Here is a 269,260-nt window from a genome sequence, read left to right on the forward strand (position 1 = left end):
ACCGTGACAGAGAGGGGAAAAACGGGCAGGGGGAGAGCTGAGCTCTGAGAGCAATGTCCAGGAAGAAGAATTCAGGGCAGAGCTGCAGGGCAGGGATGTGAAATATGCTCATGTAAGCAGCTGCTGCTGGAGAGGGAGGGCGGGCACAGCTCCTCTTCAAACAGCGTGGAAATCCACAGCCGAGTCCCTCTCCTGAACCAAGGGGAAGGAGGAAAGAAAGGTGCTGCCTTTACAAAGCTGAGGATGCTCTTTATTAGTGTGCTTGAAAAATCTAGAGAACATTTTACAGACGTGTCCATAAAATCATCTTTATAAACAAAATGCCAGCGTACAAAAATCCTGCCGCGCTTCCTCCCTCGTTCCCTACCGAATGATTGTCTCCGTCGTTAGTCTGTGGGGAAGGGGGGGGGAAGAGGAGGATAAATAGAAGGGGATGCCCCGTACTCAAACTTCTTGTCCTTCCAGACAAAGTCCTGCGGAAGAAGTAAACTTCTGTGGCCCTCCTTAGTTTAAAAATAATAATACAGTGAAGGTGGGGGCGGATCAGCATCTCAGCACAAGACCAGAGAAGCAGCAGCCGAGCCCCAAATCCCAGGACATGAGACCCCATTACTGCAGGGCAGGCAGGGTGTAGCCTGAAGGTGCAGCTCCTTTCACACCCAGCAAGTGCCCCAAACCCAGAAAATGCCCCAAACCTATCACTGAGGGGTAACGTGGAATTTAAACAAAGCCCCAGGTGGTTTTGTGACCTTCCCACTGCTCGTTCATCCTGCCCCACACCCCGAGACATCTCCTCCAGCTCCAGTTCTAATCTGGATAAATCTCCCAGGCTGCGACTCCACGCAGAGCAACCACAACGCTGTGCTGCTCATTGGCTCGTGGTCACATTTACGGTCTGGAAAGCAGCCCTTTAAGGTCCTTCACGGTTCAGCTCAGAAGTGATTTCACAGCCAAGCACCCTGAAGTACCCAGAAAGAAAACGGAGCTGCCCCGAGGCACCCAGGGCATTTATCCAGGCAGGAGCAAGGAGCACAGAGCACTTTGCCTGCTTTTCCAAGTCTCGTCCTTCCCCAGCAAGCTCCCTAGCTGCCCTGGTGGAATCAGTCCTCTCCTTCTGTCCTGTGCTACAGGGTGAGGCTGTAAGGAAACACCAGGCACATGGCACACAGGGACTGGGCACACATCTCCCACCACCAGGTGCTTCAAAGCCTTCAGAAAGCCTCCCCAGCTCCGTCTACTCTTCACCTGAAGCTGAGAAGAGGTCAAAAAGCAAGAGTTAAGGGAACCTCCCAGCTTCTAACCCTCAGCACTTTCTGTGGTTAGGGGGTTAAAAAAAAAAAAAAAAAAAAAGGGGGGCTTAGAGGCAGGTTCTCACCACTTTACAGGTAATGAAACGCGAGGGATGAAGCTACCTGCTGCAATCCCAGCATAAACATTTCAGAGCTGGGAAGCGAGCCCTTTTCTTTCCCCTCCCTCAGCTACCAGGTCTCTGGCAGCTCACACTGAGAAACAGACAGGTGAGAAGAAACATCTTTCACATTCCTGCTCCCTTGGATTCTGGATGTGGAAGAAAAGCTCTTCAGAGAGCTTCCCAAGACCTGACCCCCCTCTCCTTAACCTGAGCTGGCTTTCCCTTATCCAGACACAATTCAGTGAGCTGCAGACCCTCGCTTCTGGCTCCAGCTGCCACAGGACTGCTCAGGGACAGCTAAATTCGACGTGCAGAGCTGGATCTGCTACTGGGAGTGCATCTAGCGGTGCTAAAAGGTAGAGGAGAGGCAGCCCGACCTCCAAAAGTGCTGAAATTTCATACCACCCTCCCTTGCTTTGCATAACAAGTGGGGGAGAAGAAAAAAAATAATCCACTCCCCTTCTTTTATTCCTAGGTTAACGGTACCCTTTAAGCGAAGCAGACCTTCAAAAAGGGCAAGTTGTTTTTCCCTCTTTTAAATAGTAAGCAGGTGGCTTAAGCGCATTTCCTCCTGTTAATGGATTACACGTCCCTCTCCCCCAGGTCTGTTAGTGGCAAGACAAACAGCAGGCTTGAGCCTGGGAAGCAGCTCGGAGGGAGAAGTCTCTGCTCTGTCTGAGATGCTCTGTGCCGAGCGCGGGCACCACGCTCACTCTGGTTGCAGTCTTACACAGAGTCCCCGTTTTTTTTTCAGGGGTTCACTGCTTAGGGGAAGAGCTTTGAACCCTAAAGCCAACCAGCACGTGGAACAGACCTATGTACACCATCCCGATATATACGCTGTGAAGTAATACTCTAGGTTATTGCATAGAAGGCAGCTCGCGTTAGCTAGGCCTAAATGACAGTCTGGGAGCGTTGCCGGAGGCTCAGGGGCTTCAGAGAGCTGGTGGAAGCAGACGCAGACTCCTGCAGCGGTGCCTGGGATTCCTCTTTCCTGGAGTGCTCCTCATACCACTCCTGCGAGACAAGATCAAGACAGAGATCAGTCTTTGCCCCAGAGCACCCCTGATCTGCAAGGACACAGCATTTCTCGGGCAGAGGGGCTCCTTCCAGCTTTTTGCCTAGCATTTTCTCCAGCAGAGGGGCCCAGCTGTGACAGATACACCAAAGGTCCAAGCAAGAAGCACCGGGCAAGGCTCAGCAGCAGCCGAGCTGAGCTGCCAGGCCTGACAAACCCCAGCAAGGAAGCATCGTGCTCAGGATGTCCCTCCTTAATGTCCTGGACTCTCATGTTGACACCACAGGGATGTCTGGGGCTTGGAGTTGCGCCCAGGGTGCTACAGGACGTTACATCCCCCTGTTAGAGGCCAAACAGGACAGGCAGGGAGCTTCAACGTAGATTTCCACCCAGCTGTGTGGCATGTAATGTGTTTATTTTTGTTAGTGGGACTGAAGACTCACCCACAACCTAGCTGCCCAAGGGATAGAAGGGCAGATTTGAGTGGTTACGAGATTAATTCTTCCAGTTCTAATCACTGTATTAGTCCATGACCCCAAGCCACAAGGCCTTGCTCACGCTACAGCGGCCAAATTCAAGGCACAAAGTTCCTAACCTCGAAGAACACCGGCAGGAATGCCTCAAACAATGCAGCGAATCAGCTGATTTAAGCGTTTCCCATCTTTGTTTGCCTGCTATTGAAAAACAGGCACTTGCAGAGCACTCGGTCTGACGGACACACCCAAGCTCAAACACAATCACATTCCAGGGGCTTAGCAACTGAGTGTAAGGCGGCCAAGTCCCAGGAACACCACGCATGTGCTCCTCACAGCTGCCTTAGTGACTGTGGGTTATCCTGGCCATGCTGGAACACCTACACACACACACACAGTTGCTGCCACTCTGCTGATGCACACCAGCACAGCCGAGTTCCTGAAGCCACCAGGGAGGCTCTCACACACTCTGTGGTTTTAAGAAAGCCTCCAAACACCAAATCTGATGACTCTAAAGCACAATTCATCTTCTGCTACCACTCTTTTCACGGAGGTGCCAGGGTCTCAGAGGGAGAAGGCCTCCTGTGTTTCAAAGGAGGATTTGTTCTTCCAGGCAGTGTGAAGTGTTCTGCTAACCACGAGCCTTGCTACTATGTCCAACTCAGCCCCACATACCTGTATCTCCTCCTCATACATCTTCATGCTCAAATCACTCTTGGTCCTGGATCTGCGTCCCAAAAACGTGGTTGACATTTGCTAAGGAGGAAGAAAAAACAAAGACAACGTTTGTCAGTCACCAGGCAGCTCACAGGAGCAGCCCCTGAGCTTCAGGCACCCCTTCTGCAGACACCTATTATCTGCTGGTGAGCCTGGGCTATTCTGGGCTCTTCCTGTTAGCAGAGGAAAAGAGCTGCAGAAGACCAGAGAGCTGAATTCTGAATTACTTTCTGCCCACAGGAGTCACCCGAACAGCACTGAGAAAAACAACCCCAGGTCTGGCACCATTCTGTACTCCACCGCAAGGCTGAGGGCAACATAACATCCCCCTATGGTTGATCTTCTTCAAAACTCTTTCTGATCAGTACTGCCATGGCCATCATTACCACCACTACTCTGAACTTTGCCCATGTAAACAAGAGCTCAACTTTTGACCACCAAGCCAACCAGAGCAAATCAAGGCCCGCAAAGGGACTGGAGCACTTGCATTTGGCAACGCAGATGCAGGAACACAATGGCTATTATTAAAACAATCGTTTAAGCTCCTCCCAGATGCGCAAGCCAACAGATCTCAGAGACAAGAGCAGACAGCCAGGTCAGCTCTTTTTTCCTGTTCTGAGATGAAAACGTAAGCAGTGCCGCAGAGAAAAGGACAGCTGCTCTCTGGAATCGATACAAACGTATTGCTGCATAATGCTTCAGGACTGCCTGGGCCTAAGTGTGTGATGGCACGGAGAGAGGGGCAGGAGAATCACAAGGCACTGGCTTCCCTGGAGAAAAGTAAATATGCTTTTTCCAGTCTGTTTCCCTCTAGAAGATAGCAAAAAGGTATGCGCAACCCTGGTGCACCTCCCTCCCCTGAAGCCAAGAACCTGCAGTGAGTTTCCTCTTACCCCATACTTGTCCATCTGCAAAACGATTTTCTGCAGCTGAGAAGTTTCGGGGGCGGCTGAACTCCGCTTGTACAGCTCAATTATCCCAACCACTTCCTCCTTGGAGATCTCCTTCTCCAGCACAATGCCGTTGTCTTCTGCACAGGCAAGAAAAAGAAGCAGGAAGAAAAGTTACCTGTACTGGAACACGTATGTCCTGGTCCCCCAGCAGGGCAGGGAAGAAGAAAACTGGTGTGTAGGGCCAGCATCTCTCAGCTTTTAAAACCTCAGGTTCCTCAGGGCCTTAAGGTCTTGTCCCTCTTTGCTCACCTGCAAGTTAACTAGCAGAACAAATAATCACACACTAATTGCTGCCTTTTGGCCTTCAGCTGCCCAGCGCAGCTCGAGATAAGTGCTAACAAACGCCTTTCACTGCACCATGCAGAATGGGAGCAGGAGGGATCGCAATGAGAAGTGTTCTGCAGCTAACAACGCCTGGCTCACACTGGCCTGTGCCACACATTTGGATCTCCTGGCACCTAAGGAAGACGAGGGGCGAATCAAAGCCACTCCTGTGGCTGGGGCCACCACCATGTCTTTCTACAGGGAAGATTCCCTGCATTAAATATATGAAAGTGCAGTAACTGTAGCTTCTTCCTGCAGAAAACTGTGAAGAATTACTAAAATTAGCCTGCATAAAGACTGAATAGAAAAGTCTGGGTGTAGATCACCTAAAGGAACAGCAGGAGAAGGACTGTAAGAGATTAATGTGTTTATGGCACCTAGATTAGCAGGTCACGAAGTTACAGGCAGCTTCAGCCGCCCAGCTCAGGAGACAAAGGACAGTGAGGAAACACGGTGACTCAGAGAGGTGTGATGGGATGGAGAGCCCAGTACAGTCAGCTCTTAAAGGGCACAAAAAGGCACATCCAAAACCAGCACATGGTCAGCAGTCTAAGTACAACTGGGAGATGTGGAAAGGACTGGATAGGCAGCTTCCTTTTTCTCTGTGTCATGGCAAGGAATGCTGTTAAATCACCTTTTTCTTGGTGCCCAAGAGCTGGATGAAACACTTGGAGGGAGACATCCTGATGTGGGTGTGTGAGTGCAAGGGAGTGAAATTGATTTTAAAAGGAGGAAGGAAAAAAATCACCTTTCTTTCCTGTATGGTCTGAAGATTTTGCTCTGCTATATTATGGCTGTAAGGTTTCCTACGTTTCTTCCACAAAATGTGCACTGATTTGCTGTCTCTTTGAAACAGCTCAAATAGCTGAAGTTCACCCAAACACACATACACAATATATATATGTGTATGTATGTATCAATACATGGCAGGGCAGGGTGGGGGAAATGAGGGCAGAGCTGGAAGCCAGACAGAGATATCACACAAAAGCATAAGAATGATTTTAGGAAGTCAGGCTAAAATAAATAAATAAATAAATGCAATCCAATCTCATTATCTCCTAAGAAGTCAGAGAGAGGAAACACGCTGTGGGTCAGCCAGTCCTTGGTTCTGACCTTCTGAGTCTTGGTTCTTCCGTGTGTAGTTCATGCGGAAGACAAAAGCCTCCAGGATAAATGCCACGATGATGGTCATCACCACCTGGGAGAGGACACAACAGGAGATAGAGATCAGGAGGCTGCTGCAGGGACGTTCTGCCCCCCCAGTTCAACAAGAAGCTGAGCTTTTGGGCTGTGCTTCAGCTCCTGCTGCTCCAGGCTCCTCTGTGGAAGAGAGGATGCACGTGTCCCACCTCACACATCTACCTGCACGTCGGCTGATGGCAGTGAACAACAAAGGGGACAGAACAAGACTCTGCTGCCCCAGCCCTTACCCTGAGGCCCAGATTTGTGCAGCACCAGTTTTGTCAATGCCCACAAATTCAAATTCCTGCAAGTGAGGAAGGCTCACATGTTTTTGGAAGACGTTATGCAGAGGAGCAAAGCTGTCCTCATTTAGGGACAAAAGCTCCCTCTGGAACAGAGGGAAAGCTGTATCCCTTCCCCATCCCCTCAATTTCACATACAAAGCATCTCCAGACACCTACCATGGTCACAATGTAGAAGATCATGAAGTAAAGGCGGCTCCAGTGAGTGGTTTGAGACGTTACCCCTTCCTAGAGGAGACAGGGGGAAGAGTCACTGGTGCATACAAGAAGAATGCTGGCTAAGCAACAAAAAGCAGCATCAATACTATCCACCTCATATTCATGCTAGCCCCAGGGACTGCCTGCACAATATTCAGTGCTCCAGCTGGTTCTTGCAGCTAACCTGCCCCTGAAGGCAAAAAGCTAGGGTCCTACATGCAAACACACAGAGCACTTAAGGCCCCTGGCTGAACAAACCACTGCTGCTAAGAGAACACAGCCTGGACAGCAGGGCGATAAGCTGGAGTACAGCCTGACTTCATTTGTCCAGATTGTGAAACCCAGCCTGAAGGCTGGTCAAGTTCGATGAGTAAACATGCCTGGTAGCATGTCACAGAGGTCAAATATCACCCCGTGATCAAGAGCAACAAACACCTAACAACAGCAAGTGACTAATCCTGCCCTCTCCACACGCCAGGGGAAGAAAGCAGTGATAGAATGAAAAGATCTACCTCATCTGGCAAGAGCCTGTGCTGCTTGGGCAGACAAGGGAGCTGAGGTTTACTTACCATGATGATGTACCAGTCATTGACAACCGTCAGCTCAAACAGGGTCACTGCAGACGAGGGAGAAAAAATAAAGACAACTGCTTTATCCAACCATGCTTGTTTTAGAATGAATCTTTAGACAAGGTATTTGACAGACAAAACAGAGGCAAGATGCCAACTTCCAATACAGGCAGCAAATCCAGATGCAGAATGCAGGCCCTCACCACTGCAATCACTTTGGCATCTTCCCACTTACAACAAAGGGGGTTAAACCCACAGAACCAGGAGCATGGCTTAATCTCTGTTTCTTAAGAATCAGAAACACACCTAACCCTTTCCATAACAGAGCATGGAGACCTCTGAAATCCCCAGGAGATGAGCACCTCTGCTCATGCATTAAGAAAAGTCATGAAGAGTAACCATATTCAAATCAATCTCCACCAGTGGATTTCAAGAAACGTATTAGCATTACTGCTGGCTCTTTAGAAGAACAGTAACCTAAAGACCTCCTTAAACATCTCTGGAAGCCCGGTCTGATTACCAGTCAAAACAGATTTGCTCGCTTCACACTGGCTTTTAAGAGATGGCTGCTTGCTTTGCAATAAAGCCAAGACACAATGACTCAGCTGACATTGTCCAAAAAGGAAGAGCAGGATATTGAGTGCCTGAGGTGCACTCGGACGTCTCTCTTACAGTGTCCCAGGCACTGCAGTCCTGCCACCCAGCTCAGCAGGGACACAGATGCACTAGGGAATAGGCTTTGCTATGGATAAAGCTGCCATTACCAAAGCTGTTCAGAATGTTGTCGAAGTTGTTGAGATAGTAATAGCCTTCTTCCACAACCGTCTTGTTGCCAATCGTGTGGTTCACCCAGCGGTAGGAATCTGCAACAGTGCTTGTGCTGGTTGGGGAAACCAGGGCAAAGAATGAGAAGAGAAAATGGAAAAAATCTCAGGATAATAAATACCAAAACACTTAGACGGTGTTGAATTGGGTGGCAGTTTCCAACTCTTGGCTAACACTTGCCCCTGTCTTTGAGAGCTAGCCTCTCTCCTTCACAGCTCAGCACAAGCCCAGGGTGTCTGGGTAATAATTCAAGAAACATTAGACCAGAGAAACTGAATGTCTTAGACTCCTTGGCTCACAGCCTGAAAGCCTGGTATTTCCAAGTGGTCTGCCATCATTTAAGATGCAAAGGGCACAGGACAGCTCAGTTTCCAAGACTAGGCAAATTTATCTTGTAGAAAGCGAGGCCTAAGTATGTTACATCTGGCACAGCAACTCTGGGGTCACGTAGATGAAAATCTCAATTTTGCTCTAGAGCAGATGTTTACAGGAAGTTCCCAGCTACAATACCAAGAAAAAATTCTACCAGCACAGCCACCTGAGGTGAACTACAGATCTCAAAAAGCAGCCAAATCGTCCGCAGAAATCTCTCCCTTTCCAAGTGCAGCATGAAAGCAATTTCATCCAATCTTACCTAGAGAAGTGAAGTATCTCCCTTAAATTTTCCCACTGTGTTGCTTTGGCTACAGAGCCCCATTCAGACCCATTCTCTAGCCCCTTCTTCAGCTGGAGATTTAACTGCCAGAGGCACTACTACTGGCTCTGCACCAAACCCACTGCAGGGGGGATGGATTTGCAGTACTCACTTGCAGCAGTTCGGGTAGACCACACCAGCAAAGAATTCCATGCCAACGATGGCGAAGCAGTAGTAGAAGATCAGCAGGGTTAAACCTAGGCTAGAGGCAAAAAAACACAAAGAGCAACTCTTCAGTAGCACAGTACTGAGGGAGGCAAAACAAAGTCACAGGCTAGCTGCTCTGGAAGGATTTCTAAAAGCACTGAAAACCCCAGACCACCCTCTCTGCCAGCACTGCCCTGCAGTTCTTTGTGCTTTCATTCATCAAGTCCTTGGACAAGGAGCTTGCCACTCACTGAAGAGAGAGAAGTTCTAAGAAACTAGAGAACAGCCTGGATTCTCTCCCAGTTTATGTTCTGCTAAGCAAACTTCTCTCCACAGTTTTTCTAACAAAAACCAAACCACAACAAACTGTTCTGCCCTCTCCACATCCTTCAATGCAGGGACAGCACCAAGAACAAGGCTCTCTAGCTAACACTCCACCACCGAGCTCCTCCCAATGCCCTACCATTTAACAATAATGCTCTAGAGTGGCTGTACTAAAGACAGTGAGACAGCTGGGGCTGGGCATATTTGTGCCAATGTTCCTCCCACACAGGTCTCCCCTCTCACCAAAAGCTGAGGGAGGAAAAATTAAACAACACCAACTCTTAGTCATTCTCCTAACATAAAAAAAAAAAAAAAAGGCATCCCAGAAGGGTTTCTTGCTGCTCCAAAAAATGGGAAGATTACCAGCACACTGCAACCTCAGCAGCACATCAAGCAACAATCAATCAACAGGTCTGAGGACAAAACCTTTGGAAGGTTTGGCAGGGCCGTGTCCTGATCCCAGCCCTAGACACTTAACCTTTGCCCCTCTCTCCCCCTGCTGCTGTCCAAAGAGATTAAGTCAGTACCTGGCCATCCTGGGGAACAACTCAAACATGGTGTCCAGGACATTCCTGTAGCGTTTCTTCAATTTAAAGAGCCTGAAAGGAGAAGCCAGAGAAGTTAACCTACGCACTGAAAGCTGTCGGGAATAGTTAAAAAGAGCATCACAGTTCTCTGCATCTCCCAGGTTAATGATCAGGGAAGGTTTCCTGACACTAAACCCACACAATCTGCACTGGTTCAAGTGGTCTCTGTTCATCTGACAACGTCCTGTTGCTTCATCTGGATGTTTATGGCACAGCCAAGTAAGTGCTTACAGGATTAAGGAATCTTAAGGAAAGGCCCACATCTACTTAAGCAGCATGAAGCATAAATAGCTTTTTTTTTTTTTTATATATAAAAAAAAGTTGTAAGAACCCAAACTAGACCTATGCACAGGGTAAGGATTCATCACTCTTTTCCCTAGACACAAGCTTTTCTGTGTTTACCTCACGACCCAGTAAAAATTGATGAAAGAAAACACACATTGTGCCTGCTAATTTCGGATTTGGCAAACCCCTCGGCCTTCACAGAGCAGCACAGTTGCCAAACACAGGTTTTCTGTTGCTCCCCTGCCAAAGCATTTCCACTCTCCCACCCCCCCGCCTTCGAGTGTCATGAAGTGTTCTTTAAATCCTCACTGAAGAGCTAAACTACATTAGCTCGCCTTTAATGAAACAATATTTTGCTTCTCAGATGCCTTCCACAGCTCTCAGATCCTTCTGTCAAGGCGAATGTACCTCTGTAACAGCCTCAAAACGAGAGGGTTAATCAGACCCATCTCACTGAGCTGCAGAGAGGTTACAGGCCCCAGCCTTGCTTAAAGGGTGAGGTACAACTGAGCAGGGTTGTGCTTCACCCTAGAAAACAGTACCCTTTGAAAACTGTAATTTCTGGTAATTCAAGAGAAATTATTAAGCTGGCTGAGACCGCCTCACCCCGACAGAAGAGCTTTTCTCTGAACAGCATCAGACAATTTAGAGGAGGTGTAAGAACCCCACGAAGGCAGACATAGGATAATCTGTCCCTGGTAAATCCCTTGATCTCTATTAGAGATCAGCTTAAGCTCCAAAGCACGGGGTTTCATATCCCATCCCAAGTTTTTATCTTGGGTTTTGATGGCGCTGGCTAATCTCCTTACCCTGCGCGATTCCTGGTCGTGCCATGGTCAGGTACCCACAGAGCAATCCTTGCCCCCTCCTGGTAAGGAGCTCAGTGCCCAGCTGGACCGATGGCAAACAAACCTGCCTGTTTTCTTCCCCAACCTGCTCTCTGTGCTCCCTGTCTCACCTCAGCAGCTGGAGAGGTCGCAGGACCACGATGAAGTAGAACGGCTCCATGTTAAATGCCAGCGCCATAAGCCCCAGGAACGCAAACAGGGTCACTGAGAAGTCAAAGCTGGAAAAGAAAAAAAAATAAATGACATAAATGATATATCACTAATATTTCAGCAGAGAAGAGGTACTCGGGGCCACTCCAGCCTGACAGGATGCCCAAGGCCAAGCCCAGAAGCCTCACCCTCAGGCCTCAGAACTCATCTCAGCAGCCAGCCTCTCTAACACACCAGTTTTCATCGCCTCTGAGTGTCAGCGCACACTTACAGATTCCAGCCTGAGGACAGGTACTCGACGGGCCCCAGCCCAGTGGTTTTCAGGAGCAGCTCCACGCCGTAGACTGTAAAAGGAGATGAGAGCCATGACCAGAAATTAGCAGCATCACAAGGAGGGCTTATGCAAAGGCTCGCCCTCTGCATAAGATACATGGTCCTTTCAGTACAGGACCTTATTCTTGGTCAGATGCCAAAAGCAACATTTTCCCTCCAAACCAACATGTTTTCCTGTACGTGGTGATTTCTCTTCAGGGCAGCTGACAAAGCAGTTACTTGGCTAACAAGCTGTAAATGTTCAGGCACAAGCTCCCATACAAGAGGCCAGAGAGCTGTGTAATAAATTCAGGCCTGCTTGGGTATTTCCTTTATCTCAGGGGAACAAATACGACCTCCACCCCTTAGCCTAGGCCTGACCTGCAGCGACAGATCCTTTCAAAGAGGAGCTATCTAACAGCCTCTCTGTCCTGGCAGCGCTCTGTGAGCATGCAGGTTAAAAAACCTAAACAAAGCCAACAATACCACAATGACAGGGAGGCACCCCTGGCTGCAGCAGCTCAGGGAGCTGTAGAGCAGTGCAGCGCTCACGTGGGTCTATGTGTATGCTGACAAACTCTGCCAGGCACAGGATCATTCTAGATGGAGTCTGTACACCTGTTTTTACTCCAAACTGCACGATCTTCTGGCAACTGCCTATTCCCTTCCCAACTCATTACGAAGTGAGATATTTCTGTTGGGTGGCACCTACTTACTTGTGAGGAAGACTATGTAGCTCCACGGGACGTTTCTGGAGAAGAAATTCCCTCCTGCAAGACACAAGAACAACTTCTGGCCTCCCCTTCATTCAGTCACCCAGCAGCGTAGTCAAGACAGCAAGCTGCAACATTTCCTACCTTGCAGCATGAAGGTTTCGACAAGAATCCAAATTCCATTCACAGCCACCACAGTATCTGGAAAACAAAGTGAAAATCGATGAGTGGCAGGGTCAACATTTCCAACTCAGCTATCAAGTTGAATTTGTAACTTGGAAGAGTCACAACCTTCCACTCAGGCTTTTCCCAGGCTGTCAAACAAATGCAGCACTGCTGTCTTCTAAAGTAAACAAAACTAAAACAATGACCAGGTTCACGCTCAATCATTTGTTCACCAAGAATTATTTTACACACAAGTAACAACATGGCAAAATACTTCAGCTTCGTCCTAGTTCTGGAACAAGATCTTGAGAAGCACTAGGTCCCCAACAGTGCAAAGCCCCTGTCAGCTTGGATCTGTAACTGCTCCCCAGTGTTCAGCTCTCAGGAGCTGAAGGTGCAGGATTTATCCTTTTCATTCAGATGTCCACATCTCTTCCCTTCTCCCTAGTTTAGCACCCTAATTTATAAAAATCAGTCTCCTCCAATGTTCAAATTACTCCAAATTACTGAGTAGGAAGAGACCGTGTAGAACATAACAAGGAGCACCACAAGTAAGCACTCCTCCTCCTTCTCGAGAGAGAAGAAGAGATTCTCCCAGGCAGAGCAGTTGCCAAGCAATCCCTCCAGCAGCAACAATGCTCGCACCTTCTCAAGTGCCAGCAGAACAAGAAGGCTGCCTGGCAAGGCAGTTCCTTATCCAGCATCCTTCAGCTGCAAGATAAAAACCTCAAGGCTTGTGAAACCTAACCGCCAACGTATCCCAACGCAGTGAGCCGATCCCTACGCAGCCAGCCCACAAGTAGGTTATAAAGCAGCCTCTGCAGGAGACTCAACACAGCAGCAGTTGGTGTGAGCATGTTTTCCCTCCCTCTCCACCCAAACTCCAGATTTTGCAGAGGAACCACAGCTCAGACCAAAGACCAGACCACACCGTGCTGAGTCCTTGGAGGGCTGAGCACAGACAGTGCCCCGGCACGAGATCAAGGGAGTGTGGCAGAGAGAGAGCAAGCTTGTTGCTGCTACTTACACATGGTGTACTGGAACACGCGGGAATTCACGAGGATGTTGATGCCTGCACAAAGGAAAGTACAGCAAAATGCATGTTAATGCAGTCCTCTGTGTCTCACGCACAGCTTCCTCTATCTTCTCCTTGAGACGTTTTTCACATCAGTGCTCAGCACAGAAGCTAAGCAGATCTGTAGAACAGAAACTTTTGCTTCTTGGGACCAAGGTGAATTTGGTTTAGATTTTTAGTGGCAGTGAACTCGCTATCCTTAACCATCTAGATGCCTCCCCCTGCCTCTATGCACTAGTTCTGTGATGCGGACAGAGGTAAAAACAGCTGACGAAGCACTGCCCACGTTTGAAACAACACGTGCTGCCAAGGAGAGCTGAGTGCATTAGCAGAGATCCACAGGGCTCCTACAGCAGCTGTGCGTGTGGATCAGGATGCTGCTAACTGCTTCCCACCAGCATACCCATGATTTCGGTGTTGGTGTTCTTATTTCTGAGTGCCTACGTTCAATCAGGTAACCTGGGACACGGGAGATGTTACATTTGCAAGGCAGACAGCACTGATGGCTGTTGCACATCTCCTTCCCCCTCCTTAGCAGCTGCACTTGATCTGTACAAGCACTGCAATTCCATGTTGGGACCAGGAAGCCCCGTGGCTTCTTGGCAAACAAATCCCACTGCACTGTCACAAACCCTGCTAGATTCAGGGCTCGTACATCACAGCTAGCCTCGGGGCTGAAAAAGGAGTACAGCCCTCCCTTGACCTCAGGGTCTGGTTCACCACAGAGCTTCTGCTAAGAGGTGTCTCACTCTGAGGAAGCTGGGGTTTGGGTCAGGGCACAGGGAGTCTGTAAAGAAATCTCCCTTGGAGGCTCTGAATACACAGAGTTGGTTAGTGGGCCTCCCCTCAAGCTGTTTACCTTGGACGTTTCAGCACAGGTACATAAGAAGTCCCTTCAGAGAGCCCTGTCTTTATAGAGAAAAGCTCTTCTTACTAGTTGAATGTGTGCTGTCATTAAACCCCAGCCAGTACCTTTAAAAATAAGGAAAGCTGTCCGGGGAAGGTCATCAAACCAGTGCTCGCGATTTCGTTTTGCCTGGAAGCAGAACAGCCACAATCAAAAGAAGTCAAAGCTATTTTCACCCCAAAAATACAGCAGTTGAGACCTACCTTATCCACATCACCTGCTTTTAGACTGCCTTTGTTTCTCATCCACTTTCTCTTTAATCACTGGCCTCCTTTGCTCCCCCCCCCGACACACTTCCCGTTTTCCACCCCATTAATACTCACCTTCCATTTTAAGCCAACAACTTCATAGAAATTGTAAAAATCCTTTAGACTGCAAAACAAAAAGAAACATCTGATCAGAGCCTTAAAGATGATTACATCCTTAAGTGTCCTTGCCAGGCACCATCAGCAGAAAGTCCCTGGCAATTATTAACTCCTTATTAGAGCTGCAGCCACTGCTGGTAAGTCAACACTGACCTCTTCTTGGTGTGGCCAGAGGTTGCTGACTGACAGTAACCAGAGCTGCATGCTTTTAGGTGTCTGAAAGCACGGATGCTGGAATTCTCAGGCTCTTGCCAGTGCCATTAGGTGCCTAAATTTAAGAACTCAGTCCTTCTCCTCGTGCCATTTTCAGTATGTCTCCATGGCACTTGACTTGAAGGAGAAGCATCAGCACCAGTTTCACGGGAAACATTCGCTCTGTGGCCAGAACAAATTAAAAGAAGGAGCAGGTCTCCTGCTCTAATTCCCTCTACTTCCATGCTGGCTCGAGTTAGCTGCACCCACCCACCAGAATGGTAATTCTCTGCCTCATAACGCAGAGGATGACAGTCCTGAAAGCACCAGCAGAACCAGATTTTAATTAACAAAACCCTAGGGGACACAGCCAGCTGCTGGAATAACAAAAACTTGTTAAGCTGCGAGGCTGCGCTGTGTGAAGAAATGCTCCTTGCAGGCTCTAATGCTGTTCCTCAATTTCCCACTCCTCTGTTCTGGCAGGGAAAGTGGGAAGCAGAGGATGCCTGGCGACTGCCAGCAGAGCACTGTATCCACAAGAGGGCATGCAGGAACGCCATCACCTCTGCAGAAAAACCCTCAATTCCCAGGGCACCCATCCCTCCAAGCTTCCTAATTCCCCAACTCAAATCTTTTCAGGCACAGAACTCCATTGCCACACTCCAGACCAGTTTCCTTCCATGAACTCAGCCATCCTCTCTGAGGGATAGCCTCAGAGTGTGAGGCAACATCCCTGCTCAGGGCGCAGCAGCGAGAGCATCCTACCTGAGTAAAGGAGTGTTACTTTGATTCAGTGCTTTGAACGTGAGATACCGCTCTCGGGTGCACATCCGAGGCTTGTAAAACCGCAACAGCCCTTCAAAATGCTTGAAGGAAATTCCAGACGGCCTCTAGAAAACAAGGAAATGTCATGAGCAGGGACATCAGACAGAAACACGTACACACTTACATGTTCAACTCTCACTCTGGATTTGTTTTAAGCAGGATTTTTACATTACCATAAGATGCCATTATAAATAAGCCTGAAAAGTACCCTAAACCATCACCCAAAAATACTGCATTTATCCCAGAACACAGATCAGAAAGCTCTCCTGGCAAATCAGACCCTCCCAACAAATGCAGAGCTGTTCTGTGCTGCCCCGCCCCGTGAAAACTGTCCAGCCAGACATCCCCAGCAGAGTTCAACTACTGTCTCTGAGAGAACAGCAGATATTCTAACTGGCCCTGTTACTGGCATGATTTTCGGAATATAAGCTCTTCCTCAGAAAGTGCTAATATAACAAATACGCCCTAAACATGAACTAATTTATTAGAGGAAAGTTGGTTATTCTTGGGCCTTATTTCTCTTCTTGCTCCATAAGTTAACCACAAAATCAATGCTGTCCCCCAGTGCTTTGTCCCTTAAAGCCCTGTAGGCGAATTCTGTCTCCACCATTTATTCACGCAGTATCTGGCAACTGAACCGTCTCTTCACACGCATAACCCGTCCCTCCTCTAAATATTGGTGCTCAAGAAGCAAGTCCTCGAGTGACCCACACTTGAGGGTGTAAATTAAGGAGAAATCAACAACCACATGCACTCCAGGACAAGCTTCCCTCATTTACCAAGGTACTTCCACAGTCTCACATTGGGGCAGAAATTCAGGCTACTTTTTCCTCCAGAAAGATTAAAAACTAGTTGGACAAATAAAAAAAAAAACAGTAGCCTTTGGTGGTTACGATCTGACCTCCCTCCCAGCACCCCCTGGGAGGTTCTGAGAGTCCCCGCAGGGCGCTGTACCTGTTTGGTGATGAGCAAGCGGTAGGCGTGCTGTATGGCCGTGCGCTTGTGCAGCAGCAAAGACTTAAACTTCCTCTTCTCAATGTCATTGAACGTGTCGAACACAACAGCAAGAAGCTGCGGAAAGAAGAGATGAGACACAAGTTTTGATCCGTATTCTGTACAGCTACCTGAGCCAAAGCTTCTGAAACAGGCAGGAATATCCAGTCCAGAGAGGCAAGGAGAGGCACTGCTGTGGGGGGAATCTTCTTACTGAAGCAGGATAGAGGTAGTGATGGCTCACCGAGCATAAGGACAAAAAAAAGATCAGGACGCACACTGCGCACACACTGATCCACTTCTTTGTTTGGAAGAGGCCCAGATATTTCTGGTCTCCTAACACTCACTAGTGGTTTTCAGAGGTAAGGCTGAATCCCACATATACTAACAGAAAATGGCATCAAAACGTTGCTAAAAATGCCCCAGTCTCTTTGGGAAGGGGGCTTTGAAGGCTGCTGTTTGGACTCATCCATCCATGGGAGCTTTGGCAAACATATCAGAACTATCCCTCCATCTAGCACAACAGTAGTGAAATCCCAGCCCATTACAAGCACCAAATCACTCACCTTGGGATGCAGAATCCCCCAAGTCCTTCAACAACCCATTTTTCACAGCCCACATCCTCCCCTGAGCTGGTTTCAGCTCTGCTCTGGATGCTGAACGAAGCAGAGCGAGCACAGCAGCCGCACTCTCACGCTGCAGATATCAGCACTCTTCAAGTCCTGCCATCCTTAGCAATTCCATTCCCTTTTGAACTGATTTACAAAGGATTTCAGGCAAGCCCAGATAATAAAATGCCATTTTACGATAAATAATTAAGACAGAAAAGGACAGTAAATTTTGTGCAACCAAGTATGTCACTCCAAGCATGATATTAATGTGAGAGAGGCTGAAAGATGATAATATCATTCTGTTTTCTATGATTTAGTTCACTTCCTTGTGGTCAAACGTTAGACTCCTATCTGCAGCAGAGCTGCCATTTCTAGAATTATTCTGCCAAGGGGTCTCAGGTTATTATAGAGCACCCTTGGGAACGGGGAAGACTTGAGCAATGAACTCCAAATCCAGGCAGAGGGAAGTTAAGCGCTTCAACGGGGCACTCACCAAGTTCATGATGAAGTACAGCTCAATGGAGAGGTACACTATGAAGAAGACACAGGACCACGGGTTCCGGGCATAAGATGGCATCATCACGTCAGGGAAACTGCATCCGAAAGACACAAATTTAAGTGCCTCAATACATCATGCTACACTTCCCACTACGTAGGCAAAAGCACAAGACTCAGATGTGTGCACCCAGATCCATGGACCTACTCATTTCTGCAAAACCCATGGCTTCTCATGGCACTAGCAATGAGCAGCAAGAACACTGAGGCATGATAAAAGGAAAAAAAGAAAAAAATATTTTCTGCACATCCCAAAAATCAAACGGGCCAAGGGGATTTGTAACATGGCTAGGGGTTGTGCTTGTACCAATGGCAGCCCTGGTGTAGAAGTACTACAGCATGACACCCTGAGATTTATTCCATCCTTTGCTAATTTCCTAATCCCCAGAGCTCTCCCAGACAGCAGATCAATATTTACCCACTGTCATTATCCCCCCTCTCCTAGATAGTGGAAGTGAAGCAGAGGAATAGGAAGTTACTTCACAACAGCAAACTGTCGGCTGACAAAGAAGCACAAACAAACTTTCCCTCCTTGGACCCAGGCCTAATAAAGCTGTCTCCCCCTTATTGCCCTCGCAGTGATGAAGTGTTCGAGTGGCTTAGAGATAACTCCACATCTGAGGTCACAGTGGCCTAAAACAAAACGAAGTACCAGCTGTTCCCAGGCAGGCTAACCCAGGAAACCTCTCTCATGCAGGGGAAAGGAGTCACAGCTGGAGACAGACCATTTCTGCAGAGAAAGTCTGGACTCTGCTAGATTTCTTCTGGGACAGAGGCACAGACATCCTTTTCTAGCTCAGAACTTACTTTGAAGTGGTCAGAAGTACAAAGAGATTCACGAGGCTGTTCTCTAAGGTACTGAAGTACTGAAAGAAAAGGGAAAAAAATAAATGACAAAAATGCAAGCAGAATTTCGTAGTGACATTTTGTCCAAAAAATAAACCAAATGAAAACAACATCACTTGAATACAGGCACTTCTACTGTTCCCTGATGCCTCCTAGGAAAAAGGGTTCTTTAGCACTGGTCTTTTTTAAAGGTCTCTGAGAGATGGCATGTGAAGAGTTAAATCAATTGAAAGCTAACCTAAACATTTTTGCCGTCATATTCCCAGGAAGTTATAGATTCATAACACGAGGAACTTGGCTGCTGGACTTGGACAGTCACTGTGTGGAACGGCCAAGCTCCCACCCAAATAACTCCCTCCCCTGGGGATGGCAGCAGGTGGCCCATCCGCCTGAATTCAGACACCAAGAACAAGGAACGACGACCTGAGAGTTCCCTGTGGGACTTCCTCTCTCTGAAGAAGTCCCATGCGCTGCCTTCCCTGCCAGCAGGTGTTGACCCAGGGTAACTCTGCCAACTGCCTCGTCAGCCACGGCCCCTGCACTTTTTCCATTGCCAGCACCAGCTAACGTCTGCCCCCCCAGGCCACCACGTGGAAATAAGCCACGTCTGCACAATAATACTCGGTTCTGAACTGGTCAAACTGGGACTCAAGCTTCAGTTCCAGGTGAGAGATGCTTACCGGATCTGAGTGGTTAGGAGAAAACAAGTAAAAACCTAGAAGAAAACGGAGAGGAGAGGTGAGAAGACGTGTGGAAAAGAACAACAAGAAGTCTGTTTCAATTTCAAGCAGCAGTGACTAGTCTCTGTTCTCAAAGAGCAAAGTCACACCAACAGCCAGAAAGCACCATGAAGAGAGAATCTGTAAGGCCTTTTCTATACATGATTGCTAATATGGCTCATTGGCATTTCACTGATCCTTTTGGAAAACAAGCTTTTTGGGGATAGGATGGTAGCAGGTACACCACAGACATTCAGCTCTTGAGAGTTCAGACTAAACTTACTGGGCTGAGAAAGAGATGATGGAAACAGAACATGGAGACCTCCAGCACACACACCATGAACTATCTTCTGGAAGAGGTCAAAAGGACCTTTGCTACAGAATCAAACAGCGATCTCCTAGATTTTTTTTAGCTCTAAATAATTCTGCTTTCCTGGTGACTGCAGGTAAAGTGGGACACATGGAAGACCCTGGCAGGACCCTGAATCTGATCAGGTTTATATTCATCGTTCATGTCTGTGCTGCTTTTGGAGAACTGGTTGAGAGCATCCTAACTCCTTATTTCCATAAGTACAACTCACCCAGGATGGCAAAGATCACCATGAAGAAAAGCAGGAGGAGAAGAATGTCAATAAACGGTGGGAGGGACTGGAAGATCTGTCGCAGGTTTCTGAAAAAGGAGGGAAAAAAAATGAGGAAAAAAAGGAGAAAACATGGATAAACCAAAACTCGTATATTTTCTCTTCCAGGTGGGAAGGGGAAAAAAAAAAAAAAAGAGTGCTTTTCCTCCACCTATTGCTAGGCGTGACAGCAGAAGAGCCAGCCAGCTGACCGCTCACCTCCTCACGGCGCCGCAGTAGCGGCAGTCCACCAGGAAGATGCAGCGCAGAGCCCTCGTTATGCGGACATGCGAGGTTTGGCGCACCAGCACCACGATGGCCTCGATGAACTGCACAAACAGCACGCAAGTCTGCAAGAAAAAAAAAAAAAAAGGGGGGTTAATAAGAGGCACAGCTGCAGTCTCCTTCTGGAAAGGCAAAGCTCTCACTGACCACCCATTTATTTGCATCTCCCAGAGCTTAGGAACCTCACACGAATTATTTGGCTTTGGGACACATGGCTGAGCGATGCTGCTACAGGAAGGCCAGCAGTTACTGCGGTTCTTTGGTTCTCAGAGGTGCTGAAGGAAAAAACGACAACGCCCAGAGGGACAGCTTACCTTCACCATCGTCCTCTTGTGCCTAATGAAGGTGTGGAAGCCCAGCCACCTCATCTTCATGGAGAGCTCAAAGACCACCACCATCAACGCAAACAGCTCCAGGGTTGCGTGGACCTGTTAGGGCACAAACCTTAAACCTGGGCTTCTGGCTACAGGCACATCAGAGGCCATGCTTCCACCCCTTTTTTCTAGCATCACTGTTGTCAAACTCAGAGCACTGAGTGCACATGGGAAAACCCAAAGACACTCTTAAAGCCAGTACAGTGCTCTGCTTTCACAGTCTGTATGTTTATTGCTTTGTGCTTCTGTTAAAGCCAGTTGAATATTCCTCTAGTCAGCATCAGCCCAGCATTTCCTAGAAAACCACACAGCTTTTGGACTTGAAAAACATAAAAAACATATATATTTGAAACAGAAGGGCAAGACACTAGCAACTCGAGCAGAAATGCTTTTTAAAAGTTTGGGACTGCATTTTTATTTATTTATTTATTTATTTATTGGTGAAATGCAGGAAGGAGATCTGCTTGGCAGACTGAATTTACATGGAGAATAGTTTTTTCTTGACACAGAAGTTCTGGACAACCACAGAGAGTGTCCTGATCAAGCTCAGGAACAGAACAGCAACTTCTGGCAGTGCTGATGGACCCCTTCTCTGTTGGAAGATGCAGAACTGGGCTATGAAGATGCCCTTTTCTTACAACCTCAGCATTAGTCATAGCTCAAAACCCCAATGCATTTAAGGAGCCCTGACTCATTCTGAGGAACACTTTAACCCAAAGGCTGTCACAAACTCTTCTGCACCCTGGCATGCTCTTAGGATGCAACTAGAACTACCAGCTCCAACAGCAGGTGGAGGTTCTCCCACAAGCAGCATCAGCTCCTAGCGCTGTGCCTGACAGTGGCACCTGCTGGCTGGGGACCAACAACAGGACACAAAACTGTTTGTGCATCCCTTATCTAAACCCACATTTTGTCAGGGTTAGACAAAACTTCACCTCACTTAAATACATTACAAGAAAAGTGCTCAAGACATCAGGAGGACGGGACACAAGGTTTAGCAAACTGGTTCTCAGCTTGGGCCAGGTGCGTTCTAGGGAGCAGCGACACCCCTGGGATAACAGCACCAACACAAGGACAGTAAAACCACCCTGTGAAAGCACACAGACTTCAGAGCTACCTCAAGAAAAAGGAAAAGCCACACTTTTCTCCACAGTTACAAAATTTAAGATCTGCACAGGCTAGATAATGTAGCTGTGTCACTTTCACAGTTGCTCTATGCACATCAGGTTAAAAAAAAAACACACAACAAAAAGGATGTTTTGCTGGCTGGCATATCTGCTCTCAGCCAATTTAGAGAACAAGCCAGATGGGTTTTTTCCCATCTGCTACCTCCTTCCTTTATGTCTAACCTTTTTCCTCTTACCCACCCCTGCAAAACAAGCAAACTTCTTCATTATGCCCCCAAGTACTTACGAAGATGCCAAGGCGGAGCATAGGAACAGCTGGCGCCTCGCACAGAGACAGCAACAGGAGCAGCAGTGCCGTGCTCAGCTCCATCAGGTAGAAAAGGTGATTGTGTGCAAAGAGGTAGGCAGCAAGTGCTTTGGCATTTTTGGGGTGAGTGAAGAACTTGTCGTTGTTTTCTCCTTCCTAGAGCAACAGGAGTAATAAGGAGAAGAGCACCAGTGACTGTCAGCTCTGTACCTGAGTTTTCCACCCAAAGAACAGACTTTTATAAGGACTGGCCTCAATTCCCAATGGGCTATTCCCACCTCACAGCCTGACATTCATTTGTTTATTGAGGAATGAACTCCACACTCGTGGGGCATCCCCTTCCGTTCCTCAGCACATTTCAGTAATGAACTCGTTAACATCCACCAGCCCCCGCTTCAGGAACCCTTGAGGTTTTCCAAAAGGAGGAAGAGCCCTGAAGGAGTTTACAAAGGCAGGAGGAATCTTCAGTCGACATCCCAGCGCAAACACTGCACCTCATCTATTTGCAACCACTTCCACACGTTTGCAGCTCTCTTTGATTAAAGTTCTCCAGGACAGAACAGAAAAACACACAGATAAGCTCTGGGGCACCTGGCTGACAGTCGCTCCTCCTTATCTGGGCCTCGACGAATGCCTGAGAGAAAACATGCTTGGGAGCCCTGGCAGCGAAGGAAGGGAGCAGAGAGACAGACTCCATGAAAAATTAACAGGTCTCTATGCTGATTTATCATTTCCTCTTAAAGAGAGAGCTTAATTAATGTTAAAAGGTCAGATACTCCATCTTAACAGTTTGCCTTCAACTGATTTTAAACAGCTGCGCTGTTGCTATTTTTAATTCTAGGACAAAACTTAGCTCGGGGAGAATTTAGAAAAGATTTTTTTGTGAAGAAGCATCCAGCTGCTTCTCCTGTCTTGAGCCGAGGGTTTAAGCAAGGGAAGCCACTCACAGGAAGCTTGCTGGCTCTTGGAAAACGTCAAATGAGAACATTTTTCCCCAGCTGGGACACTCAGGTACACACACACACTTTTCTTTCTGAATGAATACCTTTCCACCCAAGAAGAATCGCTATAATTGCAAAATGGATAACAAGATCCACAAACAGGACCTCCTTTAAGAGGTGAAGCGTTCTCAAGACTAATTCAAAAGAGGGTTTCAAACATTTCTCATTTAGGCGCCTCGCAGCCAAGCTCACACTCTGAGTAAGAACAAACAAACACTGCCAGGTCAGGGAGCCAGATTGCAGGCAGGACAAAACCCAGCAGCAAGCTCCATAAAACGCGAGCCCCCCACTCAAAGGGAGAGCTAGCTTAGATCAGCAGGGCATTCTTATTCACGCCTGACAAAACACATTTGCAGAATGAAAAATAGTCTCAATTCCGCCTCATGGTAGCCAAGCAATTCGAAACGTGGCTGGACAGCAAAGTCCTCGCATTCAGATAAGACGCTCTTGCCTGCAGCTACTGCCGCACATAAACAATCTGCACGCTCTTTAAGTTATGTCTACTTCGTTTCAAGGACATTGTCATTATGGCCATTGGTCAAGGCAGCAGCAAGACTAATCTGCATGTGAAGGGCCAAGCCTGCTGTGTGCATTACCATCAGACGCTGCAGCAGCTCAATGAACCTTTGCAGAGCATCTCCACTAATCGGGAGTTTAAACAAAAGCCCAGGAGGGGCTGGGGTTACCATTATCTTGTCCATGCTGCTCCAGCATAAGCTGAGGTATCAGCAAGGTCCGAGCCTCCCAGGTTTTCAAATGGCAGAGGAGCAACGCTCGGCAGTCCTGTGGGGCAGGAGCAGGGTAGCTCTGGTAGCTAACGCATTACAGCAGGCAGCAATATTATAAATACTCTCATTTTCTTGTTCCAATAGGGCTGTTCCTATAACTAAAGCACGGGCTGAACCTCTCCACTACAAAATCCTCAGCATGGGGAGAAGATGGGTAGCCCCAGCTTGCTCGGTGTTTCCCAACTACTTACCAGAGCCCATCTGAAGGTGCTTGCATCTTCCTTCCCTTTAGATCCCCTTGCAAAGCACTGATTTTATTTTATTATTTTTTAACCCCAGGACTGAAGCTCTTTGCTCCTCGTAACCAAGAGCTATCACAGCTTCAGATGGCCCCATTTTTTTTAAATTATTTTTTATTCTTTATTTTTTACACAGTGCACTGAAGAGCAGGGCTCACCTGGAGGTAGATCGCTGCCTCTTGGTAGTTCATTTCCCAGTTGTGGCGGGCAGAGCTTTGCTGCGCGCAGCAGTCCCCGGCAGCAGGGCTGGAGGCATCGTGGATAACGTCGTAGCTGCCTCCATCTGCATCGGGACAACAGGAGAGAAAATGATTTGCAATTAAGCGAGCTGAGATGGGTCAGGGAGCAGGCAAACAAGCCAGGCAGCGGGAGCAGGAACAGGCACCAAGAGGCAATGGAGTGCCCGAGGAACTGGCTGCTTGCACACCTACTCTTCCCAGCAGGAGTGCAGTATTTTAAGGAGAAAAATCTCATTTTTCAGAGCTCTTCAGTCATTAAACAACACACCTTTGCAACACTTTTTGGTGCAGGTAAGCACCAATCTCCTTCTGATAAGAACAAAGAGCAAGGTTCATTTTGAGTCCGTACCCCAGATTTACTTGGAGATGTCTCTGCCATCAGTAAAGCACTACAAAGCAATGCTTTACTGAACATTTGTACATGGTTTTGTAACTAAAAATCCCATTTAAAAATACAAGTCTGTTGCAAAAAGCAGCTCCCAAGCATAGCTGCACACACACAGCACCTACCCACAGGTAAGCTGAGCAGGACAGGTAAATAAGCTCCAGCACTCGCTAGTGGGCATGTTGTACAGCCTTGGTGTTATTAAGACACACGAAACACACATGAAGACTATCACTGTTCACAAAAAGATGCCGTTTTTAATTCTGGGATAGGAATTTTTACTTTGCAGCTTCGGTGACGAGCACTGCACAGACCCCACAGAGGCGAGGCCGGTGCTGGAGCTCCCCAAAGTTCCCCTCGGTACCCAAACCACGTTGGGGTTCTCACTCTCAGCACAATTCCCTCCTCCACAGCCTCGTGTTCCCCAAAAGGGTACATCTCTGATTGACCTTGCCAGGGCAAAAATGCTGATTTTCTCCCTTTCTACGAGCACAGACACTGTGATGGAGCAGTTGTCTCTTTCTGTGCCACGAGGTGGGGAAAAAACAACCTCTCCCATGTTAGGATGCCGAGGATTTGCTGCACCTCTTCTCTACGACAAAACCACCCTCATTAAACAAGTGGTCAGGCTGTTCTGGAAAAGGCCACACCAGACCTCTGCACTCCTCAAAACAGCTCCTGCAAGGCCAGCAAACCCTGCACCGAGGCAGAGCCCCAGCTGCCTTTCCCACCCCCTAACCGAAGTCAGACAGCACATATCGGAGGTTGGTGAAAGCCTCCCGGGCTGCAGGCAGATTGCTGGAACCCTGCAGCACTCAGTCTGCTCCTCTGCGCTTCCCCCATACCTTTAAAACACCTCTCCATGTTCAGCTGGATGTTCCGGTGGGGCTGATTGCTCCCCCAGACCTTCTTAAACCTTAAATGAGCACAATTTTTTGGAGGAGGGGAGAAATAAACACAGATGATGCTTTTTTTCCTTTATCCACAGAGGTGGAACGCCAGTCTTTTGCATTCATCCACTTTTTAACTAAAAGATATCAGTAAAGAAGTCAGAAGCTTTACACTGGGAGCTCTAACAAAGCTCTTCAAAAGTGGTTATTTGCAAAGCTTTTCCTGCATGCACGTCCCAAAGAGAGATTCCCTTGGACTGCAGCCTGACTGCAAACCCCTTTGGGGCAGGATGCTTAACAGGGCACTGGGAGGACCACGCATGGGGTCCCCAAGGCCCCAGGCACCCCTCCTGCTGCTCCTTCAGCATTTGGTGGCTGGGTACAGCTGCAGAATTCCTCGCCCCGAGCTGCTACAGGTCCCTGCGGGGCTCAGCTCAGCTCAAAGCACAGAGAGAGGAGAGAAAATCCTGGAGTCGTTCGTCCCTCACAATTCAGGAGGTGGTGAAAAAGCACAGAACCAACACCTGGGCTGCCCCAGCTCTTCTGGGGAAAGGGGATGCGTTAAGGAGGCTGTTACCCTGGTTATTGGAGCACACGGAGATGTTTCAGGAGGTCGAAATGCACCGGGCACAAACCAGCCAAGTTTTGTGGGGCTCAACAAGGCACCAGGACACTGCTCCTACCCAGAGACACCAAACTCCCTTGAATCAAAGTAATTATTGCACATGGACAAACCTCTGCTGTAAAGGACCAACTCAAGAAAAAGCTACGCTGCAGTGAAAACGAGAGGACATCTCCCTGCCTTGCACAGCCAGCTCGCAGCTGAAGCAGAAAACATGTCCCAGGGAGATGAAGCCTGCAAACAGCTCCCAGACTAAAGTCAGAGCTAAGAAGTAACTCCAGAAGCCACGCTATCTGCCCCCTGCCTGCCCCAGCCATCACCTTTCTAGGCACAGGCAACAAACGTTGCAGTGCAGAGCTGCGCTTCGTGGCTGGGCTCCTTCCCCACCAGGTACCAGAAGGCTGATCTAGCGTCCCCGAGGCAACGGCATCATCTGGGTAATAAATAATAATAATAATAAAACAACAACAACAACCACCACCAACTTGAGCAGCGTCTCAATGCCTGCTCGCTCACTTGGCAGCCCTCCAGCCAGCTAATTTCCTCAGCTGCTCCCACGCTAACAATGACACAGACTAATGCCAGCCCCGGCTCGTGCCGCAGCGCGTCCCCGGCGGCGGTTACCGGCGGTGGGGAGCTGGATGAGGTAGGAGGATCTCTCCACGGGGCTCCCGCAGTCCTCCAAGTAGATGGCAGGAGGCTCTCTCCACCGCATGGCAGCCGGCGCTGCCTCCCCGAGCTGCTCCCCGATGGCTCAGGGCAGAGCCGGGCGCAGGAGGGGTTCCTCTGAGCTCCACAGAGCCGCAGGCATCTTCCCCTTCCCGCTGAGGAAGGTGGCTCGGGGCCGGGCTGAAAAGCTTCCCTCTCGCCGTCCTGCAGGCGGGATGGTTCTTGGAGAGAGCTGCTGGGAGGTTTTGCTGCCGGGCAAAGTTGGTTTGGAGAATGAGTGCAGTCAGAGAGCAAGGCTCGGTGCGCCACGCTCTCCTGTCCTGGCGTGGAGCAGGGTTTGCTCCCCAGGGAACACAAGGAACTGAAGGGAAAGGAGTCCAGAGTCTCGTTGTGACTGCTCAGCACATCTCCCCCCACCTCCCTCAGCAAAAAAAAAAAAAAAGAAGAAAACAAAACATTTGCCAAGTTCACGGTACAAGGGGCGTGACGGAGCAAGCGGCCGGGGCTGCTCGCAGATGGCAACGCTTCCTTCCACACTTGTGTAACTTATCCCAGACGTTCCCCAAGAAGGGAAGGAGGGAGGGGGGGGAAAAAAAAGGAGAAAATAAAAAGAGAAAAAAGCAAAACCAGCTGGCTGCTTACACAAGGCATCCGGAACGATACTGCCGGGACTCCAACGTTTCCATTCAGTGCAGCAGAGCATGCTCCTGTGTAAATAGTTTCCATATGTCATCATTACAATAAAAAACAAAAAGGAAGAAAGAGAAGGAGCATAAACTCTCCAGAGCCCAAACCTCTCCCTTTGCAAAACAAATTCCCTGCTTCGGGGAAGGAAAAACTCTGAGGGCTGCGAGGGAGGGAGGGGAGCAAGGAACCCAGGAGAAACACCAGTCTGTTTGGATATTCATCGTTTGATCTTCGTTACCTGGGTTTAATAATTTGAAAATCCACCTGGAAGCCTGCTAGGAGCTCAGGGAGTTCCAAACCAACGCTATGGGTGCCTCGGAGCTTCCCCAGGATGGCTCCCACCACCCTGTGCTGCAGCTGTTCTGCTTTCTAGCAAGCACAGACTTCTTATGGCGTTACCTGAAACAGGCTTAGATGTTGCTAGTTAGACCCCAAAGCCATGTGTCTGTAGCTGATGAAGGAGGGGGCTCTCCTAGAAGGCTACGGAGGCCTACCTGCGATGGCAGGACAAAAAAAAGGCTGCAGGGAAGGCAGCCCAAGGAACAGAGCTGAACAGGAACGCTCTCCCAGCTCAGGAGGCCGCTCGTACAGCTCACACATCACGTGCACGCCCTGTGTCAGCCAGCAAAACCAACGGTGCTGGCGCTAGGGGCTGCAGACACGAGTAATATCTCCCTCCAAGGCACAGAAAGGCAGGCAGAGCACACGGGACATGGCAGCCAGGACACAACTTCGCTCACGCCGCCTTACGAGGTCATTCCTTCTTAATTAAGGATAATCTGGCACCAGCTTGGCCTTTTGTTTCCTTCTTGCAACCATGTTTGTGAGCACTGCTGTTCTGCATCTACCATCTCCAGGAAGAAGCAAGCCTCGTGGTTATTCCTTCCTTGGAAAGAGGCACGACCTCTGTGACTCCTTGTCTCAGGGGAGCAGCGGCTCCCTGTCGGGGCTGGGTGCAGGTCCAGCAGTGCCTGAGCACCCACCTCAACTGCATTCGTGTCCAGGTACCCAAACCCAGCTGGCTGCAGGCTTTCAGCTGCAGAGAAGCGTCAGCAGGCACCCAGCAGCACGGGGCACATGCCCACAGAGGATGGAGGGCGGCATTTGTTGCCTCTGAAGGCTCCCAGAAGGGTTCCTCTCCTGGGAAGCCCCCAGCAGCCGAGCCGTGCACGGGGTGCCACTGCAGAAGACGCAGATGTGAAAAAGCATGAAAAGAAAGGAGGGGGCTTCCCTTCCCTGCAGAGCTACCTTCAGCCCCAGAGCCAAGATTTTAACAGCACGCAGGCCAGACAAATCCCCACAGCAGCTGTGGCCAGGCAGCAGCCAGGTCCTGCAGAGGCACTGAGCACGTTGGCATCACATTGGCACCAACACTGGCGTTTCCCTCTCCACGCGTTGACGTGCCACGGAGCTTCACCCCCGCTGCATTTATCGCTCTGCTCCCCTCCGGTGCCACTGATAAGAAACTGCTCCTTTTATTCTTGAGTGCCGAGGTGTGAGCACGCACGCATTTGTCTCTTCAAGGCCAGGCTCACCTACCCGGGAGGAAAAAAAGAAAAGCTGGAAGCCGCCTGGAAAGCACAGCTGGTTTGGCACCGAGCCACACGGCTCGGAGGTGAGCGGCAGGCAGCGAGCTCAGCGCCCTCCCTGTGCCACTGCCAAGGGAAGCAATGCAGGAGCCAGCCTCGAGGGACAGAATAGCCCAGCACCCATCCAGGGGATGGGATGGGGATGATGCCAAGGGATGGGGATGATGCCACGGCATCGGGGCTCTTCGTCTTGCCGTATTCTCACAGCCTGTACCAGCTGTGAACCCCAACAAACAAAGCCACGTCGGTTTCCCACTTAGCCCAGGCAGGTTTTTCCCAAAGATGGATGTTGCCACTTCCTCTTTGCGGCACGAGAGGATTCGAGCCTCCCATCTTCACTTTTTTCTTTGCGACTCCCGTTAGTTCCTGCGGCACGCAGACGAGCTCGCTCCCCACTGCCATCCACCACGCTACGGGGAGCTGAATCCGCAGGCAGGCTGAGCAGATGTCCCCCAGCATGGTAAGCCACTTTTTCTCCGTTCCTGCCTCTTATCAATTGTGCTGCCTATCTCCTTACACTGAATACAACTTAAACCCTGCATTGTTTAGGGGACTGCCGCATCCTTGCTAACGTCTGCACCGCGCACACTTAAAAACACCGAGGCAGGAGCTACGCACAATGCCTGAAGAGCTAAAGCATTGTCGGGAATTGTTTTGTCTCAGCAGAAGCAGGGCCTCCAGTCAGCTCTTGCTCCGAGCGGGTCAGAGCCCGAATTTAGCTAGCTGCTTGCTCTGCCGCTCGCTACGCGACGCGATGATTCACACCGGCATTCGCTTCCTGCACCACCCTGCTGGGGACAAAGAGACAGGCGTAAGGAAGAGCACAAAACACAAGAGATAAAACAGTGGGAGGCTTCAGAGAAACCAGGGATAAGAATAATTCACGGGCTTCGCGAGAACGTCCATGGGCTACAAGGAGAGAGCAGAGCCAGGCACCGGCACGATCTGAGAACATAACACAAAGGGGCTCCTGCTTCTTTTAAGGCAGGTCCGAAGCATTTTACGTGAGCAAAACTCACGTGAAAGGACAGGTTGCACGAGGAAGATGTAGGTAAGAATTAAGAACCTCGCTTCTGCGTTCAGCCCCATTGCTGCTGGTTTCATATCCTGTATGTGTGATCTTAACAACTGAACCTCCCTACCACAAAAAGGAGAAGTGAGAGCCACAACAGAAGGATCACCTACGGCCTCGTGGTATCCATCCTGTCAGGGTTAGGGCTGGCAGCTCACACGCTGTCATCCTGTCGGTCCCGTTGTACCACAGTGATGAGGGCTCTACAGGTACAGAGAGATTGTTCTGCAACTGGAATCAAACATCTGAGCACTGAAACACCTCGCTTCGAATGGAAAAACAACTGGGAACACCACGGGTTTTGTTGATGACAGCAAAAAAGAGCCAGGCTCTGCCTGTGACTCACAAGAAAGGCCAGACACAGAGCGTACGCACACGGTTACGATCCATAGCTTTTAGGGAAGTGACAGAAAGGGAAAGAGACATCGGAATCCCTCAGATAGAGCATTTCTTTAACACATCCTGTTACATGAAGGAATTTCCTCTTTTTGTTCCAGAAAGGGAAACGCGTGCCTCATGGCTTCAACATGCCAGAGATCTGCTCCAGCACCAGCACCAACACGTCAGCGTTTCCAGGGCGCGTTCCTCCTTTCAATTCTCCAAAGCGGAGCCTCTGCATTTTCTCCATGCAGTTTGGGAAGACGTTTGATGAAGCTGCAACCTGGCCTGTTGAAAGAGAGCAGCACTCCGCCAGGTCCAGCTTCCAGTTTGTTCCACCAGTGGCTCTCTGGGGCAGCCACGACGTTCGCAGTGGGAAGCGGAGAGGAAGCTCCTCGCTTCCATGAGCCCAGCACTACTCCGAGCAACCAACCTGCGTGGCCACAGCTCATTCCTGTAGCAGCAGCTCTCATATTTCCCCCAAAATCAGCCAGCCTCTGCACAACGGCAACTCAAAATAACACAAATGCACCCACCTACAGCACCACGATGTAGAGCGAAGCCTCATTAAACTCCGAGCAGCTCTGTTACAGGAGGATGAGCACCCGGGATGAGCCAGGTACTGAAACCACAGCGATTACCTAGGCAGAGAGCCACCAGGGCTGCTGCTGATCCACCACCTCCGCCAGTCCTCGCAGCCCTACCACAGCGCTGGAGCAGAGCTAGGATGGAGTCAGCCAAAACTGTTAATGAGGTACCTAATTACCTAACCTTTCCAACCTGAGGACAGAGGGATAGCAAGAAAATGAGTAAAAATAAGATTTCATGGCAAAACTCTGACGCCTTACCACTGCGGGCTGGGATCAGAGGGAGCTGTCTGTACGGAGCAGCAGCGAGAGGTGCGTGGTTGTGTTGTGTTAGCATCAGGCTCCGCAGCACTTCTTCTGAAATACAACACTGCCACACCTCTGCTGTTGTCTCTCTGGGTGTCTCAGCCAGGGAACGGCAGCTGCCAGCAGAGGAAGACGCAGGGAAGGAACGGGGGAAGCCCCAGCCCTAGCGCTGTCTTAAAAGGAAAGGTTAAAAAAGAGAAGATTCCAGCATATTTTATGGAAGGCGCGGCTGGCAGGCACTGGATAGGGCATGTGTAATAGCTGGGGAGGAAGGAAGAGCACTGGAAGCCCACCACACGTGGATGTGTTGATGACTCTAGCCAGCACGGATGCAAACATCACCTCCTGACACTGCTCTTACTCTTGTTTGAAGGAACACACACGAGGGCTGCCCCTCAGGCAGCTCACAGAGCTGCACAGCCTCAATTTGTGTTGCTCACATCCTCCACCCGAACACCACATCACTGCCAGGACACATCTCAGAACGCTGTCAGCCTACCTGGAAACCTCACAAACTGCATAAATGCACGACTTTGGGTTCATGGGGTGCTCTTGTCTGTAAGCCACACGGACTGACGTTACAAAACCTGCCCTTACGTTACAGATTTCAGGAGAGCTGCTGCTGGCGACCCTTTATTTTGCCTGGAAACCTGTGGCTGACTGACCTGAAGTCAGCATCCTGCTGGTCACCTTTTGGGGCTGCAACAAAGTCCCTGTCCCAGCAATATGCAGACTGCTACACGTGTAGCCTTAACAAAAAACAAACAAACAAACAACAAAAAGACATCTGCTGATTTTTAAATGCCCCACCTAGGAATCAGCTCCGTGATTCTGAACCAGCCCAGCGCTCTGAGGCCTCCCCCTGGCAGCCAGCAGAGATGAGGCCCTGCCACCAGCCCTGGGGGCTCCTTTCCCCCTTCTCACCCCGCTGGCTCTGCAGTGAGATGCCTGCGTGCGTTTACTTCACCCAGCAGGACCCACGCCGTCACTTGATGCACCTCCAGCAGCCCAGGAGAAGCAGAGCTGTGCAACAAAGAGCAGCACTTTCTTATTTCTGCAGGGACTCGTGGCTAGCGAGCTAGCTACACAACCAGCTGGGCACAGCCAGGCTGCAGGACCACCGCACTGAGGTTATCCACAGCCCTCCAAACTTCCAAACCTGCTGAGGATGGTGGAAGTGTTCCAAAAAATACGACTACTGTTGGAATAAAGGATGTGTGAGGTGTTCCCAGGTGACAATATCTGCTACACACGGATGTAAGCAGCTCGTGTGTCCAGCCCTGTCATATCAGAGGGTTTAACATGGCAGCACAGGGGGATGCATCCTAAATTTCAGTCCCCTATGTAAGCATGAAAGGAAAATCTTTTTGTTCCAAGCAGGCATGGCCACATCACGATGAAATGAAAACCAGCGCGGGGTACGAGCTCCAAGCCCCCACGCTATGGTTCAAAGCACAGCAGCCTCCCCTCGACATCCTCGGGATCCTTCATTGTTGCTGCAGTGCTGCAGCAGACCACCACAAACCCCCACACCCCTTTTCTGCCTGCCTCTCTCCCGGCTGAGGCCAGCAGCAGCAGCACAGGTGCCCGAGCTTCCTGCCGAAGCGCTCACCAGAAGCAGATGGCTGCAGTCCTAAAGCTGCTCCGGCAGCTCCCCGAAAAGAAAGCAGCCACGTAGGAGGCAGGCAGGACCCCGACACGCAGAAAGCAATTATGCCAAAGACACGGGGAGAGCCCTGCAAGGTCCAGATCAGAAGCCAGGGACGCTGGAGACAAGAAAGACCCATCAAATTCAGCGCACTTTTCCCAGCTTCAGGATCAGAAATGGAGCGTTCTGCCTCATCAATTCTACTTCCAGCAAATTCGAGCTTAAATCCCCCGAAGGCAATAAGGAAGAGGCAATCAACAACAACTCTAACCACTTCACAGATGCTCCTGTTTAGTTTATACAGCACTTCTTACAGCATTCAAATGGGTAAAATGGGATTTCAACGCAGGGGGGCTGACGGCAGCAGGCAGGATTCCTCGGCGAAGATACCAAGGGCAAAGGAAGTTCTGAGCAGCATCACATCGGTTATGATGAGCGAACTCAGCGTGCTCAGCCTCTGCTCATTTCAATCTGCCAGTGAGCGAGCTTGGCTGAACCCAACATCCTGCATCTACAGCGCCTTAAAAATCCACAGGAATCGCAAAAAAAAATGAGGGGGAGAGAAAAAAATAAAAACAACACAAAAAAAAAAAACATGAACAAACCGATGCATTCCCTGGGAAGCCATGAAAAAACTAATCGCTGCTTGCTTCCAACTGTTGTTCCGCTTCCTGAGCCAAATGTTCCCAAGTCAGCTGAGGAGTGACCGGCTCGAGCTGGAAAGGGCTCGATTTTTTTTTTGCAGCCTGCGAGCTCCCGGGCTCCTGAACAGCTTTTATAGCCCCGGGACCACCTGCTCGAGGCGCGGAGCCCTGCGATGCTGCAGCACGCGTCTCCCACCTAAAGGGATCGGCCTGGGCTGCTCTTCTGCTCTCCCCCCAGAAAAAGAGAGCTGCAGGTAGGGAGGATGCTCACGAAGGGCTACCTCCCTCTAAGCCTCAAGGTCACCAGCTCGGTCTGCACAAAAGGAGAGTGAAAAAGCTTCCAGGCGCCTCGCCCCGCTCTGCAGCACCCTCCCCACCTGACAGCAAACCTGCAGGAAGGAGGAGATGCCTCGCTCGTGCTCTGGGACGTGACAAAGGAGAAGGAACTGCCTGACTCTGGGATTACTGAACACTAACCCAAGTCTTCTGTACCTCAGATTCCAACAGCACGGGGCATTCAGGACGAAATCACTCTGAGTTTTTTTGTGTGTGTGTTTTTTTTTTTTTTTTTTTTTTTTTTTTTTACTGCGAGAAAGAGTCAACAGTGCAGGGATTCTGTTTGACAAAGCATCCTACTGTGAAGCACACAATGTGTGCATTGTGCAAACTGATCTCCTGCAGGGCTAAGAAAACAAGGCAGGCTCAAAAAAAAATAAAAATACACGCGCTAACTGCGGCTCACAATCCCTCCTGGTACTCTCCTCCACTCGTGGCTTCTCTTCTGGAGGTACCACACTCCCAGAGTCGCGTTGAGGATCTCTTGATAAAAACTCTTTTGTGAGGCCCGGACAACGCCGAGCGCTGTTTCTCTTCAATCAGAGATCTCTGCTCTTCCCTCTCCTTGCAGTATTTTAAGCAGAGCCGAGGCATCCTGCCTTAGATCCCAAATTGTGTCTGTAAATGAGATTCCAGGGGATGATGCGTGGGGAACTTCCCAGCAGAAACACATTTCCCACTGCTCCCAGCACCATCCCGCAAGATGCGCAGCATCTCTTAAAAGCTTGCCTCCTTGCTCTGAGTTCACAGAGCTCATCACCCAGGGAAATGGATTGTACCGAAGGAGAAAACAATAATCTCCTTATGTTTCGGGTGCTCATTTCTCCTTCCAATATTTTCACCCCTCACTCATCTCGGAGGCAGTTTGGCTTCGCTTTGCTTGCTTAAAACATTCATTACAAGTCATCTAGGCCAGGAAAGGATTAGAGGAGCACTGGCAGAAGTTGCAAAAATGCAAGGCTGGTGGGTTGGAGCAGAGACTTTCAGGGGCATAAACAGCTCAGCACGGAACTTGTGCTTCAGAAGGAAATAATTCCCCTGTACGTACGTTTTAAGCAGGTAACACGCTATGAAAAGCAAAGCACGCACAGAAATGTAAATCAGGAGCTGTTACCATGCAGCCTACCCGTAAGTTTCCACAAAAGACATAACCTGCACTTCCCAGTCGAGATGCATTGCCCACGGCAGCGTTACCTGACCTACCCTAGGAGCAGATTGAGCAGCAGAAGCAGGTCCCTGCTGAAGATGAGTTCCCAGTCCTGTGCCCTGGCCACGCTTCACCTCTAACACAGCAGCTCAAGTGCTGCTGCTGGAACTAATTAAAGGCCAATCAGTAGAAGCAGGAGCCACGATGAGAGGAAGAGAGCCTGGCTGTCAAAGATCTTGGGATTCGCCATGTCCACTGCAGGCATTTGTTTGTTTTGTCATCCCCTCTTTCCCCACACCACTTAGCTGCGGCGTTCCCCCAGCATTATCAGTGCTCCAGCCCACACAACCAGCTGCTGGGCACTCACTTTCCTGCACAGAGATCACAGATCCCAGAGGATTTATTAAATCCACCAGGTATCTGACACGTACAACACTTCAAAAGGGGGCAGAGTCAGGAGGTTTGCACAATTACAGTGCTTCCTCGAGCAGGAGAGCTGCTGAGGGTCTGTGCGGTCACCACACTGCCCCCAGAGCCAAGGGTTTGTTCTCTGCCCATTCCCTCAGCCCATCAGGCAACGTGCAGGTGGTTTACACCTGAAATCTCTCCCCTCCTCTCGCTGCACCTAAAGCACCAGGAGGAGGAAGGCACGGGGGTGTTTGAGGACTCACAGCAGGGCTGAAGGTGTGGCTACGGGGACAGAACTTGGTTTCCTCTCCCTGCTGCTACAGACACGTTCTGGAACCAGACCCAGCACAGAAGAGAACTGGCTCACTTCAGGTTGCATCGATTACTGGAAAAATCAAAATCCAGGCTGCTCATGGGTCTCAAAAGAAGGCTTGCTGTCCATCCTGCACCACTCCTGCAGGGCTGTGCCTCCCTGCGGATCAATAAGCGGGATATTGAAAAGAAAGATGAGACACCCAACTGATGGCACAGCCCCCGTGTTCCACAACACCACAAGGGCTCCCATCTGCTGATTACAAGAAGAACGTTGCCAAAAGCCTCTTCCCTCGCTCCATCCAGGAGCAGGGCCAAGGCCCTTCCTGGTTTCCATCAACCCTTCCAGAAAACATCGCCCCTGGCTGTCGCAGCCACCCCCCCTGCACCTCCCCAGGCGCACACACTGATTCTTTTTTTACCTCAATAGCAGATGCGGTTGCTTTCTTGTAAGAACCCCGAGTTTAAAGACGACTTCTTCCACTTGCCACAATCCATTGTGCGGGAGAAACAGACAGACAATACCACATTGTTCCCCGCACAACGCTCGGAGCTGTACTTTCTGCTCGGAGCGCACTGAAACTCCACTTGAGGCTACAGCAATTTCCACGCAGGGGGCAGAGGGGGATCTTCTATCTGATCTAATACCGGGTAAATCAACGTGCTCCCATTTATTGCTGATAATTCCCATCAGCTCGAGGAGAGGCACTGGCCTAGAGCTTCAAGGCTGTCATTGTGCAGGAAAGCACGCCTCACTCATGGGGGTATTTTGAGATCCCTGTTGGAACGTGTGCTAGGAGCTCGGCAAGGCCAGGGATCGCTCAGCCCGGGCTGCCTCTCGCCCTTCTCAGCACACGACTTTGGGCAAGGTCACGCAACGACTGCAGCCCCGGTTCTGCCTGCTGTAAGATCCAGAATTAGTCACCCGCCTCGGATAAGCGTCGGGAAGCTTAACGAGAGCGCGTCCAGATTCCCCGATAAGACGTGGCAGGGGAGGGCAGCGCTGTGTTAATTAGCACGAGCCACGGGTTCCAGTGATGAAAGCGCTCCTCTCCGTCTCCTCCAGCTGCTGGAGCTTGTAGAACGACCCAGCACCACAGTCCCTCACACACTGCATTCAGAGAGCCGCCTGCACCACGGGGACCAGGCTTTTCCAGACATGAGCTGAATTCCAGCCTGCTCTGTAGGATTCTGACCTTTCGGGGCGGCTGAAGAGACGTGCATCCCAGCACAGGACAAGGAAGGCAGAGCTTTAATATTCCTCCCCATGCCAGTATTTGCTTCCATTAAGGGCTTAAGAGGTGCATGATTAGGGAGATTAATTTTTGCAGCTGGACATTTTCTTTAAGAACGTCATTTTCCACACCGTTTTCTCATTTAGCTCCTTTTACTCTAATCCCAAAGCAATCACCTACCCAAAAGAGAACTCTTCTGCAAGATTCTGAAAGGAACACACTCTTGCACTTTAATCTTTTTTTTTTTTTTTTTTTTTTTTACATCAGCAACAGGCTGATTTCACCAGCCTGGGCACTGCTCACTCCAACCTGCCTGCATTTCCAGACAACCAACACCAAGAGTCCCCAACTACAAATTCATTCATCCAAGGACCAGTTGCAAAACCTGTGCCATGGATCAAGTTAAAAAAAAAAAAAAAAAAGGAAAAAGAAGAAAGAAAAGGCACAAGAAGTTCCCTAAAATAACAAACACAGTGGTGAGAGCCAATACACTGGAACTACACAGGGAGCTTACTAAGAGATGGTGGAGACAGCCTGGGACACGGGTTAAAATTCAGAGAGGTGAGTGACAGCAGCACAGAACAGCACTGCCACTTGATTATCAACCTCTGACACGTCATTTAGCCCAAGGGTGGCTACACCCACTTTGTCTTACCTATCATCTGCTTCCCAGGTGGCACTAAGGGCGTTTTGACAGCTGGCACCTGGGGACAAACCTGAATAAATGCACGGCGTTCAGCCTGCCACCGAGTCCCCAGGAGCCTATGGCCAGGCACAGGCACGCCGCTCCTCCAAATTCTGCTCCAATAACCTGTTGCTACAGCTCAGGAATAAGGGAGATAAAACAAGAAGCACACGGCCCCTCTGACCTTCCCCATCGCCATGCCCTCATCACCCTACCAGGCTCTCCCTCTCCTGAAAAGAAGGCTTCTCACACACTTCTCCCTGGCAAAAGACAGGCCTTTGAATAAAAATGTGAAATTGTACACTTTTTTTAACGTCACTTCTCTGCATTTCATGGCAGATTATCTTTGCAGGCAAGAAATAGAGCTGGAGCACACGTCCCGTTTTGCAAACAAGCTTAATTTTGCCAGTGATGGCGTAACTCTGCTCCCTCCCTAATTTAAGCTTCCCGGCGATAAACGTGCCTTTCACGCTGCTCGCGCTGCCCTGCCTGTTTTCATCTCTCACCCCCTCTCGCAGTACCACTGGCTTCAGAGGGCTCCCCGTGATTCAGCGTCGCTTGCATGGAACAGGCTTTACATTTTCCCCAGCAAATTCAACTCTAACAGGGATTAAAACATAGCAGAGTAACAGCTCCTCAATACCGAGAGAACTGCAGCAAATTATTTCTCAAGCACTACGGGCCAATCTTCTAAAAAGCACAAAATCAGTCCCTCTGCAACCTCCCTGCATTTCAAGGGATGCAGACTGTGTTTCAGCATGGGTTTGAGAATGAATGCACTCATAAATGAAAATATTCCACAGTCGTGTTGGCTTTAACCGGATGATAACCCCCACATACTTCTTTACAGGGACAGGAGGTGGGTGGACCAAAAGGCAACGGAGGAGCGATTAAAATTAGTCACGAGAAAGCCTCGAACAGGACAGAGGAAGCAGTCTTTCTACTTTAGTTACAAATCCAGAGCTAAACGTTAAGAAAAACAGATGCAATAGAGCAGCAAGGCAGCAGAGCTCGGGGAAAGTCATCTGGGCAATTTCGCCAGGGATTTGCGTGGCAGGGGAGGAGAGGAGAAGTTGTGACTGCCAGAAACAAGCCACCAGCTCAAAAAGTCAGAGGAGAGGAAAATTAGGGGAACCTGTATGATTTCAGGAGAGATACCAAATGACAGAATCACAGAGGAGGCATGGGCCAGAGGTATAATGCAGCAAAGAGAGGCCAGGAACTTATTATTAATTAATATGTTGGGAATTTTAGGCTTGTGGAAGCAGAGCTTGAACAGGACGACCAGAAGGGTGCAGGTGCACACACCTGCAATGTCAGAGAGAAGTCAGAGAGAAGCATCAAGCAGAACTGCTGAAACGCATTTGGTGAGGTGTAACAACAACAAAACCTCCCTGCATGCTTCAGCACAGGCCAAGCTGTGCTGCTGAGAGGTTCGTCCTCTCCCCCGGCTCATAGGATGGCTCCGTCCCACCGGGTGCCTGGGGTTAACAGGAGCACAGATACACTGCCTGAAGCGCTCCTGATTCTTTGGTAAGATTACAACGAGGATTTTAAAGGGGTTTATTAGCACATATACCTTTGGTTAATGCAAAAAAATGAGATTGTGGGCTAGAAATAGGCAAAGCAACAGTTGTGAAAGCCAGCACAGCGGGGCCAAGGAAAGGAGAAGCCCTGGGGCAACGCACAGGAAGGGAGAACTGAGCCTAGGGACAGCGATGCCACAGGTTATGGAGAAATCAGAGAGAAGAGTTAGAGGAGGCCCGGAGCAGTGCCTCTGGCGTGCTCCACCCCACCTGGGGGCTACCAGCAAGCAGCACAACCACCCCGCTCTGGTTTCCTCAGGCAGCCACCAGGATGTCAAGGGACAGCTCCAGGAGCTCCAGGATCTGGCAGGCACGGGGCAGAGCAGCACTGCAAAGGAAAGCAAAGCGAGGCCATTTTTGGAGGGCAGAAAGACCTGCGGGGTCCTTACTTTCATTGGGCAGCTCCTCCCGCTCCAGCTCGTCCAGCGGGGCCGAGGCGTTGCTCCCGCTGTCGTCCAGGGTGAGGATGAGGGGCACGTCATCGTCCATGCTCACGGCCATGCTGGCCCCCGCGAGGCTCCTGCTGCCAGAAGTCCTCCCCCGACGGGTCCCGACAACGCCGTTTGCAGGGCTTGGTGTAAAAGGGCTGGGTCAGCAGCTCGCCCCGCAAAGCCTTCCATCGGGAGCGTCCTGCGGGTGTGTGGACACGGAGAGAGGCTCGCCCATCCCTTCGTACCGCTCGCCTACAAGTATCGGTGCAAAGCGCTCGGCTCGGGGGTGTTACGGGTCCCAAAAATCACCCAGGGGGTGTACATCGACCCCACAGGGCCTGGGGCTCGGGGGATGGCCCCGGGGAACAGGGGGAGGCTGCGGGGGGCTGGCATGGTGCTAGGAGCCCCCAGAGCACATGGCTCGGCCTCGACGCCCCCAGTGGAGGGGCAAAAAGCACCCAGAGGGGGCAAAAATCCCTCTGGAAGGGGCAAAATTCCCTTCTGAACAGTGAAAAATCCCTTCTGGAGGGGGAAATATTCCCCCTGGAAGGGGCAAAACGTCCCCTGGAGGGGGCAAAGTCGCTTCGGAAAGGTGAAAAATCCCCTCTGGAAAGGGCAAACTGCTCCTGGAGGGGGCAAAACCCCTTCTAAATAGTGAAAAATCCCCTCTGGAGGGGGCAAAATCCCTCCTGGGGGAGGCAAAATTCTCCTCAGAGGGGGAAATGCCCCCGGGGAGAGGCAGGACCCCTCCTGGAAGGGGCAAAAATCCTCCCGAATGACGCAAAATCCCCTCTGGGGGGGGCAGAATTTCCTCTAAAGGGGGCAAAAATCCTCTTGCGGGGGGTAAAATCCCTCCTGGAGGGGTAAAATCCCCCCCTGAGGGGCAGGCGGAGGCACCTCACGGCCGAGCCCCTCACAGCGCTCCCCCCCCCCCCGGCCCCCGCCGCCCTCCCTCCCGCCCAGCGCCCCCGGGGCCGGACGGAGCCGAACCGAGCCGAGCGGAGCCGAACGCGGCCGGACGGAGCCGAGTGGAGCCGAACGCAGCCGAACCGAGCCGAACCCGCCGCACCTCAGCGCCCTCGCACCGCCGCGCCCCGCCCCTCCCGCTCCTCATTGGCCCAGCCGCGGGGCGCCTCCCCGCATCCCGCCAATCAGCGCTCGGAGCTCGCTTCGCCCCGCCCCACCTCCCGCCCGCCGCCCTGCCGCTGCGGCTTGTTCCCGCCTCCCTCCGCCGCTCCGCTTCCTCATTGGGCGGCGGCGCTGCCCATCGGGAGAGCGGAGGGCGTTGATTGGCTGGTGGCGGGCGTGGAGGGGGAACGGCATCACGGGGCAAGCCGCACGCCTACGGAGGGGAAGGAAAGGGCGGGGGGGGGGGAGGGGGGGAGCAGCGCGGGCTCCTATTGGCTGCCTGAGGCGGCTGCGCGGGGTCAGGGGTGAGCGCGGCGGTTGCCTAGCAACGGGGCAACGGGGAGAGGCCTAGGGACAGGCCCAGGCCTCAGCCCAGGCCCCATTGGGGCCTCAGGGAGCCCCCCCGGTGCCGCCCCGCCCCGCCCTCACACCGAGCAGTCCTCCATTAAAACACATCGCTGAGCTCTACACCTAAATGTCTATTAAAGTGCTAAAAAGCAGATAAAGCCCCGCCACCCGTGATAAATCCCGCCCTGCTGCCGCCCCCAGCCCCATAACTCCCCTGCACCGTGTGTGGGAGCTGCCTGGTTTTGGGGCCGCTCCCCCCCCGCTGCTGATGTGCTTCATGGCACCCGGCCCTGCTGCAGGAGCGGGGCTGCCGCTCGGTCCCTAACCCTGCTGCCTCCATCTAGCGGCCTCTTGGCGTTTCTGTTTCTCTCTCGGCCCCTTTGCAGATATGGCAGCCCCCATCGCTGTGCTGAGACCCCAATAAAATAGGCTCGGATTCATGTCGGCACCCGAAATGCCTCCCCTGAGGAGGGTGCGAGAGTTTCAGAGCAGCAGGGAGGCAGTGGGGTGCGAGGGGATGGCCGTGGTCGGCCACCTGCACCCGAAGCTGCTTGCTGCAAACACTGCACAAATCAAAAAGAAAAAGGTAGAGGGCAAGGAGGCTGAGAAATAAGCACTACATCCATCCTGTGGCCTCCGCTTGTTCCTCCCAGCAGGGCTGCTTGCTGCCCAGGGGCTCAAGCAGTGGCTGAGGCAGCGCTTGCTGGGGCAGAGGACGTGGCCATTCGGGGCTGAGCTCTGCTGCCTGCCCGAAGCTCGTCTCTTGCCAATGGGACAGGACCAGGAGCGCAGATTCCTGGCTGGGCTTCCCAGCTTCGGTGCCTTTTGTGTACTTGTGTGCGTCAGGGCCCGGTTCTGATGCTCAAGAAGCAGAATAAATATAAATAAAGATGAATATTTCAATAAAACCATTCCTGGGGGCAGAACGATGCCCTTAACCTGGCTAGGTTTGTCCTCGGGTGGATTCGACAGAAGGTTTCCTTCACGTGGGAGGGAGCTAGCAGATTCCCCACATATCCCAACCTTGGCAGCTCCTGGCAGTAGCCACCCTGTATAGGGATAATATAGGGGGAGAGGAAGTAATATAGGGGGAGAGGAGGCAAAAAGGGGCAGAAAGAAAGAGGGAGAGGGGGTAACATGGGAGAGAGAGGGTAACAAGAAGGGGTAACAAATGGGGAGACAGGGTAACAAAAGGAGGAAAGAAAGGGGGAGGGGGGTAATATGGGGGAGAAGAGGTAACGAGAAGGGGTGAGAAAGGGGGAGAAGGGGTAATGTAGGGGAAGAAGGGGCAATATAGAATATCCTGAGTTGGAAGGGACCCTTAAGGATCATCAAGTCCAACTCTTGATATAGGGAGAGAAGAGGTAAAAAGAGGGGGAAAGAAAGGGGAAGGGGGGTAATATAGGGAAGAGGGGGTAACAAGAAGGGGAAAGGAAGGGGTAAAGGGGGTAATATGGGGGAGAGGGGATAACGAGAGGGGGTAATATAGGGGGAGAGGGGATAATATAAAGGGAGAGGGAGTAATATGGGGGAGAGGGAGTAACAAGGGGAGAAATACAGGGGGAGAGGGGGTAACAAGAGGGGATAATATAGGGGAAGAGAGGGAAAGTAAAGAGGGAGAGAGGGTAACAAGAGGGGAAAGGGGGAAACGAGGGGGGATAGGGGGAGAAAAAGGGGAAAAGGGGCTACAAAGGAGGAGAGGGGGAAGCAAAGGGGGCAAGAAAAGGCGGAGCGGGGGATCAAAAGAGGGAAGGGGGCGTTCAGGCGGGCGGCCGGGGGGGGGGGGGGGGTCGGCTGCGAGGAGCCCGCACCTCGGGGGGGATCCCCGGGGGTCCCCAAACACCCTCGCCCCGGTGGTACCGGGGTCGGGCCCGGTGCCGGGCAGTGCCCTCCCTTTCCGCCCGGGGCCGCCCCCGCTTCCGTGCTCCACGGCCGGGATGGCGCCGCCGCCTCGCAGCCGCCGCCAGCGGGGCCCTGGAGGGGCCGGGGAGCGGCGACCCCAGGTACCGGGGGGGACCGGGGGGTACCCGGGGCATGGGGGGCTTGGGGGCACCGGGGGAGATCGGGGGGGACCGGGGGTGGCGGCGTGTCCCGGCGCTCCGCGTGTGGCCGCCACACCGGGACACGCGGGGCTGGGCTGCTGCTGGCACCGGGGTCCGCAGAGCCCGTCCCAGTGCTCCCAGTCTGCCCGTCCCAGTGCTCCCAGTTTCCCCAGTCCCCACGTGGCACTGGTACCCCCTGTCCTCATGTCCCGGTGATTCCACGTGCCGGTGTCCCCATGTCCCACTATCCCCAGTCCCCGTGTCCCAGTGTCCCCAGTCCCTGTGTCCCGCTGTCCCCAGTGTCACCGTCCCCTCTCGCCGCCCGTCCCCAGGTCCCCGCGGCCCCGCTGCCCGCCTTCCCCAGCGCCGATGCCGAGGACGATGCCACTGCCGAGGACACGCAGGCCATGGTGCGGGCGCAGAACAAGAAGAAGAAATCCGGAGGCTTCCAGTCCATGGGTGCGTGTGCCTGACTTTGGGGGTCCCCAACGCTGTCACCCCCCAACCCCATGGGCATGTCCCTACCATCCATGTCCCCTCATCTGTCCCCACAGGTCTCAGCTACCCTGTCTTCAAGGGCATCATGAAGAAGGGCTACAAGGTCCCGACGCCCATCCAGAGGAAGGTGAGACCCTGGGGGTGTGGGGGCACTTTTGGGATCCCTCCACCTCTGTGGGGTGCTGAGGGCAGGGCTGTGTCCCGCAGACCATCCCAGTGATCCTGCGTGGCCGTGACGTGGTGGCGATGGCACGGACGGGCAGCGGGAAGACGGCCTGCTTCCTCATCCCCATGTTCGAGCGGCTGAAGGCGCCCAGCCCGGCTGGGGCACGTGCCCTCGTCCTCTCCCCCACGCGTGAGCTGGCCCTGCAGACCCTGAAATTCACCAAGGAGGTATGGGGATGAACAGGGACCGTGGTGGGCTTGGGGTTTGGTTGGGTGCTGAACCTGCTAACGACTCCCCCGTGTTTCTCACCCCACAGCTGGGCAAGTTCACCGGCTTGAGGACAGCTCTCATCCTGGGAGGAGACAAGTAAGCTGTGTCCCCACTCTCCTTGTCACCCCAGCTTCCCTAAAACACCCCCAAAAGTGCCAAACCTCGGGGCGGTGAGCTGAGCTGCCCTGTGTCCTCCCCCTTCTCGCAGGATGGAGGACCAGTTCGCGGCGCTGCACGAGAACCCCGACATGTGAGTGTGGGCACAGGGAGGGCACCTGGTGGGGAAACAGCCACCAAGATCCACCAGGGCTGGATTTGGGGTGGTGCAGGGAGCCCCTGTTGTCCCTCACGTGGCCCCATCACCAGAACCAGCTCGGTGTAACCATCTCTGTCCCACCCAGCATCATCGCCACCCCGGGACGCCTGGTGCACGTGGCGGTGGAGATGAACCTGAAGCTGCAGAGCGTGGAGTACGTGGTGTTTGACGAGGCCGACAGGTCAGTGAGCTTGGACGAGGTGCCCTTGGCTGGCCACGGAGAGGTGCAGCGGGCTCTGTGATGTCCCTTGTCCCTTCCCCTACAGGCTCTTTGAGATGGGCTTCGCAGAGCAGCTCCAGGAGATCCTGGCACGGCTCCCAGGCGGACACCAGACTGTCCTCTTCTCCGCCACGCTGCCCAAGCTGCTCGTCGAGTTCGCCCGGGCTGGTGAGAAGCGTGGGGCAGATGGCAGCTGCAGGGCTGGGTTTTGGGGCTGGATCCAAGGCTTAGTGGCCCTGTGAGCTGTCAGGGATGGGGATGTGACCCAGTCCCTCAGCTGTGCTCGACACAGGCCCAGGACTGGAAAATCCAAGCTGGGTTGAGGCTGGGCCAAGCAGGTGCCCCAGGCTGGGAGGGAGCTGGGGGCTGTCCCAGCAGCGTGTCCCCCACCCCACCCACATCCTCTGTGTGCCCGTGTCCTGCAGGTCTCACCGAGCCCACGCTGATCCGTCTGGATGTGGAGTCCAAGCTCAGCGAGCAGCTCAAGGTGAGCTTGAGCCGGGCTTTGTGCTCAGGGTGGGGAGCTGGCAGGGTGCTGCGGGGTGTCCCCAAGAGCGTGGGACCCCAGAAGGGCTGAGCTCTGCCCTCCCCCTGCAGCTGGCTTTCTTCCACGTCCGCGGGGACGACAAACCGGCCGTGCTGCTCCACCTGCTGCGAAACGTGGTGAAGCCCCAGGACCAGACGGTCGTCTTCGTGGCCACCAAGCACCACACGGAGTATCTCAAGGAGGCAAGTGGCATCGGGGGCACACGATGGGTGTGGGCAGGCTGCAGGGGGGCCCCTTCACAGACCCACGTGGGGTCTGCATCCATGGGCAGGTTCCTGCTGGAGTCCCAGCCCATTTCTCCTGGTTGAAGGAGAAATCCCCAGCACGTGAGATTGTGGAGATGCTGCATTCACCAACTCCTTAAAAAAAAGGGCAGATTGCAGTGGGTTTGGGATCTGGGTGGGTACCCTGGGGTCTCGGGAGCCTGGGGGACCCCGTCCCTCAGCTGAGGGTGCATTTCCAAGCGGGATCTGATCACTTTTCCCCCATCTCTAGCTGCTGACAGCCCAGGGCATCTGCTGCACCCACATCTACAGCTCGCTGGACCAGACCGCCCGCAAGATCAACATCGCCAAATTCGCCCAGGGCAAGTGCCCGGTGCTGCTGGTCACCGACGTGGCTGCCCGCGGGCTCGACATCCCCATGCTGGACAACGTCATCAACTACAGCTTCCCCGCCAAGTCCAAGCTGTTCCTGCACCGTGTCGGTGGGTGGCAGCGCCCTGTGCGACCCGGGGTCCCTCAGGACGGGCTGTCCCTCGTCCCCTGTTTTTAAGGGTCTGGTCCTTGCGCCTCACCATGCTGGGAAACCTGCAGAGAAGGCGCTGATCCCCTTGACTTGTTAGGGATATGGCTGGGGCAGGAGGTAGCCATGGTGGGGGCTGTGATGTCCCTGTTTTCCCAGCTGGACTGTGTGCCCTCCTCAGGGCAGGGCTCGTGCCTTCCTTCTGGTGACACGTGCACCTCAAGGTCCCCTGCCTCTAGGGACAGGCTTGGGGCAGTGGCTGGGTCCCCTTTTGCTCCCTTCCCTAGTGACCCACAGCCCCTTCCCAGCCCAGGCGTGCTGCCTGTGGCTCTGGTTTCCCACTTTTCTACTCCTCTCCCTGCCAGGTCGCGTGGCTCGAGCCGGCCGGAGCGGCACTGCCTACTCACTGGTGGCTCCCGACGAGATGCCCTATGTCTTCGACCTCCACCTCTTCCTGGGGCGCCCGCTCATCCTCGCTGGTGCCCAGGAGCTGCCTGCAGGTAAGGCAAACCCATCACAGACATTGGGGTGACCGCACGTCCCTCCAGGCTCATGTCCTGGCCGCACATAGGGTTTATTTTTGGAGTCTGTGGTCTTGTGGCAGCCTTTTGGGCTCTCAGAGAAGCGATATGCTCCTATTACAGAGGTGCAGATGGAGAAGGGAGGGTGGGCGAGCGATGACACGGTGTCCCCTGTGCTCCAGGTGCCGACGGGGTGCTGGGCCGTGTCCCGCGGAGCCTGGTGGACGACGAGGAGTGCCTGCTGCTCACGGACCACGAGGGCTCTCTGGAGCTGCGCAGCCTGCGCCGGGTGGCCGACAACGCGCAGAAGCAGTACCTGCGCTCCCGGCCCGGCCCCTCGCCCGAGTCCATCAAGAGGGTGAAGGACCTGGACACGTCCCAGCTGGGCTTGCACCCGCTCTTCAGTGAGTGCCGCGGGGACGCCGAGGGAGGGGACCTGTCCTGTCCCCTCACTGCTGGGCTGATCGGTGTCCCCTTCGCACGCGTATTCTCCAGGTGCTTGCTTCGAAGACACGGAGCTGGAGAGGCTGAAGTTTGTGGACAGCATTAAAAGCTACAAGGCCAAGGCGGTGAGTTGAGGCCTGACAGGATGGGAGGGGAAGGTCCCTGCGCCTGCAGCATGCAGGACTCGCTCTCTCCCCCCATGCAGACCATCTTTGAGATCAACGCCACAGCCCGCACCATGGCCAGCGCCGTCATGCGGTCCAAGCGGCGCCGCGACCATGCCCTCATCCAGAAGTACCAGCGTGGGCAGCAGGAGAAGCGGGCAGCGGCTCTCCAAGGGCAGGGGCTGCGCCAGGCCCCCCCTGAGCCCGAGGAAAGGGAAGGAGAGGAGGAAAACCTCCAGGTAGAGGCGCAGGGACAGGGCTGGGCTATGGTTTTGGGGCCAGCACAGTGTCCTGCAGGAACCTGGGCCCCTGGGTTGGGCTGGCAGGGGGACACAGCTCCCCCAGCCCCCTCCATCCCCTTCCCAGGACGTGTTCTCCGCCGTGGTGGGACGCAAACGGAAACGGGGCCGGGATGGAGAAGACGGTGCCAGGAAGAAGCCGCAGCAGCCGGCACAGCGGGAGGAGGAGTTCTACGTCCCCTACCGCCCCAAGGACTTCGAGAGCGAGAGGGGGTGAGTCGGGGAGCAATCCCGCTGCCCTCCCACAACATCCTGCAGCTGGGGGGCTGCTCTCAGCGCTCCTTTTGTCCTCCCCGCAGGCTGAGCGTGGGCGGCGAGGGCAGCGCCTTTGAGCAGCAGGCAGCTGGAGCCGTGCTGGATCTCATGGGCGATGAGAACCACAACCTCAACAGGAGCAAGCAGCTGCTGAAGTGGTGAGCAGGGAGGTCAGGGTGGCCAGGGGAGAGAGGGTTGTACCCCAAGGAGGTATTTTTTTCCAGTTGAAGACTATTTCTTGCTGTCAGACTGTGCAGGGGCAGTTAGAGGTGGACTTTCCGCCACTTCCTCCCCCTCTGTCCTTCCCAGGGACCGTAAGAAGAAGCGGTTTGTGGGGCTAACGGGCCAGGAGGACAAGAAGAAGGTGCGGACAGAGAGCGGGCGCTACATCAGCGGCTCCTACAAGAACAACCTGTATCCTGCCCGCGGGCACTGCGCCCTGCAAGGGGAATCGGGAGGCTGAGGGTGCCAGCACCACGTCCTGCAGCGGGGGAGCTGCCCGGTGCTGGGGCCGGGGAGGGAGGCTGGGCATGTGCTGGGGAGTGGCTGCACATTCCCTTAACCCAGCCCAGCTATGAGAAGTGGAAGCAGAAGCAGAAAGTTGACGAGCGGGACGACGACGAGGAGGACGAACGAGGCAGGGAGCAGTTCAAAGGGAAGCACAAACGCGGGCAGGGTGAGTACCCCAGCAGCCCCCACATAGCCCCCCACTCTCTCTCTCTGGCCTCCCAGCGTGGTTTTTACCTCCTCCTCTGCCTGCCTCCATCCCGCAGGACGCCGGCAGCCTGCCACGCGGGGCAAGGTGCGCTCGGAGCTGAAGACCAAGCAGCAGATCCTGAAGCAGCGCAAGGCGGCGGCCAAGCAGCGCTTCCTGCAGCGCGGGGGCCTCAAGCGCCTCAAGGCCAGGAACCGGCAGCGGGTGCAGGAGCTGCGGCAGATGGCCTTCGGGCGCCGCGTGGGCACCACCAAGAAGGGCAAGCTCCGAAAAAGGCTGTAGGAGAGGGGAGCGGGACAGGTGCCGCAGCACGGGGTGGCCAAAAGGCTTCCCCCCCTTTTGCCTGGACATGCTGCCAAGGAGAGACATTAAATCACCGGCTGGTTTTGGAGCCTGCCTCCTCTTGGTGCTTGATGCGGGCGGCTTGTGACTGGGGTAATCCCTCCCCGAGCTGCGGCCCTAAAAGAAGCAGGTGCTGCAGCTCCACAGCTGGGTTGTATTTTGATGGGAAACGGTTTTATCAGCACCAACAGCCTGAACACGAGCAGCTGCTCCCCATTCCCCCCAGGCAGCTGGGGCCCAGTTGCAAGAGGGCACTGGGGGGGGCAGGCTCTGTCCCAAGGCACTTGGTGCCCCACTGTGCAGGAGCTGTGTTGCCTCTCGGCGTTCCTGGGCTCGTTGGGGAGCCACCTCCATCCCCAGGGAGGTGCTGGCGTCCTGCAGCTCCCTGCTGGCCTTGGCAGCCTCATCCCAGGGAGGATTTGCCCCCAGGTTGGGACTCACTGGTGGCTCGGAGGCCCCGTGACAGCCCTGTGGTGCCGGGGGCGGGTGGTGGTGGTGAGGCCCAGCCCCGGCTCCTTGGGGCGCAGCTCAGCGCAGATGGCAGCCAGGTCCTGCAGGCACAGCAGCACCTGCGGAGATGGGGGCTCTGATGCCACAGCCCTCCAGGGAGAGGGATGTCCCCGTGTCCTTCCCAGCCCCACTGCACTCACCATGTCCAGCTGGGTCTCTGTGTCCTCCAAGGCCACGTCCCTGGGGACCCTCAGGTGCTTGGTGGCGAGCTGGAAGAGGCTCAGCACCGCCATCCGGATCTGCCCCAGCAGCAGGGCCTTGTGGGCGGCCGCGCTCTGGATCTGGGTCCAGCAGGACTCCTGGGGGATGGACGGACGGACAGACAGACAGCCCTGTGCCCCACATCCCCTGCACCTCCCTGCACCCCCAGCCTCGTGCTCCCTCCCCATCACCACCCCACAGCCACCTGCCCTCCACAGGAGAACGGGGCCACGATCAGGGGCTTGCACTCCAACCCCTCGCCCCCAAAAGGGGGTCCTGGGGGTCCCGCAGCCCCCCCTTACCCCCTGAAACACATCGTGGCGGGCGGCCTCCAGGCGTGCACGGAGCTGGAGCACCTCATCCCTGCCCTGCAGGAGCTCACCGCCGGACTCCTCGTGGTACCGCTGGAGCCGAGCCCGGCCCTGGGCCAGCCTCTGCTGCCCGGCCTCCAGCTGCTGCAGCAGGGCTGCCCGCACCCCCACCAGCGCCCCGAAATGGGCCAGCATGGACGGGACGTCCTGGAACTGGGCGGTGGGAAGGGGACGAGGGGTTACAGGAGCACTCAGCCCACCACAGTGCTGCTCACCCTCATTTTGGGGGTTATTTCGTGCTCCAGATCCCCTCACAGATGCCCCCAACATGGAGCTCAGAGTGCTGGTGGCCCCGGAGGAACACAACCCCGGGGGGACGCGGGATGGGGACGCGCCTTTTGTCACACTCACCCGCCCCGTGGTGGCCACCACACCCCGCAGGTACTCCCCAAAGACCTGGAGGCCCTGCAGCCGCCGTCGCAGCCGCTCCCTGCGCCTCAGCAGCCCCGCCAGCTCCTGCTGCAGGCCGTCAGCATCGGTTCCCCTCCATGCCACCCGTGCCCGCTCCCTCCTGGCCGCCGAAACCTGGGGGCGGCAGGGACGGTGGCAGCGGGGACGCGGCCACATTGGGGCACGGCGCTGAGCCCGGTGGTGCCCACACCTTGAGGAAGGCGTCGAAGCTGAGGGCGACGTCGCGGAGCTGCTCTGCCCGCTGGCCCAGCCGCTGCCGGCGCCGATCCAGGTCCTCCATCCTCCGCCCAAATCCCTGAGGTGGATTCGCCGCGGCACCCAGGGGTGGTGGGGAGCACAGTGAGACCACCGCAAACCGCGGTCTTGGTGCCACTTTGGAGGGGTTGCCGGTGGTTTCGATCCCTCTGCGCCCACCAGGCACCCCTCTCCTCGAGCAGGGGGCACACGGAGGGGCTGGGGGCCGCCCGTACCTCCCGCTGGGCCCGCAAAGCCCCCTCCACCTCCACCAGCTCCCTCCTCTTCAGCAGCAGGCGCGTGGAGGAAGGCAGCAGCGACACCGAGTCCCCCGCAGGCACCGTCCTGCCCACAGCCCCACGGAGCCCGTCAGGGCCAGCTCGGGACCCCCAGACCCCAAAGGAACCCCCCTGAGCTCAAGGGAGGGGTCCCAGTGATCACCCATGGTCGCCCCGACCCCACCTCCCCTCCTGCTTCAGCCTCCCCCAGCCCTGACACTGCCGGGGATGCAGCCCCCTGCCCTGACCCCCCTGAGGTGCAACCCTCAAACCTCTTCTCCAGCCCCCCTGCACGCCCCTAAATCAGCCCCCAAACCCCCCCAGCTAACCCCAGGTGACGGGGAGCCACAGGAGGGCTGGGGAGGGGGGCACGTCGCCTACCAGAGCTGCAGCTTCTCTTGGAAAACCCTACACAAGCTGTCCTCCAGCCCCGGGGACATTTTGGGGTGGGGGTGCGGAGGAGCAGGACGCCGGGCAGCCGAGATGGCGGCGGCACCACAGAGCAGTTGCCAGGGGCAGCCGGAGGCACCTGCTGCCTCCCACGGGGATTTCCCTGCCGCGGCCCCAAACGTCACCCCACAGGGCAGGGACACGGCCCCATGGACCCCAACGCGTCCCTGGGATGTGTCTCCGGGATGTGTCCCCCGCCATGGGGGCCCTGCTCGACCCCAGCCCCAGTGGGAGGGCAATTTGGGGTGCTCTGCCCCCCTCCTCCTCCCTGCGCGCCCTCCCAGCCTTTCTTTTCGGCCCCAAAGCCCCAGGTGTGCTCCCGGAGCCCCCAACCCCATGTTCTGCTCCCCAGAGCTATTTTGGGGGCTCCATGGGGTTACATCTGGAGGTGGGTCCCCCTCGCAGCCCTCTGACCGTGCTCCCCCTCTCCCAGGGCCCCCTCCTCACCTCCTTCGGGCTCTCCAGAGCCTCTCCCTGCACCCCAGTCCCCCCCAGCCCCCCCACAACCCTCTGCCCCCTTTCAGAGATCACCGTGCACAAGCAGACCCCAAACGCTGCCCCCACAAGTGCTCTGTCCTCCCCTTACCTTTTCAGCTCCACGTCCTGGCGGGGGCTCAGCCCCTGCTGCCTTGCCCAAGGTGTACACAGCTCCCCCCGTGTGCCCAAGGGTCCTCTCCCCCCTCGATCCCCTCCTCCAGGTCCCCTCATTCCCCCCACACGCTCTCCAACCCCCCTCCACGCCCCGTGTGCGTGCCCACATCCCCCCACCCAACCCCTCTGCTTACCCGCAGAGGGATCAGGTTTGATCCGTGCCTTGATCCCCTCCCAAAACACTCTGCCCCCCCCGGTGACCCACCCCACAGACCCCTCCAGGTCTGCCCCAATCCCCACTCCCCCTCCCCATTCCCTTGTGGCCAGGCCGCAAATTCCAGCTCAGCTCTTCTAGCTTAGATCCACAGCAACATTTCAGAAGAAATTGGGGAAAAATTATTTATAACAAAAACAGTCAAACCTCCCCCCCCCCAAAAAAAAAAAAATCAGCATCACCCACATATTGCCCTGCCCCTGCAGCACTCGGTTTTTGTTATCCCAGGGCCCTGCCACTTGGCTGCAGCCCCACAGAGTCCCCCACAGCCCTGGCACCGCTCACGGGGACCGAGCCAGAGCCCGTGCAGGTACCCGAGGCTGTGGCAGGCACTGAGGTGAGTGTGGGACCCAGCTCCTGAGCTCTGCGCCTGCGCCACCTCGTTAAAAAGGATACCTGAGATGGAGAGGAACAGGAGAAGAGGGGAGAAGCAGAGGAACAGGGCTGGGGGAGGACGGAGAGCTGGGCAAAGGAGCGGGGTGCTGAGAACCAGCTGCAGGGCGCTGGCAGTCCCCGTGCGGCCACGCGGCAGTGGGGATGCCTGAGGCAGGGCTCCCAGATGGAGCTGTGTGCTATGCGCTTCCACGAGAAGGACGGAGATTATGTGCCTCATGCCTCTTCTCCTCGTGTCTTCTGCAGAGGGACCTCGCCGTGCTGCTCGCCGTCATCACCTACAGAGCAGCAGCACCTCAGCAAGTGCCAAGGAGGTGAGAACTGGGGTTCCTCCCTCCCCAGAAGCTGCTTTCCAAAATCCCACAGCTTCACAGCTCCGGCCCCAAAGCAGGCAGCAGGGCTCACCTTCTGCAAGGCAGCTCAAGTAGGCAGCCGGGGTGCTGCTCCCATTGACCAGCTCGTACTTGGAGCTGCTCACCGCGTCCTCTTCCCCCTTCTCCTCCTCATAGTCGTCATCTTCCGAGTCCACCAGCACCAAAACGTCGCCCGAGTCCTGGCTCCTGCGGGCAGCAGAGCAAGCAGAGGTGGGCTGAGAGGCTGAGGACAGCTCGTCCTCACCCCGTCCCTCCAGGCTGCCTCTCCCCTGGCTCAGACACCTCTGCAACGCACCAAAACGAGCGGGTTTTGAAGGGCTCTCCCAGCCTGCACTAACCGTGTGCGAAGGACAGCTGGTTTCACACCCAGGCCGCCCCCAGCACTCTGCACTGCTTCCCATTCATCTTCCAAAGTCCTCCAACCAGCTCCTGACCATTCATGTACTACACTGCCACAGCCCCTCCCGAGCCGGGTTATCCTCCCCTCCTGCACACAGGGGGAACTGGAGGCACCCACACCAGAGTCTTCCCATGCCGCAGCACTGCAGCTGTGGGAACACAACCAACAAGGGCAAGGAGAGGGAGCAGGGCCACGAGCAGCAGGAAGCAGAGAAACCCAGCACAGCAGAACCCCGCAGAGGCATGTGCAGCTCTCAGACATCCCCAGGGAGGGAAGGACGCGGTGCAAGCAGTGCAGAGAAGCAGGAGGTTGCTGTTTCTATTTACTCACCGTGTTTTAGGGCTTGGCAGCACCAAGGAGAAGCTCTCCTGCACGGCCTTCCCCCACGCTACCTGGTGCCTCTGCGTGGCCAGAGGCGAGGCCAAGTGCTCTCCTCGTCCTCCCGCTCCCCGAGCCACCCCTGGGTTGAGCCCTCCTGTTCCCACCCCAAAAGCCCAGCTTGGCTCTGGTCAGCCCGCCTGGCCCCTGCCCTACGGGAGACCACAGATATCAAGAGGCAAACTAGTGAGTCTGTGCAGGGTGGGACAAGGAAAATCAACTCACCTGAACGCAGCACCTAAACGGGAGAGAAGGGAAGGGAAAAGTGCATTAGAAACCACCCCCAGAGCAGCCGGTGCTGGTTTTGCCACGCAGCCCCCGCCTGCGGGATGCTCTCTGGCAGGCAGAGGAGGTGCAGAGGAGGAGAGTTTCTGCCAGAGGGGAAAAGCAATCAGCTCGCCCACACATAGCGAGAGAGCTTGGGAGAAAAGGGGAGAGCAGGGATGGCTCTGCGCAGCTCAGCTCCCTGCGTTTCCAACCCAGCTCCTCCAGGGCTGACAGGGATTTTGTCTGGGAGCAGGATGAGGCTGAGGGGCTGGGGTAAATCAGCGGGCAGCGCTCCAGGAAGGACGGGAGGGTTAGGGACTGAATGAACCCCTGCCCCAGCTGGCGTGGGGGAGAGCTCCTACCTCTGAGGCACAGGAGGGGGTTGTAGTACAAGATGAGCCCGGAGATGGTGAGAACAGCCATCAGGGACAGGGTCGCCACCGCGCCCACGACTCCAACGATGTTTGTTGGCTCTGCAGACAGAGGAGACACGGGCGGCCACCTTGTCAACGGGACACGGATGGATGCTCTCGCTGCACGTCTCAGCGCTGCCTCAGCTCTGATTTCCCATCGCTTCAGTCCCAGCACCACGCAGGGTGCGAGGCTCAGGCCCCTCTGCTTCACCGACATGGAAAACACCACCACGAGGCCCCTATTTCTGTGTCCACGTGTATTTAGCAGACGCAAATCAATCCCCGTTGCAGTTCAAGCAGCACCCTGAGTGCTCCTCTACCCCCAAAACACACAGGGAAGGACCAGGGAAGCAGCTGTGCCCCTCTCTGAGTCCCATTAAAACCGAGGTGAGGAGAATTGGGCCTTTTCACCCTGGCACGAAGGAGCCCAGCCCTGCATCCCACTTGCTGTGAGAGTATCAACAGCCAGCAGGTTCCCAGGAGCAAGCAAAGCCCCCGGGGCCTCTCCTACAGCTGCAGGGATCTGCGTCCCTGCCTCCCACCGCAACCCCATGCAGCCCCACTCACGCTTCACCGTCAGGCAGACGAACATCTCCCGCAGCCCCACGGGGTTCTGCGCCTTGCAGACGTAGCAGCCCCCGTCGGTGCCCTGGGAGCAGTTCTGGATGGTGAGGCGGGACACGTTGCCCTCCTGGGCGATGAGGAACCTCCCTCCGGGCTGGATCTCCGGCTGGGTGATGCCCCGCAGCCAGCTGAGCCGGGCCGCCGGCACGCCCTCGGTCAGCCGGCACGTCAGGGTCACGTTGTCACCCACCAAGCAGGTCTGCGGGGGGTCCGATTCCAGGGAGGGGAGCTCTGAAGGGGGAAAAAAAAAAAAAAAGAAAAAGGGGATGGCGGAGTTTAATGCAGCAGGAAATCACCATCTGACAAATTAATAAGCGTTAACAGAAGGAAGAGTTGCTGATGGGGCTCCTGATGTTGCTCATGGGACTTGAGCAGCCTTCCAAGGAGCTCTGAACAATGTGCAAGTTGCTCACAATCCTATTTTGGGCACCTGCCTTCACATCCACAGGCAGGAATGCTCAGAGGGCAGCCTGTGGGAAGATGGCAGAGAGAAGGAAGGCAGCCCAGGCATTTTCCTTGGGAGGCGCAGAGTTCTCCTGCAGCCCCAACAAGCCTTCAAGGACAAACACAGCTCAGGTTTTCCAAAGCCACTTTCATCAGCCCTTGTTAGAGGCTTATGGGGGACTGGGGGCATGCACAAACACTTTGCCATAAACCCAGCCCCAACAAACTTCATCTCAAGCTGAGCAAGGCACTAAAACCTCCAATCACCTTCTCCGTTGCAGACACAAGTATGAGTGTTTGCAGAGGTGAAAAGTGTGCTGCTCAGAGATTTGCCAGCCCCCGAAGTTGTACCCAAATCAACACATCGACAACAACCCTCCCATGCTGGATCTCACCTGCAGGACTTCTGTGCCTCGTGCAGTCACCCCTGCACGAGTCAAACCCTGCCAGGCAGCCTCATTATCATCCCCCTCCTGCCCCACTGCAAGAGCCAGCGAGCCTGACTACTGCCTTCGTGTTCTGGAGGGCAAAGAACGCCCGGGGTAACCGCCTGCCCCACCATTAGCAGGCTCATTAATAATTACTGTGCTGAGCCAGGCAACTCACTTATCTCCACAGAGCAGGCAGGCTCCTCCTGCTCCACCACGTGGCTCCCAACACACTTGAAGACTTTGCGGTGGGCGAGGTGGGAGCTGTTCAGGGTTTCCACGTGGGTGTCCGAGGACCTCGTGGAGCTGATGACCCAGCTGGAGTTCTCCAGATCGTGCCCCTCTTCCCTCCAGTGCAGCGTGGGGTGGGGGTACCCCCCAGGCCAGCTGCAGAAGAGCTGCAGCATCAGCCCCGAGGAGGAGGTCTCGGCCCAGCACTTCAGGGTGGACTGCGGTGGATCTGTCGGAAGAAGAGCACACTGTTAAAACCACATCCAAGTCACGGCTCTTAGCACCCCGGGGCTGGAAGCCCAGCAAGAGCTTGGTTTTCCAATCCTTCTTCAAAGTCTTTAGGGTTTCCCTGCCCGTCTGGCTCCCTGACCCCATGTCCCTGAGCCCTGGGGGACCACAACTCTGAACGAGGGCCACCAGGGACCAGGCTGTTCTGCAAAATGCAGCCCAGCAACCACTAACACACAGGGGAGGGACAAATTACTGCCACAGCTCTGTCTGACAGAGGTTGTTGTCACCGCATGAGGGCCCAGACTGCCTCTCACACCCCGCGCCGCGCTTTGCATCACCCACATCCCGCTTGTGGCAGTGGGGACAAACTCCAGCAAAGAAGGGCGGCAGGGTAAGCCACTGTGGCCTCGTGCCAGCACCACTGGGTAACAGCCAGGAGCAGGTTTGGTATCTCAGTGCAGACACAGCTAAGGGCTGGCAGGATGGGGCAGGAACCAACAGAACCCCAAGGATCCCTTTGTGCAGCCCGAGTTCCTGCCTCTCTCCCATCAGCTGGCTTCTTTTCGCTCCCAACGCTGGCCGAGAGCAGGGTTTTAGTGCAGAAACTGGGACGTACACACGCCCATACACACGCACGTGCCTGTGGAACAGCCACAGGGAGGGATTCCGGACTCTGATCCTGGCAGAACTGCCCCCGTGGCTGGCTTGCCTACTCCCAGAGCTGAACGAGACCCCAGTAAGAGACCAGACGCTGCCAAGCAAAGCCCCAGACAAGAGATGTCAGAGGGATGTCTGACACATAATTTGCCGAGCATTTATTCAGGTAACCTGAGAGGTGACATAATTTAGAGTAAGGGGAAAAAAAATCATAGCACAAAACCCACGTGAGCTCCAACAACATACCTGCTTGGGGCTCGGCTTTCCTGGAACTATGTACATGCATTTTTTTATGATCTTTGAAACCACCCTGCTGTGGCAAGAAATTCCTCTGTCACTTCCTCTGTTCCAGCCCTGGGGTGGTCTCGTAACTGCTCCTGAACCCTGGCTGTGGCTGACAAGAGCAACCTGCCAGCCCCTGAGTCATGGGGAATGGCCCCACACCGAGGGGCAGACCCTGCCAGGGCACTGCACGCCTTGTGCCGTCCCCTGGCACCTGCCTCCTAATGCTGTCAGCGTTGTATCCTAGCTCCCAGGCTCTCCCAGCACAACCCTACTCTTCTCCCTAAATGTCAAGAGCAGATCTGTTCCTCAAAAAGTAAAACTAACAAAATTTACCCCAAAACTAAGAACCTCTCACCCCCCCAGACCACTACAACACCATAAAACACCAGCAGAAACGGGCTCCACGCTCACAGAAGAGCCGAGAGAGACCCATATCAAATTGCACACAGACAGACCAGGAAATCCCTCGGAGGTGTGCAATTACACGTTTCCTTCACACCATGTGCTTCTTATCCCAACACAAACACAGAACAGCAGCCCAAGGCCATGGCTGCACCTCTGTCACATTGCTTTCTCTACTCCTTGCGTGTTTGTTTTATTTTAAATACAGCTTTAACCAGAAAAAAAGGTGCTGCCTGTGCCGGTCAGGTGCACTCCAGCCCAGGCCAAGTTGCTTCAAGGGCCAACACCACCGAGTGTGAAAAATAAAAGGCAAGTGCTTCTAACGTGAAGTTGGTAAGCTTCAGCTTCTGGCCTTTGCTGGTGCTGCTCCTGCTGACCAGGAGTCTCTCTGCCACCTATTTACGGACACCCCCATGGCATGTACCACCTGGGTGACCTTTGGAAGTTAACTGACAAGTTCCGCATTAACAAGTGAATTTCAGAGAGTGGGATCGACACTCGGCATGCCCACAGAGTTTCAGAAGGGGGAAAAAAATAGTATTGTAAGGAAGCCACCTTAAGATTTCGGACTCCCCCTTCCTGAGCCCCATGCCTACACATTCTCTGTAGCAGCCTGGGCTTTCTGGATTCCTTTGCTCCAGTCCTCTGTGACCCTCCAACCCCATCTGCAGGTTCCTCGCCCCAGGAAGGGAATTTTACCTGTGTTAACATTCAGAGATTTAATCTGTACTAAACAGGCACAACTTTTACAACACACACCCTTCACCAAAGGCTGGCAAAGGAGAAACACCCTGAATGCAAACAGAAAACAAGCATCACACTGTAAATGTTGACAAAAAGACAAGCAAGCAAGGAAAGAGCTTGTAAAGCACAGTGCCACCGCAACAGGAAAACTGGCAGCAGCCTTGCCCTCCCCTAAACCCTGGAATATGGGCTGGGGTGGCATAAGGACAGCAGGTCGCCGAGGGGCCTATGAAGATTTCTAAGGGAATGAATACAAATGGAAATGGGAGAAAGCACCAAAAGACATGAAAGGGAAAAGAAGCTGAAAGAATGACCTGTGCTGATAACAACAGGCACATCCCATCACACTGCTCCCACTGATAAATTTGAAGAACGTGATGTTTCTGTCAAAGTCAGAAGAATGCACTCAATGACCCAAAACTGGAAACTTCAGCTGAAGGCCCTCCATCCTCACACCAAAAGGATGGCAGCAAGGTTGGCACTGTGCATCTACTTCAAACATGTATTTCAAAAAATACGTTTATTGTGCAGAAGTCACCCCGATTCTGAGGCAATGGGCCACAGCTATAGGATGTGAAAGATCTGTCCAAAAATTAGCAATGAAGAAGGAACTGAAAAGGCATAACGAGGACTTCACAGCTGGCACGTTAACATTCGCTGCTTGTGAGTAAATGTTTAACTGAGTAATATCAGCCTGCTCACAGATTTTATGTGATAAAGCCACCTTCCCCTTTTCACATTAGCTTTCCACCAGCGCCAGGTTTGCTACAAAACTGGGAACCTGAGCGCCAGGCTGGGGGAAACCCACAGGCACGGGACAGACTTACTGGCTACCAGGAGCTGGACTCTGTGCTCATGGTCTGTCTTGTTTAGCACTTCCTTGCAAGTGTAGTTGCCTTCGTCCTGCAGACGCAGCTCTGTGATGCGCAGCGAGCTGTTGTCAACCAGGGAGAAACGGACATCGGGGGGGAAGGCGACCCGCGAGGAGAAGAGTGGGGGGAAAGAGTGCGGATCCCCTTGGAACCAGACCACTTCTGTTGCTTCTTTGGAGACATTTCGGCATAAAAGGAGGATGCTTCCGCCAACCTTCCCAAAGACCACTTCTTCTGTTCCTGCAAAATGGAAGGGAAGGTGTTAGGGATCCAGGGAACCTGCAAAATCCCCTTCCACAGCAAACTTTGCAACAAAGACTCGCACAAATGAATACGTGGTTTTCAGCAACACCAGGCAAATGGTATTCATCAACAGAGGATCCAGCCCTTCCATGCTGTTATGAATAAAAAAGCCATTTGGGGAACCTGCTGAGGTGCTTCATTACCACACCAAAGCCACTCCTCCCTGCCTGCCATCTGTTAACCCATTTCCCTCCCTTGATTTGCCTGCCCGATTTTTGTTCTGGTGGCCCTGAGGCAGGTATCCGGCCCTTGGCTCCAGAAGCCTACACAGCACTCCTTATGGAGCCTCGTCACCTCTGCAAAGGATCTCCACGATGCATTTGGCAACTAGAAATGTTCACGATCAGAAAGAGGAACACGGCTTAGAAGTCTCAGTGGGAAAGCAATGCCAGCTTATTTTTGCCCGGGGAAAGGGGCAAACGGCAAAAGCGACCTGAAGGAACTGGACAGGAGCCGCGTCAGGGCATCGGTGACACTGAATCGGCAACAATGAGAGCCCAGATTCACGGTCGTGGCAATGCTGGTGCTCACCCTGCATTTTGCTGAACCTCTGCCTCCTACTGCCCAAGCAACCTCATCCCTACACTGCCCGGGGAAAGGAACAGTAAGGGAAGAAAAGCCAAAGAACTCAACAAAGTGACTCTAACATCGGTAGCCACAGAGATAACTAAACTCTTGGCGTCTTGGTGGCCTCGTTTTATGTCTACCAGGCTTCAAGCCCTCCCAGCCACATCGCCTGCCACAGGGGACCTGAACCCGAGAGCAGACGCAGCCTTTTCCGAGGCAAAGGGCAGCGATCAGGCGCGCAGCCTACACCCAGAGGGCTGGCAGCACGGCGATCCCTGCTGGGGCATCTGAGGGTGGGTGGGAATTTGAAAGGGAAGGGGCCAACAGGTGATTTGGCAAGAAGAATAAAAATAAAACATGCTACTGCTGCACCTGAAGCCTCGACCATGCATTCTGCCAGGGCCAAGGCGAGCTGAGCCCTAGCCCCATTGCCACTGCTCTCCATGCGAAGTTGGCTCTAAAATGGGCTAAAACCCCCTAAAACCCCCAGCTCCGCAGCCCCACCGCGACTGGGGCGCTCGTTACTTTTACCAAAAAGTGACTTCTTAGTAATTAAATAAATAAATCAGCCCTTGGGACCCTCTGGAGCCCTACCCACGACTCGGGCTGAGGGACCGGCGGAGCCACCTCAGCGCTCGCCCACCCGCCCGCCCCCGCTACCTGCAGCGCCCCGGCGCAGCGCCAGCCTCCAGACGCAGAGGGCGAGGAAGAGCCGGGCCGGCGGCGTCCCGCCGGGGAGCCCCATCGCCCTGAGCCGCCGCCACCGCCTCCCGCTGCCTCTCGGCCCGCCCGGGAGGCGGCGCCGCCCGGCCTCCGCCCCACGGCTCCGCTCAGGTGCCTGCCCGGTCGCCCCGAGCCCCCTGAGGGGAGCCGACCGGGGGGCCGGCCGCCATTTTGGGCGCCCGCCTGCCCCCTCCCGCCATTTTGGGCGCCCCCGGCCCCCTCAGCCCATTTCCCCATCCCACAGTGAAACGGGCTGCTGGGCTTTTTTTCTCATAGAATTCTAAATATCGTAAAAGACCTTCAAGTTCATCTAGTCCAACCAACCCCCTACCACGAATGTCACCCACTAACCCATGTCCCCAAGCACCACGTCCAACCTCTCCCTGAACACCCCCAGGGACAGTGACGCCACCACCTCCCTGGGCAACCTGTCCCAACGGCTGGCTGCTGTTTCTGAGAAGAAATGTCTCAATTATTTCTCTTAATTATTTATCAGTTTTTTTTTGTAAGAGTGCTTTGCAGCAACAGGTGGCTCCCCCAGCAGAAAGAAGGGGCTAGGAGCCACCGGGGGCCCTGGGCAGGAGCAGCAGTGAGCATCTGCTGTGAGAGGACATCAGCTTGGGCACGGGCTGTGTGGTGCTTCGGCAGCAGCAGGCAATGCCCTGAATTCACACTTGGTAAAGGAAGAAATGCAAGGATTGTATGGATAAATCAAGACCTCCTGTCAAGGTATCCTTGGAAGAACGGGAACACAGGCAGTGGAAATCAAACCAATGCATAGAGCAGCGTAACACCAGCAAATTCAGATGTGGTGAAGGCAGGTGCAGCTGTGGGGCACTCCACTGGACTTGCCCCAGTGTATTCCAAGGCTGACTGTTGTCTTGTATTTGCTGTGGTTCCTGTACAGGCAGGACTTCACCTGAAATTGAAAGCCTTCATCATGATCAGCAGGTGAAACAGCCTGTGTGAAGTCAAAGTGAGGTGCTGAAGTAGCCAGTATTTCGCCAGTGTTTTTTGGGGGGTGTCACATAGTGAGCTCAGGTGTAGTCCAGGGATCCATACCAAGAGCATTCAGTGCTATGAGAATGGTGTTTCCAGAAACCAAAACAGGACACCTAACTGATGCCTGAAAGTGAGACCCCCCCACCCAGAGCATGCTCTAGCACCTTCTGTAATGCAACCACTTAAGAAACATCCCAAAAGAAGTAAGGCTGTGAAAAACAGTGATAAAGGACTATGAAGTATACCAAAAACTATATGATTTGGGGATAAAAGAATAGCTCAAACCAGAGCTGTGCAGGAAAGAAGTATAGCAGACAGCAGTGCAGACTGGAAGGAGGCAGCAGATGGAACATGTAAAAGATGAATTTCTCCGCAGCTGGAGAGATCCAATGGAAACAGAAGCTGCAGGGAACAAGGAAAGAGAAGGGTACAAATATTTTCAGTTTCTTTAAAGCCGACCCTTGGATTCCTGTAGTTGAGTGCAACAATGCACAGCAAACATGCTGCTAAACTCCAGCAGCAAATGTGTTAGAAGAAATAGTCCCTAGGAACAGGAGGAAGCACCTGCCTGTTTCTCCACCCTGTGGCTGCAGATTTGAAAGGCTTAAATAATAAAATAAAAGCTAAAATGCCACTTGCTAGAGCTGAGAGCTGCCTGGGAGAACCTGTCAGTACCACTTTTGTCCTTCTTGCAGCAGTGGTGTTTTGGGTGGGCCCTGGAGGCTCTGCTCAGCTGCCTCCCCTGTCAGGGCAGGAGTGGGAATAACTCCTTGCCCACCGCCCTTCAGCACAGGGCAGCTGCCGACCCAAAACAGCGAGTATCTGGGGCACACTGAGAATGATCCTAGCAACCACTTTCTCTTTCTCATCTCGTCCTGACAGGCGGGAAAGGATATGGGGATTCTTAGTAGGTCACTTAATTAACAAAGCAAATGAGGAGAGAGGAATGAGGCTCAGATAGCTCCATTGTGCTCAGCAGACCAAGGCAGGTGGTATGTGTCCTCACACAGGAGACTGATCCCGAGTGTACGTGGATCAGACTGACCCTGCTGCTCTATGCCTGCAGAGGAGCTGAGAGCGGGTGTCATTGAAGAGGACTCCTTCTTGTTGAACCAGGGAGGATTTCCAGCACGTATGGCAGCTGAAAACCTACACCTTGAATACAAGGGCTCTGGGCTGATGCCAAAGAAGAGGGTGGCTGGAAGCACGCGTGTTTCCGTAGGGAAGCGTGCGGTCAGTGCCCACGTGCAAAGAGGGAGCCTCCTGCTGCCAGTGGGGGACAAACCTTCCTGTGCCAGGACAGAGGCCTCAGCGGGCAGCAGCATGCAAAGATCGAGCCCTGAAGTGCTCCAGGGCAGGCCAGGGCCAAGGTGGGCTGGGAATAGTGATGCTTTGGGGTTTGATCTGTCTGATGCTCCTGCCCCAACTCAACCCACGTTGTCTCCAGCTGAAACCAGTCTGCTCCATGCAGCCCTGTGGGCTCCTTTGGAAACTTTGCAATGCTCACAGCCCCGCCTGGGGCACCTTGTGCACGCAGGGATCGTGTCCCTGGATCGTGGTTTACAAAGGGACCGGGGGCAGGGGACGGGCCCCGAGCCCTGCCCCACACGGGCGGCCCCCGCCGGGCGCTGCGGCTGCCGCCGGCCTCGAACCCGCGGCCCCGCGGTCCTCGGAGGGGAGGGGGGGGGGAGCGCCCAGCCAGCGGGGGGCGGGACCACGGCGCAGGTTTCCTCCAATGGGAGCGGGGGGCGGGCCGAGAGGCGGCGCTGATTGGGCGGCGCGGCTGTCAGTCACTCGGTCAGGCAGGCAGTCGCCTCAGCGCAGCGCCGAGGAGGGGGCGGCCATGGCGGTGGACCTGGGGCTGTGGAGCGGGCCGCTGAGCCTCACCGAGGTGGAGCAGAAACCCGCGCAGCCCCTGCGGGTCAAGTACGGCTCGGTGGAGATCGACGAGCTGGGCAAGGTGCTGACGCCCACCCAGGTGAGCGGGGGAGGCCCCCAGGGGGTGTGTGTGTGAGGGGGGGGGTGCGCCTGCCCCCCCTGAGGGAGCCACAAAATGGCGGCGAGGCTCCTCCGGGGGAGCAGCGGCCGCGGCCCGCCCTGGCTGGCGGTGGGGGACGCCAGGCTTTGAAGGCTTTGGCAGCACTCGTGGGTGCCGAGCGGCCTTGAACGTTCAGGATCGAGCGTGGCTGGTCACGCCTGGCCGCCGTGCGCGGCGCTGCCGGCTGCTCCCGCTGACGCTGTCGTCGCTGCAGGTGCAGAACCGCCCCACCAGCATCGAGTGGGATGGCTGCGACCCCCAGAAGCTCTACACGCTGGTTCTCACGGACCCCGATGCTCCCAGTAGGAAGGACCCGAAGTTCAGGTAATGGGGGTGGCCCTCTTGGACTGAGCTGAGGCCCAGGAGGAGGTGGGGAGCGTGATCTAGGTTATGGCAGTGGGGCTGGGGATAAGAAATGGCCCTGAATAGGATCAGAGCCCTTGCATCTCTCCTTGAGACAAGGACAGCGTGGGGAAGAAGCGCTGCTTTTGCCAGGGTTATTTGGAGGTCTCCTATACCTTGGAGAAGCGCAGCATTTGCAGCTCACTAACGTGAGCTGTGCGTGAGTTGGAACTAGGTCTCTTCGTGCTAGTAGTAAAATATTAAAGCAGGGACCAGCTCACTTCTGCTACATCAGGCCACTTGGAATCACATGCAGTGCTTGCTCTTATAGGGTCAGACTGTGGGCGTGGTGGAGCTGCGGGGCAGGATGGCAGCTGCCTGCTGGGCTCTGCATCCCGAAGGAGGCAGTTTGTGCTGTGGGCCTGACACCTTTGGGTCTGACCAACCAGGAGCAGCAGTGGTTAGCTTCAGTTACCTATTCTAACAATTTTGGGCGAAAACAGCTGCTCAGAGCAAGGAAGGGTCTTACCTGAGGGCTGTGACGCAGCCTGACTGCTTCTTGCTGTCTCCTTTCAGGGAATGGCATCACTTCCTGGTGACCAACATGAAAGGCAACGACGTGGGGAGTGGGACCGTGCTGTCAGACTACGTCGGGTCAGGACCCCCCAAAGGAACAGGTCAGTACCCGGCTGCAGTTAGGGGGAGCTGAGCCTGGCCGTGCTGTGAGCGAGCAGACGCAGTGCTCAGGGCACAGCCTGTGGCTACACAAACCTCGTGTGGTGCCGCAGGGGCAGCCCCAGGGGGCCTGCCTGTAGCCAGCCCTAATCACGGTGCCCTTTGGACATCAGGTAATGGATCCGTGCCCTTCTGCCTGAATTCAGTAGCTGGGGCAGGGGGAGCGCAGCTTAGGGCCAACGTGAGTCCTTCACACACCCCTTGTACATCTTTAAGCTCCTTTAGCTCACACTTATCCTGAGAACAATGGCAGCAGCTGCCAGCGTGCCCCAGGTGGATGCGGGCTTGTTCCCCGAGCAGCTGGGGTTGCTTCAAAGCCACCCTTAAATCCCAGAACTGCAAGTGAGGTGTGCTTGTCGTGCTGTCTCCTCCCCGCAGGGCTGCACCGGTACGTGTGGCTGGTGTACGAGCAGCCGAAGCAGCTGAAGTGCGACGAGCCCATCCTGTCCAACCGCTCCGGCGACAAGCGAGGGAAGTTCAAGGTGGCGGCTTTCCGCAGCAAGTACAACCTGGGGGTGCCGGTGGCCGGCACCTGCTACCAGGCGGAGTGGGACGACTACGTGCCGAAGCTCTACGAGCAGCTGTCCGGGAAGTAGGGAGCAGGCACCGCATGAGCACCGCGTGGCACCCCCGACCCCCCCAGAGCCCACTCAAAGCACCTCGCTGTTGTTCTGTTCGCCTGTGAGTTGAACCCGGCTGCTCCCGCACTGACCTGAGCTGAGCCATGACCTCGCTGCCGTCCACGAGCTGAATCCGCCTTGGTGTTGGCATGGTCCGGACTTGTGCTGTGCTCGTTGCTGTAGGCGCAGCCTGTAGCTAGCCCAAAAAGCTTTCGAAAAGGCAAGGGGCAGCCCCTCTGGGCTGACCTGCTCGGGGGAAGTCAAACCCTGTGAACCGCTGCCACTCGGAGCGGCCCTGCTGTGCTGACGGCACTGCTGTGGGTGCAGAACCACTCCTGGTTGCTGCTGGCTGTGCAGCCGTCCCCTTCCAGGAGGGGAGAAGGCAGCAGGCAGAGGGAAGCTGCTTGTTTTTGTTTTTTTTTCCCTCAAGTATTTGCCAATGAGGTGAACCACTGAAGTCATTACTTTAAAGATAACGAGTAGAATGAGGCGGGGAAGCTGCTTACCTTCTGATTCTCTGTTCTCTTCTGATCTCTGTAGCCCCTCGAAGCAGAGCGGCTTTGTTTTGTCCGTGTTCTGTTGTGACCAATGCGTGCTCACGGTGCAATTAAACACTTACCCAGGCGGGCGGTGTGCTTGTGTCCTTGGGGAGCAGGGGAGTGCTGGCAACTCGTCGCGGCGCCCTTCCTTCCTCTGTTCCTTCCCCTCCCGGTGCGGAGACGAGGCTGGAGCCCTGCGAGGGGAGCTCCACGTGGGCAGCGCTGCCTGAAACACACACATCGAGCCTAGAAGATAAAATGCTGATGTTTTAGGAACGGAGCTCAAGGCAGGCACATTCCTTATAGCCAGGACAGTGTCACTTACCCCCGAACACCTCCACCACTAAACCCTTTGCGTTCCTTGCTGCTCCTGGGGCAGCACTTGCTCACGGGGTCCCCGTTTAATCGCAGCTGTCACCTCCTGTGCTGGGCACCGCCACTTGGCACCTGGGGGCGCTCCCCTTCCCCGCCGGGCTGCGGTTGTGCTGCTCCTGCAGCCTGCAGGGGGCGAGGCCTGGCGGGGCTTCCTCTGCACTCAGAAAATGAAGCACAGCTCACGGCTGTCTTTAGATGTGAAGAAATGAAGCGAATGTGATTCTGCTTCACAGCACTAGAAGCCTTCCCCTTCTTTTAACTTATTTTCTCAAAGGTACTGTTTTTTGAGGAGTGTGTGAAACACTTTACAAACCTCAAAATGCTGCAGCAATGCCCCGTAAATATCAGTTACCTTGTACTTCTAAAGACATGAGCACACCTTGTGTGACTGGAGGCTGCAGGTACGCACGCAGCTGTGCTATGCCACCACCAGAACCCTGGGATAGCTCCTATGCACAGGGCCAGCAAAGAAAAAAGTGAGGAGTGACAGTTCTTCAAGGAAACACCCCAAATAAAGACCAAGATCCACAAAACACACAGGTGGAGAGGAGGTGCCCCAACACCTGCATTACCTGGTGCTTGGTGAGGGCTGGTTCACAGCCCGGGACTTCTCAGGCTGGAAGAAAGGCAAAAAAGCTGAGAGCAGAAGCCGTTAGTTGGCACAAACACCTCCCCTGCCCCAAAAAACGGCTTCGGGGCAGCCCAGGAGCTCCCCCACCAGCGGTTCCTGCGGCAGCTTCCCCGCAGGGGCAGCCCCAGAGCCCTTCCCGCAATGAGACAGCGAGGCGTTGTGATGAACACTTTTATTTACAAATATAATTAAAAGCTCTGACAGTTATTCATGCTCTTCCTTTGAACCTGAAAAATGTTTTTTTGTTCTTTTGTTGTTTTTTTTTCTTTTTTTTATTTTAAAGTGCATGCAAAAGAAGTAAAGCCTTTTTTTTTTAATCTTTTTATTGTAAGAAAATACACAGTTTGAAAGTGTGAATAATGCAATATTTATGACCGAGATCATGGGGGTGGGGGTGGACTCGGGGGAGGAACAAAAGAAACAACAAAAAAAAAAGAAAAGAAAGGGCTCAGGATGATCTGACAGACAGTGTTGAACTCCAAGTACTGAACCGGAAAGTGGGCGGGGTGGCAGGGAGCAGGAGGGAAGGGGGGAAAGAAGTAAAAAAATTTTTGATCAGAGAAACAGTTAAAATACAATATGAAAATAAGTAAAAGCTCTCCTTAAATTCCTTCTATACACAAAATACACGATTTGACAAAGCCCAATTTGTGCTACTGGGATCCTGTGGGCTCATTTAAGTGTATTCACATTCTCTGCGACAGCAGAAAATGATTATGATACAATCAAGAATATGCCGAGGACCGAGGTCTAATCCCCGCCTCGCCTGGCATGGTTCTTCTAAAAATCACCAGATCTTTGCCCCGCCCCTCCCCACCCCCAAAAAAGTAATAATATGTCACCACTGATATGTACATCACGATTAAGTTTTTTTTTCTGTAAAATGTATCAAATTTCTCAATCTTTAATAAAATTTTTTTATTATTTAATTATTCCTGATGAATAAATACCAAAAAAATAAAAATAAAATAAAATAATGCAGCAGCTAGTTAAGGTAAGGCTGCGGATTTAGTCTCTCTCCCCCTGGGTTTGTATATAGCATTTGAGGATTTTTTTTTTTGCTTTGTACTTTCGTAGATTGGTGGTAAAAATGAGTGATTGCTCAAAAGCAACATACATCCACTTTTTTTTTTTTTTCCATTAAAATTGTCTCCAAAGTTTTCACTGAAACATTTTTAATCATTGCACAGAGACATCAATACTGTGACATACTATGGAAAAGACCGCCAGGAGCTGTCCTGCACCGGGACTTGACACAGGGGGAAAGGGGGCCCCTGATGGAGTAAGAATATACAGGCACTAGTCCGACACGATGTCAGTAAGAGAGACAGAAAGAGAGAGAGCACGCCCGTTAACATGGGGAATGTTGGTTTTGCAAGTTTCGTCATTATTTTGTTTGCTTTTTATCTTTGTTGTTGCTAAATGGCAAAGAAATTTAATCTCATCTATAGTCCTCCTTGGGATATTCTAATGTGACCAAATTCCCAAAGCCCATTCGCAAGCTCTCCATGTCAAACGTTTCAATCTCTCGCTCCTGCCTTTCCAACAGAAACTTTATCCTCTCGCTGCGTTCCTTCTGGAGGGCGGCTAGCTCCTCTTCAATCTGCAAGAAGCACAGGCAGCAGCCCCTCAGGGCATGGCGCGGCAGCTCCCGGTCGGGCCCTGAACCCACACGAGAGGGGTACGTGCTGACGGGAACCCCCTAGCAGCCCCCCCGGTGCCTACCTTTTGCTCCAGATGTGCTCTGCGCAGCGACACCCGTTGCTCCAGCTTCTGGAGTTCTCTTTCATGCTGTGCTTCTGTCTGCATCTTAATTTTGCTCTGGTACGCGTTGAGGAGCTCCATCTCCTGCTGGAGTTGCAGTCTCAGGGCTTGGCATTCCGCTTCTTGAGCCTCGTCCAGCCGGAGCTGTAAGGGGGAAGAACACCGCGTGCTGCACGGACTGACGGCCCGACTGCCCCCACGCCGCCAGCCCGGGGGCAGGAGGAGCCTCACGCTGCACCTACCGCCTGCGAGGCCATCATCTCGTTGATGCTCTGCTCGTACTGCTCTGCCAGGATGGCGAGCTTCCTCGTCTGCTCGTCCTTCAGGCTCTTCAAAATTGTCTTGTGCTCACTCTTTGGAGTTACTTCCAGCTGGTGATTCTTCAGTGCTTTGTACTGCTTAGTTTGCACTTTGCACGTGTCCTGGAACTGCTTTTTGATCTGCATTTCCATGGCCTGCCAAGGAAGGAATGATGTGAAGAGCACGAAGGGCTTTGGGAACGGGGAGGTTGTAGTGCACCCGAAAGGAGAGCCACAGCTGCCCGTGCTCTGAGCCACCTCCTGCCCCTGCACCCGGCCGGGAGCTGCTCCATTCATGCAGCGACCTAACGAGCAGTGCCAGCTCCAGGCCCTGTTGGGGTGCTGCTGACCACAGGCCTGGGCCAGCAGCAGGACTGATGAAACCCTCCTGAGCTATTTCCACCTTCTGCCACTGCTTCCCGCAGCTCGCCCAGCCCATCGCCTTGCCACCTGCCTCCCAAAACGCAGGGCGGCCTTGCTCTTAAAGGCCTCCCGTTCTCACACCCAGAAACGCCTCCACCAGTTGCCTCCCTCACCACAACCACACCACGTGGAGACAGCAGAGCTGGCAGCTAGTGAGAGTGGGACCAGACAGATAAAAGCTCTGTGCTGCCTTTTTTAAGGCATCCCGAGGAGGAGCAGTAATCTCCCAGGGCAGCTCAGAGGTTTCTAACCAACCCGCAGCTGGGCTAGGACAGAGCACTGCTCAGCACACCCAGGTTCTCTCCCTCCATAACCTTTGAAAGCGAGGAAGCATCAGCCAGCCCCTTCCCACATCGAGGTCTGTAGGCTGACACGAGCAAGGGCATGCAGACAGCACAGCTCATCCATCAGAAGCAAGTTCTGTCATGCTGGGTTGAGGACTAGCCTGGTTTTACCCAGCAGCCTCAATCAGCACAGCACTTAAAAAAAGAAAATAAAATCCTCGTTGAGCTCATTGCTACAGTGGCTTGCAACTTCCTTACACCAACCAGCTCTGAGCAAAGGAAAGCGACGCAGAGAAGAGCTTGGAGAGCTGGTGGAGAACGCTGGCTCCGCGGTGCGGGTGCTGTGAGAGGAGCAGGAGCACAGCCTGCCCGCACAGCAAGCACGGCAGGGCAGAGGGTGGAAGAGGAGGAAGGAAAGCTTCCAGCACCTTCAGGTTCTTTGGTTGCTGCCGGAGCTCCATGAAATGCTTCCTGTGCAGCTCCCGCTCTCGCCGCTTGTTGTACTCCAGCTGGTTCTCGAGCTCAGTCTGGTGCTGCAGCCGGATCAGGTCCATTCGCAGCTTCTGCAGCGTGTGCAGCTGCCTGTACTCCAGCTCGCGCGTCGACTCGTCGTGCCGGATCAGCATGGCGTGCTCCATTTCTTTCTGGGTCCGCTTCTTGTTTAACTCCTGCACAAGAGGACAGCAGAGCACAAGACAGAAGTTGAATTTGCAAGGCCGGGTGCCCTAATTGCTCCTTTAGACAGCTTCTATGACTATCACATGCCACAGAAAAACCCAAAACCAGCAGCACGATGGGAATGATAACAAAGCAGCCACCCAGCACCCCTGTTACTGCTCCTCTGCCAGCTCCCAGGTCCCCTGGTGAGTCTCCAGCAGGTGGCACTGGGGCCACACAAGAGCCGCCTGCATCTGCTGAGAGCCCTGAGGTTTTTAATTCATCCCTGGGTGCTCCAAGCTGGGGTGAACTGACAGCAATGTGCAGAATTAGGTATTTTCTGTTTTAAATTTAAATCTCTGCTAGACAGAGATATGAAGCTTCTTATTCATCACTAATACTAGAATGGCCAAAGCGGGGGAGAACAGCTCCAACACAGATTTGTTTTTTCTTACCCAGTCCGCCACCACACACAAGTAATTTTTGGCCCCAGGTGCAGCATCTTTTTGTAAAATTAAAATATATTCCAAGTTTCATGCTACTTCACAACATGTACATAATTGTTCCCTCCACAAAGAGCCCTACAGTCTAGGGAAACCTGCACCACGTTGCAGACCAAGGAAGGGTATGATGAGTGATTCTCTCCCTGATTGCTGCTTTTATTTCTGTCTCGGGGTATTGCCAACAACCTGTAGAGCCTGGAGCTGAATCCAGCTCAGCTGAGCAGTGATTACAGCTGCACCTCTCACTGGTGATGTGGTGACCTTCACAGATGGTCTGCTGGTCTGCCTCTGCCTCAGCTCTCAGCCTACAAACCCATCACCGCGCTTCATGCAAGGCTCCGGCACAGCAGGGGCCACTTTGCACTACGTACACATCCAGTGCCCAGCACGGGGAGCGCCCCGTGTTGGCTCAGCCTAACAAATTTTTGCAGTCAAAGCAAGAAATCTCATTAGGAATTCGGAGTTGTTGCTTCATGCTGTAATCCTGTTGTACTGCTCAACGTCAGCACCTGCAAACAGGTCCTCCAAATCTGCTCTAACCCCTGTGAAGGCACTGCACGTGTTCGTGTTTAAGCCAAAGCTGCACCCCTGACAGCCAAAATAAAAAATGAGATCTACTGATATGCTGAAATCTTTTCCTGTGACACTTGTGCCTTACACTTCAGACAGGCCAACCCGCTGCTCTGGGGCCCATTCTACGCCTGATTTCAGTTCAGGGAGAGCAAACAGGCACTCCACTTCTCACAAACACTTTCTCATTTGTACAAGAAAACCTCTTGGTGACTTGAAACATCAGGGAAAAAAAAAAAACATTTTAAAGGCGTTATTTACTTCAGGTACCTTATCCAGTGAATATGAACTAATTAGTAGGGGCATGATTTTCAGGAAATAAACAACACTTATATGATTTGGAGAAGTCTCCTTTGAGCTTAAATGCGAGAACTCAGAGGAGTGTTTCCTGGCTAAAATACACTCAAATAACATAGTAGGTAACTGAATTCTGTTCTCACCCTTGCCACAGAGCTTACACACAGCGCTAAGTGTGCCCAAATCTGATTTTTCACACAGTCATTAATTTTTGGGGTGTGATTCGCTAAGCAGCTGAGCAGCCCCAGACACATCCAAACTCAAGGGCAGCAAAGCTCTGCATAGGTAAAATACTGGGCACCAGTAAGTATGGTGGAATAGTCTGGTAACAGACTAAATAAATGATTATTAGAATTTTTTGACCACTCATTCACTCTCAGCCATTACTAAAATACCTTCCCCTTCTCATAGTCCTTGTCCAAAAATAACATTCCATGAAGAATTCAGATCCTACAGTGATGACCACAGAAAAATACCTAGAAGTAATAATTCTTTTTCCAAGTGGATTTGACTACATGCAGCCCATAAAGTGAGGGTTAATAAAAAATGAGGAGAAGCCAGACGTTAAACAGCTGCTCCTTAAACTGCCACCCCTTCTGGGCACGTTGAGCACTGGTTTGAGTGGAGCCCAATGGCAAAACCAACTTCTGATTATTTGCAGATGCTCAGAACACAGACACAACAGGACCGAATTTTTGGTATCACATTTGTAGCATTTTGGTCTGCAACCTCCATATTGTTCTTTTAGGGTTATTACTGTTTCACTACACCAATTTTACTGCGTGGGTTTCCTCCTGCCAACAAGCACAACTCCTCACGTGATGTCCTTTCAGCCATCCCATCCTACAGGCGGCCCTGACGCTTACCATGGCAAAAACTGCCCCACATTGTGAAAGCAGCCCAACAGGCTCCCCCCAAAAAATCTAAAAGCCCACATAATATTTCTTTCCGCAAGCCAGTTATGCCACCTTCCTCCTTCAATAAATAAAAGCAGCCATGTGCCAGCTACATTTCTGTATGGAAAACGGGTTCCCAAAACACTTTTCCTACATTTTTCTCGGTTCTGTTTGACAACTTAAGATATGAAGATCTAGTATCATGCAGCTAGAAAAATTTTACAGACATGAAGCTAGAACAGTTAAAGAAATGTCTGGAAAAAGAACTGAAGAGTGCCATACTTCCCGAATGTTCTGCTGTTCCATCTCGTGCCTCTTGATCATCGTTTTTCTCTTGAAGAAACGGCAGTTTTTGTCGTAGAAGAGTCTCTGCTGGCTGAGAAGATGGGCCTCCTCTTCAGCCTGCGTGTGCTGCAGGTTCTCTTTGTGTTTGGATATTCTTTCCTGCTTCTCTTTCTTCGGTGTGCTGTGGTCCTCATTCATTTCCTGCATGCATACAGAGTCAAAAAAAACCAAGACTCTCCTTAGGATCACTGCGACACGGGACTTGGAGGACCTTCTGTTGCTGGCTACTCCTCCACCATTCAGTTCACAGAAGGACACCAAAATGAGCAGGCACAAGGGGAACCAGCCTCATCCCCCTGCCATGCCCAGCCCTACTGCTTCCAGAGCTGCATTAACACACCAAGAGGAGCAGGAAGAAATGGCAATTACACACAAATGCCTCAAGGCTGAACACTGCAGCAAGGAAAAGACAGAAAACACCACTGCAGGGGAGGCTCTGGCCATCCAGAAAAGAGAATGGGTCAAAATCCTTGGCTCCCTTCCTAGCTCTGCACCTGTTTTACAAAGGAGTCCAGCTTGGGCTTAAGTTTCCTTTATTTCAACTCATGCTCAAGTCTGTTGAATCAGATCCTCTGTGGGGCTCTTTACTATCCATTCATAACAGCAAAGGATTTTGCTACCTAGTGGGATGATGTACTTAAGTAACACAGTTTGGGATATGTACTGAAGTTACTTATCTCACAAAATGGTTTGGGTTGGAAGGGACCTGAAAAATCATCTAGTTCCAACCCCCTGCCATGGCAGGGACACCTCCCACCACACCAGGCTGCCCCCAGCCCCATCCAGCCTGGCCTTGAGCACTTCCAGGGATAAGGCATCCACAGCTTCTCTGGGCAACCTGTGCCAGGGCCTCACCTCCCTCATCAGAAAGAATTTCTTCCTTATATCTCATTGAAATCTATCCTCTTTAAGTATAAAACCATCTTTAAGTATAAAACATCTTTAAGTATAAAGCCCTATCACCACACTCCCTGACAAGGAGTCCCACCCCAGCTCCCCTGCAGCCCTCTTTAGGTACTGGCTTAGGTACTGGCAGGCTGCTGGAAGGTCTCTCCCTGGAGCCTTCTCTTCTCCAGGCTGAACAACCCCAAATCCCTCAGCCTGCCTTTTTTCTACTTCATATAAGTGATCCCTGGGTTTTTAATCAAGTGACGTGTACCACTGCTCTGATTGCTTATGGCTTGAGGGGAAAAACAAATGAGGGAAAGGGGGAAGAAGAGTTCTCTATGAACTCCCATTTCCCCTCACCACCCTTGCTTTCAAAGATTCTGCTCTACAGCAACCCACAAAGGCTCCTCCAGCATCCCTAATTCTAGAAATGCTGCCAGATGATCCCAGTTCCTGAAACTTTACTAGCTGGGAATCTAAATTTGCTTCCAAGTATGACAGCATCCCTTAAACCCTTGGGCTGGCTCAGGTTAATCAAAAAGAAAGTCTAGTTCATGTTCATGCCACACCCCGTTCAGCCCCCAAAACGATGGCTTCTTGCCTCTTTAATCTTTTCCTTGCAAAGCTTGTATTGTTTCTTCTGACTTTCTAAAAAGGTCGCCAGGTCTTTCTTCTGCTGAGCCAAAATCTGTTGCTGGAATTTCTTTTCATCTGCTGCAGCCGTCTTTGCCTGCAAGTCACAGAGAAAGGAAAAAGAACAGGGGTGAAGGAGCAGGTACTGAATCCAGCATAAATTGGTCTTCTTTTGGGCATTTTTTTGTCTGTCATTCTCCCATCCTATGCCAGACACAGTCATGAGCGTTTGGCCAAATGCAAGCTGCTTGCACAAGAAGAAACCATAATGCCCACGTACATTTAAGAGCTTCCTCTTTCTGTCTCTTCACCAAAACCACCCCAGAGGGCAGAAGCCCACTAATTACCATGTAATTAACGTACCAATTTCTGAACAGGCTGAGTGACAGCAGAAGGACAGGTTACAGCACCACGAGCTTTGTCACAGCCTCAATAACATGCCTCAGCCACGAGGCAGAAGCCTCCCCAAGGTGCCCCCAAAGTTTGTCGGTCACTTTCCACAGCTACACCATCGGTGGGTGCCAATGGAGCGCCCGTCACCCAGAGGGTCAGCTCGTGGCTGTGCAGTTCTTTCACAAATCTGCAGCTCCAGGCAGTGACCACTCCGTGTGCTCAAGAACGTGAGTTTTAAGCAGCACTTCCACTGCCCTTTCCCTGAGAGCTGGCATACACCTCTCCCTCTCAAGCTTCTCGTACGCCTAGGGAGCCTGTATGTGTACCCACCTCTTTCTCCATCACAGCCACTTGCTTCTTGGCCAGCTTCTCCAGCTCAATGGACGAGTTGTTGGCATGCGTCTCCACCTCCTTCTGCAGCTTGAGGCGGTGCTCATCCATCTCGGCCTTCAACTTGTTTTCCAGGGCGATCAGCTGCTTCTGGTGCTGGCGCCGCATCCGCTTATATCCTGACATCTGTTCCCGCAACTCGTTCTCCTGCTCATGCTCATGGATCTGCCTTGTAACCTGATGGCAGGGAAAGGGAAAGAACTGCTAGGTGGCCGCCTTCGCTGCCCCGTTCACTGCTTACCTGTAAAGCAGGCCGTGCTCTGCTGTGCTCTTAGGAGTCAACTTCCAGGGAATGAATGCTGTTTGGGGTTTCACAGGGTGCCGCTGTTTAATATCACAAACCAGGCCAAAAGGTTTCTCCCTCCTCGTTCTTCCCTCCCATATTTTCCTGACAACTCCACCTTCATTTTCAGTAACACAGCAGAAAACATCACGTTATGAACAGAGGAACCAGCGGGTTACTACCCATCAATACAGGAAACACCAGAGGAGATCTGGAAATGCAGGTGGCTGCTGTGCAACCTCCTTCAGACACAGGGCTCAAATCCTGAAGGTTACGTGGGCTTACAAGGTGGCATCCACTTTGAGAAACTCCCCGTTCCTGGAAGCTCCTGGAAGCTCCAGTTCAGTCGCTCAATACCTATTTCCTGCACCTCCTTCAAAATTTCTTCTTGAAATGCAAGAAGGCAGCAGACTGAGCTCATTCCCTACCAGAACTGAAAGTTTTCTAACAAGGGAACACTGTTCTGGAACTGTGTGCTCTTAACGAGACTGATCAGATGGTCTAAGCAGATTTTAAACCCCGCTCAGCTGAAACAAACTCACAGGTTCCACATCATTTCCATGCCTAAGTACAGCCATGTGAAAAGAGGGAAAAAAAACACCCAGTAAGTTGTGCCAAAATTTTTCAGAAGAAAACTTGAACGGGAATGCTTCCATTTCAAAAGATGTAAAGTGTCCAAGACCAATTTTTTTTTTAATTATTATTATTTTTTAATTAAGAATGCAGTCCCAGGAACTTCACGTATAGAAGATGAGCAGATCTTCTAGCCTAGATCTTTCAGCCTTGGGAGCCAAAGGCCTTTCGCGCACACATAGAGCTGCAGTCTGACTCCAGAAGAGGGGACATCTCCCCTCACACTGACCATGAGCAGCAGAGCTGAGCCCTTTGCAGGGGATTACAGAAGCCTCACGAACCAAGAGCCCAGCCTGGCTGAAGAATTCCTCCAGAGGCAGCCAGGGGGAAGAACTTGGCACCTGCTCCAGCACTGCCACCATTCGGAGGTCGCATTTTGGGGACCTTTAAGGTGAGTTCAGGCTTAGGATGGGATGCACCTGAAGACCTTCACTGTGATGACGCATAAATCACGTTCTCCTTGCACGAGGAATTTTGGGATGTTATTTTGAAATCGTCGTGATTGAATACACTCTTACACCTCAGCCACCAGTGTAAGGAGGAAGCCTGCCTTCATATGGTCGGGGCTGGGTACTGAAACCCACCTCAGCCAGGCGTCAGAACACGTGGGGATGTGGGAATGACTGCCGAAACACAAAGCCAGTACTAGGGGGTGCTCTGCTATAGCTTAGGAAAAGCTGGGGAGATCTGGTAACAGCAGGAAGCAGTGCAGGATCTGCCCAATTGCGCCGTGTTTCAGGTCCTGCCTGGTTGCAAAGAGCAGAGCACTGTACGGGGCACGCTCAGCACCAAGAATTTGGCAGGACACGGCAAACAGCAAGAACATAAGAACCACAGATCTAAAAATCCACTACCAACCTTGCCAGTCTTCCCTTTGCCCTCATCTTTAAAAAACAGAAGCAGCATTTCATTCCTGAAGACCAGGGAGAAGAAGAGCAGCAGGGAGCAGAAGAGCAGGAGACTTCGTGGATGTTTTATGGATCTGATGTCTGCACTCAGCGTGCTCATGCTACAGAGTTAATTTATCACCGTAATCTCTAATTAAGACCAACACTCGTCAGAACTCTGGCCTAGAAGATGAGGTCCACAAATGGTGATCTCAGAGACAGCAACGATGAAGTTGAAAGAAATTGGAATAAGCTGCTGGATGTGACCAGCTCAGTACCAGAGAAGCACTTCAGACTAAACATGTCAACACCTGGATGATTATGGTTCTGAAGGTGAAGCCTGTGATGTGTGCACGGCCTCAGTGATCGTCTGAAAAACAAGATCTGGGCAAGTTTCAGTAATCACCTCTCTAGCGTTCTTAGACAAAGGCACTTTGAACTTTAAGAAGCATTTTGCAAATGTAATCCCACAGATAACAATGGGGAAAGATTAAAACTGAATTGCTCACTGCAAAATTTCTTCTCCACGTAACCAGAAAATGTCAGGATCCTTTAAAACAGAAAACTGTGGTTTCCTGAAGCTCTTTGGTTTCTTGAAGCATGTTGAATCAGTCATTGGCAGAACCAAAACTCGGCATAAAACAGAGCAGCCTTTATTAAGGCATAACATTTCCTCAGTTTCTTATCCCTCTGCATCTTTGGCATACACAGCGCTGAGACAGGCAGCTGCCTTTCCCAACCTACTCTCACAGGCAGTTCACTTGTCACCAAATCCAAACTTCCTCTTTTTCACTCTCCAAGATTTTGGCTTGACGTAAGGAAGCTGGGCTCACAACTTCTCTAAACTGCCAGCTCTTAAGAGTTCCTTTTTTTTTTTTTTTTTTTACAAAAAAAAATAAATATATATATATGTTGTTCTACCAAGACACTGAATGTTTGAATGTTCTCCCAAGTGAGGGTTATTCTCACCTCTTGATAACTAACCAAAATACCAAGTCCTCTCTGCTGGGTGGTGGCAGAGGGGCAGAGGACTGAGCAAGACACCAGCAGCCTCTCATGATGAGAGAACCTCCTTGAGATAAGAAAGCACAAGTCAGTATTTTAGGGCAAGGATCCGTTTGGCAGCAGCCAGATGAGTTGCTGAAGAGCACAAGCATCTGGAAAAACATGTCACTGCTTCAGCAGAAGAGGGTGCAGGGGAAGAGCCACCATGTGAACACACCAGGTTTTGGTGTCACACTGTCCCGATGTAATTTTAATGGCCACAGCCAGAGAAGAGTGCTCACATGTACCCAGACATTTGGCTTTGCACACCCAGGATGAGATCATGTAATATTTTTGCTAGTATTTGGGAATCAAAGAGAACGCCAAGGCCTTCAGTAGGGTCCCTACTGCCTGATCTTTCTAAGAAGTTTTACCCATTAGATCATTTCATTTGAAAGCTGCAAAAGCAGGTATCAAGGAAACGCGTGAGGTGGTGGAGAGCTAAGGGGTTGAGTATGGAAGACACCCAGAAATGCAAACCAGTGCCTCTCTGCACAGATCTAAAAGAACACCTTTCACTGGAAAATGTTGATAGTTGCAGTCTTGTCAACACGCACAACCTCCAGCCTTCCTTTTCACTGCAGCTTTCTCAGCTCCAAGGCTTAGGTTCCTGGTTGTAACTTTTAATTTATGGATCACTGATAATCCGCAAAGTAAGATGGAGATGTGGCTGGCACCTGATCTCCTTTTCAGACACCGATTTTGAATACAACAGCAGAAATACTCGGAGTGTTTTCCTGTAGCACCGTTCCATGCTGTCCCAAGAGTGCCGTAAGGGAAAAAAAAAGAGGTGAAGAAGGTGGAACACACAATGGCCAAAGAACGTGGTGGTCCAGGAATGAGTGACTATTAAAACTGTTGCTTGAAATAAGACCAAAGGTAAGCACTTGTTTCAAAAAGCAAGAACACTCCTTCAGCTTTCTTAACCCCATTTGCCCTCTTTTTTTTTTTTTTTAAGCCTGTTATAAATAATATCAAAGCATCACTGAAAGAGTGGAGAGAGATATTCACAGCCCATTCCTTTGTGGATAACCCATTTCACTATGTTATCTGAAAGCCTGCCCAGTTTCCTTATTATTCATGTGATGCTTTTGCAGAAAAACAGGGCAGGGGAACTGCACTTAAAATCTCTGGGACATCGGGAGCACAGAGCTGTCTAGTGCAGCCCTCCTGTTTGCGGTCCCCTTCACTCGCTAAAGCTATTTGAGCTTGTTTTTGGAAAGAGACCAGACTTCCAAGCTGACAGAGCCCTTCAGAAAGCCTTTCCTCAGCCTGCAGTATCCTGATGTCGGGGTGAACAACAGGAATGTGAGCACCCGAGACCCTGGATCTGGCCCAGGGGAAGCAATGTGCGCAGCCCCCCGGCCCTGCACTCGGTGCCCCTCCTCCAGTGCTGCCCTCTTCTCTTGTCGCAGGTGGTGTCCAGCACATCCCACAGCAGATGTTTCGACACCCAAATATTACCCCGTATCGTTAAATTTGGTGTCAGAACTCCCATTTTCTGATAATTCAGGCTGTTCTGCAATGCAGGCTACGTGGCTCTCGGCTGTGTAACCTTCCTGTGCCCAAAAGCAGTGCCCAGGTGCTGAGAAGCCAAGTGATGGTCAGCAGCAGTGATGTAGGAGCTATCACACAGGATTATTTATTTATTTATTTTTTGGAGATAACATTTGAAAGAGCAAATTAACACAAATGAATAGTCTGAATTTCTGGTTTCACACTAACTTTCAGACATGTTTAGGTCAGCTACACGCCAGACCTTGTCTTCCCCCCAGGTACTGGAACAGGAGACAAAGGGGCAGGTGTGACAGTTTTCCCTTGGCCGTAGCAGGACCAGCAACGTGCCACCCACTGACACCCTCCAGTCACCCAGAGGTAAACTGAATGCACACGGGTTAAAAAAAGAAGAGTGTGACAGCCACGCCAGCACTTCAAACCCAAGGATGTGTACTGGCCTTCTTTGTGTTTGGGGGAAAAGGCTGAAATTTAGACTGTTTGCTAGATTTCCGTTTTGGAAAATGCAGAGGTGAAAGATTATTAAAGAGAAAGCCCATCACAAAATTAACTGAAATTAACAGAAAATAAACTGAAATTAAAGTATTTTTCTTGTAAACATACCGAAATTACTTCCCTACCCTGCAATCTCAGAACCTAAGGACACAGCAATGCCTCCTGTAACACTCAGGGGGTGTTTTGGGGAACTTCTCTCTCATTGGGGAAGGGGATACGTACACATGTGATGGGAAACAATGAAGTTTGTACATGACACGCTGTGAGCTCTTCCCCAGGCCCAGTGGCTAACACAATGAGACAAGGGTTGGGACTTCCCCATGTCCCAGAAGGTGCCGTGGACGTACTGCTGCGCTGATGTGAACTCTAAGCCTTATCAGAGCACGTTCCACAGAAAATCAGAAGCAGAAAAGCTCTCCAAAAAGCCCAGCATCTTCCTGGCCAGGTATCTTGTTAATCACTTGGTGACTGAAGCGGGGCAATTCAGGAAATCCAAGTGGCTAAGTAAGGCCTACACAGTCCCAGCCCCACAGGGGACTGCCATGGGACTGAAAAGTGACCCTGGGACATCCGCTGCCTTCCCCAGAGCTCAGAGGACTGCAAAGACCTCGCTGTCCTTATCCTCATGCCACCCTCTTTGACCAGCTCCCAAGGGGGCCTCACCACAGGATAACTTCACCCACCCAAGAAGCTCAGGGAGGACACGTCAGAGGAAGAGAAGAGCGATGGACTCTTCTGTCGAGGGCAGGACAGGAGGTGCAGCTTTCCATGGGGAGTAAGAGATCATGAGTACGTTTCACACTGACAATGATCTAGGAATCAATTTACATACATGTTTGGATGATGGGATTTCAGCCATTTATCATTTCTTCCTTCCAGCCAACTTAACAGAATCCTACTTTTATTTGTGGAGTGCAAGCAACAGTGCTGGTGTTGTGCTGTATGCACACACACAAAAGAGAAAAATGTGCAAGGCAGAGGGTCTCCAGGAGACCAGAAGACCTCTAACGTGCCCATTTCTAGGTCAATCCTGAAATCAAGGAGAGGAGGATCCTGAAATTGGGGAGAGGAGGATGGGGAGCAGGGGACTCGGCCCCGGGGAGCAGTTTGGCGGTGTTACACAGAAATACCCCTGCAGAAGGTGGAACTTGGATGCCCTGCCCCAAATCTCAGCCTGCAAAGTGTCTGGTGACAGGTCTGAACGCCTCAGCGTCATTTCAGGATTTCACAGCAGCAGCAACCACCATACAGAAAGGTATTTGGCTGCTGGCACTGCCGCTGCTTTTCTGCTCGGCTGGCAACCTTTAGCTGTGGTCACACACATGCCGCTGCCTCTTGCACGCGGAGAGATTGGGCATATCTGTGCAGGGGGATCAAGAAATGGTGGTGGTGAAGGCAAAAAATAAAAAAAATTAAAAAAAAATCATTCAGCCAGGGCAGAGCAAGAAGGGGAGGGCTGCTGTTGTAATTTCGGGGCTGGTCCAGGATGATGTCATGGCAGCAGGCAAGCGGCACGGTGCTTCCTAACGCTCCTGTCCATGTGACCTCCAACGCCGGGGGGCCCGAATCTTTCGGTGACATGTCTGTCCATCCATCCATCCATCTGTCCATCCATCCATCCACCCCGCTTCTCACCCCGCTCCCACGAGCGGGCCCCTCCGAAGGCTGCCGCCGGCCGCAGCCGCGCGGGTGCCGGGGAGGCGGCGCGGCCGCCAACTCTGGCGGCACACACCCCTCTCGCTACTACAAAGGCATCCTACAGCAATCACATTTGCAATAGTACAAATCTGGATGGATTCAGCCCATCCCCCTCCTCTTTGTAAGCCCACAGCCCCGCCGTGAGCCCTCGGCTCTTGCAACCCCGCGATCCCGCCCGGGGATTAGCCTGCAAAGCGCAGTCACAGCACAGTTGCTTGAAATAAATGAATGAATGAATGGGAAAAATAATAAAAAAATAATTAAAAAAAAAATCATCAGCAGCTCATCCTGGAAACAGCAATCTTATTGTTTCAAAACCCATATGCATCTGCATTTCCACAGCATTTAACCGTATTTCACACAAGCGCACAGACACTCTTAATGCACATGCAAACAAGCACATTTGTTAATAGCAGCAGCCCTAACAAAGGAGATAGGTGGAAGAGGAAAAAAAAAAAATCTAAGACGATATTAGCTTCACCCACAAATGTGGCTTATTCCACATCGGCTGGACAGATATGCAGTGTGAAAGCCCAGATATTACAGATACCCTACACCTTACATTTCACACACACGGCTAAAACATCATTCGGTGCAATATCTAGTTGCTATGCCAACAGATTAAAAAAAATTAAGAGAGAAAAAAATTTTTTCTTGACCCCTTCCCAGAGAGAGAGAGAGAAACAGAGAGACAGAGAGAGAGCAGGGGTGGGGGCTGCTTACCAAAGACGCTGATTTGATTGTGGCAAAGCGCTCTCGGTTCCGGTAGTGGAGGGCCTGATTCTGCACTGACTGGGTAGGCCGCACGTCAGGCCTGCGATCCCTGTGGCCCACCTCATCCCTTATAAATACATGATCCTGCAGAAATGGATAAAAACAAGGAGAAAGTCCAGCTGTGCTCTTTCCTCGGCGGCTGCCTGTCTCTCAGCCCTCTTTCTGCACAAGCACGGCTGTTTGAAATGCATAGTTTAGCTCTCTGCTAGCCCCTGCAGCTCCCACGGTACAAAATGAATAAGCAACACATTGCAGCTTCGGTTCGGCGTGTCAGCTGATCGCTAGCGGGATGCCTTCTGAATCCCTGGCAGATTTTTTTTTTTTTTTTTTTTTAAACCTCCAGTATTACATACGTGCGGAAAAAAAAAAGACTCAGAAGCACAAAGCAATGCAGAGCGACCGGGCTCCTCAGAAAGGTTGGCTTAAAGCACTGCAACCGAGTAATCCCTTGAAAAACGTGACTTCCATGTCTAGCAAAGCCGCCGCCGCTGCCTTTTAACACCAGAGCAACATTTTGCCTCATTCCCTTGGCAGCCCGGCTCCTCTGTCCCGGCAGCGGGACCGGCGTCCCGGCTCGCTCCCTGCCGCCGCGCAGGATCGCCGCCGCCGCCACTCAGGGATCCTGCTTTCCAGTCATGATCCCGCACGCTTCTAGCACTTTCTCTCCACAGCCCACAAAGGATTTTTTTTTTTTTTTCCCTTTAAAGCAACAGCTCACGGGTTTTAGCACAAATGGTTTCTCGTGCAGCCTTCCCCTGCTCGCTCGCTGGCAAAGGCGCGGCGAGCAGCGGCCGTGCTTCTGCCGAAGCGCCGCGGGCTGGGTGTGAGGACAGCAGAGCTCCTGGCGAGCCCACAGAGACCCCAACCAGCCACGCTCGTCAGAAGCACCATTGGGAACCTGCTAATTGAAGAGGTGGCCTCCAGAAGTCAGCACACCTGCAGACAGCTCCGACCACCATCGGGTGCCTGCCGTGTCCCATGACGGGAGCTGCCAGCCACGCACCCACCACAGGGCTCCCGGCACGGCTTCGTGGCTGCCCTCCTCGAGCTCCTCCTGCTAACCACCACCAATTCTTCCTGAGTTTCATCAGGTCTGTGGCCGTCATGGACACAAACCAAAGGCTGTGGAAGTGAGGAATATTACGCTGAAGGGCAAGCAGGAGAGGCCAAGCTTTGCGCCGAGCGCTGGCTATGGCAGCAGCGGCTTGTGGGCCTGTGCAGAGGGCGTCTGCAGGCAAGCACGAGCACTTCGCCACCCTGTCACCACTCCAGACATCGGCCAGGTCAGAAAGACCCAGGATAAGAAAACAACCAACGCACACCAACACCTCCACCACCACACCGCTGTCACGCTGACGCGTTTCTCCCATTCCTGATGCTCATTTCCCCTCTGCTGTCCTCAGCGTTTGGCTTTTTCTGGGTTGGACCTGTGCCAATTCAACTTTCAATATCATTTTCTCTTCTCCCGTCCTTCGTTTCGAGCCCTTGTGTCCCAGGCTCCCTTTTGCCTTTGCAGGGCTGGGCCTGGCTGAGACTGTCCCGGCACCCCCGCAGCTACCCGCAGGAGCCCCAGTGTGCCCAAACGATTAAAAAGGACAGTCTGCCGAACAAGTAGTGGGCCTACACTGAGTGTAATAAAATGCTGCCGTTTCTTTTTTACATTTGTCATCCCTATGTTGGGCTTTTCATTGCCCAAGCAGAGGGAAGCAGTGTTATAGAAGGGCAATTACCAGCGGTGGGGTGGATCTTACGTTTTCCATCCGTGCACGTTCACGTGGCAGACAGGGTGCTCCCAGACTTGCACGCTTTCCCGAAAAGAGCCTTAGACTCTAACAGTCACACCAAAAATCCTGATTGAACAGGTAAAATTCAGCAGCATCACTCAGATGACACACATGGGTCCATAGGAAGAGCACCACTCCCATGCCTTCTGTAGCTCCACAGCACCCTCGCCTATCCAGCCAAATACACAAAGCCCACGTGAACAAACAAGGTTCCTAAGGTCTTCTAGAAACACCCCAGTCCTTCAATCACTTTCCTTCTCTCCGTTACCATACTAGGATGAACGTAAAATATTAAAAGCAGGCAAGAAGCAAACCACTGCTCAAACCAGCATGACTTGCCCAAGGTCAGCCCATGGATGACAACCCAAATTCTGCTCTCCAGAGCCCCACCTCGGTTCCACCACACACCATCTTTCCATCCTCCTCACCGAACAGCAGGTTTTACAGTCCCTAGCACCAGAACATCATCTCAGGAACATCAACCTAATGCAGCAGCCATGCATTTTTAAGAGCAATGCTCACCGCCTGTTGTTAATGGTGTTTTCGTGTTATGCCACGGCCGTTCTGAGCTGACTCCTTCCAGATAGCAGTAATTATTCTGATAATTTTCATTTATAAAGATGTAGCTTGTTCCAATAAATGCTAGGGGGCAAAGAGATATTTCTGCAACAAAACTTCCTACATGAATAAAATACCTGCTCAGAAGGCAACTGAATGAGCAAGCCACAGAAGCAAACAAAACAACTCAGTAGGTAGATGGGGAGTTGATTTTTTTCCTACTGATAAATCGATGAGAATTTTGCCTCAAATTTTAATCACAGCAAAACCGGGCAGACAGATCTATAAGTCGTATTTCATAGTTCAGCACTGAACATTTGTTCAGCACATAGCAGCGTTGAACCTCTCGCATTAAGTGACCTAACAAAACACAGAGGAAGGAGTCCCATCGTCTTCCGTAACCAATTCACAACCTCCCCAACAGCAAACTGACCACACTGCACCAGTCTGAGGCAGAACCATCCAGTTTCACCTCTCCAGGAATATTCACCCGCGTGCTGCACCTCTGATGGTGCACACCAAATACCTTCATGAAGAGCAAGAGCAGCGCACAGAACTGCGGCAAACGCCCAACTTCTAAGAATTTAAAGGAAGCAGGGTGCCATTGTTCATGGTAAAACACCGGACTAAAACTCAATAATCTGCAGAGAGGTTGATGTATCAGGAGTCTTTCTAGAAAAGGCTTCATGACCTCCTTGACAGCTCCAGACAGTACACAGGGTTCATAGCTGCCCGCGCATGCAAACCAAAACTCAAGCCTGTAAGTCATTACACCCAAATACCCCTTACGTCTCCTAGAACCACCACCTTTCCCAATTACGAATCATGACACCTGACACGTAGGAGAGCTCCCATCAAAGAGCAGGGCAGAGGCAGCAGGAAGGCTGTGTGCTGAACGCGGCAGCAGTAGGCACCGGCGTGCACAGGGTAATTCAGTGGACTGGTGAAGTCACTCAAGTTCCAACAGATCTTAGAGAAGTCTGTGTTATTACAGGCATTGGGCAGTTTGTGAGCATCCTCTTTTCATGCCTTTTGTTATAAATTAGATTTTAATCAGAGGATTCCCCTGGCAACGTTTTTGTTCCCAAAGTTTCATCTTTAAGAGGTAAGGACCAGCAACAAGTCTGTACAGCAGAGCTGAACAAAACAATACCATACTGGCTTGTTGCTTTGATTAAATGAGACTTATTTTTTTTCCCCTTACTGCTATAAAGTCTCATGGAAATAAAGTAATCCCACACGGGAGCATTCCAAGTCCTACCGCTTGCCGTATTTGTTTCGGACAGCAGAACAGTGTTCCTGGAAGCCACTCGGGCTGGCTCTTCACACCAGGCAGCGGTCTGAAGCACTGAAGGTTGGGAATTGTGTTTTGCACGTCCCCATAGACTTGTTCATCCTGAATTTTACAACTGCACACAACACTCTGGGGCCGTGGCGCAAAGAAATCAAAAGGTCTCTGACACTTGGAGCTCTGAGTCTTAAAAAATGTGAAGAGTTCAGGCAATTTTGCCATCCTGGTCATTTGCACAGTCTGGTACATCTGGAGGTTGTTAATTAACACATTTGTGGAATACCATAATTTTATACAACACTCTGATTTGACCTGTGTCAAAACAATCTAGTAGATGACCCCGTGTCCACATAACTCAGACAGCTGGCTAATTATGTTCATCTGTATTTTCTTTTTAGCCTTTAAAGGCTGATGAAATGCAAAACAACAGCTAAATTTAAACTTGAACCCCCAGGTTCTTTTACTTTTGTTTGTGATTAGGCTCCAGAGCATTATCGAGCTCCCTACTTCTCACCTCGTAGTACAAAACCAGGTTGTGTGGATTAACTTGATCAGTTTACAGAAACACAGTTAAAGCAAGCACAAATTGAACATTTTTTTTTTCAGAATAAAGAACTTTAACTTGAAAATAGAATGAATGTATGTATACATAAATCCCCTGAAATGTCCTGTTCCAACTTTATTCTTTTCATGTATATATTAATATATATTATATATATATATTTTGTTTAAAATTGCATTGCCCCAAGTAACAGAGAATTTTAAAAAGGCATATGTTAAAACTATATTTTCAGAGTGGTATATGTCCTGCTATGCATATTCTAAATGCATACGTACAGCAAAAGGTAGTGTGCAAGAGTTATCAGTGCAGATCTGGCTCTTGTGCTTCCTAAATTACTTCAAAACACCCGCTTTAAGTGACCTCTATGTGAGTTCTTTTACACTACTTCCCTTAGAAGTGTGCAAGATCTCCCATTCTTCCAAACAAGCAATAAAAACATTCACGTGGTGTCATAATTATGTTTTTTCACAGTGCAAGTGTCTTATGTATGGTGTGCAACCACAGGGTAATGCGAGTATATGCTCCCTGCCCACAGGTACCCGTAAGCAGAGGCAGCCAACACTTCCTTCTGTCCATAACTTAAACATGACACCATACATAAACCGTGAGTTGGGGAGTTTTTAAAAGGAGCCTAACTGAACTGAGCATTGTTCTCAGCTGAATGTCTTCATCTTACAGAACGTCGCAGTTATTACGATGCTAAGAGGATTGAATTCATAACCTCAGAAGTCTTCCTGTATTTGTACTTTACAAGTGCCATACAATCAGTACGAAGTGAAATAGTATTCTTAAGGCAAGCAGCAACTCTACTTCTTTCACAAATGCAATTTAGGTCTGGCAGGAGTGGCTCACATTTTGTCTTCATCAACTGTAATGACACCGATCCATCAGTAATATTATAATGTACCATTGTGTAAATCAATCTCTCCGAGTTCTATTTTAATGCATACATAAATATAACTACCTGGCAATGTGAAATCAAAATACACGTTCTTGAAACCTACACAAAATGAGAAACAAGCTCCAACTACAATCACCAGCACGTAAGATGAGTCACGTCGCTCTTCATTCTGATGGTTCCTTGGACTGGCCTTTTGTCCCTATTTTTTTCCAAAAAGGTCTCTCTTTAAAGGTGCTACTGAAAACATATTTGAAAAAAAAATGTAACCTACTGAAATTTATGCATCTTATCTTCCCATACCTTTAAATATATTCGGCAATCTTTTGTTGGAGACAAAATGACTTGAGAGGTCCCTTCTATAAATGTTTCAATATTCAGTCACATAAATAGTGTATTTCAGGAGACAAAAATGCTTACAAATATTTAGTTAGTTTAAACCAGGCTTGTCGCAACCCTACAAATGTGAAACTCATACTTTTATTGCTGCTGTAATGTTTTAGCTCTTCTGGCAAAAAGCACATGTACACATTGAAGCTCTTTGCAAATGCAATCACACAAAGCCTACGCTTTACTGCCCACTAGTAAATGACACTGCTAAGGCCAAGCCAAAACTATTTCACTCAAACAATCCCACAGATTAGATGCTGACTTAGAGGTAGACAACTTCAGTTTGCTATCTAGCACCAAGAAAACAAAATGGCAACAGATCACAGCATGCAGCGCAAGAGCAGAGAAGCAGTGAGTAGTATTTAACTGGAAACGTACCTCGTGGGAAGGGTCCAAAGTTCTGCACACTTCCACTTCTCATGAGGGAAATCCAAGTGCAAGCAGATTTTAATCATACACTGTGACTGGTAAACAGTTAGCTTTGCTGTGACTGCTTGTCACCGTGCTACACAGTACAGCACACTCATTCACAAGGAAACAAAGACTGAAGATACGAGCAGAGGTGAAGGAGTGCACATGCGGGGCAGGTGAGGAGGCATGCAGTAAGTCTGCGTGGACCCTGCCTAGACACAGACAGTGCTACCCTTCCTTAGCCGTCTCTGTATTTTCAGAGATCATCTGAACGCAGCTCAGCCGTTAAAATTAAAAAACACAGAACTTGACTCTGGCAAGCCCATCACCAGCTCCTGCTCTCAGCAAACGGCTCAGCACAAGACCACAGCATGCCGCTCGCTGGGCCCTACGCAGCACGAGCGACAGCAGGGAGGGCAGGAAGCTTTGGAGAGCACCAGAGGACATACCTTCTTATGAACAACGGAGGAAGTGGAATTAATTGTGCTCTCGTCACTATGCATCATGACCAGTTCAGGGCTGCTCTCATCCAGGACCTCCTGCATGCTGCTCACACTGCTGCTCTGACTGCCTGTGCTCACGGACATGCTCGGGATGGAGTGGTTGCTGCCCAGACTGTCCATCTTCCTACTCAGGTTTGATCCATGCTCACTGTCCTATAAAACAAGGGGCATGGGTTACGGATACCGCAGGAGGTCACCTGCCCAGCGGGTGACTGCGGTGCCCAAGGTTTGCTTTAAAGGCAACTCGGCAGAGTTAAAGGGGTTTTGCTCAGTATTTTGGCAACTACGTTTCTTTAGGCTGCCTGGGTTATGCAGCACTTCACAGGGGGCAGTGAGCTTTTGCCTCCTCCCCTGCAATCCTCATAAATCAGACATCAGGACAGTTTTTTTGCACGTATCAGTAAGTCTGGGCATGGCTCTGGCTTGAACAGGAGGCATCCAGGAATACTGGATGGGTGGTGAAAGGAGTCTCATAAATGTGAAAGGAACAATCTTTGAAGTTTGTGTTAAAACCATGTTCCGAGTTTATATACGCTACAACACATTTTGTGAGTCAGAAGATGAACCCATTCGTTCATGACTCGGTAGCTATCTCAGGTACATCACGGGTGCAGAGGTTTTAACCTCCTTGTCCCAAGCAGTCAGCAGTGACATTCTTTCAAGCTAAAACCAACATGCTATATTTGTGTTTTCAGCCAAGATAAATTCTTATGTAATCTTCATTCACCTTTAAACAGCTGACTCAGAAGAGCCTGCATTATTACAGCGATTAAAGTTATTGTAATCTGCTTAGACATACCTAAGTAATTGTTCCTCACATAGGACATGTTTTTCTTCTACAGACAAATACCAGAAGTTAGCATCTTTTTTTTTTTTTTTCCTTTTGCTTGTATACTCATACCAGCTCAGTAATCCCTGAGTATGAGCTAAATCTGGACTGACTTGAGAATGTAGAGTCCCCAGTAATAAACTAACGGGACTGAAGATGCTTGCAGTGAGTTCAGTGAGGACTGAGAGCTCTGAACAGCCTTCAGCTCCTGCTCTGAAATAGCCTCGGCTCACCAAAATGAATGGCTTGCTACTGCACCCAGTTCCTCCTGGCCTCCGAAGTGAGCTTGGGGAGAATTACATTTCAAATCAATTAACAGGATACTCATTTGGTTGGAAACTGAAAGAAAGATAAACTTGACAGACTTGACAGATATGTATTTGATTGTCTGATTATTTTTAAGCAATTAGCAGATCATTCAGAGCCTGTGTAAAAGCACTTAAACTCCAAAATACAAAAGAATACTGTTTTACAGAGAACACATACACAGGAGAATGAAAACATTTCCAGGATGCTTAAATAAAGTTGTAGAAGAAATAACTACCAGGCATCTCAGATGAGAATGGACTATGTAACTAATAAATACATATGCACAAAAGGGCAGAGAAGAAGATGGCATACGCAACCTTAATGTTGACTTCTTGGCTTAAATACTTTCCAAATGATCTTTAGTTCCTTTCAAGAGCTCTGAGGAAAGCATTAGTATTATTTTTAGTGTTAAAAATAAGGATTTGTAATGTCCCTTACACTAAGGTAGAAAGAGAAACTGGCTGGTGGCATTTACAGCTTCTGTTAACTATTAGTAACTGGAGCGAGTGCTGTGTTTGACTTTCAGCATCAAGTAAGCAATGTACACACGAGCAATACAACCTCTTCTTGTGGTACGCAAGCTCAGGGGTAAATCCCAGTGCAGGGCATGCTGTGCACATGCAGAGTGTGAGCTTTATTAGTGTTAATTCCTGGACATACATTTTTTCCCCCCTTTTTAGGGGAGGGGACAGGAAGAACAGAGGAAGATGCACCTCAGAGTCAACTGCTACCACACCTTGGCTGTTAAGCTTGGATCTGCTGAGTTGTTAAGTGTGAAGCTCACTTCCTTGTGCTTCCTGCTCTGTCACTATCCCAGCAGTTTGTCACACACAGGTGGACACAGCTTGAAGTTTTCAGTGCAAAAATCTGACACCCCCACTCTCCCTCCCCCAGATAAATAACCTAAAGATTTAAAGTTGCCTAGCTGGGGGGTCAGAACAGCAGCACTTGGTAGCTTTAACAACAGTGGTTGCTGTTCTTGCTGCTTTTGTGCATCTTCCCCACGGTGAAGGGCAGTATTAAGCACCAGTCTCTTCTTCCTGTGTGCTCTCCTGACACCCAGGCTTGCCCATTTCTTAAACCAACGCTGTAGCCTAGCCTTACAAGAATATCTGACATACACAAGCCTCAAAGCCAAGTCCCCAAACATACACTAAACTTGGGCATCTCACTGCACGTGATCTTGCTGTAATACAGCAAAAAGGAATAAAAACATAAATTTGTCTGATTTTTTGTGTGGTTGAGAACCAGGCATGGATTTATTTATCCAATGTGCCCGCAGCAAATGACATAAATTTCCATCTAATCTCATCAATTAAAAAATGACTGTTTTTCTTTTCTGAGCCACAGTTAGTGTCAATTATCATACACTGATTAAGTGGGTTGTTTATTACAAGATTTAAATTGCAGCTGAGTTTTATATCTTTAATATAAAAGCAAAAAAGATTAAAAATTAAAAAAACAAGTCTTACTAATTTGGTGATTTACTTTTCAGCTCACAATAACTATACTATAAAGTAATGGGCCTATGTTAATTTAAAAAATATATATCAGCATTAATCAACTGCTCTTGGTTGTGCTTATAAGACTGGAAACCTTGGACCATCAATAGGACCTCCTTCATAGGGGCTGTGAGTTATTTTTCATTGTAGAGAATCTCCCTTAAAATGAGTTTCTTCCCTAAAGCTTTCAGAAGAAAGGCAACCATTTGAAAAAATGAAGTTTTAAAGTTGCCAATAAATGCACGTCTACCACTGAGTAATGCCTGCTAATGCTCTGCATCCATACCTGGCTGTGTTTGTTCTGCCCCTTAACGACAGGAGCATCTCACTTTTCCTAAAATGGTTTAGAACAGCGCAAATGTGGCAACAAAATAAAAGTACCTCCTCCTCCTCTTGAGACTCGGTCAGTGGGCCATTCCGTGTCTCTTGGAAAAGGATTTTCTTCATTTTCCGGTACTGAAGGTTATCCAGTTCACGTACTGCATCTTTTGTCCTTTGTATGAGGTCTATTAGTACCCTTGGTGGTCGGTCTCGGCGAACAAAATCATGCTATAATCAAGGAAATAAAACACACGGTCTCAGGCATGACACTAGCATGTTTCATGTGAAAACAAGGGCACAGGTACTGCTCCCTCCCAAGAGGGGCATGAGACACGAGTTCACGTTCATTAGTTAGTAATACCTGTTATGAAAGCCTCAGCACTGATTACCCGTACCGTACTCATCACTGTATCAAACAACCAAACAGATCGTGCCATGCCCTTTGAGTTTTGAAGTGTAGGCTGCAAAGCGCTTTGTTGGGAAGTCAGAGGAACGGCTTCAGCACAGAGCACAATCAAACGCAGAGTACAGAGAAAGGAGCAAAAATCACTCTGCCACTTAGAACTCATGTGCACATACACATCAGTGGCAGGAGAAGCAGGGTGGTGGGCAGAGAGGTCCTTTGAAAGCTCTCCGCCCTGACTCCCTGATTCACTTTTTGGACTGATCTCAGGTTTTCTGGGCTCTCCGAGCATCAGAGCTGATTTGTTCCTTCCCGAGCCCCTTCACTTTAAGTGTACAAGGAACAAGACACTGCCACTTTAAACCCTGCAAATGCACAGGACTTAAAAATGAACAAAATGCATAAAGGATGAAGATTAATCAATCCTGATTATGGAAGATTACCTGCCTAAGCTTCATGCAAAGATCTGCCCTGCATCTGACCTATTCCAACTCCAAACCAGTAAGAAGACTGCAAGGCTTGTTTATTATTGAAGAGTTTAAGAGAAGAGTGTAAGAAAAAAAAAATCCAGTTCTTACCAACCCCTAAGGATGTACAAGAAGCACAGGTTTTAAGTGCAGACTTAACAGTAAGTTGTTCAATGGAACTTAAGTACGTGATGCAATGCTCTGCTCTGACTTATCAGCTGCATCCTCCTGCGCTGCACAACTGGCGATGGAGCCTGAAAGCCCTGCAGCTTTCTGATTCAACCTCTGAGTACGTGAATGGTCTGAGCATGCACTTGCCAATATTCTGCATGGGATCACTGCGTTTGCGTACGCTGCTTAATATACACCACAGGAGACAGCTTTAAAGCACAAACACTGTGTGTGCGTTTCTAGATAGGTGAATAATGAAAGATGGGAATAGGAAATAAAGTTTTCCACCCCGCACTGAGAATGGCAGGATGGCCTTTTGTTAGTGAGCTCAACAGTTGGAACCCAGCTGCAAAGACGGTCTCAGGAGGATCAGGTCTGCCTGCCTGGCCTCAGTTCATGAACTCGGGGCAACACAGCTCTCCCTGGATCTGGTGGCACCCCTCAAACTCAAGCACTAATACAGCCACCTGTAGCTGTAGTAACAGACACAACAGACCCAGCCCTTCTCAAAACACAAGTCTTGCGTACAAGGAAGTTGACAACATCATCATTTAATGATTTCTAAATAAGCATAAGAAGAATCATGCTGCAGGCTTATTTCTTGTTTTTAATTGAATTCAAATTATTGTGCATTTCAGTTTTGTTAAGGGAGCAAGCTAGTCACTTCAGTATCCATTTCTTTGCTAGCAGCGATGGCGTTTATTTTTGAATTATAACTAAAAATACCACGTTATTTCACACAGAAGCAAAATGATTCATTTCTGCTCCTTACAGATCCCCACCATTTATTTCTCTGTAAACAGCAGCAAACAATCTGCAGCTTATTTATGATTAGAAAAAAGGTAACCATTTTTATCTCATCGTAGATAATAGGCAATTTTTAGAAAGCAGTAATGCATTTGTAACAATGATGCTGAACTTAACTCCATCCTACCTATCCAGTGTATACTTGTTTAGGCATATTCTTCAACACTGCAAATACTCCTTTCATTAAGTGACAAGCTACGTGCTTCATATTTAAGCTCCTCAAATATTAGAATGGGACCACATGGGAACTATAACGCAGATGCATAAAAATATAAACAAAAGTCTTGTATGATGAGAACACAATTCTAAATGCTTATCCACATAAAATAACTGAACTACATCCATAGGATGTAGTCACTGCTCTGCTAGGTACTGCAAAAACTGGTAAGAGATGATGGCTGATAGGACTTAATTTGTATGCTTTCTTCAAATTGTAAGAAAAAAACAGACTCAAAAAAAAAGTGCTTAACCTAAAGGCAAGCAGTAAGTTGGCTGGAAGACTAACCAACAGAACCAAGTCTCCTGAGAATATCACACAAGCTGAGAAAAATAAGAAAATAAGTGTTTAAAGAAAATCTTGTAATTTAATTTTGAAAGTGAAAATATTATTGAGATAGGTTTGGTTTGTTTTCACCCAGGATAGTAAACTGAAACTGAAAACATCCTCAAACACCTCCTAAAATTCAGTTCCCTTTAAGAAAATGTGGCCACAAAAATTTCTCTCTATCCCTGTTTACTACATGCAAGTAAAAAAATCCCTAAAAGAAAAAAGATCGTGAATCTTATAATCTGACAAGCTTTAGGGAGGAGATCTTTCCTGCGGGAGGGAACATCTGGGGCACTGCTCTGAAAGTCTAAAACCAAACAAAAAGACTGAATATACATAATTTAAGAATGACATCTCAGCTCCAATTGTTTGTGCAGACTCCAACCTAAGGTACTCCTGAAATCATATCCTTCAATGAACTTACACTATTCCTAGAGAGCAGAAAGACTGCCAATCCACATGAATGAATCATTCTGAAACCCACAACATAAACCTATTAGCTGGTCAAAGGATTGTCGGGGTGCTGCAAGCAGAACCGGAGAACAAAACGCTGGTTATGTGCCACAGCACAAATGGATCACAGGAAAAATATACCGGGCGCTGAAGAGAAAGTAAAAACAAGCTCGTTTGTCAGCCTTTACCTGGAAAGTGAAGGCATGAGGGTTAAATATTCTATATGGTCCAGGCTTAAAGCAAAGACAGAAGCGAGTGCAAAGCCAGCTATTCAGTAAAGAGTGCATGATTTCGATTTCTCACTTCAAGAACCAAGAGATTCAGAAACATCCATGAGAACGCATTTTACTGAGCTGAAAAAGCAACAAGAGAAGCCATAAAACAAAGGCTGAATGGTAGCCTTAGAACAAAAATCAGCATGAAAAGGCTGGCAGGTAGACACAGAGCAGCAATCTAACCTACTGTGGAAATTAAGCAAAACACCCTACGGAGCTAACAATTCCTCTGCTCAAATATTTAAGGAAAAACCGAGTCCTGTTTACCTGGTGTGAAACAGCAGCATGCCATGCAATTCTCACCAGCAGCTATGTACGGCAACCAGAGGAATAGCAGGGCCACTAATCAATTTTATAGAAAGGAGATACTTAAAAAAGAAAAATAAAAAAAAAAGCCTGATGGAGAAGGGGCTGGACAGGATTTCACACATCCCTACTTTGTAAAGAAAGGTTGCTCTTAAATTCCAAAGACAAAGCCCTGGGAATTATAAACAGTTCCTGTACTTCTCAGGTAAACCGAATGCTGTAGACTTGAGAAAATGGAACTGATTTAGGGTTCGCTGACAAGACTCTGTCAAACTCAGGACGCATCAGTCCCAACATGGGTCCCCCTCCTACGTGCTCATGGCTATTATGAACCTGCACGAGGCACTTTCCAAAATGATAGTTATTTCCAAAACTAGCTCTAATTAATTGGGTTTGGTATGGAGACTGCTGAAGGGACATAAACAACTTTTTGGTAGTTGATAACTTAACCCAGGCCTATTCTGTTAGTGCTAGTTTTAACTTCTAAGCATGATGCACGAATATGGAAAAGGAGCAAACATTAGAAGACATTAATTAATCAAGAGTAATTACTCAAAGCCCATATAGGACAAAAAAAAAAAAAAAAAAGATTGGAAAATGGGATCAGAAACAGATAGAAACACAGCATTGCCTGACTAGAGAAGCTGAAAAATGTAATGTCTGGAAATACACTAAAAAATAGATGCAGTGTTTGCTTGCGAAGTAATAATCTACAGGTGGCACTAACCAGTAAACTTGTCAAGACCTCTGAACAAGACAGCAGCCAGAAGAATGAAGCAGCCCAAACCCCACTGCTGTGGCAGTGCCAAGCACAGCCCATGTAACCATACCTGCAGTAACACACTCAGATAGCACATTAGCCAAAAATGCCTGTCCAGCCAGCTGAACTCTGGACAGAAATTAACCCCAAACCAGGATCAGACAGGCACAAAGGAATGATTTACAAGACTAGAGCAAAAAGGAAAGAGCTGAACTGAGAGCAGGCAGAAAGATCCCCATCCCTGGAGGTGCCCATAGCCAGGCTGGGTGGGGCTTTGAGCAACCTGGTCTGATGGGAGGTGTCCCTGACATGGCAGGGGGGTGGAATTAATGCTCTTTTAGGCTCCTTTCAACTCAAACCATTCTATGATTGTGAACAGATTTGAAAGGTATGAACAGATCAGAATTAATCATGCTGACATTACTAGAAAAAAAAAGTTTATGATAACCTTCCTGAACTCCATCTGCATAGCGCTGAAAAAGGACGAAACGGGACGGCTCAGAGCAACCCACAGCAATCCCGGCCTGGCCGGGACATAACCTAGGTCACTCAGGCTCTTTCCATCCCTAATACCCCTGTTTCTTTAACTAATCGTCTGCTCTCTGTAAAACTTCATTAAGAGCCTAATCCTCTCATCATGTGGAGTATAATTCTCAAAGTACTTCCAGCTCTGCAGTAGCTTTGCTATTGCCTGTGCATCTTATGAAGCCTGGTTAAGTCTTGAGTTTGAGTAGCAATTAAAATGGCTTTTCAGATTTTCTGTCGCTTCCACAGAGAAGGTCTGTAGCAAAATACAAGCCTTAAATCTTCGCTGAAATTGCATGTAAGCTTGGCAACAAATATTGCCTGTTGCACAACAGAAAAAATAACATTTTTCTCTATTGGAGAAGGTAAAGAGAAAAACGAAGGCACATCAGGAAGTTAACAGTTATGGCACTTTACACATAATCATGTAAATGCCCCCAAAAGGTCATTTTTAGTTTCTTCCCTCATCTCTTCCCTGCTCTTTCAGAGGCCACAGAGTGCAGCATGGTCACAACTCAGGGCATCCTACTGACCCCATGGCATAGCAGAGAGACTGGTGGAAGTTCCCTTTTCTGCAAAGAGCTCAGAAGCTTGCTCCTAAGGCTTGCTTACACAGAAAATTACTGTTTGGTATTCACATCTGCAGCCCAGATTTAACTGATCCAGCTCTGGACCTGTCTGTCTTTGATCATACTTTCAGTTAAGGGATGTGCAGCTTTGTCTTGAAGGAAGAAAATTAAAAATAATTAAATATATCAAGATGACATCTTTCTACTCCCCTGCTGGCAGCCCCCTCCTTCAGCTGAAGGACCTGTCGCTCTCTCTACTGGCTCATGGGGCTTGCAAGTTCTCTAGCACAAAAGGAACCTCTGCCAAAATCTGGGGTGTACAGGGAGCAGGGTGCTGGGCTGCTTCCTCAAGAAATTCCTCACTCAGCAGTATAAGCATTTAACTACACAGACTGCCTCTACTTTTCTCCAGCAGTTTGACTCTTGAGCATCATGTTATAAAGGGAATTGTAACCGCTTCCTGATTTTACCTGTAACCTTGAATAGCCTAAAATACTCCAGCACTTCTAGCAAGGCCACCACGCTTTCAAACTTGAGTCTAAAGGCCAGAAAGTTCTTCAGGAAACAAAGAGTGTGACTCTTCTGCCTTAGCAGCCTTAAAAGATGTTTGATGGGATATCTTAGGCGCACGCAGCGAAAAGGCAACCAATTCCCAACTTTAGAGACATAAAGGAATCCAGCCTCGCACTACCAAAAAGCACAAGGCTTCTGCAAATTTTTCAGCTCACAGAGAAGAAATTTGTCCAATAAACTGTGTAAAATGCAGCCTTATTCCAGCACATATAAAGAAAATTCCAAATTCAGATCATGGTAAGCAGTACTGTGGTGGTCAGCAACAACATGCATCTGAACACATGCAGTTATTAGTTCCTTTAAAACCTCAACAGTACTTTAAAAAAGACCCCCCAAAACTACTGATACAGACAAGAGAAAAAGCAACAGTGTTTTGGAAAAGAGAAAATACTCATTTACCACCACTAGAATTACTTTGGAGTAGGCAAACACATTTTTCCCAAATTTCCGAAAGAGATTTGAAAATTTACCCGTAATAGATCTGTTGATGATGGCCTTTCCTGAGGTATTTTCTGTAAGCAGTAATCAACAAATCCCCTAAAGGAGTCTGACCTGTAAATTAAAGAAGAAAAAAAAAAAAAAGGTTTAAATTAAAAATAAGCTTAGTATCTGAAATATACACAAACTTACTAGCAAAGAGCAAAAGAAAAACCCTGACTAATTTGTTCTTGAGTACTAGAGCACAACAGTTAACTGACTTTTCTAAATTCTGAGTAAGCTGATCTCACCAGTTCTTTCAGCAGTGGATACAGACATGGCAGTTATCCGCAGCCGCAAAATGAAAGCCAAACAAGAACTCTGTGTACCAGCCAGAGTTTTCAATTTTATTTCAGCTACTTAAAATTAGATGACAATGAAATTCACAGCAACTCCAGAAATGTGCTTGCTAAGTTAGCTGATGAAATGACTCCCTGCTCTCTAGATGCTTCCCACCATTTGCAACGCTGACTCAGGAAAGCATCTTGGTGCATGGTTAGGTTCAAAGACACTTTAGGCTTCACAACCTGAAAGAAAACTAATCTCCCAGATGCTCATCATCTCAAAAGCAGCACAAAAGACACCTTGCTTGCTCCTTGTGCTCTCAAAGTCACAGACAGCAAACAGGTGACTATAAACAAACTGCCTGCAATCAAGAATACTGATTCTTGTACCGTATTCCCAAGCTGCTTCTACTCTGCATTGCAAATTCTGCACAGAATGATCTGAGTATAGGTGTGGAGATATGAGAGCAATTTCTTTGAATCTTGAAAAATGGACAAAAGAAAGACGATGAAATAAGGAAGTTGATGTGGAGTGGGTTTGATAAAATGATCAGCAATGAAATAATTATGCTACTTAAATGCCTAATGGGGGAATTTCCCACCTCTCCAGGAGCAGTTGTTTCAAGCCATCTGCAGACTCTACTAAGCATCGCTCGATGGCTACATTCCACCCTTGACTACAAAGAGCAGGACATGGAGTAATGCCTTTGCTCCTGAAGAATAACAAAATATTCTTGTATCAAAGCTTAGATTCTGGAAGAAGAGCTCATAGTATGGGGAGTATTTACTGCCTACAGAGCTCTGATGACTTTTGAAGTCCCTCACTGAAAAAAAAAAAATCTAATTACCTCTGTAGCCTCTCCTCTCCCTTCCCTTCACATTTCAGCTGTAGCATAATGTTAACAATTCTGTCAGAGATCTTTTGCAGCTGGAAACCTTGCTGATGCTGAGCTGAGGCTGGCTTAATGTATCCAAGAATATTTTAATTCCTGCGGCATCTACAGCCCCATAATTATCACCTCCACACATTTAGATTGTAGCACAGCCAAAGTGACAGAAGGTCAAAACGGAGCCTGCCTACACAGGAGCATTATTCAGGAATGCAGTCAAATCACTCCACTGCAACAAACACTTTTCTTGTCAGATTTTAGCCATGCAGAGAGCATCACAGAGCGTTTTTGGGGAAACAAAGCACAAAACCTGGTAATAAGCTCTCTTACCATTCATTTGACTGTAACGTAGGGGAATCATTCTGGGCTATGTGATATAAGGCACTCATTGCATTCATGTTGAAAAGTGGAGGCTTCCTTTCAGCTAGAAAGAAAAGAGAAAGGCGTGATAAGGCAGTCTGGAAAGAAAAGGAGACAGATATGGAAGCATGAGCAAGGTATCTCTGCTAAATCAATAGCTCATTACTGTTGTCATCACATTTAAGCCAATTATTGTAATCTTCTGGGTTATTCCAGGACAACCACTGAAGGAAAGCCGTTATTCACCCGAAGAGTGGATGAAGAAATCCAAAGAACAGGATGCAAATTATAAGGAAAAGTTTCCAGTACATTTTACCTTAACTGCAACTTTACCCACCTAATCTTCAGTGGTAAAAATCAGTAGCAGCTGACTAAAACAGAGCTCAGACATACAGTGTGGCACCCATACCTAGGGGAAGAGTGGCTGCCCATTTCATTTACCGTTGGCAGTCACCTGGGGAAGTCAGACAGGTTGCCAAATTCACTTGCCAGGTGTGCTTTTAACTCCTCTTTATCAAAGCTCTTCCTAGTCCTTGCACTTCCGAGAGGACAAGTGCCTGACAGCCCCCGAACAGATTTTACACAGAAATTGAGCAATGATAGTTTTCACTGCCATGTGAGTTGTGCCAAGCTGACAGTGATGCCAGGATTTTTATTTTTTATTTTTTTAATCATTATTTATTTATTTTAAGTTCATGTCAGGTCAGATCAGAGCAATCACTTGTCCTAGGCATGCAGCACGCATGCACAAACCACTCTTTTCTTCTCTTTAAATACTGCTTACTTTTGGCTAGCCTAGAAATTAAGACACCAGCATTCACAGAAAGCCAAGTGGTGCTCATCAAGAGATTTCCTGCCCCTTCATTCCTGACCCCATGCTCAGATATGGAACTATGCAAAGGCAAAGCTTTAAGTTTAATACTGCTCAAATTGAAAAGAAGGATTGAAAATTAAAGGCAGGTCCTTTCTAACGCAACTTCTTAGGACATCTTGGCATAATAGTTGCTCCAACCTTCTCCAAACCCAGCTTGTAAGAGCACAGACTACAAACCATACTTTCCTCTTCTCTGGGAGCAAACAAAAATAGCAGCACTTTGTTCTATAGCAGAACAGCAGGGGACAAGTCATATAAAGTACGAAGAGATAAAATGTTCCTTAGACCCCAGCTGAAATACCGGAGACTTGCTTATGTCTCACTCCATTTCATGAAACATTTCAGCAGTTTTGTTCGTGTCTGGCCACGCATTCAGGTGAGGTGCACTACACCTCCTCACATGAAAGACCTGATTGTGGCCATTACACATCTTCCAAAATCAGCACTTAATCAGTCTGTAAATTTAAGTATTTAGAATTCTTTCATATACCCTTTCTTTTGATTGAGATGCAGCAATGTGAACACAGAGCATTACTTCCACGATTCTGACACCGTTTTGAGGTCACATGTTGGGTATTACCTGTGAAAACAGCTGGCATTTTCAACTTGAAGCTTCTCCTAACACACTGAATGAACACGGGGAAATCAAGTATTGGGGAAATAAAAGTGCTGTATTGGGGAAATAAAAATATTGGGAAAATAAAAGTGCTTGTCATATAGGGAGCCCAGTTTACATAGGCACCAAAATCCTGCTTCTCAGTGAAAGAAGCCTGGCAACCCCTAGCATTGGTTTGGAAACTGAAAGACACTTCAGAAGAGCCAATAAAGGGGGCTCAGTATTCGCAAAATAGGGCTGCAAAATGTGGTCTGTCTTGAACTTGCACACTAGATGAACACAGAAGTACAGCAGCATTATTAGTGCCTTGCCCTTGATTTGCTACTTTAACTCAGTTGAGTTTAACTCAACTGTCACTGCTTTCCAAGTAAGACTTGTAAGAATAAACTTTAAGGAATAAGAATCTTTTTTTTTTTTTTTTTTAAACCTCCCAACAATTATTGGGGACAGTTCTTTATTCACATCAGAGGCAAAGTATTTACTCACCTAACTCAATACACGTGATCCCAAGGGACCAGACATCCACCTTTCCGTCATACTGCCCTTCGTCCATAGCAAGGATCACCTCTGGTGCCATCCTGCCAACCACAGGACAAAACACGCAGGTCAGAGGACACAACCTGTGACTCCCAGCACATAGCTTACAATGAGATGGCTTCATCACCTTCAGCAGCACAGCGGGCCACAACTTCAAGGGCCAGCATGGATCTGAGTAAAGCCATGATGAAACAAGAGTGCTTGGCTGCACAAGAAACTCTTCCAAGATGCAGATTAAGAAAGGGAAGTAAATAAGAGGCCAACCTCGCTGCTAGCAAAACTTGCTGGCACATGGGAGACCCACACTAATCTCAAAGGCATTGTACCCGCAGGCAGACAGCAAGGGCTGGGGGAATCCTAAAGGCACCAACTCTCACCAGAGATGGTGGGTTTTCCATGGGCACACCAGGAGAATTTTCCAGTAGATATGTGCAGCCTGCGAGTATAGCTATGACATGAACAAGGAAATCCAGAACAACTGGGAAATATAGTGATCCAGGATAAAGGGATGAATGTTGGGGGGAAAAAGCAGCAGGGCCAGCCTGCAAAAATGTAGCCTATTTGGTTTTGTTCTTCAAAGATGAAGCAGGCTTCCTGCCAAATGGGCTTGTTCAGAGGTTGGGCGATAGGTGACCTCCCAGAAATGCCTGGGAGGTCTGCCACAAAGTGGAGTGTAAAGCTATGCTGGCCCACTATGTTAGGAATGCTAAGCAACTCAAGTGACCCTTAAGCATGTCTCTTCAAAAGAGAATCTAAGTAGCTGCGTGGCTTCCAGTCTGCAGAGCTGGATTAAGAAACTTCCCTTTCTCCATGCGTTTGCCTTAGTTCCACTACCTATGGCAAATGTTAATAATTTTTAAGCCAATGGTATTATAGAAGTCAAAACATTAACTTTTAAAGTGCTGTACAATCTACCTCTACTCATGGGCACTGAGAAAGAACCTGTTTCCTGAAGAGCTGGACATGGGAATTGTAAAAACGCTGCTTTGTTAATATAGTTGGCTAATGTAGTTTTTATGCCAGATACTATTTTTAGACTGTGAAATGCTGGAAATGTAAGGCAGCAGTCCCCATGAAGTACCCCATGCTTTACTCACCAGTAAGGCGTTCCCACAAAAGAATTGGCAGGGGAGACTATAGATGCAGACCCAAAATCAGCTAGTTTCACTTGACCTGGTTCTGTTAGAAGAATATTTCCAGCTTTAATATCCCTTTAAAAGAAGAAAAAGAAAAAAAAAAAGCACACTTCTGGTTACAGTAGAATAGCTTTGAAAAATTTACACATAAACAGAACTCTGCTAACCTGTTCTCAAATTAAATATTCAAAAAAAAAAAAAAAAGAGTTGTTTAGAAGCCTGGTATTACAGAAAGCTAGAGAGATCAAATACCTGACTTCATTTGGAACAGAAATCTGACTGCACCCAAAAAGCGTGCTGGGGAATGAAGGACAAGGAGATGGGCCACCACTGCAAGGCTGAGGTCCCAAACTGAGAACAAAGAGAGATTCCCCCTAATACCCAAGATATGACAGACACCAGCAATGTTATTTTAATCTTTCAAATGACCTGGGATCCCTTAACTTCCTGCAAGTCTCAGGTAATTCATACATTACAGAAATTAACAATAATGAAGCTACTGTAATACATATGGCACAAGATAACTTTCAACACCTTTGGCACCATACATTTCTCAACTCCAGCAGTAAGTGGGTTAATTACAAATTAATTGCCAATAAAATGCTAAGAAAGGTTAACTCCATTTGCACGCCTTCTAAGAAACCTGGCAATGGGCCTATACAAAGTTAGAGAAGAATTCACTTGAGTACCATTTACTTCTAATCCCTAGGATTTCTGGCCTGTTATACCTGAACTATTTTTTCTTGCACACATCAGAATAAAAAAGAATTGCTTTAAGACATTCAGGTCTCCTGATACATTGCAGCTGAAAAATCACAACATAGTGAAGTTCCTCGAAACCCTGCACCCCAATAAAGGGAAAGCTGTACACTGGGTGTGCCAGGTTTGACTTCACATAGCAGCAGCTCAGTTAGTTACTTCTGCAAAAGCAGACCCTCAATATACATTGAATACATGTAAGGGATCCATCAGCCAGGCTGGGTATACAGTCTGGAATGTCTCTTTGCTGTCTTATTAAAAAGAAATAATAATAAATCTATAAGTAGAAAACACATCAAGAAAAAAAAAAAGCTTTTCATATCTGGTGTTTGACTGTAGGTCCTTAACATTGAAACCACTTATCGGTACTAGCAGACGTCCAACATAAACAAGTTGGACTTGATGATCTTTGAGGTCTTTTCCCACCTAAATGATTCCACGATTCCAAGTTACTGGGTATTGCCAAACTCACACGTAAGGTGACCATGTGAAAAAGGAAGCTAATTAGATAAATGGGAGGGGCAACAAAGCTACCTTGTGTTTGCTGCATATGCTGAGTTATTGTACAACAGCTGAAGCATGGCAACTTGTGCACCAACCACAAACTGCAGGCCCAGAGGAACAGGCCAGCTGAAAGACTGCTGAAGTTCAGCATGATGCAGACATGGGTGCAATGTTTTATCTCCAAAGGGCAGCACACAGACGGGCAATGCTGGAATAACAAGAGCTGCAGCAACAGGCATGGACCTGCAATGCTTCAGCAACAGAGCTGGGCTCTCAGAACCTCTGTTTCATCGCTCCCAGGACAACACTGCTTCAAAACCAACGTTACAGCATTTTTGGTGCACATGTGCTACTCAGGTAAGTCTTCGTGTTTTGGGTCTATGCATCTGTCACTTCTGCATGAGGACAAGTACCAAACAATGCCTTGTGTGCACAAGAACAAACCCTCAGAAGTCCTTCAGAGACAGCGCAAGTCCTGTCCTCTCTGCTTCGTCTCCATTGCTACCCTCACAGTTCAGCAGGCACCTCAGGTATCAGCTTAGGTATCTGTGCTAGCTTCAGATCACCTCGTGTCTGCAATCTAATGGGATAATCTCACCCTTTGCCACCCCACACAGTGCCACTGGGACAAAGTGCTAAGGGGGAGGCCCAGGGAGCTCAGGATGAGACCAGGGCCTTGCTTTTTCCTGCATCTCCACAAGGTGTCCCCCCATTCCAGGTCACACTCATTTTGCCTTCCTGGCTTTTGGGCAGGGAAACCAAAGTTGTCCCAGCTGCCAGCTTTGGTCCCTCCTCACTGTCATTGCTTCACCTGCCCCACTGCTCCTGTCACTTGCCACTGCAGGGATTTTACACACAGCTCCCGTGTAGCTGGGCACATTGGCTCTCCTCCCTGCTAGACAACACAGCTAGGAAAAGGCAATCTTTCAGCTCTCCTCTTTAAGTTAGAGCATCTATCAGAAAACTAGAGTTCTCCCAATGGTCCTGGGAGAGGTCTTGCCTTCTTCTCTCAGGAATTAAAAGGCAAAATATCCCTTGGTAGAAAACCACTCAGATAGGAAAGACCTGCACGGTACTTAACATTCCTCATGGTCACTCAGCACACTGCAAGAGTGAAACTTTTCCCAGTTTCGAAGAGAAATAACCAGCTCTGTTCATGATATGCAGTAACCACATTAATGGGCAGCTCATACGGAGTAGCTAGGATTCAGCATGTGAAATTGCTGACTTTATACAGCACACTAGTTGTGCCATGTTAAGAAGTCCTAATCACTACCAAAAACTAATTCTCAGTAGAGCCCATACGGGCAGTCATTTACTATAAAAAAAATTTAATGCCCTCTGAATGTGTGTCAAGTTAGTTCAGAACAGGTATTCTTACGCACAAATAAGGGCATATATGTAAAGGGTTGACCAGAAATCATTTTAATTTCATAAGTTGACATTCTAACTTAATATTTTCCTTAGGCCTAATAAAATAACCTTGCGTAGATACACCGCAAATAGTTATTCTATTCTAACAAATGACAAATCATTAAATTCCTTATTGTCTGAGCCTCAAGTATACAATTTTTCTGCCCACAGCTTGTCAGCAGACTGCAGAAAGGCTTTTAACCCCATGACTTTTTTAACCCCATGACTGCTTCACCCTGATGACTTCTTGCTCACATTACCCTAATCTATTTCTCATCCTTTTCACAGCAACTCCATGACATAAAGTACCAGCAGTTTCCAAAATAAGACAAAAACACAAAAAAAGAACATGCAACATTGTTGAAAAATAAGTGAAAAAAATCAGAACTGCTGGAAAGTAAAGATCTAGGAGCTGGTGCCCATGAGCAGCCTGTTATAACATCCTCCTCTGTGTGTTCTTATTTCTCTTAAGTTAGTTTTAGCCTTGAGTTGTGCTTTCATCAGCTGATTTCTGGATGCATAAATTTGATCTGATTTTACTTACTCACATGTAAAAAAAAATAAAATGTCTTAAAAATAGTCTAGCTCTACCACATTGCTTTATTAGGTGAATTTAGGGCGTGTGTTTTCCCATCCATGCTTTCTGCCAACATTCAGGTGCACTTTTTTACCAGGGTCTGCAGAGAACAGTTGCTAACATCAAAGAGAATTCAGCCCTGGAATATAGCTGCATTGAATTATTACAGAAGGAATGTGTTCCTTAACAGCCAGCGGCTTTTATTTATAAATCTACTCTGGCAGGGGTGTACTGACAAGTCCATTAGAGGGAACTTTGGCAGGAAAACCTTTACCAGAGTTGCTTAAACACAATGAAGTGATTTTCAGACTCCAGCCCGGGGAAGATGGAAGGACATCCAACAGCATCGAGCTGTGCCTTACCTATGAATCTTACAGTGAGAGTGCAGGTAGGCCAGCCCCTGCAAGGCACCGTGGGTGATGGCAGCAATCTCCACTTCCTGAAGTGGCTTCTTGTGAACTAAGGAAAAAAAAATCAGGAAAAAAAAACATAAGAAAACAGCAATCTTTTCCTGAGAATGGTTCTAAACAGGAGGAACCTCTTCAATTTTGCAAGCCACGAGGTGAGCACCATCTTCATCATACTAATTTTCCTGTAGCAGCTTTGAGTCTGCATACAGCCTTTGTGTATTTCATGTTAAACATTTTTCTTCACTGTCCTGCTAGGGCCAGCAGTTGCTGCTAACACCAGGCGATGACTGAGTACAGCTTGCCAAATCTATGTGAAATACAACTTCAGTCCTTAGCAAGGAAAACTTCCACTTTTTTTTTTCCCAGAGCAAAACCACAGGAAAATGAGGAATACTAAGTACAAAGTGATGCCCAGAATCACCTTCTCTAGATCCCTGGATTTGACCAGCATGCCCCTGTCTGATTCTATCTTAGATAGAAAATATACAGCCCACAAAGAGTAATAGTTTTTGCAAAGTATGGCTTAGATTCCCCATTCCTCTGTAGGTGCTGTGGCTTTAGTTTTCAGGTGATACTAGTCTCTTGTTTTATAGAGCTATCTGTGACCATTCCTACGAACTGCAAGGCAGGGACAAAGGTGATCTCTACAGGTTTTTATTACGGATACTCAGATAACAGGCAGCCTGCTTCAATCAAAGCAGAAACCACAGGAATAGCTGTACCTTCCTTTTACAACATACCTGCCAACTATATGCAGCACTGGCTTTCTGGGAAAATCTCAGCTTACCCTTAGTACCACGAACACAGGCATTCTAGCTACAGAACGCAGTAGTATAGACAGACTGCCTCTGCCATCTGTAAAATACCAGGTTGTGAGAAAACAGCCTCCCACTGTACTCAGAAGGGACACTAGAGAAAAGAAAATCAAAGACTATGGTTCTAACTCACCTTCTAGCAAATCAGAAGCTGATCCTAAACAGTACTCCATAACCAACTGCAAGAAAAAAGCATGCTTTTAAATATGATATGCACTCCTCCAACAAATAATTACTACTTGGATGGCTGAGAAACAACAGAAGTAAAACCTGAAGTTTTAAGAAATGTAATCAGCAATCAACGAAATAAAACGCTCCAAATAAATTCCAGCAACATCAGACATCCTGATTTGTTGCAAAGAAGGTTCAGGTACTGGAAAGCTGTGGGGACAGTATCTAGAAGATGTTCCATAATTATTGTTTAACCTCCTTGAATATAGAGGCCTGCCAAAGAGAGGTGGGGATCTCTTCCAATATCCTAAATATCCATTTCTTTTAAATTACCAGGGAACTTTTTTTTTTTTAGAAGAAGAAAGGAACTATAGGTGGCATGGGATGAATACTGCTGCACGTACTGGATGCCTGGTTGTCATACCACAAGCTATCTGCACAAAAAGACCCCGAGCACTGTGCCACTCACCCATGCAGTATGCTCTTTCAGGTAACAGCCCTTATACTCTATGGTGTTGGGGTGCTTCAGCTGTTGTAAAAACTTGACTTCTTTAATGATATCCTGCCATTTCTAATAAAAACAAAGGAAAAAGATATGAGTACACTTCCCCACTTAATCCCCCTAAATGCTTTCATACACCACAGACTACAGTACAGTCTGAAAAGCATCCATAATACAATTTTATGATGTGAAGAAGACAAGAGCTGTAGCTTCAAAAGCACAACTTTACTGAAGTTTTGGGGTAGCCACTGTTGCAGTAAGACACATTTAGCTTGAGGACAGCCAAAAACTGTATTTTTTTTCTCTTTTTATCTGCAATGCATTTTACTTGAAGCACTGTTACTGTTAAAATTAACTGCCCTGTGGTCTGAAACTCAGTAACAAACCCACCTGCCCCCAAACAGCTACAGCACATGCTACAGAGTGGTTTGCTTCCTTCTGTACTGCAGCACAAGGCCACTGACATTTGGAAGACCTCTGGAACAGTTACAGACAGCACATGCAGAAGACCGACAGGTAAGTAAGGAAAAATTAATTACGAACATCCCCTTTGGCCTGAAAAAACATGTTGTCTACTGCATGTCAACCTGATGTGCTTGGGTTCTCTGTTTGAATCAAGACACCACAACAGGAACAAATAAGAGCAATTAACAAGCAACCATTGAAGTTAGACTGATACTCTGAATATGATGTCTATGCCATTTTGTACTGTAGGTCCCGAGAAGTGTTTCAGGTCAGCTATACATTTCACTTGACACCTCAAAGAGTTGCGGTTTATGGTTTCAGTAGCCCAGGTGCTCTTACTGCCCTTAGTACAGAATGCTTCTAGGCTGGTTATTTCTCAATTCCCATTCACTTCCTTAAACTGAACTATTTGTCAAAATTTGCATAAACTCATTTTCCCTCTACAAATCTCCATGCTTCCTATGGACGTGAGCAACAGCTACAGCATTAGAAAGCTGGCCCGCCAGCGTCAAATGAAATACTCAGCTAATTCCCCTGACCAGACTTACATTATGTTGTACCAGCCTTTGCATCAGAATTGGCTTCACCATCTTACCTCGTTCGTTTGCTTCCCACTGTAGGACATTTTCTTGACTGCCACCACCTCATTAGTGTGGGAATTTGTAGCCTGGAGGAGGAAAAAAATAAATTAGAAAAAAAAATCATTTTTAAATCCTCCCCATGGAGTGAGCCGTGCCTTTAGCAAACACAGACTTTCTTCTCCTATATCACATCCTGGAAAGCTCCTACACTTCAGAGACACCTGCCTTGTGATAAGATTTATGAGACAGCTATTTTAGCACTCTTTTCTGGCATTATTTATCTATCCACAATCACAGTCCCTCCCTCAGCCCTTACTACACTTGCTACCTCTCTACTGATACACAGAACAAGGTCCAGTATCTCAGTGAGAATGCATAAAATAGTTTCATCGGAATTGCTGTAAAAGCAGCGTTCAATTAGCTTGCTCCTCTAATCAGCATTTTCTCTGATTCACTGTTTTTGGTCCACTTATTTCCAATATTAAGGCAAAGGCTGTATTGTGATTTTTCATCACATCATCTTAGGACAATGTCTGTGTGCCTTATATGCATTGCTGTAGGGAAAAAAAAAAAACACAACTAGTTTTGGTTCTGAAAATCAGTCAAAAAAGATAGACGGGTCCAGGCTGCTTTTGTCAAGTTTCATTTAATATTGGGCTTTTTTTCAAACCTTTATTCTTCAAAAGACTGATTAATCTAGTTTTACACCATTAAAGCAGAGAGGCTGTGACTTTCCTACGGTTCAAAACACGTTGATGAGGCACAGACCTCCTCCCAGATATTACCATTGGGGTTGTTAGAAAGCAAGTTATTTTGGTTTCCCTGTGCTGTTACAAAAAGATCAAGTTTTCAGGAATGAATTTGTAGTAACAAAAGGAATGTCATTCACTTCGCTTATGAAACTGGGTCACCAAACGTAGGCGATCTGCACACAGTTGTTCTCTTCGCTGCTGGTGGTTGAGCAGATGTCAAATCATGGAGCCATGCTATTCATAGAAATGCAAACCACCTTATCTGAAAAACCACCGTGGAATCAAGCTTAAAAGCAGACCAGAAAAAAAATCAGGACATTTACATTTTCAACAAAATTTGCCAGGCCCCAAACTTCACCCATTTTAATGCAAAAAAAGCAGATCTTCAAACAGATCTTCAGAGAGCTGACATCTAACTCAGACTTCTCAACCAGACTGACAGACTTGCTTCCTGCCCAGAGTATAAGCAGGAAAAAAAATACAAAGCCGCTGTATTTGCTTGCAATCTGCTCATTTGATTCCTGCATGGAAAGCACTGTTATCCCAAGAAGCTTTCTCGTTGGGCAAGTGGTCACAGCAGTAACATCTCATACAAGTTTTCCAGTTCTGTCCACACCAAGTCTTCTATCTTTAAAATTTAAGCCCCCATTCTTTATTTTTGCTTTCTTCATTAAATAGCTTAGCTTCGAGTTGAAAGCCAATCCTTGCAAACAGTAAGTCAGGCTAGGAGATGATGCTCAGTATTTGGGGGGAATAGAACATAAATAACAAGTGTCCTTGAACCGCAGGTGATCGTTATTGTTGCAATCTCGTATCAACGCAGTACTGGGGAGGCTCGGGAAAACACTCAACAGAATTGGATGTGTCGCATCTGATTGTAAATTTAAAAAGTTGTGTCAAAGGAAGAAATGAGACATTGGAAGATTCTGTCTTACAGATTAGCTACTCGTTTAATATTTTATTATCAGAGCCATCAGATCCAAGTTGGACAATGAGCATTATTCAGTCAGCAAAATCTTGCTTTTTTGGAATACGTATGACACAGGGACGTCATACAGGATGACCAGAGGCCATGAACTCAGTTTTAGAAAGAGCTCTGCTTGCCTGGAGTGGCACTGCCCTCATTTCTGCATGTTAAGGATGGAACATCTTAAGGTTTTAATCCTAAGAGTTGCTGAAATCCCAGCACCTCTAACCACTTACAATTTTGAGGACAAAAACCCTGTGTCAGTTAAAAGCTTAGAATACAATCAAAGCTAAATGTGGTAAATCCTCATTTCCACTGCTCGCACGGATGAGTACTATACTCCCAAGCAATGCATTAATCAAAGACATTTCACGATGCTCACAGTGACTTCAAAGAAAAATGATGTTGGGTGAACCACAAGAGCCCAGGAATTACTAAAGGGAGCTGACACACTTAGACTCGACTCTTCCCAGCACACACACTTCATCAAATGGGTTAGAGAAAACATAATACAAGTAACTTCTGGGGAAGGCAAAACCCTTCCTAAGCACTCATCGTCCTGCTCCAGCACATAAAAGATCTCAAGAGTATTTTACTCAAACAGATGAGTTCCTGCTGGTGTTCTAAACAAATTTCCAAATACTTCTGTCTGCCACTAACTCCAAATATCTTCACATAGCATACACTCTCGCATCAGCCACAACTTTGTGCTGCAGGGTACAACTGCCCCATTAAGCTGTCGCCACGTTCCCTTTGTTGTGGACCAAGTTGCTGCTCTAAGCAGCATTTCTTTCTAGCAAGAAAAAAAGTTTCTTTTCTTAAGTTAACTTGCCAAGCATTGGTAATCATATATTGGGCAAACAAAATCACCAGTTCTCCAAGTTACACCCCCAAATCCTCTATTAACTTTATTCAGTTGCCATTTTCTGAATGGGAAAACACATGAGCCCAGGACAACATATCTGAGCAGCACTCCCTTCTTTCTTTTCTTGATTAGACCTGGCATGAATATTCCTCTACCACCCCACCACCCCTTTATTTTTTAATAGGTAAAAGGTTTCTTATCTTTTTAAAACACATGCTCACAGAACCGTAGTAGGCTTGAGGATGCCAAACACCATGGACACGTTGGGGTATAAAGTATTTAGTTCTGTTTGGGAAGAGGCACTGAACTGCATAACAACCAAACGCAATCTTTAGAAATATTGTGACCAGTCAAGGAGGAACCTGACCCTTGGTGTATTTTAGGACTTTTCCCTCTTCTTTAGATGATTTAGGAAGCCCTGTTCCTCCAAAGATGTTTGACCTGTTCTCCCTTTCTGATACCAAGGACATCAGAACCCCTGGAAACACTGCCACGATGATGTGAGATCTTATTTGATGTGAAATTATTCCCAAACCCTGCCTCATTCCAAGGCGAAGAAAGATATCAGACAGGCTGCAAGAACACAGACCCCAAGGAATGATTTGCTGTATGCTCAGTGCTCCATGCAACAGGGAAGAAAGTCTCAAAGAGTGGCCAAGAAGAGTAGATACATCACAGAAAAGAGGTGATGCATCTGTCTACACTCACTGTGTTACTACAGTAACTTTACTGCAAACATGCCTTCCATCGCCATCAAGCTTGGAGGAGGAAGATGCTGCCAGGTCACTGCAAGAAGCTGCAGGCTGGCTACGCTCTCGAAAGCACAGACCAGGTGAAGCATAGATGGAAAAGGAGGAAGAGAAGCTCTGCAGAATCACAAAAATCTGCCTAACCATGGTGACATCTCTGGTGTAAGCCTCCTTAGTAGCTCTCTAACACTCATCCTCTTTCCCTGGAAGCAAGAGGGCTTTCTGACCACCAGAGCTGAATGATGAAGGCAGCGCCGTCACTACTTCATCTCTGCCCTAAAGCACATCACACATCCTTTTCCTCTTCTGTGAGATACATTGAGCAGGACCTCCCTACTTCCACCTTAAAAAAAATCCTGCTCTTCTTATGGAGAGGATCAACGTGTATTGTAAATTTTACAAACTCATCATCTTATACATTGACTATTATTCTTCCACCTACCTGGCACTTAACCCAACACCTAAAACTGTCCCACTGCTGATGATCCCCATGGCAGAAAACCTCTTCGGTTCCACCAGTAGCTCCACTGCTGCACAGAACAATGAATGCCGGATTGGAGTGCTTGCAGATCACTCATGCTAGCTACTGTCAGCATTGCAGGTGTAAGAGAGCTTATCTGAATACTTCAGTGTCTGATATTCAAAAATCTCAGCTCTGGTGTGCTTGATCTTCTGGAGTGGCAAGACATACTACCACGTAACGTAAATTTATCTTGGAATGATTTTTTGATACTGAATTCTATTTTAGCTTCACTGATAGTGACTACATTATAATTATTTCCAAATCCAGTATTTTCAGTTTGGCTTTGTTTGATCCTAATTGGATTCTTCTCACTTTCCAGATGAAATTCTCTCAACTATCAGTTAACGCTACCTCCCTTCCCTCTTGAATTCCCATCCCCCCTGACTTTCCCTTTGCTTTTGCCATGAAAGCATTTGCTATTGGAGATAGTATGGTATGTGATAAACGAGAGCAAAAGGAAGATGACAAAGCAAAACAGTATTTCAAAGGTATCTCTAACTCCTAAATTATCAGGAATCATTCAAAAGCCTGAAAGCAATTTGATGCGACTTCCACAGTATCTTTATTCAAACCACCACAAAGCCAATTCATTAACAAAAATAGCTTTTAACTCCAAAAGCATGTTGAATCATTAATTCACTAGATCTATTAATTTGCAATAATTTACAAGCTTATGAGCACCAAGTAGATTATCTTGAAATTCCAGTTTGGCAAATTAATTTCCAACTGCTTCAATTCAACTTTCAGCATCTAACAGCACCAGATACCATGTACTTAACCTGTGTGATTGGGTATGTTATTAAGTCTATAGTCGACTGCTTCTCTAAATACAGCTGGAACAGCAAAGAGCTCAGGAGCGCTCTGGAGACACTTATTTCCACGATGTGCTATGCTAAAGCTAACAAACACAAAACACTAAGAGCTGAAAGCATGCCCACTTTTACAAATGCTGAGAATCTGCAAAATACCAGATAAATCGGTTTCATTTCTCAAAAAGGAGGTAAAGAACTGTACTTACAAAGTAAACTGCTCCGAAACTTCCATGTCCGATTTCATGTAAACCCACAAATATTTCTTCAGGATCATCTTTGTAGAAGAGGTCAGCTATTTCTGGGTCCTTTGGCACCCCTTTGCGCATGTTGACCAGTTTATGAACTAGCTCGCGCTTTCAATTCCCAATCAATTTCTTCCTTCATCGACAACGTAGTTTGTAGACAGCATTCAGCACCTGGTGAGAAAGTTCATCTTTTATCTGCTTCCCTTACACAGGTTTCAGTCCTCCCTTCTCTGACAGCAAAATAAGAGGAAACACTTTCAGGAGCAATAGACTTCACTATTATTTCCTTCAGCAATTTCTTTTTAATTATTAGTCCAATTTAGATTTAGAGATTAAAAAGCATTCAGAGTACAACGGCCCTTTATCTCACACAGGAAGCAAGTGCTGCAGCTACACTAAGGTCCACTTGAAGACAAAAGTCCTGTTGCTACGCAAAACATCCTGTGATATGAGTTTGTTATTCTCCGTGCTGGTCTCCAAATGTGTCACTTTTTCAACTCTTACCATTGTTCCTCCTACTTTTCTCTGCTGTTTGTTTGCTTTGTTTCTCTACTCCCACTTGCCAGCTGGTGCTAATAGAAAAGTTCTCTTCCATGCCACAGAAACACTTCACAATCATATGAGTGCGGGGTTTGTTGTTTTTATTTTATCTTTTAGTGCTCTAGGACAGCTAGGGCTATTGGGTTTTGATAACTCCCATCACAAAACCGCTTTTGAAAAATCCTGGAGTCCATCAGGTAAGGCAGGTATTTGCTTTCTTACCATCTTTCTGTAGAACAAGCAGATAGCATGGAACGGAGGTGCACTTCAAGGAAGATTTTAAATATCCATCCCAAACCTTTTATTTAAACAAAACACTACAAAGCTTTGCCTTTGTCATCTAAACATCCTGAAAAGTTTGCATTGGTTCACAGACACTGGCGTACAAAGGCATGACGGATGCCTCTACCCACATGCCTTTGAATTCTGAAGCCCAGCAGATTATCTGCAGATGAGTCAACTGGAGCAGCTTCTAACAAGTCTGGAGCAAGCCTCAAAATTCTATTTCCACATATGTAGCTCAGCACCTAGTTTATTGATACCACATCTCTGTGCCTAAAACAAAAAAGCTTCTGAAAATAAACACCAAAACGTTCAGCCTACCTTATGTTATAAATCAGTGTAGCATTTGAAGAGAGACTGGCTGAAATGTAGCAACCAGATAAAATTAAAACTAAAACACACATTAAAGGCTTCAGAAGATTTCTGACTGCAAGCAGCATCCAGATAGAGCAATGATGAAAGAGAGCATAATTTTGGTCTGAGGCTGAGACAGTCTCCTTGGCTCAGGATGACAAGTAATGGAGCAAGAAGCACAATGAATTGTGGCTCATTAGGGGAGCGCTGAGGTGAAGCATACCTGGGTAACTGTGGCACAAAGCATGCTCTGTGGCTCAGATTCCTTTCAGCAGCATCGTTGTGTGCTCTTGTCTCCCCAAATTCTACGCGCTCTGATATCCTACAAAGGAGAACAAGTTTTATTATTTAGAAAAAATATTCTGGTATCTTCTAATACATGAAACATTACATCTCAAGAAATCCACCACCTGTCCAAGGATCACTTGAAAGTGCAATTAAGGAGGGTGCTGGCTATAAATGTTAGTGATTTCTCTTTGAGTGAAGGTGCTCCCTTTCTATCTTCTGTAACCATTGGGCTTGCTCCACACCATAGAACAGGACACCAGGAAAAGATGTTAACGCCAAATTGTTTGACTTTTATAAAGGCTCTTAAGCTTGTTCGGAAGCCTGCTGTCACACCACGCTTTTTAGATCACCTACAAAAAGGACACAGCTCACAAAGCTAAGGCTGGTATTTAGCTCAGCTCATTGCACCTGACTTACAAAACCTCAAAAGAAGGTACTTGACATTAATAAGTCAAACATTGTCACACTCCACTGAGAAGAGAACGAGCAATTAAAAGACAAAAAAAGGAGGGCAAGCAGTTAAACCCATCAGTGCAAATCAGGTCATAGAGCACGCACTGAGTGCAGCCACCCCTTCCTACCAGTGCCACAGCACCCATCCTCTTGGGGGGTGAAACACACCGAGGGCTTGAAATCTACCTGCCCTCATATGCATACAGCTGTATCACCAAAATCTGAATTAATGTACACCTGAATTAATGCTTAACAAGCTAACTCATCTTCTCATTTATTAGGAAAAAGCCATCTGCACAGAAGTCTTCCTGCTGAGGAGCTTCAGAAAGAGGATTGCCAATGTTTTAGCCTGCCTGCGATATTTTAGTTAAAACATATATCTCAGGAACAAGCTGATGACAGAAGCCAGATGAATGAAATGAGCATTCATTCTCAGCTGACTGGCCTCACCCAAAGGTCCTGTATTTACTACATGCCTGCAGACAGGGGCAAAGAATGCAGCATTTCAGGTCGGGCATTCTTCAGGCAAGTGAAAAACCCATTTGGCTTTAGAACAATACAAACAAACGGAGGAAGAAGACATTTATCCATCTCTAATCATATGAACTGTGCAAAAACCAAAATCAGCGCAGCTCTAATATACAAGAATAAATTGGTATTTAAAATGGGAAATTAAATGTTGATATTTAAAGTTAAGCTCTAAGTAACAATGTCACTCTCTATACAGGACTGACATATGTATCGATGCTGTACAATACCCAAGCGTTCTCAGCAGGACGATTATTTTCTGGTAATGATTATCAGAAAAGCCAGGGATGGGAAGCATATCGGGAGCAACCCAAGCCCTGTTGACGTGCACGGATCAGCAGTGCTCCACGCTGTCCGACAACCCCTGCAGGGCCTCGTGGAGCAGGTGCTGGTAGCCCTGCACACGGCTGCTCGGTGGCGCAGGCTGTGCTGTCTCATGCTTCAATTGCCTACGTCAGGAAAGGTACAAATCACACCGCTTTGCAGTAAGCTGGCAAAGTCACATTCTTAATATTAAAGCTCCCTTCCAGAAACGGAAAGATTGAAATAAGGATAGTTTGAACTGGCTGGCTCGATTCTTCAGAGCGCAATGGCAGCTGAATGCCATCAGCAGAAATTACTCAAGTTCAAGGTATCATCAACTGAAGCAAGCTGTTTCAGTTACCGATGTAATTAATGCATCAAGAAACAACTTAGTGTAAGCCTGGTATCTGCTCTTCATCCTTCAAAAAGTGCACCACAATCTGCATTTGAGACTGCATGTTCCAAAGCCCTCAACTGAAAATAGCATTAATCATATGGGCAATGACTTATGGATGTGACAAGTGACTCAAGATTTTCAGAGTGTGTGAGAACAGCATTTGGTTCAGATAAGGCCATTTGGAGATGCCTCAAACTGCCTACCTAGAAATTAAAGCTCTCAATCAACAGTAACGGGTGAGAATCTCAGCCTTGGAGGACAAACTGCTCGCGCTCCATTTCTGAAATACCCTAAGCAGCTAGAAAGAAATGAATTCTTCAGAGTAAATTTAACATAAGGAATCATACTAAGAAAATAAGTGAAAGGTCCTCTATGAAAAAACTCTCTAAAGAAAGTTATTGAACACATTATGACTGCTCTGCTGATGGCACCTGGATTAAATTCTTCATTGAGGATCAGAAGGAAAAAAACAGGAAATATCCTACAGCTGCACAGTTTGTCATTGTGCAATGCTTTGGCGACATCGAGGCATTCGGCTTTAGAATACCAGTTTAATTAAACCTAGACAAAGTCAATCAGAAATAATCACACCATTCAGTTGGTGTGGATGTTTTACAGAGTACCATCAAGGCCCCAAACCTGAGCAGCTTGCAGTGCCCAGTTAAATCAGAAGAGAAGAAAGGGAAATATTATCAAGATGGTGGAGTTTAAGTATTTAAATAGTCTCCAAGAAGAGTATCTTTTAATTATCTAGCAATACAGGCTAACTTACAATGTTTTTTCAGCACCATTTCATACATACCAATGATGTGACTGCTCAAGATTGCTTGTAAATAGCTGGTCTGCTTACAGGAAAGCTCAGCTCAAGTAAAGCAAAGCTTCCAGATGCACATGCTCACATGATATGAGCATCTTCAAGAGCTAGGCATCTGCTTTGCGATGGCTCCCAGGGAGAAAACTAGTCTCTGTGTTCATTCAAGTAGCCCAGTGTAACGCCCAAGGTAAAGTATTTGATACCAAGTGCGTCTCCTTCAGAATTTCCTGGCAGGGTAATGGAGATGACACACAGGCAGGGTAACAGAGGGAAGATTAGCTGTAGCAACAGAAGACTTACAAATCAGCTTTTATTGTAGTTGTTTCATATCTGAAAGCTGTTCTGGAAAGCAAACTGATATTTAAAGGTCTATAACCTAGAGCAAGGTGCCACGAAGCAGCAGTGGCTCATCCTGTGGACATCTCTGCCCAGACCCCACACAACATTGTGCTACTACAACAAACTTTTTTTTTTTTCCCCAATGGTTTAGAAAAGCAAGGTGTCCCCAGGCACAAGCCGCCCTCCCACTTGGTTAAGCACCCAGCACCGCTTCTGGTTTTCACATATATTTGCACCAAGATTCTCCTGCTACCAGTTATGACCTCTAAGTGCGCTATGAGTAACAGAACAGTCCTTGACCTGAAGATAAATAGAGCAACAAAACACAAACAAAAGTGGTTTTAAGAGTTAAGCTGCCCTTATTTCCAGCTGTTCCATGTTTAAAGCTACAGCCACATAGAAGATGTCATCATACCTGCATGCCAAAGTCTGTAACTGCTGACACACTCTTCAAGACGTTTCTCTATCAAATTATTCATTTACTAAGCAACCTGTAACACGTCCAGCATCCTTAGCTCCCCAGTACATCTAATATTTGCAGCATGGCTTCCAGCCTCCCCAAAATCTCAATTTCAATACCTTAAAAACTCCACGGTCCATATTCAGGAGCAAGCGTACTGCTCGTAAAGCACAGCCTGAATCGTGAAAGCGACTCTTGCTGTGAGACACGTGGGTACAGAAACACATAAAATTAGGTTTAGTTCCCAACACCACCACAGTACTTCCCAAAACAAGGACGAAGTTTTCCACTGCAAGCAGAAAAACAACGTGCAGGAAGCGGGCTGGAGCGGCAGCAGGAGGAGCAGCGCAACGCGGCTCGCCCATTTTTAGGTGGGTATTTTGGGGGGGATAATTTTACACCACAATTCTTGTTCCAAGAATGACAAACACACACAGTCCCCTTCCTTCGATTCAGTCTCTTCCAAAATCTGGAAGACAGCATTAAAGAAATTCTCAAGTGCAAGCACAGCTGGTAAAAACTGTCCTAAATCAGAAATCTGGCCCAAAGCAGGCACACGCTCTGGTTCCACTGCAGTGCTCGCACACACGCACAAGAACACAAACAAAAAGGCTTTTTTGCTGTTTGTCTTTAAAGTACGAGCCATTTTTTCCTTTAATTTCTACTTCAGGCTTATGCCTAAGGCCTCATCCAGTGCTTTAGCAACGAGTTACGCTGACTTTCCCTCACCAATTCCCTGCCCATGGGGATGAGGAGCCTTTGCTTTGCAGCAGGTACTCCAGCTCCTAACACATCCAGGTCCTGAGGCTTTAATTATGCTACGGGTCCCAGCTGCCATAATAGCTGTACAAGGAGAAGAAAAAAAAAAAAAAAAAAGGTTTTCTGGTTCAGCTTAGAGAAAGTGAGTCAATCGCATTGCATGTGCTGGCCTAGCCGTGTTACTTTTACTCTAGCGAAGAATTCAGTTATTTCAAGTCCAGCCTGATCATTTTGAGAAGAAAAGAAACCTCTTGAAAGCCCTATTTTAAGCTTTTCAATGTCATTTCTTTGATAGCTAAGAATACTTCAACTTGTACAACCAATACTACGCAACCGAAAGCGCCACGTGTTCGCCCTAGCATATTAGCTCTTATTTTAATGCGTAAAACACTACGACACATATCTGGTATGCAAGCTGGTTATTTAGAGCCCTCTGACAGTGTACACAACAAGCAGCTGTACGACAGCCTTTGTTTGCTGAAATTCATCACCGATTCCATGCTACGCGGAGCAGATTTCACTCTGGCGAGGAGCAGCCAACCCGCTCCCACATCCAGTCCCAACATTTCTAAGGAGCAAAGTGATCAAATTTGTATGCAATGAGGATGGAAGATACCCAGGGCCCTTGAGCAGCCACAACAGAAGGTTGTGAGTGTTTGGAAGTGTCCTGCAGCTCCCCAGGAGTATGAGGGGGACGAGGACAGCACTAGGCCGCGGCCTGCAGGGACAGCAGCAGCCCCTCAAACACGGCTCCGCTGCTCGGCCTTTGCAAGCGACTGCCCAAAAGACTGAAGGCAGTCACACGCCCCATTTCCATTCACGTTTGCAGGGTGTTTGGAAGAAAGCCCAGCTCCCCTAGAAAGAGATAAGAGGATTTTTCTGTGCCAAGCCTTCAGCTCGGCCATCCACCTCCAGCAGCAGGCTGGCAAGCACAGCCGTGGGCTCAGGGCTCCCCAACGCTTACGTGAGCGTTGGATCACGCCGAGTCAGCCCGTGCTAGTACAGATTACTCACACTAATAAAACAAATGAATCAGTACTTCACTGACAAAGGTGAGCACTGTGCACAGTGGCCCTGGGATATGAAATTAAACTCATAACTTTGTTGTAGATATGTACCTTTAGCGAAGCTTTATTTCCCCCCAGTTACAGGCAGCATTTTTAAAGGACACCTTGTTCCGTTTGCAGTACCTTTATTATTAGTATTTACCTACTAAGAACGAGACAACTGTCCCTGTTATTTAAAAGTAAATCAATAAAAAGAGAAAGGCGGTGGGTTTACAGTCAAGGAACAATTAGCTTTAGGAGCAGGGAAAGCTCCGACAAGTCCGACATCGAGCAGCCACCAGCCTTTCTGAGGAAGCTGCGCCAATTGTGGTCACTATCCTCAAAGGAAAAGTAATTTCTTTTTTATGAATACCATACAGAAAGCACGATAAATATGCTAAAAGTTAGTGATCTTCTAATTTTCCTCAGACATTGCTCTGAACGGGACAGTGGAGGTGAAGGCAGCACCTTCTGCCTTTGAATGGTGGGTTTGGAAAAGCATCACCTTTTTCTCTGCACTTGGTCCAAAGCTCACGACCCGATGAACATTTCCATAAAGACCAGCATTATAAAGTCCTTCTGCAATCTGCGTCACGAAACCCTATCAAATTTTAAGTCCCTGATTACACATGAAGCAGAAGCATTTACAACGCGACCTGCCACATGCACAGTATGGGAACAGCACAAGCAGAAGGAAACGTGGCATCAGGTAGGGCTCAAGCTCAACACTGAGGTGCTTCTTTATAAACAGGTTTCCCAATGCAGCCTGGAAGCAGCACTGCTTTGCTGGTGTCCACAGCAAAGCAATTTTTGGAGGGGTTGAGGGGTTGTTTTTTTGCCTTTCCTCTTTGTTTTTCTCCTCAAGGCACATCTCACAGAATCACAGAATCACAGAATTTCTAGGTTGGAAGAGACCTCAAGATCATCGAGTCCAACCTCTGACCCAGGCAGCCCCTCCCCAATACCCGCACGGCTCAAAATCCAGCAGTGACTTTAAGACATCCACTTCTGACTGTCCTGCTGCAGACTAGAAAAAGGCTTCGTGCTCTGAGCAAGGAAATTTCATCAGTAATTAATCATGGCACCCTTGAAATAACTCAGGGGTACATCTGAAAGGGAGGAAGGATACAGGAATGTTTTAAATCCTAGCACACGTAGGCATCAGACACATATAAATTTCATCAGGTCTTCTCATGAAAGCACCTCTAAAACTTCAGACATGGATCATGAAATTGTGGAAACTGCCTTCCCATTCTCATCAGGCTTTCTGGAGTGTTTTTATCAGGCTCTTCGTCATGTTGCTTACAAGCCAGTGAACTCCAGACAATTACAAATTCATGACTATTATGCTGTGTGTTACTCAGAGGCAAAAATAAGTCATCAAATTTGTTTACGCAGGTCGGAGGAGACACCAGAACACTCAGAGTTTCCTACCTATTAATGGAATGGCTTCCAAAGCTCTACCCATTTTGTGGTTTAGAGCTCCTTTTAGGTATTTTCAAGGAGTTGATGCGTTGACCATCACATAACCAACCCAAAAAAGCCCAGCAGGTGGATAAACCCACAGCCGCAACCCCTCTCGAGCTGTGACGGCAGCACTGTGCCCCCAAGCAGCTCACCATCCACACTCCCAAATGGCTGTTAGAGTTTGGATCACCAAAAAAACACCTTTATTTCAAGATTAGTTGTCATGGTGTCAGCCTAGGTAGCGTGGCTCTGAGCTGTCCCTCGGAGGCCAGCCAGAAACCGGAAAGCAGCGAGGTTTACTAATTGAGGTCAACGTATAATTATGGCGCTACCCAAGGAGAGGCAGCATTGTAGCAGCAGGACGTGTGTACATTTCACTGAAAAGCTTGGGATAACAGCTGGGCAAAAAAATGATTTATTTATAGAAAAACATGACCACAGATAAGAACCTGTAACGTAACAGCATGCTAGTGAGCAAGGTAGCTTTGCCATAACAGTAATTGACTGTGCAGAAGTAGTTTTCCACTAAAAAACCCTGTCGATTCTCTTTTTGCAATAAAATAGAACTCAGATACTGATTTTTCCGGAAGCTAAAGGAGTCGGGAAGTAGAGTCCTTGCCCCAGTAAAACCAGCCATAGCACATGCTCACCGGGATGTGAGCAGCCACTCTGAGGGTCGCGGTACCCCTCGGAGCGTGCAGGGACCCACCGCAAACCCAGTGATGATTTTTTTCCTTGTTTGATGGTGCAGAGGACGGTAACCACGACGCGCTGAATTTAGAACTGCGAATTTTCCATAATCCTAAAGCTCTGTGAGTTTTTATTACGGGCTTACTATTAAAACACCAAACCTCTCCATTCTGGCCCACGGGAGAGCGTTGCATGGCGTGGTGCGTGCTCTTCGTCCTCCCCAGCGAGGAGGCTTGGTGAGGGAGGCTGCGGGACCCCAGCCCCACAATGCTGCCACCCCACCCCACCTGCAGCCCCCAGCCCATTTCCCCAGGGCTCCCAGTCCCGCTGTCCAGCACACACCAGCCCCACACATCCCTCCCTGCGTGCACTTCTCCTTTCACAGCTCTCCTTCCTTCCTGCCTCCCTCCCCTCCGTGCCAGCCAGAGATAACGCTTTAGGAAACAGCCTTTTTGGCTACTTCAGTTTTATCATTTCAGCTCGGTCTGCCCTCAGCGAGTCTGTTCTACTCGAGCACATCCCGCTCCCTTCCTGACCTATTTACAGGCACGGCTGCAACCATTAACATATATAAAAGGCAATTTTTCCACACTCGCATCATTAAAAAATGCCTACATCTGTTTCATCCAGGTGCTCTGCATCTGCTTTGCAAGTGGAATTGAACGTGAAAAAGCTTATTTAGAAAAAGTCCACAAAAATTCAATTACACGTGAGAAACCTATTATTAAAGGAAGACAAATTTAATCTAGCATCTATCAGCCAAGACAGAATCAGTCATTAATATTACATGACTTACCCACTGGCTTCCCAAGTTTATTCTTTTCTAGCACATGCATTTTTAATGGCTAGTAATAAAAAGATACACACAGAAGGAAAAATATGGATGCCTAATGGCCAAAATGTCATCATTACCTAATAATTGTATAGCGGGAGGGAGCAGTTGACCTCTGAAAAAGCACTGGCTGAAAATCTGGAAAGAAACAGAAGGCGCTGTGCTGCCTTTGTCCAGCAGAAAGATGCTTTGCCATACTGGACATCGTGTGTGCTTCAAAAATGATTGTTTTGGGGTTACCGCATCACACCAGCAGCTACAGGTGCACAGGAGGCAGGTGAGGCTCTTCAGGAGGCATCTCCCACCTGACTGGAGGGGGCTGCAAACCCCAAACCTCAGCAGAAAGCAGCGTACCCAAGGCACTCCCTGCAGCACACCGCAGAGCCAGGTCGCACAGGCACGGGCTGGGATGTGGCATGTCCAGCAGCGGCCGTGCCACGCGGTTCTGCTGCCACCTGGAACCCGCCAGGGTGTCCACGTACTTTGTCCCTCGGAGCTTGTGAGGGCAATGCCCTCAGGCTTTACAAAACACAGAAGCTGATAAAAGGAGAAACAAAATAACCCGCTGAAGGTCACCCAGAGAACACAGCAACTCGGAATAAAATCTAGGTTTCTGGATCAGGAAGCAAATGGCGGGGTTTCTCTCTGCATAGGAATAAGAAAAGGCAGCAGGTGATCTGTTTCCTTCTGCTGCTCCACCCAGCACTGATCACAGAAACGCAGAACCACTCGGGTTGGAAAAGACCTCTAAGATCAGAGTCTAACCATTAACCTTGCACTGCCAAGTCTACCGCCAAACCATGTCTCCAGGCACCACAGCTGCATGGCTTTTGAATACTTCCAGGGATGGAAACTGCTTTTCCAGCCCAGAGAACACTAAAAAAATGCCACTTGAGACCCCTACATTTGGAATAAAAGCAAATAGGTGTCATATTCATGAATAAATGTAGGTGTTCCAAGGTGTTCCTTTCTGTATTACCTCACCACCACGAGCAGGAGGGGATTTAGTCATCGCTGAGTGCCCTCGGAGCTGGACAAATGCTGCTGCACTGCCTCCTTCATCCCAACTCCATTCCAAACACTCATCAGGTTCACTAAGCCCTTGGGATGAGATGACAGGTGAAGGAAAAAGCCTTGTCACTTGCCAAAGCCCTCTCCTATCTCACCGGGTTAGGAACCAACCACTGAGCAATGTGAGTGACAAGGCTTGCGCATACCAACAAAAAATGAATGATTTTAGCAGGCATCTCACTCTGCTTCCTGTCCCAAGGCTGCGTCCTCCGTCTGTGCCCGAGGGCGTGGTGCCTGAACCACAGCACTATCAGCAAAAACGCCGGGGGTTGCTCTTCGGCACCGCTGCTCCACTTTGTATTTGGCGAGTTTGGGCCGTGGCTGCTCCGGAGCCTCCAGGGATTCTTCACGGCTTTGTCTATTTTTTGGACCGAATATACAGACGAGTTTTCTCCATCTTCTCAGTTCACGTAAGGAAAAGCACAAACAAACATATAAAAACCATGTGGCAATTACGTTTGAGGGAGAGCTATGCTACAGACCTAGCACCCCAGGAGGAACTTTTACATTGCTGGGGTCACCAAGCCAAATTCACATCTCTCCTGGCACTTCCTGAAGGTAATTCAACACAGAAAAGATACCTTTCACTAACACACGCAAATTTACTTGTCAAAAAAAGCATTTGAGGAAAGGTTGAAAAGGGACTTGCTTTGATCTTTCCCCTCCCTCAATAACTCTACTAAAAACCAAGGCATGCAGGTGCTTTCATGTCAGGACATACAGAAGGCAGGGAACGTTGCTCCACTTCACACGCAGGACAATATGTGTGCTTTTCTCTGAATAAACAGCTCTAGAAGAGGCTCCAGGAAGGCTCTGCATTTGTTTGCTACTCTTCAGAATTCAGAATTCAGAATGTTTGCTACTCTTCAAATCAGGAGGTCAGCTCGGAGAAGAAACTGAGGACACGTCCAATGGTCTGAGGCTTACAAGTTGAGAGAAATACACACGGCATGGTTCACCTCTCGTGCTACACAAACTCATGCATTGTACACAGATTATTTCCAGAAGGGGCGGGACAAAAAATGCCACACTGCCAGGATGAAAGGAGGACGAGTACAGGCACTGGAATAGGTGCAGGAGGCTTTTTCCATCAACTCGTTCCTTCTTTGGGACTTCAAGACACTACAGCAGCTGTTTCCACCGCGGCTTCATTATGCAACGGGCACGCTAACGTGCACGTTCATCCAGATCGGAGGCATCTTGCATCACTAATGCAAGTTTCTGACACCCCCACCCTTCCTGAAACTGATCCAGACCTCCTGCCAAGCCCTGCACCCGATCACAACCCAGAAACACTGCGGTACGGCCCCGGGAGTTCACACTCCCCAGGCTGAAGTTTAGGCTTCAGGAGCACAGTTCTGCAGCAAGTCAAGGAGTTTTGGCTAATTCAGATAAAAACTTACCTTGTAACCCAACTGAATTATATGCCCATCCCTGCCTAATGCTGCTTTGGATACCTCCAGCTGAATCCAGCAAGGCATGAGAAGCACCTAGGACTTTCAGACAGAAATTTATCTGCATTTTGTGAATCGCTCTGAGCAGCCTCTCTCCCCATTATGCCAGCACAGCCGCTCGTACAACTCCACACCACTGCATCCATCAACATGTGTCAAATTTAGGCAACCTGTTTATCCAAATGCAGGGTGTTACGGACCTCATCCTGAAGTCTACGCACAGTTTTCTCTCCATGAGCAGGTTCCTGCCTGGTTATTGAACACTCTGGCAGCTCCCCAGTAGCGTTACAGCTGCACCTTGTTTTCCCGTCATTAGCATACAGTTACCACCTTTTCGCTAATTCAATTTACTTAACTAGTAAGCTAGAAAATAATTGTGTTGTTAATATGTTAGAATATAAGGCTTAAGGATATATTAGTTCTTTCAAAGCCACTGAAGACAGAAATCCTGTGTTCTCACACTCAGACTTGAGAGAAAGCGAGCAAAGCCCACAATGAATGGCATCGGCTTTCAGCCTGTGGTACAACCAGCAGTGATGAAGGGCTCTAACCAGGCAGGAGAGCATGGTGCACATTACACATGCCACCAAAGAAGAAAAAAACTCAATATATTGTCAACCGTATCAATTACAAGTTCCAGAATAAAACTGAAAAAAGTTCAGCTCTAGAAGACGGCTGCACTCAAGTGCTTTGCTTTAGTGAACAGAAATCCTGAGCTAATGCTGAAATTACGTCTTACCATATCACACCATCACTGCTATTGTACAGGAACACAGAGCACCTTAAGGCTTGAATTTCAATACCCACATAACGGATAGAGCCAGGTCTGTGATTTTAGCCTGAAGTCTTATTTTCTTGGGATTTATCAGGTCAAAACTGGCCCTTAGCGCTGCTTTAATGCAGATTTTTGACCTTTAGCAGCTTTAACTGAAACAAAAAAAAATCTAAATGAGAACTGGAGGGGAAAACCATCTGCATCAGCAGGCACTGGAGTCTGACACTGAAGCTGAATGTGCCGCAGGTCAGCTCACAACCTGCCCCAGGCCAGCGCGGGTTTGGCTCCAGCCAGAGGGGCCCAGCAGCAGCAGGCAGGGAAGAGGAGCTGTCACCTGGCGCATGCAGGGAGCCAAGCACCTTGCCTCAACCTACCCACCTTTTGTTTTTAAGCATTGCAGTCACAAAGTCAACGTATAGGTTGTATAGGTTCAGCTGACATTAATTCTAATTTTATATAAGTTATGCTTACATTTTTTTCCCCTTGAAATTCAAAATGTGAATTTCCTTAGCACATCCTTACCATCTCCCCAGCTGGGTTTCAAACCACCAAGACGTAATGTCTCAGAACGTTAAGTTGCCCTGCTGATCACATCGGCAGGCTTTTAGCAAGAACAGGGAGTGCATTTGCGTGCTGCAATTCCCAGTAACAGCAAACCCATGTCCCAGAGACACCGAGGATATCGATAAATCAGCAGGAAATCTGCAGCTGAATTCTCTGGTCGCTGGGCGACCTGACGGAAACACCTGAAAACCTCCACAGCCTACAGCAGAAAGGTGTTGGGAGGGAAGAGTCAGAAGTTATCAAGTGCTGGCGCAACTTGTACGGGAAGTGCCTAAATCTCAGATTATTTCCTGCCTGCACAGAAGTGAAAGGTGTCAGGATTTGGGAAGGCGGCCGCGCTGGTAACGGCGTGGCAGCGATGGGACGTCCTGCTGCAGGAGGGAACAGACCAGTTCAGGTCAGACAAATAAAAAATATTACACGAAGGATATCAAAGCAAAAGAATTTGGGAATCTCTGTTTCGGTGTAAGCAGTAAGCAAGGAACCGCAGCCCATGCTGGCAGGCACACATCCCAGTGCCTGAGCAGCCACAAAATCCAGGCTTCATGGTGAGCACTGCGCAGGAACCGCTTAGAGACTGTTGTAAAATATAATTATTTTTGCTCTAATGATAATTTACCACTGTGATATGTCACCAAAATAGCTGTTTAGTTGATTGGGATTTTTGAGAAGGCATCTAGAGCAACGACAGACGTGTTGATTAAATTTAGCAATGCACAGGTTTCGGACACTTACAGATAATTCTCCCTCATGGCAGAGGTGATGAAATTACATCAAAACCACAGCCAGGACCATCTTGACTGGCTCAGACTTGAGAAGTCTGAGCAGAACAAAAACAGAACAGCGACTGATGAAATGAGCACGTTCTAAAAGCAGGGTTGTTCCAGTAGTAGTAACATTTTCAGCTCCTCGCACACGCTGCTGAATTTTAAATTACGTGTAACCACAGAGGAAAAAGACCTGGGGGTTGGCACAGAGCGCTCTACAAAAACATCTGCTCAGTGCACAGAGGCAGTCGAAAAGGCAAATGGAGCATCAGGACGCATGAATACAATGACAGAGCTATGCCAGAAGGACTAATGTCACAGCAGAAATTAAGGAACAAAGATATGGCATTGCCCAAATACAGTACCCCACATCAGCTACAGGAAGAAAGCAGCAGAAATAAAGCAGGAAAGGAAAGCACCAGACGTAGGGAAGGGCATCGACATGAAGGTGTTCTGAAAATAAAGCCAGCTTACACAGGGGATAAATATGGGATAATGATGCATTAAACGAAATAGGGAAACAGGAGAGCTGTTCTTCCTTCTCCCTCTGAGAAGAGCTGGAGCAGTGGAACATACCCAAAAGGTAACAAGCTTCAGCTCAAAACTGCAACTGCAAAATCAGATAGAAATAAAAAAAATGTGGGGTTTTATACTGAATATGAAAAAAACTTATCATTCAGTGAACTCGGTAATTTGTTAATATCAAATGCAAGGCTGACCCAAACTAAAAGCTCAGACAATTACAGTGGAAGACAGAACACTTCCACCTCAGTCCTAAAGCAACATGGGACTGCCCAAGGTATTTATTGCTCCTGATAAGAAGCGATCCTTGCCAAATACTGCAGCTCTATTGCACCTTACTTCAGTGCACTCCAACAACACTGACAATGACCAATAGCTGAAGACAGGAAATAGGTCCAGAGTCTTTTTCCTCATTTCTGTGATAAATGCCTGGGGTGACACCTTTTACTTACTTAACGAAAAGGAAAAACCACTTTATCCTTCTGCAGTTTTGTTCTCAACTAACACACAAATTCCAGCTCCTTGGAACTGTCCAGCTTATTCCGAGGATACTCCGGGAATACCAGTTATTCCTTGAAGTTTGGTCACTATGGATAATACACCAAAATACCTCAAAATATGGAGCGAGGTCACGGCGTGTGACCCAGCAGCCCACAGATGCTGCAGTTCGTGAGGCTGCAGCTCAGCAGTGGTTCTTGCTGGTCCTCACCAGCAAACAGTTGTCTGTGACCATCACCAATGCTAAAACCTCAAAATTAAAACCTCGAATGTTCAAAAATCTTACCACTTACATCCCAGAGCCTCACTGCAGCATGCCAGGTTCCTCCTCTCTCGATAAGGGCACGCAGCAAGGTCCCTGAGCCTGCAGACCAGATCGAGCCCTGCCGTCCTCGCGTGTTAAAAGGCAGCAGCAGGAGTAGCTGCGGCTTAGGGATTTCAAGAGGCACGTCCAGGCATCGCTTGTCCACTTAAAGCTCTGTTTATTTGGATGATTTGGATATTTAGATTGCATTGCTGCAAGTTAACATTAGTGTGTGCGCAGGGCCTCAGTTATGCACTTGTTCATATCCTCTGCTGTAACGAGGCTTTCTTTGGGAGGGGAACTAAAATAAAGAGACCAAGGCCACCAGATATGGCTGGGCATCGTTACGTATCTCTACACTACAGAGCTTGATTTCGACAGAAAGCCCTCATTTTCTACTTAGAAACCTGCCACAACACTTTTCTGCAAACCCTGGCTCGGCAGCAGCAGCACACAAAGCGATTTGTGAAGGCTGCAGTGTAACTCCAGTATCAGAGCAATCTGAAATCTCCTGCCATTAAGGCATTAAACTTCTCTAGGAAACCAAGATGGTCTTTTCGCTGAATAAAGCATCTAAAGCTCATTCATTGATACGATCTTGATACCCTACTTGTTACCTTTTTAACCGGGCAAAAAAAAGCCTAAATGGAGATTAAATAATACATGAGGTTTTTATCTAAAGCTTAACTGCTCCAGTAAAGCTTTCATCACTAGCATCTTCTCTGCCAGAAGTATTTTCCCCTGCAGGCAACGTTGTTGGACTTAAATCAGAAAAAGTCATTCACTTCTGTCAGCCTGTTCCAGTTCTGCTTTCTACTCAGACAGACCAAAGTCATTTTCCTAGCATGAGCGCTGATTAAAAGCTGCTCTTTTACCACTTTTCATTTGTTTCTCTGTTCACGTAACCTAATAATGACTCACAAGCCAGACCTACACCTGTTTGGGTATGGAGAACTTGGTCTGATTTCAGCTGTTCGAGATGCAGGGAGCTTCGAAGACATCCACCACAGCACATCCTTCACGAGATTAAGATAAATCTTCAGAAACAATCCAGTTTTTTCCATCCAGGGATATTTTTGCAATCACTTAGGCAACCTTTCCTACTTTGTGATTTACAGGGTCTCTTCTGCTTAATCTTTTACCATTAAAAAATCAGACTTTGGGGAAGAACACACATGTTGGGGAGGATCAGCAGGGACAGGAGGGGATTATGGCTGTTTTGGTTTTAACATATGTTTGCTGAGGATGAAAGCCACCTACTGATGAAGGATATCACACAACCCTACCGCAGCAGCAGAAGTACTGAACGTGCAGCACAGGTTTTGTGCCACCTGATGGTGGTCTGGGTTGCACTGAAGGCATTTATTTGTGCAGGCAGAGGTCAGCATTGATGGGAAAACACTCATTTTAGGCTGCATAACAGCCTCACGCACAAGGAAGATGCTCATTTCCCAGAGACAGGTTCTCTGCACTTGACCTTCGAGATAATACGGTTTTGCAGGTGAGAAATGTAGCTGTTATGCCTGGTGGGAAACATTTTCACAACTTTACCAAGCTTATGCAGACTCACACCACAGAAAAGCTTTTTTTTGAGGATTACACACTTAGCAATGCCGTTCCTTTCTTCTTGGGACTGGAACTGGTTTTAAGCATTGGCAAGGCAGTTCTAGTGAAGGACTCTACACAGACGCCTGCCAATTCCTGTGCTGAGCACAGTCCATCTCTAAACAGCCCAATCAATGGGATATTTTTGAAGAGAGAGAACAGCCACAAACTTACTCAACTCAAACACTCGTGTGCCCTTTTCCTCCCTACTCCCCGAAGCAAAACTCCCGCCTGCCTCCCTCTGCCAGCTTCAGAAAGCTTCCCTTTTTATGACATGTTCTGTTCGAGAGCCTTAAACATTAATTAAGCCCAACAGTCTTCAGAGATGTTAGCGCAGCTATAAAAAGGTTCCTGAATGGAGTGGCTACTGAAGGAACTGGCATCTGATCAAATTTTTAAGAGTTACGCTGCCTGCTTTATGAATAAATCACGGAATTATCGGTTTCTGAAAGTCTCCAGCACTGTTTTAGCTCTTGGTGCCTCATCTACATATTAATAGCCCTATTTTGTGGATTCAGTATCTCAGGCATTGTGAACCTAAGGCGATACCAGCAGCAAAACTATGAGAGAATCCAACTCCGTACCTTAGCCAACAGATTACACATCTTCAGGCAAGTTTTGTATATATTTGGGAAGAAACCAAAAGCTGAATACAGTTTCAAAATTAGGAAAGAAAAACAGGGAAGGTTTCTCAGACCTAGTGAGGACTAACACTGGAGCCAATCCGTGGTGACAGCAGGGTGAAAATGAAACCTCAGAGTAGAAACACTTCCAGAGTAGTGCTAATGATCAGAAATGGGACAAAGCAACCTTCACAGAGACTTCCCTTTAGGATCCTCATTTAAAAGAGACGGACAGTAACGGTGTGTAATCATTAAGAGCATCCCCAAGATAGCTTCAAGTCCCCACCACTCAATTCACGGAGGCTCCAGGGACTGCCAGAATCAGAGCAGGTAGCATCTGCTGCTGCCACCATGAGTCACGGTCAGAAATTCCCCGATTCTCTAGGAAGCGGTCAGGCAGCCAAGGACTGGAGCAGCGATCCCGGTGTGCACACACCCATGCCCATCAGCAGAAGTATCTCCTATCAATAAACGCATGTTATATTTGACATACTGCAGATTTAATAGGAGATTGCAATTAGAAAAATTACTTTGGGAAAATATTTGTCGAGTTTAGTTTGCGTGCAGCATAAATTCTGGCACAATATACATTAGGGACAGAAGAGACTGGAAGAAAGAAACTCATTTAAATTAATTAATTTGTGGACATTTTGAGGGAGGAAAGTAAATGTCCAGCACAACTTCAGCACCCCGTAGCACTTGCTTGTGTCAAGTGTTGCATTATTAATTGTATAATCTCCTGCCAAGCCTGTCCTTCCCCAAACTTTAAATAATCTCAGCTCACCACCCCCAGCTCCACTCTTACATGAAGCTAGGGCAGACCAAATGCCCTTTCACCTTCTGATTTCTCCTAAGCACTGTGCTAGAAATGCCTCATTTTCCATAAACCACCCTCCCTGACCTGCAGGGCATCCCAGTGGCTTCACACCCACCCTACTGACAGCGAGATCCCTCACACTGCCAGGCACCATCCTGTTCCTCTCCCTGATGCCAGGGCCCCAAAAACCTCTCTGAGGACAAATTCAGAGCAGCAGCCACCTCCAGGCTGGCCTCGGGAGCAAGCCCCCATCTGCCCTCAGCTTAAAAGCACCCTGGGTACGCTCACCTCCCTTACTGCCCTAACAGACTGTCACCACCTCACATGTTTCTAGAGAAGAATGAGGACTGCAATGAGCAAAACCTAAATTCACCTGGGCTCTTGGTCTGAGACTGGTCAGTCGGAACCATGCAGATTTCAGAAGCTCCAATTACAGGATGACCTTCTAACGAAGGAATGCAACTTGGCCATCCACATAGGATTAATTTCGACTCATAGATACTAAACAGACAAGTCCTTTGCTGGCCACGAATTCAAGACCAAGCCAAGCTTTCACAAAGTTATTCCGTATGGTTTTGACCATTTCAACATTTCCACTCCATGGTCAAATTCTACAGCTGCGAGGAAGCAGGGAGGCCGTCAGACTTCCACGAGGATTCACACACTCTTGGAGCACAGGCTGTGTACTTCGAGCTAAGATACATTTTTGGTTGTCTTCTAATCTGATAATGAGAACTCAAACATTTGTGCGCAAGGAGCACACTAATAACACTTCCAGATAAGCCCTCAGGCTGCTCTAATTACCGAGCTATAGTAGTCTCACCTTCAGAGAGTACCAGATAGCCTTCTTGAGTTACCAGGACTCTGATAAAAATCCAGCAGGACAAAGGAGAAATTCCACCTCACTTTTGAGCACCTCAAAGTTACATCCTCACCTGTCAATGCAGGGAACTTGTGTTTATTTACATCCACCAGCACCAAGAAAAACCAGCAAGGCCACAACCCATCCAGCTGACCTACATGGAAGGATGTTTGCTGGCAGGAGACAAGATGGATTTACCCAGAATTAATTTCTGGGCTCACACATGCACCCTGTATGACCACAGCACAGCAGATAGCTCTCCCAAACCAGGACGCTTCCTGTAAGATGGGAACCTATTTCCCCCTCCCTCATTACCTGCAATACCTGTATCATCTGTGAACCTGTCTGAGCAGGACCTAAAAATGCACATTTCTAAACAGCTTAGCTGAACGCAGCACTACAGCTGGACAGCTTTTAATGCTGACGCAATAAATTAGCAGGAGCACATCAACAAGGACACAGATAAGTACTACCAGTGCTTGGCTGCTGACGAGTGCTTAATTATGCCAGCAGCAGCATATCAAAGCTAGGTATAAGAAGAAGAAGTTCAAAAAAAACTTGTACTCCATTATAAAAGCTGCTTGTTCTGAAATCAGTGCTACAAGCAAGGGTCTCCAGTGACAGAGCTGCCTGCAACACACGTGCCCCCCTCAGTGCCCACAGAACCCCCTTGCCAGCACCAGGTGCAGCCTAACGTGACTTTTTTTAGCTGTTGCATTTTCCTGAATAGATCTCTGATCAGGGGATTTTCAGGTATCACTTGATTTCAAGCAGCTGGAGTCCTGCACAAACCTTTTCAGTAAACGAGGAGTTTGTGCCAGACCACCACAACTGGTGGCAGCAAAGGCACGGACCTGCAGCGCAGCGACCCATGGCTGGGTTCAATCCCAAAAGCAGATCCAAAAGGTGTCAGAGTACACAACATCCCCAGGATCTCCTTTCTAGCTGCAGTCAGTGCTACCATAGACTAGATGAAGATACAAAACCTGAATATTGTAACTCTGCTACTTCTGTAAATCCACCCAAATCCCAGGTCCCTCCTGCTTCCCAAAAACCCAAATACAAATTCTCGGAAGCAACAGGGTAGTGTGTTGGGTGGGGAAGGGTGCAGCAGCCTGAGCACACAAAGGCAGAAGTCTGCCCCTGCACATTTGAAGTTATACTACAGGGAAAAAAAGAAAAAAAAGGAAAAAAACAGCAAAAACACATTCTTGTTAAACAGATTTCTGAGAGCCCGAAGAAAAGCAAGCAGGTAGCTGTTACAGGAAACACACTCAGCAAGAAGGCCATCACGTGTCTGTGTTTCACCTTTCTAGTAAAGTGACAGCTGCGCATAAAAACTGTGCTAAAATAAGTGTGCATCATGGAAACACAATTATGTATGTGTTACATGAAGTCTGCCTGAAACAATGCCTTATTTTCCTCTTTAGAGAGAATGAAACTGGTCTTGTTAAAAGCTTAACTCCTTTTACGGAGAGGAGCACACCAGGAGAAGGGAATTGATTTTCCAGAACTGACAAGGTTTAGGATTCAGAAGCATCTCCAAGGTCTGCTGGGCACGTGATGCCAGGCACCACCACCAGTTCCACCTGGAGAACATCTGCAGGATACACGCAATGCCCTGGTAGCCTCAATTGTCAGTCGACAGCGCTCTCAAAGCACAGCATCCCTGAGGTGCCCTTACAGGATACAGGAGGAGCTCAGCTGTTTTCCACAGGGCACAGAGTACCTGTAAGTCCAAGCTAAATTGCTGAATTTCTAACGGGCATTGGGAATCTCAGATCACAGCTCTGCATTTACCTACTGTGGATGAAAAGAGGATCCAAAGATATCTGTGCTGGTGTTGGATCAATACACAGATTTAGACTGGTCTTTGGCACAGCGTGATTTAACAATGCTGCTGCTATACAGACACAGAACACAAACAAAGCGGTTCTTAAAGAAAAAAGTAATTTGCATAAATCTCTGGCTTTAAAGCCCACCAGCTCTCAGCACTGCGCATCGCTCACTCCTCAGGTCAACAGCTGAGGACAAGCGCTGAGTTTTTAACCCAGTGTTTCAAAACCATCCCAGGTACACTGCTGCTATCCGAGGGCCGCTCGGGGAGACCAGACCACTTCCCCGGCACATACAGAACAACCCCGCAGGCAATTATCCCACAGCCTGCCACGTGCACACCTACTAACCAGCTACTACGCTGTAAATACAGCAGTGATGTTTATGCCAGCAGAGCGTGAAATAGGCAGGATCAAACTTAAAAGTAACACACGAGCCGAGCAGAGGAAGCCCCACCTCTACAGGAGAGCAGAACCCTTGGAGCATTTTGTCATCAGCGATGGGCCAATACCCTCGAAGCACTGAGGGAAGTACAAGCAGTGAGCCTGTTTCATGTCTGAGCCATTCAGATATTTAACCATTTATTTCATTTCTATAATTGCAGCAGGTCTGCAGCCCTTTCAGTCACGAGTTCAACCCAAAGACTAAGGGCAAAAGGACCCAAGTGCAGCCCTCCGAGCACCCCAACGCCTCTATCAGCCACCGCCAGAAGAGCCCGGCCTTACTGGGAGCGCACGATAAGCCAACAGCCAAAACAAACACAAAACGCCCCGTGGATCTCAAAGAGCAACAGGTCGGCTGCTAAACAAACCTGCTAGATGTTAAAGGTTATGCAGAAACCAGCGTCCTTCGCAGGGCTGTCCTATCTTCCCCAGCAGGGACAGGGAGCACACGTGCTGTCAGGGCAAGGAACAGGAAGAGCAGCACAGAAAGCTGCACCAAATTCAGTCCAGGCACATTTCTGACAGCCAATCGAAACGTAACGACTGAAATTAATTGCCAGCCAGAAGCCTTCTGATGCTTCAAACTTATTAAAACATATTGCACAACAAAATCCTATCTATTTTCTGGCACCCAGGTGTCCTTGGACATTTTGGGGGTTTGGGATGCGTGTTTAAGTCAGTCCCAACACAAAGAGCAGAGCTTCTGATTACCTGCTGTAGCTACACACTCCAGCAAACTGAACTGGTGACCTTACACTCGGATTCAAGATTTCCATTTGAATCACCAGAGGTTTCTTGATTCAGTTCTGTAAATGCATCATTTGGCACGTGATGTAGGAGGGAGGATAAAATATGAAAGCTGAAAGCAGTGCCTTGATTGCTATACAACGGTTCTGGAAAAGCCTCAAGGAGTTTAGCCACCATTATATATACGCATGTACACACCTCTGCTTTTACTTCCCACAAATGTCATTTACCTCCTGCACTTCCATTCAGAGTTGGCTTATACAACCAAAACCTGAAAGCATTTATCTTTCTTACTCAGACACCATAGATCTCAACGCTGCTTCTTAAGCAAAAAGAAGTGAAAGACCCGTCACAAACAGGTAGCCAGGGCACTACCACGGGCTCAGTGAATGAACTGGTCTTGACGGAAAAGAAAAAGATAGCAAGAGCAGCAGATCCTTCAAGATCAACATGAAAGGAGATGTTGTTGTAATAGAGGGAAAAACTCATAGCCAGGATACACCCATTCTGTTGACAGAGGAAACCGTGCTCTGATTAGAAGCCTTCAGACATTCCCAGCCAATCTGAGTCAGCATGAGACAGTTTGAAGCCGTATAAAAATCATTTCAAAACACATGGTTTGAAAGTAAATGGGGACAGAGACTGCTTGGTGCCCCATCAGGGCAGCATTCCCCTGTCATGTCAGCACCACTGCATACTGAATTGTATCAGGAGCCATCACTACCTCTGCTCCTCCGCTTCCAGAGTTATTGTGGGACACAGAAAGCTTCTCCTCTGTTCTGGCCATCGCTGTTTCGGAGCTGTAGTGACAGGGCAGCAGACAGATGCAGTGCAAACAATGCTTATTAGCCTGCGTGACGAGAGGTGATGGTTTCACAGCTATTCCTCATGGAAGGCAGCAGCACAATCCCTGCTGGTAGCAGCCAAGCTGCAAAACAAGGGCCAGCCAGGATCCTAGGATCCCCCCTGTTCAGAGAACTCGGTATTTTTACCAGGGCATTTTAAGAGCAGCAACCCTGAGACAAAACAGTTGGAACATTTTCTTCCACTGGTGTTCTGGTAGCACACAGAACTTTCAGAGGGCGGATATTTTAGGCCAGTACAGTAAAACAGACTGATCCTGGGCAGGAAAGCTCACCCACTGTGGCAAAAGCAACATAGGAAGGGGGAATTTATTCATACATTACGCGGGACAGCCTAAAATGGAAACATCCCATATGTCTGCTTTCAGGCCAGGATGAGCAACCAAAAAGAATCACTATCACAGTGAGTGACTGGAAAATACACTGATGGAAACTGATGGTATCTTCTGCTCTCCTTCCTCCCCATGAAGAAGTCCTTGCAACCGCATTGTTGCAGGGTTTTGCAAGAAGGAAGCAAAATCTGATCCACTATTTTTACTTTTTTCCTTCAATGAAGCTTCTGTGTTTTTCCAGCTCCTGAGGCCGACCCATAAGGTCTCATCTTTCCGCACAGCCCCTACTGTGCTCGTGTCCTTTAGCTCTAGATGTACAACTGCAAAAAGTCACCAGCAGATATAAATACTTGCAAAACACATCACACCCAGTCCTGCATAAAGACTTAAAGGTTTAATGAATAAAACTGGGGTGACAAAGCCATTGGCTTAGTGCATTTTGCTATAAAACAATTCTCCAAAACGAACTGATGGCTTTACCAAACTGTCTGATAAAGAGATTCACATTCACAATGAGATAGCTAGCAGTTAAAAATAACCAGCCAGCTGCAATTCCCACCTTATGTGGCTAGGCAGAAGTGCTTCGTTCTCCCCCTCCCCAGGCGCACACATGCTCACTTCCTTCTTCATTGCAACATCAGAAGCTGAACTGGATGCTACCAAGCCACAAAGTCCTGCCCAGAATTTAAAGTCACGCCCCAGTAATTACATAAAATTAGCTCTTCGTACAAATGGTTCAAAAATCAATTTACTCCAGCATTGCTTTTAATTCCAGAATATTTTGACTGGTCACAGAACAGAAAAACAGTTTTCATTTCGGAGGCTTGCTCCCTCCCCTTGGATGTCTCATTAAAAAAAAAAACAAACCAAAAAAAAACCAGAAAATAACCAAAGCACATTCATTTAGCTTGCTGCTCTGCCAATACAGGAATCAAACTCCTGAACACGCAACCTTTACAAGAGCACAATGTTTTAGGTGCATTTGGTCTTCACATTTTGCGCATAAAACAAAGAGGGAGGGTAGCAAGTGAGGGAGTAAGAAAACAAAGTAAACCTAGGATAACGCAAGAGTAAAATTCAGTTGTGCAGGAGACATGCCACTCTCAAAAGGAGGTTTTAGATAGCAAAGTATAAAAGAAGTAAAAGCTCTCCAAAATCTTCGCCAACTTCTGGCACAAAGGCAATGTGTTCTTCTGCCCTGCCCTCTAAACAAAGAGGTGGCACATACACGTTCATGAACAGAAAAATCCCTCCACGTTGTGCAGCTTGCCCCCTGAGAAGAGGAGGCAGAAGAACTCACCTGTAACAGCTACTGACCCAGTGCCCTGACAGCCACAAGCAGACCCTACAGCCCCCTCGGACCAGGGGCGGCTCTGTGTGACAGAGCTCGGCACCCACACGTGGCTGAACGCCATTCAGCAGCCTCGAAATAACCACCCGAGGGCAAAGCCTGGGTTAAAATACCTACTTTTTATTTTAAACCAACTCTGTGTGAGCTTTGCAACAGCTTTCTGAAATTATGCTGGGCAGGGGGTACATTCTGCCCCGCATCCCCCCTGCGGACTAAGAGCACCAGCGAACACTTGCGGCTGGGTGACGTTAGCAGTCAGCACTAGGAAGTTCCTCCTGCCAGGCAGACAAGTCGAGAACAATAACTTCATGCTCACCATCCCACCAGCTCCTACATGGCTTTTCAGGTGCAGGAACACAAAAACCTTGAGGGAGATTCCTCCAGATGCTCGGCCTTCAACCCAATTCTGCAGGAGTCCTGGATTGACAAACGGCGGCACGAATTGAGCCGTCCTTTTTGTTTAAGGCAACTGGGAAGACAGAGATCATAAATACGAAAGTTCTTCCACTTCCTCTCTGTGCACCCTCGAGACTCACCCACAGCTTCACTGACAACAGCTGCAAACGCCCTGTGGAAGGGGAGGCCCTGCCTCCAGGAGCCCAGCGGCCTTCAGGGGAGAGGTTTCACGCTGCACGCAGCCGCCGCAAGTTCCCTGGAAGGCTCCGAGAGCCAGGTGGGCTGAGCAGTGCTCAGAAAGGTTTCTCTTGTGCTGTACTGCTTACTAAGCACCTGCCTAAAATAAAGGAGAAAAAAAAAAAGCAAGGAAACTGTCCTCATTTGTCTAAGTAAAACAAACAGCCTATTTGAAGAAAATTAATATGCATTGGTACTTCCTTTGCTAATTTTAGGCTGTTGGTTGTGCACTCCAAGTAATTCTCACCCTTCAAGAACACACGGGATTGAATATTTAGAAATTAACTTCACCTGTCACACGATTTCCATCACATTGTATCAGGCCCCAACATTTTAGAAAGCCATCGTATACCTGAAGCATGAAATAAAACTGTGTTTGGCAACACCCATCTGCTTTCTTGCCATCACCTTCCAGTCAGCATTGCCAGTGCTCACGAGACAAGCATTCTGCTTTGGTCTTTCCCTACTTTTTACAGCAGGGATATTTTTCTATGTAGGCCATAAAGCAATAAATAACTAACACGCAACATAACACATCAGCCTTTCAAGAGAGCCTTTCCTTGTTTATATTCCAAATCCAACCATAAAATCCTTTCTAAAAATGCAGATTCAAGTAATGGGTAGACCTCCAGACATGGTCTTCCGTAGAAAAAGCTCCAGAACAAGGTAAAGCACGAGCGAAAGGAAGGCGAGCGATTTCTGACTCAAGTGTTCCAGTGCAGTTTGCAGCCCCAGACTGCACAAATGCCGCCAGACCGGGCTAATGCACAAGAAACGGAAAGCGAAACTGCCCAATTTACTCAGCAAGTCAAACTGAACAGTGGTATGGGGCTTTTTCTGTTTGTTTGCTTTTCAAGAGATCACCGCCAGCCTAATTCTGCAGCACTGCCCCTGCAGCAGGGCAAGTTTCCGCCTTCCAGCCCTGTCCTCTCTCCAGCACCTGCTGCACAGCATGGTCATCAATTCATATTAACTTTCAGTCTCATCATTTAAAATCACAGTTTGATGCTCCCAAAATCTGGACCCCTAGCTCCTGGAGCCTTGTGTTTCAGTAGGAACCTGACTTCGTATTTTAATCAATACATTTCAAGTCTGGCAAGTCACAGAGAAGTTTACATACATAATCATGAAGAGATGAAGCCCCAAAGACAAACACAAATAAGGTTGGATTTAGGCCTCAGCTTTCTTGCCTTCAAGGGTATGGTGCTATTGAATTTTTAGAAAGTTATTAAATTTTAACAATTGTATCTTATTAATGGCTGACAAGATGACTTCATTTTGGAAAAAAAAAAAGGGATATCTGGTCTTTCCTAAAATAGGTTTTCTCCTTCTCCTGCATAGTTGCTTATTACAATGCCTGCCAGAAGGGCTAAGATCCTGGCACATATTTTATAAACAACCTATCAAATAAATTAAAAACTACAGCAGGATCATCCATACAAAAGTGTCACAGGTTGTCAAAATGCAACCTGAGCTTGAAGGTTGCCAAATCTTAAGAGGTTTTTATATTTGTTTTACAACTTTTAATATTGATTACTAAGAGTTCTGTTGCCTGACATTTTTTATGTTTTGTTCAATTTGCTAAGTGAAAATGCTGCAAATTAAGAGTTAGGCAGATACTAAGCAAAGTTTCAGCTGAACATACAGGACTTCTTTTGGCAAGAAGGCACTAAGGGCTCGCTAGTGGCAGAATAAGCAATCATTGCTATGTCAGGCTGCCAAAATTCACTTAGGCTACGGCCTGACCTGCATGCAAATCCAGCCGTGAAACAGAAATGAAGAGCTCAGGGCGGACTCGAACATAAACGCGTGTGCTTCAGTCCTGCTCCAAACCAGCACTCTGGTGTTGCAGCAGCCTGCACCTACCCAGGGTAATTGAGGGTGAAGCCAGGAGCAGCTACTATCATCACTTTGGCTATTAAGACTCCTTAATGAATGGTCTGACAATAACCCAGGTGGAACCAGTTCTCTCCTCACCACGGCTTTAGCCATAATAAGCCCCTTGCACATTCCTGCAGTGTTTTCCAGAGATCTCACAGCATGAGGCTACTGACTGCGCTCTCACAGCCTTGTGAGGCAGGTATTAGTCAATCTTTTTTTTCCCCCCCTCCATTTAAATACAGATAAAAAACAGAGGCAGAAATCTAGCAAACGACTTCCCTGTGGATACGCAGCTGACGAGTGGCATTCAGAATCCAGACCTTCCGGATTCCAGCCCTGTCATCAGCGAAAAGGCCATCATTAAGAAGAAAGAAATTAGTCTGGTCTTATAAATAGCATTTGAATACTAGTATTCCTAAAAGATTTGCAGGCAGTTGACCTTAAACACCAGCAGAGCTGCACAGGCACGGACCGGCTGGCGCAGACCTGGGCCCGGTCCCTCCAACGCCAGCACGTTGGACATCGCTCTCATACGGCCACCTCCACCTGGCTTGGGCTCAGCACATCAACAAGCCATAAAACTGCTGAAAAATATAACGTCTTCTCCCCAAAAATCACCCTGTGGACAGGAAAAAGGGACAACAAACAAGCTTTAGCCAGCAACTTTCTTCCTGCTGTATTGAGGCGCCAAGCGACCGACGCCTGACAGAAACCTCACCTCAGCGCACAGCTGCAGACCCCGAACAGAAACGGCTGGTGACACCTGAAATTTGGAGCACCTATCTGAGGTAATATTTGGTCAGACTTTAGGATTTGAACTGTTCCTGCTGTATATCACACATTTACTTCTCTTCTTAATACAACACTACAAAGAATAAGGGCCTTTTCCGGACTACAGCTTCTATCACCCGCAGTGGGTCTGATTCCCAGCCTGTATTTCTCACAGCAGGAGACTAAGCCCAACCATGATTCTGCAACAACAACAACAAAAAAGCCTCTAGGATCTTACGGAAACAGAGCTTAACCTGATTTGGAATTGAGTACTTTTGGGGAAAAACAACCCTAAAATACCACGTTGAAAATTGCAGAAGCAGAGTTTAATTAAAGTCTAAATAAGACATTGTGTTGTAAAACATAAACAAAATCATTCCAGTAGTTACTCATTTTTCCTAAATTTAGGTAACTACCACCTCCTACCCACCTGGGCCACCATCAAGCCCTGAACACGTGAGAACGGGAGCTCTTCCTCTATGGGAAAAAATTAAAATAAAAAGCTTGGCAGCTCTTGGGGGGATCCTGTCACCGAGAAAGCCACACACAAATTCACACAAGCAATTATGAGAAACAACTGCCCAAGCAGAACAACAAGCTGGAACGTTTTTTGTTTCTATTCCTCACTTTAGGAGAAAAATGTGGTTACAAGCAGGAAAGGCATAAAACCCTCCTATTTGGCTGTCTGCATCGCAGATGAACACAGAATTTCTGAGAAGATGAAAACACGCCTCTAACACTTCAGCTACAGGCTCCACTCTCCTAATGCAAAAGCAAAGGAGTCCAAACTCACTGCGTTCTCCACAGGATGACAAAACTCATTGCATTAGCATGCATTAAAGCATCGCCTGAGTGTGGCAAAGCGGATGAGACCTGACTCTTAACAGAGCCTGTTTCCATCCCAGCTCACATTTAGGTCTCAATTATCTTATCTGCTCTGCCACTCGCATACTTTCCAGATAAGAAGCGTTTTCCCCCCCCCCCTCTTTTAAAGAAGCTTAGAGTTCAAATTGAAACCCCAACTAACATTAAGATCAAAAACGTTACAAATTAAAATTTGAGGCAATGCTTTTTAAAAACACTCTACATACAGGTTAAAACTGGGACCCAGAGTTAGTCGATGTGCTATGTGAGCTCTAATAAAAGCAGTATGTTCTGCAAGCGAAGAGGGAATATTTTCTTGATTTCAGTTTATGCACATGGTTTAGGTCACCGATCAGTTCATCTGAAGTTGAGAAACTACTTAAGAGCTGGGAGGGGAAAAAAGCCTGTTTTCCTTTTCCAATCTATGACTAAGAATGAGGCAAGCAAAGGGAGGATCTAAGATCCTGAAGGCGATGGTAACAAGAGGTCATTAGTTAATTCCCTCAACTATAGATAATACTTCCTTTTACTAAATAAGATCAGTTTTTAAATTATGTCAAACGTACCCCCCCTCATGGTTACAACATACTGAAACTTCTTCTGACGGAGTCAAAATAAGTAAATGCACAAGAAATAGAAGCAGTAACCATTTGCTGTAGTGTCTGTTTTAACCAGTACTTCAATGTTTACAAGTAAGTTAGAGTTCAGTTTTTCTTTTGGGGAAAAAAAAAATAAACAGAAACAACATTATAAGGTTCCTGTTTATTGCTCAAATCAGTTTTGAAAAAGCTTAATGTACTCTTAGGACCAACTATTTATTATCTGTATTACTACAGCACCTGTGAGCTCCAGTAACACTGTAGTAAGAGCTACAAAGCCACAGCAGAAGTGCTGCCTGCTCTGAAGAGATTATAATCACCTGAAAGATGAATAGTTAAGAAATGCAGGAGAGCACCAGGAAATGCAGGACTGGAATTTACGAGCTCTCCAGCTGCACTTTTGTACACTTTCTCTTGTTCGCTGGAAGAATCAAGGTGTGCGTTGACTCCCACCACCCACCCGCTGAAAAAAAACTCCCTAAGTCATGAGAAGACCAAACAAAGAACAAGAACACCAGAAGGAAGATGCTTTGGCTACTAAGACAGGAAGAAAACCATATCTTTACATGTTCTTAACACCTCTACTCCCCACATAAGACACATGAGATTTCAGTTTTTAAGGTGCAAAGACGGAACCGTAAGAAGATAAACACCCCCTGGACGGCTAGAAGGCTGGGTGAACTGTCAAGGCAATACAATCCAATGCTGGTTTGGTCTCAAAAAAACAATTGCATCTCTTAATGAGACACCCATTGAATTCATACATTTGCAGCAGTACAACAGCAACAAACCCAAGTTTTGTAAGAAAGCTGTTTTCATTTACAGGAATTATTTGAAATTTTACCACCACGAGACAGTGCATCCAATACAAAGCAGCAGCCTGACTTGTTTACAAAGCATTCTGCCCAGCGTTAGACTAAAAATCCAAACTTTTTGCTGTGTAATAAATCAAATCAGTGCTCTGCGTCTAACATTTCTCAGCAGTACCATATGCTACGTACTCCCATATGTTCCATTACAAGGAAGAAAAACATCATCTCAACATGAATCATCAGTGACTATATTCTTGTAAATCTGGCTTAAACACTTAAAATGTGCAAGGGCCACCCTAAATAAATCTGCTCAGTTTTGTGCCAGCATCTCTGCAACAAAATCTCAGATCACTAACTAGAAATGAAGGGGAAAAGAGGTTTAACGTGGAAACTGAGCACAATATTTGCATCTCGACAGAGGCAGACTCACCATGCACAAAATTTGGCACGCGTTCATCAATTCCAATCTAATAAGGACATCCTGCTCATAAAATGGTGATAGTATCTGGTAGTCATAACACCTTTCATCCCAAACTGTTTAACATACGCGAAAACACGCACACTACACATGAGATTCATTCCCCCCAGCGCTGAAAAACAGTTAGTCTGGGCCATAGCATCTGCCACACACAGTAATGCTGGAGAGCAGCGTGCAAGAAGAGTGAAAACCAAACCAATGTAGATAGGCAGCGTGTAGTCTCCTCAACTGGAATTTATCCAGGATTGCCGGGTTAATGTCTCCACTCTTACAGTGACAATTTCTTAGACTAAATACGAACAGCTTGCTCTCCCTTCCCAAAGACAGTACGGCCAGCAGCACAAAAGCTGCTTGTACTGAAGCAGAGTCAGGAAGGTCTGAAACCGTAGCACACCAAGGTCACCCTTTGCCCTTCTTCTGAGGAATTACTCTGTCTCCCCTCAGTATCACAATTAACAAGTCACAGCAGAAGGGGGTGCAACTCCAGGCGAGTTCACTACTCATGAGGAAGTGCTGCTGCTGGAGATTAGTTAGTCTGATTCTGATGGGCTCTCTAACTTTGCCCAATTAACCCCATGATCCAGCTGTGCCTAATTATACTCCCATTCAGAAAGACTGATTGAAATTAATACGCCAGACAAACTGTGAGAATGTCCTTATTTGAAAGCCTCCTGTAGCTAAGTAGTGAGGCATGCAACTGCGCGTTCCCACATAGCTATTGGTTTATTCCAAATTTAATGAAACCAGAGTCCATTTTGACCTAATATTCAGGGTGGGGAAAAAAAATAGTAATTACATCAACATCAAGCTATTACCTGTTCAAGGGAATAAGTGCTTACTTCATTAACAACTCCGACAAACTTGTTTTGTAGGCTCCCTATATTAAATTTGAAATTTCCCTGTCCCTACAAATCAAACTAACAATTTCTTACACAAGGGGAAAGTCTAGTAAGGCAACACAAACACCAGGATGACTGTATACAAACATGAAAACTTCCAAACTGCTCAAATCGAACACATTCTTTTGCCATCCTCAGCATGAACAAGCTTAGCCAAAACAAAATAATTCAAAAATCTCTTTGAAAAAAGATTACTGCTGGTATTTAAAAGAAATTGATTGAATTCAATCTGAGAGAAAAGCTACCCATCTTTACCAACATACACTTTTCATATTCCCAACATGTAGTAAAAATTAAAGACCCTCACATAGTTTGAAACTCTAAGCACACACCATGTCAGAAGCATTATTCCTTAATGCTGGGAATTGGGGCTTCACAAAGATTCAGCAGAAGCTGCCACAGTACTGCAAATAACAAGGAGAGCGCTCGGATTTCCACCATCCTTCAGTAACTCAGGAGATGGACAACCACACCCAATTAATTTACTTTAATTTCTATTTCAACTTTCCTCCTCATTAATTAGGAGCTGAGGTTCACGCAGATTACAGCTCCTGCCATGCAATACCGATGATGATTTTAAGCAGTGCACACTCCGCAGTCGAGTTTCATGCGCTGTAACGCAGCCGCAGCAGATCAAAATGAGCAAGTCCGAGTGCCTGCTACCTGTGAACTAGGTAAAGAGGTTACACAGTGCAACAGATTTCCCTTTTTTTCACTCAAAATACCTAAGGAACCATAGATTAACCAGATCAGTACTTTCTAAAGTAAGCTTCACCCGATGAATTAAAACAAACCTACCACAGTGATTTCAGAGACCGATAACAAGACAGCGTCAGGAAAACTCACTGAGCTACCCGTGGAAGAGCTAACGAACAGGCAGGCACAACGCAATTGCATAATGTTTATTACACAGCACCAAGCCAAAGGCAATCAAATCATTCTGGTTGAATCAATGGTCTTCAAATAAGGAAGTAGTTTGAAAATAATAAGCATAAAATAAAACACGTTTTGGCTTACTACTTTTTTTCTTCCTGTTGTGTAAAAGCACAGCTATTAAAAGAGCTGAGTGTGTGCTGGATTCTGTGTTTCTGCTCCAAGCCCCCTGATCCCCCTGCTTTGTGCAGGGAACTTCCCAGGCATCCCTACCCTTCTCCTCCCCTGCCACAGGGGGTTCCTGAAGAGCGTGTGTTAGCCCAGCAGGCTCCAAACTCGCCGCAAATTGACAGGGTTTTCTCTCGCAGGGAAGGCAGCTGATTAATCAGAAAAGACAGAGCCCAGTTCTGTTAAGAGACCACCCCACCCTGCAACACACTACGAAAAATACATTTAGCAACAAAAGCCTGCTGAGAAAAGGTTGGTGTTTCAAATGCACATAACCAGAAATATCTCACCATAAAAAGTTTTGACTAGCAAGGATTTTTTAAAAAAAATAATTAACAAAGGTAACAAATTGAGAGGGAAGTACCTACAGAGAATCTCTGTAACACACACACACAGAAGAATTAGTTTACCGTCTGCAAACCCTCACACTGGGTAGGAAAGATGGAAACGGCCTAGCTGAAGTTGTCCCTCAAATCAGATGCTAGAGGAAGTTATCTGATGAGCTCTATGATAAGATGTACGATTCGTTACTGGGCGTAAGAAATGTTAATCTGAAAAATCACACATTAATAGTTACAAACAGGTTGCAGCCTCACTGCGGGTCCAGAAAGCATTAAGTTGTTGGGTATGTGTTAATGTTAAAAAAGAAAGTTTGTGAAGAGGCATTTACACTTGAAACACTCCCTGTACTGTTTCAACACTCCGTGAGAACTCAGAATTAGCCAGCTACAGTTCTGAAGACAGAAAAAGAGAAGAGCAAGCATGGTATTGTTTCTATCGACAATCGACTACATGACAGAAAAGCAACCCACGTACTCCAGCGTATCTTCTGCCTGATTCATTAAACTAACAGCCAGCAGTGCAATCAGCTACGTGATTGTAAGCACTGCAGAACTCACGGACATCAACCCTTTGTTTAAAATACATACGCAGACCTTGGGGAGCAAATTGGAGCCCCCAAACAAAAGTACCATAAATGACAGTGGGGTGTCATACCCCCGCTGAGCTCTTACCCAGCTAACTCCTAACCACGCCGTGCTACCTCACAGCTCCTGCGGACGAGATAAGGAGCGCATGGCCCCCATTGAACCCCCAACCCTACACCCTGACATCTTGCTGCCCAGCTCACTGCCTTGTAAGTTGGGCAACGCGACCCGAAATCCTTTTGGGGTTGGATGCGGGTTCAAGGCAGCGCTGGGACGAGTCCTGGTTGTGGTGCAGGGCAGGAGGCCCTGCCAGCAGCACCTGCCCGGCGGTGCCCAGCCAAACATGGCAGCTGCACCCACAGCACCCAGCCCCACGGCGTGGCCAAGGGGAGCTCGGCCGGGAGCACCTGCACAGGACGGGACGGGAACTAGCACTGGGGGAGAAGAAACAGGGGAGGAAATGGGGATGGGAAAAAAAAAGTGACAGGGAGAGGGGGAAATGGAGCAGTGGAGGAGATGGGGACACGGAAAAGTGACAGGGAACAGGGGGACGGGGGAGAGGGGGACAGGGGATGGGGGGAAAGTGACAGCGGGGATGGGGACGGGGGGGAGGGGGACACACACGGGGCAGGGGGACAGGGAACGAGACCTGGGGGCTCACCGCTCGCCTGCCGGCCTCCTCCTTCCTCCTTCCCAGGCGGGCCCAGGGGCTGCTCGAGGACATCCGGCACCTACAACACACCCCTGTCACGACCATGTCGCGACCACGACCCCCCCCTCTCCCCCCCCTAAAACCCTCCCCCCCAAAAAAAACTCCCCGGGACCACCCCCGCGGGAAAGGAAGGGGGGAGGAGGGCACCGGCGCCCCCTTCACCCCCCTTTAGGGGATCCCGGGGTGCCCCGAGCCCCCCTCCCCGGCTCCCTGCGGCTCCCCGCGGCCGGGCCCCGCCGCCGCTCACCCGGTGCCGGCCTGCGGGGGGGGGCGGCCCGGCCCCGCCGCTTCCTGCCACGGCCCCGCCGCCGCCGCCCGGGGCGCGGCTGCCTCCGCTCGCTCGGCGCTCGGCTGCGCGGCCTGAAGGGGGGGGGGGGGGGCGGTGCTCGGTTACGGGGCCCGGCGGCCTGAGGGGGGGGTAGCAGGGGGGGAGGTGGGGCTGGGGGGGATGTGGTGGGGTCGGGGGTGAGGCACGGAGTTGTTAAAAGTTGGGAGATGGGTTTGGGTGCGTGTGGTGCACGCATCTCCGAGCACCGGGGGCACCCAGCCGTGTCCCCAAGCACCGCGTCCCGCCTCGCCTTGGGCACCCCCAGGGGTGGGGGCTCCGCCGCCTCCCCGTGTAACCCGTCCCAGGGCCTGACTGCTCCTTCTGACAGAAATGTGTCCTCATTTCCAACCTGAACCTCCCCTGGCTCAACTTGAGGCCATTCCCTCTGGTCCTATCAGTTACCCGTGAGAATAAGCCTTCCCCCAGCTCCCCACCCCTCCCTTTCAGGCAGTTGCAGAGCAATGAGGTCTCCCCTCAGCCTCCTCCTCACCAAACCCCCCCAGCTCCCTCAGCCGCTCCTCACAGGACTTGTGCTCCAGGCCCTTCACCAGCATTGTACCAACACCCTCGGCCTGAAACACCCGGCTTTCAAGTTTCCACACCTTTTGTTTCATGGCCCCTCGTGGCCCTATAAGGCCCCAATCCTCAGCCATGGAGCACAAGTCCTGTGAGGAGCAGCTGAGGGAAAAGGAATTGTTTAGTTAGGAGAAGGGGAGGCTCAGGAGAGACCTCATTGCTCTCTGCAACTGCCTGAAAGGAAGGGGTGGGGAGCTGGGGGTCAGCCTCTTCTCATGGGTGGCCTCAGGAATGGCCTCAAGTTGAGCCAGGGGAGGTTCAGGTTGGAAATGAGGAGACATTTCTGTCAGAAACAGCAGTCAGGCGTTGGGACAGGTTGCCCAGGGAGGTGGTGGAGTCACTGTCCCTGGGGGTGTTCAAGGAGAGGTTGGATGTGGTGCTCGGGGACACGGCTTAGTGGTGCCATCGGTGGTAGGGGATGGTTGGAGCAGCTGATCTTGGAGGGCTTTTCCAACCTTAGTGATTCTACGTTGTCTGTTCCTCACAGGCCAAGGCACTATATTACACGTTTTGTAGCTACACTCATCTAACTCACACAAGAAGTGGGTTGCCATGCCCTCTGTTTACAGCTTTGTGACTTTTTTCTCCATTTCTTACAAACGGAAAGAAAAACACACTGAGCGTGACTTCTGCGTCAGCTCCTCTATGAATAGCTGATGCTGACAAAGCAGGATGCAGAAATCTGCCTTCAAACCGGGTGAATGTATGTGAAACAATAAGTGAGTTGTGATGAGGAAAACAGCTTTGATGGAAACGTGAGCCAAGAACAACAGCTTGACAAAGAAGCTTAAACTTTCCCTGATAGCTCTTTGGGGCGTAGACAGTTAAGTTTCTGTGTTTGTAAGGGAAACAGGGCATTCCTTAAAGCTGAACCTCCTCCCTTGGGTTCCCACTAAATGCCTGAGAGATGACAGTATAGGGTGTCTCCAGAAGGCTAATATTAAACATCAGGAATTGGTACGGAGGGAGCAAGCAGCGAGATTCCAGTTTTGACCACAGAATAAGCTAAAAAATTTTGCATCAGCAACTCTGTCCAGTTTCTTACTCATTCACCGTACACAGCTCCTTCTGTTCAAAGGATTCTTGTGTGTCCCCACATTAGTAAATGCACCTGCCCTTTGTGTGGTGTGTGAAAGGCAGGCTTCTCTTAAAGGGTAGATCCGCTTCAGACAAACAGAAAGTGCTGAGGCAGAGTAACACGGGATGAATTAACCTTGGAAGGGCAGCCTTGGCTCAGCCACACTTGCAACGTGTTTACTCATCCGCTGTCCGCAGCAGCGTGAGCAGAGCTTGCTGGGGAGCTGATGGGTGGACACGTGGAAGAGAGAAAGGAAATTGGGGAAGCGTTGGTCAGTCCTAAGAAAGGCTTTTAGCCCGTCTGATCTATCTGCAACTGTGTGATGTTGGGAAAGCGATCTGAGCAGCCCAAGCACAGAACCAGCCGTGCAGCCCCTGGGATGTGGCAGCAGCCACCGCACCCATTCCTGTTCGCCCTGTGGCCACATACAGCCCTGTTTCTGTTCGCCCTGTGGCCACTCACAGCCCCAGCTATTGCTATGTCCATCCAGGAAACCTGTGGGAGCTTTGCTCTTGCTCTGGCTGGCAGCCCCTGGCAGCAGGGGGACAGGGAGCAGCTCAAGGGTCTGCACCAGCTACCCTCAAATGGGACACAGATCTGGGAGCTGCTCCCACTGGCGTTGACTTGTAGCCGGGTCTCAGCCTCATGTCCTGTAAAAGGCAATATTTACTTATGTAAAAAGGTATAGCGCATGCTTTGCATGGGCGTTCCAAGTTAAAATTTGTCAGTCAGTGCAAACAGCTCTTCGGGATGAGCTGCAGAAAAGCAAAGTGCACGTGCTGCCTTCCTGCCCTTCCCAGCACAAAGAGCACGACCTGGTGCCCCTCTGGGCAGCCCATGGCCGGGTTTAGCTGGTTCTAAAAAGCACTGCAGTGTTTGGGAGCGCAGGCCTTTAGATAAAACCCATTCTGTTGTGTTTCCTTTTCCCTGGTTAAGATGTTTTTAGGGTCCCTGTGAGCCGACACGCTGTGTGTTTGAGGAATGCGCCTCACAACCGTTCAGTGTTTAGCACAGATCCGCTACATGCAGTGAGAGTAACCGGTCAGTGTGCCATGCCATGTCAGAAAGGAGCCAAATGGCATTATTTTCCCTGGCTGACATGAGGCACTGGGGGTGGGTTTGGCCGTCGGTGCTGTGTCGGAGGAGCCGCTTCAGCGGGGTGTGTGCCCACAGCGCCCTGCTGGCCTTCGGACGAGGGCATGGAGAACATGGAAACTGTTCGTCCGTGTTACAAACACAGTGAGGAAGCTGTGCAGGTGCTGGGCAGGCCCTTTTTAGCGGGACAGGAGCTTTCTGTGGCAAAACCCAACCACACGGCTCTGGGCAGACCAAACCCCGCCGCCGTGCCGGGGACTCGAACCCGCGACCTCGGGCACCGAGCGCCGCCTGCCCGCCCGCCCCGCCGCGCAGGCCCCCTCCCTTAGGTGCCCGCCGCATTCGCCTGCACCGCGGCGCCGGGCGCTCAGGCAGCGGCGAGGGCAGACCGGGAGGAAGCGGAAGCGGCGGCGGGGTCCTGGCGCGGTTGCCGAGCAGCCCGGCAGAGGCGGCAGGGCGGGCGGAGGTGCGGGCACGGCTCCCGCTGCGTCCCGGCGCCATGAGCGCGGCCGGGCTGGTGTCCGCCACCCCGCCGGTGTCCGCCACGCCGCCCGGGGCTCCGGCCCCCGCCATGCCCCCCGGGCCCGAGTACTACGAGGAGGAGGAGCTGGAGAGCGCCGAGGAGGAGGACGGCGAGCGGAGCGCTCGGGCCCGCGACTCGGATGAGGGTTGGTGGCGGCTGGGCCTGGCCAGGGCTGTGGTGGGCAGCGGGGGGTCAGGGAGGAGGGGAGGGGGCGGGTGGGTTTGGGGGAGAAAGGCTCAGAAACTGCAGGAAAATGCTGTGGAAATGAGAGGTTGGTGAGCGCCTGGGGTTTCCTGTGGGAGGATGGAAACGTGAGGAGAAGGGGGGGGGTGTGGGGAGGCTGAGAAGGGGAGAGCCAGGAGGGGGGTTTGGGGTCACGGCAGGGGAAGGGGGAGGTGCTGGGGTGTTGGGAGGGTGGGGATTGCTGAGAGCCTGTGGGGTGTGGGGGCTCGGGGGAGGGTGGTGGGTGAGGGAGGAGAACCTGGGGAATGAAGGCAGGGGGTGCAAGGAGGTGTTAGGGGTTTGTGGGGGGATTGGGAAAGCAATGCAGAAGGGAAGCTGAAGTGAAACCCAGAGGGTCCTGGGGTCCAGGGTGCATAAAGTAGCAAGTAAAGGGGGTGAAGAACAGGCCTGTGACAGTCCCTGGTGCTGTCAGCAAAACTCCCATTAGATCTGTGTCTTTGTGAATGAGGAGCTGGAGCCAAGCCTGGAGAGCTGTGAAAAAAAAAACACCACACCTGAAGGTGTTTCTTTGTAGCTCAAATCAAATCTTGCTTTTTTTTTTCTTTTAGAGAGTGCCAGCCCCGCCCACACCTAGGGAATATTGCTTCAGTTTAGGCTCTGCAGCTGTACCCTTTCCATCACAACCCCAGCCAAGAGAAATTGACTTCTCCTCAGAGAAGAAAGGATATTTATTATTCATTCTTGGCTACCTGAGTCTTATGGCTAATAAATATGCAAAGAAGTAGCCACCAACTAGCAGTTTTGTACTGTTTTCTTTTTTTTTTTTTCAGTTTATATTCTCTCTCTGTAAGGCCAGGGCTGTCTTTATTAGTGCTGGTGTTTGGGATCTTAGCAAGTAGCTTATCTTTGGTGAGGACTTTGTAGTAAATCGTAACAGCATCTAGTTGTAGCATTTTCCATTTGGAGTGTTTCAGGTCGAGTTGCAGAGGCATTGTGAATCAGTTAGAGGTGTTTCAGTCCTAGCCTTCCACAGAGGAGATTATTTCCTGGGCGAAACAATAGGAAGGAGGCTGGGAAACATTCTTTGGGGTCCTAGGGTTGTGTTACCATCTCACTTTAGTATTTGTAAGCACTAATGTGGAGACTTAAATTAGGAAGAAATTACTAGACTATCTTAAGTCATCGTTGCTTGAACTTGATGTAAGCTTTGTTGCAAATCTACTGGAGGATTTATCTGGGATAACTTGCAGTTGTATAGAAAATGATTCAATTCTAAACTTATCTCTGCAGTTGCTTATTTGGTTATATATTTATTTGAGGTTAAATTGCCTGACTGGGATTTTTTTTTAATTGTTTACTGTGTTTTTTTTAATGCTGTTTTAGTTTTAACAAATTGTTTTTTACCTCACTTAGATACTGAGGATGCCAGTGAGACTGACCTGGCAAAACATGAGGAAGAGGACTATGTAGAAATGAAAGAGCAGTAAGTAACCTAACAAAAAGTAGCTCTGTTATTGGGGAGCGGGGCAGGTGTGTGTCTTTTGCATAAGCTGTGTGATGTTTTGGGCCAAGATTTGTGTTTTTAAGTTTCTACACCAATGCTATAGCTAATGGGTGCATATTTCTTCTCAATCACTTTCTCAGCTCAAGAAACAAAGTGCTGTTTCAAACAAAGGCAGGTACCGGTTCCTGGGAACAGCTCAGTTTTCCTGCAAATGAATCCCTCTGCAGGCAGATCCTTTAAAGAAAACAAAGCTACTTGATACAAGGCATGCAAAAAGCAAGGTGTCTGTTCACATCCACTAAACAACAGAGTGCCAGTCTTGTCCAGGAAGAGTGGCTTTTTGGAGACTTGAAATAGCTCCTCTTAATGTTAAGGTGTATTTGCAGCATTTGGTGTTCTTTCTTACTGGTGGAGGTGTTTTTTTGTATACAGTTGAAGAAGACTTGGCCTGTGTTAAACCACAGATACGTGAGAAAGGAAATGCGAGTCTGCAACGGAACCAGGAATAGACTTTGCTTTTAGTTTTGGTTTTGTTTTCTTTTGGTGTGTGTGGTAGAGATTTTTTTTTTTAATAGATGATGTCAAGATCTGGAAATGCCTTATCTTTTGTATGTAGGAAACTGTTACACATGTCACAATTTGACAAAGGAGCAGAATGATTCTGTTGTAAAGTTTCCGGTGTCTGTAGATCTAAACATCGTGATGGGTTTTCATGTTAAATATGAATTCTGGTTTTGCTGAACTGTTACGGAAACAATTCTTTGCTTTGTGAAACTGGTGGGGTTGTGGGCTTTTTAGGTGGAGTGCATGAATGACGATCTTTCATTTGAATGACAAATGTTCTTTTACTTGTTTCCTGAAGTTCTTCTGAAAAGTTTTCAGTTCAGCATAAACACATTGTAACCAAAGCAGAGTTTGAAGTAAACCATGCCTGTTTGCCTCCTAATATAAAGTTGTGTGTTCTTGAACTTCGCAGGATGTATCAGGACAAACTGGCATCTCTTAAGAGGCAATTGCAACAATTGCAGGAAGGTAAGCTTTGAAGGGAGTATTTTTTTTTTTTCTAAACAATTTTCAGCACTCTTCAGTATTTGGTTGGAGAACAATTGCAGAGGTCACAGAAGGATGGGGATTACGAGATTCTTCACTGGTGGAATATTGGTTCTGTTTTGCTGCTTAAGGAGAAATACCAGCTACTTTCCATCCTTCTTCCCTGTGCATGCTTGTAGTTAAGCCTCTGTGCAGTATGGAGAGCCTTTCTTAAAAGCAGTCATCTTGCTTTCTGAAAAAACAAATAAACAGGGAAAATGGTTATCAAAATAAGCCAGAACTGCAGTTTCCTGATTTCAGATGTTACTGTTCGTGTGTCAAGTAGCGTATTGCCCTTTGAGGAGCACTGAATACAAGGAATAATTAAAGATGTAGTTGAAATCCCCAATTTATTTCAACCTAGGTACTCTTCAGGAATATCAGAAAAGAATGAAAAAGTTGGACCAGCAGTATAAAGAAAGGATACGAAACGCAGGTAAGCTGGATTTGTTTCAAAGAGATGCATTCACCTTAAACGCCCAATTTTTGTAACACCTGAAGCAAAATAATGGTAATTCTATCTTTTAAAGAATGGGAACTTGCTGCAGTGAAGAGTTTTTCCCTCTCTGAGGGTAGTGTGTAGTTTCTTTTGAGTACGTGAAGCATGATGGAATCTTTCTTGATTTTTCTTTTCCTTGATAAACATTGATAAACAGTTTTAGTCTTCATTTGTGTGAAATAGAGCACGTAAAAATGTTTCATGTATCTGGCATCATGACTAACCCACAGTTTTCCACCTTGGTTTGTTCTTTCACGTAGCTTGTGCGAAACCTCCAGGTGTACTGCTTTGTATTTTCAGAAATAGAAAATGAGGACTGCCTGCTTTTTCAAAGATCTTTTTGAGCCCTGAAACAGCGAATACAGAGGGGTTGCTGCTGAAGGTGCTACCCAGTGCAGCCGTGACACTGAGCGGTTTGCCTGTACTTGCTCTTCTGGCTCGCTGTTTCAGGAGCACAGGACCAAGTTAATTTTTGAAGTGCTTAGCTCTCAGCCCCTCCGGGTGGTCTTTATTGTGTTACTGCAGAGAAATGGCTTGGCAACCAGATCGATTTGCTTGCCTTCCTTCTTGTTCTTTTTTCAGTAATTTCTAATCCTGGATACCGAAGAGGGGCCTTTTATAGAAGCTGTTACATGGAAATAGGAAATGTAATTTTTTTTCTTTTAGAAAAGTTGAGTGAATTCTCGAATGCCTTGACCGTTATACTGGGAGATAAAACAGGCAGTGGCAGTTGTATGATGCCTAATATATTCCAACTTTTCAGTAGTGCAAGCTATCTCCTTCTAAAAGTGCTTGGGATAGTGAAGGATTTGCTTGAAGAATTTAAGCTATTTGAACTACTTCTTGCTCACAGGAATCTTTCTTCTGAGACAAATGTCATGTTTGTTGGAGTGGTATTCCAGAAATACTGGGACATTTAGATAAAATTAAGACAAAATACAAACATTTCTGGCTGGCAAGGAGTGGTGCTGCAGCATCATATTTCTTCCACAGGAGGGCAGATTGTGATAACTTTGAATTCTATGATAAAAATCCAACTGCCTAGTATGACAGGATGGTCTTGTGTTTATCCTTCCCATGCTGAGGGTTGTTCTCTTTTTTTTTTTTTTTTGAGAATGCAGATAATGAAGCAGTGGTTAGGATTTACCCACTGACTCATTTACTAATTCACTGATGGAATTAGTAGCTGATCTGAAAAGAATGGCTTACTGCTGTGTAAGCTTTGCAAATCTGCTTGACTATCTGTAGAAAACTTCAGTTAACAATATATTTTTGTCTTTTTTTCCATGGTTACATTATTTTCAGCATAAAACTGCAAAGTGAGGGTAGAGGTGGGATGAGCATGTACGCTTTTGGTTGCAGTATCAAATGACTTAAAATGTTAAATAATTTTGTGCATCTTTTGAGATAATAAATTGATTCTGTCTCTTCTTTCAGAATTGTTTCTCCAGCTGGAAGTAAGTACTCTTAATTTGTCAAAATACTTGTTAAACTTTATACAAGGACTTAAACCTGCAGTTTTATCAACTAGTACTTGTTTTCACAGTTTTTTTTCCTGTAGTGTTGTTACAGTTGAATATAGAATTCTGAGGGTATTACCTCAAGTAATTTCCAGACTGCCATTAAAATAGAATTAAAAAGTAAATATATCTTTTCTTGTACTGCTGTATGCTGGCTGTGTTTTTGATGGTTTAAAAGGGATGTTTAAGCTTGCTTGAGGTGATAAGAGATAATGATTCTTTAAAATCTGAAGAGCTTTCTGCTAGACACTTGATAGGTATGCCCCACTAAAGTGGGTTTAAAAAGGATTAATTCTTTTGCTGATAGTAGCTCCACTCGCTTAGTCATATTTAGATGGTATTCTGTTTGTTTTATTTAAATATTGATAAGCTGTACAATGAGCTATAGTTTTGAACTGAAAAGCTAATCAAAGCACAGCAGTTGAAAGAAGGTGTTTCTGAATCATTGATTTGGGACATTGGCTCCTCAGCTAACTGTTTTATCTCCTGGTTTGCATTAGACAGATCAAGTGGAAAAAAATTATGTCAAGGAAAAGAAGGCAGCAGCAAAAGAATTTGAAGATAAGAAAATTGAGCTTAAAGAAAATCTGATTGCAGAGTTGGAAGAGAAAAAGAAGATGATTGAGAATGAGAAGCTAACCATGGAATTAACAGGAGGTAAGAAACAAGATAGGCATTTGTCACTTGTCTTCCTTGCTTCAGTACTGCTTAGAAAAAAGAGATTAAAAAAAATAGCAGTGCTCATTTATACAGACAGCTAGTCTGGCTTTAAAACTTTCCAAATGTCAACAGATGTAGAACACAAATTGGTAGTCTTTTAGTGGGGAGTGCAGTTCATAATAAATTTAAGTGACCTGAATTACTAACAGATAAATCAACATAGTGTCAGCAAAGGAACAGAGTGGACAAACTTTCTTATTTACTTTTTCTCCTGTCAAAATTTAAGAAACTGTTGAGAAACCTTAGGCTTTGTTGCACAGCTGCAGTTACTTGGGTTTGGAACATTACTAGGCTAGCAGCATGGTGTGTCTGTATCTGAGTGGTTGTCTCTTCTGTAGGTTTCTTTTTGGAATATTTGGGAATTCCTCTGGTGGTACCTGGTCATGAGGTTCTCCCTTCATGGAGTGTGTTGTAAAGCCTGTGTTTTTTTTTTTTTTTTCTACTGTCAGGTTAATATGTTTTAATTGCTTAATTACATGCCTTTACCAGAAGGGAGCTCTAAATCTTCCAGAATAGAAGGCTAGAGGTTATATAAGTGAAAGTTAGCTCAAAACATTGTATACAAATTGATTTCCTATAATTAATGACCTTTACTGTTTGAATGAGTGGATTGTGTGTGTGTGGCCCAAATCCTTAAGGGTCCTCATCACTTCGGTAACGAGTAGCTTAGAGTTCTTTACTGATTCTGGAAAGCCACAGGTGGTTGGCTTTGAAAGGACTGTGTCAGTCCTTCAGTTGTGTAGCAGAAACATAACCAGGCTGGGATTGATACCCTCCCTACAGCAGGTTCAAGGCAGGAGTTGACTTTGCCCAGCTAGTGTCCCGTATTTCAGACGATAGGAAGAATGCAGTGTTACTGTTAGCAGTAACATCATTTCCCTCATTATTTCCCTAAATTATGATTGCGGTTGGAGTCAATGTAATTTAACTAATTTTGTAACTGAATTCTTCCAGTGAACACCTACCAGATGTTCATGTTTTTTCATTAGGCTGGTGTGAAATGTATTTTTATCATACCTTACTCCATATGCAGGGAAAGGGATTCTTTAGTTCCTGTGATCTGGCAATAGAACTCCTGAGAAATAATGCAGTATTGACCTTATCAGTGGTACCGGGTTTTAAACTGTCCTTTTTTCTCCAGTAACAGATGCTTAAGAAGCTAAAGGCAGGCAAACAACAAAGGTTGAAATGTGCTATTAAAGCTGGTAAAATAGATGTCTGTTAGCTGCATTTCTGCCCAGACTCTGGAAAATGGATGCTAAATGGACAGATTTCTTTCATGAAGCCGCTTGATACCTCGGCTGTGCTCTTGTCAATAATGGTCGTGGTGGAGTTATAGTGGTAATTAGCCTCTTTCACAGGTTGTGGTGCTGAACCCAAGGTCTGATTTGATTTCCTCAAAAAAAAACACTCCCTCACTTTACGGACCGATAACATTGGTTGTGTTGCTGAGGCCTGTCTGTGAATTAGACTGTTTTTTGTCTTTCTTTCCTAGTAGCTGCACAAGTTATGTAAGCTGATAATTTAATTAGTGTTCTGAAGGGAGAAATAAAACCTGTTTGGATGTATTCGAGTGCTTTTGGCTTTGTACAAACTATTAGTGATAATCTGGTCTGGAAAACACCTTGTGCTGTGCTGCTTCCCTGATAGTGGTGTTTTGGTTTGTTAGTTTGTTCAGTAATGAAGTCTAGTCTGATCTCACAAGCTGTCTGTGCCTTCGCCTTATCTTACTGTTATCCCATGCCTATGTTTGCCAACTACTAAGTTGGCATACAATGCTAATCTTGCAAGCAGATTTTCCTTAAGGAATCAGGATCTGAGTAGATCGTAGCTCTGGAAAATCTGGGTGCTAATGTTCTCAGAATCCGAAGGAAGCCAATTTCTTTGCCAGCAGGACAGCTGTTAGCATCAGGACTGAGATTTGCAGAGTTGAAGGGAGACTGAGCAGGAGTAAAAAGGGGTATGTAGTAGAAATGTGTCTGGTTTGGGGACCAGATTAATTCTTCTCAGGAAAGCATGGCCACCCACTGTTGGATGTCCTGGAGAGGTGAGCAGTTTCATCAGATACAACTCTGGGAAAAGGCACATAAATAACTGGAGCAGCAATCCCTTCTGTGTGTGCTAGACAGATTTCCCTCATCTCCTTCCTACCGGGCTAGCAGAAATGCAATCTGATTCCTTTAGAACTAGCAGGTTTTGTTCTGAATGCATGCTGGAGGCCAAGAAATAAGAACACTAGAGCTTGTGTGGACTTGGTGAGTTTTAAAACTTTTAAAAGCTCAGTGCATGCAGGAATGCAAGTGGGCAACCTGATGATAGGCTGGTGTGAGTGCCAGGACTCACCTGCATTTTTTTTAGGTTGCAGCTGTTGTCTTCTGGAGTGTTGTATGGTGTGGGGCTCAGCTGTTCAGCCTCACACAAGCCTATATTTCAGGTTAAATCTGTTGGTACTTGAGCAGCTCTTTGAAACCTTTATAAAATTTTCACGAATCTCTCAAGAATGTCGAAGCTCTTCAGGTGTTTCATGGTAAATGGAATACTTTCAAACTATTTTTTCCTGATAACTTTCTTTGGTGGTAACTTTCAGCTGACTTGTCACAATTCAATATACAGGGTGCTAAGATAAAGAGAGAACAAAAATGATATTTTTGCCTTATTCACATTTTAAGCAATACAGATACCATCTCTGTGACGACTCATTTCAAATTATTCTTGAAAAAAAGGTGAAAAAGCCTTCTCAGCTTGGCTGCATATCACCTTGAGTGAGTGCTTCAGACTCCTCTTTTGAGGCTCTTGTAAATCAATCGTAACAAATGTGAAGGATGGCTTCCATTCAGCACAATAACTTATGTTTTTAGTGTCTGCAGAGCTATTAGTGTTCAGTGTTTTTCAGTTGGCTTTGAATTGCAGAGAGGTTTCCTTTGGTGTGCTCTTGGAGGGTGGCACTTCATTTTTTATTTTTTTAATCTTTTATCACAATATCTTTTCCTTTGATGTGCGGAATGGCCATCCTTGTTCACCCTTGAGATAAGGAGAAAAGTAATTTGATGTGTTTTGAACACATCAGAACACTGATGTATTGTTGCTCAAGGATGTAGCATCTAGAGGGAGCCACAGAAGCTTCATATACCTAAGTGCTATCTGGGATGTGATTCATGTGTACTTAAAGATAAGCAAATAATTCATAGCACATAGAAGAGGTGAAATGATGGTTTAGCATTTAAGATGTGGTCTCTTCCTTGCCAGTTCAAGGTATCCTCATAAATTTAGGAATGATTCGTGTAAGTTTCAGAGTAAAGCGGTTCAGTTGAGATGACCTGTAGATATTTGGACAAACTGCAATGCAGATAATGATGAGATGTTTAAATTTTAGACAGATTCTGTCTTTTTCCCCAGTGTAGAAGCTACAACTTATTTCCTAACAACCGTTGCTTTGGGAGTTATTAATTACGTTCATTTTATAAAACATAATTTGAAACTTTTTTTAGATCTGGATTTAAATCCTATTTGTGTTCAAAATTACTCCACCTGATTGTATCAGTCTGTCTCAAATGCATTAACCATCTGTATTGCTTGGACAAACCTATTTTTCCAGCTTGAAGGCACAAAAAAGAACAGTTGATATGTAGGTGATGTTTTGTGTGCTATTACCTGTTCAAGTTTTGTTAGCAAAGACCTCCATGAACCCTGCCTTTTAAGTGGTCTATTTACAAGCAGATATTTGCCATTAGCATAAAAAAAATTCCCTGAACCCTTCTGCTTCGTCATTGTACTTCAGTTACCTGCATCTAAAGGAGCTATTGAATGCCCCTGAAACAACTGTGCAACTTCCAGACAGCGAAAGCTGTAACCATGGCATCACAGCACTGATATTGAACAGTGACCTCCTATAAAAGAGACTTTGTATTCACTGTCAGCACTTCCAGCTTGAATGCTGGAAGCTATCATGAAAAAAAATCCAATTCTCTGTGCAGGAGAGGAGACATCATTTCCCTTGTGCCTTGTGTAGAAAGTATCTGATTCTTACTTCTCTCCCTGTGGTCTTATCTGCTCTCCAACTTCATTACCCTACAGATTCTATGGAAGTGAAGCCTATCATGACGAGGAAACTGAGGCGACGACCAAATGATCCAGTTCCCATCCCAGACAAGAGGAGGAAACCTGCCCCTGATATCCTTTTACACAAGTGTTGGATGGCTTTTCTACCTGAAGCCAGCATGCTGCCTGCGAGGCAAAATGCATCAGTGTTGTGATGTATAGGAAAGAAAATGAGATGAGGTGCTAGAATCTGATTTTCATCTGGGAAATACCAAAACATCACTTCTCCTGTATATTGTGTGATAAACTAATACAGTACAGCTAGTCCTTAGATATCCCTTACTAAGACAATATAATCTCTTTTACTTCACAGTGCCATGAGATAACATAGGTGATTTTTTTGTCAGCAAGGTCGGTTTGAATTCCTCTGGTAATTTTTTCACAAAGGAAAAGCTTGTCATTTTACCTAAATGTTGAGGCAATTGATTCCATAGATAGGAAATGGCTTTTTCCATGAGCCAAAGCTTTTCTCATTTCAAGATGTGACATTTGCTAGAAAGATCATATTTGTCATATCAAACTATTTTTTCCATTTCTGATAAAGGCTTTGGATATCTAATACAGAAAGATGCATAGCAAAAGCAGTGTCAGTGGAGTGCCAGATGTGTTCTTTGAATAATAAAAAGATGAAAATCCATCTTGTCTTCATATATCACAAGAAACAGAAAAACATATATATGTAATCCTACTGTCCTGCCTCATTGCATGTTTTTTATAATTAAAATGTTCTTTGGCTTTTGGAAATATATGACGGCGGGCACTTTTTCTGTTTGTATATTAAATTCACCTGGAAAGGGAGGCAATGATATTTGCTTTGCAGAGGTTTATTATTAGATTCCAGACTTGTTTGGCTTAGATTAAAGACACTTATCTTGTGACTCCTGAGTGACTCACATTTTCTGAAGGCGATATCAGAACTTAAAATTCTAGGGTTCATGCAGTATAGTCATGAGCATCTCCACTTTTAATTAACCTCTTCTTAGTTGGAGATTCTGTTCACTTTTTCTAAAAAAAATATATCTATTTATTAGCGCTCATATCTCATCTGAAATAAATGAGTTTCATAGCAAACATGACCTATTAATTGAGCATGATAGAGCAGCTGTAGTATGAAGCTCTCTGCCTTTCGTCACTGGAGTAAAGATCCATCCCTCTCTCTCTGTTCCTCCTACTGAGTTGCAAACTGCTGACTTTCTTTTCCTAGACTTGGGTGGGATTCAGCTCAATTTTACAAAGCTTGAAGCTAGTCTGTTGTGTTTCAGCCTCCAGATTTTTCTTCTTGCATTGCTGTAGAGAACAACATTGGAAATGCTACTGATTGCCTATATGAAGTAAATGTCAATGCACTAAAGGTTTTTCGTTGATGGTTATATGTGAATAAATTAAAATGATTTGGCACAGTTTGTTGCTAACGATGAGACTCTGTGGAGATTGACTTGTACTAATTCATATGACAAAGAAAAGCTCAAGTATAACACCCGTATTAAAATCTGATGCAGTTTTACAGAAACCTTCTGGCTTATGTTCAGTGAAGTGAGATGTCATTGACTTTTAATTTATATCTTTGCTTGTCGAGAGCTTATGGGAACCTTAATTCTGGATACCTCAGCTAAATTACCTGTTGACTGATGAGCAAATAATGGAGGACCTGAGAACCCTGAATAAGGTAGGGATTATGGCTTGATTTGTATTTATTTTGTAAAGAAAGCTAATGCTCTTCCCTGAAGAGCACAGAGCTGTCTGTCTTAGGTTCCTGTCTGACACGTGGGACTGTTTCACCCCAACAGACTTTCTAAAATAACACAATAAAAGATTTAGCAAGATGGTATCTCTTCCCTCCGATTGTAATAAGCTTAATTAACCTGATTAAAATGACTGTCATGTAAAAATGTTACCTTTTGTCAGAAGCAAATGATAAGCTATCTTAAGGAGTGTTTCTCTCTTTCTCCTTGTGGCTGAACAGATGTTAACACTGCTGCTTTCTGTGAGATCAAAAGCCTGCCTCTGTTTCAGGCCTTTGTGGGCCTTCCTTTTTTTTTTCCCCTCCCCAGTGTTGCAATACTTTCCCAGACTGGTTGGGGTGCAGTGTGTATGTTTATCCTTCAATTTTTTTCTAGATTTCATTTTCCTACTGCTTTCCTGCTAAATGGTGAGAGGCTTTTATGGTTTCTCATACTAGAAAGCTGTTCATTGAGGTTTCTGAGGACGGTAGTGGAGCATGCCTATTTTGGCAGCTGTAGAGGTCTCTAATAATTTACATACTGTATTTGGTGTGCCCCAAGAAAAGTTGGATCACGTTCAAAGAATGAAGTGTGTGAGATGGATTCGGTTTTGTCTGCTTTTGGTGGACTATCTGAATGCTCTGAGAAAGCTCCATTTCAACACCTTTAGTATCACGAGACTATTCATACTATTCTGGTTTTGTTATGCCACGTATCTGTCCATTTAAAAATAAAAACTATAGTTATTGCGATAGCCTTCCTTAGCTCATGTCAGATCTGTAACACTTCTTTGTTCTCTTTCCATGTAGCTTAAATCACCCAAGAGACCAGGTGAGTTAATGGTTGCATTGGAACTTGTTCACAACCATGTTTTGAACAGAGATTTATATTGTAGACTTCTTCACTGTCAATTCCCGACTCCGTAATTTGACTCTGTAAATGTTTTGACTGTGTAATTGCTGTTCTTTGGGTAGTTACTGTGGCAAATTGGGGTGCTGTGTGGAGTCCCTTCATCACTTGTTGGGGATGCTTCCCATCCCCAACAGCTTTAGGTGCATGAAATGTTTGGGTGACGTGGGACAATTTGAAATGTCAGACAACGTAGCTGTGCAAATAGATTTTTTCATTATATTCAGATGCACCTGCACAACTTAGCTGTTTGTATGGTAGATAGAGGATTGAAAACTCATGTTTTTAGCTTTCTAGATGGGTCTGTACAGATTATTTCAGGAAAGAGCAGTATTAACTTGCCTAAGTAATCCTCACCCTGTTTTACTACTTTATTATAAATTAGGATTTAAAACAAACTAAGTGTTGTCTTTTACCTACCTGTCAAATCTTCTTCAGATGTTTGATCTATTTCAGTAAATGTTATTATTTATATAAACAAAGCATAGGTTAAATTATTCTTCCCCATAGAGTGTATTTTTCTGATGGAAATTTGAGTTTGTAGCTTTTCTATGTGTTTTTTTTTTTTTTTCTGCCTAACATGACCTTATTAATTGCTGTTTTCAGTCAGATGTACTGCTAAATGGTGGACACAAGCTATTCTTTAACTGGTCTCTTTTCTGTCCTCAGCCTCTCCCTCCTCCCCTGAACACCTCCCAGCTACACCAGCAGAGTCTCCAGCACAGCGGTTTGAAGCCCGGATAGAAGATGGAAAACTCTACTATGATAAAAGATGGTAAGTCCCGGTAAATTTCTGTTTTTAAGCAGTCCTAGCCTTGTTTTGCGTAGACACAAAGACTTCGAAGAGGAATTGCCTCTTTGAAAGAATTTGGGGACAAAACACTTCTGGGCAGGTATTAGCCATCTTCCTCCAAGGGTTAATCACCACGACTTCGGTAAATGGTAAGTGATAACGGAGTGTTCAGGCCTCACAGAGTTTCTGGAGTAACTACTGGCTTGGCTCCATGATTTATCTGTCCTTCTGTTCAATTTTTTGCACTATGACACTTGGGAAACATTTTTGTCAAACCTAATCTCATGTAAGAGAGCCACCAATGGATGCAGTTTGATGTAGCGGTGCAGCTTGTCAGCTAGGATACAGAAGTGCTGGGATCTCAGGTACAGCTGCTGCCTGCTGTATTCAGTGTCCTTGTGCTCTGGTTTGTAGTACACTAGCCCATCATTCCACCAGGTGGCAGAAGAAATGTTGTTTCACAATGAAAAATGTTTCTAATAACAAATCCAAATAACCTTTAAAGATCAAATCCACACAAGAGAGGCAGCTTCAGAACTGCTGATTGGATTTATCACTGAGTTTTACAGTCATTTAGCTGTGGAAGCCTTACAAAATGTGAAGAAAATATTAAAATTTCACAGGAATCTTAGCAGCTCTTAATTGGAGACATGCAAAATTAGATAATCAAGGGAGCAGTCTCGTATTCCTCAACCAGAAAGCAATTTCCAAGTAGTGTGCTTACTTGTAGCCCATTTGGTGTTCTGGTGGCTTAAAATAACAAGTGTTGGGGTTGTAATTTTCTTACTGTGAGTAATAAGCATGGAATTTGTTGTCTACACAGCAGTTCTCTTCTACAGCTTTTCCTTTTGGTAGTCTTCGGGTAGTGAAGTTTCACCAAGGGTTCAATGTATACAGCTCTGATAAAAGCAGCTGCCTGGAGCTTAAACTTCCTTGAAGCATAAACCAGACACAAACAGGCTACTTGTTCCTTCACAAATGCATTAAGTTCCTTTTTTTCTTTCAGAATTTTATTTTCTTGTGTAAAGCTACTATCCTCTAGGATATATTTGGATGAATAAACTGTTCTTAGAATTTTTAACCGTGCACATGACCGTAGTGTTGTATAACAAGAAAAATAAGATGGAGGTTGGTATAATCGATCAGTAAAACTCTTACCAAGTTTAAACTTGGGAGTGCTCCTGTGAGCCCAGATGAATCTCGAAGGCACGGTCTCTCCCCAAAAGGTATCTAGTTGGGATGTAAAACGTTAACAGATAAAATTGGATTCAGCAAGATGAAAGTCACAGGGGCCTCACTGTCAGGAATCCTAGTTGTTGCTGTCCCCTCTGCTTTATTCTTATATGCAGGTTTAAGATCAGTATTTCATAGTTTGTGACTGTAATGATCCTGCTTTTAGATTTTGATTGATAGTAATGGTACTTCTGCAAAGCAGGTGGTATTTTAAAGTAACGAAGAAACTCTTGATAAGTGGGAGGGTAATTGTTTCTAAGGTGTATTAAGGCTGTAGCTGCTGGCATGTGCCAGAAATAATAAATCTGACAGCTTGGGAGTGACTTTCTCTGCTTCCTGACAGTAGCTAGGAAGGACCATTACCTAAAGTAGTGGCCTCCCTAAGGTCTTGTAGAAGTATTTCACAAACATATCTCCAAAATGGAGGCTTTGCGTAGGGAATTCTGAAATGTGAAATTAAACTTCAGCTTTGCTGTCCCCAGTCTGTTTGTTCCACACCCCCACCAGACCCTAAAATGCAGTTCTCTATAAAACAGCCATCTTCTTCTTTTTATTTTTAGCTTTGCCTGCATACAATAGTACAGTGATTTTTTTTTTCAATCTTCTAATGGACATGCAGCTGAAAATCTCAGCCTTTCAGCAAAATATTTTGTAGCAGAAAGTGGAATTATTTCTGCTTGCCTCGCTTGTCATAGTGGTGAAGTAAGGGGTGTCTGGCACTTTTCCTTCTCTCTTGAAAGACAACTTAAATTCCACTGTATTTTTAACCTCATCTGTTTTCCTGTTAAGTTATACCCTTCTGTTTCCTAGTGGGTGCATAAATGCTGCAAAAGGCTGAGATGTGACTGTGTTGCTGAGGTACACGAGGTTACTTTGGTTGTCCTGTCTCTCTGCATGTGTGGGGCTTGAGGCTGTTTGAGACCTACTCAATGAAAAAGTGTTGGATTTACCTTATTTTACCTTTTCTGTGCATAATTAACATCAATTCACTGATGGACGGCAACTTGTGAAGTGAAATCCAGAGCCTGAAGCCAATTTCGTGTGTGTCATTAGCTTTGCAATTCACTGATAATTAAAAATTTGAAACAAACAGCTCTGAGTGAAACATATTTCATCATTTGTGCCTCCGCCGATCTCAGTCAGGAGTTTTCTTTTGTGCTGGTGTCTTCTGCACTCCGAAGCTTGTGCACTGGTGCTATCAAGATGATCAGTACTCCTTGCTTAAGCACTAACAACGTATCATGGTAGAAATACCAGTCCATCAGTGTCCTATTCCTTATCAGAGCGAGGTCTGGTTTGTAGCAGCTTATATGGTTTCCCTTACATCGATTAACAGTCACCTGGGCTCAATAAGCTGGGATTTTTGGCTTGTATCGTTGCTGCTATTGCATTGCCCTGATACCTGCTGATACTATTTCTGTTAAAATGAGGGAAAAAGAAGAATGGTTGGGCACAAGTATCTTAAGGTTGGAGAAACGTTTTTCTTGTTTTTAATTCTCTTGCCCAGCCCTTTGATAGTACTTCTGGAATGCCGAAAGCCGACGCTATCATTTTGTTCCTGGCAAGCAGTGTGAAAATTCTGAGTACATGAGCCAGTAGGAAGAGATTATGGAATAAACTATTGGAAGACTTCCATATTTACAGTATGGTTATTGTAGAAATAACTGCAAAGATTATGCAAATGCGTGTATTTTGACAAATGGCTGTCAGCCCATCAGGCTGCGGGGAGTTGCATGCTGAGGAGATCTGCGTGGTGAGTCTGCAGCTTGGATTTCCCTGATAAATATGAAGCGCATCATGATTAGGTTGAAGGCAGAAATACGGATCTGCTTTCATAACCAAAGTCTTTTGGTGCTCTCTTGATTAAGATAATTTACTTGCAAATAACGTTTCAGTATAACTGGTTTTACTTGCAGAACTCTCCTAAGCAAAATAAACAGAAGCAGAATTTTGTCTAGCATACTTTGCAGCCCTTACCAGAAATGTGGTGTGGGTGAAGAAGGCAAGACCATGAAACCAGGCAGTTTGGTTATGAATTTTGAAGGGTCTTTGCTTTTCTTTTCTTAAGGCATTTCGTATAAAACATGTACAGCATGATTAAAATGTGATGTAAAAGTTAAAAATACGCTTTGATACTTTGTGCTTATTGTGGGTATATATAGCTTCTCACAGTCACACCTGTCGCTTTGATGTAATCTTCAATGTGTTCACAAAATAAGACTATTAGAAATTTGAGGTCTCTGTTTAAACAATAGACTGCACGGTTGAATTGAGTACACTTCAGAGTTGTTGTTGCACTAGTGTTCCAGTAATTTTTTATTGGGGAATGTGAATAATCCTTTAGCATCTGATTTGCTCTGTCAGATTTTATCAGGCACAACATGGAGTTGCTATCTAAAATCCATCCTGTGTCTGAAGTGCGAAAAGCTAGTTTGGTTAACTCGAAGTGAGGGCTTATTGTGAATCAGTGTCCTATCTCGTGTCTTGGTGCTCTGCCTCTTTCTGATATTAAATCTGTTTTTAGTAATCTGCTTTGAGAATTGAATTCAAATGGAGAGTGCTTTGTGCATTCTGAAGCTGCATTTAAATGCAAAGTGTGTGTGGAGGATCAGCTATGCCCCAAAGATGGGGAAAGTGGCATGGAAAGGAAAAAAACTGTATTTATTCTATCCAAATACTTTTAGAATCCTGTCTTTATCAATCTTACTATTATTTACCTTCTCAGTCTCTGGACAGCTAAGGGTTTGATGTGTCATCTGTTGTTTTATTTTTGCAGGTACCACAAGAGCCAGGCCATTTACCTGGAGTCTAAAGAGAACACTAAGATCAGCTGTGTCATCAGTTCTGTGGGCGCCAACGAGGTAGGTGGCTGCTCTGGGTTTCATGGGGTTCATGGGTCAGTTCAGTCAGGTGGACATCAGTTTAGTAGGGCCTAAGAGCAGGTACTACTTTCAGAGAAGATGTAGTCGTTTGGTGTCTAAAGAAGCTGAATACAAGATGAAACTGATTTAAGATCTCATCCTGGGGTAGATCTCGGATGGGAAGAGCCTTGCTGTTGCTCTCTGAAAGGGGATCCTACATTTTGCAAGTAGTAGTTTGGCAGGCAGGAAAATGGGGAGAACTGGGATGTTGCATCTCCTTGGTGCTACCCTGATAAATTCCATTTTTATTACTTAAAGCATGTATTCACAGCTCCTATTAATGCAAAATAAAAAGTAAATCCCATTTGGAAACCAGGAGAGGGTAAGGAAAAACTTTGTCACCAAATTTAGTTCCTCCAGGGAGAAAATTCTTCCTGCTAACATGAGTATTTATGCTGTGAAGTAAGCTGGCATCATTCATCACCTACACGGGAGATGGAGGGGGTGAATCGTTTGTCAGAGACAATTTCCTGTTGGCTAATGATTAAGACTTAGAGAAGCAGGTCAAGAGAGAGTTGTGTGCTGAAGATTGATGTGAATCTCGTTGCAATATAATCTTACTGTTTGAGCAGTCCATTAGTTGGGCATCGGGAGCACTTTATTCTTTGCGTGCAGATTCCAAACACTTCAAGGAAAGAAATGGTAGACTTGAATGCACTTCTCTTCAATCAGACAATAAAGCAGCTTTAATTTGCTTTGGCAGTTAAGGGAAAACACTTTGGTTTCAACAAAATGAGTTGCATATGGGATGTGCTTTGTATCACAACTGTTTTCCTTGCTCTGTTATGCTCAATGGTTGTTTATTTAGATGTAGTAGTGTGCTAACAGATGTGGTACAAACAGAGTGCTGCTAATTTGATTGGAGTTATTGCTATTAACTTAAAAGAATAAAACTCTTAATCTTCTGGGAACAGCTTACCTCAAACCTGAGGAAAATGCAATTTCTCACTTAGAAATTGCACTTTTTAAGTGACACCATAGGTTTCATTTCCTTTTTCTGAGAAAGGTTTGGGAGAAGGCATGGCAGTTAATTTCCCTGTGATAGGTTTCTGCAACAATGTAAAGATGGGAGATGAGAAAAAAAAATACTGAAATGAGGGAGCATTCTTAGGAGTGCACTCTGCAGCTCTGATTGCATCACTCATTTTCATTTTGCAATTGTTTTTTGAATCTTTCTGGGCTCTGCACAAATTTAGAAGCTAGAAGGCAAACCTGGATTTGAGATCTCCAGTTGTAGACCAGAGTTATAACTTGAGAGCATTTCTAAAGGAAGTCAAGTCAATTCAAAGGAACTTTACTGAAGGTAAAGGCACAGGGTGTTTCCCCAACAGCACTTCCATTTAAAAAAAAAAAAAAAAAAGTTAAAAAAAAAAAAAGCCTTAACTAAGGAACGTAATATTATTATATAAAATTGTTGTCTTGTGGCTGAAAAAATGAAGTCATTAACAGTGTATCAGGCATCTTTGTTCATATGAAGGTCTAAGTTACTTAAACTGGATTTGAATTTTGGAATTGGCTGTGGGCATCTCCAGCAGTATGAGCTATAATGATCCAACTGAGGAAAAAAAAAAATAATCCCATGTGGTTTCTTTGGAAACTGAGTCAGATTACTGCATTAGTGGAAATCATTGGCCAAGCACATGGAAACAATTCAACGTTTCCTTTTTTATGACCTCTTCAGTAGGTACAGGAAAGGGTTTTCTTCCCATGAGTTTATTCAGAAATATCAGTTTATTGGAAGTTGTAAAAAGGAATAAACTTGTTTTTCTTTACAGTTTAGGAATAAAAGAAATCAAGGGATGGGTTTGGTTGTTTCTGTTCGCCATGTCCTTCAGTTCTTTAAATTAATAGATGTTATCTTCTGATGGCAGAATACATTGTATGCCTAAAACATTGGTTTTAGGTTCAGAATGTCTTGATTCTTTTAGTTTTCTTAACTGTGTGGCCCATTTTAGGGTTAATAGTAATTTCACTGTGTTCACTGAAAACGGAATTTTCATTTTCCTCCAAATGAAGCTTAACAAAAACTGATAACTTCAGCAAAAGCAGCGTGCCATTCCATCATAGTGTGATAGAATGCAAACTGGCTGTGTTTACTGTTCTATACAGGCACTCAGCTTCTAGGCGTACAAATCCTCTTGGTTAGCAAATCCTACCAAACACTTGGAAATGTTGCAATAGAGATGATTATCAGTAAAGGTAGATTTTAATTTCTCTGGGGAAATAACTGAAGTACAAATGCAGGCAAATATTAAATTTATATTCAGGGCTTCTGCTAGTAAGGTCAAATTGTAATTAAAATAATAACTGTATAAATCTACTATGCCAGGCTTGTAGCTAATACAATATCTAAAAAATACTCCCAGTTTGGGATAAATAATATTCAGGCACTGACTTTAAAAGCCTTTGCAATGGGCAGTACTGGGCTTCTGTCCTAAAATATTCTAGTACTAAGAGCTGAAAAACTCCTATTTTCCATGCATTTATTTAAAGGTGTAAATGCTTTAGAATAATAAGACACAGAGGAGTCCTGTTCAGATTTGATTTTTTTGAAGGACAAGTATTTGGGTCTGAACTTCTTGAAAGTTATTTTATTTTATTTTTTAATTCTCTGAATGGCTGCTTCCATGGAAGCAATTTGTCCTTTGAAACGTACCATATATCTGCAAGTTCTATGAATTTTTCCAGGCAGGTAGCTGAAAAAGAGGCCCTTTTATCTTCAGATACAGATTATTTAATACACTGTGAGAAATGCTTCGCTGAACAAAATTAAGAGTCAGCTTTTCATTTGACTAATAGTTCCTTGTGTCTGAACAAATCCCAGGATAGGTCATTTTTATGATCTGTGGATCTAGAGAGACTTATTCTTGATTAGGTAAAGCTTAATGCTGGAGTTCCGGTTAAGAACTGTAGCAGGAGCAAACTTTACTTTTCCCAAGCATTGCCATAAAAGCAATTATTCTTGATGACTGATTTGAGTGGAAAGTTAAATTGGTGAAGTCAGAAGTGTTACTTGATTTTCTACAAAGGTTGCAGATGCCTAATGGGGGGAGGGAAAAAGGATCAAGGTGATTTATCTGTGCACCGTGAGTAACAGAGATTCTTATTGTCAGATCTGAACACCTGGAGTTATTTGGCTGCATGTTACTTACTGTGGGATTTTTCCCCTTTTTCACCCCAACGTTTTCCCCCTTGCCTCCCTCTCTCTCTCCTTTATGCAGATCTGGGTGAGGAAAACCAGCGACAGCACAAAGATGCGAATCTATTTGGGACAGCTGCAGCGAGGAGTTTTTGTGATTCGTCGACGATCAGCTGCATGACTGTATGCTCTTCCTTGCTCTTCTTTTTTTAATTAAAACCAATAGACAAACATCTAATGGGGAATGGCGGTCTGTTCACTCTCATCTTAGCAACAGAGAACATTGTCATGACCTCTTATGAGACACTTTGTGGCTGGCCACGTTATCCACAGTAGTCCTAAAATCTTGAGTGATACCCAAGCACTGCCCTGGACTATTTCTGGACTTTGCATCAGGCTTCTGTATGTTTTCTTTATGTTCTGGGTGACTAAGAAGACTTTGCATCATACTTTTTTCATCATTGTTTCATGATGCATAGATTGGACTTGTACGTTGAAGACAGCATAACATTTCTGTTTTGAATCAGACCGATGGAAGAAACTTTGCTTGTCAAGACCTGAGGTTGTTTGTTTTTTGTTGGTGTTTTCCTGCAAGGCTCAGGATGTTGAGCAAAAGGAGACTAATCCTGTCAGGTTCAATTGCAGCTGAGATGCATCTGTAATATAACATCAGCGTTATGTGATGAACAGGTTAAAGACTCGAGCGCTGAGGCTTTTTTGGGAAAGTCTGATCAGTTCAGAAACTGCTGAAAATCCAGTTGATTTTAATGTAGTTAAGCAGTCACGTGTGGCTAATCTGAAGCTTCCGTTTCTCTTCACATTAAAAAACCCTTCAATGAACCTGCAGAGAGTATGTCTATACTGCTACAGTAGATTTCCTGAAATAGGCAGACGAGTATAAAACAAAGGATTAATTGACTTTACAAGTAGCAAGACTATAGAAACAATATGTGAGTATAACCATTTGTACATGTAGAGAAATGAAGGATAAATATCAGTCTGGTACAGAGTGGACAGCTGTATTGACATGTTCTTAGCGTACATCTGAAACCTTCGTTCCCTAAAACATCATACAAAGGTTTCCCTTTGAAGGGTGTTTTAATTAGTGGAGATAACACTGGATTTTATGCTTATCCTCCAGAAACACGAGTCAAAATGTTCAAGTGTTTCTATGAATGTACTCCCTTCCAGGGCGTTTCAAGATCTGACTCTGATCTGCCTCTGATGGCTGAAGCCACCAGTACCGTGTGTGACTGTACTGGCGTGAACTACACAGCACCCTGGCAGCACTGTCAGATCTCCCTTCCGTGCAAATCAATTTTGTGTTCCTTCTTTTGATTACTGGACAAAAAGTTGTAATTTCTGCCTTTATCTGTTACTTTGTGAGGCATCTTTTTGGTTTTCTTTTTCAGCTTGCTTGTTCAGCATCAGTCTAGCCTTTTTCGTATCTGGATAAATGACTCTTCTAAACATCTGTTTCCATTTCTTTTACTCGCTGCAGTTGGGTGGCAGTCACATCCCAATAACCAATGCACCTACACAGATCTGGAGTCAAGTGTTACGGCTGAGCTTCTGATGTGTTGCCTGTTTGGCTGAAACACCTTCTGTGCTCTTACTGTGCTTAGAGTTTGAGCGAGATCTGGAGCTGTGGTGGGGAAAGGAGGTGATGGCTGCTTCCCACCCCTGGAAAACGTGCCATCTTTGCTGCAGTTAGCCAGGTGGAAAGCAGCAGGCTGTATTTTGTCAGGGTAGAAGCATACTTAATATGACTTAACATCCTCTGTGTGTGGCAGGTTTTTATAAGATGATGATGTACCAAACAGGATTTGTCAATGAGCCTTAAGATGGTCATCATAGTTCTTATAATAAAAAGCATTAGGTAAACAGCAGGATTTATTTCCTGCCTATATCATTTTATTCATACGTGTTTGGGGAAATAGCTGGAAACTTTGGTACAGTTTTGGGAAGGTCTTAGCAAGTTGGCAAGACAGCAGGTGATTTCTCTACTGCTGTTATCTGTTACCTGTTTTAGGGTAACTTTAAAGGTATTGGTCAAGGCATAGAAATGTAGCAGTTCCTCTTAGAGCCAGGTGTGATACAGGTGCACATCATAGAAGCTTAATTACACAGCTTCGACCCCGCAGCTCAATCTGAATCACCATCAGCTCATCATTTCTATCCCTAAACAGATGAGGGGGAAACAACAGCTGTTCTCACAGCCCCAAACTCATCTTTCCAGTAGCTGTGGCCTTAAATTGCAGAAGCTGGGGTGGAGGGAGGGCATCTTGAGTTTGCACCCTTTGAATATTTGAATGGTCTCCTGGAAGCAAACCCCTGTGGATCTCTTGCACCATTCCCTTCTGGAACCCCACTGTAACCCCTCAGCTGTGTTGAGCAAGCTACTGGTACTGGGATTTGTTGGGTTGCAGCTGTTGTGGCACAAACCTTGGACGGAAAGTTGTAGCGGGGGAAAAAAGCTAGGAAAGAATAAGGACAGTGAGAAGTCAGGGTGGGAAGGCAGAAATCTAAGTGTATTGCTTTATTGACTGGGGAGATGGGTTACAGAAACTGCTACTGATTCAGGGCGGTGCTTCAGTGGGGATCTGAGCTGTCAACACTTGATTTCAAACTCTTACTCCGTTTTGGCACTGATCTTGGATGTTCAGAAAGGATGTATGATGTTCATAGTAACTCCCTTCTGTTCCCTGTCCATTGTCAATTTCCCCACTGCCCCTGAATCAGCCTTTGAAGTTTAGTATCTGCTTTTGGCAGCCCAGAGTGTGGTCTTGCAGCCATCTTTTTGCTAAAATTTAACTACTACATTGAAGGTATTTTGTTTTAAGGCTGTTTCATGCTTAGTGTCTAATTTTAATGAAATGAAAGTCTTTCTTACCATAGCTGATCATTGTAAAAAAGTAAATTCTTCTCCTTTAACAAAACAAATGAATATTGTATCATTTCTTTTTCTCAAGCAGGCTGTTCTGTAATGGCCTGTGCCATTTACAAAGCTGGAGATGATAAAAAATGCGGTGTCTTATTGTGAATGCGGGGAAACAGTACATTTTTTAATCCTAGAAGGATGCTCAAAGTGTGTTGTGGTGAGGATGAGCCGTTTGGTGATCAAGTGTATAGACAGCTGTAGAAATGAGTATTTCCTGCCACTGGTTGGAAACAAAAGACAAGTTACTCAAGGAGATGGACAAGGTCTTGCTAAACTTCTAAGAGAAAATTGTCTTTTCTGTCTGCTGTTTGCATAACATCAGTCTTGTGAAGAATTCAAACCCTCAGTGAACAGAAATGGCTTTGCTACAGGTATGAAAATATTTAATTTTCATTATGAGCAGCGTTTAAAGTAAATTTAACGTGTTTTAACTGCTGGTTATAGTATTTTACTTTATTTTTTTTTAAAGAAAGGTAAACTTTCTGCTGAAACCAGACTTATTGAGGGTTAAATTGTAATTGGCTGTTAGCTCATGTTAGGTACTTTTTTTCATTACCCTGGGAAATGGACTGTGTATCTGCTGGGGAAAAAATTACTATTTTGCACTTGATCAGCTGTTAGATATTCAGATGTACAGGAAGCCTGATCAGTGAACTAACTTCCAGTGGCTTTTTGACATCATGCTCACTGAAAAGTTTCAGAAGAGTCTTTTTACTAGGAAGAATGCTAACAAAATAAATTCTTTTTCAGCTCGTGCTTTGTCTGGAAGTTTGTAAAGAGCCAAAGTGATTAGCAACAAAAGCCCTGTTTGTTTGCAATTTTTCTTATGCTATTGAGGTACTGAGAAAAATGAAACCTAAAAGAGCAAGAAATTGTGACCTTTTGTGAATAACTGGTTCTTCCCCTTTCAGAAGAAAGATTAAAACATGTTTTGGGTTCTTGTTCCACAGAAGCAAATAGCAAACACGAAACGATGGATGTTTAAGGTTTGCTGTTCCTAGTTTTAGTTTGTCCGGTTCCAAGGCTCAAAACTTAGTGTGCTTATAAGTGTTCAGAAAGCAAAAGCAGGTGTCCTGTATGAATTTAATGAAATCTGATGTTACTAAAACATTGCATTTCATGCAGTTAAATAATTCCACTCTTTCAGTGTTCTACTCAGTTTGGAACCCTTAATGTTTAACATCAGTTTAAACTTTAGGACTGTTGAAATACCGTGTTATATGCAAACTATTTCTTTGCAGTGGAGTCAGTGCTGGCATTGAGATTCTTCCTCTCCATTCAGGAGTACTTTTTAAATATTCCTGATTTTAGTTTAGTTAATAAATGTGTGTAAAGAACATTTTAAAATCATAATCATGGAATCATTAAGGTTGGAAGAGACCTTCCAAGATCAGCTGGTCCAGCCACCCCCCTACCACCAGTGTACCAGTGTCACCCACTGAGCCGTGTCCCTGAGCACCACGTCCAACCTCACCTTGAACACCTCCAGGGACAGTGACTCCACCACCTCCCTGGGCAACCTGTCCCAATGCCTGACTGCTGTTTCTGAGCAGAAATGTCTTCTCATTTCCAGCCTGAACCTCCCCTGGCACAGCTTGAGGCCATTCCCTCTGGTCCTATCAGTTACCCATGAGAAGAGGCCAACCCCCAGCTCCCCACCCCTTCCTTTCATGCAGTTGCAGAGAGCAATGAGGTCTGCCCTGAGCCTCCTCTTCTCCAGACCAAACACCCCCAGTTCCCTCAGCTGCTTCTCACAGGATTTGTGCTCCACCCTTCCCCAGCTTCGTAGCCTTTCTCTGGCCACGCTCCAGGCCCTCAGTGTCCTTCTGATAGTGAGGGGCCCAAAGCTGAACCCAGCACTGGTGCAGCCTCACCAGAGCCAAGTACAGGGACACAATCACCTCCCTGCTCCTGCTGCCTGCACTATTCCTGAAACAAGCTGGGGTGCTGTTGGCCTTCTTGGCCACCTGGGCACAGTGCTGGCTCGTGTTCAGGTGAGCATCAACCAACACCCCCAGATCCTTTTCCTCTGCTCAGCTTTTCAGCCACTCTGCCCCAAGCCTGCAGCACTGCATGGGGTTGGTGTGACCAAAGTGCAGGACCCAGCACTGAGCCGTGTTGATCCTCATCCCATCGGCCTCTGCCCATCAACCCATCCTGCCCAGGTCCCTCTGCAGGGCCTTCCTACCCTGCAGTCGGTTGACACATCCCCCCAATTTGGTTGGTGTCACCTGCAAACTTACTAAGGGTGCACTCAGTTCCTTCATCCAAGCCATCAATAAAGATAATAAAGAGGGTGGGCCCCAACACTGACCCCTGAGGAACACCACTGGTGACTGGCCACCAGCTGGGTTTCACTCCATTCACCACCACAGAGCAGGATAGGTGTCTGAACTCATGGAAACAAGACTGAACAGTAAATAACAAGGCTTTAAGCAAAGCCAATCAATTTTAGGCCTTGAGAACAGATGGACTTAATCCCCCTAGAAACAGCTACTGATTTACTTAATCTTGAATTTGCCCCGTGCCTGAGGTAGCTTTGTCATTTTTCCATTAATTCTAATTTTCATCCACATATTCTGTCCCAAATCCCGAGAGGAAAAAATATCTGAACAGAAAGTGATGAGACATGCATTTTTCCTTTCACTTTATTGATGTCCCTTATTTTTATCGAGTTAGAATTCTTTTGACAGTGATTGCCTTTAGGACTTTCCTATTTATTTAATGGCTTTACCAGTTAATGGAAGCTAGTGATCTTTAATTAAAATGGCTACAAATGCAAATCAGGGTTAAAAATGGTGTCTTAAGGTTTTTACTTGCTGATTTAAGTCCTGTTTGGAACTGGTGACTGAAGTGTGTCCAAGCGAACAGATTTATTGCACTGCTTGCTGTGGGTTTGGAGAGTGGTTGGATCAGGACATGTGGATGCAGCTCCAGTTCTGCTTGCATCATAAAATGAAAAGGTAGGTGGAGTTTCTTGCTCGTGTGTGTGTATATATATATATTTATTTTTAAGAAAGTAGATGAATAATAATTGATCTCTGTTAAAACAAATGGTTGAATGTACCCTTTGAGGTACCACTTACCTCTTCAGTTAAATGCTGAAGCCTTTTGAGAAGCTGTCACAAAGGAAAGTGAAGGTACTGTGGCTTGCTTGTCCTGTCAGAGCTGCTCTTGTGCTGTTAACTGTTTTAATGAGCCTCCTTGATTTGGGGAAGACCTCAGCCTCTAGCACAACCTCACTGGCCCTCGTTGTTTCCTGTGTTGTTATGTGGCTTGGCTGAGAGCAGTGGCAATGCTGGGAGCGGAGCAGCCTGCTGCAAGCACCAGCACTGTGGGCTTTCCCTTCCCAAGGGGAAAAGCAGACGTTTGCAGCGCAGCCGAGCACTGCCCCTGCTCGCTGACAGCAGGCCTTTTGGAGGCAGAAGCTCGTCAGGGCTGTGACAGCATGGAGGCAAGCAATCACGAAGCAGTTTGCGTTAGTGAGAAGGGTTTCTGTTGCTTAATCAGTGGAGTTGATGAGAGCTGAGCTTCTGCATTCTCCCCCAGGTCTCAGTCTGTAACTCGTTCGGGTTAACCTGTGTGTTTAATCTTCTCACCCCGTGTACTTTGCTCACAGTGCTGCCATCCACTCTCATTTCCAATTTCACACTGACATGCTCTTGATGTATTTATAAACGAACTCTTATGTCAATCCACTAAAAAGCAACCGAATACATTCCAGTGAAATAGTTTTCTCCTCTGTCTTCCTGTTGCTGTGGCAATCTTGATAGCTACTGAGCAAGGTAGGGGAAGCTAGCGTCAGTGCCAGAGCATCCTGCTTTCCTGCATGGTCAGTGCTGTGAAGAGTATCCAGTGCATGCTGCTGTCTGTCCTGGCAGTGATATTCCCCATATAGTATTTTTGATACACAAATCTCAAAGGTTTCTGTGGAAAGTAGAAGAGGACGTGTGATTGCTCAGGTGGGGAAGCAGAGGCACAGGAGTGGTTTGCTGAAGACTGAGCTGTGTCTGGGACCCAGCTACGGGTCCCCTTCTGCTTCCTTAGCTTCTGTTCCGGGTCTTAGGGCAACTTAATCTTCTGTAGGGTTTTGGCTATGTCAGAACTCCACCTGTACCTCTCAGCATGTAATCTCCAGCATTACCCTCTTGTCTCTGTCCAGCTGGGTGGGCTAAGGCTCAGTCGAGAGCAGGGGACCAGATTTCTGTGTGGTTAGTTACCATTAATCAGCTGGCCTTTGGCAGTTGGCTATAAGAAGCTGATTGCAATTCCTAAGTAAAAAAAAGCCTGAACTGTGAGCGTTTTTTTTTCCTTTGCAGTAGGTGGAAAACATGGGAATGGTTTGTTAATGGGATCAGCTGACAGATGGTAACTCACAGAGGATAATTAATCTCTTGCTAGTGCAGGATGTTGTATGTAACAACAGGATCTGCAGAGATGCTAGCAGAAGAGGAGGATTTCGTGTGACGCAGAAGGGACCTGAGCGTGAGCCCCACGTAATGTGATGCTAAAAGGAGGATCTCTCCCTCCAAGCTGGAACGAACTGGTTAGAGACAAGGAAATCCATCTTGCTGAGGACCAGCAGCTTTCTGCCTCTGGCTGTCCGTGGCATTACGTAGGTAAAGGAGAAGAAAAGTAGCCTGACATCTGTGGGCTTTGATTTGCCGTGAAGGTTTTCTGCCTCCAGCCTGGGGAGAGGAGGAATATATTTAAAAAAAATAATAATAAATCAGACACCTTGGCTGTCGGGAGTGAAGTAAGAGTAAGTCCCTCAACTGACTTTTCTCCTTAGGAGAGAATGAGCAGCTGCGAGTGAGCAGTAGCAGAGTGACACGGCGCTGGTGGCCTCTGTCACCAAGGTGGCAAACGTCATCCCCGGGTCTGTCATACCTGCAGGGCTGTCTGCTGTTTTAAGAAGAGAAGACATGAAAATGGTGGTGCTTTCAGACAGCACTCGCTCTCTCTACCACGACATCCTTCAAGCTCTGGTAGAGGGAAAGCAACCTCTGTGGCTTTTTGTAATGCTTTTCCGTGTGTGTTCTCCAGGTCCTTGTTTCCAAAGACAGCTGTCTGAGTGGTGAGGGTGAAGCACAAGTGGACGTGGTGCTGGCAGGATAAGGAGGATGATCAGTGAGTTTGGAAACCTTCCTCTAGATTTTGAGGACTGTGTACAGGATTTAAAGGAGGGGGGAGAAGGCATCTGTACCAAAGATTTATCAAGCTTCTTCCTGGCAGGCCGGGTGGTTTTATTGAGTGGCTTGACATGCAATTCCATGCAGTGTGTAGATGTTTACTCAGAGAAAGATTTTCTCTCCACTCCAAAAATTCAACAGTGTAGCGTGCATTTGCTCAGGGAAAGTGAATGTAAAGATGCTGTCAAAATGTCAAGGTTGTCTGGAACAAGGGTCCTGCCAAGGACAAGTGGCGTTAGAGGTTGAAGGCATTTCATTTAGAAGTGTTGAAGTCCTGAGCCTTTTGGGGGCCCATGTTAATTGAACTAAAAGGCCAGAAGGGAAATGCTATTCACACCGGAAAGGCAGAGACACTTACAGAGAGAGAGGGCCAGAACAGGTTATTCCTACTGTAAAATGACATCAGAAGGATGTGAAGAATTGTTCTGAGTTGACATTTTTCCACTTAAATCGTACTGGCGAAGTCCAGTTTTGTATGGTAAGATGATGATTTGCTCCTAGGTGAGAAAGGCTTTGGGTCAGAGCTGTGATTTGAAAGGTATTCCGGGAAGGAAACGCATCCATCCTCTGCTTTGTGAGTCGTCATGCAGGCTCACAGGGCCATGGGAGTGAATAATAATAATTTTCACAAAGGGAGAATTCTTACAGCTTGCAGATCTGTGGAGCTGCAAGTCAGAACATTCCTTCTCTTGTCTGTCAGAATAACTCTTGCTGAGAAAATGCCTCCTTACAGAGCCTGTAAGTGTGGATCCTTTTGCACCATACCAGTTTTTTCCTCGTCTGGACAGGGCTGGAGCTGTGTTTTCTGCACAAGCCATGGGCTGGTGTTAGTGGGATAGAGTTCCTCTTGAAAACTTCATTGTGGTATCAAACTTCCAGATAATGCTTCTCTGTTCTGAAGGCTTCAAAGCTTTTACAACAGCGGAATAATTATTGTATTTATGAGGAAAGTTAGACAGTGAATGTGGTGGTTGCAGCCCACATTCAGAACTGCTGGCAAAAGCTTGCTATTTGACCCAACTTCCAAATAAGCAAATCTAACGACAGCTGCTGAGCACCCTTCTTTCACAAAATCCACTCACTTCATAAACACCAACGCTGACTTGCGTAACGACTGGCTGGAAGGGCGAGTCAATATTGATCAAACTGAGGTTTGGACTTGTAGATACGGATTGCCTACTCGAGACCTGTTTGTGCCAGAGATCAGTATAAGCCATGTTTGGAGTTTGGTTTTGCAGAGGGAGCTTTCTGTTGTAGGGTCTTGTTTTGGCCTTGGACCCCTCCTCTTCTGCCATAAGCTTAACAAGATCCTTTGTCATTCTCCAGGGAAGCTTTCAAACTCACCGCTGCGGTTTTGAATTGGCTTTAAATAAAAGGTGTTCTGTTTCTGAAGTGCTGTGCCCAAGGGCTCTGGAGCACTCTGCATGCAATCCAAGCAGGCAGCAGACAAAGCCGTTAGATGTGAAGTACCCAAACATGATTACGTGGCAGAGAGCTGCCGGAAAGTGTTTGCAATCGGGTCCCAAAGGCTGGGTCTGGAAACCCACTGTCAGCAGGCGATAACTGTTTGAAGAAGTCAAGGTAGGTCTCGTTGACTCGTCGGGGTGTAGGTGGTTTGTTCCTTCACTTCGGTGTACAGCAAGAGGTGGTGCAGGCAGAGATGGGAAGATGAGAGAGGTGGAATGGAGGTGTTTTCAGCAGGCTTCTCTTTTTATTCCCCTCTGCTAAGGTGTTGTCTACCTGCACGAGGAATCTAAGCCACTTGGATTTGTAGCTTGCGTGACCGGCGGCCTCAGTGTCTGGTGTTCTGGAAGCAGATTTATAGCCTCAGGAGCTCCCATTGCATTTCCTCAGTGATGCTTGCAGAGCAAAACCTTGGTGAAAAGGCAGGTTTTGGGGGCAGGTGGAGGGAGGTGTCTGCTCTGTGGATGGTGCCCACCAGCCTCACCCTCGGAGCAGTGCAGCTCCTTGAGGAGTGGGGCAAGGAGAAGGGCTGAGGGATGCAGAGATCTTCTGAAGGAGCTCTGGGAAGCTTGGCTACCTTGTGCGTTCAACCAAAGGAACTGTTAGCTGTGACCTGAAAGGCCATCCTCATCTCCTGTCCCATCAGCAAGTGACCCAGTGGCCTCAGGCAGCAGCTGTGCATCCAGTGTAGCACCTGTACTATCTCGAAGCTCCTCCTCTGTCTCCTGGCTTCTCTTCAGTTCCGAACAAGTGCCTTCATTTTCCTTCTGAGCACCGCACCAGCTAGAACAACATCTTCCAGGATGGGGAGCCTCATGGGCACGTTCTGCTAAGCAAGAAGAGTGCTCAAATGTGCAGTTCCCTGCTGTGGCTTAGAGGGCTATGTCTATATTTTAAGTGTTTTTTTTTTTTTTTTTTTTTTTTTTTTTACTCCTCTTATTGGGAAGGGAAGATTATGGCACCTGATGATTTAATCAGCATAATCTCCAGATAAAACATTCCGATGTTATACTACTGGGAGATGCTCATTAATGCTGGCTTGGTACACATAAGGTAAATTAAATCATTAGTTTTAAGACTGGATTAGGTACATGCATCTCCTGCCTCTTCAAAAGGCAGTTCAGTAGTTCCTAAAAGCTTCTTGGCTTGGCATTTCTTGGGAGTCATCAAACCCTTCCAACACAAGTGTCTCGAGGTGGAGCAGGTACAGTGCTCTGATGTGCAACCACTAGCTCCACGTTGAAGTGGGCTCTGCTGGCCCAGGACTTGCTAAATGCCTCGTGTCTCCTGAGGCATTTATATTTTATTTTGCCAGCTCGTTAGTTCAGTGAGGTTTTGCCCCAGAGCTGGGGGACCAGCAATTGCTGCTTCCATCCCGAGCAGCTGCTCTGGAGAGGTGAGCTGGTTTGTGTGCGATGGAGGAGCCCTGGCCACCTCAAAGGGCTGGTGTCCACATCTCCATCCCACTGTTTGTGCTTGAAAACACACCTGAACATGGCTGTGCTGCATTTGTAGCCTACCTGTCTCACCTGGGGGAGCTTGAGAGAGCTCTCAGCCTGTTGTCTGCAGGTGCTGGCACCTCTGGCAGAAAAGGGAGCTCAGGTCTACCCAGAGGCTCTGCTGGGAGCACTTTGGGATGGGAGAATTTCGCAACCTTGATGCCACGTGCGTTGAAATGTGAATTGCTTTGCTTAGTTGTTGCTTTTGGGGCTCTCGCAGAACAACCTCTCACGTGCTGATGGCTTCTGCAGTGATCGGATCGGCTGAAGGCCAAGAGCAGAGGGACTGCTTAATGTAGCATCAGGTTTGAAGGTGGACCCTGTGGCTTCGGGATGCTCTCAAGCCAGCTGAAGACATCAGAATTGGTGCTTGCAGTGAATCTGATGCTGGGTAATATCTCAATGCGTTTCCCCCACCACTGTGCCAGGTTGGGCAGGTAGCTGTGTTACTGCAAGATGAAAGCTCCCCAGCTGGTGTACGTTATTCTCACTGCAGGCATCAAGGATTTGTCACTGACAGAGCAAAAGGGGAAAATATTATTTTTGGTTTGATCAGGCTGTTTTCGCTCTCACAGCTCCGCAGGCTACAGCAGAGCTGACTACACGTGAAGTGCTGTCAAACGCTCTGCCTGCTTTACCTTTTCCTTTGTGCAGATTTTTCATGAGGGGGGAAATTCTTTTTTTAATTATAATGTAAAGGAAGCGTTTGTCGCTTCTCATGCACTGACAAGAGGAGGCATGGGGGCAAAGCTGACATGCAGGATATATTTTGACTTGGTTTGATATCTCTTTCAGGCTGCTGATGCTTCGGTTGCATCTTCATGCCCGTCACCTGCGGCTCGCCCCACAGCCACGGAGAATCAGGCAAGTCCCTGCTTGGGAGCAGAGTCCTTGGTATCACACTAGGGGGACCTGAGGGCTCCAAACTGCACTCCTCAGCCTGCAGTCTGGAGACAAGAGCCAAATCAGCCAGTTTGGAAAACCAGAGCAGGAGAGGGAATTCCTCCCTTTGAGGAGGGCAGGCATCTTGCAGGAAGCACTCAGATGTCGGATCACACAGATGCCAAACCGTTTCCCCTTTCTCCATCCATGTGGCTTCCTAATAGAGATCAAACACGGCTGGATCATTTATTGAGGTGTTTGTTTGAAGTTGAGTGGACAGGAATCATTTCAAAACCGTAAGAGAAAAAGCTTTTAGCTCTTTCTGTTTTTCCAAAATAGCAACCGCATCACCACGCACCGTGGGGATGTCAGGGTGAATCTGTTTCACTGACAACAAGATTGTTCTGTCTAGACTGGGAAATGCTGTTTAACTGAGTGAGTCTGCAGAATAATTTAAAGGCAAAACACTTTACAGACGTTAGGTTTAAAATAAAAACTAGCTTGACACAGACGATGCTTGATGGATGGTTTGGGTGGGAGTGGGATGGCAGCTGGCTTCGAGACACAGCTTGAGGGTGGCGACTGACAGATGCCATTCAGCTGCCCGCGTGCAACAGCCAGAGCCAGGCAGTGTGACCTGGTGGCTGCTGATCTGTCACCATCCCCAAACAACCTGCTCCCTTCCCTGCCGTGCCATGGCAGCATCTGACACTCTCCAGCTCAGTTTGGTGAGGCCAAGCAGGGTGTTTTGGCCGGGGCTGGGTGCTCTGTGCCAGTCAGGCAGCATGGACACATGCACCAAAACGGAGGCAGTCCTGGGCCTCCAGGTCCCTTTCTTTTGATTCTCACCACGATCAGAGTTGTCCAGGGCCCTGCCACATTAAACCTGCAATTCCTCCTGGTGGTGCCAGCGAGGTGCTGCCACTGCCCTACCAGCCACCAGAGCAGCTCTGCCAAGGCATCCACAGCGCTTGGATCTGTCTTGAATTTTGTTTTTTTTTGTGGGTGGTCGGCCCAGCTCTGTCTGCCCTTCAGTGCCTGGTGCCCACCGTGCTGCCTGGCCAGCGCCAAGGGCTGCAGAAGCAGAAGGGGTGGCGTGGAGGGAATACGAGCCTCGCGTTTGCCATCTGTGCAGAGGGGCTGGCAGCCAGGGCTGAAGCAGAGATATGTGGTGGTGAGATTGCAGCCCAGCTGGCATAAGGAATTTACTTTCTTCTGGCAGGGGAAAAAAAAAAAAAAAAGATATTAAAAGTGTGGCTCAAAGGCTGGAATATATATATATATATATATATATATATATATAATAAAATAGATATATATAAATATATATATATATTTTTATTTTTTTTTACCCCCACTTTGAGGGGGACTTTTGCTCAGCAGTGCATTGATGTTGCTTAGAGAAACAGCAGCCGCTCAGAGCGGGAGGGATGCCAGCCACCCAGTGAGCAGGCAGTGGGTTGAAGTAAAGGTGGAAGAAGAGATGTGTCTCTGAGATGGGCTGATCTTGGAGCTCAGGGCCTGGCTCCACTTCAGTGGCAGGAAATAAAAACTTGATTTCTCATCTCTGTCTTCACAGATCAGGACCTCTGTCTGCAGTACAAGGACCTTGTGTTGACCACCCGGCTTGGATTAGGGAAGATGGAAGGCAGGAGGAGCAGAGGGCTTAGCCAAGCCGTCTGTCATCACCCTTCAGAAAGGTACTGCTGGCTCCTAACTTGTCACTTCTGGGATCCTGATGAGTCCAAGTGTCACCAAGAGTCCCTGATGGCTTTTGAAAGTGGATATCATAGGAGGTTTCTCTAAGGGCCACGCTATTCTGTTTGCTCCTGCTGATGAGCTGAAGGGCAGGGTGTCTAGGGAGAGCATTGCTGTCAGGTAGCACGGCAGGAGGTCTTGGGGCAGAGATGTGCCATGTCCTAAACTCAGGAAGATTTAGGGCCTCCTATTTCTTTTTCCAACCAGCCGCCTGTGTGTGCGCCTTCGTGGAGCAATTTAGCCATGGGGTGGGCAGCAGGAAGCAGCATCCCAAAACGGTGCACTGGCAGGGGAGCAGAAAAGGCGAGATCGCAGTGAGATACAGGCAGCGAGGAAGATACAAGCTCTGTGCGTTTGCCAACTGAGGAGCTGGAAGGAACCAAGTTCAGGGTGCTGAAAGCTTTCCCTTCTGTTTCTTTCTCTGATGTCTGTTTTCTGCTCTCACTCTGTGCTGGCTGCTCTGTGCCAGATTCAGAGGTCACGGGGGAAAGGAGGAGATGCAAGTTCAGCACAACGGGAAGCGGACTTGAAGCATTCTGAACTTAAAAACTGCAAACACTGTGAATGCCGCTTATTTGCTGATCAAGGATGTGCACGAATAAAGCTTGCTGTGGGAGACAGTCGCTCGCTCAGGTTCAAGAAACGAGTGAGCAGTGAAATGGGGTTTGACCTAGGCTCCAGCCTTGGCTCGTGCCTCATCTTTGGCAGCCGGGGGGAGGCAGCAGAAGGGTGCCCTGATGTCCTCCTCCTGCAGCTTTGCCTTCTGTGCTCCCCTGTCTGCTTCCCTGCTGCTGCTGCCGCCTCGTGAAAGACCATATGATTAATTATACTGCTCACAGCCTCTGAAAATTTATTTAGGGTTTTATGTTTGCTGCTTCTGCTGCTTACACAATGGCAAATCTGCCGTGGCTGCGTCCCAAGCAGGTGGCAGCTAATAGGTCAATAAACTGAATTGCACTATTAGAGCTGTCAAGCTAGGCTGCTGCAATTCAGGCAGGTAGAGGGGAAAGCTGTCATGCTCCGGAGAAGCTAAGACGGATCTGTTTTAGAAGAAATGTCTGGCTATGCTGGTTGGCAAGAAATTGGTCACTTCCCTGATAGCACCCACTGCTTTAATAGATCCATTTTTCTGCTACGGGAAGTCTTAAGCTTTCCTCTCCCTGCCTCCACTGTTGTCCTAAAAATTAGTCTCATAGAACCTGTTCATCTCTGCGAGCTTTGGGAAGTATTTTCCTTAATGACTTTCATTGGCTTTTTGGGTGGTTGTGCAGAAAAGGGTGGCTGCAGAGGTAGTCAGCTGAGGGAAATGAAGAGCAAGAAAAAAGCCCCATGAAAGTGTTGCTAAAGGCAAGCAAAGGCCAACCCAATTTTAAATAGCTAGGAATCACCCAAGCAGATTCAGAAGTCACCTCTGCCTTTGAGCAGCGACTTGCTCTGAACGTGCTCGGAGATGCTGCAGGGCTGTGCCAGCAGGGCGCTCAGCCCACACCATCCCTTTCTGGGGCTGGAGCTGCTGCATCTCCTGTGTGATGTACTGCTGGTGTGCCAGGATAGTTGTGCTGCCCTCACATCCTCCAGCAGACCACATCCTCACTGGAAAGGCAATTCAGAGATCCTGCCTCCTGTTTCCTGCCCCTTAATGCCCTCCTTTTAGATTTTAGTGCTTCTGCAGAGATGGTTTGGTTGAATTGAAGCACGTTGGATTTATTCCATAAAGCCTTGTAGGTAGCTTATGCTGGCTGTCACCTTCCTGTACACGGTGAGCACTTCAGCTTAAGGAATCACCACCAGTGCAGTTTTCTCTGCTGCCAGTCCTGCCTGATGCAGCTGTTCCCTCCCTCCAGGATGGCCAAGTGCAGTGAGTAAGCCAGATCCCTCAACATGTGCACAGAGTGCTGCTCAAACAAACAAACAAAAAGAAACACCTGGAATTAAGAGATCTCATGCAACCAGTGTTGGAGCACTTGTGCTTTTTCACTGCTTTGGGGAATGGGGTCCAAGTTCTGCTCCCCGTTTTGGAGGGGTAGAAATTCATTCTGATTTTGAGCTGAGAATCTTGTTGTTGTTTCCCTGGCCTGAGGCTGGGCCTTTAGGCTGGACATCAAGTATTGCAAAATTCAGCACTGAAGCAGTGACTTGATGGGCTAGAACTTGACTGAGCATAAAATCACTTTCCTGAGCTGTGTCCCCTCTAGGTAACATCTTCTGGTGTTTGGAGCTGCTCGTGCTAGAGGTGGGTGCCTGTCCCAGGCCGTGAGGGGACACCCCTGTGGGGGCCATGAGGTTTGCAAGCTGCTGGAGGTGCAGACCACAGCCAGCTTCTTGGGGAGCTCTGACAGTCTCCCACAGCTCTCTCAGGAGGAATAATCTCCTCGAGCCCCGTCTCCACGGTTTGCACGAGCTGATTTCTGTCTAGCGCATCTGGTGGCATTGCTGAGCTGTTCACAGTCACCCAGGCCCTGCAGCTACAGCCTTGTCCGTGCCTTATGCAAAAGAACTTTTTGCTTACAGCATCCGATGGAAATAAGTCAGATGCTAATGGCTATTCCTGCTGTGTTAGCTCTTGCTGAAGGACAGAAGCAGTCAGATCTGGCTGTTTCCAATGGTGAACCCCCCCTGCTTTGTCACCACCTCCAGGCAAAGGGGGTCTGCGGAGCCTGGCAGGGGCACAGGAGGCTCTGGGGAGCAGGGGGGGGGGGCTGAGCTCAGCTCCTGCAGCAGGGTGTTGGTGCTGCCTGCCCTCCTGGGGGCACAGCACTCAGGATGCTGAGGAGCACAGCACAGGGACTGCCACTGCTGCAGGCTGGAGGAGAGAAAGGGCCCCGAACAGGCAGTGGTGAGAGCAGAAAGCTGCATAATGGCTCCCTTTTGAGGCCACGGGACCTGGGTAAAGAAAGTGACTTTTAAAGGAATAAAGGAGGCTTCCTTTTGGGTCAAGTGCTCTGGAAATGAATGGGTTTGAGATGAAAGCCTTTCTGCTCAGCTAACGCAGATTCACTTTGCCTAAAGGGAAGTCTGCCTTGTGCCAGGGTATTTTTTCCCTCTGGAGGCATTGTGATGGCTTTTGAGGATGGGGTTTCAGTATACAAAGGAGAAGAAAGCTGAGAGAAAAGCAGTGCTTTTAAAAGAATCAGGGGTTCCAGCGGTCCGCTGCAATTTGTCAGCATGTCTCTCTTGCTTGTAAAAGCCCCCATCGGGCGCAGGGATTGTTCCTCCTTTCTCCTTCATGACTTGCTCCTTCCCTCTGGCACCTTGATCAATCAAGTCTGGCTATCTTTTTTCCTTTCCAGGACAACCTTTTTGCAGCGAGGGCTGCGTGGCCGCCTAGCAGCAGCTTGGCATCTGGTGGGTCGGTGCTTCACTCGGATGCTCCCTGACCTCAGCACAGCTGGCCTGGAGGTCACTTGTTGTGCCTGAGCTGTACCCAGGGCACGAGCTGCCCAAAAGAGGTGTGAAACGGACTCTTCTGAGCAGTTTGATCTGAGCAGTCTCTTTTGAAAGCATGTCATACCCCACGGACTCAAGGTATGCAAAGCCTGCTTTAGCTATTGGAAGCATCAGGTTCTAGTGTCTCCTCCCTTGCCCTGGGGGGATGAGGTATCTCTGCTGCTCCTTAGTGTGAAATGTTGTAAACCCCAGGCATTGATTTCTCAATCAAAAGTGGCTGTTTGCTCCTTGGTCTGTGGCTTTAATGCCTGCAAATCCGTCTTTCACTCCCTAACGGTTTGCTTTAAGATTCTGAAATTGACTGTTGTGCTTCGGAGGTTTTGGAGGTGAACAGATTGAGTTAAACCAGTGTTGTTTGTGCTGGCTTACGAGTGAGTTGTGAACCAGGCAGAAACCTAGGTCATGGTGGGTCCTGGGGGGACCTTTGTCTGCATCTGGCCATCGTGTGGGGTTGCGTTGCTCTGCTGGGCTTTGGGACGCTGGGGGTCTTCCCGTGTCAAGAGTGGATCTGGTTCAGCAGGTCTGTGGTGCCTGGGCACCTGGCTGCCATTGCAGCGTGTCCTGTCAGCAGATAACAAAAAAAAAGTAGAGAAAAAAAACACACCACCACCATGTTCCTCTCCATACTTCTCAGACTTGATAGCAATCACAACGTTTGCTCTGTTCTCAAAGCCCTGTACCTGAGCTGTTCCTGAAGTGCTGCATAGATGCAAGCCTTGCTGCTGGAACGGAGCTGCTGCTGTGGAGGAACACAGCAGCCTAAGCTGGAAGGAACTGCTGCTTCCCACGACTGCTGCCCTGCAGAGATTGCTGGTCCTGACCTCAGCTGAGAGACTTTGCTGCGTTTCCTACCTCAGCCCCTGCCTGCGACATCGTCTGGGGTCACACTGCTGCCACCATTCAACCTCAGTTTTCCCCTGGCTTAAAGGAGGGTGAGTGAATGGAAAGCCCTTTCCAAAGACCAGAGCTGGTCACCTGGATGGGAGCAGGAGCTCTGCGGCCCTGGGAGGTACTGAGGGATGTCAGTGTTAGGAGCAGAGTGGAGCAAAGGCAGAGGGTGAAATGCAGGTGAGTCCTGGTGTTAACTACATGCAGCACATCCATCTGGGGAGAAGCCGAAGGAAGCATATCAAGGATGTCTCAGTTACTCAAGTGAGAAATCAAATTAAACTTTGCATCAAATAGTAGAGCTGTTCTGTGCTAGGAGTTCTGTCAGATTCATTAAAGGCTTCTGCCTAGCAGCCCCTCAGGAGTTAGTGAAGAGAAAAAACACAGCTCTGTCAGGGGGCTGTTTTCCTGCTTACCTGGATGTGTTAACAATATGGGTAGAGGAAGAGAGGATTATTGATTTTAACCCTCGAGATACACGTGTGTGGAGGGGGAATGAGGACGCTGACTCCACAGCAGTGCTTGTTCTGTGTGCCACGGGCAGCGAGCTGGGGTATGTGTCCAGCCACCTGCCCTGAGGGATGCTCAGTGAGGGCTGGGGGTGAAAGCCCCAGCACGCTGGAGGTGTTGGAAGATGCTCTTGCTTCCAGTTACCTGCCTCTTGGACTCCCATTGACAGGCTGGGGGGTGAAGGCACTTTGAGTACCCTCGGGTGTCTGGGATAACCTGGAAGAGATGGAAATATCAGTGTCACACAGCACTACGGGTCCAGATTTGCTTTATATTGGGCATGAGTCCACTTCTGCTCCAGGGAAAAAAAAGATCTGGACAACACATTGCTCCCTCCACAGGGACAGATTGTCTGGGGGCTGGATGGAGCGCAGACTTGGCACGAGGGAGCCTGGAGCTAGGACGAAGTTGCCAGCACAGTGGCAGAGGAGTCTGCTGGGAACGCGCGATCCACGGCGTGCTGCAGGACTTCAGCTGCAGAACGATTTCCCAAAGCATCGCACCAGAGGCTCTGCAAATTCCCAGGTGACCAAAGCATGCTCCTGCCGGCTTCTCACCAGAGTTGTAAGGCTCTCCAAAGAGCTGGCAGCACTCAGGAGTAGAGGAACACTGAGCTTCATGTGCTGTGAATGCTGAACGCCAAAGTCATCTCTGGCTAAAGTGCTAAGGCCCAGCCTTGACTAATGCTGCCTGATTTTTTCATAATCCCTGGTGCGTGTTGTGCATTGCCTTAGAAGCACTCAAGTGCTAGTTTGACATTTAAAAGCCATTTACAACACTGCTGCTGTGATGGCAGGAGAAATTAGTCTGACCCAAGGATATAAAAATCCTGGGTTTTGGAGCAGGGCAACCTGAGCCAGGCAGGAGTGAGTCTCCTCGGGTTTCTTGCCTGCTGCTAGCTCTGTATTAGGACTCTCCAGCCAAGTAAATGTCTTCCTTCCTTCCTTTTCTGTTGACTCATAAGAGTTTTTTTTTGTTTTTTTTACAAATGTAAGGTGCTAACCCTCAGTGAGGCAACACAGATTAATTTCCAAGATGCAGTTTATTTCCAAAATGTTCCTATTTACGGCAGTGAGTGCTGACAGTTGCCATGCTTTGCTTTCCAGCCTAGGATTTGAGAGCCTTGAGAGCCCGTGAACGTGGCTGCCAGGCGGAGTGGGAATGCCTGGCTGTGCCCGTTCCCTCTTCTGCATTAACCCAGCTGTCCTGCAATGCCTTTTGCTGTCTCTGTTCTTTAGGCCACCTCACTTGCTCCCAGTGGGACAGAGACCTCCTCCTCCTCCAGTGTTCCTGCAAGGCTGAACGAGCTGCCCATGTGTGTGCACCTGGAGGCAGAGCTGCAGAAAATCAACGGGGCCAAAAGAAAATTAGGTACTACATGCCCGTCCTTTGAGCTGCCAGCACAAGGGATGGCATCTTTGCAGCGTGATGGCTCAAGGCTATTTTTTTTTTTCCTTCCAGCATGAGCTGTTGCTAAGAGCTCCGAAGGTGCTGTACTGGAGCTTTGCTGACGTGCTGATCCCTGTGACCAATTCGTCTGAAGCAGGCTGCACCGTCAACTTGGAGACAGCTCCTCCAGGGTGAGGTGGGCATCGGAGCAGAGCTGTCCCTGCTCACTCTGTAATCATCAGTCCTCAGCTGTCAGGGGCTTGGATGCATGCTTGGAGAGCGTCTAGACGAAGACGGGAGAGGCTTTAACTGCTGCAGTCCCCTGTCCTATTTTATCTCCATTTATGACAACCTGTGACTGCTGGATAGCAGCAAGGAGAGAAGACTCCTCTGTTTTGGGGATGGAGGAGCTCTCCTTCTGTCAGCCCCCTTCCTTTTGCCTGTTTCCTGCAGTCATGCAATGCTGACGGGCTGTCTCTTGTCATCTAGGTCAGCTGCGCCTTTAGGAGAGTCTCCCAGATGGCTCTTCGGGGAAAAAAGTCAGAGACTGATCAACGTCTGAAAAAGGTATCTCATCCAGTGTCAAAACACCAGCTTCACCTTGTGCTTCCCAAGGACAACCTGAAAAGTGGAGCTGCCCCTTCCCTTTGCGTGGGGCTCAGAAGGCTGCTCACGAGCTCTGGTGGCAGCGTGACCTCAGGGTGAGTGAGGACCTGCAATGAGATCTTTGTCTTGCTCGGGTTCCAGAGGCACTGCTGTAACCCTGACGTTGCACGCAGAGCTGGATAATACACGATATACAACATATTTATTGCAAAATAGCCCTGTCCTGTCTTCTGGCAGGCCCTGGCTCCCTGACTGCATGCCTTGCCCAGCCTGCTAATACAGCAGTTGCTCAAAACACTGGATTTAGCCAGCATCTCCAGTTGAGCTCGGTCTATAATGCCTGTTTGTAGGCACTGGAAGTGTTCAGCGCTCCCATGAGCTGGTGGTGTGTTCAGGCTGGATTTATTAGCCATCTGGCATTCTGCTGGGCCATTTGTTACGGAGGCTCCTGCAGGCTCCTCCGTGCTGTAGGGAGATCCAGGCTAATTTCTGGGAGCTCACAGACCCCTGAGTAGGGAGCCAGGTGTGTTTGTGTGGGTGGGAGTCCTGGCTTTTCAAGTGCCTGAAAGCAGAGAGCTTGGACCACTGCCTGCCTGTTGTGTGGGTTCTCTGCAATGAAAGAGGAGAGCTGTTGCTCTGGTCCAGGTATCCACAGAGAAACACGGCCTGCTGCTGCCCAGCCTGAGTGTGCCAGGATGCTCCCTGAGGGGCTCCTGGTTTCCTTCCTCCTCCTCCTCTTGGCAATGCCTCGTGATGCAGTGTCTGGGCACTGCTGGCTTTTCTCTCTGTGGCTGTCCTGAGGAGCAGGAATGGAGCCCTGGAGCACTGCCTGGCCTTTGCGGGGCTTGTGCTCAGAGGTCAGGCTGGGCAGCTCCAGAAATGGAAATTCAGCTGCAGCGGAAAGCTGAGGGGCAAGGGAGGTGCTGACTTCTTTGCTGTCGGGAGGAGAATTGTATTCGGGCTGTTGCTCGTGTTCTTCCTGGCTTAGCACAGGCAAGATAAAGGAATGCAATTTCCACAGCTTGTGTCGAGATCTTATTATGCATTTCCTAAAGCAAAAGGGGGAGGGAACATCCCAAGCATCATGGAGCTGAGGCACCGCAGGCCCAGTGCGTGCTGTCCTGTGCAAGTGGTGGCCATGGAGGTGAGCAGTGCCCGCACCAGCTTTATGGATAGGGGGTGATGGGTGCAGCTGGGTGCTCCCAAGCTCCCAGCTTGTCTACAAACCAGGTCTTTATTGTTTCTGAGGTAGGGGACCTACCAGCACTCCCTTCTCACTGTCTCTCCTTCTCCAGCCCCTTTCTGGAAGGCTGCACAGTCCCAGCCTCAGCTGATCCCACAGCTTGCAGCCGAGCTGTGTCCTGAGCCCAGTCCCTGTTGCCTCTCTGAGGTGTGAGGGCTGATTTCAGGCTGTGGGACCCTCTGAAATCACCCGGGGTGAACTGCACCAAATCACAGTCAAGCTGGCTGCCATCAAGGGGCACGCTGCCTGCTCCAGTGTGGGGAGGTTTCCCTAGCAAAAGGCTGATCGGTGGTCACAGTTCTGCTGCTGCTTAACACCGTGATAGGGAGCCTGGCTTTAAAGATGGGTAGCTAATGAAAATCCTCCTCTGAAGACCATTGTACTTGGCAGGAATGAGTACTTCCACCGTTAAGGCTGGGTTTTAAATCTCTAAGCACTGTGTTCTTCAGCAGTTTAAGCCATGTGCGTAATAAAGCCTGTAATTGAGGCAGGCACTTAGGATAACAAGGGAGCACAAGACTGGCATAAACTGAAACACGGGGAGCAACTGAGCTAGTCCCTAACGGTGCTGAGCCATTCCCCACCTCTCGGTGAGCCTCCTTCCCCCGGGATCCAGCCTGTCCTGGCTGCTGGAAGCCCAGGCTCCGTGCTTAGCTAATGAGCGAGGGCTGAGCGTGTGATTAGTGTTCTACTGCAGCCTCCCCGTGGCCTTGTTACGGGGTTAGGCATTGTGAATGTCAGTCTGATCGGAAACAATTACGAGTGCCCAGAAATCATTAGCCTTTGCCATGCCAGGAGCACAAGTCCATTGCTTCTGCCTTCTGCTGATGGACGTACGGGCGCGTGGGGAGGCAGATTTCATGTATGCTTTGTGATTTCACATCGACTTTTGTCCCTGCAGAGCTCTCCAGGATGTGCAGTGCTGGGTTTTATGGCCAAGCCTGTCCTGTGCTTGGCTGACGGCCTCCCTTTGTCACACTGAGCAGAGCTGCTGGGGCGTGCTAGCCTGGGGGAAGCCACGGAGACACTGGTTGCCCAGGTAAGGACAGGAGCTGGGGTGTGCCACGGGGACAGGCTGGAAGGAAAAGGGAACGAACTGCTATGGCCACTAACCTGCATCAGGCTGCTGGGAGTGTGGCTGAAATGAGCCCTGGGAGCCCCCCCTTGCTGTGTTCCTGCCCTCGGGTGCAGCGCTGTGTCCTGATGGAAGGAGAGAGCCCTTTTTGCCCCCCTAGAAGGGCTCGGCGCTGGCTGGGGGACGCTGCCCCATCCTGCTGGGTCCTCAAGGTGAGACAGAACCACGCGGTCAGCAGGACCTGCTGCCGCCAAGTGCCTGCCCTGCTCTCGTCCCTGGCTTGCTAAAATGTGTGAATGAAGCCAGGAGGGTGTAGCAAAGCCAGGAAACCCGCCCTGCTTTTTAGGAAATGGCACACTCTGGAAACTGTCCCACTTTCTGGAGGAGTCTGGGCTCCTGACAGAAGCATGCTTTAGATAAATTGCTTTTGTTGGCTTGGTACACATTATTTGTGTCTTTCCGTAGGTCAGGAAGGAGGGGGCTGCATAATGCTAGGTATGTTGGGGGGCTGCCTGTTTGCTTCACTGCCTGGTGGGCTCTGGAGCCCACCTCCCTCAGCATCCTGCTCCGAGGTCCCAAGGGACACGAGGCTGGGCAACGAGCCTGCTCCACCCCAGGGAGACCGGCCCTGGACCCCAGCCTGCCCTCGTCACAGGGCAGTTTCCCTGGCAGCAGGCAGCGCGTGGCCCTGAGCATCCCCTCCCTGCTCAGCCCTAATCCCATTCAGCCCCCGTCCTCGGCTTCTCCCCCGTGAAGCCGTGGATGCGAGAGGCCGGCTGCTTCGTTTGGGGCTGCATAGATTAGCTCTCCCCTCGGGAGCAGCTTGCTCAGCTTGCACTCGAGATAACGGGGCCGTGTCCTCCCGCCTGTCGGACTCCTCAGCAGCTGCCGGAGCTGTGATTAGCCTCAATTTATGCAGGCTGTTAAACAAACACCTGCAAGCTTCGGGGGCAGAGAAGCCAAGTCATTTTTGTAAGCGCCTAACGTCGTGTTGAACTGAGAACGCCGTCCTTTTCTTGCAGGGCTCTCGGAGCTTCCAGACATCTCCAGTCCCCGTGACACTTGCAGGGCTCCGAGCCAGGGACATCGCTGGGCACTGTGGTGCCTCTAATATTTCATGCTGTTCTCACAGTGCTGGGTTGATTGCAGTGGGGACAAGCACAGCTGTGACTTCTGGGGCTGCTGCAATAGCCGACAATTTCTAAACGTGTTCTGCTCTTATTGCTTTCTCTGATGTTTGCCGTTCTCTGTAGCTCACCCCTAATCCCCAGCAGAAGCCCTGCCATTATTGCCAGCGGTGTGATAGGTAACGTAGCAGGGGCACCGCGATGTCAAGATCTATTGAAGTGTTAATAAAAGGGCTTAATGTGGAGGAAAGGAAATCCTGCACCTCCAGAGACCTTGCCGAAGCATCTCATCTAATTAACCTCGGAGGTGATCGCTTACAGCAGCGTTGCGTGCCAGCAAAGAGCCCAAAAATAGGCTCCATCCAAATGCAGCAAGAAGCCACGTGGCTCCCCCCTCTTTGTAAAGTCTGGCAAGACCTGCTGCTGAGAGGGGCTAGCACAGAGCTCGTTTGAGCTATTATTACCTGCACAGAAGTTTGACTGAAACTGCAGGAACATCGTTCTGGGTCCTGTATGGGCACGGATGCATGCGTTTGTACCACGGGTACACAGAGAGCTGGAAAAGAGGTTTTGAATTGCACCCACAGGCTCCCAGTTTGGAGACATCTGCTAGCTTCTTCCCTTTACTCAGAGCAGGCGCTGCCAAATGGCTGATTTTAACAAACCAGCAGCTCCCAGTCCCTGCTGTGGTTTGGGAATGGTGCATCAGAGCTGGCCGCTAGCTCCGGAGCCAGCTGGTGGATGCTGCAGGAGCTGCCTCACCCGAGGGGGCTGCAGGGCTGCATCCTCTGCCTCCAGCAGGGAAGTGTCTCCTGGTGGGATCCCCGAGCACCGCAGCAAAGGCTGAAGGGTTTTCTTTGTGCACAGTAGTGCCCTGGCAGCGTGCCTGCCTCCTGAGCTGCACCCTGCTGCGTTGCACGCTTGTGTGGGGGAGGCGGACGGATTTCTTCCACCCAGCTATTTTCTTCAGGTCCTGAGGGAATTCTTTCAATGAATTCATCTGCTTTCTCTTTCTTCACAGGTATCTGGAGAAATCCCATGCTTCCAGATAAGGACATGCCACACTTACAGTTGCCTACCACCATTAACACATCCTCTTCTGCGTGGTCACGTGAAGGTAAGATCTGCAGCAACCAACTCACCTGCTGTTCTCTTCCATCCTCTGCTCTTTGTTTCCACCGTGCTCCAGGATGTTCTTTCTACCGTATGTTTTTGCAGTCAGGTTACGAAGCCTTTTTCCTATAAAGGGGAAAAAAAAAAAAGCTCCACAATTTATCATGTATACAAACGGGCAGCAGAGCTCAAACCTCTGGCTCTGTGGCTCCTTTAGCAAATAACCTTGCAGAGAGGAGGCCAGCGCCTGTCCTTAATGCTGGCCGTCCCACCTGGGAAGACAGAACTGCTTCCCAGGGGAGCTGTGAAGAGGTATGAAATGGAAGGGGACTCTTCCCAATTCTTGCATCACCAATAAGGCAGTTAGCTGCCCTTTGCAGCGCTGGGATTTGCTGAGCTTTTTGTCCTGAGCTGCCTGCCATCAGCCCCGGTCCTCAGCAGGGATTTCAGCACTGGGCTGGGCAAAGGGACCCGTGCAGTCACCCACCCTGCTCTGCTTGGGTCTCATTTCCCAGCCAGGGCTGGAGATGCAGACCAGGAGCACGAATCAGTGCTGGCGCTCTCCCACTGAGGAGCAGAACCCCCCAGTAGTGGTGGCAAGGCTCGGCGAGCCCGTGGCTTGGATAGAGAGCAGGGTGGGTGAGTTTTGGAGGAGGACAGCATCTCCTGACCATCTGTTAGTACAGGCGAGGCTGCCTGAGCAAACAGCTGCCTGTTATTTGCCAGGCAGTAGCTCTCTATGTACACCTCCTACCCCACACTTATTGTAGGGAGGGAACAAAGTCACTCGTGTTCACCAGGATGCAAAGAAAATTAGTTCTGCACAACATCTGAACCAAAGACAGTGGCGAGCCTGCAATCAGTGGGTGGTTTTGCCCAAAGAGGGCAGTGCCGTGCCACGTTCCTCCCCAGCCCTTATATCTTCCTAGAAAGTGGCTCCCCCAGCCCTGGCTGTGCCCTGCTCTTCCAGAGAAGGGCTCTCTTCTCTGCAGAGCTCGGTGGAAACAGTGAATATCAAAGATTTCTTAAGGGAAAATCATCGTGGCTCATGATGAGGCTTTTTTTTTTTTTTGTGTGTGTGTAGTAGTCACTTTAAAAAACAAACAAACAATCTTGCAAGTAAGCATCACTCAAATGCCTGGTCTGTCTTCTGACAAACTGCTTTTCTCACCAGCTTAGGCAAAAGCATCCCTAACACTGCCCAGCTTTAAGTCAGATGTGCTCCTATTTATATTTCTCTTGCCTTGCTGCCTTGACTCATCTGTGATGATGGCTGCAGGCCTTTCTGCTGGAGGATATTTTCCACTTTGTCCCTTCCAGCTTCACAGGAGATGCGTTGTCCCCCTTTCTGTCTCCAGTAGCTTTCCCTTTGCACCCACTCTCGAGCTGTTTCTGCAGAGAAATGCTGCTGCAGCATTTCCCACGAGATGGGGCTCCCTCCCTGCCCCTCTGATAGCGGTGCCATGGGGGACACTGGCACAAGCCTAGCCCTGCAGGCAGGTCCTGTAGTGTTTGTAGGTCCATCCCATATCATGGCCCTCGTGCCCCAAGCAGGGAGTGAGGGGGAAGGGCCGGCTGCCCCCCTGCCTCCAAATTCTCGGGTCTCAGTTGTGGCTTGCCTCAGAGAGCAGGATCCGGCCCCGTGAGTGCTGATCACTTGCTGCCCGAGTGGGAAGTGTGTGCTGTAGAGAGCTGCCATGGGAGGGGAGCAGGGGCTGCTGCTGCTCTGCTCTGTAGGAGGGAAGACTTCAAATAGCAATTAGCTAACGTTGCCTTTTGCAGAGAAGCAGCCCTTGTCATGCTGGACAATGGGCTGAAGGAGACAAACAGGGCTTTCTCTAGGGGTTAAGAGCTCTAATTCTGGTTAGATATATTTATGCAGGCTTTTTTCCCTTTCAGAGAGGGAAGATTAAAAAGGCTCTGACTCCTTTAAATAGACTTGTGTTTCCTTAACCAGCTCGAAGCTCAATTAGGAGCGCTTGCTGTTCCTTTCCACCTAGTGAGACGGCTGTCGTGGTGCTCGTGACACAGGGAGCGAGGCGCTGCCAGCTTTAACTCTTAGCTTCCTTCCAGGGGCACCCGGAGGATCTAGAAACCTGCCCTCGCACTGGCAGCATGGGCTGAGAATAAAGGGTCTGTTTTCCCTTGACAGCGATCAGAAGGACGAAGTTATCTTTTGCTGCTTGCTGGTTTGTGTTATTCTATTAGCCAAGGCATAGCAGCATAAAAGGTAATTTAGTCTGGGTTAATGCAGCACAATGCAAAATGCATTACCGAGCAGGGTTCTCCTGCCACCCCCTGCCTGCTGTAATCCCTCAGTGGCCGAATGTCCCTGCTCTGCTCCCGGGGCACGAACTGGGGCACGGGGGCAGCTGTGGGCCTTAAACAGCATCCGACAGCGGCTTTCAGTGAGTTCAGAGCTGTCGCTGTGCAGGAATAAACGTGGAGCTCCTTTCCCTGTGCCTGCTGCTGGAGTGGAGCGAGCTGTGGGGGTGGTGAAATCCAAGAGGACAGCTCCTGCTGCCCCCCGGGCTGAGCCCCGGGCTGCCCTGCCTGGGTGCTTTCCGCAGTCTGACCACGTCAGGAAGCCGCAGCAGCCAGGCGCGAGGTGTAGCTGGTGCTTGGGAGGCCTCCAGCTTTCCGCAGGCAGCCCCGGAGTGGCAGAGGCTGTCTGGTGCAGCAGGTCAGTGGATAACATCCTCTCCGAGAGCTCTCAGAGGGCTCTGAGCATCGCTGGCTCAACGTCAGTGCTGGCACTGTTGCTTCCTGCTGCCTTCGGTGGCTCTCGGTGCCGACGTGAGCAAATGCTGCTGCTGCTCGTGCTCAACGTGGGAGGGCAGGAGCATCTGGCCCCTACTGCTTTCCTATTAGCCTGCTGCTACGAAGGCAGAGAGCCATCTGCCCGCAGAGGTTGGGGTCTGTGATATGTGCTAACCCAAGAGGAGAGAGCACCAGGAAGGCAGAGGGACATGGGATGTGAGATCCTCCTTCTCCAAAGTCACTGAAATAGGAATTTCCTGCATGTTGCTTTCCCATTGACCAGAGGGAAACCAACCCACACGATACCAAATCTCCTGACAAAGCCATTTCAGAGCTCGGGACTTGCCATGGGGTGGTGGTCCTGTGCAGCTCCTGTTTGGATGTTTCCTCGTCGTCTTAAAGCCAGCGTTGCCAGCTTGGGTCTTGCTTTCACCTCTCGTGCCAAGTTCATGCTGCTTTTGCTGAGCACTTTTACTCCTGAGGACACCTGTGTGATACAGCTGGTTCAGAAAGGGTTTTACGGAGCACAATCATTTATTATGAGCCAGCATTTGCAGAGTAATTCCCTACAAGTAATTAGCTGGGTCACTGGTGCTTGCCTTGGGATCTGTCCAGGGAATCCCAGAACTGCTCAGAGCTAAGTGCCTGCAGCTTGCTGGCCTGCCCAGCGTTACGGGGAGAGCCTGACCTGGCCCACCAGGAAGTAGCCCTGGCCCTTTGCTATGCCTCTTCTCATGACATTTAGACATCGTGATCTAAATACTGCTCTCACTCCTTTTGGCAAAATGGTCTGAGTGCAGAGGGTGAGCCCCCCGTCACATATCTGGTGATATTAAGTCCAAGAGCATCACATTCTGGGTGTTTATAGGGGAAGCAGCTTTCTTCCTTCACCCCTGTAACTTCTTTTTGTTCCTTCCTGGTGTTAACTAATATGTTGGTTAAGCTGCATGTCAGTCCTTGTTCTTGCTTGCTACAGACGGCGCTGGCTTGTCAGCACTTCTTGCCTCCTTCCTTTTCCCATCGGCTTCAGAGGGCTCGTGTGGAGCTGCTACGCGTTGGTTCCGCAGCAGCATTTTGATTACCTCTCCTACACCGCCACTGTCGGCACGGACCGAGCCATCCAGCAGTCCAGTGAGTGTATTGCTCCTGACAAGCTGTATTTGCCCTGGATAAGTCAGGTAGCATATCTCCAGTTGCAGGTAATAGGCAGGAACATCCTCTCTGCATCGTCTTTGAAGATTTTCCTGTCTCTGTTTCACCCAAAGGGCCTCAAAAAGCACAAATTATCATCTCAGGCTGCAGGACTTCTTCCCCAGGTATTTTGGTCAACTTGTCTTTGGTATCCGGGAGTTGTCCTGGCAGTGTCTGGGCCGTTACCCTCCGTGGGGGAGCAGAGACATCAGCCCCTGCTGAACGCCAGCTGATGGTGTACTTTGCTGCCTGCTTTGATGCACAACATTTTCCTAGGTCTCTGCATGTCCCATGGATGGTTTCGTGCCCCTCTTGGCAGGCTGCAATCCCTCCAGCACTGTGTGCAGCTGACTGGGGTGTTCAGGGGGTGGAGAGGAGCTGACAGAAGCTTTCTTGCACCTTCTGCTTTGACATAGTTTGCATTACTGTGACAAGGTGTTGGTGGCAGGAGCAGCTAGGACACTTCCTGGGCACAACGAAAGGAGATGGAGATCTGAGCTTTGGTTGTGTGCATGTTGTCCCTGGCTTCGGTGGGGGCACGAGCTGGCTCCATGCTGCTACTGTGCCTGGTTTAGCGGGCACGGCACCAGGTCCCTCCTCCTTGGAGGACATTCAGTGTTTTTTTTAAAGCCCAAACCATCAGCACAGGTAGGTTCACCCCTCCCATGAACATCTGTCTTTGTGTTCACTTCCCAGGTTGCCAGCATGGGTGGAGAGCTCTGCTGGAGAGCAAGGAGGGAAGCTGCACGCAGTCCCCTGCAAATGCTGTAAAGAGCGGTCAGAGGTCCCCCTATCAACTGCAGCCCAGCTGCAGCAAGACAGCCTGCTCCCAGTGGCCTTGGCTCCTGCAGATGCACGAGAACCAGGCTGGCTGTGTGCTCCAGGTGGAGGAACAAAGGAGCCTTTCATCTGCTCCTGCAGAGCAGGCTGGTGGCCAGCCCCTGTGTGGTGCCTGGTTCCCTCTGCTGCAGCAGGGAGGTGGGAGGTGAGTGATGAACCTGGCAAAAACCGACTGTGCTGTCCCCAGGGGTCAGCCTAGGGTGGAAAAATGGTTGGGTGGGCTGCTCCAGCGCTGCCTGCTGGGCTCAAACCTGCTTGGGAGGAGCTGGGGCTGCAGCTGGGGAGAAGTGGGGAGGTGGTGGCTTTCCAAGAGCTGCCCCTGTCCCCGTGCTCCTGAATGAACGTGGGACCAGAGGGTTTGAAACCCAGCTCTGTAGCTTTGAGCCCTGCTCTGGCTCCTCGCAGCATTCCTGGTGTCCCAAGCAGCAGGAATGGGCCCTGCTGCTTCTGTTAGCCATCAGATTGCTGCTGCATGTTTCTCTGTCAGCGCGTGGGCTCGCTGGGCAGCCCTGGGGACACGCTGTAATTTGGGGTCCCTAAGAGAGAGGCGTTCCCGTGAGACACATTAAAGCCAGCTGCTTTCTCAAGTGCTCCCTTGGGCTGCACACCCTTTGTGGTGCCCTTGGGCATACGAGCCTGAATCTGGGCCCTTCCCTTGTCCTTCACAAGGTCTCCTTCACTCCTGCATTTACACCCTCGCTTCCTCCTGCTGCAGCAGCATCCTGCCGTGTTGCTGTCCTCAGCTGCTCTGCCAGGGCCCAGGCTGTGCTGGGGTGGCCTCCCCTCTGCTCCCTGCCCACCGTGCCATGCAGGAGAGCCCACAGTGGCCGTGCTGGTCATCCAATTTGTTTTGGTTCGTGTTACAGTTGAGGATAAAGTTGCAGATATTTCTGTGCAGAGATAGGATCTCGCCAGCCAGCCCTTCTTTAATAAGATCCCAGGCAGTCGAGGTACCTGATTACCTTATCTCCCCTCTGCAGATGTACGTTACCCACCCCTCTCACCCTGAAAGCGAACCAGCCTGGGAGAAAGCAGCAGCAACTCAGCCTTCTCCAGCCCTGCAGGCAAGTTGTAAGGCAGAAAGAACAGAGAGGGAAGCTGGCTTCCCACCCAGCCGCCCGCGTGGAGCGGATGCCGTGTGCTGTTTCTGCACAAGCTTCCCTTTTCCTCTCCCCTCTCCTCACGCTGGTGCTCATCCTTGCAGCTCCTTGCTGCAGGGGGAGGCTGTGGTGTGGCTGACTCATGCTGCTGGCGTGATGAGAGCCCCACGCGCGGGTTCCCTGCGGCACCTCTTTGCTCTCTGGCTTTGCTCTGGTAGAAGCTAAAGCTCCATTTCTAGTTCATAAATAAAAAGGGGGAGATAGATGTTAAAACAGGGCACGAACATCAGGCTGTCCGTGCTTCTGCAGCTTTCAGGGCCTCCGGGAAGCTCTTTGGTGCAAAGATGCACGAGTGCTGGCGCTGGGCTCGGGCAGGGGCTGGAGCAGCCATGAACCAACACTCGCACACAGATGCTGGAGTGAGGATTGTTTCATCAAATGGCCAAAAAGCTGCTGGTGGCCAGAGTGGCCACTGGGAGCAGACAATGTAGAAAAATAAGCGGAAAATGGAGGTGGGGTGGGGAGCTGGAACAGCAGCTCATCCACTACAGAGCCTGGGAAATGTCGAAATCGCGAAGGGGAGCGAAAAGATGTGAAGAGAAACTTCAGAGGGATTTCTAGCAGTGAGGAGGAGGGACTGAGTTTCAGAAAAGAAAAGAGAAAAAAGCCCTTGCAGTGCGATTGGAATGGGAGAAGCGGAGTGTGTGGTGTTATCTGGAGAAGGGCTGACGCCGTGCCCACGTGGAGGTGAACGTGCACCGATCTGTTCCCAATCCTGCAGCAGCCGAGGGTCGAGTCAGAAGCCTTCGGGAGGCGTGGGCGGCTTGGGGCAGGCAGATGGCCTGCTTTCAGCTGGAATAGAGTTAATTTTCCTCCTAAAAATGGGTTAAACCACAACAGCAGGTTCCCTCGGCTCCTGCCCTGGGGCTGTGGAGGAGAGGAGCTCTGTGGGTCCCACATGCTGAACCCGGAGCTGCCGGGCAGTGCAGGCACTGAGCTGCTCTCCCGTCTTCTTGGAGAATGGTCAATGAAGGTTTTGTGGGAGGTTAGGTAATGATTGACCTTGCAGGAACGGGCCTTATTAAAACACGGGGGCAGCTTATCTTGCAGCCAGGTCAGGCTGTGTTGATGGTATCGCTGCTGTCAGAAATTTATACTTCCCTCCGGTCAGGAAGTCTTCAGCTCTGCCTCGTTGTGCCCCAGCTGCAGACGTAGACCTGGGTCTGGGCTGTTTTCCTGCGGGGCATCTCCCCCTCCATCAGCCAGCCTGAGCTCACACCAGCACAGGGCTGGCTCCCAAAGCCCTCGTGGCTCTGCCCACGGACGTTCAGCCAGAACCACCCCATCTGCCTGAACCGGCAGAGCCCCGAGCCCCCAGACCCCACTGCCTGCGCACAGCAGCTGCAGGGAGGAGAGGCAGGGCTCTCTGCGATCCTCCGAGCCATGCAGATGAACCCACACCTAATTGCTTTTAAAAATTTCCTGTTGCCATGACGACTCCACAAGCGAGAGGCACTCCAGTGCTGTCTCTCCGCTCCCAGGTCTTGCATCGCCACCAGGAAGCCGTGTGTGTACCTGTGGACGTACACACGTCTCTCTCCCAGCTTTCAGAGGTGGTTCATAATCCCCTTGGAGCGTGAGCAGAATCCCTTCTGAGCCGGGGAAGGGGTTACTTGAAAGGTCTCATAATAAGGTTAAGGAAAGGCCAGCAGGCGCTCACCCTGCTGCTGAGCTCTTCACTAGCTAAATTTAGTCACTTGAGTCATTACTGAGTCAGCAAATTGGGGGCAGGAAATCTTGATTTCGCTCTTCTTCCTTTTTCATCAGCAATACACCCGAGGCAGGCTCTAAGGCTGGTTTCTCTTCTAATCCAGCACGTTACCTGCCCGCGGTGCTTTCCCCTGGAGCATCTTTGAGCCTGTCCAGAAGAAGAGCTCCTTTCTCCTCTGCTGCAGCCACCTGCCCTGACAAGTGGCCTGTCCTCAGGGAAGCAGCGTCGTTTCCAATCTGAGATGAGGAAAGCTGGGTCCAGTTGGCTTTGTCTCTTGCTGTAGTTGCTGGGCTGGGGGCAGGTATTGCATCCCCTGGAGCTGCTTGGAGAGGAGTGAAACCCCATCCAGCTGCTCTTCTTCCAACTCTCCGTGCCTGGAGTGCCACAGCAGAGCTAGCAGCAGCAGGAGAGCTCTGAAAACCCCTTGTGAGTGCTAAAATAAGCAGCAGCAGGAGATCCAGACTTTCCATAGCCGCCCTGCACCATGCCCAAGCCTTGCCCAGGCTGGCCCATCTGTGCACTGTCCTGCTCGGCATGCGAGCTGACCAGAGCTCACCCAGCACGGACGTGACCTGGGAGGTAGGTGCCTGCAGCCAGCTGGCTCTTTCCATGGGACCTGCAGGCTTCGAGGTCACCAGGAGACTGTGACAGGGCCAGGTCAGAGCTCTGTGCCTGGTGGGACCCTGTCCTGGGCTGCAGCAGGTCAGCAGCTTATCCACGGCTGCCTCTGGAAAGCAAAGCCTGGAAGCGGAGCCCCTGTTGCTAGCTGATGGTATCAGTTCGTGTTAGGTCCCACTGAGTGCGGTTTTTACATAATTTGTTTCCCAGAATGAAGTGTTTTACAAATGCAGCATTTAATCACCTTGTAAAAAGGGATGAAAAAACTACCTCCTCCCCCTGGGGCTAGCAAACAGCTAAAAGGGAATCTGGAAAAGAGAGCCCTGTGTGGTGTTAGCTGGGCTGCAGAGCCCAGGCGGGCTGGTGTTGGTGCCTGCAGACAGCAAAGGGTTGGGCAGGGGGAATTCAGAGGGCCGAAGAGAAGAGCCCCTGCTGAAAATAGTGTGATCCATGTGGAGCTGCCCCCAGCTTCTTGCACAGGAGCTGGAGCCGCTCCCATTGCTTCAGCACACCGAGCCCCTTCTTGGGGGCTGTGATACCTTGCAGGGAGGGGGCAGTGTGGGTGCTGTGAGCCCAAAGCTCTGTAATGGTCCCCAAAAAATAGCTCTTCCCTTGGGCCTTGGTGCTCCCCTCACTTCTGTTTCTGGTGGAGGCCCCCCAGACTTGCCAATAGAAGTGTCTTCTCTTCCCCAGCTGAGGGTGGAGATAAATAACTGGCCCCTGGAGATAAATCAGTGGCTTGCTGGACAGTGAAGGGCGAAGCGAGCAGCGGGCGCTCTGTGCCCTGGTTTGGATGATGGTGTGGGGACACCGTGTGCTGCAGCCTGCATAGGGCTGGTGAGCTGCCACTCTGACTGTCATTTCTGTTTTGTTCACAGCAAGCAGAGGATGAAAAATCAGAGTAATGGCCGAGGAGACGATATCCACTTGACTTTTCTTGCCCACGGCGTGAGTGATTAATCTATCGAAGGCATTGCAGCGGAGTGAGACCACAAGGTTAGGCAGCCCGAAGCCTACGTGCTCCAGGAGCTGAGGATGCTGCTGGACCGGCAGCCACAAGGTGAGTTCCTCCTCCCCTCGCCCTGCTCTGCTTTTGATCTGCTTCCAGGAGGGGAATTTTGTTCCCCTTTCCGAGCTGGTTCAGCCCAGGCTGGCAGAGCAGCAGGAGCCCTGCTGTAACTAATGAGATGTTTGCTGCTCGCTGCCTGACACTGCGGTAGGTACTCTGTGCTGTCTGAGACCTGTGATGATAAACCAAGCCTCCCGGAGGTGCAGTGCCTTCCCTTTGGTACGGGACTGTTGTCTGCTCGCTCTTATCCGATGGGATCTCTCCTCCGAGCTCTGCTTAAGCCTCTTCTGCAGCGCATGGAGCCACTGAGGTCTGAGAAGCGGTGTAAACCCAGAGCAGAGCTGCCTGCCAGCAGTCTGCTCCGGGGGCAGAGCGGGGCTGTGCGCCCGCAGTGGGGCTGCTGGATGTTCGTGGGGAAGGTCTGCGCTTTGCACTGTGGCTCTGGCAGATGCTGGAGGGGATTTTCCTACCAGACCAACGCGATTCCCCTCCTCACTGCCCAAGAACTGAGAACTCCCTGCTCGGAGCCAGCGCTGCCCCTTGTCTGCCCGTAGCTGTTTGGTGCCAGAGGTAACAAGCAGCTTGCAAGGACGCTTTTCTCCCTGGCTGGTGGTGCCTGTTTATTAAAGGCCCCTGTAAAGGAAAGGAAACACGATCTTGGCCTCCCTGTGCGGGAGCACGACCTTCCTGGGGCTCGGACACGTGTTGCTGGCGGGGGAGATGTTCTCTGCACACCTCGGTCTGAGACACCACCAAGGGTGGGCAGCGCAGCGCAGACTGATCAGGGGACGGGTGTCTGCCTCTCCCCTGTTATTTATTATGCTGTAAAAGCCAAGGTAATGTACATCAATAAATGCTGCGAGGGGTTTCATGCGTGTCAGCTGTGCATATTTTATGGAGCAGACGCTCTTGCAAGACAACAGGCTCCGTGAGTGAGAGGCTGGTGTGATTAATGCCGCAGCCTTCAGCCGGCTGCTCTTTCGCTTTGCTGCAACGCCAGGCTGATTGCCCAGAGTGCTCCATAAATGTGTGGTGGCAGGGAGCTTGGGAGAGAGGGGAAGGGGCCAGGAGAAAAGGCTCCGTGCCTCCTCTTGGGCTGCAAGTGCCATCCCCCGGGGAGGTGGGGAGCATCGTGGGGCTGTTTGGAGGAGACGCAGTAGGATGCGTGGGTGCCTCCGTACACTGTATTCTGGCACCTCCTGAGCTGGCCAGGAGGCTTCAGCCACGTGTGGCAGCGTCAAAGACGCTGATGGGAGATGTTCCTCCACCTCCTGTGAGATGTGCAGCCAGGTGAGAGGGGTCGATCCCACAAAGCCTTATGGCCATGCGGCCCGCTCATGGGGAAAGCTTTGGCAGGTGGACATCAAACTTGGCTGAATCAGGAGACACAAATCCTGGTGTCTGGGATTAGTGCAAGTAATTTGTTTTAGAGACAGTCAAATCCTTTTCCTGTAGGTACCTGCCTTTCACAGGAGATATTCTTCATCTCCAGGAGAGTTGCTCTGGTTGAATGGATCCAGCCCCTGTGGGGAGACGGTCTCCGTAGCTGCTAATCACTGGGTTTTGGGATTTCTTTTTCTTAACACTTGTAGGTGATTTGTTTCCTCCTCCTCCTTCCTTTTGTCTTTGTGCAACATCGCAGATCTGGGAAGGGCCGTCTGCTGGTTTGATTAATGGCCCCTTTCTGAAAAAGCAGCAGAGACAAATGTCCTTCTGAGCATCGCAAAGAGAAATGGGGAAACCGGCTGGCTAATCTTCAGCCATTATTTTGGAACCCAAACTCCTTCCCAGTATCAATTTAGCTATTATTTCACAACCTAATTAATCCTCGCTCAGGCAGCTCCAAGGGACTGGTGTTTAGATAATTAACAGCCCAAGGATTACCAAAAGTCTTGCTTTTGGATCCTGTTACTGCGCTTGCCTTCGAGGACACTCATGTTATCGTTCTGCTTACCAACTCCTTTCATCAATCCGTCTATTTTTTTTTTGACAATTAAGATCAAATAATTAGCCGTGGTGGATTTTGCTTACTTTCTTCCAGCTCAGTTCCAGTTTTGATATTAAAAAAAAAAAAAAAAAAAACACAGCTGAAGAACATTCGGTGATTTTGCAGCTGATTAGAGCCAAGCAGGGCGCGTCACTGCTCTTACCACCAGTACCTGGAGAAAGGAGGTCCTGTGTCACTGAAAAGCTGAGTGAGAGGTAGGAGAAAGATCCTAAAAGGAGAGGGGATGGGATCCCCCCACCCCGTTCCCTGCAGAGTCTCCTCTTGGCCCCTCCAGGGCCACCACCGCCCCGGGTGGCCGCGTGTCCCCGAGCTGCCAGGTGTGCTGGAGAGCTCTGCGCAGCAAAGCGGAGGCCGTGCTGCAGAGCGAGGCCGTGCTTAATGGACTTGAACTGCAGCAACAGATGATGGTGCCAAAGCCTTCGAGCGCTGCAATTCTTCATTAATTAGCCTGGAGTTCGCTTGCCCTCGTCTGAGGTCAGAGGAGCTGGTGTGGAGCTTGGCCTCCCAGCCCTTTTTCCCGATGAGGTGGAATTGGAAGGGTTTTTAGCCTTAACTTGGGGCTGAACTTGACTCGAGGGCTGCTCTGCTGGGCTTGGGTGGGTGGCTGGAGCTGTCCCTTCTGCTCCACGCTGGGGACAGTGCTGTCTGACTGCAGCATTAGGTCTCCCTGGGCTTGGGGCACAGGGTTTGCTGTCGGTAAGAAGTGCTGCAGAAGCAGTGCTCCTTCACCTGGAAGGAAACGAAGAAACCTTCCCTCTGCTTCAGTGACCAGGAGGGAAATACTCACAAAAGGAGACACCAGGAACTCCCCGCAGCACTAAATGGGGATTGCAGAGCTGACCCTGACTGCTGCCAGCACGGTAAGGACAAAGGAGGAACGGGGCAGAGGAGAGGCATGAGATGAATCGTTGCAGCCCTTCCCACCTAGGACACGGGTTGAGCTGCATCCCAAATGCTTTGGGGGCACTGGGGAATACCTCCCACCTCAGGCAGCTTGATGAAGAGAAGCTCTCAGCTTTCCATCAGTCATACGCTGGGTTTTTAGCTCCTTAAACGTTAGAGATTTCTTGAACGCAGGCTTGGCTTGCAAGCTTAATGTTTGCAGCTGTACGAAAGCAATCAATGTGTCCTTCTCTTGGCAGGATCTCGGGCCGTTTCCTTGGATCCCGAACTACCGATGCCCCTTCTTGGCACCCAGCTCACCCCGTGACACCCGCTGCTGTCCCCGTGCCAGCGAGGGGAGATTCCCAACCAAACCCTCATGGCGTGAAGAAGCAAAGAGGATTTTCAGCCCTCCCACCTAGCCGTGGGTCAGATGGCAGCTCCGTGTGCCCACCTCTGGCCAGGTGGGTGCTGTGGGTGCTGTGTTCCTCCCAAACGGGTCCTGTGCACGGCGCTCACCCCAGCACAGCGTGTGCTTCGCCTCCTCCGTGCCTCTGCCTCTCCTGTGGCCCTGGGCTTTGTAGTGCAGAGCACCAGGGAGGGGAACTGTGCTGGTCGGGGTGCCTTCTGTGAGGCAGCTCCTGCTTCTTCTTCCTGAACTGTTGTCTCAGGAAAAATGTCTCTTTTAACTGATCAAAGCCTCTCTGCTGGTCCTGGTCGTAATTGCTCCTTTTAGGAGATTTCTGCCTGCAGACAGACTTTGCTAACTTGCCTCAGAAAAGCTGCTGGTAACACGGGGAGTTTTCATCTTAAATTTCAAAGAGGTGAAACTTGGTCTCAGCCTTCTCTCCTGTTAAACGGAGGTCTCTGGCTGAAATCCTCGCTGTTCTTCTGGCTCTACAGAGCTGGTGGATGTCTGGAAGCGTCCTGCGGGCCTGGCTGGTTGGGAGAGGGCTGTTGGTCCCTGGCTGGGGATCAGCCCCATGTCCACCAGCACCATTGCTGTGGCTGAAGCCTGCTTTGGGTAGGCTGTAGGGCAAGTTCTGCCTGCTGAAACGGAGCTTGTGTTTGTCCTGTTCTCCTCAACTTTCTCCTGTGCTGCCTAATGGGGTCTGCTCACCCACGTGCTGCTCAGCGGGCTTTGGAGCCCTGCTTTGGAGGACAGGGAGCGCTGTCTAGCTTCGAGCAGAAAGAAACAATTCCTGCTCAGCTGTTTGAAGTAAGCAGCTTGTGGTTGTGTCTGGTAAATCTCTGCAGGCAAAACTCCTTGGTCTAGCACTTTGACTCCTAATTAAGTGCTTGCAGTGACGGCAGCTTGCCCTGCCTCCAGAAAAATTGTCCTTTCACCTATGCAGGCTCTCGCTTCCTTTGTAATGCCATGGTTTAAGGAGAGCCCTATGAAGTCTTGGCTCTGATAAAACCGAGAAAAGCAATTCTCTCTTTCCCCTGCTCTGTGAATAAAGTTCTCCAGAGCCCCTGGAGCCCTGGCTTCTTGGAAAGAAGGGGCTGTGGCAAGAGGGCTGCCCAGCAGGGAGGACGCCGTCTCCTCTCAATAGCAATGGAAGGGAGCAGCAGCTCCCCGGGGAGAGCAGAGGGGCTGATGGAAACGTCACTCGTGAGTTAGGGGTGGCTGCTGAGCCATGGCCCTGGCACACGCACCCCGGGGAGGTTGGTTTGGGGACGGCTGAGATGATTTTTTGCGGGGAGAGGCGTTCTTGTTGGTCTGGGTTTTAATGACTTGCCCCAATATTCTGTTTCAGCTGGACCAAGCATCTTCCTCTCCCGTGCTGACCTTTGCCGTGAGGTTGTGCGTGAAGAAATGTGCCAAAATGCCCTGTTGCCGTGGGAACCGAGGCCAAGAGAGGAGCGGGCAGCTTCTGCTAATTGCCACAGCTCCTTGACCTCAGCTGCAAACCCCGCTGCACGAAACCACCCCATGGAGCTCCAGCCCCATCCAGCCCAGGTACGCGCTGCCTGCAAACCGAGGGATAATGGGGGAGCCGGGCTTTCCTTTTCCCCTGCCTCTCGGTGCTGTCACAGCCTGCCCAGAGATAAAAGTCCGAATTCATGGCTCCGGCATCCCTGCAACCCCTGTCGCCCTGCTCACGCACGTGTGCCTGCACATTTGGGTTGAAAAGCAGGGCTGCAGCGAGATGCTGCATCGGCCCAGCCCTGCTCCCCGGGCTGGCCTGGCTTTATCTCCTTCCAATTAAATAAGCACAGATAGCGGGTTTAATAAGGCCCCGCGTATGAGAGCTTACTGATGATTCCATTTCCAACGTGTCGGGAATTACGAGGCAGCCTGCGAAGCAGAGGTGAGTGGGGACAGGCTTGGCAGCTAATTACTGTCCCCCGTGTCCCCCCGTGCTGCCACTGCAGCCGGCCGGGCCCCTAATTGCTCCCGGTACCCGACTGCATTTTGTTGCTGGTTGTGGCTAATTTGCAGATCTCGCCCGGCACTCAGCTGTTAGTGCTTCTCTGTCCCCTCCCCACACTCCTCTTCACCTCCCCCTCCTCGTTCCTCTTCACATTTATTAATGAAAACCTTATCTGTCTGTGCAGATAATGCCAGAAATAATTAGTACTCACCGAGGTCTGTCAGGCTCCTCTCCTCTCCCACCGCCCCCACCCCGTCCTCCTTCCTATTTATGGTTTCCCTTGCTGTTTGGCCAGGGCTGGGGCTGCTTCTTGGCTTTTGAAACCTTCCTCGCCCTGTGCAGCTTCGTTTCTTTCTCTTTCAAAGTTTTCTTTGCTCAGGGCAAACCTGGTGCACATGGGAAACTGCAGCCAGATACATAAATATGTCAATATTTATGTCCCATGGGTTTGATCTCGAGGCCTGGGGCTGCAGGTGCCTCTGGCCCCATCGCTGCTGGAAATAGGGAGCTGCTCCCCAAAAGCAAGGGCTAGGCTCGCATCTGCACCCGCTGTCCTTGGGTCAGGGTCCCGGCCCCGTTGCTGCCCTGCCAACGCTGTCCCCGCTCCTCTCACGCTCCTTTTTTATTACAGTTAGCATCATCTCGTGGCTTAAATCTTTCAGCCTGATAAAGGACGACAGCGCTCCTCGAGTGCCTGGGATGGCATAAATAATTCTGGTGCTGAGAGAGATTTACAGTGATATAAGTGTCAGGAGGGAGCCCAGTTTGTATTAATGGCCTTATTAGTTATGTTGCTGTAAAATACTGATACTCCAGTTGTTAAGCAGCCACGGTTTCGCTCTGCAGCATTAATTCAATAAATTGGGGCTTTTTGATATAAATCTTAGTCTGCTGAACCCCATTAGAGGATCCTTCATGATATGTCAGAGATCTTTAAATGGCTCTGACTGAGAGCGACCTGGGAATAAGGCAGCTTTTGGAGCGCGAGCGTAAGGCAGAGCCAGCGAGTGCCGCACCTCGACCCCTGCCTGCACCCAGTGGGATAAGGGTGCCAGGGAGAGCAGGGGGTGTCATGACACAGCTCTGGCTGCTTGGAGGCCTGCAGGCCACGTGGGGACTTTGGGTGGGATGTTTTTTTTTGCTCACCAGCTCAGAAACCACATCTCGCACCAGGTCTGGACGTCTCCTGTGAACCTGAGGTCGCCGTGGCTGTGTCCCTGGGGAGGTGAGGACAGCTTGAGGTCAGCCTCCGGCCCCAGGAGGAGAGGACAAGGGAGAAAAGTCTGGGACTGTGAGGTTGAAAGAGCTTATAGAAGGATAAGATGCCTACAGTGCCGCTCTGACCCTCGTCTGTGCCTCTTCCCTGCAGCCTCCCCATGGTTGCCTCTGCTCCGCTGCCACCGCACCTCTTCAGCACCCTGGGCCGAGGTAAGCCAAGAGGCAGGGCGCCTCTCCCCACTCTGTCTGACCCTTCTGTCCTTCTGTCCTTCTCCCTGCACCACCCCAGCATGTGTGCCCCTCTCCGCCTCCCCTCTGGCGGGGTTGCCCTCTCCTCTGTCGCCGTTTTGCAACTCTGCAAACTTTGTCCCAGCGATCCGCCGAGCGCGCGGGGAGGGAGGGAGCAGAGGAGGGGGGAGGTTCGCTGATAATTGAAAATAAATGGTGCATTCGATGAAATAAATGTTCTGCTGCAGCCGGCTCGCTGCGGCTGATTATTTATTTTTTCTTGCTGCTGTTTTTGAGGAGAGGAGGTGCCCGGGGAAGGGGGGCTGGAGGTAAAGGAATGTCACCCGCACGCAGACGGAGCTACCGGGCTGTCGTCCTCTTGCCTTCTGCTACAGAGTCCTGAGCCCCCAGCAGCTCTGCACCACCCCTAGCCTGTCCTCTGCCTCTGGGGAGCCCCTGCCATGGGTGACAGCACCCAGCTGCTTGTGCCAAGAGAAAGCAGCAGCCTACACCCCAAAATGGGGCCAGGCCGGGGGTCCTGGCACCAGGCTGTGCTCCGCCCCCTTGACGCCCAAGGCAGCAGGGAAGGTTCTTACGCCTTGATGAGACTTATCCGGGATTATTATTCAGCTGCTAATTAATCTTGAGACTGATGTAAAGGCTTTGGGCTGCTGGTTGAAGATCAAGCAGATGATTTCTGGTCTAGTCACCAAAAGAGGGACTGTGAAGAGCATTACGTTGCCCTCCCCGGGCAGCTGAGCCCTCCCTGGCCTTTCTGGAGCTTTTGCAGCCCAACATGACCAGCTGCTGGTGGGTACTGGGCCTACCCCAGTACCAGTCAGGGCTAGCAGCCTGGCCGAGCGAGCCAGAGCCTCCCCTTTTCTTCCCTTGCAAGTATTTTCACCTTACCTATCTTGTTCGACTGCACCCTCATCACAGCGCTGAGCAACAGCTCCAACGTCTCGTTTCCCCAAATTCTGGTCATCCTGAAGCGAGCACCATCAGCCAGGAGCAGCTTGGAGCTGGAGAGCGTGGGCTGAGAGGCAGCCCCAGCCTCTTTAACCAGCGACCAGCTGTTAAATCTCAGCAGCCCGTCCCCAGCAGTGGTAACCCCAAGCACGCAGCCTGCTGGCCCTCTGCATGTTTGGTTTTTAAGCTGCCCGGATTCGTGGTGCTCCGCTTGTGGCATCGTCCATCACTGCCGGGGCCGTGCAGGGAGGTGAAGCTCATCTCTCTCGCTACCACCGCACCTGAGCAGGGAGCCTTGGCGTTATCTCCCCAGAAGTCGCCTTCGAGTACAATTCAATTTCTTTCTCATTTCTTTTCAAGTGCCTGGGACTGGGGGCTTGTGTCACGGAGCTGTAATGGTTCAGAGCTGTGTAAATAGCCAGCAACTCTGAAGGCAACAGGCACAGAGGTGACAGCGGCATCGCGTGGGCGTCTGTTACTGGTCCTGCTGGAGCTGAGCTGGGTTGGATCCTCGGGTGCTGCCTGGGCCCCATCGGGGTGGGGACCTTGGTGTCCCTTGGGATGGAGCAGGTCAGGGCTGGGGGGGGTGACACCAGCCCCAGCCCCTGGACAGCTCCACGCTGCTGGCAGCCCTATGGGGAGGGTATCTCATAGCTGCACTACCAGCCTGTAATGCTGTTAGGGTCTGTAAATCTGCTCTTAAGAATTTATGGGGTAAATATTCCCGCACCATATTAAAGACACAACTCACAGGCACCCGCACGCAGCCGCCTGGCTGGGCAGGAGCACGCGGCGATCTCAGGGGACGGAGCGGCAGCGGCTGCCAAAATCTTTGGGAAGTGTTATTTTGGGGTCTGCCCCCTCCTGCTCCTAATACCGCAGCACCCCGGCCCCCCCCCCCCCACCCTGCCTTGCCTCGTCCCCAGCCGCGGTGACAGTATTTACAGCTGGAGCGTGCCAGGCCTAATTGCTAATCAGCTCCAGGCAATCAATTCATCTCCCTGTCGCCTCCTCGGGGAGGGGCCGCCTGGCGGAGCTGAAGGTGACTCCTGCAGGAGTTAAGATTAAGATTTTAAAAATACCAGGCGCTAATCAGCACCACTTCGTTAGCAGAGCTGGGGGCTTGGCTGTGCTCGGGGGGGACCAGGCAGGTGCCCGTGCCTGTGGCTGGGCTCTGTGGGCACCTCTGGGGCATGGCCCCCTCTGGGGAGCTCGCAAATAAAAGCCGTGGAGGGGTTTTAAACACAAAATGCCCTTTTCTTTTATTTTATTTCATTTCTTCCTTAAAACGCCTGCTGTTGCCCAGGCTGCTTGGGAAGGAGTTACTGCACCGCGGTGCTCGCTCTGATGCTGTGCAGTGCTCAGCCCGGGCTCTGCCAGGGGTGGAGAAGCCCCGTGGTAATTTGGGGTTTGGGAGGGAAGCGAGCATCCCACCTGCTGCACACAAACCCGCCCTCCCTCCCTTATTGACTAAATGCTGGAACCGAGGGGAGATTTTTCCCCTCTCATGAAGTGGGAGCAGGGCCGGTGCTTAACGGAGCTCCTGGAAAGTGCCAGCTGCCAGGTTTTGGGGATGGAGGAACCCAAGCAAAGCAGAGCGGCTCTGGTGGTGGAGGGACGCTGATTCCCAGCTCGTAATTAAATTAAGAGAGAGAGACGAGATCAAAAGGGGGCTGTATTAAAGAATAAATCAGGCTCAGGGTGCGGAGCCCCTTCCTTTAATTACCGCGTGGATGTGTAACGGCGAGGGACTCCATCAATCACCAAGGAAAGGAAAGGTGTCGAGCGGAGAGAAGCCTTCCCTGGGTTAATTACTGCTAACGAGGGGCAGGAAGCTGGGCAGAGGACACCCACGCCGTGCTCTGTGGCACTGCCTGCAGCTCCCCTGCACTCACAGCCACCAAAACCAGCTCCAGAAGAGCAGCGGGTCACCCTCGGGCTTAAACCCCCTAGTGAGGAGCATCAGTGTGAGCGGGTGATGTCCACCGAGCCGCTCAAAAGCCGTCCTGAGGGAAGGACACGTCTGGATTTTCTGCTCGGTTGCTGTTTACAGGGGATGTCGGGGGCTGCGGGCTCCGCCGTCGGCAGCGCCGGCCCAGCCGGGTTGGCACAGCCCCGTTTGGGGCATAATTAATTCTCTTTTGATCATCTGCCGTGTAAATCATCAGTGGCCAGGAGTTAATCACGCGTATGAAATGAATCCTGCTCCTGCCTTAATGAGCACCCAATCGTGACCAGCATCTGTTTACTCCCCGCACTTTCATCTCCTCTAGAGTGTGAACAATTAATTGTAGCCAATAATCTCCTTTTTATTCCATTAAAAAAAATCTGAGAGCGAAGAGCCTGCGCCCCGTGCTCCTGCTCCCCACGTAGCCCCCTTGGCTTTGTTCTTTCACTCCCATCAATAAACGCGTTGTGGGAGCAACCCAGGGGCTGCCCAGCGAGGACGGGGCCGTGTCACCGCCACCAGGACCCGGTGCTGAGCCCAAGCAGACCCGGCGTGGTTGGACACAGAGGCACTGCTGGGAGCTTTTAAAAACCCGAGCACCCCAAGCAGCTGAGGACAAACACCAGGAGCTTGTGGCTTTGCTCCCCAGGGTGGCCGTCCCTGTCCTTGTCACTTCTTGCCCAACGTCCCCCGTGCTGCTGGCAGCTGGCAGGGCTTGACCACGGAGGTGAGGTGAGATGGGGCTCTTGGTCCAGCTTCTAAGGAGAGGGCAGTGTCAGCAAGATTTGGGGCTCCTGGACACGTCCCCTGCTGCGTTGGCTCCCACGGCGTACTCGGCCGTAATTTAGCCTGGTTTAATTGACGTCCAAATTAGCCCTCGTCGAACAGCGCCGCAGCTGCATTCAAAAATATTTAAAATTACGGCACAGCAAAACATTTTCACATTTCATTAGCGCGTCTTAATGGGAAGTGTCCGTGCCCCAAATTCTCCAGTTGTTCTCAGCAATTGAAGCTCTCATGGCAGAGGCTGCGCTCTTGCCAAGCGTTGCACGATGCCGGCACGGGCACAGCGGTGCCGAGACACCGCCGGGGAAGAAAGGGAAGGAAAAGCAGCAGCATAAACGGGCTGCTCCTGGTCTGAAGTGGGCACCTCTGCCTTCCAGGGGCTGGCCCGTCCTCACCGGTGCCTGACTTCATCCCTGCTGCTCTGAGCTCATCTCCAGCACCCCCCGGCCCTGGGGACCCCCCCCCAGCCCCTTGGCTCAGCCACCTGTGAGCCGGGGACACGTCCCCACGCCACCCAGCATGCCTCCTGTCCCTGTCCTCCTTTTCTCCCCATGTCATTGGCATTCAGCTCTCCTGTTTATTCAATTAGCGCATTTCTGCTTAATTATCTGATTAATCTGAACATGTCTAATTGCTACATTAGCGGGGCGGGGGTGCCTGTCCCCCCCCTGCAGTGCACAAGGCCTCAGTCAAAGGAGCCGCAGCGGGAGCCAGGAGCGGCTGCGTCCTGTCCTGCATGGGCCACGGGCACTTTCCTTTCCCAGCCTGGATGGGAATTGTCTCGGACAGGCGCTGGGAGAAAGCCTGCCCCAAATCTTGGCTGATGTCCCCAGGGGAAGGAGGGATGGGACAGGACGGGATGGGATGGGATGGAAGGGCAGGTCCCAGCACCACCACCCCATCTCCAAGCCCTGGGTACTGCTGGTGCCGTCCCGGTGCTGAAGGCTGGGTGCTGCCAGCTGCCAAAATTGCTGCTGAAATTTCCACCTTCCCACGTTTGCTGGGCAGCCCTCCTATTTCAAGGAAAGAGGGCTTTTTTTCCCTTCCCTGTTCTCCCTCTCCCCCAGAGCCTCATCCTTGGCTGTCCCCAGCTGTGGGTACAGCAGAGGGACCTGGCGGTGTGTGCAGCTCTGCCCAGGAGCCTCTCAAGGGGGGAAAACCTTCCATAAAATGGAGGTTTCCAAAGGGAAAGATGAATGCATATGAGGGATAGACCCCACGAAGTGCTGCAGCCTCAGCACAGGGCCAAAATCCCCCCCCCTGCCGACTGGGGCTGGGTTAGTGGAGGGAATAATTGGTAGGTGCTTCTGAAGCGTAATGAGTCGAGGGCGCTTGCAGCTTTTGTTTATTGACTCTCGAGATCTAATGAATACTTCCAAAGGTAATTATTGATTTTCTGCATTTGCAGGAAGCCTGCTTGGCTGGGGGATGAAGTGGAGATGGAAATGGGGAGGTTTTGTGCAAGACCAAGCTCTGTTTCTTCCTCTGGCCTCGTGTCACTGAAGCATCTTTGCCGTGGGGGCAATGGGGCATGGAGGTGTGGGTCGAGGTGCCAGGATGGTGCCATGGCAGTGGGGTCACTGCACCAGCACTGTCCTGGCCATGGGGACATGGGGACATGGGGTCAGGCCTGGGTCTGCTTCCCTGGGGATTCAGGAACCCCAAGCACCGTGGGCACAGAGCAGCAGGTGCTCAGCACCCACTGGGGTTCTGCGGCACGTCGCACACTGAGCAAATAATCCAAACCCAAGGGAAAATTCAACGTTTATAGAAAAATCTTTGTCCGGCTCCAGGCCAAACCCAGCTCTCTTCTCTCTCTAGAAGGGGGGAAGAGATTAAAATGTAATCCTGGGTAAACACATTTTCTGCTTCCCGTCCCCGGGGGCACCTCTCAGCACGCACGGAGCCACCCCACTGCTCGCTCCTGTCGAGGGCCCCGGGCAGGCTTCACCCGCGGTGGGGGCAGCTTCTGCTGCTGCTCACCCCAGATCTAAACTAGGGAGGTTAACCCTTTGGATTTGGGGGAGGAAAAAGGGGGACTAAGCATCACCGGGGGATGGCACGGGGCTGGCAGCCGTGCCGGTGCCACCGCCGTGCTTTTTGCGGGTGTCTTGCGCCGCTTTCCCCGGCTGTTTATTTAGGAGGCGATTTATTGCAGCGCCGTTGCTGTACGGCGGGGAGGCGCATCCCTTGGAGCCTCCGTTAAGGGAGCCAATTGCTTAATTGGCTGCCGATGTCCCCGCGAGGTACGCCAGGAGAGGTTTCACCTCGTAGCGATCGCTGCCTCCCCCCTGCTCACACGCCACCCGCGCTGCCGATTTAATAGCGCAAACATTTGTTATTCCTCCCATTCAGCAGCCAGATCGGGGGTGTTCGGAGCAGCTCCAGGTGTGGGCTGGGCTTTGGGGGACAACAGGGGACAGCCGGGCTCGTTTGGGGCCAGGTGGCCTGGGGATTAGAGGAGAGAAGGGCCAGGCGGGCTGGAAGCGTTGCGTGGTGCCGTGGGGCCTCGGCTGCAGCTGGCGGTGGCTGCACTCATCCTGCAGAGCTGGGAGCTGGTGCTGGGCTGGGTTTTGGGGTAACGAGCTGCATTTATGGGGGGGGATCAGCATCAGGCTGGGATCCTTCCCCCCTTGCTCCAGCATCCCCACCGGCAGCACCAAAGGAGCCCCAGGGGCACCAGCTGGGTGTGAAGCTGTCCCCATAGGACAAGGTCAGCTCTCTGCCCGTGCAGATGCTGTCCGAACCCCTCGGGCTTTCCAGGTGGAGCTGGCTGTGTTTTACAAAGCCCTGCTGGACCTCTGCCTGACTCTGCTGCTGCTGAGGTTTTAGGGTTTTAGGCTTGCTGCTCTCCGTGCAGGGCCGCAGCCCTGGGCTCTGGGTACAGAAAGCAAAAAGCAGCGGGGCTGGAGGATGTCAGACAGGCAACGCCCTGCTACCTCCTGCTAATTTTGCATCCATCGCAAGGAGGTGATCAAGTTTGCCGTGGTTTTCCCTCCTTCCTCAGCTCCCGCTGCCTATTGTTCCTGGCTCTGCCATCCCCAGCTGCTTACATAAAGCAGCACGCGGCGAGCCGAGGCACAATAGCGAGCGCCTCCGCCACCCAAGGTCACCGCCTCTCACTTGTGCTCCCAAGCACCGGCTCCGAGAAGCATTTTCTCCCAGAAACAGCTTTATTGGGCTCGGTGCAAGAAGCTGGGGGGATCATGCTGCTGCACTTGCCCCAGCCCAGGTGCCCCGGTGGCGAGGAGGGGTTGGATCCTGCCCCGGCTGCTGAGCCCTTGGTTTTGGAGCCGCTTTGGGTTTCCCTCCCTGCTGCTGCCCCAGAGCTGGGGCTGAGAAGCAGCAAAGCCCAGCCCTGCCCCTCCACCTCGCTGTTAAATGGGAGAGGATGGAGGGGGAGGAAAAGAAGAGTTTGTTTCCCAAATCCCTTCCCTGTGCAGATCCCCGTGTGGACCAGATACAGAAAGCTCCCCGTGGCTTTCTGCTGCTTTTCCTCTTGGTGATCCGAGCTGGTGCCTATATTTTTTTTTTCAGTGAGCAGCTGGGAGAGGGCAAAACCAGAGGCTGAACCCAGCCAGAGAGGAGATGCTCCTGGGGAGCACCCCTGGACCGGGAGCCCCGGGCTGGTCACCATGGGGCCCATTTGGGTAATAAAACGGGCGATGTACTTGGGTGGAGACCATCCTGGGGCTCCCGGTCCAGGGATGCTCCGGATCCAGGATGCTTCCGATCCAGGGATGCTCCTGGTGAGATGCTCCTGGTCCAGGGATGCTCCTGGTTCAGGGATGCTCCGGATCCAGGATGCTGCAGCCCCGGCGATGCTCTGGGTCCGGGGCTGCTCCCGGCGGAGCAGCTGCGGGAGGCGGCACCGGGGAGGGGACGGCGGCGGGGCCCGGCCCCATTCCCCGCCTCGCAGCCACAAAACGGGAGCCGGGAGCGGCTCGGCCCCACACGCCCCCCGCCAGCCGCGCCGAACCGGGCTAACCCCGAGCCGCAGCAGCCCCGGGCACCCCAACCTGAGCCGTGCGGGGCCGGGAGGGATGTAACAGCGATCAGCACCGCGGAGAGCGGCGGAGCGGAGCCGTGCCGAGCCGTGCCGGGGCCATGGCCAGCGTGCAGCAGGGCGAGAAGCAGCTCTTCGAGAAGTTCTGGCGAGGAACCTTCAAAGCCGTGGCCACGCCGCGCCCCGAGAGCATCATCGTGGCCAGCATCACCGCCCGCAAGCCGCTGCCCAGGTAAGGGCTCGGGGAACCACCCCCCAAGGCTCAGCACCGCCACCGGGCTCTGCCCCCAAATCCCTGCTGGTTCCCCTCCTTCTGCCGCCCCCGAGGGGCTCACTTAGGGGTTGGGGTCCCAAGGGACCCCCGCGCGCAGGGCTGGGGGATCCCTCCCCGGGCTGATGCACGCTCGGGAAACTTTGGCTGCCTCCGAGCAGGGGGCTGGAAAGCTCTTGCTGGGCTATAGGGTGAAAGGGGGAAACTGGGGGGGGTCACCAGGCACAAAGCGGGGGCGCCCCCAGCCCCACCGTGCAGCCCCTGGGGTGTGCGTCCCGCTGGCTTGGTCCCTGCGGCACCCGGACCCCACGGGAAGGTGACCCGGGGGGGGGCAGCCACTAGGGACGGGGTGAGGGGACACAATGACACCCCCAGGACTCGTAGCCCAGGGGCTGTGGCCACCCCTGTGCTCAGCCCCTGCCTTGCCAGGCGTGCGGTTGGGGCAAAAACCTGCAGAAAAAGGCAAGGGGGCAGCGGTGCCCAGCCGGTACCCAGCAGGGCCATCGGATGCGCCAGGACCCGTGCGGCTTCTTCACGACAGCGCCTTCCCGGCTTGGGAGCACCCGAATTTGTCTTGTTGGCTGCCTGATGGTGTTAAAAGCCGTCCTCTCGGCATTGTTTTCCCAAGGGACTGAGCCAGGCTTCTGCCTCCTGGGGCTGCTCGGGTTGGGAAACTGGGAACCGGCACTGGGAACTGGGAAAGGCTCGGAGCTGGGCGCCTGCTCTGCACCCCTCCGAAAGCCCACTCTGGTTTTCCCGAAGGCTTCACGGCAACACCGATCCCATCGGCCTCGTGGCCCCGAGAGCACGCCGGGCTAATTTAGGAGCAAATCCCCTAAAGCCGAGCGGCACCGGGGGCAGGTGGGGAGGCCAGGTAGCCCGGCGAGGCGCTGCGGTGACCAGCTGGCTCTCTGTTTGCTCCCACACTTGACAGCCGTGGGGCAGCAGGGCTTTTCCTCTCGCAGAATGGGATTTTCCTCCTTCCAGCTGGCCCCGCAGCCCCCCTGGGAGGCTCCGTGCCCTGTGGGCTCCCCGCGAGCCCCCCAAAAAACGGAGCGCGGCGCTGCCCCATCCCTCAGCACCGCTCCCGGAGATAAATCCCCTTCCATCTTAATTCCCATCAAGCTCCCGGGGAGGTTCAGCGGGTTAAAGCCCTGCTAAAACCACGTTTCATCCCCGGAACAAAAGAATACATTAATCCTGGCCGGGGGCTGCCCACTTACCCAGGGGGGGCTCCTGCCAAGCCAAGGGGTTCCCGAGCGCTTCGTGGCACAGAAGGGGAAAAATCAAGGCGGTCGCTTCCCGTCTTCACTTTCTTCTCGTCCGACTCTTTTTTAATTTATTTTTTTCACTTTTGCAAGAAGGCTGCGGGTGGCTGCTCGTTATTTCGGTGCCGGAGCCTAATTACCCGGCGAGCAGCCCGCAGCTGCTGCAGCGCGGCCGGCAAACGCTCGGCTTTGCAGAGGGGGGCACCGAGGGGCCCGGGGCTGTCACCTGCCCGCTGTCACCCCCCGGCCACCCCCGGGGACTTCACCCTGGGGCAGGTAACGGCGTTGGGGGGGGACAAAAGGGGGATGAGGCTGTGTCCGTGCCTGCCAGATGGCCGAACTGGGTCACACCAGGGCAGCGCAGGGATTTGCGCTTTAACCCCCAGTCCCCCGGGACGTGCCGCGCGTGGCAGGCAGGGGGGGGGGGTCACTGCGTTTTGGGGGGGTCGGGCACAGTTTTGCCACCTGCTTTGCCATCACCGGTGATTTTGGGGACAGGATGGGGCACCTGCTGTCTCCCATCCCAACCCGCAGCGTTTTGGCACCGCTGGGTCCCCGAGCATCAGCACCAGGGCGTGCTGCTTGGAGAGGTGGGGGGGGGACACGGACCCAGCTTGCGGCCCCCCCGGCTCTGCTAATCCGCCCCTTGTCCGCCGGGCATCTGCTCCGCGGGGAGAGGCGGCCGGGCCTGGCTGCCATCTGCTCCCAACGAGCCGCAGCGCTAATGAGCCCGTGGCCCCGGCCCAACGGGGGGAGCGGGGCTTGAAAAGAAAAGTGGAGAAGTGGAGGGGAGGGGGGGGGGAGAGAAGAAAAGCCCCCCCCCAGTCCTCGGGGGTGCTGTCAATAGGGAGGCTTTGTCTGCCCCTGCCCTCCAGCTCCAGCTGGACGGCGGCGGCGGCGCTAATTAGGCAGCTTGGGGGCTGCTGGGGGGAGCCCGGGGTGAAGGCGGCGAGGACAGAGCCGGGGATGCTCGGGGGACCCACGGTGCCTTCCTCCTCTTCCTCCTCCTCCTCCTTCTGCACAGCCCCATCCACCTGCCTCTGCTGGGCCCGTTTCCAATGGGGAAAAGTTCATCAGAGAGCATTTGCTGGGCTCTGGTGGCCGCCAAACGTCCCCCCAAGGCTGCCCCTGCACCTCCAGGGGTCTCGCAGGGCTCTGGAGGATGAAGCCGAGGTTAAAAATGATGCAGGACCCCCAAAAGCCCTGGGGAAAACACCCCTCGTGTTCCTGCTCCCCTCCTGGCAATGAGAGAGGTGCCCGAAAAAAGGACTTGGGCTCTCCTTAGGGAACAGCATGGAAAAGGGGGCTCATAAAACCCGCACCCCTGCAGGGAGATCGCCTCCCTGCCTCGAGGTCTGGGTAATAAAAATAAAAATGTGGGGCTGTGGGACCCAGCACTGCCACCCCAAGGCACTGGAGCCTTCATCCCCCTCGCCTCCTGTCTTGCAGCCGGGCCTTTCTTTGGGCTTTCTTTAGGTTTTTCTCTAATATGAACTTATCAAACGCGCTCCCCGCGTCAGCGAAATGAAATCATTTCGTGCATGACCGCCCTTCCCTTTTCTCTTTATTTCCACCTTTTCTTCCTGCGGCCACCGAAACCTCTTCATCTCCGCCAGGCCCCGAGCAGCCCAGGGGGGTCGGGGCGGGCGCTGGGTTTGGTGCCCGCTCAGCGGGGCCACGCAGCCCCCCTGCTGCAGGAGGCTCGGGGCTGGCTCCTCCGGCAGCTGAGGGAGCCGGGAGTGTAAAAATAGCAATTTTTTTTATTTTTTTTGTGCAAGCGACGGGAGCGCCTTCCCTGCCATTGCAGCGGGGACTGCAGGGAGGGCTTAAAAAAAAACTAAAAGTGGGAACGAACTTGGCTGGAAGGGGGAAAGGAGCGGGGGAACGTGCTGGGGACCCTGTGCTGCTCTTGGCCTTTTGCAGGGAGGCAGCCCTGTAGCTGGCTGGATGCTCACGGGATGCCGTCCTGCAGCAGGATGGTGAATTGGGCTGAAATATGCCTCTTTTGGGGCAGGAGGCGCTCAGCCAGGCGTTTCGAGGCTGAGCCGGGTCCCTGAGCCCCCAGCCTGTGGTTGGGGCTAATTGCTTCACTGATGACTCGTTTAACGCTCCGTGTTTAATTGATGTCTCTCCATTAATGAAACAAGACCAGGTGGCTGCAGCCGGCCGGGCTCCGGGGGCTCTCCCAGTGCGCTCCCAGTGCACTCCCAGTGTGTTCCCAGTGTGCTTGAGTGGGCAGCAGGATGAGGTGCTCAGCAGGGTGCTGCTCCTTTGGGATTGCTCTGCTCTGCTCGCTGCCCCCTTCCCTCTTTGTTCCCGGGGCCAGAGGAAGGCCCAGTGTGCAGATAGGGGCTGCAGACACCGCTGTGATGCTCGATCCCAAATCCCAAGGATTAGGAACGGGGGCTCGGCTGGTGCACGCCTTGTCTGCATGTGCGAGTGGCTGGAAGTGCTCAGGAACCCAAGGGTCACGACGAGAAAATGGCTTTTGGCCAACACCGAATGCCAGAAGAGCATCGCCCTGGCACAGCAGGGCAGTGCTGGGGCTGCAGTTTGGGGTTTTTGGCTTTGGGATTTTGGGGATTTTTGGCTTTGCCTGGGTGTGCTTGAACATGGCACTTTGGGTGCGACAGGAGAGGACTGGGGCAGGAGGCTGGGATTTCAGCTGTGAGGATGAAGAACTGGCTACTGCCCAGCGAGAGAAAGATTTTTGCATTATGAGAGATTTCACAGCTAAAGACCTCCGGCGTGCGGGGTGTGGGAGGGGAGGTAGGGCTTTGCTCAAGCTGCCCCGCTGAGGCTGTGGGTTTCCCACCAGACACCTTTATTTTCAGCTGCCTGCGTCATCTTCGCCTTCCTCCCCACGTCCCTGTTTGTTGCATGAGGAGCAGGGGCCGGGGCTCACCGCGCCGTTCATGGTGGAGCGGCAGCGAAGCCGGCGTCCCGCTCGCCCTCCCTGCTGCTCCGCTATCAATTTGGCCTCAGCTCCCTTCACCGTGCTCTGACTTCTTTCAATTAGGCTCTGAGCGAAGCCCCTGCGGCGTTCAATAGGGCCGGGCCCAGCACATTGGGATGGTTTGGCCGGGGATGCTTGGGGACGCTCCCGCATCCCGCCACGAGCACCCCTCTGCGTCTGACACCCCGTGTCCCACCGGGGTGGCCCCACTGCTCTGAGGCTGCTCCTTGTCCCCTCTTTTAGCCATGGGGGAGCTGAGCCCAGCCTGAGCATCCCTCAACCCCTCACCAAGGTGTCCCTTTCCCCTCGGTGGCTGTCACCTCCTTGGGGACGTCCTTGGCCGGGCCGCTGCTGGGGGTCACGTTGGTGCCGGCACGCTAACGGGCAGAGCAGAGCTCTGGTAGGGAGCAGAGAGCCCTGCACTTCAGCTCCAGCTGCAGTTGCTGAAGCCAAAGCGATGCGGCTGGTGGTAACGGGATGGTGACACTGCCTGGATTTGTATTTCATGCTGCTTCCAAGGGCCTGTAATTTTCATCAGCGCCACACGACTTTTTATAGAACAGAAAAATGTGCGAGCGCTTAATGAGCTGTAATTCTGGAGAGCTTCTGCCTTGATTGGGACTAATTATTTTCTTTATAAAAATAATTAACAACCCACGCAACCCGCCGAGTGAGAGGCATGTGGCATTAATTAAACCGTGCGGGGTTTCCAGCGCACCTTTATCCGGCACGCCCCGGCCACGTGGCTGCCCTGCGCCGCACGAAGCCGGGCTCAGCACCAGCGGGCACAAAGGCGAGGGACAGAGGGGGGACAGGGGCACACCGAGACCACCCCCAGCCCAAATTTCCCCTCCTTTTCCAGCACCTTGAGGGCCTGGGATGAGCTCCAGGTGACCGCCAACGGGGAGCGCGTGCGCCCGCGCTCAGCCACGCGCTGACATAGCGGGTAATTGTTAACGGGACTAATTCCCCTATTTTCCTGGAGGTGTTCTGGGGAGTAATGAATACATTTGCATAATCTCGATTTTGTTTGTGAATAATTCTGGATTATCCACATGTGGATAACACGGGGGCTTTGCCGTTCTAGGCTGCCTTTCGGCCGAGGATAGCAGAGCGTTTTACAAACATTAGTTCAGCCCCACGAATCCCGGCAAGCACTAAAATTATTATTACACCCAATTAAAGACGGGTGTGCGGAGCAGGGAAATGATTCTCTCCAGCCACGGGGCCAGGAGTGCTGGGAGCTGGCTGCCTCCTCCAGACCTTCCCCCTAGGGAGCAGCAAACCCATAAATATTCTCCCCTCGCTCTTCCCTGGTGATTTAAAGCCCTGTGCAGGGCTGCAGGGTGGAGGAGGTGGCTGGGGATGAGACCTGGGAGTGGAGAGGGAGGGATTTTTTCCTGGCTTGGCCCCAAAAGCAGCCCTGGGTGGCATGGGCACACCATCCTCAACCTCCTGAGCGGAGATGAGGCCCCATCGTCTCTCCTAGAAACTGTCTTTAAAAAAATACCTCCTGCCACCCATCTCCAGGCAGCTGGTGAGACCGCCGAGGTGATTCCCACAGCGCCTGGGGGGTTTGGGGAAAGGAGGGCTGGAGCCACACCAAACCCACCCAGCCATGAAGCTGCGCTCCCCACGCGTCCCCACGCGGGGACATCTGCTCTGTCCCAGCCCCGTGCAGCCCAGGGTGTCACCATGGGGTGGATATTAGGGAGAAAAGTCCCAAATGGGGGACCCCCAAGGGATCCCATCTCGGGGATGGTTTATTTGTGGGGTCTGAGTGTCCTGCCCCCATCCTGGAGGGAGAAGCTGGCCATCATCTCCTCATGTCCCCCGCTGTCCCCACCAACCCAAGTTGTTCCCTGGGCAGGCAGATGCTGTGCAGGCAGGTTGGGTTTGGGAGTTATGGGGCGTGTTTTCCTTTTTTTTTTCCAGTGGGAATTAAAATAAAATAAAACAAAAGAAAGGGCAAAGAAATAGAGAGGGCATGCCACTGCTCCAGGGGGAGCCTCTCTCCCCGTCCTCTCCCCCTGCCGCCGTGCCCTGTGCCTGATCCGTGCTCACAGCAATCTCCCATGGCTCCTGGAAGCTGTGTGCTCACACGCCGCTCTTCGATTAAAAGTTAACGAGCTATGTTATTGGCAAATAAACTGTTTATCTCGCCGCTGTTCGCCCTGCCAAATGGAGCAGGGCTTCAGACAGGGGAGCTGGCGCGTTGTGACGAGCGCCCGCGGCACTACCCGGCGCCGGGCCCTGGCTGCGGTGCCATCGCCGTCACCTTTCCAGGCGTGGGGACCCGGAGGGTGTTTGCCTAAAGAGGGGGATTTGAGAATAGGAAAGGCCCGGCGCTGTCCAGCCCCTGGGGAGGAGGGCATGGAGCCATGGGGACCCTCTGAAGGATGGCTCATGGAGCATCGCTTCTGTCCCCAGAGCACCTGGCACCGACCCCACCGCCAGCGGGGACACGCCTCTGTTTTTGGGCAGCCATGCGTGGTAAATCAGCTGCTGGAAAATAAAGAGCTGAGCTGCTTTTTTTTAATTTTTTTTTGGCCCCGGGGTGTGATGAGAGGAGGTCGTGAAGCGTTTCTGGAGGCCAAGAAGCAAAAGGAGCCGCCGCCGCGTTGGGGCTTGCAGCAGGACGAGGGCATCACAGGAAGGGAAACGAGGCGTGGTGGCGAAAATTGGATGAAAAACAGCTATTAGAGAGTGGCGTTTCTCTTCTGTGCTTAAACTGCATCAAGAAAAAAAGCCACGCGCTTTTCTGCAGCTGGCGCCTCTGCTGATGCACGGGAAAATAGTGGAGAGAAGATTAAAATGGAACTGGCTTGGAATCTGTGCAATCAGGGAAAATATCTCGGTGATTTGCTATTATAATTTTCAATAACAAACTGCAGGGCTCCTGCCGCACTAATAATAACAGTCTGAATGAGGTGGGGAAGGAACCTGCCGTGGGGTGCTTGTGTGTCTGTGTTTGTGGAAAGCACTTTACAATCTCCCCCATCTCCTAATTTTGAAGAGGTATTTTTAGTGCGTATTTCAGAGGGATTTATGTAAACACATCTGCTGGAGTTTGGGCTTGGAAAGGGCTTTACAACCTTCCTTTTCCCCCCTCCCTCTCCTGGGACAAAGGAATGGTTCCACAATTTTCTTTTTCAATCAGCTGAGAAGAGACAGAGAAAATAAAAGGGTAATTTCACCAGCACAGAAGAAAAACCTCCTCTGCCCAACGTGGTGCAGAGCAGCCAAGGCACTAGGCAGAGGCGATGTGCGGGGATGGCTGCGGGACCGCCGGGTCCCACTGCTGTGGCTGCGGGCACTTCTCACTCTTCCTGGAGCTACGGGTGCCCGCGTCCTTTCATGGGCTGATGTCCCTCAGCGAGACATCCATCATTGGCTTTGCCAGTGAAATATTTGCAACTAACAGGCTCATCAGAGAGGCTTTAACCTTCTGAGTTTTCGGGGCTCCAGTCGGCTGGAGCTGTGCCTCCTTTTGCACCAGGGTCTGTAGAGGTGATGGGAATGAGAAGCCAGCTGGGGCTGAAAAGGGCAAGGTAGTGAAGTGCCGGTGCTGGTTTTCCCAAATATTCTGTCTTGAGCTCAGAAGTGCTGGTGGAGTGGATCTCCCAAGCGTGGCCAGTGCTGGAGGTCTCCAAAGTGCTCGTGCACGCAGCCAGATCCCTGCGGCATCGGGCTGGGCATCCAGCACCCCATTCCTCTGTGCCTGTAGAAGTAAAATAAATCTTTTTTTTAAAAAAAAGGCCTGGTGGGCATGATCCAGCCCCGTTGTGCCTGTTCTGCTGCTTGCACGGCTGCTGGGAAGGGTGGAGGGGCCTTGGAGTGGCCCCAGAGGGCTGGGGCTGCTGGAGCTGGTCCCGCGGAGGCGAGAGATGCTGCCACTGCTGCCCTGGCAATGGTGTCCCGCAGCTGGAAGGTCATGAGGAAGGCAACGTTCCAGCTTTTTTCTCTCCTCCAGAGAGAAAGGAGAGAAGGAGAAAGGCTGCTTGATGAAAGCTTTGTGGCAGGAGATGGCTGGGGGACGCGGGAGCCCGGGGACAGGGGAGGGGGCTGCGTCACCGAGTGGCCTGATGAGACAGTACGTGGCCATGGCACTGAGCTCTGTGATGGAGATGTGGTGATGGTTTGTGAGCGAGCTCTGCTCCCCGAGGCTGCAGATACCCTCTGCCTTTGCCCCGTCCTCAGTGAAAGGCCAGCAGCCACCTCTCCACGCTGTCATACCCTGGCTGCCAGCCCCAGCCCCGTTCTCCAAGCGACTGCAGCATTTTATGGCGTTTTCTCCCCTTCACGTTAGCAATACCAAAACGCAGCCCGGTTGGGAAAAGCAGTGAAGTGCTCAGGCTGGTGGGAGAGGCGAGCACCCGGGCAGAGCCCTGTGTGCCCTCTGCTCCCCTCCCATCTGCCAGAAGCTGGCCAAAATTGCCCCCAAAATCTTCCTGGACCAGAGACTGCCGCAAAGGGAAGGGACGTCCCCTGCGCAGAGGAAGCCTGTGCTTCCAGTCACATTGCTGGCGTGTCCTTGCCGCCCTCCTGGGGCTGCCTCCAGCAAACTAAGCTCTTTTTCCCCAAAAAAAAACCTCCACAGAGGCTTTCTCATCCCTGCAGGGGAAGGTGTGACAGCCCTCCCTCTAAGGCAGCGGAGGTCTTTCACACCGAGCTGCAAGCGCTTTTATATCAGGATGAAAGACACGAAAGACTACAAAGTATATATATATATATAGTTAAATATATATTTATATTCGATCAATGTCCGTGGAGCTTAACGCGCAGGGATTACCAGCCGGTTTAGCGTGTTAGTGACTCTCAGCTTTCACCGGAGGAGAACATTTGGTTGAATCAAAGCCAGCCTTTGATGGGATTGGAGAACAATTATTTCCATCGATAATTGCTTCCAAGCCCAGAAGAAATGGTTCGCGGGGTGTTGCAGGACAGCAGCAGCCCTTGTTTGCCTCCGGGCCAAAATGTTTTAACCCCGGGACCTGAAAATGCCATTAGTGGGATCGGGGACCAGGGTGGGGGACATCACCCACCGTACCCAGGGACAGCCCCTGCCTCTGCTCCTGGAGCCGCTCCAGCCCTGGCTTTGCACAGATCATTAATTTGGGGACGTTTTTAATGGATCCTAATGATTGAGCCTCGGAAGGCTGCTCTTAAAAGGGATTCGGGAAAGGCCACGAGCTAATTAGCTCACGCAAAGAAAGCAATTAACCATGTAGCTTCCCGGATGGTTACAAACCACATAGATGTTGGGCAGAGACTGGGGGATTTATTACAGGAGGAGTAATAGGTTTGAAAGCCGGAGGGACCGTCACATCAGCACCACCTCCTGCATGTCCTGGGCTGGAAACATTTGCCCCAGCTTCACCCCATCGAACCCTAGTGCTTGCGCTTGGCTAAGGCACATCCCTAAAATGTTCGGACACTGAAAAATGCGTGCTGAGAAAGAGGAAGCTGTTAGGGAAGGTGGGGTTTGGCTGAGAGCACAAGTGGAAATAGGGGTGACCTCTCTTCTGCAGCTGCTCCTGGGCCAACTGCAGCCCCCAAAATTGCTTTGTGCATGATGGGGGCAGGCAGAAGGACATTGCCAGGGGCTGCATGCTTCTTGCCAAGGCTAGCCAGGGCTAATATCCTCCTTCACCGTGACATTGCTCCTTAGCCATGCTCCTGGGCGCATTGAACCCCCCAGATGTGCAGCATGCTCCTGGCCCCAGCCTTTCATCCCACATGCAATGGCTGTGACAGTCTCTGCAGCCTGCCCTGGACACCCTGACACTTGCTTTATTTATTTGAATAATACTTTGGATGACACCATGTTCTCAGTGCCCCCTCCAGGTATGGTTTATGGCTTTGCATCACTCCTTCTGTTTGAAAAAAATATCTGCAGGGCTCTGCTTGCGTGGGTTCCCCAGGGCTTGTGTAGGCACCTGCAAGGCTCAGGCGCTTCCTCTTGGCTCTGAGGGGCTGTCCCAGTGCCTCCAGTTTGGGCTTTCAGCAGGACCAGCTGTGCTGCTGGCCCAGCACCTTGTTTGTGGGTGTGGGGAGGGAGCTTTGCTTCCACCTGGGTGCTGATGAGGGGGATGCTTTGGGGGAAGAGGACATGCAGCAAGGGGCTGGCAATGCAACAGCAGGTTTGGGGAATGGTGATTGATTTTTTTTTTTTTACCCCTTTGTTTTCCTGGGATTTTCACTCCCCTGTTTTTTTCCTTCCTTATTGCTCTTTCTGTCCTGATACCCTCTAGTGGGCCACTCAGCTGCCTGCCATACCCTGCAGAGGACAGACACCCCGAGAAGCCAAGCGGCCGCGTGTCCAAGGAGGCCTCCAGCACTAACGGCTGGGCGAGAGGGAAGGAGAGGCGCAGCCATGCCCGCCGCAGGTCCCGCAGGTAGGGGACGGGGCCACCCCAAAGGGGACAGGGGTGTCAGCAAAGGAAACACCGGAGAGCATATGCTCATCCCACGTGGGGTCTGTGAAAGCTGTGGGTGGGTTGAATGGCCACGTGAGTTGCAATTCCATGAAACCCATGGAGAAACCCGGTGTCTGCAGTTCCCTTTTCGCTCCACGTTGTGCTCATGCAGCCCCTTGCAGCCAGCCCAGGTGAGCTGCCAGCATCCCACGTGCAGTGGGGCCTGCGGGGTTCCCCCAGCTGGGGATCACCTCAGCAGTTCCCACCTCCATGTGCCCACATCAGACTGGCTGCTTTGCCTTCGTTAGGGCAGGGTTTTGTTATCAGCTCATCGTTTGCCCCTGACTATTCGTGAGGGAAAAAATGAATGAAACCTTCAAAGCGAAGCAGCTGGGGTCTCAGAGCTGCCTGCTGAACCGTCTCTGGGATTAAAGCTTCTCCATTTGGTTAAAGATGCTGGAAAGAAAGAGAAAGAAAGCACATTTCCTATCTTCAGATTGCAGGCTAACCGGAACAATAATCTAAAGTGTATTTTTAATTAGACTCTGATTACAATCACAGAAGAACAATTAAAGTTGGGTCAGCCCAGGGAGAAGTCTTCCACTTCAAAGACAAAAGAATTCATCTCGGGAGCAGGAGGAGGGCTCTGCAGGAGTTGCCTGTGGCTGAGCAGCGCAGGCTGGAGGTTTCTCCGTGCTCTGGCTTGGCCATGGCAGGGCTTGATTGAGAAGGGAGCTGAGATGTGCTCCTGCTTGCTGGGGAGCCCAAATTTGTGTTGTCCTGGGTTCTGCTATCTCACTAGGGCAACTGAGGTCCTCTCCTGCATAGCGATGGTCTCAGTGGGCGCTGGGATGAAGGCTCTGCTCACCCCCTCACCAGGACAGCTCTCTTCCCTCAGAGCCCCGGGTACACTTGGTTGTGCCTGGTCAGACAATGGGAAGAGGTTTTCCAGCTCCTTGTCCCCATGCCTGCCCTGCAAGGCGATGTTGGTGACCTGCTGCTGGTGGCTGGCAGCAGGGCCAGCTCCTGGTGGGCTTGGCCCTGAGCTGCAACCCTTCAGGCGGCTTCACTGGGGCCACCAACGTGCTGTCCCTGTCACCTGAGAGGCCAACATGCCAGGATGTTTGCTCTGCCTTAGGACTATTATTAACAATAATGTCCTTTCCTTTGTTCTGTCTGCAGCTCTTCATGTTTTCCAAACATGTGGCCAAACTCATGTCCCCAAAGGCCCTCAAACATGAGGCCACACTCATGTCCCTCCTGCCAGTGGGACAAACAGTGGGGAAACTGAGGCAGAGACCCAGTGCCCTTGTTTCTATCAGTCTGCTTTATTTTGGATCACTAGCCCCCAAACATTTCATATTTTCAGTCCAGTGCTCTGAATTAATTTAACTGCAGATTTTACTTTTCATGGAAACATGACATGATTCAGTGTCATGTGTTTAAAAAGAAATTAGTTCACAATTTTTTAAGGTTTAACAGCTGTGCAAGATATACGTAGCTTACTAAATTACCATAGCATCTCAATAAATATATATTTTTCTAATCAATTGCCATTTAACATATGTCATGTCTTTTACTACTGTTAGATGCATCTGATTGCAATAATTATTATATGCAAATTAAATGTCAATTAATTATTTAAAGCATATTTACAAAGAGCAACAAAACCTATAAATCTGTTCTGGAGTCATTAACCTCAGCAAACACGTTTTAAATAATCAGCTGGCACTGCATCCACGTACAGTGGCTGTCTCATTATATCTCCATTAAATCCATGCAGGAGACACTTAATTTAAAGTGTGACCAAATTATTCATTAGAGGGTAATTAGGGGCTCACCCACACCCCTGATCTGCTGTCAGAAGTGATCCCTCTGCCCTGTCTGTCCCTCTGGTGGGGACAGCGGCATGGGGAAGGGAGCAGCCCCAAGTGAAATGATACAGATGGTGCATTTATTTATTAATTTTAAAACATTTTTTGATTTAGCCCCTCGTGCAACGGGGAGCGCGCACCGCCGCCGGCCCGGGGGAAGAAGAAGAAGAAGAAGTCTGGCCGCAAGAAGCGCCGGAGGTGAGGGCGGCCGTGACAGCGTGGGCCTGGGCTGGGGCGAGTGGGGATGAGGGGACTGGCGGCCCTCACTGCACGAGGGGAGGAAACGGATACAAAATGGAGGTGTGAGGGCCTGTTAGCAGGCCCAACGAGGCACCGCCATGTTGTCGCCCTCCCCTCACAGAGGGCTGGGGCTCAGCCCGAAGCCCCCCAGGCCGTGAGCCCGGGGATGGCGCGGGCCGGGATGGCCCTGAAGGGGTGAGGGGGCCATGCAGCCCCTGACACCCCTTTGCCCCCCCAGGTCTCCCTCCTACAGCCCGTCCCCTGTGAAGAAGAAGAAGAAGAAGAGCTCCAAGAAACGAAAAAGAAACAGGTATTTCTCCTTGGGAAACGTCACGGCTGGCTGGTGGCCATGCAGGGGTGTGCTGGGTTTTGAGGGGGTGTCTGGGCAGAAGGTGGGAAATGTTACTGCGCCCCACGGCTCGTAGTCACTCGTGGTGGTGGCCATCGAGGCAGCAGGGCCCCACCAGAAGGTGAGATGGCCGTTGGGGTGTCTTGGTGAGCTGTCAGGGTGGCAGAGAAGATGGACAGACAGACAGGCAGGTGAGCCAGGTCAAGGCCAAGGCAGCCTCCACCAGCTCCACAATCTTGCTGTCAAATTTCATGTGGCTCCCATTCGTTTCCCCTTTCCATCAACCCACAGAAAGCGGCAGCATCTGAGCCATCAAAAGGCTCCAGCCAGCTCCCCATGCCCACATCTCAGCCCCGTCCTTCCCCTCCCCAGGCACCAGGAGCCATCAGATTTGCCCTTTCCAGCCCAAAGCCATCTCCCAGCCATGCTGGCAAGGGGGAGAGCTCGCCTCACATTGCTTGAAGTCATGGGACTGCCTCCGCCTTCCCTCTTCTGTAGTCCATTTTTAATTTAAAAAGCATGATGAAAATTTAAAATTGCAAATATTTTACCATTTTCCCTCAACTGTTAAATCAATATTTGCAGAGAACAGTGGATGCCATCTCCCTCGGAAAGTTCATGTATTTATAATTTATTGAATCAAAGCGAGAAGCTACCAAAAGTGGCTAACAGGGTGAAAAGCAGAGCATGTTTCTTAAAGAGGAAGGCAGGGAGAAGGAGATACAAGGAGATAGAAATCCCTTTAAAATAATTCGTTTTCAATAAGAGATTCTTATGCTCTTGTATGGATGCCACCTTCTGATAGTTGTTCTGGGTCAGATGCTCTTTGGCTTTCCACCTGTAGTACCCATCTGTGCCCCTTACAAGCTGATGATAAGCTGTATCCGGTCCCAAAAAGCAGCATGATCAACCACTGGGCATTAGTGACTGATAAAGGTCATTTCCAGACACCTGGTAACACGTCAGCTACAGATCCCATTTGCCATGGGTAATCTCATGGCCCCTCTAGGCAGCACTTCAGGCCATGTCCTCTGTGGGATGTTGTCCTAGAAGCTCAGATGGGCCATCAGGCTGTGTAGTAGACTGGGGTCAGGCCTTGCTGCAACGTGATCTCCATGTTCCCAGGGTTTTCTTTGAGGACCGCCCGCATGATGGCTCCTGTGTCATCCCAGGGATGCTCCAGGAGGGAAGATTTTGCATGATTCTGGTTTGGCTGTGAACTTGCTCTGGGGTTATACAGAAAGGATTCCTCCTTTGGCTGCTACATGGTCCTTCATACAGAAAACCTGGGACTGGACTCTCCTCTGTCTTTTCAAACTAATCATAGTGCAAGACTGCGGAGGCAATATTAGTGAAAAGGGAACCCCCAGGGATGTGGGAGGTGCTCAGTCTATAGATGGGCCTTACCATATTGTCTCTGATTCAGATTTCCACTTCTGTTAAACTCTGTATTCAATGTAAATATTTGTGTCTTGCAGGTTATCCTCAAAGAAGAGAAGACACAGGTAAGAGTTGAGCAAGCATGGGTGGTCCCTTAGAAATAATAGTTTAATGGTCTTCTCAGGATCTCATGAGGTTGATAGTTGCTGGGTGGGGGCAGAAGACACTTCTATCTCCTGGTGGAAACCCCTTGGCTCCCCCATTCCCTGTGGATTTGGGGCTACCCTTTTCCTGTTCAGCCTTATGTGTCCCTCAGATCCCGTAGGAGTCAGATCTCCCGCCCAACCTATGCAGCTAAGCAAGTAACTGGAAAGGGCATCTTGATTAAAAGTATCCCCAGCAGCAATCATCCATGTTGTATCTTTCCTGCATCTTTAGCCTTGTTTCTTTTAGGGCTTCATCTGCAAGCAGTACGCATCCCTGAGCAGTGTCCATCTTTGAAACCCTCAGACTCACTCACTGCCTTTCCAGTTGTGTATTTTAAGGATGCTCCTGATCCCAGTACATGCATGTACTATTCCAGTTCTCTATGGAAAAGCCAGCAGGAGGGCTGATGGCACTGGGATTTTTTTTTTTTGTCCAAGCCCATGAGCCAGCTTTGTTAGCAGGAACTGAGACCCCCTGTGCTGAGAGAGAATCGTTCATCCCTTTAATTTTTTATTGCACGCTTTTGGGCAATTTAGCTGTAACATTGTGTGTGATTGTGTGGCTCTTTATCAGAACAGAAATCTCTGAATTAATTAGCCATTTCTTATTTAGTTCTTCAAGCCCCAAAAGTAAGAGAAAGGAAGAAAGAAAACACAAAAAACAGTAAGTAGTGGTTCATGGTACTCCCTGCCCTGCCTGTGCAGAGCTGCAGGGGTAGGAAGCATTTCGTGTGGTGGGTCCCCAGGAGCTAATGCTAGCTGCAGAGCTCTGAGCAGCTCTCTGGATTATTTTGTAGCTAAAACCAGTGATTCTGGTTTTGCTGAAATAGGGAAGGGTTTGTAGGGGCTGGAGATCTTTTCTCTCTCATTTGTGCCACCTGATTCAGGACTTTTTCATGGGAGCAGAAAGCAATGGGGAATAGGGAAGAAAAGGGGTTGTTTAGAGGTGATAGAGAATGCAAAAAGGTGGAGCTGAGGTTCCTATCTGCTCTGGTAAGTGCATAAGAGAAGGATTGTGCTTCTCTTATGGGGCAGACAATCAAGGAGTATGGCATGAAATGTGGTTCCTTAGGGCCAGGAGGAGGGCCTGTAAGCATTCTGTTTTTAATTTCCTTCTCGGTCTTCTCCTGGGAATTGCAACATGTGGCATCTCACCTGCTTTCAGAGCAAGGAAACAGCTCTGGAGCTGAAGCTGTTTACTCTTAGGCAGAAAGGGGACAGAAGGACAACAACCCCTAGCCCTACTGATGTTACCTTGGTACCTGTTGGGACTGAAGAGATTGGGAATCCAAGAGGAGCACAACATGCTGTGCTGCCTCCAGAGGCCAGCTGTGTTGCAATGCAGAACACCCATCTCCTTTTCTTGATATTTCTGCCTATTCAGTGGTGCACTCACCATTTTTTCCTCAAACTAAGCTACTACACACCCAGAAGTCTCATAGATTGTTGGTAAAACCGAGGCTTCCTAGATAATTGGTGAAAGAAGGCATCTCCCATATGCAGGGTGGTGTTGGCCAAGGTGCAGTAGCCTAGCGGTGTGGTTAACACAAAGGTTGGATGCCTTGCTGGAGTGCACTGACCAAGGGGAATGAGAAGAGCTTATTCCTTCCTGGTTTATCCCCAAAGAGCTGCTAGAATTGCTCTTTGGGGATAAACCAGCCAGGGCACTTTAGCCCCCATCTTTCAGCTCACAAATCAGAACTGAGTCACTCCTGGTTTCTGCAAAGCTCCCCATTGCTCCCAGGGGTGGATTGGAGAGAGCCCGTGAGCCAACCCAGATCAGGATTTTTTGTACTATCATCCTGCTTTGGCTTATCTTAGTGTTGAGCAACTGGTTATCTAAACAACATGGGACCAGTTCATCCTTCCTGCAAACAGAGAAAAGTCTTGAACTGGGAGGGAGTGGTGCAGAAAGTGAAGAGAAAATGGGGATTTTTACACAAATCCACTGTGTGAGGGAGAGATGTTCAGTATCCCTGACTTCATCTGTGCAGAAAGAAGGAAGAAAGATCCCAATTTTTTTTTTTTTTTAATTGAATCATAGGGTGTAAAAAGCATCAGAAGAAACAGCCAAGTGGAGTTCAAGCAGTTGCCCTGGTGGTTGCCCTTTTGTCTTAGGGGAGATGCTGTTCTCAAGCAATTGATTTGCTAAGTTTTTGTGGTGCCAGACTGCTAAATGCTGTCCAGCCAGGTATATTAGCAGTGTCAAGGAGTGGTGCAGTGTGGCCATGAAAGCAGACTGTTCCCATCAGCTAACCCCTCGTTAGCTTTGCCTGCTGGCACAGCAATGCCCGGCTGAGCAGATGGCTGCGCTACCAGACCAAAAATACCTGCCGTGATGGGCACTGAGCATGATGAGAAGGAATAGGCACTGAAGGTGACACAGCCTGCCACCCACGTCAGCCTGCTCTGTGTGTGCAGGGCTCAAGCTTTTGGCAAGGGCAACAACAGCCCTTCAGTAATGGGGCCAGGTAAGCCGTCAGTAATAACCCACGTGGAGCAGCAGGACAGTGAACCGGGCTCTGTGTGCACATTTAGCTGGTCCCTGTTCTGTGGCCCTGTAAAGAAAGGGGGCAGTATGAGTGGACACCTATGAGCAGCCAGGTAAAAGGGTCCTGTGCCCACAATAGGGCAGGCTGCAGTTAGGGAAGCTGTCCTTCATGTTCATATAGCAATCATAAGAGCATCCTATAGGACTGGACAGACCCTCCCACCTTGAGAAGGTGGGGAAGGCAGGCAGATACTAAGTGTTTTGTATTATTTGGAACATGGCCTCTTGCATCTGCTGTTTAGAAAGGAGCCTGCACTACAGAGAGGGGCACAGCAAGAAAGGGGAGGGTTTGGGCTTTGCAATGAGTTGCCCAGAGGGACTGTGCTCCCACATCAAAGCCTAGCAGTGGGAACATCCTGGGCAGTTCCCTGGCTGTCAGGGCAGCCTGCAGGATGAAGGGAGAGTAGCTGACAGTTCTCTAAGGTCTTGAAAGCAGAAAGGATTGGTGCTGCGCTGTGTTCCTGCGTGCTAGTCCATAGATCTTCCTCCAGCAGGCTATGGAGGCAACCTAATAGCTCGTAGTTAAAATGCAAGCATAGATCTCAGTAAGATGGCTTGCCTGAATGTCGGTGTAGCTGTGAAGGGATGGAGAATTTCTCATGCCTTGCTGTACTGCACCATGTCTCATGCACCAGTCTCTTTGGCTTAAAGTGCAGCTCTTGTTTCTGATTGAAATGACTTCAGCCTCCAACTGCTGCCTCTTGCAGCCCCCAGTCTGCTGTCTAACGGTGGTTTTCCTCTCTGCCTTCTTAAAGCTCTCGTGGGCGCACCCGGAAAGCTCATCGCCATCGCCACCGCCACTCTCGCTCAGAGAGCTCCGACTCCTACTCCCCGAGCTGCCGCAGCAGGTAACGTGACCGCTCGCTGAGCTCAGGGCTGCAATAGCTTGTGTGATCCATGAGCTCTGCACAGAGCCATGTCCCGTTCTGCTGGGACACCGTGGGTTGAGCTGCTTGCGCTCTTGGCCGTAAAAGAGAGGGTTTTGGCTCGAGGAGCAATGGCTTCAGCTTCTTAGTCCAGCAGTCACTTCTAATCCCCGTAGCTGATGCTCAGGCAGTGACAGCTGATTTCAGCCCAGTCTGCCTTCCCAGCCCAAGGGCTTTGTGCTGCTGATGTCCCAGGCAAGCCGTTAAACTTGTTCTTAGCAATGGAAATGTATTTGCCAATGGCATCTGTATCCACTGCCTTTGACCTGATTTCAGTCTCTGTCCTGTGGATGACAGATGCATCCTGAGGCCAGCTGAGTGGATGCTGGTGCTAGGGCCACATCACTGCGATAGCAAGTTGCATAGCTCATGCACATGAATTTGATACGTGTTCTTTGAAAGCACTTGACTTGATGAGCAAACCACCCCCTCTCTCCCACTCCATTCCTAATTACTGAGAATTTTCTTATGAAAATTTGATGATGATCAGTGCAGGGAGGAATGCAACCTGTAATAGGTGAGATGTTCATGCAAGAGAAGTGTCTTTTCTTGGAGGTGTATTGACATAGGGACATTCAAGCTGCTGGGAAGCACAGCTTGTCTTGAGCCACCATAAAATTACAAATTAGAGCTGAAATTTGGCGTTAAGGTCCGAAATCCAACCCAAGTTTCCTGGATGCTAAATATATATATTAAAAAAAAAAAAAAGTAGAAAAGCAAAATGTTCCTTTTCTGTCCATCGTGACTGTACAGAGAAGTCATGTGGAAGGTTTCCTCCCACATGCAGTGGCTCAGCACAAAGCTGTCAAGGGTTTGTGTGGAGCTGGTAGTGGGCACCACTACAATGCCGAGGAATAACGGTTTGGTTCTCCATGTCTTCTGGAGGCACAGAGCCAGGTCTCGGGAGGAAGGGCGTAAAACACGGCGAAGATGCTCCCAGCACCATTCAAAGGTCACAGCAAAGCGAAGCTCCTCTGCAGAGGTTCAGGCAAACCAAAAAGCCAGCCAAACCCTCCCACTCTACAGCTTCCTGTCTCCCAAGGAAGTAGTAAGTATTACACACTACTTTGTGTGAACTAGCCACAGGAATCTGGGCAAGAAATCGGCTATAAAATTTTTATAACTCAATTATAGTGATGTTAGACAAAGTTGGTTAAAACAGTATTATTTATTAATGGTGCTGTTCTCCAATGTATTTAAAGTCGCTCCTTCCTTCAGCACTTTCACATCAAGGGTGGGGTTGGAGAGGGGAAAAACGTGCCAAGACTCTAGCTTATGAATAATGAATTGAGGACATTTAACAAAGAAAAAGTGGCCTCCAGCAATGATATTTTACAGGGTTGTGTTTATTATGCAGTCTTCGCTCAGCTGAATGTGAACTTAATTCACTGGTCTTCGTGTCCGAAAGTTTAGTCCTTCAGGGGAAGAAAAGGAATCAAACATATATAAAAGAAACATTTACATTTAATGAGTTGGTGATTATTGGCAGGGGATGTTATCTGACCATCAGGGTCCTCCTAGGATCACTGTTGCTCTGGACTGACAAGCCCAAAGGCCAAATTGGGAGCTTATGAGCAGCTCTCATTGATGCTAATGGGAACTACATGTGCAGCCAAGGGGAAAGTCAGGCTCAGTGCCTTGGGATGTTTTTCCATATACATGGAAAGAGATGATATAATACATGCCATAGAACTGAGGGAGCAAACGACAGACAAATATTAGATACTGATTGATATGAAATCTTGATTTCCATGGCACATTTCCCTCTTGTTCCTAGTAGCTGCAAAGCAGAGGTGTGATGCCCTTTGATCAGTGTTGGTATCTGATAGGCATTCTGGAGAGAGAAAGTGCTACGTAAGACTCAAAGGATTGCAGAATCTTGTATTTGTGTACGGATGTGTAATGTTAGCAGTGTCTTGAATACGTAGTCCTCCAAGCCCCAAAGTGTTATGTAATGCGGAACTGATTTTTCTCCTTTTAAAGCTAGTGCTCAGCTGCAAATACTCAGTAGTTACATCAGGTGTGAGATGGGAGTCCCAGCCAGAGGAGATGTTTTATCCGCTCACCTGCACAGGTAGCATTCCAATCAAAATACGCAGATCATACACGGATGCGGACAGGCACAAGTTGTCTTTCAGAATTAATTATGTTATATACATCTACCGAGTATGTAGTACACGTGAGTCACTGCTTATAAAACCATATAAGGCAGAGCAAGAACAGAATGTGAGCACCATGCTTAGGTGCATGTCTACGTGTGCACACATGAAAAGGAAAACAAACTGAAGCTTTCATTGCTACAAGCCTGGGGTGTTGCCCTGGGTCAATTCAGGAAGGTCAGAATGAGTTCGCAGGTCCTTTCAAAAACCAGCCAGCCAAAGACTGCATCTTGCCACCAGGGTTTTGTTGGTGGTGTTCAAGCTGCATATTTTACATGCATATTTCAGGTGTGAGTCTGTTTTTTAATTGGTACTAGGTTTCTTCTCTCTGAAGCCAGGCTCCATGAATCCTGTGAGGCCAATTGCCAACTGTTTTGTTCCCAGAGTAAGAGTAAACTCTAATTTAAAATTGTAAGAACCTTTAAAATTAGCTAAACTCAAGCATGCTGCGCTCTGCTTTCCACTTGCCTCATTTGGGGTAAATGAGCATGCAAGCTGCAGGGAGGGGAAATCAGTTTTATAGTTACAGATGCAGATAACGGATGCAAAGCAAAAGTCATCTGGCTGTTGCTGTATTCTTTCTAGCAGGGGTTAATAATACAGGCAAATATTCCAGTGACAAAAAGGTGTCAATAGCTTTACTACGCATCCCACTAGTGTCCGCTCTGTTCCCAGAAAGAAGTACATTCTGCTGGGACATTGCTTAAGCACTTGTTTAAGTCAAAACCCCTGGTTGAGTGCTGCCCCTGCTTTTTTTCTGGGTAAGGTTGTTAAATATCATTTACTCAAACTGGCAAGGGAAAAATGGAACGGAAACTTTTAGGCTCTGTTAATGCCTATACACAACTGTTGTATGGCTCTCCTTTTTCTGAGTTCAAGGGTTGCTCTATAAAGGAGCTTAGCTCTGTGAGAATCTGCATTGAGAGAGGTCTGGATTTGTAATGCTCAGCTCTCTGCTCTTGCAGAAAATATTTTTGTGGAAAAATAGAGAATTCGGGTCAAAAAAATGCCATGTTTCAGTCCTCAGTGGGCGTTGCTACATCACACCCTGCCCTTTCCTCTGGCCTGAGCTTCCAAACCATCCTCACATGGAGAGATGCATCGTGGTATCTCCAGAGGAAAGAGGTTTTGCAGGGAGGATCCTGACACACAGAACAGACCCAGACAGACAATACACAAACTTGCTGAGGTAATGCTATAGCATTTCCAAATCCAAGTTTTTTTAAGCCAGTTTTTATTCTACTTCCTTTTTTCTGCTGACAAGTTGAAGCACTGTGTGGTAAATTTTGCCTCCACACGTTGTTTTACTCTTCTATTGGAATGGCCACGTCTAACTCAGTCTACCTTTAATTTCTGAGGGATAAACCACACAAAAGAGTGCCCTGCCCATGCATCTACCTTGCTGCTTTCCCTCTTGCCTTTATGTGCAAGCTGATGCATGCATGCACAAGCACACACACAGAAACACCCCAGAGTTCCCTGCTGCTTCTGAGCAACGAAGTTCCTAGCTTCTCACTCTAATTTTTCCCTTTAATCACATGCAGCCACAGTAGACACCTGTTGAGAAATAGGGCTGTGGCTCTGTGCCTCAGCACGCTGAGAAACCATGGGTAATATGCAGCATCTCTTCTGAACGTTAACAACAACCCCCCTAACCTGCTGCAGACACTTTATCCTACACCAACACAGCTGTATTACATGCCCCTGTGCTTTTGGTTGAGCGGCGCAATATAAATACCTGCAGGGTGCAACTTTAATTGCCTTTGTTGTACCTGATGAAGATAGCTGCACTCTGCATATATTTTCCCTGCCAGCTCCTTTACTTTCACTGAAGCTCGTTTACAGCGTCACAAATTAACAGAGGCTTGACCCAAATTTTCAGTGAGGCTCAGTGGGGTACAGTTGTTCCAAGGAGTGCTGTTTGTGCTAGCGGGTCTGCAGGAAGGTACAAGCGGGGAAATGTTGCTCAGGGGGTGGGCTGCTGTGTGCAGGAGGGTTCAGGGAGTCTTGTAGCAGACTTGCAGCCTGCCTCGCTCTTGCTTTCTTTTTTTTTTTTTTTTTTTTCTAGCCTAGGATTTTGTTTATATAGGAAAAGTTTTTCTTTTAACTGCTGCTTGCTGTGTTTCTGAGAACAAACAGGGCCCTTAAAGATCTGGAAGGCAAACCCTCCCCTCAGTATGGAAGGTGCTCTCTTTGCTGTTCCATTTTTCCCCCTCCCAGCCAGAGGGCTGAAGTTACGCTGGTTATTGCCTAACAAATGTGCAGCTCAGTGCTCGGTCAGAGGCAGGGGTGCATGCAGCCACAGGAAAACCAAGCAGTACCCTAAAGGAGCTGTCCGGACACAAACCCTCACCCCAAAGCCATTCCAGCCTGGCCAGGAGCTGAGCTGCGGACCCTCTGGCCTGTGCCACACTGCGCTGCCTGCACCCCGGTGGGCAGACGAGATTTTTCGTTGGCTTTTCAGCTGGGGCATCTCCCCTGGGTGAAGGACAGCCCCGTGTCCCCGCTGATCCCAAAGGGTCCCCAGGGAGGCTCGCAGCCCCTCGCAGCAGGTGCTGCAGCGTGCGCCGGCAGCTGTCTGCCAGCCCTGGCGGGGAGCAGGGGTCACTGACGCAAGCTTTTTGTGCCTTTCATCAGCATAAGGCACAGAAAGAGGGAGGGAGGGGAGGCGTTATGCAACTCTGAAAAAAGAAATTAACTCCGCTTTGAAATGAGTTGCAAAACAAGAGAACGAGACCCAAGAAAGAAACCCTCTGGCTATGAGTGAGGCTGTGCCACGCTGCTCATTGATGGGCCTCGGTCCCCTTATGGCTGAGAAAATTTATGGCCCTATCTCTCCTCGGGGCTGTTTGAAGCACAGTAAATGGACTTGTTCAATTTAATTGGAAGACGAGTGGTGATTGTGTTTTTGTAACCTATTAGTCTGCACTGCCTCTTGATCTACGAGCACAGTCGAAATTACCTTCTGAAGTACGAGTGAGGGCCTCGTTTCTGCTCACACCTCCATCTTGATTAAATAGCGATTTGAAACAAACAAAAACCCCCACACCCAAAACAATAAGTATATATCCTAGGTTTTCTTGAGGGCAGCAGCAGGTCCCCTGCTGAAAGAAGCAAAGTTCACTGAGATTATTTAATTACTTACTGGGGGGGAGGGAGGGGAAGCCAAATGTTCACACAGAGAAAATTAGATTCATGAAAGACCAGGCTCTTTCAAGACAACCTAGAAAAATAAAAAAGCCATTAGAATTCAGTTGAACTCTGCGCAGTGTTTTCAGACGCGGCCCCTGGTTTCCATTTTGTGTGGCCTGTGCGCCTTTCGCAAGCAGCAAAATGGGACCAGGAGCAAAGCCAAGGCCGTCAGATGGGGAAGTCATCTCTGAGTGGAGAAGTCGAGCACCTTGAGGCCTGTCCTGGCTGCTGGTGCAGGGCAGAAATCCCAGGCCAGGCCTTCCAGCCCTCACAGGCACTGTAGGCTCTATGATTTAATGATATCCACGTGTTGCCTCTTCCCAGAGTGCTGCTACTGCAGCAGTGGAGCTACAGAGGAGCTTGTTGGCCGCTCAGTTTTTTGCTAGATTTATCAATGTGCTGACAACAGGTGTCACTTTGAAGGTAGATTTCAGCGAAGGTGAAGCAAGAGTGTATACCCCAGGTCCCAGAGGCAGCCTTAAAAGCTCTTTTAGAAATGCAAAGAAACAGGTGGATTTCTTGGCTGTGAAGAAATAAAGGCCCTTTGGTTTAGACTGGGGGGGAGTAGAAGTGAGGGGTGTCTGCATGTGCAGTGCTGGTGGCCGTGTCCCTCTGAGCAGCCCTGTTCCCACCCCAGGCCTCCTATCTGTGTAGCCAGGGAGCATCTCACATGGTTTTTTACACCCATAAATAAAACGCAGTCAAAAGCTGACTGCTTTTTGCTTAGGGTTCAGGTATAATGCAAGCCATAAGCCATCTTAAAAAAAAGAAAAAATAGAAAAATCTGGTTCCATATCTGAAAGCGCAGTCCTGTATTCTCTGGGGTGCCCCTGGGGAGAGAGCTGTGGTTCAGCCCAAGGGTGCCAATTCCCTCAGAGCTCTGGATGCAGTGTCAGGGTTTCAGAAAGAATTGGTGGATAACAGGAGAGCTGTGTGGCTGGTTCTCTCACACTCCTTTGACATGAGCATGGCTTAGAGGTTAGTGTGGAGCGGAGATGGGAGAAGATGGGGAGTCCCCAGCTCCGGCTGGATGGGATGGGATGAACCAATTCCTGCCCCTCTGTGCTTTATCCCAGAAACGCTGCCTGTTACAAAACAAGCAGCAAGTACTTGGAGATCCTCCAAGCCCAGGTGTTTTCAGAGCACGAGGGTGTTGTGAGCAGCCCTCCTTCCACGGACTGCTCGCTGAGAGCTGCTGCGTGCTCTGGCAGCTCTGCTCCTGGAGCAGCTCCCCTCCGGTTTCAGTCGGTCTCAGTGTGCATCTGAGTCACCGTCCGTGTCCCAGTTAGCACCTCTTAAATTAAATCGAGAGCAACCCTCCTGATTCTGGGCTCAGAATACCCCAGATTTGGGAGGGCACATCCCAGCTCCCCAGAGAGGCTCGGAGAGCACGAAGGAAGCAGAGGGAGGGTGCTACGTGCCCCAGAGGACGTGAGGGGGGGGTTGAGATTCAGCACTGACTGTCTGGAGTGGGGGGAACCAAGCATACCTGTCCACACTGCAAATCCTGGACCAAAAACTGGGTGGGAGTTAGGAGAGCAGTGAAAAAGGAGGAGGCCACACAAGGGTGCAGGCATGCTAGGTCCGTGTTTGGCCCTAATTCTCCCCATAGCGAGAGCAGGCGCTGGCACTAATGTAGCCCCACTGCCCAGTGCTGGTACGTTCCTGGCCTGGCTCTAAAAGACATGAATAAAGTTAAAACTGAAGGGTTAAAATATTCAAATGATGTAAAGCCCCCAGTGGTGCTCAGGGTCCCAGATGACAGCCCTAGCCAAGGCAGCCACATGGATACGGGGTCCTTGCTTGCCACATCAGGGTCAGCAGCCCACCAAAAACCATCCCGGGTATGGCTGAACACCACAGCTGGCAGGAGCAGGGCTATCCCCCACCCCAATAGGTCTCCAAACCAGCAAAACAAGGGGGATATTTTTCCCTCCTCTACTTTATTTTTTTTGCTTCTTCCTTCAAGCTGCTTTTGCTACTTCCATGTCTCTGTGGGCCACCAGGAAACCCGAGGGGATTTAGCGCAAGCCACGACTTTTCAGCACAAGTGAGCAGCCTCCGGGAGCAGGCTGGTTAGCCTAATTTAAACCAGAAGGAAACAAAAATGAATAATAAGTGAGACAAGCAAGCAGACAAAAAGCAGGCTTGACATTTACATAGCGGAGTCAAGTGAACAGTTGGCAGTGTGGATTGAAGAGAGGGTTTATGTTTTTTTCATGTAATTTGAGACTCTAATGATGGACTTATGTTGCCCGCTCTTCCTTTTTTCTTACACCTTACCTACTAAAGGAGGAGTTCTTGATGGGTAAGTGGATGCTATCCGCAAGACACCAGGGAATTTATTAGAGGTCACTTGAGCGCATTAGCTGTATCTTCTTCAGGGGGAAAAAAGCACACAAAGAAGTGTCTGTATACCTTTTATTTCCAGAGGGTTTTTTCTTTTTTTTTTCTCCCTCCCCCCATTTTTATTTTATTATTATTTTTTTAATTTTCAAAGTGCTAAGCTTGTTTATTTGCCAATTTTTATATGTACAGAAGCCCTTGATTTGATTTTTACTTTAGTGACATTTATTCACCCTCTTTATTAAGGAAGCTTTTTTATTTAAAAAAAAAAAAAACACTCATTTAAGAATGTTTCCTTTTTTTCCCCCCCAAGATTTATGTAGTTTATTTGTATGTATATTCCTTTTTTTTTTTTTTTTTTTTAGATTTCCCTCCTTTTAGGTTAAATAAGGGCTTTTTCCTCTGTTACACCCTTTTTATTTAGTTAGTTACTTTGACTGTTTGGTTGCCCGTTTACTTTGTTGAACTCTTTTGTTTAACATGAATCGCATGCTGATACTCTTTGCATGATCTCTAAAATCTTCCCGTTATCATAGCAGGGGGAAAAGAAGTTTCTTCTTACTGTGGATTTCTTTCAGGGATATGTGCTTTTGTTTTCTTCTCTTTCTTCTTTTTCTTTCTTGCTTTCTTACTTTGTTTGTTTCTTTCCTTTCCTTTTGTTTCAGTGCATCATGATGGTAAAATTTCTGGGTTTATTTAAAAAAAAAAATAAATCAAAGTAAAACCAGAAACAATCCCCCTTAAAAAAAATGTTCAAACAATGCCACATGGCTTTTTTGCTTTCAGATCTCTCAGTCAGGGTCTTCTGCTGACCTCTTTACCAAAACAGACAGCCCGCCGGGCAACCTAGCCAGCCAGAACGGAGAGTATCATGAATATGACTCAGGAAACGATACTTCCTCCCCTCCCTCCACTCAAACGAGCTCATCCAGGTCCAAGGACAGCCAGGAGAAAAGAAGTCTAGTCCATGATGGCTTTGGCCATGCCTTCTCGTCCGGGAAGCCCAAACTGGCCAACAGTGATAACAGCTCTGATTCAGGAAATTCCTTCACCAGTTGCTTTTCCCAGACCAAGGCGACAGCTTTGGAAAATCTGTCTCCAGATGCCCAGGGACAAGACCGAAGGTCAGTGATTACCAGCAGCTGCTGCTGGCAGCCAAATACCTGCTATGGCGTTGCTCTGTATCTCCTGCCTGCTTGCCAGTTGCGGCAGTGAGCTGGCAGGGAGGTTTTTGTGGTCTGGAGAGAGTTAGATGTAAATCAGACCCGCGGTCTTGCCAGTCTGGAGTCGGGAACCCAGCATTGAGCAATGCTTTAGCCCGAGGAGGAAGATGAAAACGCAGCCATCCCATCCCTGGGCATTGCCTGTGCCTGCTCTTCTGGTGTTAATGTGGCTTGTCTGGGGTTTGGCCCCATGCAGAGCAGTGTCCTGAGCACAGCCCTGCTCTGCTGGACACGACCGTGTCCTTGGGCCTTCTGGGCAAATTCTGGAAAGGTGCCTGAGGGGTTCCCTTGCAAATTATTTTACTGTGGGGAAGGGGAATGGGGTTCATTTTCACTAAAATCATTACAAGCTATTTTTTCACCTGTCCAATTGAGCCAAATCCAGTCTGTCCCTTCCTGCCTCCTTTCAGGACTGGTCCTGGGCGACCAGACAGCATTTTGTGCATGTGGGGATCACAGGGAGAGGCAGGTGCTGTGCTGGCTGTGGGATAACAGCAGCAGCTCTACACTGGTACCACAGTGCTGCTGGAGCTGGGAGCTGGAGTCAGGCACAGTCTGGAGCCACAGGACATCATCAGGAGAGGGACGGAGGTGCCAGCCTCCATCACTGCCTCCCTTTTCTGGGGATTTGCTCAGTGATGTTGAGGATGAAGGCGCTGAAGCATAAGGGCTGGTACCCAAGGCTGTGCTCAGGCGGTGGTGTTAGGGAGTGATTCCAGGCCCTCAGGTCTTAAACACCAAAAATTAGAGCCAGGCTGTGGTCCGGAAGCGGGAAGGAACCGGGAGAATTGGTATTAGGAAGGACGAGTCCCAAATTTTCAGTCAGAGGACACAATTTTAAGGCCCTCTATACTTCTCACACCGTGACTCCAGTGAGATAACTCTGCCTTCGCATGGGTGGAGCTGGAATTGCAGCTGGCCACTGCTGTTGGTAGGCCAGCCCCAAAGCACAGCCAGGACACTTCTCCTGGAGGTGCAGAGATTCACACAGACCTCTCAAAAGGCAGCGGGACGTGCCTGCTCACACTGCTGTGCAGGCCCACAGCTCTGGCTGTCCTTGCTGTAGGGCTTCTCCTCGCCTCGCTGCCTCCCCAGGCCTGCAGGGCACGGGGCAGAAGAGCTGCCTGAGACCTGGAGGCTGAGCTCTTGTGCTCTGACAGCAGGAGCCTAGGAAACCAGGAGGTTTTTATCCCCTTTGGGACTGGGAGGACGGGAGTGCTGTGAGCTCATGTAAGCCATAAGCCACGGCTTAACTGACCACCCGAATGTATATGTTTTCAGAGCGTGCCTGTCCTTGTGTCTCAGCTGTTCGGAGGAGAAGAAGCGAAATTTGTCCCCGTCCCCAGCCCCCAGCTCCCCAGCAAGGCCGTGCTCCCGCAGCGAGTCGTACAGCAGCACGGACAGGTCCTCCCCTGGCTCCAGCCGCTCCAGCCGCTCCCGCTCCTCACACCACAGGGCCTCCCCCAGGTACTCCCGAAGCAGGTCCTGCTCTTCAGGGAAGAGGTAAGGCCAGTGCAAACGGCTGTCTCTGACACCCTGGGCAGCTTCCAGCCCTTTGCAGGCTGTCAGACTCCTCGGGGAACTGGGTGAGAGGGTTTTTGTCTGTGGATTGGGAACCACATAGCTCCTGCAATATGGGACATCTCTTCCCCCCATCAGCCAAGATTAGGAGGAGTCTGGTACTGTCTCGCCTTCCAGCATCTTTAACTCATACATTTATTCCCTATCCCCAGGTCTTCTTCACGGTCCCCCAGCTATTCTTCCAAATCCTGCAAAAAAAGTCCTGGAAGCCGGAGTTCAAAGCCTCGCCGGAGCCCCAGTTACTCCCGCTACAGCCCCAGCAGGTACAGCTGCCTGCATGAGATAATTGCTGCCTCATGCCTCCCCACTGCCTTGTACTCCAGCCTGGTGCCCTCTGTCAGCCCCAAACTGTTCCCCAAGCTTCCTCGCTGGGTGCTTCAGGCACTCCAGTACTTCTCAGCAGAGTGAAGGAGGAGCAGGGAGACACAGAGCAAGGTTTATCTCCGTATGTTATGTTGGCCTGCAGCCCTATGGAAATATCTGCCCGTTTATTGCCCCAGAGCTGGTGCTGGAAGCAGAGGACAGAGCCCAGCAGCGAGCCTTTCGCTTTCTGTGGCAAGAGGGGATTTCCTATAGCTGAGAAATACCCACCCTGCATTGATTCAGAAGAATTTCACCCTGAAATGTCCCGCTCTCAGGGCAGGGAGGGAGGCTGGTGTACCCCCAGCACTGAAGCACCGCAGCACCTCGTACTCAGTGGCTCTTCCTCCGCTCCGAGCTGCTGCAAAGGACGCGCTGCTCGGCAGGGTGCACAGATGGCTGCCTGGGGATGTTTGCCAGGGCCTCGTGCAAGCAGGAGGTGCCTCACAGGAAAACCCGGGGAGCTCCGGGGCTGTGAGCAGTGGGCAGAGCGTTAGGCTCCAGCCGGGTCTGCCTTTGGCTTCCATCGTCCAAGAAGCCCGCGGCAGCCAGCAGCACGCCCCTGCGGCGGGGCTGCAGCCCTTGTCAGAGAGAAATCTTAGTGCAGCAGGGAAAGACGTGCAGCAGGGAAGCTTTTCAGGGCTGCGGCTCTGCCAAAGAGGTGTCAGGCCCTGAGAAGTGTCCCTGCTGTGTGGGCAGATGCCAGGTACCCTCGTGCTGGCGCTCGTTCAGCCACGCAAGGGGAAGCACGGTCCAGGCGGCTCCGCTCACTCCACACCCTGCAGGAGACACACATCTCACAGCTCAGCCCCGGAGATGCCTTTGGGCAGTTGTTTTTTTTTTTTTTCTTTCTGGTAACATCTCTGCTGCTGAGCATACTGTGAACATTTGGCACCCTTAAATGTTACATTCCCGGGGCTTGATTCCTGCAAGCTGCGACAGTCCCTGCTCTGCCGTAGGAGAATGTTTCCTGTGTGCAGGGCCCGGGCTCCTGCTCTGTAACGTCGCGCTTTGCAGATGGCAGCGAGCAGTGAACGGGGTGTATGAAATCATCCGTGTACCGCAGAAGGGCCTGTGCTGACGTGTACGGGAGTTTAACAAAAGATAAAACCATAGCAACCCCGACACTCCTTCTGGCGAGCCGTGCGGCCCTGCAGGGGTACCTGGGGCCCTCGGTGCGCGTGGGGCCCGCTGGCAGGGCCGTGCTCGCCTGGTTTCGCAGCACAGCCAGCAGGAGCAGCTTTAGCAGAGCTGTGGAAATACCGAGTGCAGCTACAGGCATGGGTACGGGGGAACCATCTTAGCTCAGCAGCGTGGGACAGCCGGGAGACTGCTGAATCCTCCAGGCAGCCCAGAACTGGTCGGTGTCTGTCTGTCAGGCCCCACAAGTGTCTCACTGCCCAGCTGGTTGCGTGTGCAGGGCTGATGCCACCAGAGCTCCGAGCTTTAGGGTGCTCCCTTTTGGAGCTGCGCGCCTTTCTGGGTTGTTTTCTGGGCATTCAACCCCAACGCAGCCAACTGCACCCGCACGAGCCCAGCGCTGACTGTTCCCAACCTTCCCTAGGGACCGTGAGCGAGAGCACAAGTACGGCTCCAGCGAGAAGGAGTCGCACAGAGAGCGCGACCGGCGGCGGCGGTGCTCCTACTCGCCCCTGAGGAAACGCAGGAGAGACTCCCCCAGCCACCTGGAAGCGCGGCGCATCACGAGGTATGGGGACATTCTGGGACACCGGCCTGTCCCTTGGAGGGAGGCAGGTTCAGCTGTCCCTGCTGGGGGACGTGGGATGTTCTCTGCTCCCAGCCCTTGCCCGTGGAGGTTTCTCCCATGAGCCTGATCAGCAGGCCCGTCTGCCACTCCTAGAGCTTCAGGATTTCCAGCTAGAGGCAGAGAGAGGATGCAGGGGTCTCATTTACAGCCACTGAAGAAAAAAGGCAGATGAAGTCAGAGCAGGGACTTGCCCATCAGATACGAGATGCATCCCCCTGCAGGCTGTTTGCTTCGCCCTCTCCTGTGGTCGATATCCCAGGCACAGAGAGCCTGTAACCCTCACGCTGAGGGCTTCTGGGGACAGCATCAGGCAGAGCCCAGCCTCAGACTTGGTGCTTGGGGCGTTCCCCAGGGCCCTGGAAGTGGGTGGCAGGAATCCCAAAGCCTGTCAGCTACCTACTTTATTTCTTTTAAATAAACAAACAAGCCAGGAAGCTGTCAGTACAGCGTAAGCAATGCTTACTGGAGGTTTAGGCAGTAAATCTGTCCCGGTGTTCCTGGTAACCCACATCTTTCTGTCCCCACAGTGCCCGCAAGCGCCCCATCCCCTACTATCGGCCCAGTCCTTCCTCCAGCAGCGCCAGCAGCTACTCCTCTTGGTACAGCAGCTTCAGCCGCTCCCCCAGCCGCAGCCGGAGCTACTCCAGCTCCCGGACGAGCCGGAGCCGCAGCTGGAGCAGCAGCAGCGGGGAGGGCAGGAGCCGCAGCCGCAGCTCGGGCCCCAGAAGCAGCCGCAGCCGGAGCAGGAGCTCTGAGTCAGGAGGCAGCTCCGACAGCCTGCGGCGCTAGGGAGTGCCACCGATGGCTCGCACGCTGCCGGCACCTCCGAATTCCTGGCATTCTCCACGTCCTTCCCACCTACCCGGCCATCGAGAGCAATCACCCCGATACCGATGCGATGGCAGCACCGGGTCTCCCTTCCCCACTTCGGACACAGTAAGAGGCCGCCTGCGCACGGTGCGGCTCCTTCGCCACCTTGCAGAGAGGATGGGTCTGTCCCGGCTCCCCCAGCCGGGGCTGGAAGAAGGGTCGGTGCCCCACAGAGAGCCTGGTACTCCAGATCTGCTCCGTCCTCACCAACAGCCCCCATCTCTCCACCGCTGCCATTCTCCAAGAGCCACCAGCTGGTCCAAAGGAAGAATTTGTCTCCCTGCTCTTCTCCTGCCAAACCGGTAGCCAGCAGATTAATTTCCCTTGGAGGAAGAGACACATTTAGGGAGGAATTTGCTGGGAAGCTTTAGTGATGAGTGGGGGTGACCTGTCATAACCAAGGCAAATATCAGGTCCCGTGGGTGTCTCCCCCGGAGTTTCTGCCCACTCTGCAGCAGGCCTCTTCCATGAGAATATTTATTTATTGCCAGAAGCCAGTCTCTGCTAGAAATAGAAGGCTAGGAATCCCTCCTGATGTTAACTCCAGGGGAAAAAAAAAAAAAAAAGCTCCTGCCTTTTCCTACCAGGTGTGCGTTCATCTTTCACGGGGTCGTTTTGTTTTCCCCCAGCACTGAGACTCGTGAACGTGCTGAGGTCTGAAGCAGATTTGGGAGTGGGGAGTCAGTGCCATGGTGTGAGAAGTGAGGCTGTGGGGTTCCCCTCTTGGAGGCCTCTCCTGCAGTTTGGGGGCAGTTCAGGTTTTTCTAAGGGTTCCTTGATCTCCAAGAGCAAGGTGGGACTGTGAGGAGCTGAGGGCGCTGGGTTAGCTCCGGCGAGGTACCTGCAGCGGGGTGTAGGGAGAGCACATGGGGCAGAAGGGCTGTGTGTGAGCCAGGGAATCCCAGCTCCACATTCCCTTAACAGACAGCGGTGGTCAATAGAAGGAGGGTTTGGGGCAATAACTTCTTGAGGCTCAGGCTCCCCTTGAAGTCAGGATCAGCCTCATCACTCCAAGTGTAAACCCAGAGGAGATTTTCCCTCCCTGGCACTACACAGCCGAAAAGGCTCCGCTCTCAGCTCTGGCCACGGGGTGACCGAGCGGCTCCCCGACGCACGGCGCGGGGTTTGGCCTCCCCCAGCACTCCACCGCTGCTCCGAGGCTCTTCCCCTCCCCAGAGCTGCAGCAGGGTGCAGGGGAGCCCAGGTTGGTGCTGGGGGGACAGGAAGGGCCCCCACTAATTGCCTGTTTTTCCCAGGAGGGCCCTGCCTGCCTGGGCGGCCCTGCGGTTTTGTCTCCCTGCCAGGCTTGCCAGCCCAGCTGCCTGCGCAATTACTGTGTTTTGCAGGGTAACAAAGGCTTCTCCCAGCACAGGCTGAGCTGGTGCTGAGGATTTTCTTTCTCTTACAACACCTGGCTGCTTAGAGACGCTAATTTAGGCTTAAGACTTCCCTCCCTCCCTTTTTCCATCCCCTCCCCTTCCATCCTGCCTGATTATTAACAAGTTTGGGCTTAATGAGTCAAGGAGGTGTGTCATGTAAGTGTCACAGAAAAGGGCTAAGGGGAGCCAGCATCTGCTGGAGGAGCAGAGGGCTTAGAAAGAAAAGCAAACTCACCAGATAAAGGGTTACCCAGGGCCCTGCTCCTGCTGGCAGCAGGTAAAGGGGCCAAGCTGTGAGCAGACGAAAGACAAACACAGCCTGGATGATTGCCTTATCAAGCAAATAAGCGTGTTATCTGCTGGAAAAAACAGTAGCGAGGGTTATTCTGCTACCTGGCTGGTACACGGGGAGGCTCGATGCCAGGGGTCCCCTTTTCCCAGTCTCATTCCCACTGCTGGTGCCCCTTGCCCTGTGCCTTCCAGCCCAAGCCCCGCTTATTTCCCAGTGCCCCTGCCTTGTTCCGTGGGGGTGATTTGAGGGTGGCTGAGGCACAGAGCTGGGCTCCTGGGGCTGCTCCGTGGGGAGACATCCAGCTCCTGGGGGCCACTTCCTAGGGCATAGAGAAAAAAATTCTTGGCAGGGCTGAGCAAATCAGGGCGCTGTGGCTGAGGATCGAAGACAGGGCGTTTGTGCAGCAGGGTGCTGATTCCTTCCCTTGCCCTGGGCCTGGCAGCAGCCCCTGGGCCATCTTCTGCAGTGAGCTCCCTTCTTGTAAAGGGCTGAAAACCTCACGCTTCTTCCCCAGAGAGTCTCTCCCAGTTTGGCATTTGAATGCTCTGTAGAAGACCTGATGGCAGTGAGCGGAGACCCAACCCCAAATCCACCGGTGCACGGAGAGTTGCCCCCTGCCCGCGTACCCCTGAACGCACACTTGTGTCTGCAGCAAGGCAGCAGCGAGCCAGGCGGGCAAAAACCAGGAAAGAAAAGAAGAGCTTCGTGGTGTAAATACCCAAACCCAGCGCTGACTGGAGTTCCTCGTGGCTGGGGACGGACGAACAAACACCGCGTCGGGGTCCGGCTGCCCCGCGCCTCCGGGACTGCCTCCGCCTGCACAGTCCATGGCAGCTAAACGCTCCTGGGGTTTCCCAAGTGACTCGCGTTGGAGCAAACCTCTTAATTTATTTATTTATTTATTTATTTATTATTATTAATTATTCTCTTTTTAATCGGACGTCCGAACGGATGCAGGTGGCCGCCGTGAGCAGTATTTATTTATTCTATTTTTTTGGGGAAAGGGGAGGTTGCCGGGGGGGGGGGGGGGGGGGGGGGAGGGACAATTAAGTTATTTTGGGACCCGTTTGCCTGTTCTGAGCGTCTCCGTGTCGCCGTTGCTGTGTAGAGGTTCTCGCAGCGCCTGCCTCTCGGCCAGGGGCTGGGCTCCAGCTGCTGCCAGCCCCGCTTCCCCCCGGCCCCGCTGCCGAAACCGGGCTGCTCGGCACCGCTCCGCCGGCTTCCCTGGGAGGAGGAGGCCGTCGCCAGGACTCCCCGGTGTTGTTTATCACCGCGCCACGACCCACCCATGGAAAAACTGAAGAAGCCAGACCGTGAGAGAGCGAGCTGCGTGCGGGAGGTGCTTGCAAAACCCAGCCGCCAGTGACAGGACCGAACCGTCCGCGTGTACACCTGTGTGTGTGTGTATGTGCCTATGTGCATATACATGTGTATGTTTCCCTCGGTGGTATTTATCTCTTTATTTTTTAACTTATTTAAGGTTTTTCAGTACAAACCAGACCATCAGCCTCCCTGTCAGTGGACAACTGGGTTTTCTGTCAGTTTGCGAGAAGCCCGTGAGCTTTTCTGTCTCTGTGCCTTTGCCAGTGCTTCTTTTTTTTTTTTTTTTTTTTTTTTTTTGCATTTTCACTCATTCGTTGCTGTTATGGGATTTTTTGCTTCCAGCTGGCGGGCAGCTCGCTCCTTTTGGTGCAGGTGAATCGCTGCTCATCGGCAGCCGCTGCACCCAGGACCAGCTGGGGCCTCACCGAGAGCAGCGAGGCTTTGGGGCAATCTCTCTGCCACCTTACGGAAGTGCTGTCTCAAAGGGTAGAGTTCTCTTTCCTCATTCAAGGGCTCCTTCCTGCCCGTGATTTTGTTTCTGTCCCAAGCACCCTGGTTGCCTTTCCACGGCAGAGCACACGACGCAGCACCCACAGCACACGTGTCCCCCCGGGACTCTCCCTGCTCCCTGGACCAGCCTTTTCTTGGGGTTCCTCCTCTCCCACCCCATACGTCGGGGCCAGGTTCCAGCAAACCCAGCCCAAAATCCCCCTGCGGTTTTGCTGAAAAGCGCAGAGAAGGGATACTTCAAAGCACCATTGTGTTATTTCATCACGGGTTGCAGCACTTGCTCGTGCTCTGCTTTCTGTTGACCATAACTTTTCTCCATGTTTTTGTTGTTCTGGGGGACTGACGTTGTACCAAACCTGTCTGCAACAGCCAATCAACGTTATTTTGCTATGCATTGTACATATATTGAAAAGGCTGAGAGGACTCAGCCTCTTATTTAATATTTATTTCTCCTATTTATTGAGCATTACTTAGAAAAACTATTTGGGTCTTGCCATTGGGTCCAGGAATGTTGGAGCCTTTTGCATGCAGCGCGGTGTGCCGTATATGCTGGAGAGAGGTGACTTCCCGCGGGGGCTGGCCTCTGCCAGCTCGGGGGCATCTGCCAGACCAACGAGGCTCCTTGGGAGCTCAACCACCAGAGACTGAGGGAGAAATATCAGGGCTGCGGAGCTTGCTCCTGTCCTCTCCCCAGCGCTGCAATGAGCAGGAGCTCCTGTCTTTGAAACAAAAGGTATTTGTTTGCAGTAGGGTGTTTGCTTGAGAAAGGGACGGATTTAGGTGCCTAACTGAAGTCTTTGCCCTTTAGTGTCCCGCGGGGCTTTCTTATCTCTGTACTCGAGGATGAATGATTCCTATCACTTTTGCTGCTACCTGGAAGTTTGCACAGGATCAGGAGGGTTTCTGAAGCACCACTACATCCGCTGCTGCAGCAACAGCTTCACGGGAAAGCAGCCTGATCTGGGGCTCTTGCTTAGAGAACAGCACCCCGAGCACCAGGGCAGCTCTCCATGTTCAAAATCCAGGGAATGGGGAGATTTAGAACAAAAGCCAAGACAGGAGAAAAGCTGCCAGGGAAGCGGTGTCCCTGTTTTCTCGCCTGTTGGTTGATTCCTTACCAAATTATACCGGCACAGCTGTTCATTTGACTCCGTTGTAAAACTACCTTTGCTTTCCATGGAAATGCATACTGTATTCTTTAGTCTTCCTGGGGTATTTGAGTTGTTAGCCTGTTTAGAAAAAGGGTTCCAATAAAGATTCAGATGGTATCTGGTTCTCATCACAGCCCCGTTTCTCATGTTCCTTTTGGATGCGGCTGGGTGCGGCAGGATATTTTGGGTTCTTTCAGCTGCTCGGTGGGGCAGGACATGTGCCTGCACTCTCAGCTGCTGAGAACCGGGTCCTCAGGGCATGGACTGGAGCAAAAACAGTTGTTCGGGTTCCTGCCAGCTCTCCTTTTCTCGGTGGGCCGGGCTTTTGCTGCCCTTTGCTGTGGGATTTGGGTCACCCCCAGTTCAGCCAACGCTAGCGCAAGCCAGAAACGCAGCTGTTGCGCCAGGGGGGTCGGGGTTTGGGGGCTCCACAGGGATGATGCCCCTCACCTGGGGATGCTCCTCGGGACCAGCCGTGTGCGCTGGTCGTGGCACTGGGCTGAGCCCTGATGGCAGCTCAGTTGTGCACCCAGAAAGGCTCCGGCCATGGGACAGAGACAACAGGGACATGGGGCAGTGTCCCCACGTCCCTCGGCAGATGGGTGGCCGTGCCGCGCTCCCCAGAGCTGACGTGGCGCCGCTGGCAGCCGCGGGGCCGGCTGGGCGGTGGGAGGCAACTGGGAGGTTTGGAGTGACAACAGGAGCTAAATCGGGATGGCCCCGGAGAGGGACGTGTGACTAATCGGGATAAACAAGGCGACAAGGCGAATTCCTGGCCGGGGAGGGAGGATGGCCCGGAGCTACTGGGGAAATGCAGGACTGAGGAAGTGGGGAGGCTCCTGGGAATGCAGCAGGGATGGTGGTGGCCATGGGGCTGCACCAAACCTCCCCGAGGCTCAGCCCCTCTTTCCATGGGCTGGTGTCACCCCCAGGACACCTGTGTCACCCCGACTGGGGGGAGCCCTCAGCCAGGCAGGACAAAGGGACAGAGAAAGACGCTTCGGCCTCTGCTGGCAGCCGCCTCCCTGCTCCTCCCAGGCCTCTCCAAGGCATCCCCTTCGGTCCCCAGGGAGCCCCCGCCATGCCTGGCCATGCCCCCGTGCACGCAGCGGTGCCGGAGCCGAGGGATGAGCAGGGGAAGCGGCCGCTCCCTACGCCAGCCAAGGCAGCTCCCTCCCCAGCGGTGCCGCGCCGGCGCAGCGTGATTAATGCCGTCAGAGTGACCAGCAGCTGAACCGCCGCGCGGCCTGCAGCGCGTTGCGGCCTCCCCGCTGCAATTAGCGCCATCGAGTCCATTAGAAAAATTGCAGGAGCGGGAGGCAGAGCCGGGGAGAGGACGCGGCGTGAGGAAGTGGCCCAGCACCCGGCACTGCGCATCCTCGGCGCATCACCCACCCACCCACCTCAGCCGTGCCAGGACCCCCTGCAGGGACACCACCAGGTACCCCCACTTGCACCACCGGGCACCCTGCTCGCACCGCCGCCACCGCACCCCTTCCCCCTGCACGCTGCCCTGTAATTAGCTCCGCCACCACCGCTGTGATTAGCACCTCGCCCTGCTGCAGCAGGGCCGGGCACGCGGCGAGGAGGAGGAGGGCGAGGGGGCGAGGACCCTGCCTGGCTGCTCTGTGGGGTCCCGCTCTCCCCAGGCAGTTTGGGAGCATTGCTCCAGGCCCAGCCCCGGGCATCAGCCTGCAAATCCCAACCGGCTTCGTCCCCTCGTGTGCCATGCTGGGGGGTGGCGGTGACGCATTTCCCAGCACAGGGGGCTGCTCAGTGGCGTGGGGACACGTGGCCATACAGTGCGGGGGCCGGACCCACCAGGGGGGTATTTTTAATGGGTGACATTGGGGCGAAAGCGATGAGCTCCGGGGTTATTTTTAGGCAGGGGCCAGGGCAGCTGCTGAAAACGCCGTGGCCCCGTGGCTGCAGGGATCCTCGGGCCAGCAGGAGAGGTCAGCTGCCGCAGCCCAGATTCTCCACGGCTGTTTCATCCTCTCCAAAATACTCGGCTGACAGGGCAGGAATTGCAAAACACAGCCTCCCCCCTCCCAAAGCCGTATAAATAGCGCTCGCCCGGCGGCTGGAAGGTTACAGAAGTTTCTCGGCTCCGAGCTCAAGCATTTATTGCAGCTCTCACCCGGGAGCGGCGGGGAAGCCGCACCGTGATTGTAGGAGAGAGAGGGGAGAGATAAGCTTTTAATCTTGGGATATTCGTGTTTGTTTGGTTGTTTTTTTTCTTCTCTGGCCGAGAAGTTTTATTTTCCACCGCCCGATCCCTGGGACTGAAGCCAACCAGGAAGCTTTTTTTTTTTTTTCTTTTGGTCCAGAGATCTCCTCCGTCCTTCCTGCACTTGCTTTTCGAGCGCCGAATGGTTCAGCCCTGAATCGGGGTTCCTCCATCGCCCTCCGCCTGGTGCCGGGGAAGGAGCAGCCCCCACCGCGCCCACCCGAGCCCCCTCCCGTGTGGATGCGCTTGCCCCGGGCTGGGCTCCCCGGGGAATTTTACAGCCAGGAGCGGCCCCACTGAGGCTCCGTGAGCCCCAAGCCGCCGGAGCGGCGAGCCATGGCCGACAGCCAGCTGCCCTTCTCCTGCCATTACCCCGGCAGGCGAAGCGTCCGCGACCCTTTCCGGGAGCCCGGCTTGACCTCGCGCCTCCTGGACGATGATTTCGGCATGTCGCCCTTCCCCGGGGACCTGACGGCGGACTGGCCCGACTGGGCTCGGCCCCGGCTCACCACCACCTGGCCGGGCCCGCTGCGCGCCGGCATGGCCCGCGCCTCCGCCATGGCCCCCGGCTACGGCGCCCGTTTCGGGGGCTACCCCGAGAGTCGCAGCCCCGTGCCCGCCTCCCGCGAGCCCTGGAAGGTGTGCGTCAACGTGCACAGCTTCAAACCCGAGGAGCTGACGGTCAAAACCAAGGATGGCTACGTGGAGGTGTCAGGTGAGAGCCAAAGTGCGGGGACGAGGAGGAGGAGGAGGATGGGGCGCAAAGGTCCTGCCCTGCCTGCGGCCACCCCACGGGCTTGGCGCAGAAGGGGTTGGGGATGTGGTGGGGGACCCTGCTCAGGAGCCGCGGTGGCATGCTTGCTGCCAAAATGGGAAGGAAAGGCCTCCTTTGGGGTAAGTCTCCCCAATTTTAGTCCCAGCTGGCACCCAGCAGCGAGCTGCCGAGAGAGGCCCCAGCTTGTCTGGGTTAATTATAGCCGTGTGAGGCCAGAGCAGAGGGAGAGAGGGAGATTCCCTTTAAAGGGGCCGAGAGCGAGGCAGCCAGAAGCACCTCCCTAAAAACCCAGCCGCGACGCCCCAACACGTCGCCCCCAGCCCCGAGCATCCCCCGGGCCGATGTCCCACACCTCCTGGGGCTGCTACAGCACAGTATTTGCTCTGGGGGCTGATTTGGTGTGTCGGGGGACACTGTGGGTTGGGGGGGCCTGGGCAGCCTCGGAGCTCCAGCCCCATCGGGGGGGTCCTCATGCAGCACCTGGCAGCTGGCGGAGGATGGGGGCGAGGGGATGGGGCCCCTGCAAAGATTTTATCACATCTGGGGGCTCCTTCAGCTCCATCTCTTGGCAGCAAGCAGGACCCAGGCCTTCATGGGAAACAAAGGTGTTTGGCCGGGGAAAACACCCCCTCCTCTTCTACTTCCTTCTCCTCAGAGCAGTGCAGCCCCAGAGGCCGGGCACTTGCTGCTGCCTCAAGCTGCTGGCATCTCCCTTCACTTTTTTTTAACAATCACTTCATTGTGACGATCGCTCCCATTTTAAGCTCAAGGCCTGGCTGGGTCTGGTGTCTCCCTCCCCACGTGAAAGCCTCTATGCTGGGGAAGGGAAAACCTCTCCTTTGGAAACTTTCCTGGGTTTGGTTTTGTTTTGCTTGTTGGGTTAACCAAAGGAGCCCTGCGGGGTGGTGACACTGCCTTTGTCCTTCCCCCCAGGCAAACACGAGGAGCAGCAGGTGGAAGGAGGCATCGTCTCCAAGAACTTCACCAAGAAAATCCAGTAGGTATCACCCGGCCCCAGGGCATCCTCCTACGCCCTCTACAAGCACAACCCCATCCCCGTGACATGGGATGGCCGCAGCACTGCTGTCTCCACCCCAAAATCCGCCCTGACACAAGAGCGGGCAGGCACGGAGCAGCGCCCGCGGTGCTTTTCGGTCCCCTCCCTGTATTTTGGACCCCAGCAGGAGAGGGGTGCACGGTGCCAGCACATCCTGCGGGGCCGCGATGCGCTGATCCCATCACCAGCCCCAAAATACACCCATTCATCAGCGCGCGGCCGCGTGCGTACCCGAGTACACATCCGAGTGATGTCAGGCAGATCTCTATCGCCTTGACTCACTCAGCTAAGAGCAGCGGGGAAGGGGAGCCAGCGCCAGGTGCAAACCGCAAGCAAGCAGCGGGGGCTTTTTGCCGCTTGGCTTCCCCAAAATATTCCTGGGAAAAGGCTGCGTGCGCAGGGCGGCCGCGCCGGGCGAGAGGCAGGCGCCGAGGCTCCTTTTACGGGCAAGGCGCCGGGCACGGGGCTGATTTACTCGTGCTCGGCAGAAGCCGGCGCAGGCGGCGGTGACGTCCTGTCAAACACATCTGCCGTGGAGATTAAACAGAGCGCCCGGCGGGTGGCGAGGCGGCCAAGAGACCGCTCTAAATATCCCCGGCGCGTTCCTGGGAGCTCCGGGAACAACGGGGGGATTCGGGGAGCGCCGCGGGGGCTGCTGACCCTGCCCATGTGGGCATTCCCAGCAGGGATGCTGCGAGCCACGCGGCCACCCCAGCTCCCAAACCCATTTGTCTCTCTGTCCCCGCTCCAGGCTGCCCTATGAGGTGGATCCCATCACCGTCTTCGCCTCCTTGTCGCCGGAGGGGCTGCTGATCATCGAGGCGCCCCAGATCCCCCCGTACCAGCAGTACGGCGAGGGCGGCTGCGGCGGCGACATCCCCGTGGACAGCCCGGAGGCCACCTGCGCCTGACGGCCCCCCGCACCCCGGCGGCCTCCTCTCTGCTCCCCGCTCCCCCCCTGACCCCGCTCCCCGGTCCCCGGCGGGGTGGCCCCGGGGCACAGCCTCTCCTGCTCGCGGGGACGGCAGCGCCCGCCGCCCCCCGGGACCAGCTGCCACGGCCACCAGGCCACTGTCACCACGGTTTTGCGGCGGTCTGATGCTCCGGTAGAGGGTTTTGTGTCTGTCAGACCGGGCAGAACGGGTGTCCTCGGTACGGTCCTGTTGTTTTTTGTTTTTTTTTTTTCTGTAAGGTGAGCGGGCGGGATGTTTGTAATGATAGCGAAAAAGTGCCCTTTCCTCCTCTTAAATCGAAGTGGAATCCTGTGGTCCTGTGTCGTCTTCTTCTTCTCTGTTTTTGGTGTTGTTTTTTTTTTTGAACTCCACAAACGGCCCCTCGCCAGCCTGAAGGCACGCGTCCGGCAGCAAGGGCCGATGGCACAGCCCTGTCCCCCCTGACAGCCAAACCCCCACCGGACCTGCTGAGAAACGTAAACTGTCTGCATGTTTGAACATTTTTTTTTTTCTTTTTCCAAAGAGAACTTGTGCTTTTACTTTTCAGACTTGAGGAATAAAGATGAGTTGATGTTCTTAGCCTCTGCTGGTCTTGGCTGAGCTGGAGGGCTGGGAGGCGAGGACAGGGGCGGATGGGGATGCTCGTGGGCATTTCCGTGCCCTCTGGATGGGCTGCACACCTTTGTTCCTACTTGGGGATGCTAAACCAGCCTCAGCTGGGAAATCGGGGTTTTTCCCCACACCCTCCCCACTCACACGTCCCCCAGCAAGCTCCTGGCCGCAGCTCAGCCCTGCAACCCAATGCCCAGGGCACGGCAAAGCAGCGGTGCCAATGGGCGCCTGGAGCAGGCACCTGGTTTTCCATGGCGCCAGGAGGGCCTTGGAGTTAAAAATACAGCTCACATGCTGCACCCGGGCTCGTTCGGGGCTTGGTTACCAACAACAGCCCCGCCGTGTGCTGTAAACCCTGGCCCTGGCATTCCCCTGAGCACAGCAGCCTTGCTCGCACAGGGGCTTGGGGGGGATGAGGTGCAGCTGAGCCCCGCTCCACCCCAGGGTATTTGGGGAGGGCTCCAGGCCTGGGGCATGGAGAGCCCAGGCTTGGCCCTTTGGGAGCTGGAGCAGAGGTAGGAGCTGCTGGGTGGGTGTTGGTGAAATGGGGGCATGTTATTCAGCCTCTAAAACTCAGCAAATGTCCCCAAACTGCCCTGGGGGGTGGTGAGGGATTGCCCAGCTGGGTTCTGTTTGCAGCGTTCCCTCCTGCTCATCTGCAGCTGGGGGAAAGTGGTTTATTTCTTTATGCACCTTCTGGTCTATTTGGTTCTGTTTCCCAAGGAACTCCTTAATAACACCTTAGAAACAATGCTGTGAAGTGCACCAGTGGTAATTCCTTACCAGCTGAGGCTGCGTCGGCAACAAAGCCCCCTAACAGGGGCAACTTGCTGGGGCCTCGTTGGTGAGCACTCCCTCGAGCTGCTGGATCCTCCGGGAACCCCACGCCAACAAAATGGGTGCAGATCAACACTTTTTCTTTCTTCTTCTTCTTTTTAATTTTTTTTTTTCCTGATCGCTGCAGCGAGGGAGGCTTTAAAAATAAATACTGCTCCGAGTGCTTCAGCAGGTGGAGGAACAGGTTTGGAAACGCCGCGGCGTGATTCCAGCAGCTCGGCCCCGTGCCCGGGGCTTTCTGTCTGTCCTCAGCCCCTGGGTGAGCTGAGGCTGTGAAACCATCAGCCCCATAACAAAACATTGCGATAGCCGCTCCAATTACATTATGTTTTTATGGCCTTGTTGCAATTAGGCTGCATTTTATGGTGTCACGGCGTATTACCCCTTGTGGCTGAACACCCGCTCTGGCGCGGGGCCTCCCATGCAGGAAGCACCGAGGGGTGTCCCACATTTTCCCCCCCCCGGGGATGAGGCGAGCTCCGTGCGTGTCCCCGAGGATTCGTTTCCCAAAAATGGAAGCAAAAAGCTGAACTGATCGCTTTTGGCTGGCAGCACGCGGGGCAGGGTAAGCAGCACACAGGCAGCTCCGGGGAGGGCTGGAGGCACCAGGCATCCTCGGAGGGCCCCCGTCATCCTGTGGCTGAGGGGGATCTGTGCCCCTCGTCCCCCCCTGGCTCCCCCCTGCCCTGCTCAGGTCTCTGCAGGGCTCGATGCGGCTCCTCGGGTGTTTTTTCCTTCCCAGAGCATCCCTCAGTGTGCTTCCGGCTGGCTCTCACACAAACCCAGGCTCACTCAGCATGAATCCGTTCCTTTTCTCCCCAGAGACCATCCCATGACGGTTCTGGTTTTCCTCTGCTGAAGTCCACATCGTTTTTACATACTTCTTTTTTTTAATGTTTCTATTTGGAGTTCCTCCTCCTTTGGAGGCTTTGCTTTGCTGCATCCCTGCTCTCTACTTGCAGAGCAAATCTCATCTCCCTTTTTTTCCCTGATGTCTCCAAAGAGGTGCTTTTGTCACACGATGGTCACTGGGACAGAGAAGCAAAAATACCTACTTTTCCCATAATAAAAATGAACCTGATGCCATAGAAATAACACAACCAGGTGCCTTTCCATGCCTTAAATCAGGGGCTGAGCACTTCAGCAGCAGCTCCCAGCCTGTGCTACCACCCTGTGGAGCATCTCCAGCCCCTTCCAGGGACCCCCGCTTCCTTCCCCAGCAAATAATGTGCTGTACCCATGTGGGAGGACTTCTGGAAACAGCACAGATAACTAAGGGCTGTCCTGCCATTTGGTGTAGCAGACAGATGCTCTGCAGCAACCCTGCCCCCCCCCCCCCCCTCCCCGAAGGAGCCCAATTCCCTCTCCCTTTTCCTCTTTCATCTTGCAACAAAAAGCCCCCTGTCCAAGGCAGCCTTGGAGATCTCTCCTTATTAAGCAATCTCCTTGAAACACATTACATCAGCTGAGGAGGGTGGTCATGAAGCACAGAAAGCCTGCAGAAGAGCTCATTAGAACAAAAAAAATCACAACTAATTGGAATAAATCAAGCTAAACCATCTCCAGCGTGAAGGTAAAGCAAGGTGCAAGTGAGTGCTTTTCCTAGGCTGGTGCTGACCCCAGGCTCCTCTCTGGAGCAAAGACCTGGCCTCGTGGGAAGGCTGCAGTGTTTCTGCTGCTGGGATGGAGCGAAAGGTGACACAAAGCTGGGCCTATGGGTTTTGGGGGTTTTTAGTTGGTGGCAGTGAGACCATGTTGGCTTGAAGTCACTTCTCCTCTGGTCTGGAAAGAGGTGTGGGATGTGCACCCTGAGATGGGTGCTGGGGGGCACCTTAGGGTTCCTGCACCTTAGGGTTCCTGCACCTCCCAGGAGAAGTTTTGGAGATCTCATCATGCTCCTCACCACAGTTAACACCAAGGGTGCCAGGGAGCATGGGGCAGCAGCACCATGGTGCCCCACGGTGCTGGCTGTGGCCGGGGCACCAGGGCTGGTGGCATCACTGCCACTTGTGCTAGGAAGGGACGTCGCTCCAGCACAGGGAAATGAATTAGTTTCATTAAGTCGAAACGATTAGCTCCAGGCATTGATAATGGTACTTAATGGGTGTAATACATTTTTTTCTGATTATGCTGTTGTATACAGCGGTGTATATCATTAATATCCCTCTTTAAACCTCCTTCTTTTCACTGCCACTCGTTATTTTTGAGTCCTCATGCCCGAGCACACTGAGCTGCCTGTGGGGGCTCTGCCCACAAGGAACACCCTGGCTGAGCTGGTGGCCAGGATCAATGGGCAGCAGGAGGATGGGATTTGGCTGCAGGAGATGGGGAAAAGCTTGGAGCTCTCCATTGTCCCCTAGGAGCATCACCACCTTCTCCATGCCCTTGCTGAAACGTGGCATTGCCCTGAGGAACAGCCAAGCCCGGTGGCTCTCCTGCTCCTTCCTCTCCCGACCCCTTGCGATCTGATTAATTCGTTAGGATTAACCTCTCTTTAACAGCTTGATTAGCTGCATTTTAAAACTCCATTTGTTTTCCTCTTTGCATCAAGCCTGAGCCAAAAAAAGCGGCCAATTTGCAGCGACGCTGATTGGCTGCAATTTCCGAAAATCAGCGCAAGTTGCGGGGAGGCGTGCTTGGCATTTTGATCCCTGCTCGGTGATCAGGAGCTAGCTTTGGGGGAAAAAACAGCAGGAATGGCTCCCAGCGAGGGAGGAGGGAAATGTCCTGCTGGGGGGGACTGGGGCCCACACGAAGTGATGAGCATGGGGCAGCAGGGCTGGCCCCCAGCGGGGTTTGATGGCCAAAGATCTGCTCGTGTGGTCCAGGAGCTGTTTGGGTGAACTGGCTTGGGGTCAGGCTTGCATTATTTATGCAGCTGCTGAGCTTGAAGGCAACCCCCTGACCCGCAGTTAGCTCTCAATTCATCCCTTGGGTGCTTCCTTTAGGTGGAAATCAATGCCTGAGCATCGACGGGCAGTACAAGTCATTGACATGTACACGTGCGTGCCTGCAGCTTCACCTAGTTAGGAAAGCAGGTTCAAAGCAGGTTCGCAGTGGGTTCAGAGCTCTGCTAGGGAGTATTTTCCTCCATCCCAAAGCTAAACAAGCATAAAATGAGCAGAAATCGCCACAAAGCCAAGCACAGGGCTTTGCTGAGTGAGACCGCACTGCTCGAAGCCAGGCTCACCACCAGCCTGCGTGGTGGTGCTGGGGCTGGGGAATTCTCGGAAGCCGTCTGTGAGCTGTCAAAATATCTCATAAGCGGCAGCTGGGGCTTAAAATGCTTCACGCTGCCGCACAATTTAGGGGGAAGCATCTCACATTTCCATAGCCATCCAGTGCGATTTCCTGAAATTGCAATGATATGAGAAAATGTCTTTTAAAGTGGCACCCAGATGGCGGGGGGGGGGGGGGGGGGGGGGGGGGGGGGCGGAATTGCGCTGCTTGAATTCTACTCGGGTACACTGAAGCTCAAAGGACCTTAAAGGTCGTGTAGGATTTTCCCTGGCGTGGGGCTGTGGTGTTTGGCCACCAACCCCCTGAGAGCCGCAGAGCTGGCTCCGAATCCATCCTCAAATAATCCAAACCCATCCTCAAATAATCCTAATCCATCCTCAAACTGTGTGCCCACCACTGGCACTTTTCCTTTTGCGATGGGGTGAGGTTTGGGCAGCTCTGCAGGAGCTCGAGGTCCCCTCCCAATCCTCAGGGCATCTTCACGCCCACCTCCATTTTCTGCCTCGTGTAAACTCCCCCCCGCGCCTGCCGCAGGGCACAAAATGGAGGATGGTGCTGGTGAGGGGGCGGCTGCTGTTTTTGGAAGGATCTCTTTTTGGAAGGATTTCTTTGAGGTTTGGGAGCAGTGAAGATGCTGTGAGACCGAGATCTGACAGCACCTCAGGTTCCTCAGCCTGTGAGGCGCAGCGCTCATGAGCCAGGCCGCAGCGGCCTCACTGCAAGGAGCCGAGAGCTGCCTGCCCCCAAAAGCACCCCCGAGGCCCCAAATCTCTTCATTTTCTGCACCAGGGAGTTCATGAGGGCTGGGTGGTTGGTGCTCCCAAAGGCTGGGAGCTGGGACGCAGCTATCATGTGGAGAAAATGGACACGTGGAGAAAAGGGTGAGGACTGAAGGAGGAGGCCGCTCCCACAAAGCTGCCAAAACCAAAGGGCTGCTGAGCTCAGGAACAGCTTGGAGTATCCACGGCTGTCCTTGAGGGGTAAGAAAATAAAAGCTAAGGACAAAATGAAAAGAAATAGCCTTACAGGCGGTGACAGCAAACACTGAGGACAGCGG

At 50.0% G+C, this 269,260-nt stretch overlaps 9 protein-coding genes across 22 annotated transcripts; 5 read left to right on the forward strand and 4 right to left on the reverse strand.

Moving 5' to 3' along the window:
- Positions 1 to 228: 228 nt before the first annotated feature.
- Positions 229 to 41,029, reverse strand: TPCN1 (two pore segment channel 1). 4 transcript variants are annotated; one of them, XM_027470317.3, is made up of 28 exons: positions 40,952 to 41,029; positions 39,841 to 40,081; positions 24,185 to 24,309; positions 21,978 to 22,154; positions 20,505 to 20,618; positions 20,125 to 20,255; positions 19,867 to 19,955; positions 19,247 to 19,281; positions 18,528 to 18,586; positions 17,659 to 17,758; positions 16,516 to 16,632; positions 15,502 to 15,626; positions 14,503 to 14,551; positions 14,245 to 14,308; positions 13,225 to 13,269; positions 12,177 to 12,233; positions 12,036 to 12,089; positions 11,279 to 11,351; positions 10,968 to 11,075; positions 9,665 to 9,736; positions 8,779 to 8,868; positions 7,912 to 8,027; positions 7,148 to 7,194; positions 6,540 to 6,608; positions 6,010 to 6,094; positions 4,513 to 4,649; positions 3,578 to 3,658; positions 229 to 2,428 (listed from the first exon to the last, which is right to left on the reverse strand). In XM_027470317.3, exons 2-28 carry the CDS (start codon positions 39,950 to 39,952, stop codon positions 2,306 to 2,308), a joined length of 2,454 nt encoding a protein of 817 aa, XP_027326118.3. In that variant the 5' UTR covers positions 39,953 to 40,081; positions 40,952 to 41,029; the 3' UTR covers positions 229 to 2,305. The 4 variants fall into 4 exon arrangements, with proteins under 4 accessions (XP_027326118.3, XP_027326116.3, XP_027326117.3 ...); XM_027470315.3 differs by having other exon boundaries at positions 40,873 to 41,006; XM_027470316.3 differs by having other exon boundaries at positions 39,841 to 40,134; positions 40,873 to 40,972.
- A 2,177-nt stretch (positions 41,030 to 43,206) lies between these two features.
- On the forward strand, positions 43,207 to 48,950 carry DDX54 (DEAD-box helicase 54). Its single transcript, XM_027470314.3, has 20 exons — positions 43,207 to 43,361; positions 43,733 to 43,859; positions 43,955 to 44,025; positions 44,106 to 44,291; positions 44,381 to 44,430; positions 44,543 to 44,584; positions 44,736 to 44,831; positions 44,917 to 45,038; positions 45,296 to 45,357; positions 45,468 to 45,599; positions 45,913 to 46,123; positions 46,527 to 46,661; positions 46,865 to 47,086; positions 47,178 to 47,251; positions 47,332 to 47,529; positions 47,657 to 47,802; positions 47,889 to 48,002; positions 48,154 to 48,258; positions 48,417 to 48,520; positions 48,618 to 48,950. The coding sequence occupies exons 1-20, from the start codon at positions 43,296 to 43,298 to the stop codon at positions 48,839 to 48,841; spliced, it is 2,487 nt and encodes an 828-aa protein (XP_027326115.3). The 5' UTR covers positions 43,207 to 43,295; the 3' UTR covers positions 48,842 to 48,950.
- Positions 48,951 to 49,071: 121 nt separating this feature from the next.
- Positions 49,072 to 51,821, reverse strand: CFAP73 (cilia and flagella associated protein 73). Of its 2 annotated transcripts, XM_072024301.1 has the most exons (7): positions 51,288 to 51,821; positions 50,865 to 50,973; positions 50,585 to 50,689; positions 50,335 to 50,508; positions 49,915 to 50,136; positions 49,552 to 49,710; positions 49,072 to 49,470 (listed from the first exon to the last, which is right to left on the reverse strand). In XM_072024301.1, the coding sequence occupies exons 1-7, from the start codon at positions 51,692 to 51,694 to the stop codon at positions 49,339 to 49,341; spliced, it is 1,308 nt and encodes a 435-aa protein (XP_071880402.1). In that variant the 5' UTR covers positions 51,695 to 51,821; the 3' UTR covers positions 49,072 to 49,338. The 2 variants fall into 2 exon arrangements, with proteins under 2 accessions (XP_071880402.1, XP_071880401.1); XM_072024300.1 differs by having other exon boundaries at positions 49,915 to 50,508.
- Positions 51,822 to 52,354: 533 nt separating this feature from the next.
- Positions 52,355 to 61,137, reverse strand: VSIG10 (V-set and immunoglobulin domain containing 10). Its single transcript, XM_072024302.1, has 8 exons — positions 60,895 to 61,137; positions 59,320 to 59,604; positions 56,121 to 56,402; positions 55,014 to 55,301; positions 54,396 to 54,506; positions 53,992 to 54,004; positions 53,020 to 53,174; positions 52,355 to 52,892 (listed from the first exon to the last, which is right to left on the reverse strand). Exons 1-8 carry the CDS (start codon positions 60,977 to 60,979, stop codon positions 52,831 to 52,833), a joined length of 1,281 nt encoding a protein of 426 aa, XP_071880403.1. The 5' UTR covers positions 60,980 to 61,137; the 3' UTR covers positions 52,355 to 52,830.
- A 2,600-nt stretch (positions 61,138 to 63,737) lies between these two features.
- On the forward strand, positions 63,738 to 66,318 carry PEBP1 (phosphatidylethanolamine binding protein 1). Its single transcript, XM_027470279.3, has 4 exons — positions 63,738 to 63,937; positions 64,212 to 64,321; positions 64,916 to 65,016; positions 65,453 to 66,318. The coding sequence occupies exons 1-4, from the start codon at positions 63,803 to 63,805 to the stop codon at positions 65,668 to 65,670; spliced, it is 564 nt and encodes a 187-aa protein (XP_027326080.1). The 5' UTR covers positions 63,738 to 63,802; the 3' UTR covers positions 65,671 to 66,318.
- Positions 66,319 to 67,396: 1,078 nt separating this feature from the next.
- On the reverse strand, positions 67,397 to 149,440 carry TAOK3 (TAO kinase 3). Of its 4 annotated transcripts, none has more exons than XM_027470275.3 (22): positions 149,318 to 149,440; positions 149,020 to 149,089; positions 115,808 to 115,906; positions 114,370 to 114,579; positions 109,510 to 109,581; positions 108,417 to 108,518; positions 107,910 to 107,955; positions 106,914 to 107,010; positions 103,260 to 103,373; positions 102,112 to 102,203; positions 100,106 to 100,199; positions 98,595 to 98,676; positions 92,329 to 92,496; positions 89,254 to 89,460; positions 82,860 to 82,994; positions 75,522 to 75,758; positions 74,767 to 74,895; positions 73,215 to 73,418; positions 70,438 to 70,677; positions 69,246 to 69,458; positions 68,965 to 69,147; positions 67,397 to 68,842 (listed from the first exon to the last, which is right to left on the reverse strand). In XM_027470275.3, exons 4-22 carry the CDS (start codon positions 114,487 to 114,489, stop codon positions 68,681 to 68,683), a joined length of 2,697 nt encoding a protein of 898 aa, XP_027326076.1. In that variant the 5' UTR covers positions 114,490 to 114,579; positions 115,808 to 115,906; positions 149,020 to 149,089; positions 149,318 to 149,440; the 3' UTR covers positions 67,397 to 68,680. The 4 variants fall into 4 exon arrangements, with proteins under 4 accessions (XP_027326076.1, XP_027326078.1, XP_027326079.1 ...); XM_027470277.3 differs by having other exon boundaries at positions 149,008 to 149,089; XM_027470278.3 differs by lacking the exon at positions 89,254 to 89,460.
- Positions 149,441 to 152,536: 3,096 nt separating this feature from the next.
- On the forward strand, positions 152,537 to 174,469 carry SUDS3 (SDS3 homolog, SIN3A corepressor complex component). Its single transcript, XM_027469961.3, has 12 exons — positions 152,537 to 152,815; positions 154,267 to 154,336; positions 155,334 to 155,389; positions 155,811 to 155,882; positions 157,383 to 157,402; positions 157,966 to 158,122; positions 162,260 to 162,355; positions 163,888 to 163,949; positions 164,814 to 164,835; positions 165,583 to 165,688; positions 169,716 to 169,800; positions 173,082 to 174,469. Exons 1-12 carry the CDS (start codon positions 152,647 to 152,649, stop codon positions 173,178 to 173,180), a joined length of 1,014 nt encoding a protein of 337 aa, XP_027325762.1. The 5' UTR covers positions 152,537 to 152,646; the 3' UTR covers positions 173,181 to 174,469.
- Positions 174,470 to 184,241: 9,772 nt separating this feature from the next.
- On the forward strand, positions 184,242 to 254,475 carry SRRM4 (serine/arginine repetitive matrix 4). Of its 7 annotated transcripts, XM_027469888.3 has the most exons (29): positions 184,251 to 184,486; positions 184,891 to 184,959; positions 186,557 to 186,677; positions 190,026 to 190,260; positions 190,855 to 191,114; positions 191,922 to 192,105; positions 192,819 to 192,951; positions 193,042 to 193,165; positions 193,459 to 193,670; positions 195,720 to 198,137; positions 202,781 to 203,069; positions 207,292 to 207,473; positions 209,524 to 209,684; positions 210,256 to 210,350; positions 210,633 to 210,836; positions 212,133 to 212,335; positions 213,924 to 222,137; positions 232,655 to 232,798; positions 234,808 to 234,891; positions 235,172 to 235,243; positions 236,761 to 236,787; positions 237,482 to 237,532; positions 240,175 to 240,267; positions 241,231 to 241,393; positions 248,829 to 249,166; positions 250,547 to 250,768; positions 250,999 to 251,109; positions 252,771 to 252,914; positions 253,502 to 254,475. In XM_027469888.3, exons 17-29 carry the CDS (start codon positions 222,007 to 222,009, stop codon positions 253,761 to 253,763), a joined length of 1,842 nt encoding a protein of 613 aa, XP_027325689.3. In that variant the 5' UTR covers positions 184,251 to 184,486; positions 184,891 to 184,959; positions 186,557 to 186,677; positions 190,026 to 190,260; positions 190,855 to 191,114; positions 191,922 to 192,105; positions 192,819 to 192,951; positions 193,042 to 193,165; positions 193,459 to 193,670; positions 195,720 to 198,137; positions 202,781 to 203,069; positions 207,292 to 207,473; positions 209,524 to 209,684; positions 210,256 to 210,350; positions 210,633 to 210,836; positions 212,133 to 212,335; positions 213,924 to 222,006; the 3' UTR covers positions 253,764 to 254,475. The 7 variants fall into 7 exon arrangements, with proteins under 7 accessions (XP_071880397.1, XP_071880395.1, XP_071880396.1 ...); XM_072024293.1 differs by lacking the exons at positions 209,524 to 209,684; positions 210,256 to 210,350 and having other exon boundaries at positions 213,924 to 213,975; positions 214,120 to 222,137; XM_072024292.1 differs by lacking the exons at positions 209,524 to 209,684; positions 210,256 to 210,350 and having other exon boundaries at positions 195,720 to 195,857; positions 196,916 to 198,137.
- Positions 254,476 to 260,561: 6,086 nt separating this feature from the next.
- Positions 260,562 to 264,093, forward strand: HSPB8 (heat shock protein family B (small) member 8). The gene is made up of 4 exons (XM_027469893.3): positions 260,562 to 260,726; positions 260,830 to 261,444; positions 262,438 to 262,501; positions 263,313 to 264,093. The coding sequence occupies exons 2-4, from the start codon at positions 261,066 to 261,068 to the stop codon at positions 263,470 to 263,472; spliced, it is 603 nt and encodes a 200-aa protein (XP_027325694.1). The 5' UTR covers positions 260,562 to 260,726; positions 260,830 to 261,065; the 3' UTR covers positions 263,473 to 264,093.
- The last annotated feature ends 5,167 nt before the right edge of the window (positions 264,094 to 269,260 follow it).

This window comes from Anas platyrhynchos, chromosome 16, assembly GCF_047663525.1.
Source record: "Anas platyrhynchos isolate ZD024472 breed Pekin duck chromosome 16, IASCAAS_PekinDuck_T2T, whole genome shotgun sequence".
Classification (NCBI taxonomy): domain Eukaryota; kingdom Metazoa; phylum Chordata; class Aves; order Anseriformes; family Anatidae; genus Anas; species Anas platyrhynchos.

What these genes read in the sequence shown, in the direction of transcription:
- TPCN1 (XM_027470317.3), bottom strand. Translation starts at nt 39,952, where the DNA reads ATGGCCGTGAGCATGGACGATGACGTGCCCCTCATCCTCACCCTGGAC. An exon ending in GGAGGAGCTGCCCAATGAAA is followed by an intron (nt 24,310 to 39,840) that starts GTAAGGACCCCG and finishes GTCCCGATGCAG; the next exon opens with ATGGAGGCAGCTACGACGTT. An exon ending in CGACCTCTCCAGCTGCTGAG is followed by an intron (nt 9,737 to 10,967) that starts GTGAGACAGGGA and finishes TTCTCCTTTCAG; the next exon opens with GCTCTTTAAATTGAAGAAAC.
- DDX54 (XM_027470314.3), top strand. Translation starts at nt 43,296, where the DNA reads ATGGCGCCGCCGCCTCGCAGCCGCCGCCAGCGGGGCCCTGGAGGGGCC. An exon ending in ACACGGAGTATCTCAAGGAG is followed by an intron (nt 45,600 to 45,912) that starts GCAAGTGGCATC and finishes CCCCATCTCTAG; the next exon opens with CTGCTGACAGCCCAGGGCAT. An exon ending in GAGAGGAGGAAAACCTCCAG is followed by an intron (nt 47,530 to 47,656) that starts GTAGAGGCGCAG and finishes TCCCCTTCCCAG; the next exon opens with GACGTGTTCTCCGCCGTGGT.
- CFAP73 (XM_072024300.1), bottom strand. Translation starts at nt 51,694, where the DNA reads ATGGGGTTGGGGGCTCCGGGAGCACACCTGGGGCTTTGGGGCCGAAAA. An exon ending in GCCACGATGTGTTTCAGGGG is followed by an intron (nt 49,711 to 49,914) that starts GTAAGGGGGGGC and finishes TCCATCCCCCAG; the next exon opens with GAGTCCTGCTGGACCCAGAT. An exon ending in CAGAGACCCAGCTGGACATG is followed by an intron (nt 49,471 to 49,551) that starts GTGAGTGCAGTG and finishes CCATCTCCGCAG; the next exon opens with GTGCTGCTGTGCCTGCAGGA.
- VSIG10 (XM_072024302.1), bottom strand. Translation starts at nt 60,979, where the DNA reads ATGGGGCTCCCCGGCGGGACGCCGCCGGCCCGGCTCTTCCTCGCCCTC. An exon ending in TGCCTGCTCTGTGGAGATAA is followed by an intron (nt 55,302 to 56,120) that starts GTGAGTTGCCTG and finishes TTCCCCCTTCAG; the next exon opens with AGCTCCCCTCCCTGGAATCG. An exon ending in CTTGAGCTGCCTTGCAGAAG is followed by an intron (nt 52,893 to 53,019) that starts GTGAGCCCTGCT and finishes GCTGCTCTGTAG; the next exon opens with GTGATGACGGCGAGCAGCAC.
- PEBP1 (XM_027470279.3), top strand. Translation starts at nt 63,803, where the DNA reads ATGGCGGTGGACCTGGGGCTGTGGAGCGGGCCGCTGAGCCTCACCGAG. An exon ending in AGGTGCTGACGCCCACCCAG is followed by an intron (nt 63,938 to 64,211) that starts GTGAGCGGGGGA and finishes TCGTCGCTGCAG; the next exon opens with GTGCAGAACCGCCCCACCAG. An exon ending in AGGAAGGACCCGAAGTTCAG is followed by an intron (nt 64,322 to 64,915) that starts GTAATGGGGGTG and finishes GTCTCCTTTCAG; the next exon opens with GGAATGGCATCACTTCCTGG.
- TAOK3 (XM_027470275.3), bottom strand. Translation starts at nt 114,489, where the DNA reads ATGCGCAAAGGGGTGCCAAAGGACCCAGAAATAGCTGACCTCTTCTAC. An exon ending in AGTCTCAAGAGGAGGAGGAG is followed by an intron (nt 89,461 to 92,328) that starts GTACTTTTATTT and finishes CTTGTTTTATAG; the next exon opens with GACAGTGAGCATGGATCAAA. An exon ending in AGATGATGGCCTCGCAGGCG is followed by an intron (nt 69,148 to 69,245) that starts GTAGGTGCAGCG and finishes TCCCCCTTACAG; the next exon opens with CTCCGGCTGGACGAGGCTCA.
- SUDS3 (XM_027469961.3), top strand. Translation starts at nt 152,647, where the DNA reads ATGAGCGCGGCCGGGCTGGTGTCCGCCACCCCGCCGGTGTCCGCCACG. An exon ending in GGCCCGCGACTCGGATGAGG is followed by an intron (nt 152,816 to 154,266) that starts GTTGGTGGCGGC and finishes TACCTCACTTAG; the next exon opens with ATACTGAGGATGCCAGTGAG. An exon ending in ACCTGAGAACCCTGAATAAG is followed by an intron (nt 163,950 to 164,813) that starts GTAGGGATTATG and finishes CTTTCCATGTAG; the next exon opens with CTTAAATCACCCAAGAGACC.
- SRRM4 (XM_027469888.3), top strand. Translation starts at nt 222,007, where the DNA reads ATGGCCAGCGTGCAGCAGGGCGAGAAGCAGCTCTTCGAGAAGTTCTGG. An exon ending in AAGAAACGAAAAAGAAACAG is followed by an intron (nt 235,244 to 236,760) that starts GTATTTCTCCTT and finishes TGTGTCTTGCAG; the next exon opens with GTTATCCTCAAAGAAGAGAA. An exon ending in TCCTGTCTCCCAAGGAAGTA is followed by an intron (nt 241,394 to 248,828) that starts GTAAGTATTACA and finishes TTTTGCTTTCAG; the next exon opens with ATCTCTCAGTCAGGGTCTTC.
- HSPB8 (XM_027469893.3), top strand. Translation starts at nt 261,066, where the DNA reads ATGGCCGACAGCCAGCTGCCCTTCTCCTGCCATTACCCCGGCAGGCGA. An exon ending in TGGCTACGTGGAGGTGTCAG is followed by an intron (nt 261,445 to 262,437) that starts GTGAGAGCCAAA and finishes CCTTCCCCCCAG; the next exon opens with GCAAACACGAGGAGCAGCAG. An exon ending in AACTTCACCAAGAAAATCCA is followed by an intron (nt 262,502 to 263,312) that starts GTAGGTATCACC and finishes TCCCCGCTCCAG; the next exon opens with GCTGCCCTATGAGGTGGATC.